General features: G+C 50.5%; 8 protein-coding genes and 2 long non-coding RNA genes across 26 annotated transcripts; 3 read left to right on the top strand and 7 right to left on the bottom strand.

The window, feature by feature from the left end:
- Positions 1–18,528: 18,528 nt before the first annotated feature.
- LOC133100841 (uncharacterized) lies at positions 18,529–27,334 on the bottom strand. Of its 5 annotated transcripts, none has more exons than XR_009702545.1 (5): positions 27,138–27,334; positions 24,459–24,553; positions 21,112–21,188; positions 19,586–19,951; positions 18,529–18,705 (listed from the first exon to the last, which is right to left on the bottom strand). It is a non-coding gene; the product is annotated as an uncharacterized LOC133100841 (long non-coding RNA). The 5 variants fall into 5 exon arrangements; XR_009702544.1 differs by having other exon boundaries at positions 19,705–19,951; positions 27,138–27,333; XR_009702546.1 differs by lacking the exon at positions 18,529–18,705 and having other exon boundaries at positions 18,822–19,951; positions 24,459–24,558.
- Positions 27,335–27,483: 149 nt separating this feature from the next.
- LOC133101194 (uncharacterized) lies at positions 27,484–33,236 on the top strand. The gene is made up of 2 exons (XR_009702599.1): positions 27,484–27,992; positions 32,257–33,236. It is a non-coding gene; the product is annotated as an uncharacterized LOC133101194 (long non-coding RNA).
- A 43,198-nt stretch (positions 33,237–76,434) lies between these two features.
- On the bottom strand, positions 76,435–82,632 carry SMUG1 (single-strand-selective monofunctional uracil-DNA glycosylase 1). 4 transcript variants are annotated; one of them, XM_061205276.1, is made up of 4 exons: positions 82,582–82,612; positions 80,967–81,238; positions 78,920–79,218; positions 76,435–77,887 (listed from the first exon to the last, which is right to left on the bottom strand). In XM_061205276.1, exons 3-4 carry the CDS (start codon positions 79,205–79,207, stop codon positions 77,360–77,362), a joined length of 816 nt encoding a protein of 271 aa, XP_061061259.1. In that variant the 5' UTR covers positions 79,208–79,218; positions 80,967–81,238; positions 82,582–82,612; the 3' UTR covers positions 76,435–77,359. The 4 variants fall into 4 exon arrangements, with proteins under 4 accessions (XP_061061259.1, XP_061061257.1, XP_061061260.1 ...); XM_061205274.1 differs by lacking the exon at positions 80,967–81,238 and adding an exon at positions 81,829–81,904 and having other exon boundaries at positions 82,582–82,605; XM_061205277.1 differs by lacking the exon at positions 82,582–82,612 and adding an exon at positions 81,829–81,876.
- Positions 82,633–117,449: 34,817 nt separating this feature from the next.
- On the bottom strand, positions 117,450–152,817 carry CBX5 (chromobox 5). Of its 5 annotated transcripts, none has more exons than XM_061206546.1 (6): positions 152,677–152,817; positions 137,744–137,844; positions 135,972–136,150; positions 130,776–130,962; positions 127,610–127,710; positions 117,450–125,957 (listed from the first exon to the last, which is right to left on the bottom strand). In XM_061206546.1, the coding sequence occupies exons 3-6, from the start codon at positions 136,106–136,108 to the stop codon at positions 125,807–125,809; spliced, it is 576 nt and encodes a 191-aa protein (XP_061062529.1). In that variant the 5' UTR covers positions 136,109–136,150; positions 137,744–137,844; positions 152,677–152,817; the 3' UTR covers positions 117,450–125,806. The 5 variants fall into 5 exon arrangements, with proteins under 5 accessions (XP_061062529.1, XP_061062530.1, XP_061062531.1 ...); XM_061206547.1 differs by lacking the exon at positions 152,677–152,817 and adding an exon at positions 137,985–138,071 and having other exon boundaries at positions 137,744–137,848; XM_061206548.1 differs by lacking the exon at positions 152,677–152,817 and adding an exon at positions 137,985–138,049.
- Positions 152,818–153,394: 577 nt separating this feature from the next.
- On the top strand, positions 153,395–159,886 carry HNRNPA1 (heterogeneous nuclear ribonucleoprotein A1). Of its 2 annotated transcripts, XR_009702565.1 has the most exons (12): positions 153,395–153,503; positions 154,062–154,178; positions 154,452–154,598; positions 154,746–154,956; positions 155,050–155,142; positions 155,229–155,321; positions 155,587–155,661; positions 155,869–156,018; positions 156,562–156,717; positions 156,977–157,042; positions 159,452–159,522; positions 159,744–159,886. XR_009702565.1 is itself a non-coding variant. In XM_061205528.1 (11 exons), the coding sequence occupies exons 1-10, from the start codon at positions 153,489–153,491 to the stop codon at positions 157,030–157,032; spliced, it is 1,113 nt and encodes a 370-aa protein (XP_061061511.1). In that variant the 5' UTR covers positions 153,395–153,488; the 3' UTR covers positions 157,033–157,042; positions 157,277–157,365. The 2 variants fall into 2 exon arrangements, 1 of the variants encoding a protein (XP_061061511.1); XM_061205528.1 differs by lacking the exons at positions 159,452–159,522; positions 159,744–159,886 and adding an exon at positions 157,277–157,365.
- A 2,412-nt stretch (positions 159,887–162,298) lies between these two features.
- NFE2 (nuclear factor, erythroid 2) lies at positions 162,299–169,508 on the bottom strand. The gene is made up of 3 exons (XM_061205736.1): positions 169,479–169,508; positions 164,646–164,814; positions 162,299–163,483 (listed from the first exon to the last, which is right to left on the bottom strand). Exons 2-3 carry the CDS (start codon positions 164,757–164,759, stop codon positions 162,482–162,484), a joined length of 1,116 nt encoding a protein of 371 aa, XP_061061719.1. The 5' UTR covers positions 164,760–164,814; positions 169,479–169,508; the 3' UTR covers positions 162,299–162,481.
- Positions 169,509–186,267: 16,759 nt separating this feature from the next.
- Positions 186,268–206,019, top strand: COPZ1 (COPI coat complex subunit zeta 1). Of its 3 annotated transcripts, XM_061205012.1 has the most exons (10): positions 186,288–186,322; positions 187,243–187,275; positions 197,538–197,606; positions 198,897–198,978; positions 199,607–199,698; positions 200,895–200,950; positions 202,252–202,329; positions 202,486–202,537; positions 203,758–203,796; positions 204,614–206,019. In XM_061205012.1, the coding sequence occupies exons 1-10, from the start codon at positions 186,305–186,307 to the stop codon at positions 204,659–204,661; spliced, it is 567 nt and encodes a 188-aa protein (XP_061060995.1). In that variant the 5' UTR covers positions 186,288–186,304; the 3' UTR covers positions 204,662–206,019. The 3 variants fall into 3 exon arrangements, with proteins under 3 accessions (XP_061060997.1, XP_061060995.1, XP_061060994.1); XM_061205014.1 differs by lacking the exon at positions 187,243–187,275 and having other exon boundaries at positions 186,268–186,322; XM_061205011.1 differs by lacking the exon at positions 187,243–187,275 and having other exon boundaries at positions 186,297–186,322; positions 197,454–197,606.
- A 10,517-nt stretch (positions 206,020–216,536) lies between these two features.
- GPR84 (G protein-coupled receptor 84) lies at positions 216,537–217,727 on the bottom strand. The gene has a single exon (XM_061205858.1). It carries the CDS (start codon positions 217,725–217,727, stop codon positions 216,537–216,539), a length of 1,191 nt encoding a protein of 396 aa, XP_061061841.1.
- Positions 217,728–221,551: 3,824 nt separating this feature from the next.
- On the bottom strand, positions 221,552–241,687 carry ZNF385A (zinc finger protein 385A). 3 transcript variants are annotated; one of them, XM_061204437.1, is made up of 8 exons: positions 241,629–241,687; positions 235,065–235,201; positions 227,548–227,658; positions 226,025–226,187; positions 223,877–224,125; positions 223,338–223,507; positions 223,034–223,129; positions 221,552–222,889 (listed from the first exon to the last, which is right to left on the bottom strand). In XM_061204437.1, exons 1-8 carry the CDS (start codon positions 241,636–241,638, stop codon positions 222,659–222,661), a joined length of 1,167 nt encoding a protein of 388 aa, XP_061060420.1. In that variant the 5' UTR covers positions 241,639–241,687; the 3' UTR covers positions 221,552–222,658. The 3 variants fall into 3 exon arrangements, with proteins under 3 accessions (XP_061060420.1, XP_061060421.1, XP_061060422.1); XM_061204438.1 differs by lacking the exons at positions 235,065–235,201; positions 241,629–241,687 and adding an exon at positions 230,738–230,864; XM_061204439.1 differs by lacking the exons at positions 235,065–235,201; positions 241,629–241,687 and adding an exon at positions 227,945–228,217.
- A 3,644-nt stretch (positions 241,688–245,331) lies between these two features.
- On the bottom strand, positions 245,332–266,251 carry ITGA5 (integrin subunit alpha 5). Its single transcript, XM_061206402.1, has 30 exons — positions 265,744–266,251; positions 259,401–259,531; positions 257,948–258,063; positions 257,692–257,812; positions 257,422–257,483; positions 257,287–257,332; positions 256,896–257,021; positions 256,611–256,655; positions 256,425–256,468; positions 254,609–254,665; positions 254,376–254,428; positions 253,889–254,097; positions 253,416–253,607; positions 253,149–253,194; positions 252,876–252,977; positions 252,625–252,680; positions 252,335–252,489; positions 251,905–252,042; positions 251,706–251,773; positions 251,194–251,344; positions 251,016–251,108; positions 250,791–250,870; positions 250,572–250,652; positions 250,354–250,459; positions 249,668–249,820; positions 248,682–248,768; positions 248,458–248,571; positions 247,756–247,857; positions 247,080–247,202; positions 245,332–246,421 (listed from the first exon to the last, which is right to left on the bottom strand). Exons 1-30 carry the CDS (start codon positions 266,109–266,111, stop codon positions 246,338–246,340), a joined length of 3,309 nt encoding a protein of 1,102 aa, XP_061062385.1. The 5' UTR covers positions 266,112–266,251; the 3' UTR covers positions 245,332–246,337.
- Positions 266,252–281,298: the final 15,047 nt, after the last annotated feature.

The following is a 281,298-nucleotide window of genomic DNA, read 5'->3' as shown; positions in this document are numbered from 1 at the left end:
CCCCCAGCATCCCTCCTCCCTGACCCATATTCTCAGGTTTCATGCCATAAGAACAACTTCCCCTCAGTGTAACAGCACACTTAGTGCCAGGATTATTTATAACAGTTGAGATGGCAACAGGCTACAGGGAACAGCCCCGCCCATGGACACTGTCTCTTGCAAAGCTCAGTAAATGGACCTGGATCGCTGTTTACCACCTGGCGTCTCGGCCTTCTCTGTGTTTCCTGCTGGCTTCAGGGGGACGTGGGGGGATGGGGGAACAGGGGCCCGGACCAGGTCAAGGCTGTCCTCAGAGTTTATTATAAGCCAGGCCCCAAATAAAGTGACCCCCTCACTCTCCCTCTGTCCCCTGCCTCTCTGTTCTGGCCTCGGGCCAGCTCTCCTCTTGAAAATGAGCTGCTCCTAAGGGCTTGTTCTCTAGCAGGGATCCCACCACCTCCCCAGGAGTCAAGCTGGGGAAGGCATCTAATCTGGATTGGAATGGGGGTGTGGGAGGTTCTGGGGTCTTCTTCCAAGGAAAGGTTTGAATTGGCTCAACTCGGGCTAAAGTGGAGGCAGGGGGATGGATGAATTCATTTCCTGAAGACGGGAAGCTTTCCGACCATCTTCCTCCTCCCCAGCCGTAACAATTCACTAGTTGTCCTAATTTGAAGGGTCTGCTCCTGTTTGGGGCTGGAGGATCCTGACCCATTGAATGGCTCCTCTCCCAATCTCATTTATTTGGCTGGAGTCACTTGAAGGAAAAGCATCATCAGATCTCCTAGTCCTTCCCGCAGGCCTGATCCAACCCCTCCCCAGACACTGGGGCACCTCCACCTCCTTCCCTCCACACCTGTGACCACTCACTGCACTGGGGAGGCTCCCAGCTGAGTTCCAGGGAGAGCCCAGGTGAGAAGCTTCTAGAAGGTAGGGAGGGATCAGGGTTAAACCCAAGGTGGGGCAGGCAAGGGAGCGGCCCCAGTCTTTGGGGGTCAAGTAGTATCCCTTTACAAGCCAAATGAAGAAAAAAAGTTCTAAGGGGAACACATGACTCCATAAAATAAAGGGACATAATTGGGAGTGATATCTAATTTATCTATTGAATGCCTCCTACATACTCTTTTATCACTTAGATGGACAGAATATAATTGGTGTGCTGAACGCCATCAATCTCAGGGCCTGGGCTTCCTGTGCTGGCTACACCTATTACTGTCAGATTATGACACTGTAATACCAAGATCAATGACATTTTAAATGTGCTCCAGTTATGGGCAATTGCTGACAATAAAAACAGTGACAAATTGATGAAACTTGGGCAGCGATGATCTGGTGTCAAAAATAAACCATAAATAATCTGCTTTCCAAACTGGAAGAGGTGCCTGGGACTCCAGCTTAGGGGGAAAAGGCCCAGGGAGAGCAGAACCTTCCCACTCACAGCATCTTGGCCACTCAGGAAACCCCACCTGCTTTGGCAAACTCCCTGCAGGCTGGACTGCGAGGCCCCGACCGGAGATGCAGAGGCAGTCTTGGGTCAAAGCCTGGAGTACCTTTAGAGAGAGTCCCCATCACCAAGACTTTGGGAAGTGCCTGTGTGTGGCTGCCAAGACAGGGGCCACACAAGTTCTCCAAGACGTCAGCGAGTGGTCTTGCGGGATCCTGCCCACACTGAGGGATTGGTGGCCGAGTCACAGAGTCGGACTTAGTTAACATTAAAGCTGGGAGAGACTTTGGACTTCCCTGGTGGCGCAGTGGTTAAGAATCCACCTGCCAATGCAGGGGACACGGGTTCGAGCCCTGGTCCAGGAAAATCCCACATGCGGAGCAACTAAACCCGAGCGCCACAACTACTGAGCCTCTGCTCTAGAGCCCGCGAGGCACAACTACTGAGCCCGCATGCTGCAACTACTGAAGCCCACGCGCCTAGAGCCTACGCTCCACAACAAGAGAAGCCACGACAATGAGAAGCCCGCGCACCGCAACGAAGAGTAGCCCCCACTCGCCACAACTAGAGAAAGCCTGCACTCAGCAACAAAGACCCAACCCAGCCAAAAAATAAAAAAATAAAAAAGCTGGGAGAGACTTTGAGTCTCTTCAGGTGGAGGGTCTGACTTTGTCCTCCAAACTGGCTGGCAGAGGGGCCTGCATCCTCCCTACTCCTCCTCGACCTGCCCCAGGCATTCTTCCCCCAGGCCGCCACCCACCCTGCTCATCTCTTTCCAGAGAGGTTTGGTGTCTTTCCTCAGGGAAGGCCTTCATGCAGATGTGTTCTGGGTGCCCAGCACCAGCGCAGCGGGAATGAGTTAGAGGCGTGTTCCTTTTGGGATCATGAAGAAGAGATGGAAAAAGAACATGGAAAAAAACAAAACCAAAAACACCCCCAAACCATAATGTGTGTCTCCTTCTCTGGTTTTGACTTACGTTAAAGGTTTCTTAATGAAAGGGAGCTCCAAGCCTGCAACCAGCAGAACTTTTGGGGGGGTGCATTAAGACAGACCCTTCTCCAGTTCCTTATTTTTAAGGGATTGCCTTACTCTGTAGTTTCGCTCTCACACATTTCCCTCATTTTAATAATCACAATTTCTCAGTATGGATACTACCGCCAATAGTATTACAAGGTTTACTACTGGAAAGCATTTATTGAGCAACTACTGCATGCCGAACTCTGTCCCAGGTGTTTTACACCTATGGTTTTTAATTCCCATAGCAGTCCTATGAGGTGGATGTCATTTTCCACATTTCGAGGCTTAGAGATTTGGTGACTTCCCTGAGATGACATAGTGGGTAAGCAGTAGAACAAGAAAGGAATCTAAGATGTAGACTCTAAGGCTCATCTTTTTTCCGATGTCCTCCTCACAAACTATTTTCATCCCATTTTACAGATGAGGCCCCAGAGGCTAAGGGGCTCCCTCAAGAACCTAGCTAGTCACAGACAGAGCTGGACCTAAACCTAGCTTTTCTGACTCCCTCTATACCATATCCACACTCTTCCTAGATGTTCCACAGCTGTCTCCTTCTTCAGGAGGCTACTACTCACTTGGCCAGGTGCTCCAGCCTTGGCCCCTGGAGGCGGCAGGCGGCCACAGTCTGCTTGACTCCAAGCAAGCGGAGTCTGAATCCTCACTCTGCCACTCGACAGCCGTGTGACCTTAGAGAAGCCGCTTCACCTCTCTGAGCTTCAGGTGGTTGTGAGAATTTAAGTGACATAATCCATAGAAAGCATGTGGCACCAGAGCCTAGCGCATAATAAGTGCTCACTAAATGTAGTCATTAGAGATATAACCTGGGACAATGGCAGGTAAGTTTGATAAATGAAAAAGGCAAATAGAGAAGGGACTTACTGGGGGAGAAGGGCACACACGGAAGCATTCCTCACCCGGGGTACAGAGGCCGCATAGTGGGAGTATCACAGGATGCATAAGAAGCCTCTCTGAGGACCACAGAGGTTCTTTGATGACAAACATCATTTTTATATGAAGACATAAAAAATATACTATGTAATAGAATGCAAAATTTGCATAATTTTAAAGCTAAAACTTAAGGCCTCAAAAGAATTTGGTCTTCAGTGAGGGCCCTTCAAGCTGAGCTCCCAGACCACTGGGGTCCAATTCACTCTACTCTCTCTAATATCAAAGGGACTTTGGCAGAAAAGTTTGAGAATCTTTATGTCAGGGACAGAGCCTGGACAAGAGCCAGGATTTCCGACTTGGTCACGCTTTAAAAGAGCAAAACAAACAACACCACCACTATTTCCACTGTTTAACCTTCAAGTTTATCATTAAGAACATGAAGTATCCAATTTAAATTTATGATAACTTATTTCTGATTCCTTCCTGTTTAATAATTATTAACTGAACCACTAACCATCAACCCAGTGAATAGTCACACTTTATAGAAGGTAGCAAAGCAGAATACTTAAAATTGGTTGGATTCTTAAGGAAAAACCCAGAGGCTGCCTGTCACTTAGATGGACAAAAGCCTTTAAGTTTTATGACCGTGGGAGGGATTTGCCCATCCAGGTCTCGTGGACTCTTTCCTCTCTTGACCCCCACTGTAGTCCTCTGCAGGTGCCCTCTGTTGGCCCAGCCTTGGGGCTGCCCAGGGTTCAAGGCTTTCATGTTCCCAAAGGGCCTTGGAGTGGCCCTTGACTCATTAGAACATCCACAGGACACACCTACCTAGGGCTCTGTAACCAACCCAGCAGTAGCCACCACCATGGCTAACTTCTGGTCTTTATAAAATTTTGTTTTCTTCTTAATTGTGTAAGTAATACATGTTGATTGTAGAGAAATGTAAGAGTCCAGATAGGTGAAAAAGAGGAAGAAAGAAAGTCCCCTGAGTTTCCCCACTAAGGAAGATCCTCAATTTGCCGGGCAAGTTACAGGACTTTGGGAGCCGTGCTGAGTCTCCCCCTGTTTAAGGTGGAAGTCTACATAATGTGACCCTCTGTTCAGGGTGGGGATTCAGGGAGGTGGTATTCTGCAGGGTGTATTGCTCGGATAAAAATCAGAAGCCTGCCCAAGTTCATGGTGGAAGGGGACTGGTCACAGCCCAGTTTGAGGATCGTTAGATTGGTCCTTGGGTGACTCTAGGGGTTGGATACAGGGGACGGGGGGCCTTTCCAATGGATCCCACCACCCCTTCAAATGGCAGGCTCATGGAGAATTGGACAGACCAGACCCTGGCCAGCCCTGCCAAGATTCTTCCCTACACTTATTCCACTACTTCATGGCATTAAAAATTCCTTGAATAAAGAACAAGTTTAAATTGCAAGTACTCTCAGGAAAGGAATTCGAGTGACTTAGATTCATGACAGCTCCATTTCTGAGAGAAGGAAATGCTTTACTCCACCAGATCAGACAAAACTAAAATGACTCTTTGGTCCCAACCCCCAAGAGAGGGGCAATGGAGTTGGTAAAATCATTCCTGCCCCCAAACCCAGGAATGATGGGGGGAAATGCCACATAGCCATACCCAGGTCCCAAAGAACTCTGAGGCCAGGTGAGGGGCTGAAAAGAGGAACAGAGACAGATAAGGATGGAGCCATGAGCTGCCAGACTCAGTTCAGGACATTGGTGCTAGGGGCAGGGAAAGGGCGGGGCAGGGAAGGCTTCCAGGGGAGGTGAGTGTGTCAGAGGAGGAGAAAAATGAGACTGAGCAGGGAACTGGGTAAAGGTGAATTGGCAGCAGAGGGTGGGTGATGGCTGGGACTGGGGCAGGAGTGCGGGGTGAGGAAGGGGAGGGGTGGCAGCGGCTTTGGGAGGGTAGCCTTCCGAGGTGATGGCCAGAACTCCGGGTCTTAAGAGCAGGAAAGCAGGTTATAGTTCACATCCTTCTCCAAATATCGAGATTAGATTTAGTCGAGAATAAGTCCCTAGGAAGCAATTGTGAGTGCCCCGCCCGCCCATCCTGTTGATGAGTATGGAGTGGGAGCAAAGTTAAGAGTGTGGGCATCTGACAGGTCTTTATGATTCTAGAAGCACTTATTACACCTTCTTCCTCCTCCTCTGCCTTGGCTAATGGGCTGTGGGTACCCACTGTGCATAGGGCAGTGAGACTCTTGTGGGTAATGCAGAAGCTGGGTCCTGCCCTCCTGGCCTTCTGAGGAAACTGCTTTTTTAAAATTTGGTTTGTTTTTTCAGCCCCAGCAGGACTGAACCCTTCCCCCCTCCAATCTCTGGGTCCCTCCAAATCCTTCATAGCCTTCAATCCTGAGAACCGGAAGTCTGGCCTGCTCCCTAACATCAGCTCTCCTGTGCACCGCAACCTCATTGCCTCTGGCCCAGAAAGATGACTTCTTGATACATCTTTCCCTGCAATCCAGCTTCTCCTCCTGGGACCCTCGTCTTGGAGGCTGGCACCATCATTGGGTCAGTCATGTTGGGCCAGGAATCTGGGAGTCGCCTTGGGTTCCTCTGCCCCTAAAACCTCTCTGATTCAATATTTATTGAGCATCTTCATTGAGGCAGGCCCTGTTCATGGTGCTGAAGACCAGTATGTACAAAACAAATCCCTGCCCTCGCTGGCTTGCAGATCAGTGACCTAATGTGTGGGTTCTACCTTCGGAACATCTGTTACCCTCTTTCCTACTGTTATCATCCTCGGTCCTCCGTGTCACTTGGAATCCTCTGCTTGGTCGCCAGAGTGATCTTACAAACCCAGATCTACCCTTGTAGTGCTTTGCCAAAAACCTCAAATGAAGACTTAATTTTTAAAAATTCAGAGTGAAAAAATCAAGTTGTAAATTATATCATAAGAGTTGGACAGTTTTTCAAAAAGCACTGAAGCAATATAATATGCTATTCTTGGATCTATGTATGTGGTAAAAAATACAAAAACAAATTCATGATGGTGGGGCCTTTGATAGGAAGGAGAATGGTACTGGGAGTGGGGGAAGGGAGCTTCAATTTTATCTGTCATGACCTGTTTATTTTATTTTTAAAAACTCCAGGGGCTTCCCTGGTGGCGCAGTGGTTGAGAATCTGCCTGCCAGTGCAGGGGACACGGGTTCGAGCCCTGGTCTGGGAAGATCCCACATGCCGCGGAGCAGCTAGGCCCGTGAGCCACAATTACTGAGCCTACGCGTCTGGAGCCTGTGCTCCGCAACAAGAGAGGCCGCGATAGTGACAGGCCCGCGCACCGCGATGAAGAGTGGCCCCCACTTGCCGCAACTAGAGAAAGCCCTCGCACAGAAACGAAGACCCAACACAGCCGTAAATAAATAAATAAATAAACAAAATACTTTAAATAAATAAATAAATAAAATAAAATAAAATCAGTGCTTTAAAAACAAACAAACAAAAAAACTCCAGAGCAAAGTTGAAGAAATGTTGATAGTAGCTTAATAAAACCTTAAGTCTGGATGGCGGGTACAAGAGTGTGGCATTATTCTATTTTTTTGTATTATAAAAAAAACCTGTCAAAATTTAAACCATAAAATCCTCAGGGGTCCCTCACTGTCCCCACCTGCTTAGCCTAACATCTTGGGCCTTCATGAGCTTGTGCCAACCTCCTCTCTACAGTGAAGGCAGTTCCCCAGAGATGCCACAGGTGCCCTGGCCCCTGGGCCTTCACCCAGGCCTCTCTCTTCTCCCAAATGGCCTTTCCTGATTTGCTGATTTGCTACTTCACTTCTGCCCCATAGCAAGCTGGTTAGGACTGGGGAGGTAGAAACATTATGAGGAGGATAATTCTTTCTTGTTCTGGTTTGTATTTAGCTGCAGCTAGAGAGACAGATCACCTGTTTCTTTTTATTTAAAATCTGGTTTATTTCAAAACTGTTATCAGTGAGGGGGAGGTGGAAAGAGTAAGACCCTCCACAGAGCCTTCCCGCCCTCCAGGCTTCCCAAATAACCCAGCCCGGAGGCAGAAGCTTCCCAGCAGAATAGAGAAAAACTGATAACCTCATTCCCTGGTCTGGCTCTGTTAGGATTATCATCTGGCGTTCCCTGCTGCTGTTGGAAGAGCTTCTTTAGAGCAAGCCAGTGCCATCCCCTGCCTAGAGGGAAGAAACTCAGCCTGAGCCTGATTTGACCACAGCTCCTGGTGGGATGCTGAACAGGCACACAGACTGGCCCAGAACACCCTCCCGTGCCGTCCTGCCCCTGATTGCCATGCATCCTTTGGGATAGATTTGGTGTTGCCTCTCCCACATCCTCCTTGCTTCTGCCTCTCACAGACCAGGGTAAGTGTCCCTCATATGCCTCCCTTGGATCCCTCCCATGGCAACTGTCCTATTCCCTTCATAGCACACATCGTCCTGAATTCTAACTGCCTGTTATGTACCTGCCTCCTGCATCAAGTCTTGCTCTCTGAGAAGGCAAGGATCAAATCTGTCTTGTTTGCAGTTGCATCTCTAGCACCTGCAACTCTGCCTGGCTCATAGTAGGTGCTCAAGAATTTTTTTGAATGAGTGAATGGTCTCCCTCACTAGACTGTGAGCATCTTGTTGGCAAGGACTATGCCCTGATCATCTCTGGAGCCTCAGCGCCTTATATAGTGCGTGGCACATAGTAGGTGCTCAATAAAGACTTCCCCATTTGAGTGACTGGACCTTGGTTTCTCCCCTTACAAGCTGGGTAGAGGGAGAGAATCTTTTCTTCTCTCTCTCTCCTCCCCCGACTGTGTCAGGGCTGATGGTTAAAGCTGTGGGGCCCTCCCTGCCTTCAATGACCATATATTCAAACATTCTAATGGTACAACAGAAAGTGGTGGCCAAGTCCCTGGATCCAGGCATCTCTCCCACAGCCCATCCCAAATAGGGGTGGACTCCTTCAGAGAAGGGGTGCTTCAGGGCCCCTCCCCACTCACTTCAATCTCCTGTATCATCGAAGAGCCCACTGTCTACCCAGAATTCTTCCTGCTACCACACACGTCTTGTTTCATCTATTCTTGGGGAAGATGTGCTGTAGCCAGGTGTATCTGCTCCTCAAGGAGAAATAAAATATATTGGGTTGGCCAAAAAGTTCCTTCAGTTTTTAAGTAAAAATAAAAGACACAATTTTTCATTTTCACCAAGAACTTTATTGAACAACATAGTCACCGTTTTGTGCCACTACCTTCTGCCATTTTTCAGGCAACTTCATAATTCCATCTTCCTAAAACTTTTTATCTTTTTGTGCAAAGAACTGTTCCAGGTGCCTTTTACAGTCTTCCAGGGAATTGAAATTTTTTCCATTAAGATAATTTTGTAAAGACCGAAATAAATGGAAATCCAAAGGTGCAATGTCTGGTGAATACAGTGGATGAATCAGAACTTCCCAGCCAAGCTGTAACAGTTTTTGCCTGGTCATCAAAGAAACATGCATTCTTGGCATTATCCTGATGGAAGATTACGCATTTTCTGTTGACTGATTCCGGATGCTTTTCGTCGAGTGCTGCTTTCAGTTGGTCTAATTGGGAGCAGTACTTGTTGGAATTAATCATTTGGTTTTCTGGAAGGAGCTCATAATAGAGGACTCCCTTCCAATCCCACCATATACACACCATCACCTTCATCACCAAAGGATGAAGACCAGCCTTTGGTGTGGTTGGTGGTGGTTCATTTCGCTCGCCACATGATCTCTTCCATTCCACAGTATTGTACAGTATCCACTTTTCATCACCTATCACAATTTGTTTTAAAAATGGAACATTTTCATTACATTTCAGTAGAAAATCGCATGCAGAAATACCGTCAAGAAGGTGTTTTTCGCTTAATTTATGTGGAACCCAAACATCAAAGCGATTAACATAACCAAGCTGGTGCAAATGATTTTCAACGGCTGATTTGGATATTTTGAGCATGTCAGCTATCTCCCGCATGGTATAACGTTGATTGTTCTCTAGTAATGTCTTGATTTAACGCTGTCAACTTCAACTGGTCTAGCTGACTGTGGAGCATCGTCCAGCGAGAAATCTCTAGCACGAAACTTCGCAAACCACTTTTGACACATTCGATCAGTCACAGCACCTTTTCCATACACTGCACAATCTTTTTTTGCTTTTCAGTTGTGTTTTTACCTTCCTTGAAATAATAAAGCATAATATGCTGAAAATGTTGCTTTTTTTCTTCCGTCTTCAATATTAAAATGGCTACACAAAAATTCACCAATTTTGATTTTTTTTTAATGCACGCTGAGATACGACAGTTGTCACAATACAATCTAACAAAATTGTTTCAGATGAAGCTAAAGACAACTAAGCACTATTAGAGCCATCTTATGAAAACAACCAAACAAACATTTTGGCTAACCCAATACAATCTGTCTTACCTTAGGACCAGTGTTCCCTCATCTGGAACTTTCTTTTCACATTTGCATCTCCATTCTACTTCCAAATCCAGTCTCTTCCAGGAAGTCTTCCCTGATTAAGCTAAACATGTTTTAATTTTCACCCCCTTCTTTCTATATCCCAATAGCACTTGCAGTTTGTACTTGTTCCCTATACTGTTTGTGTGAGTTTTCTCTCCCTAACCATGCTGTGTAATCACACACTATTTTAAGCAGGTTTAATAGATGATCATCGCAAATTGACAAGAAGAAAACAACACATACGAAAAAGAAAGCAGAAGAGGATTTTTTTTTTCTTTTTTTGTTTTAACCTAGAATTTGTCATCTGGTGCTTGCGAGCTCCTTAGTACAATGAGAACAGCACTTGATTTCTGCAAAACATTTGAGGATGCATAAAGTACCTGTAAATACACTGGAATAAAGACCATGTCTTTTATTTGTATTATTTTTCTAATTCCTCCACTCTGAAGGGTTTACCAAAGTCCTCGGTTTAAACCCTGAGTGTTAATTGGTTGATTTAGCTTTGGATTGTAGTCCACTGAGATCCCTGGATCCTTTTAAGCCAAAGAGTTATTATGCCCTGCGATGGAGATATAGGTAGGAGAAGGGCCTTTAAATGTGACCCGTGAGAGGAGGTGGTTCTCCTAGGCCTCAGGCTCCAGGCTCTGTGTGTAAGGTGGGAGGGGGGTGAGGAGAGACAAAACGTATATACTGAGCTGGCAGTTATGGGCAGGGTTGGGAGGAGTGGGGAAAGGGGAAGAGGGGAGTCTGGGCCAAGGCCAGAGGTGGCTCCCAGGGGAGTCCTCAGAGCAGGCAGCTGCACGTCGCTCCGTCCTAACCGCCTGACGGATGGGTCTGCTGCTGAGGCACAAGCTGTCAGGTCAGGCTGCTGCCAAGGCAGAACAGTGGCGCTTCTGTGCGCGCTACTCGGCGCCTGGAGAATGGGGCCCTCCCGGGAAACCGGGGAGTAATGGAGAAAGCAGACGTCCCGGGACAGGAGCCGTGAGGGGCGGGGGCCCGGAGCTGCTGGGTCACAGGAAGCGTATCTGCCTCCCTGAAACAAGGGCCACAGGATGCCAGCAGAGGTGGGGTGGTGGACAACCTTGTGGGGGAGGCGGGCGGGGTTGGGGTGGGATGGGGATACTGGAATCAGCGCTTGGGATTGCTGTAGTTGGGAGTTGCTGCTGGCCGGAAGAAGAGAGGCAGAAGGAAGGACGCTGAAGGATGGTTGGGGTGAAGAACTCAGTCGTTTGGCCAAAAGCGCCCTCCCCTTTAATAACAAGAGCCGTTTGCCTTCAGTTGCACTATGTTAGTTTCCTGGTCAGACGCTCAGAAACCTTCCCACCTCTTCCCCCACCCCTCCGCCTCCGCCGTCTCTGCTGGCATCTTCGGCAGCCTCGCCGGGCCCTCCACGCGCGCGGCATCCCTGTGGCTCACGCTCGGGACCTGGGGATCCACGAGGCTCCGTGATCCGTCCCTGGCCAGGCCCCGACCCCACCCGGCAGCCGCCTCCCCCTCAGCGTTAATTAAAACTTGCTAGATGGAGAGGCTGGCGCGGGCGGCTCCGTCCTATTTGCAGCATCTTTCATGCTGCTGACGATCGTAAAGGGCTTTAATATTGAAATATGGGCCATTTTCCCAGCTCCAGCCCTCGCCGCGCGCTCCCCACACCCCCACGCCCAGCCACCCTGCGCTTGATGAAAGAGCCCCTACAAATCCATTAAGACGAGATAATTGAAAATTCCGGGGTAATATTTAAGGCCGCGCGCCGACGCGGGGCGGAGGGCCCGGCTGCGCCCGCGGTGCCCGTCATTGCCGGTGCACGCCTGTCCCGCGCTCCAGGCCGCCAACGCCCCGCGGCCTTCGCCTCCGTGAGGCCTCCTCACTGTGCTCGCCTCCCTCCCAGCTCTCAAAGGGTCCTTGGCTCTGAGGAAAACTTGCCTTGAGAGACTCCTAGTTCCACCAAGAGTGACAAGTCACACTTGTGAAAGATGGCTCAGGGGCACGTGTGCCGCGACACAGCATCTTGCCCCACTGGTCCAGCCCCGATTTGATGCATTGGCCTGAGGCACTGCTTGGTGGCTCTGGGCATTGCATTCCCTTCTGTCTGTAATGTCCCTCCTGCATTTGCTGTTCCTCCATCAAAACCAGCCCAGCTCCATCCAAAGTAACGGTGCCCCACGGAGTGGAGTGGGCCGGAGAATAGTCACACCAAGACTGAACTGGAAGTGATCATCGCTGCAGCTGGTGATGAGGATACACGGGTTTAATATACTGTTCCATTTTTGTGTATGTTCTCAATCTTCCACAACAAAAATTTTTAGAAAGCAGCTCAAGTGTTTTCCTTTTACCCCTCCCTTTCCCTCAAGGATGGGCTGGCTACCTGTTGTCCTGTACTTTACTGTCCCTTAGCACATTGTGTTCTCATTACTGTTGAAAGTCTGTCCCCCTACTATGCTATGGCATCTTGAGCACAGGCATCAGGTCTAATTTCCTTCCTTAGTCCTTGCTCCTGGCTCAGGGCCAAATACCTAACATGTGCTCAGTAAATGGTATTGAATTGGCTGCTGTCTGGGTCCCTAGAAGTCTCCAGGGTTTCCAGATCAGGATGGGGGAGGAGTACAGAGCATGAAAGAGGGGCAGGATCTGTGACGCTGGGTTGGGGTTAACGTCTGTGTCCACAGTGACTGGCTCCAGGATGTACCCAGAGTGGGATGAAGGGATGGGAGAAGGGCTGAGGACCCTGCTGTGCACTGTGGCATAGGAATCCTTATGTTTCTACCCACGTCCTTTGGGCGGTGGGTGTTCTCTACACCATTTGGTCAGACTCTGTGCGAGTCTGGTTCTGCCGTGAGGTAGGCTCTGCTATGATTATGAGTGCCTGTGTGGGCCTGTACGCCTGCGCACTCGTGCGTGTCTTGGGTGGGAGGAGAAGAGAGGAGGGGAGGAGGTTATTTTGCGCAACAGGCACGAGTGGTTCAGGCATTTCCATCAGCCCCCACCTGGCTGCCTGCCCTCTGCAGGGCCCTTTAGGGCCTTTCACCCCTCTTGCCCCAGGGCTCCCAACCACGGGGTGGTCGGCCAGGGATTGTGCTCATGGGAAGGCACCACTGAGGCAGGGGCTGTTCCTGCTCAGCTCCCACCCCCACCTTGGTCCCTAGGTCTGCAGTGGCAGGGATACGCTCCGTATGGCTAGGATGAGGCGCCTCCTTTCCATCGCTCCATTTCCAGCTCAAGGACTCCTTGTTAGAACCACGAAACATCAAAGCTGGAAGGTGCGAAAAAACATTGGGTCTAGTCCTCTCTTAATACCTCTGGGGCAGCTGAGGCCCAGAAAGGTTATGCGTGGGAGGCCACTGGGGACAGAGCCAATGCTAGATGGAACCCCAGCAAGTTAGTGGCAGAGTTCGAATCCCAATCTCTTGACCTACTTAAATGCACACAATTAGTATTTGAAGTGCCTTTTGCAAATATTATCTCACTGAATTTTCACAAACCTATGGGACTGTATTATAATTCTCACCTACAAACGGGGAAAATGAGGCTCAGGGAGATTAGCGATTTGTCTTAAGTCACACACTGGTAAACAACAGAGCCAGGATTTGAACCCCAGCTTGACTGGCTCCAATTCTGGTGCTCACTTCTCCAATGACCACTCCACCACCCACCACACACACACACACACACACACACACACACACACACACAGGGCCACACCGTGCTGGTTTCCCAGACACTCACTCTTCGTCCCTGGGACACCTAGAGTCAGAGGTCATTTCTCTCTGCAGCCCACCTCCCCTGCCCAGGGCAGTGCTCTTTGCAGATGGCGGTGTCCCCACTATGGTCCTGGGCACAGGACTCCATGAACTGAATCCATGCAGAGCCTCATCTCCTGCACACAGCCCTGCTCCTGTCTGTGGCCACTGAGGCCTCCGCCATAAATCCCCAGGTCTCAGCTCATAACCATTAGCAAGCGATTGGGCTCATCAGGATGCGTTTACGAGACTCAGGTCAGATAAATGGATTGCCGGAGGTCAGGAACAAGGGATCTCCTCACGCTGCCTTGCTCCAGAGGTGTCCGCACCATCCAAAGGCTGGCAGATTCCACTTACAGCTGCAGGAAGAAGAGGGGGCATTGCCACAGTGGAGTAAAGACGTATCCCCAGGTAATCCACGTTCATGGGAGGAAAATGGCCTGGAGATGTAAAGCCTCAGATGGCTCACAGCCATTAAGCCTGGAGTTACACACACACACACACACACACACACACAGAGGCACATCCACAAACATGTACACTCTCACACTCCATCTCTGATTCAAATCCAAACTCTTCGGCAACCGCCCCCAACCCTGCCCACCCCAGTGCTGGCCTCACACTGTCCCACCTTTGAGGTGTTCTCTGGATCAGCGCTTCTCAAACACCCCTGTGCCTACAAATGACTAGGGGTCTTGTTGAAATGCAGATTCTGATTCCGTAGATCTAGACTGGAACCTGAGATTGTTTTTCTAACCAGCTGCCAAGTGAGGCCGCTTCTCCAAGGATTTTAAACAATGGTCCTCCCATATTGAAGGGGTAGGAGTGGAGGAGATGGGGGTGTATAGTTTGGAAAAGCTACCCACCCCCACCCCCTGGAGATTCTACTGTGCACACCCGGGCGCTGAGCCACTTCTGGAATGCTGTTCTCCTGCTCTTCACATGTCTCCTCCTTCCCCTTTAAATCTCAGCCCAAATTCTCTGCTTCCCCTGAGAAACCTTCTCTGACCCCCCCAATGGAATGGGGCCCCACTTACCTTAGCCCTCTTCATAGCAGTTACCTCAACTTGCATTTATGTATTTACTTACTTATTTTGGGGGGTTCAGTCTCACCCCCTGCAATGTAGGGTCCCAGAGTTCAGGGGTCATGCCTGCCCTGTTCATCCATGAATTCTCAGCACCCAGTGCCTAGCATGTAGTAGATACTCAGTATATCTTTTTTTCTTTTAATTTTATTTTTGGCTGTGTTGGGTCTTTGTTGCTGCGCGCGGGCTTTCTCTAGTTGCGGTGAGCGGGGGCTACACTTCATTGCGGTGCACGGGCTTCTCATTGCGGTGGCTTCTCTTTGTTGTGGAGCACGGGCTCTAGGCGCACGGGCTTCAGTAGTTGTGGCCCACGGGCTATAGAGCACAGGCTCAGTAGTTGTGGCTCACAGGCTTAGTTGCTCCGCGGTATGTGGGATCTTCCCAGACCAGGGCTCGAACCCGTGTCCCCTGCGTTGGCCGGCAGATTCTTAACCACTGTGCCACCTGGGAAGTCCCCTCAGTATATCTTAACAAATGAATGAATGAATGGATGGATGGATGGATGAAGCACTTCCATGATGACAATGGTGTGGGAAAGAATATCTGAGGGGCTAAGGTCATAGGCAATTAGAGAAAGCTTCTGGAAGGAAGGAACATGGGAGGAAAAGAGCATGGTGTGAAAGACTTGGTAGATATGACCCATGGAAATGGGGGAGGCAAGTGCATCCAGGTAACAGGTTGGCCCCACTGGTCCCAGCTGACAGAAGTGGGGGAGGGTCCTGGAGGGAGAAGTCCTGGGGGTGGAGGCAGGTGGTGCAGGGTCTTGAAAACCATGACAGGCAACAGGAAGGCTATGGTCCTCTCCAGCCCTCATGGGCAGGGACTTTCATTTATTTATTCTTTCCTGTGCTTGACAAATTCTCCCTGTGCCTCTGTCACATGCCAGGCACTGTGCTGGGTGCCACACATCCAGGGATGAACACAACGGCTCTGATTCCAGCCCTCATGGGGTTGACGGTCTATGAGGAAAGACTGAGGTTAAACAAACTAAACTGTTAGAGTTGGGCTAAGTCCACAGAGAAGTGCATGATGAGGGACGTGATGATTGGTGGAGAAGCTTCCCTAGGGAATGACAGTCACCCAGAGTCCTGAGGGGTGGGACTGGTCCTGGCCAGCCAGCCCCCTGTCTGCCTCAGCACTTGTCCCGGGCTTCCCTGCATTCCACTGCACTGCTCCTTTAAGAGGCACGCCTCTTTCCTGAGCAAAGGAGGTTCCGGGCACACAGCCGAGCCTGCCAAGGTTATGGGTTATAAATCAACACTGGCACTCCCTTGGCAGTGGGCTCTCCTCTGAGCTGCCCAGATGGCGGGCAGGCCTGGGGCTCCAGGGGCAGCCAGACACACGGGAGGGGGAAGGAAGGCAAGGTGGGGACGCAGCTGGGCCCCGGGCCCCAATGGCAGCTGCCCACCTCTGTCTAAGGGCCTTGGGCCAGAGAAAATGCCAAGGTCCTTCTCTGCCGATCAAAGGGACCTTCTGACTCCTGAGTCACAGGCTGGCACGGGCTTCGGGGTCATTGCCCTCACCCCTGCCAGTGACCCAGGCCTCACGGACACCCGCTGAGACCAAGAGCCATGGGTTTTCCCTTTTGGATGACCTCTTGGGGTCACAGTCTGCTCCAGTACCCAACCTGAAAGTTCTACTTGTGGTTTGACTCTCTTCCCTCTTGCTGTAGCCAAGATGTGCTCTTTTACATTCTCCAAAAGACAGCGGCTTCCCATTTGGCGGGGGTGGGGTGGCATTGGGGCTGTGATGATGTGCCTCCTCAGCCTTCACTTTAAACCTCCCCGAAAAGCAAGATAAGAAGATTTCTCAAGGTCAGCTGGAGAGGGTGCAACTCCGCCCTCTTGGGGGTTGCCATCCCTCAGCCACCCTCACAGGTGCTGTGACAGAGGGGACATATGTCGCTTCCACCCCAGAGGACAGTGACAACATCTCAGTGGCCACAGCCCCACAGAGCTGGGCTCAGCGGGCCTTGACAGAACTGGAAAGGCAGCCTCTCTCCTGGGCCCGGGCCTGGGCCTGGGTCTGGGTTGCATGCGGAGGGGTGGAAGCAGAGCCCGGAGACCCCTCCCACAGAGGGATAGACAGGCTTGACTGCTCTCCCCCTCCCCACCCCACCCCCAATATCCAACAGTGTTTCTAGAACAGTGGGAAATTCCTGGGTTATAGAACAATAGAGATTTCCTGGGGTGTTCTTGTCCTCCAATTCTCCTGTGAAAAATTGGAGCTCACAGGGGCTTAGAGACCCTCTTACACACTCTTTGTACAGATGAGAAAACTAGACCCAGAGAAATAAACACAGGCCTTTTAGCGTTTAGGTTATTTCCACTACCCCACATTTGCCTCCTGAATAGAAGCCCCCTGAACCACCACTAAGCAGGATACATTAGACTCCAACTGTAATAAAGCAGATGGAGGTTAGATAACAAGCAGAACTTTCTCAGAATAGTCGATTACAGAGAAGGATGAGAAACGAAATATAGGAATGGAGTTCTCCAAAACAGTAGGGTGGGAGCGGGGAGGGATGGAATCAGGAGTTGGGTTGGAATTTTGCAAAAAGGAGATATAGAGAATGGAGGAGAAGGCGGCTGGCATGGAGCCCAGAGCAGGGCAACTGGGGTGTGGGGCTTCCAGGGTTCCTCACTGAGGACCTCCAGCCTCCACCTGTGCCAGGCTTCTGGGTATCTACAGAGTTTAAATTCAGGCCTTACCTCAGCTGACTCTCTGGGCTTATTCCTTGCTCTCCCGGGATGGCTTATCTGGCTGCCAGAGTCATTTGCCTTCTCTAATTTGTGTTTAAATTAAAGTTCCCACAAAACAGGGGCTTAATGTGCTGTTACCAAGAGCTCCCGGGCCCCCTGCCGCTCCGGAAGCTGAGGGGGGCTGGAGGGAAGAGGCCATGGTGCACACATAGAAGCTGATCCCACTGGGTGCAGGGACCTGGCGTGGATGACCCAACTGAGTCTGGTCCTTGTTGCTCTCTCCAAAATGGTGACATCTGGGGGCAGGGCAGAGCAAATCATGCTCACAGAGGGCGTGGGAATCAACAGACCTGTCAAAGGGCTCCTGGTAGGTGTTCACCCTTTTTCAGGACCTTGGGAAGAAGGCAGGGAAGGCAGGCAATAAGAAGAGGGCAGGGCGTAGAACATAAGGAGAAAGCTTAAGGCTCCTATTTTTTTTTTTAGCTTATACATCTGGTTTATTTCATTTAGCATGTTTCTGAGGATCACTCATGTCATAGCAGTTATAGTATTTCAATCCTTTAAGGCTCCATTTTTTAATCACTTACACATAGTGTTGCACTGTGTGCCTGCACTTCCTAAGGACCTCATAACCATAAGATCACTTCACGGTCTCCACAACCCTCTCAGGGAGTGTTGTTTTTATCAGCCCCATTTTTATAGCTGGGGAAACCGAGACACAGGGAGGTCAAGTAACATGCCCAAGATCACACAGCTAGTAAGAGGTGGATCCGAGATTCAAATTCTTGCAGTCTGGCTCCAGATTCCAGTGCTACGCTGACACTTAAGCAGAGATTTGTCTGTTACCCTGCCAAGCCCTTGATCACAAAGTGAGGCTTCTCTTTGATTAACAGAGCAACCGAGGTGGAGTGAAGCTCCTTTCTGCTCCCTCTTTCCCTCTCTGAGCCACAAGCTTCTCACCTGTAAAATGAGGACAGGCACTTGGAGGGATTAAGGGGCTGGGAAGTGTTGTCAGAGGCCACCACAGGGTCGGTCCTCAGTTGTAATTTCCTTCCCTTTGGCCCAACCAAAAGCCCTCCTGCACCACTTCTTTTTTTTTTTTTTTAACATCTTTATTGGAGTATAATTGCTTTACAATGGTGTGTTAGTTTCTGCTCTATAACAAAGTGAATCAGCTATACATGTACATATATCCCCATATCGCCTCCCTCTTGCGTCTCCCTCCCTCCCACCCTCCCTATCCCACCCCTCTAGGTGGTCACAAAGCACCGAGCTGATCTCCCTGACCTGCACCACCTCTTGATTCTGCTTTCCAGGGAGCTACAGGCGGTGATTCCTCATCCCTCAGTGAAAACCGTCCGTAGAGAGTTGTCCCCCATTCCTTGGTCCAAAGCCTCTCTCTTCCAATGGGGAGCCCCTGGAGAAGAGGAGGAATAAAGCTCACCTGGGGCCCCAACCTGCCTGTTCCCCCTCCCCCACCTACACCCAGGTGAGCCAGTCAGGGTCCCAACAGCAAACACGTGACACATTCAAAAGGGCTCCACTGAAGAGAGTTTAATGACATGACAATTTTCAAGGCATAGTTGGAATTAAGGGAACCGTTAAGGGCTGATGAGGTACCAAAAGGGTTGAAATGGTGCCAACAAAACTGGGGTCGGGAAGAGCAACCACCCAGCAAAGCCAGGGCCACCGGGGAACCACAACCCCTGCCAGGACTTCAGGCAGGCCGGTGGCGGAGAGGCAGGCAGGGGACAGGGAGACAAGTACCTTGGCTCCTCTCTCCCCTCCCTGCCAGGACCCATGCTGGCCAAGCCAGACCACAGATGGGAAGTCAGGAGCCCAGGTGATGCCGTCTGCACAGGGCAGCCTCCAGGGCCAGGGTGGCCCAGAGAACAGAGGCGGCAAACAAAATCACCCAGCCCGCTCCACCTGGGATTCCCTTAGGACACTGAGGGCTTAACTCTGCTTCTTTATTGCCACCTTTGTCACTGCCTGCAGCCCAACAGCGACCCAGCTCAGAAGGAAGATGGGATCCAGGCAGAAAGAAGCTGGAGGGAAGGGGGCTACGCTGAGCATAGGGAGAGGCCAGGAGGAGGGCGGCTTTGGGGGGTAGTGATGTCAAGTGGTGACACGAGACTACTCAGTACTTGGTACAGATCACTGTAATCTTGCTCCGGCCTCCCCTCTCTAGACTGTAGCCCCTGTGGGGTGAGGATTTTGTCTTGTCCATCCTATACACCTAGCATGGTGCCTCTTAAGTACATAATCAGAACTTACTGAATAAATAAGGGGCTAACCGGTAAATGAACAAGCCTATTCACAGCTCAGGTGTACACCCTGGGCCCCCGTCACGGAGCACTGTTGAGTGAAGCACACATAACTCTCCTACAGGAGCTTTATTTCAACCATCCACCACCTCAGATTTTCCATGCCGCCGCCGTTCAGTCACTGGCCGCCCAAGCCCACGTCTGCCTCTGAACTGGTCAGAGGCCGTGCTTTGATGGCCCCCGTTCAAACGTGCAGTGACTTCATTTGGCGCCTCTTGATGAGGAAATCGGGGAAACAGCAAGGGACTTCATTTCTCACAGCAGCCTTCCTGTGAGCTTTCTCCAGAGGAGTCTTGATCCATGGCAAACCGTCTGTGGTATTCCCGGGTGGAGCCCCTGGCAAGAGATGGGAGGCGAGAATGACAGTGCCAAGGAGGCAGCTGAAGGATAGTCACCCTGGGAGCCACAGCTCTGCCTTGCTTTTTCCAATGGGCCATAAAGACTGAGGGGAAGGGGAGGGAGGCGGCCAGGAAAACACACTCGACTTCCCAAGTATAGTCACTGCGCCAAGCCCACCTGGCGGAGCGATGACGCACAGACTCCGGGGCTGGGCGGCTAGCTTCGTAATCCCTGCCCGGCCATTTGCTGTCTGTGTGACCTTGGGTAAGATGCTTCACGACTATGCCTCAGTTTCCTCATCTTAAAAAACGTACGTGGAGAAGATAAATACCTAGTTCGTATGGTGGTGGAAAAGAGATGAGTTAATAGTCATGAAATAGTGCACAGAGGACATGGTCCATAGTCAGCCCTACATAAATTTCATTACATGAAATTGAGCAGGACACTTGGGTTCTAGTCTCAGAAACTTTTTTTTCTGTAATAAGCCCAGCCTTGGATGCATCTTATGTTTGCTCTGAGAAGTGAACAAATGCATGTGAAAATTAGAACATGTTACAGTTTGTTATTTGTCGTCAAGCTCGTGTATGTGCCTGATTGAGCAGGGGTCGGTGGGGGTGTGGACGCTAAAGGGCTGTCAATCGTCAGTTTCTGATTATCTGCCTTGCTGAGGTCCCCTTCTTGTCAACATCATCGGCTCTTTGGCTGGTTCAAGCCTTTCCTTGACAACATCCAGGCCTCTTGTGGTCCCTCCCACACAGCATGGGCTGGAAGGATAAGGCTTTTGAAAGCAAAACTGGTCCTTCCCTTCCTACCCACGAGGCAGGTATAGCCAGTGGACACACGCTTCCAGAGAGGAGCTGGCAACTCCATCTTAGCCCACTTTGCCTTTGGGCAAAGGGAGGAGAGGGGCCGAGCCAGGGCAGGACAGGGGAGGGTGGCCAGCTCCTCTGTGCTGGGGCCTCAGAAAGAAATGTATCTGTCTTTGTCGTGGAGACCTGGGAATAAAAAACAAATCCATCCCGGAGTCCAGTACGAATGTGCTGCCACTTACTGCTACCAACATGATTTCAAATAGTTACTTAATCTCTTTGAGTCAGTTTTTCTCATCCTCAAAATGGGGATAATCATACCTAATTCAAAGAGGGAAAGGGAATTACCTGGCAGTCCAGTGCTTAGGACTCGGTGCTTTCACTGCCGTGGCCCGGGTTCAATCCCTGGTTGGGGAACTAAGATTCTGCGAGCCGAGCGACGAGGCAAAAACAAACAAACAAAAAAACGAGTGAAAATCAGTGAGATATATTACTCCCTTGGTACATGCCTAGTCCAATAGCTGGTAGATATTATTAGCTGATATTTTGCATTGTCTGCACACCATCCACTCTGAGGGATGGAGAAGTAGTGCTGTTTTCCAGACTGGAAAAGCTGGTGGCAGCAAAAGTGATTGACAACTCTGCTTTGTTTACATTTTCTTTATGGAGCACATAATAGGTACATCATTTGTTCATTCATTCATTCAGCAAATGTTTACAGAACTTGCCGTTATTTTGCTCACTTGTATTCATCTTACTCTCACCACTAAAACTGCAAGGTTCATGAGGGAAGGGGCAGTGTCTCTTGGGTTCACTGGATGCTTTGTGCATACTTGCTAGGTGAGCGGAGGGTGGAGCTCAAAGCCTGTCTGTGACACTGAGATGGACCAGGCAAGGAGGCAGGGGCAGGAGGCCTGCATTCTAGGCTCCATCACACCTCCCACAGACCTTGGAGCCTCCACAGACCTTTCTTCAACTGTGAGATACTGGAGGATCGCTGGAGACCAGACTCAGGGAACCGCTTCCGCAGTGGGAAGACGTCCATTCATCTACTCTGTGTCTCTGAAACCCCTGGAGAAGGCTCTGAGTCCCCAACTCTGAGGAGCACAGCAAATGACCCAAATAGCAACAAGAAAAGAATGAAGAGAGAATGGAAGGAGTAGCCGCCCCTCAGTAACTTACAGAGGGAGGAAAATTCCAGCTTATTATATGTAACTAACACAAAAGAAGACATGTTCCCAAGACCCTGCTTTCATGGATATTGGGTATTCCCACGTATAAGACACACCCATTCTTTTTTTTTTTTTGCAGAACCAAAGGTTTTATTTTTTTAGTAATAATTTCAATTTTTATTGTTATCAATAATTAACAATAAAACTAATATCCTTTTTTATGCCTCCACATGGTTTTTTTTAAAATTTTTATTGTATAGTTGATTTACAATGTTGTGTTAGTTGTGTTAGTTTCAGGTATACAGCAAAATGATTAGGTTATATATATACACATACAAATATATGTATATATACATATACCTACTTTTTCAGATTCTTTTACGTTATAGGTTACTACAAGATATTGAATATAGTTCCCTGTGCTATACAGTAGGACTTTGTTGTTTATTTATTTTATACATAGTAGTGTATATCTGCTAATCCCAAACCCCTAATTATCCCCTCCCCTTTTCCCTTTGGTAACCATAAATTTGTTTTCTGTCTGTGAGTCCGTTTGTTTTGTAAATAAGTTCATTTGTATTAGATTCCACATATAAGCGATATCATATGATATTTGTCTTTCTTTGACTTACTTCACTTAGTATGATAATCTCTAGGTCCATCCATGTTACTGTAAATGGCATTATTTCATTCTTTTCTGTGGCTGAGTAATATTCATATATACAGACACACACACCACATCTTCTTTATCCATTCATCTAAGACACATCCATCCTTGCCCACAGACCTCATTCTATATGATCCAGGCTGTCTAGAGACATAAGAGTTAAGGTAGAATCATAATATCCCAAAGGTAGAAACAACCCAAACATCCATCAGTGGAAGAGTGGGTAAACAAAAGTACAATGGAATATTATTCAACCATAAAAAAGAATGAAGCACTGATACATGCTACAACACGGATGAACCTTGGAAACATTATGCTAAGTGAAAGCCAGCCACAAAAGACCACATAGTATATGATTCCCTTGATATGAAAGTCCAGAATAGAGAAATCTATAGGAATAGAGCGCAGATCAGTGTTTGCTTAGGGCCAGCAAGGGTATGGAAGAGTAAAAGGGGGTAGTAACTAAAGGGTATGAGATTTCTTTCAGAGGTGATGAAAATGTTCCAAAATTGACTGTGGTGATAGTTGCACATATCTGTGACTATACTGAAACCACTGAATTATACACTTCAATGGTGAATTGTACAGTATGTGAATTATATCTCAAGAATCTTGTTTTTAAAAAAGAGAGAGAGAGAGAGAAACGGAGACGGAACGGTTGAGATGGAGCAGGAAGACCAAAACAAAGCCCAGGCACTGTCTGTCCTGGCTGCCCCCCAAGCCAAAGCCTGCAAGTCACACAGGCAGTGTTATGGTAGCCCCCAAGCCATGACTCAGGAAGATAAATTGGCCCCAGAGGTATGGGGCTGGGTCCCTTCTCCCCTGACAGCTCCCTCTCTGTGTTTTTTCTGGCATGAGAAACATTCTGTCTTCTTGTATAAATAGGGGAAATTTATGACAGTTTTCCCCCTTCTCCTCCCTGGTGGGCTACTAGGAAGGGGCTGGATGGGGGGAGGAGGGAGATATAAATGTGGAAAGACTAGAGGGAGGCAGGGAGCTCGGCTCTGGCCCCAGCTCTGCTTTGCATGTTTGACCATCTGGGTGAGGAGGCGGCTGGAGCAAAGGTGCAGCCCGGTAGTTTCCAGGCCCAGGGAGGCGGGTCTCCAAGGCAGACATCCAACTGGAGGGACCCAGGGGAAATCAGGCAAACATGGCCTGGCTATTCCAGAGCTTCATTGGAGGAGACACAGGCCCCCTGCCTGGTTTGGGTTCTTTCTGTCCTTGCGATTTGTTGAGGCAGCTGATATGATGGCTAGAGAACCCATCTGGGATTCAGAAAATGACAGAAAAACTAAGTGTGTGACCTTATGCAAGTCACTGCCTCTCTCTGGGCCTTGGCTGTAATTAAACAAAACAGGGAAGGGGATTGAACTTTCAGGGGTTTTCAAACTGGTTTTAACCATAGGGTCCTTTCTTCAAATAAAACCTTATGTAGCAACCCAACATCTAACATGAGTGTCCTGCCGAGCTTCTTAGGTTGAAGTGAGGGTGGGGATGGGAGATACCCAGGCCCCTGTGGTGACATGAAGGGACTTGGCCAAGCATAGGATGATCTCCAAGGTCCCCTCCATCTCTGTCCTCAGGTGGGAAGGTATATTAAGAAGGATGATGACAAAACTGCTATTAAAAAAAGGGCCCCAAACACAGCCACATATAGAAAACAAGTTTATTTGTCACACAACAGTCTGGAAGGGAGCAGTCCCAGACAGCAGGTGGCTCTGTTCCACCTGGTCCATCAGGAACTTGGGTTCCTGTTCTACTCTTGCTCTGCCCTCTCTTAGGGATTTCTCCTCAAGTGCATGGTCAAAGCTCAGTCTCAGGCACATCCGGTCCAGCTCATGAAAAGGAGAACTTACCCAACGTCTTAAGGCTCTGATGACATTACTTGGCTCACATCCCCCTCTGGCCAAACCTGGCAGCTGGGAGATGGATTGTCCAGCTCGGAGGTTCTCTACCCTCGCAGAACAAGGAGAGAAGGATTAAGTAGACAACTAGCAGTTTTAATCCAGGGCTCAAACCCCCTAGCTGAGCCGCCCTCTTCTTCTTCCGCTCCCAGAGGAGGAGAACTAGAGTCCACAGTTCAGAAAACAGTGTGATTCCCAATGAGGTCCCACCATCCACCCCGAGATCAGAGCCCCAGGAAAGTGATAGCAGGCTTCCTCCAGAGAGATACCCTTCTATCCACCTTCTTCACAAGGATGTGAGAAAAGTTCCTGTTGCCACTGCCCCCCTGCCACTCCCTCTCTCAGTCTCACCTCATTCTCTAACCCCTGTTCCCAGTCACTAGGCGTGACTACAAATAAGGGGGAGCAGGATGGCCAGAACTAGGAAGGGAAGGTGAGACCGGGCTGGAGAGCTGTGCTTTGCAGGCAGCCCAGGTATGGTTTTGGTGCCAGGCAGACCCAACTACCAGATGTGTGACCTGAAGTGGGGATTAAGCTCTCTGAGCCTCAACTGACTCTTCTGGATATAAGAATGAGAGGCTCACTTGCAAGAGTTGCAGCTCCCCTCTGCCCTCCCCCGACAGCTCCAGCGGGATCAGATGAATTTCACCTAAAAAGACCATCAGCCAGTCCCCAATCAGGCCCCCACTGCGCCTGGATCTCACGGCCCCGCCCACCCCGGGAGGCACGGCAGTGGCTGTGCTGGAATCAGAAATAAAACCCTCCTCTTCCTCCTCCCCCACCCCCACTTCCCATCACTCATCTGGGAATCCAGGGCGAAGAAGGGAGCTAAAGTGCAGAGCGTTCATTTAATATTAACAAATTGAAATGAATTCTTTGAATGCCAATTAACTTGGAGCAGCCCCTTATTAATAGTAATTTAGATTCATACTTGGGAGAAGCGGGTACGGGGGCTGGGCCGAATGTGCCCAGAATGTCAATGTGACGACGGAGCTGGGGACCGAGCGGGGAGGAGCCGTGGCAGTGTTACTTCTGCCGAGTTCGGCTGTTTCCCTCAGAGGAACGGACAAAGTCAGCAGAGGCGGATCTTTGGGAAACAGATTTCTCTCATCATTTGAGTTTTGTACCTGCAATGAATCTGAATAGGCTGAAACCATATCACACCATTTTGATGATTTACTTCACAGTGACGCTAGAATGTCCTCAGAGCTGGGGTTTACCGCAAACTCTCCTAAACCAGATCCCACTGACCCAAAGTGATCTAGTCCCTAGGCCAGCTCTCTCTCCTTCTTTGTGTCCGTTCAAAGCCAGAGCTGGAGATCAAAATGGGGTCCCCCAACCCCTGCCACCTCCACCTTAATCAGAAGTAAAAGAGGGGACTAAACATTGTGTCTCCCTTCTGGGAATCCTCTCCCAGGAGGCAAGAGTCCCAACAGGCTGACCCCGAGCTAACAGCTTACATTTAAGGGAGAAAAAAAATCTGCTGGTACTTTTCTTAGAATTCAGGGACAAGATGAGAACCAAAAATTCAACTTTGTGTACCAAAGACTTCCCCAGAATAGAGCCAAGGAGAAAGAGCTTGGTCCCAAACTAAAAAGTCAAACAGAAATACTGCTTTCCCTGAATTTGCTGGCTTGGGGAGTCGGACTAGAGGTGCCCAGAACCAGAACCTCGAGTGTAAGCTCTGACCCAAGTAGGACATTTTCTTCTTCCCCGGCGTCCCACCTTGCCTGGATGGGTGAATCGAATTTGAAGCTGGGAACTGTGGAAGCTGGGGGTGGGAGTCTGAGATGGAGGATGCAAGAGGGCAAAGGGGGCTGAACAAGGGTAAGGAAATGTACAAAATGGTGAAGTTTATAAAATTAAATCTTTAAAGATGGTTTAACATACACAAAAGATTAAATTTAAAGAACAGGTCAGGTTTTAAAAGGAGGAAAAATACATCAAAATTGAAAATTAACATCAACAAAAATTGAAGACAATGCATACAACACTTCAATTGTTCTTTAAAATAGGAGGGATCGAATGAGTCAAAAGAGACCTCATTCACACTCCCATAGAGTGTCCCAAACAATAAATTCATTTACAAAACAAAAAGAGAAATCAACACAAAACTAACCCTTGGTCCACACCAGGAGGAAAAAAAAAATTCAGTAACAGCTGAAAAACTAGTGACGATTCAGTAACAGCTGAAAAACTAGTGACGGAGGAGAAAAACAAACGAATAAACTTGAAATATGTTAACTGATTATTTGTAAATATTGAAATTGGAAGATGGGATGGAGAAAGGCACGAACTTAACATCATCAGAAAAGTGAAACTTGCAAAAACATAGGGTGTAACTCATCTGCAAAGTAAACTCTCCTTAAATAGAATGCTCCTCTCCAAAAGAAGAGAATATAAAATTGATCCAAAAAGTACCACTAACCCTCCAAGAAAAGTATATTAATCTGAACTTAATCTTTCCCCAAATCTGAAATTATACGAAAAAATACAAAAGGATTATATTTTTTCAACTAAGAGAAAAACAAAACCGGATTTAAATTGTCTAATGGGGCAAGAAGGGGGACTTTTTTGCAGGTGCCAGAAGGATGGGGCTGGGGGTGTTTGAGGGATGGAGGACCCGCTTACCTTGCTCTGGAGCAGCGGCTGCCGGACAGAAGTGGGTGCGGGACTCTGCGAGTGCCTGCGTGTTGGGGGAAAGGAGGATTCGGGGATCCCGCTGCCCTGAACGAATGAGGAGGGTGGAAGGACTGGGGGGCACCCATTTCCCCACCTCCGCTCGCCTCCCTCCCTTCGGTACCCAGGCCTAGAGAGCTACTGAAAGTTACAAATTGCTTCCATTATTAGCTCATCCCGGGCGGCCTGGTCATTGGCCAACCCCGGACCACGTGGTCCCTTGTACCAATCGATCGAATTTCTAGTGCAATTCTCTGTATGTCCCTTGGCTCTGGGCAGGGAAGCGGGGGCGGGGAGCAGTGGCGCGGGCGCTGGGGAGGGGCTAAGGAGAGGGGTCACTTCGTCCCCTCACCCTCCCTCTCTGCCTTGTCCGGGCCCTGAGTGTCGCCCCAGAACGGGTTGAGGGAATGTTGTGGGTTGGGACACACCCGGGAGGGCACAAACTGGAGGAAGCGAGAGACGTCGCCAGGCACCCAGGGCCCTCTCCTTCCAGTTCCCCGAGCCTGCCCGGTCCCGCTGGCTTCTCCCTCTATAGCGCCCAATCTGCCCCGGGCAGTCCCGGGCTGGCAGCCTGACCCAGTACCCCGGGCGCTTGAGTGTCATGTCCCCGGATCACTGCTTGGGCCCCCACTTTGGGGAAGATGCACGCGAGTACCGCTTCCCCGGGGCTCGCCCTGAATCAGGCGCCTGCGCTCTCAGGGGCGCCCACCCTACCCCGACGGCCGAGTTTGCGCACCTCCTGAGACAGTTTGAGAGAAGGACAAACTTTTGAGTGGATAAAAATCAAGAGGAACCCGTCTGGAGCAGGTGAGCTGGGTCCGGGAGGGGTGCGCTGTAGCCTGAAAACAATGTCTTTCCCCATCTCTGTCTCTCCTTACTCCATCCCGGCTCCTCTGCTGGCAGATACTAATCCCCACTAATCACAGGAGTGGGACCAGAGCAGCTTCCTCCCCCACCCCCTGAGTTTGGGGACTAAGGTGGCAGCTGGCAGAGGGACGAGGAGTGTTGCTTCTGAAACTAGAGAGGATGGGAGAAACTGGGGGCCTAGAGACCCATAGCGTCTGAGGGTGATCACTTCTTTCCCCAAACGCAACTTGCGGGAACTTCAGAAAAGTTTTTTGAAGAGAGACGGAGAAGGGAGCAGAGTTGGGGTTCTGAGGTTTAACGCGAGAGGGAGGGCCCCCTGCTTCTTATACTAAAGGAAGGATGAGTTTGTTTCCCAATCAGGGCTGATCACGGATGTAGAAAAACCCGGGCAGGTCCCGAACCTGCTCATCCAGCAAGCTCTTAGAGACGCTTGGAGATCCCCAAAGGGCTTTCCCAGGAGAGCGAGAGACGTACTAGCCGAAAATAGTAGTTTTCGACTCTGCCGCGGTGGGGGCGGGGTATCGCCCCAGAGCCTCAGCCCGGGACCTCCTGGGGCCCCTGCTGCCCCGGGACCTTTTGCTGATTTTAAGTTAGGAGTGACATGAATTTCTTCTTCTTCTTCTTCTCCTCTTTTTAATTCCAATTTGACTCAGAGACCCATTTCCCTAAGATGGAATCCAGGGAGGGCTCCTCCCCACCTTCCAACTTTCTGCAGCTCGCGCAGTAGGGCCAGGAAAAGAGCCCCCTACCCCCTTCCCGGGTCTGGGATTGCCCCCCCCTCCCCGTCCCACGAGAAGTCCCGGGAGGAAGGGATGGAGGAGGCTCTTCAAAAGGGAGTCAAAGAGGGTGGGTTCAGAGGGCGCGACTGAACTTGGGGACCCCGGGTGGAGAGTTGCGGCAGTGGGCAGTCCAAGGCGGGGACGGGGGCTGGCCTGCGGGGTCTGGGAGGCCGCGGCAGGTGCACTGGCAGGGCCGAGGGAACTCTGGAGCCCCGGAAAGGGAGGCCCAGCCTGGGCGGAGGGTCTCCGTGGAGCCTGAGGTTTGCAGGTCTGGCCTGAGGAGCCAGGCAGGAGGCGGCTGCAGCATTTGGACCGCTTCTTGGAAAGGGCCGGCAGGGACTGTGGATCCGGGAGAGAAAATTCCCATGTCGAGCAAGTAGTGTCTCTGGCCTCTACTTGGCCCACATCTTTTGGTCAAGAGCGGCCAATCCTCCCAGGCTTTTGTTTTCACTGTGCCCGAGGTTTTGCTGCGAGTAATTCAGGGGCTGCCCCGGCACTGCTCCCGAGGGAGCCCTGGAACTAGGCCCGCCTAGCTGAGAGGTCCAGGAGGGCCGCAGGGGGCACCGCCTAGGGACTCGGAGGGCTCCAGGGCGGGGGCCTTGGGAGGGATGTGTCCAGGGGCAGATGTAAAGGCAACTGATACTCAAATATAAGCACTTTTCTTTCCTCCCATCCCGAGGCCCTGCGCACCTCTCCAGCCCAGAAGAGTTGGATGGAAGGTCTCATCCTGCCCAATCCCAAAATGAACATGGGAGCCGACTGTGGTTTCTTTTGCAGGCTGCCCCCGGCTCTGGGTGCACTAAGAGAAGGTGCCTGCTTCTGGACTTTGCCCCTCCCTCTTTGATGAATCCAGTCCTTTTTGCCCCTTCCTCCCCAACACCACGCACACACGCACGCACGCACGCACAGTCTGTGGAGCTGTCTCTCTTTTACTCTTCTCTTCCTCTTTCTCTTTTACTAGGATTGATGGAGTGACAACAGTTTGGCAGGTGTCCCCTAAGCCTGTAGTGGGGAGCTGTGGACCTAGCCCTGACTTCTCAGCTAGCAGGGAACAGCCCCATTCCTGGGCCCTTGTAATTGAACCCCACATTGAGGGAAGTTGAGAAGGAATGGCATGAAGGGTGGCTAGGCTGGCACAGGACGGAAGCCCCACCCTGGGGAGGGGGCACTTTTATGCCTTATGCTTGTTGCAGAGAGAGGATTTAGAAACAATGCAAGATGGAAAGGAGGTCGAGGAAACAGCACAAAGGACTGGAAAAATTGAGAACAACAAAGAGAAAAGACTGGTGAGGGAAGAGAAAATTTGAGAAAGCCCCGATACTGGGGGCAGCGGAAGGAACTCGGGAGGGAGATGAAATGAAGGAATGTTGATAAAGGACAGAATGAAGAAGCAAGATTAGTTTGTTGTATGAGAGAAGAGAAGGAAAGAGAAAGAAAAGAAAGAAAGGAAAAATGAAAGAAAGGAAGGAAGGAAAAGAAAAGCAAATGAATGAAAGGAACTAGAAAGTAAAAGAAAAGGGAAGGAAAAGAAAGAGAAGTTTTTAAAAAAATAAAAGAGAAATGAATGGGAGAAAGAGAGACGGGTAGGAAAGGAGGAAAGCTAGGAAAAAAGGAAAGAAGGAAGAGAGGAGAAAAAAGTGGAGAGAGGGCAGGAAGAAAGCAAACGAAGGAAGGAAAAATGAGAAATATACAGAGAGAAAAAGAGGAAGGAAAGAAAAGAAGGGGGAACTGGGTTAACAGAAAGGGGGTCTAGACGGGAGGAGCAGCGGGAGGAAAGGCGTGGAGAGGAGGGTGAGCAGGGAGAGGCCCAGTGGGGCTGAGGCGGGGGCTCCCAGGTATCCTGGCTGCCGTGACCCTGACCTCCCAGGTTCCAGTGCCCACCCCAGGCGGCTGCAGGCCGGGGCCACAGGAGGGGTGGAGGCGGAGGCCAGCCTCTTGCGACTCACTTCTCTCCAAAGTAGCTGACAGAGCTGGAGGAGTCCATAGTGCAGCCGCACCTGCCTGGGGCTGGCCCTGAGGCTCTGCAGGTCAATATCTGGCTCCCAAAGCAGTGCTGGAAGCAGAAGAAGCGGTTTAGAGAGGGGTGAGTCGCGGACCCACCCTGGCTCTGTCTCCTGACCTGCCTCCTCTGTCTGCAGACTGGGCCGCTTTGTTCTGCCATGCTCTGGCTCTGTGACCTTGGGCCTCAGTTTGTTCTCTATGTCAAATGAACCCTTTGCACTGGAGGGTTCTTCTGTCACTTTGGTTAGCCTGCCCGTATGTGTGCAGGTGAGAGAGGGGTGACGATAAGGCCCGGTCCGTTCTGGGAAGGACATCTTCATTTTCTTCCTTGGTGAGAAGAAAAATCGTCCTCCTTTGCCATACTTATATCCATCCCCGCCCCAGAAAGCTACCTTCCAGGGCAAGGGATTTCTCCATGCCAGAAGGGGTTGGATTAATCTATAAAGAGCTTGGTGTGAGGTTTATAGATGCTGGAGGAGCCGAAGAAAGCATCTCACACTGGAAAGAGAATGAGGACATGCCTTCCTAGGGCAAGCGGACTTTCGGTCTGCAGTGTATTTCATGGAACTCACACACACAGAGAGATTAATTGGCAAAATGGCTTTAGATTCAGCCTGTAGAGGAGGTTGACTAGGGGCGGTTGTGTGTCTGCAGCCTCTTGGGCCTGTGCTCCCGCACCCTGTCCGTGTGCTCCAGCGGCAACCACCCAGTTAAAGCCAATTAGATAACTCCTTTGTTTCCCCAAAGTGGGATGGGGCAGGTCACTGAGGTCAGCACATCTTCCAAGGGCAGCATAAGCCTTGAGGATGCAACCCTCAAACCGCCAGCCAATTTTAGCATGGCTCTGTTAGCTTTCCTCCCCTTTCTCAAGCTCCTTTCCTTCTTTTATCTCCCTCCACACACCCCCACCCACTTGCTCCCTTCCTTCCTTCTTCCTGTTTTTCCTTTTCTTTCTCTCTCCCTTTTCATCTAGTCCAGGCTGGGGCTCTTGTACTGTCTTCGTACTCAGAGGCTTTGCTCTGAGACCTTCAGACAAGCTAACATGTGCCCTAACCTCAGGAGTTCATTACCTGGATGCAAATATTAGGAACGGAAGATGAGAGGCAAAATGGGGAGCAAGCTTTGCTAATCAAGTGCGGGATGAAGCAACACATTTTCTGTATCAATCATGATTATCGCCATCACGTCCCCGTGGCTTACCCCAGAAAATCCTTCCCCACCTCACCCATCTGCAGGCCACAGTCGGCCTGCCCCTGCCCATAGGGGTGGAGTTGCTGGTGCCCCCATGGCTGTTGCTCTCCCGGGGTGAGTGAGGGCCTGCAGGAGCTCACCTTGGTGCAGGTGGGATGAGGTCAGTGAAACCAGGTCAGAGCCTCAAACTATTAAATAAGCAAAGCCTGTTTCCCTATTCCCGATGCATTTAGGGGTCCTCTTTCCCTTGAATGGAGAAGCTGGTCGATTCTGCCTCTTGGCCGTCTCTTCAAGGAATGCCCCTGATTAGCCGGGCCTGCCGCCGCCATCCACATTTGCTCAGCAAAGAAGGGAGGCCTCTTATTGCAGGCCTTGGTGGAGGGGTTCCAGACTGTCTGCCTGGAGCAGCCTCCTTGCCCCAAGCCTGGCCCCGCTGGGAAAGAGGGAACCCAATTCACTTCGCAGGATCCGGAATCTTGAATCACCAGGGGCAGAGCCAACAGCTGCGACTGCATCCTCGAGTCTGAGCCTGACGCTGGAAGCAGCTTCTGTCTTTGGGTTCTCCTTGCTGCCTCGGTCTCTGCTCTGTTCGGCTTGCTATTGTGTTTTTCTCTCTCATTTAGGGGTTTTGGGGGACAGGGAAAGGAAATGTTTCTCCTCGGGCCCCTAATCCTTCCCCACGCCCCTGCCAAACCTTAAAGCTGCTGATGGTAATGAGCTGCAGCTTCTGGCCCTGCTCACAAGCTACTCAAAGCAAATTCAAATTCTCTTCTGGGCAGGAGGGAAGACAGATACTCCTTCCTCAGTCCTCCCTTGCTCATTGATCCATTTTAAGGGCATTTGGGGGTCAAAATTGAGACCGGATCGCTTCTGTTGGTGTAAACTTAGCATTTTTTATCACGCCAAAGGCCCAGATTTCTCAAATCAAGGAATAGGAGGGCTTCACCCAGACCCACACCTCTTCTCTGGCCTTCTCTGATGATAAAGGTTTGTTGAGGCGGAGGAAGAGAAGGGAAATGAGTAGTTTGTTCTATCAAGAAATCAATCAGTAGCTGCAGCTGTTCATGCCACTGATATTTATTTAGTATCTACTATGTGCAAAGCATTGTCCCTACCTCTGTTTGTCATGACGGTCAGTAATGAGATTCTTGCCACTGTGAGGCTTTAATGCATGTGGACAAATACATAAATAAATGAACTGATGGAAAAGAAAGTTTGGATTTTGATTGCCGCCTTCCATGTGCCCGGTCTCCGAGCCCGTGTTTTCCCAACTCCAGCTACCCAGACCCAGCCGGTTGGAAAATAGGACGGCCCCAGGGCGCATTTGTTTCCCCCAATGGAAAACTATTAGAAAGGGAGCAAGAGTTGTGCAGTGGGAACGGCAGAGACGAGAGCCCTGAAATAAAGCGGTTGGGATGGTGGGCAGAGGGGTCCCCCAGAGGCGTCTTCCCATCTTTGAGGTGTGCATTGTCGGTGAGGGGGGCTATGTTTCTCTGGGTGTCTGAGCAGGTCTGCAGGTTTGCCTTGGTGTCATCACATGCCTGAAGGTGACAGCAGGGTGTGCATGTGCAAGTGAGCTGAGGGGGGGCTGGACAAGTGTTTCAGCACCAGGCTTGTGTGCACTGGGCCCAGACGCCTGCACTGGAGCAGGTGCGTGGGCGGGGGAGGTGCATAGATCTGAACATATCTCCGCATACATGACCCTCTGTGTATTCGAGAGCGTGTGTACCCGCTGAATTATTATAAAATTACACTGACCCTTACAGCAAATCCATACCGGCCCGGCCTTTCTCCCCCGACCTCTCGACCTCTGGGGTGCCTGAGGAAAGAGCTGACCGGGTCACCGCCTCCCCCTAGTCAATGAGTCTCTCTCCATTAGCATGAAACATGAATCTACTGGCAGCTTGACAAATTATAACTAGCAGCCAGAGTTTTGCCAACTGGCTGGCTTGGGCGCTGTCTATTTATCACTGAAAATGGTAAATCATAAGAATCCAGATGACTTAATTATTCAAATCCACCCAGACCCAGAGAAGCTGCAGTCCCGTCAATCTCAGCCCTGGGCTCAGGGAGAGGGCAGGGGGAGAAGGCTGATTGCTTGGGAGCTGGGAGACTCGGGTTCCAGCTCCTCTGCCCTGCCCGGCAAGTGGGGGCTTTCTCTGCCATCCATTCCCCTCTCTGCCTTCCTGCCCACCTTCCCGGGCAGAAGCCTGGCCGATTGTTTTGGCTGCTGACCCTCCCGAGGCTCTCCCCTCCCCGCCTCCCGCTGCCTGGTCCCCAGGCTCCTGCAGTGTTTCTCTGCCTCTCTTTGTGTGGGTCTGTTAGCTTGCTCTCTCTTTTTCAGTGCCTTCATTTTTATTTCTTCTCTTTCTCCTATTCTCTTCACCATTTCTTTCCCTCCCCGCTCCCTACGGATGGACGCTGACCCACAGGCTCACACACACATGACCTCTCTGATGGAGGTTTGCCTGTACCCCCGGCTCCTTTGTTCTCCGTGGCCCGGAAGTGCCCAGCTCAGGATCTCCACGCACACATACTGCACCCTCCTTAACCCAGCGCCCTGAGTCGTGGAAGGTCTGAACCCTCTCGACCTGGGAGCCACATGGAAGCACAAATGTCAATGGATGATCTGGGCTCGTTCTGCCTTTCACCCACCACGGCATGTACACAACTTTCCTGTCCCTTTCTTCTGTGGAGTTCTGCACGGCTTGGGCAGTCAGAGATGTGCCCCAGCAGGAGGCAGGCCTGTGTCCCAACAAGGCCCACCTCGGGCTGTCCCCTTGCTCCCAGCGTGGAACCACCACAAGCCCTAAGGGAGGGATCCCTCAATGTGAGTTTTCCCCGAAGGAGAAGGAAATCTGTTTACAGAACAAATCCTAGACCCAGAGGTCTGCACGCGGAGCTTCTGGGGGCTCTTTGATCTCTGGGTCCTTTTATCTTTGTGTCCCTTACAACCCAGTATAAATATGCACCCCTATTTCTTCCAGTCCTGGGCCCCAAGGGAAGTCTATGTTCTCCTGGCCAGTGAGGGGTGGCGCTGGGTGGGTCCAACATGCCCTAACGCTGGGGTTCGCTCACGCAAGAGGAGGTGGTGGATGGCGGGGAGGGTCACCGGAGCTCCCCTCTTTGAATGGTGTCCTGGCTTGTTCTTCTGGGGGGCTTGTTCCACCCACGAGGACCCCAGAGCCCTGTCCCCAGAGGCTCCTCGGAGCACACTCCTGTGTCTGCAGACGCTTGTCAGTTTGGCTCTGAGTGGCTAGGTCAGTGCGTGTGACTGCACACTTTCGGGAGTCCTTGTGCCAGAACAACAAGTGACAATGTCCCCACCAACAGGGCACATGAGGAAACAGTCCTCTCACTCCCCGCAATTCCATTTCAAGGCCTCTGAGCAACGTTGCTGTCAATAGAAATTGGCCTTGCCCTATCACAGAGCTCTGAAGAAGGAGCTGCTTGTTTCTGCTACTGAAAATGAGTAAGTTCTTCCTTGAGTCTAGCCTTCTTTTCCTTCTGGGTTGGAGGATGGAGATGATCAGGAATCTTGGGAGGGGACTCCCCACCCTCCAAGAGAACATTTATGACCTACAGGGGACCCTTCTACACCCGGGCTCATCCCCACTGCTAAAACACCACATTCTCCTCCTTCCTTCCTCCCCACCTTTCAGATCCAGGTTGTTATTTGACCACAAGGGCAGTGTCCACAGGTGAGGCAGGAGGGGAGAGGATCAAGATTCAAAAGCAGGCCAGCAGCTGGGCGGCAGGGAAATCAATAAGGGCGATGATTAGAGACAGGTTTCTCTCACTTTTTTTTCAGGCTGGCTCAGTGTCCCTGCCCCAACTCCTAAAAGCAGGTGGAGGACAGAGCCAAGCCCTGGCCTCTCTCTGCCCTTCTAACTCAAACAGGTTTGTAATCCCTGGGTAGAGGGTAAACAGCCTCTGAGCACGGCCAGGATTAACCGCAGAAATGCCGCTAAGGTATTTTGGGCACAGTTCCCTACCCCCGCTCCTACCCCATGTTACTAATTAGCCCAACAGCTTGGGGGAGTAGCTAGGAATGCCTTTGTGCAGCCCCGCAAGCCCAGGGCTGAGCTCTGGACAGTATCTCTGGTGCTGGACCAGCTGAGGGGGGCAGAGGGATTCCCACCCCCTCCCCACTCACTGACTCCCAGATCAGCGCAGGGCAGACAGCGGATTTTTCCTCTGCACCCTCCCCGAATCCCCCGGCTTCCCCTTGGCTGTTCACAGCTGGGAGGCAGGTGGGGGACAAGAGGGAGAGTGGAATCGGCTCCGGAAATCAAACGACCCAATAAAAAATTAATTGTCTAATTAAAACCATGAGGAAGCCCCTTGCCAGAGTCTGCCTCTGAGTCGTCAGGGCTGTAAAGGGTGGGAAATGAGTCTCAGCTCCTAATAAATTCCTGATTTGCAGCTTGGTCTGTCAGCGAAGGAGTAGGAGAGCTGAGCTTTCTGCCGCGCTAGGGCCTCCTGGAGGTCATGCCATCCCTCCCTGCGCCCCCAGCCCCGGTGATCACACCCACACCACCACACACACCCAGCTCGAGCCCAGAGACAGGAGCCTCTCCCAAAGGACAGAGAGGCCACCGCCCAAGGCGGGCGAGTATTCCCGAGACTGACCCTCAGGCTCCCCAGTCCAGGGCTCACCCCCTTCTTCCAGGTCTTTCCTCAGGAAAGCAAACGTCCTGGAAACTTCTCCAACTGCAGAGTTCTTCATTTAGGTTAACCGATCGTTGTTAGAAACAGGTTGCTGTGTGGGTGCGTTTTGACCTCATCCCCTCCACTTCTGTGAAAAATACATTTTTACATAATTCACGAACCAACACTCTCTTAAACTTGTGCTGATTTTTGCACGAATGACAGGGAACCATGCTAAGAAATGAATTCCTCTCCCCTAAAAAAGGGCTCTGCCCAGTTGGCCAAGTCCCCTGGAAGAATGGACACAGAGCTAGTCCAGAAAGGAGTGCGGAGTTAGGCAACTCTCGAGGGTAGACGGCGATCCGAACCTTTGCCCTGGATAATTGTACCAGTTCTTCACTTGGGTCAGCCCCGCCTCTATTCCCTGCGTCCCTCAGCAAAAGCAAGGGCACTGTCGTCAGAGGCATTAAGTCATAATAGCAGAAGGAGGGGGAAGCAGTTAGCACACAGCCTTCAACATCCTAATACATTCTTTTATTATACAGAATACAGTATGGGATGTATATCTGTGATTAGCTTCTTTAAACAAACACGGAAGAACAAACAAGGGCTGTCCTTTGGAACAGTCACCTTAGGAGGAAATATGCTTATCCCATCTGTACCTCTCTTGATTAAACCATTTCTGCAAAGACTCCTTTAAAGTGGACTTTCTAGCCATTTTACAAAATACTCAAGACAACCAAGATTAGCTACGAATCGTTTTTTGACTGATTCCAGAGAAGCAAATGATAAAGATCTGTCACCAATAAGGACATTTAAAGACTGAGTCACATACCCTGAAGACAATTCCCAAAGAAGAGTTACAGAACTTGTGTCATTGTGGCCTTGTTGGAAGAAGGGGGTCGCCCCAACGTGACTACTTGGAGGCGGCGGTGTTTTCAGTTGCATTTCTCTCTGGCCACATCTGGAGTGTATTATTTATCATTCCTGATGATCATTCTTTTGTTCATCTGGTTGTCATTTTTCATCCTAAACAGTGAACTAAGAAGGAGAAAAAGGGAAGGAAACAAATTCCTGACCCCCATCTGGGTCAGGATCTCATTTCAGATTTCAGCAAATTCCCATGCACAAGTGTCACCAGGGTGGCTAGGCCTTTCTGCTTCCAAGAACCCCGAACCTAGAGACTGGAATGTCAGCACTGATTCTGGTTCACCTCATGGTAACTGCAGACCTACTAAGTGCCACTGGGTCTTTACATGTGGGTTATTCTTTTCAATCTGGGGATTAAAGACAGTTTTCCTTCCCCGAGGGATGGAATTTGTCATTTCTTTTCCCTGCTACTTACTCTCAGACTGCACCCTGCTTTGTGGACCCGTTGTCTGGGAGACACTCTGGTTTCCTGGTGCCCACGTCTGATGAGGACATGACTTTGGAGACTATTTTGTCCATCTCTCTGTCCCCGGGCAAAGCCTCATGAATATTCCTGGTACTCAGGTTAACCAGCTTAGACTGGTAAACAGAACCCTGACCCAAAAAGGGCATGATGGTGGCCCACCATCACCACACGACCTTGGGCGGGGGGGGGGGGTGGGGGTGGTGGAATGCAGCGACCATGCACATCAAATTCTATGTGAATGGCACCACCTAGAGTTGTGCTCCAGGAGTGCAGTGAGTGGTTGGTCCCTGGAGCTGAGCAGTGCTGCCACCCTGCAGCCCAGAGATGCTGGCAATTCAGTCAGCTTCGCGCTGCATTCACAGATGAGAAACCTAAGTTCTGACAACTAAAGTGTCAACACCTCAGCCCCCCGAAAAAGGGCTCAAAGTGGAGATCCCCTCCCCTCACTGATGTCTGGGAGATCTAGGCTCAGGCGACAGCTCACCAATCTTCTCTCCATCAACTTCAAAGGCAGCTCCAGCCCCAGGGAGGACTGTGAGGGTACGGAGCAAAGCTGATCCAACCCAAGCTCGGTGTCAGGTGATGTTGCTGGAGCACAGGTCAGCCTGGGCCTAGAAATGGCAGTGGGATGTAGGATCCCTCCTGGCCTAGAGTTTGGGGAGGGATGGGAGCGGGTTGTGGAGCGGTGGTCACAGTCCTCACGGTGTAGAGTGAATGTTTACAATTGCCAAAGCCCCTCCCTCCTGGGCCCTCACCTGCAGGCAGAGCTGCTCTAGCCTCCTCACCCACTGCCAAGTCTATCCCACGTGGATATCCTCGTGCATCCTCTGCCAGCCCTGCCCTTCTCTTCTTCCAACCTCTTTCATACATTCGTTGCCCAAAGAGTTTTTCTGAATAAAGCCCACTGCCCTTGGTCATTTTCACAACATCCTCGCTCAAGCATTCTCTCGACCTGCAGGGTCATTCAGACTCTGCATCCTCACCTCACTGGGACCGGGCTCCTTCGTGTGTGTGTGTGTGTGTGTGTGTGTGTGTGTGTGTCCAATTCACCCCATTACGCCAAGACATCCCGACTCAGCAGCTCCCGACGCTCAGCCATCAGAGCCCTGGACAAGCCACCACATCAAAAGCTTAGACACTAGGACTTGGAGGAGTCAGCTAGTCAACAGCCAGCCTGTCCTGAGGAGACTCCATGCTGGGCTCTGTGGGCCGCATGAAGAGTAGGACTAAAAGAGTCTGGTCCCAAAGAGCATCGGGTCTCACGCGACCAAAAAAGACACATCCATCCCGGATTAATAAATAACAATAATAACCCTCGCCATGAAGGTGTAGTGAGGCTTTTTTTTTGTTTGTTTGCTTTCGTTTGTTTGTTTGTTTGTTTTGGCCGCGGTGCATGGGGGATGTGAGTTCCCCGACCAGGGATCGAACCCGTTCCCCCTGAAGAGGAGGCACTGAAATTGCAAAGTCTTAACCACTGGACCAGCAGGGAAATCCCGGGTGAATCTTGTGGACAATACATTTCAGAGGTGGGAGAGAGTGCTGTCAACTAGGGTCCCCCCAGAAGACTCCCAGAGGATGTCAGATAGGAGCTGCCCTTGTAGCCCCTCAGAGGCCTCGAGGCTGCGGAGGAATCATCGCGTGGGTTGTTTTGTTTCCCAGAACGCTGGCGGCGGGAGAACGCGCTCCAGCTGGGAGCTGGAGCAGGGCTTCATCACCGAGCAGCTACTCTCTGCCAGGCACTGTGCGGGGCACTGGGAACCCAGTTAGAGTGAGGGAGTCCATGCCTTCAAAGCTGACAGTCTAGATGGGAAAAGAAACCGTAAGCAGATCTTTATAAGGCAGTGAAGGAAGGACCTACACCGGTGATACACCTCCCAGGTATCGTGGGGTACCACGCCCACACATAAACCTCTCAGGGGAAAGGGGAGAGGAAGGGGGCAGGGAAGGCATCCTGAAAGGGAGGCTAATGTAAACTCCAAGCGAGTGGTACCCTTCTTCTCCCCACACCCTTCCCAACTGAAGGTCACCTTTCACCTCAAGAAGAAACCATTGGCTTCTTCAACCAAGGTCACGGCGGGCTGTCAACATCCCAGCACGCTCTCACCCACCTGCCCTCTGGGCAGAGTATTCAAACATGAACTGGGATTCCAGCCATATCTGGGGCACCTCCCTATCCCATCTTCCCCACTGTCCATCCCACCCTGCCAGCATCATGGCCAGGTGCTCTCTGATTCCCAGGACCCGGGAAGGAAGAGCCTATCGTCTCCTAGAATTACATGCTCTGCAGCCTTCCTCCTTCACGCCTTTGGGGAAGATGCCCCTGCTTCCCCTTCATTCTCCGTCCGGATCCAGCTCCCACCTCCCACGGCTGCAGCTGCTCCCTCCTCTCCCCCCTGGAAGAATGCCCCCCTCCTCCACATCCCTCCACAGGGGGAGAGTGGGAGGGAGGCAGCATACGGCCCCATTCTCCTTGGCCTGGGCAGGCTATTTTGGAAATGAGAAAACCCCCTTGCCCTGTCCTCCCCTCTGGGGAACACCCTCCCTCCCCTCTCCACATTCCCCAGAAGTTCTCAGACTGAGATCCATCCTACTCCTACGTGCAGTTATGTGGTGAAATCACTGCTTTCCTGCCCTGAGGCGCCGAAGCTGGGAAGGGAGCCTACTCAGACCTTTGATGTAGGCACGTTTTAAAAGGCCCACCTGTCCCCTCTCTCTCCCCAGCCCCCAGCCTGAACTGCTGGAGCCCCTCATCACAGCTTTAAATCCCAGGCTACCCCCCAATGTGGCCAGGATCAGGTCACACACATCCTCTCCCGCTGGGGGTAATCAAACCCAACCGTACTCACTTGGGGACATCTGTCTCTGGTGAATAAGGAGAGATCCCAAACTTGAGTGGTTCTGTGACACTTAAAAGCTTCAAGCAGGAAGATCTGCAATTTCTCTTGGAGCGGGGCCTGTGGGGAGGGTCCCTCTGAAACCCTTGTTTGATGTTGTGCTTTCATGGTTGCGGTTTGATCCAGATGTTCCCCACTTGTGGGATTTTCTCTTTGGGAGGGAGGGGCCCTTGGCTGTGAAGATATTTCCATCGTGTGCACATTTAGATCGAGGTGGCTGGGTGCGGGTGCTCTTCTAGTTGATAACACACCCTGCTCTGGACAACCCTGCCCTTTCCCTCGGGGATCACATCCTTTCCCTTTGCATCCAAAGACAAGAAGAGGGCATTCACATAAGGAGACATTCCCAGCTCCCTGTAGGCTTGCTGTGTCACTGCCTAGACATGGCTCTACCTCTCTGTTCTTCTGGCTTCATAAAATGGAGATGGAGTGGGTTCCCAAAGATGGTTCCCAGATCATGGAAAGAACAGGAAAGGGAATTCAAGAACCAGATTTCTGGCCAAGGAACAAACAATTATCAAAGAAATTGTGAATGGGATTGCACTGAGAATGATGAGTCAGGGCTCCTAAAGAGGAAGTGGCCATCCCTCTTTTGGATCAATCCTACAAGGGTGGAAGTAAACCTCTCCAGATTCACAGACCCCTCTGCTCCCTCCGAGCTTGAAAAGGTTAAGACCATCCCTCCCCAGCGTCTTCACAGAAACCCTGGAAATCTTTCCTTCCACCTTAAGAGTCTTCAGAAGTTCTTGCTGTTCAGCCTCAGTCACTGCTTGTTGTAGCAGGAGGTGGCTTCCCTGGAGGAAGTGCCTTAGTCACACTCAGTGGTCCTCTAAGACCTCTCAGCATCCTTCTAGCTACTTCTGCCTCATGGAATCAAAAGAAAAGCTGTCAACTTTATCAAAAATCAGGTTGCTCCCGGAGCTGTGCTGGTGACCACATAAACACTTGGATCCTTGCCAGCCCTGTGGAGGTCACAGTCTAAACCAGACATGTGGATGTTGAGTGATAGAGGCCAGACGGACCAGAGAAACTCCAACCCTGGAGCTGGACCAAGGCACCAGCCCACAGTGGACCCTAAAGGACTTGCATCAGCCACAAGGTTAGGTAAGTGAACTTGATTTAGGGGGAGGGGCCTACGTGGGGACAGACAAAGCCTAGGAGGCTTGGTGCAGGAAGGGGAGATTCAGAGGAGACAAGAGAGGGTGGGAGCCACTGAGTGGATGAGGAGGGCTCAGTGCTGGGGAGAACCATGAGAGACAGGCCAGTGGGAGTAGAGAGAACTGGTTCCCCATTGGACTAGAGAGAGGGGAGGGATGGAGAGAGAGGCGGGCACAAGAAGGACGGAGGAAGATGGAGAAAGCTCCACCCACTGTCCCACCTGGAGAATTTGGGCGGCTGTTCCCAGCTCCCCGTGCTCTGTGTAACATCGGGGAAATGCCCGTTCGGAGGATCAGCTTTTCCCCTGCCGGAGGCCCTGAGGGTCAGTTCTCAGACCTCCCCCTCCCCTTGGACTTTGATCCAGTCAAGCACAGATGGGTCAGGTCATGATGGTGAGGGGGCAAGTGGCATTGGGTCTCCCTGGCTTGAATTTTTTCTTATCCCCCCATGTCCTCTCTCTCTTAAGCAATAACTTCTCGTTTTGCTTGGTCTTATATAGCCCATATGTCTCTAGCTCAGAGAACTAAGAAACACTCCATCATTCTTAAGCTGGGCCTTGCCACCTGCAGGCCCCTCCCCTCCCACACATATGTTCACACAACTGGGGCAAGTGGTTAGCTTCCACGCGCCCCTCTGGACCCTCTCCCCGTACCATCCTTCTCATCTTTCCGGCTAGAATTAGAACCTTCTCTCCTGCAGGGGCGTGGGAGGGGCATGGTAAGGGTTCTTCACAGCTGGATAGCAGCTGGGAGAGCCCCACCTGTTCTGTGCACTCACAGTGGCTCCCTGGAGGGGACCAATGACAAGGGGGAAAGGCGCTGCGAAATCGAGTGCAGGAGGGGGCACCCATGCGGTGGGATTCTCTACCTGGTCTGGTCTGGCCTGAGGGGGAGGTCAGATGCTCAGCAAGGTGTCCTGGGTCTCAGGGAGGTGCTGGAGCACCAGCCCCCTCAGGCCATCCGAAGACTCGGCCTCCCCACCTCCTTCTCCTCTGCCTCTCCCACTCACTGTTACTGTGGGATCCACAAATGCTGCCCTCATCCCTCCCTGTGGCTCCACTTCCACCACCCTAAACCCTTTCACCCATGCCCAAATCATCCCCCTGCAGGGCTGCTAGAGTCTGACCCAAACTCTACTCCAGAGACAGCCCTGTTCCCCCACTCCCACTGCTGCTGTGAATGGAGAAACTGAGATGGGACCAGAAGAAATGCTCCCGTCTCCTCTCATGAGAGGCTAGCAGAGCCCCAGCCCGTTCCCAGAATTACCCTCCCCAGGCTGACATGAAGAACCTGAGAGGGGAAGGGCCACCATGCCTAAGACCGGGGCCAGGGGCAGCAATTCCCCCCGCTCTCTCCTTATTAGTCCATGTAAACCTAAGGGCTTTCCCCAAATGTGAGGGTTCTGCTTCGGTGCCATGGAAGATACCCAGCACCTGCTCGCTCACCCTCCTCCTCTTCAGCCCATCATTGCCAAGACAGAGTTGTTTGGGCAAGCGCCACCCCCAGGACGGGGCTAAGGAGTTTGGGTGGGAGGGCAGAAGTGAGAGACACTTCCTTCGTGTTTCCTGCCAACCCTGCCAGGCTAGAGGTGCCACGATCTGGGCCCTGTATCAAACCCACTGGATCAGTTCACTGAAAACCTCCCTGGGGTATATGTGAGGCCCCTGGCCTCACTGGAGCTGACAGGTAAGATCATGGCCAGTAAGCAATTGACACGGAGCATCCACTATGTGCTTGGCATGGGCCTGACTCTTGCTGGTGGAGACCCAGAGAAGTACATATTACAAACCCTGGAGACCCTCATGTTTGTACAGAACCCCATAATCTTACCCTCACCCCCGCTCAGACATGTGCTCATATGTGGACCTCAGACACGCGAGCTAGGCAGAAGAAAGAACTTCCTTGAGCATGGGTTGTCAATGTCGTACAGTAAAATCATCAGAAGACCTTTCTTCTTGGTTCTCCTTTCCTCCAGGAGAGCCCCTGTCTTGCTGCGCCAAGGGTGAGGTAAGGCTCCTGTCTGCAGGTGGGGGCATGGCCGACATGACCCCTCAAGATCCTACCCAGGACAAGGCAGAGAGGTGGAGGTTCTAGTTGAGGGGCATGAGGAGGAGGGGACACACAGAGGGACAGACAGACAGAAGGAGGGACTGGAGGAGCGAAGCAGGGGTGGGGAGCAGGGTTGGAGAGATGAATGGTCTTGGCTGGACTGACGGACGATGCCAGGATGGATGGATGGTGGCTGAGCTTTGTTTACTGGCAGCCCCCAGCCCGCCATCGCCGGGGGAGAGGGATGGCGGCTGGCACATCAGAGGGCTCTTAGGGAAGCTCATGGAGATGATTTAGATGGGAATGAATCAGCTCCATATGGATTAAGTGTCCCTGCAAATCCCAGGATCTTACAGATGAGGGGACAGGGCAAGGGCACTCGGGGGAGGGGGAGGAGGGAGCAGCGTGGAGCTGGCGCTGGGAAACAGGCCCAGAGCCCGCTGGAGGTGCCCTCCCAGGGCACGGACGGGCCCACCTGGCACAGACGCCATCCTCCCCAGGTCTGTTCACACCACCGTCTCTCTGGCTTTGTACCCAGCTTTAGGAAAGGTCCCTGCCCGTTGGAGCATCCTCTCTGGGTGAGTTTCTGTCTGTCTCCCCTTGCCTCTGTCTCTCACTTTCTCTCTGAGTCTTCATGTGTCTTTCCATCTTCATTTTTCTGTGCCTATCCTTCCCTGGCCTTCTTCCTCTGCACTTCATGCCTCTCCTTCTACTCCCCACCCGCCTCTTTCACTAGAGGTGTGAATGGCGTGTAGCTGACACACAGTTCCCATTCCCTCCAGCCCTTAGCTCTACTCTCCCTCTGCTGCAGGCATGCTGCCTGCTCTCTCCTGGGACCCTCAGGTTTGGAGTCGGATGGGGGAACCAGGAAGGTGGTCTGAAAAGTGACTTTTTGGCTACAGAAAGTTCTTTCTCTTCCTCTCTTCCCACCCGGCCCTCAGCCCTTCCTTCTCCCAGTGCCAGAGGCAGCTCGGATGGGGGCCCACGCTCGGCACACTAGGGCAGGTTGAGCAGACAATGAGTCCGCGGGTCATCCGCTGGCTGTGGGGTAATCGGAGCCACCATCTCCCGCAGCCCCTCCCGTGCCCCGGTTGGAGGGCCCTGGAGCTGACTTTGGTTATGAAGCCGGCTGCCATGTGCATGACCTGGATCAGAGCACAGGGTAGTCATATATGACAATTGGTTGAAATATCACAGCCGCTCTCCCCCCACCCCCACTGGTGATCTATGGGCTGCGTGCCCTGTAAAAATTATTTATCGGGGCCTCAGAGTGTCCTGATTTAGTGCTGCTGCCTCTGGGGCCGAGGGGCCTGCCTGTCCGCCGGAGCCTAAGTGTTAAACAACGCTAAAAAGTTAAACGGCCAACGTTGGGGGCTCACTCGAGGAGGCGCCATAAAGCTGTCGGAGCTGCTTAAATCAGCAGCGAGGATTCCCGGGGACATCTTCTCACCATATGCCACAAGCCAAGAAGGCTCTCCTCGCCCCTCTGCGCTCACCCAAACCCAGCGGCCCACACAGGCCTGGGCCCAGCGCAGAGGAGGTCAAGGCCGGCCTCCTGCAGGCCTTCCTCCAGCATCACCTGCGCAGGGTCCAAGAGGGTAAGAGGCCATGCGTCCAGCCCTCTGCCTCTGGCCAGCGGTTTCCTCGTTCAGATCCAGATTTTAAGGACTTCCGGCAAAAGGCAACACGGCAGCCTCTTCCAGTGGCCCGTGTAGGGCAGTGCTTTCCTGGTGTCTCACTTCAATCTGTGTTTCTGTGGAGCGAATCCACAGGAACTCAGTGTCTTCTTGCTCGGGTTTGGAGAGGGTGTTCTGTCCAAGCCAGCCTGCGACCTCTGGTCTGCTTTGTGACCCCACCTCCTCCCACTCACACAGCTCTCTGAGGATCAGAGCCCCACTCTTTGATCACTCCCCTCAGGCTGGCACCCCTGGGTGCTCACAGACAGTTTTCCTGGCTGAACCCCAGTCCACGCTGCCACCGCCCGGCCACCGCCAAGCACGCGAGAGGGAGGTGGGTCTCCACAGGCTGCCTATCACGCCTTCTTTCAGCGGCAGTAAAACTCACCTCTTAAAACCTCTGCTTGGGTCCCTAATATTTGCCTGGCTATATATCTCCAGTGATATATGGACAGAAATTGCTCGTAAACGGCTATAAAACCTCTCAGTTGAGCCGGGGTGGAGGCGAGCGAGGGCGGGCACGGCCCAGACTGCAGGAGGCTCGCAAGCCAAGACACTCCACTGAGCATCCCGAACGACCCCAGATCCCAGGGCCGAGGGGCCGAGTGTGAGGCCCTCAGGGGAAGGAGGGAGGGAGGAGACCCAGAGGAAGATCTTCAAGGCCCTCAGGAGGTGTTATGGGGCCATCTCACCTGGCTGCTCCAGTGATGTGCTGTGTGGCCTTGGGCATGTCACTCAGCGGCTCTGTGCCATGGTTCCCATCTCTAGGAGGATAATGATACCCACCCAGGCTCGCTGAGGAAACTCACAGAGAATTAATCTGTCCTTTGTAAACGAAGGAGGTTGCATATATTGGGCATTACCCCCCAGGTGGCTCTGGTGTCTTTAGAAGGCCTACTACATGCTGGATCCTTTACCTAATCATCTCTAATCCTGACCACGGCCTGCCGCGTAGACGTTGCACGCTGTGGGTGCGCACCCTGAGATTCACAGATGTGCACACAGGGAGTCAGTTCCCAGGAACCGATTCCAGGGCTGGTGCCCATTCCACACAAGAGAATGAAATCCCAGCAACAGGAGGGATAACAGGTAAGACACTAGGGGGACTTCCAAACAAGGACGTTGGGGGTGTTAGGAGGCCTCTTCTCCTGGGTCCCTCCCCTTCCCCAGGGTGCAGGCCTTCCGCCCTCCAACATTTCTAGTCCAGTCTCCCCAGGGCCCAAGGATTCCTGCAGCGTATTTCCAAGCACTATACCCCATCTCCTGGAGAAATTGTTCCCAAAGTGGAAGGGGAAACCTGGGGCTTTGTGGGAGGCCAGCGCCCTCCACCCAGGAGACCAGGACACACGGGTCCTGGGTGGGCCAGGGGAGGAAGGGCCTTCTTGGGGCCAGGTCAGCAGGTATAGATGGAGACGGCCACAGTCCTGGAGTCCCTGGCCCAGCCCCCCACCAGCCCCAGCCCCTGGGCATCCCTTCTGATTACCCCCCCAGCCGCCCCCCCTCCCAGGCCCTGGATGCCTCTTTTCTCCATGACTCCCAGCCCTCCTCTTCCCTCCAACCTGTGTCCCCTCTGGTTACCCTACACTCTCCCTCTCCCACAGCATCCCCCTTAGAGCCATTGCTCCCCTTCTGGTTATTCCACCCCCTCTACCCCCCACCCCAGTGTCCCTCCAGCACCTGGCTGCCCCTTCCGTCCACCATGAGCCCTAGTTCTCTCCGTCCTCTTTCCCAAGTCCCTTTAACTCCTGGTTGCCCCCTGTGGTCACCCATCCTTTCCCTCCCTCCTGGTGTCTCCCTTGCTCCCCGGATGCCCCTTCCTCCCATGATCCCCAGCCCTTACCCTTCCGCTAGTGAACCTCTTGTCTCTTCTCACCTGCCCTCCAGGACCCTCAACCCCTGGCCTGCCCTTTGTCCCCTTCTTGTGATGAAGCAGGACAAACAGTAGGAAGGCCACCCTCTGCCCCACACCTCCCCTTCCCTGGTGGCTCCCACCCCCAACCCCACTTTTCCTTAAGTTTCCAGATCAACCTTCCTCCAATAATAATGATAAAGCAGGAAGCCGGGCCGGAGGACAGTGCAGATTTTTCTTCTTGACACGGAGTTTCCGATTAAAGGCAAAAGGACATAAATCCTCCTGCGTAATTGCTGTGCTCCAGCTCGGAGCCACTCGAAGGGGAGGCTCTCACCCCTCTGCCCCTGCCCCTGGGAGCCCCACGCCCATCCTGAGCCGGGCTCAGTCCCCAGAGCCTGGGGCTGGGCTGGGAAGGGGCAAGGCAGTGGCAAGGGAGGGGCATAAACCCAGCAGGGGCCTGCCTTTCCCCTCCAGGGGTCCCAGCCCAGATGATGGGAGCCAGCCCATGGCCCACCTCTAAGCGCCTTTCCCCCGGCCCCAGGCAGCCCCTCAACCCCTCACAATGAGAGCATGCTTTATATTTTGTCAAAGCTTCTCGGCATGCATGATCTCATTTGATTCTTGTAAGGGCCTTGAAAATTATTAAACAAGTATCAGACGGAGGAAGGGGCCCCGAGTGATCAGCCAGTGCAACTCCCCTCGTTTTAGGGAAACTCAGGCTGTTTAAGGGACTGGCCTGTGGCAGAGCTGTCCTAGCCCCTCAGAACTTGCCTTCTCACACACCAGGAGGGGCTGACACTGCTGAAATCTATTACATTGGGGCCCAAATATCCCCCTCCCAAGTGGTGTTCTCACCCACCATAGAAGCTTTTTAAAAATCAAGAATGCTTGCTTCATCCCCTATGATTAGGGAAAGAAGACACTATTAGTGTGTGTGAACTGCTCAAGGCTGAGGGTTAAGGGCAGAGCCTGGAGTTCCCAAACCTCCTGCCTCCACCTCCATGCTCATCCTCAGAATTTTACCCCCAGAGATTCTAACTTCTGCTGACTCTGCAGGTTGGACTCTCAGCCTGGCCAGGAAATCTGTCTCCCCCACAGTCAGAGCCGCAGAGCCCACCCAGAGCCCTCCTCAACTATGCCCCTCCCTTCTTTTCCATCCCACTGCCCACTCTCCTCCTCCATGAAGCCCTCCTGATTTGAAACCCCTGGTTCTCCTCTGTTCCTCCCTGCACTGAACAACCCCTTCCAGCTATTCCTAAATCAGGTCCTAGATGTGAGTCTCTTCTCTCATCAGACTAACGGACTGGGCCTGTATGTCCTCCCTCTGAACTGCCATTTTCCAACCCTCCCATCATCTTCCCCTCCCATACCCCCCTAATCCATGCCCAAAACATCTGTACGGTAGACATGTGTACAGATGTGTGTCCAGGGAACCCAGCAATCCTGTCTCCTTTTACATCAGTGGACATTTCCACAGAAGCCCCAGGATGCCCACATCAGGTGTAAACTATCATGGCTTCTGGGCTTCCCTGATCCTACAGGGCCATCCAGTCTGCTGTCCTCCCAGACCCCCTACTTCCCCTGAATCTCAAGGGAGGAGGGTCCTTGAGCTGAGACCAAGGAAAAGAGAAGCCACATCTGTCATATCCTCACTCTGCTTACCCATCTCTGAGTAAACCTGGGCCCAACCGATTCAGGCAGGGCCTCCCAAGGTCTAACCTCTAGGCCTCCTGCTTGAGCTGCTTGGACGTCCTGACAAGTTGGCAGATGACCAGGTCCCTCTCCCGGGCCCTGACATCTTGCATGCACCACCCAACCCACATCCGTGCCCTGTGCACCCACACTTCCCTCTGCCACAGCGAAATTGAGTGGGAGCAAGGTCAGTGAGGGCTTTGGAGTCTTCAGGAAGAATGTCCTGTCTAGGTCAGGAAAGAAAACATGTGCAGGGGAGCAAGAAGGCCAGCTTGGGAGGCTTAGGTGCCCCTGCAGGGAGCCTGGGTTGGGTTCCTGTGCCATGCTTGGTGTGGCACTGTAGCACTGCCTGGGCTGGGTAGTCCTGGGTGTTACCATAGGTTTTGGGATGTTAGTTTAGATTCTGGATGCTGATGTAAGGTTTAGGGTATTAATGGAGATTATGGTGGGTTTTCTGGGTTTTTGGGTAGGGTTTCTCTGGGATTTCTGTAGGGTTAATCTAAAAGGCCAAGAGCCCATGCTTCTTCCTGGGCCTGGACAGGGGAGAGAGCCAAGGCCGTAAAAGAAGCAGGGGGTGAGGTAGCCCAGGTTTCCAGAAGAGGGGGATAAACTGAGGTTGCAGGCATCGAGGCTCTGCTCCACCCCATCTTGGCGTTCAGCTCCCCCCAATCTTGGTGTTCAGCTCCCAATCCCTGGCCAACAGCCTCATTTATTGACAGAGAGGGGCTGGGAGTGATTGCTGGCCAGAGACTAGGCATGCTCCTGGCTTTCTGTAGGGAGGAAGGACCAGGGAGAGGGGCCTAGGCAGCAGGATGGTCTTCCTGGTTGTGTGTCCCTAACATCAACCAGGATCTGGGATCCCACCTCAGTCTGAGAGCCACGCTTGGGTGTTGCTGAGGCAGGGGGAAATCTGGAGGAAAAAGATATAGACCCTTCTCCCTGGAGACCCGAGTTTTCCAGGGCTGATAGACCTTCAGCTTGGACCCAGGCAAATAAATGGAGAATTGTCCTTGCAGCTTAACGACGGGAAACTTCCTGAGATGGGGGTGTGGGGCAAGGATTGGGCAGAGATGGGAAGGGAAGGGGTCCCAAGCAGGAACAGGCGGAGGGCAATTTCAGAGGAGAGCAAGGATGAGGGGGAGCTCTAGCCCCAGAGACTTAGGGAGGGGAGAGAAGAGCCATCACTCTGTATCCATCACTCACACAGCAAACATTCAGGCATGGCACCAGGACACACAGAAATGAATTAGGGAGACAGGGGCAGCAACTGGAGAGGTTCCAAGAAGCTTGGTTCCTCCCCTCAACCTTGCCGAGTTCTCCAGGTCCATGCTAGCTAAGCTTCTACCTCCATGCCTCTCTAACCCTAAAGATGTCCATTATCCATAATTCTAGCTTCCTTCTTCCCCAGGGTCCCACTCCTGCCCCAGCCCTTGCCATAGTCCCTGCCACTCAAATATGCCAGTCTGGGCAGACTTTGGAGCGTCTTCTGGGCCACAGTGACAGCAGGAGGGATTGGGGTTAGACATTCTAAGCACCTTCCCAAGCAGCAGGGAGGAGGAGATCTAAGGAGCTGAGGAGGAGGCCAAGGAACCGGGCCTGAGATCCTCAGGCCGACTCTGCTTTGCGCTGGGAGAGGCATCATTCATCCGCCCAGGGGCAGAGATGGGGCAGGAGGAGGGGAATGAAAAACACCCACAGCCCATTAACCTACTTTTGCAACTTCATTAAAACAGAGTCTCCAACACGTAGCCATAAACTGTCTTCCGAGGAAGAAGCCAGATCCAACATCCAGTTCTAGCGGTGAAGCCTCTGAGAAGAGGCTGGAATAATAACCAGGGTGGAAGGGACACTAGTTATGGGGAGGGGGCATGGGTCACTGAGTGGCTTTGCAGGCTGGGCCGGTTGGGCTCCCTACTGCAGGATCTCCTAGGTGGGCAGGCCACTGGGTGAGGGGCAAGGAGGGGGTTTTCTATAATATTATACAGCTGCTGCCCTGATCAAGAACCCTCATAGCAAAAAAAAGGATTTACTGTATAGCACAGGGAACTATATTCAGTATCTTATAATAAACTATAATGGAAAAGAATTTTTAAAAAGCATATAGATAGGTACACATATATATGTATAACTGAATCACATTGCTGTACACCTGAAACGAACACAATATTGTAAATCAACTATACTTCAATTAAAATAAAAAAGAACCCTCATAGCTTCCTGGAGTCCCTCGTAACAAATCTAAAAGGTCCTCTCAGCTTTTCAAAGCCTCATTCAAGAAGCCCTGTTCTGCCCCGAAGCCCCCTTCTCTGAGGCGTGCACTGAGCATTACACCGACAGCCTGAGTACAGCAGCCACCAGCAGCCTCCACACAGTGTGAGGCTCTCACCACCCTGGCTAGACAGGTGGCCAGGTCCAGCAGAATGAACACCCGCCCAGGGGTCAGTGAGGCTGGGCTCCCACTCCCCAGCTGACTGATCTGGATCTAGTCCTCATGGGAGCAGTGACTGAGTGCCCAGGCCCTGGAGACGGACTGCCAGCGGTCCAATCCGACTTTGCCATTGCAGGACCTCGGCCAAGTTATTTAACCTCAGTGTCCCTTAGTGATCTCACGGGAATGATGACATCTCATAAAATTATTGAGTCTTAAATGGGATGACCCATGGAAAACACACAGCACTTAGGACCTGGCACATCCTAGTACATTATTATGTATTTATTTATCTAGGGCTTCACAGGCCTGAAAAGGACCTTGGAGTTCATGGAATCTGATCATTGAGTTTTACAGATGAGGAAACCGAGGCCCAGAGAAGGGAAGTGACTTGGGTCAGAATCAGAACCCAGATTTCCTTTTCCCCAGTCCAAGGATCTTCTGCAAAATGTCCTCTCTGGGCCTCAGTGTCTTCGTTTATGTAATGAAGGTATTAGAGTAGACCAGCGGTTTCCTTCTTTTACAATTATTTATTATTATTATATTATCGCTATTATTATTATTGCCTTAGAACCACTTTCCAAACACTATGCCTCATATGCAAAGGTGGACTAGGTCTGGAGAAAATAGTGCAAGAGCAGGAGGTAGTCTGGAGCCTGAGCACTGGTCCCTCCTTCTGCCCTAGCAGCAGCCCCAGAGGCCCGCCAGAGAAACCAGGGGGTCACAGACCCCAAGTCAAGCCCCTGGCTGGATGACCTAAGGGCTTCTGCCACTGGCACTCTGGGAGGCTGGTGCCCCAGAAAGAGCAAGAACCCTCCCCACTGGGAGAAGAAGATGGGCCTGAAAAGAGACTGTGGTGATAAGGTTGTTTCTACATCATCTCTGCACAGAAAAAGCGTGGAGGGAGGGAGGGATGCAGGGAGTGGACCAGAGGCCCAGGTATACACCACCCCGAGTACCTCCACCCTCTCCATGCCTCCCAGCTCTGAGCCGCCCGCACTCCCACAATAGCTGCAGCCCAAGAAAACATGGTCATAAAACAGACATTTGCTTTAATTTTCACTTGAAGGGGCAATTTAGCACAGGCTGTTTGCAAGCTGTCGGAATTCTTTATGAGGCTCTATCATGTTTTCCCAAAACGGTCCCCCCAAGCGGCTTCCTGGGGTCAAAGTTCATAAATAACTATTTAGGGGGAAAAGGGGTTGGAGAGAGCATGGGAAATTGTGAAGAGTGGAGAATATATATTTTTAAAATCAGATCAAGCGTGGCTGGGAGGGACTTCCCTGGTGGCGCAGTGGTTAAGAATCCGCCTGTCAATGCACGGGTTCGATCCCTGGTCCGGGAAGATCTCACATGCTGCGGAGCAACCAAGCCCATGTGCCAAAACTACTGAGCCGGCGCGCCACAACTACTGAAGCCCACGTGCTCTAGGGCCCACGTGCCGCAACTACTGAGCCCGCGTGCTGCAACTACTGGAGCCCGTGCTCCGCAACAAGAGTAGCCCCCGCTCACTGCAACTAGAGAAAGCCCACGCACAGCAACAAAGACCCAAAGCAGCCAAAAATAAATAAAATTAAAAAAAAAAAAAAAAAAAAGAGTGGCTGGGAAACTAAGAGCAAGAGAAAGCCAGGCCAGGACAGCCGCTGATCGGAGGCGAGTGCTGTGTGACTTTGCCCAGCCTTCTGCCCTCTCTGGGCCTCCCACAAGCAGAGGCCAGTCCTGGTCATAAAAATGAAACACTGTGACTCAGCCCCTACCTCGAGGGCCCTCACACACTCATTCATAATGACCTGGATACTCGATTCACAACCAAACCAATCTCGCTGTGACCTGATCGGCATTTCTGCTTCGGGCTCTCTCCAGCTCTCACTCCCGGAAACTTCAGCCCCACAAACTGCTGACCTTACTCTGTCCTCAGTGTCCCCCTCTTGGTCCCATCCCCCACTGGTTTTCTAGGTCCTTTTTCCCGAGGAGAAAGTGCTAGATTTTACTAGAGCCTCCCAGCTGCCCCAAGGAGGGGAAAAGTCACTAACCCAACTCCTCCCAAAGCTGGACTTGGTTCCTCTTCCTCAATTTTCCCACAGTCCGTCCCCTCAAGAGCCCTGAGCTGAGGCGTCAGTAGGAATAAACCTCCCACATCATAAACAGAGCAGCTGCTCCCGGGTCTGGATGCACGGAGGCCCTTGGAGATCACAGAGTGGGGAGGGGCTGGGAAGCTGGACCCTGGGGTCCCCTGAACATACTCCAGGTCCCCTTCAGCTCCCTGTGAAGAAAGCTTCCTGCCTCTAAGGTCTTGTGGAGGCTGGGGCACAGGGGTTTGGGGGGCGAACTCTGGGGCCTTCATCCAACCCTCTCCCAGGGGTGACATGGGAAGCGAAGGGGAGACAGAGGCCATAATGTAGGGCGGGGGTCTCTCCTCACTCAAGACCCCTCCCCCTTCCTCACACTTCTGAGGAATTTTCCTGGCCACTGTAGACAACTCCAGCCTCAGTATTCCCAGGGAAGGGTGATGAGGCAACAGGGACGTGTCTCAGGCTGGGAGAGATCCCAGTGATCAGGTCAGATGCGGGGCAGGATGGCTGGAGACTATGGGAACCTGGGGTGTGGGAAATCCTGCCATCCCTGCATAGCGGCATTTGCATAGGAGACTCCCCCGAGGAGCTAACGGGAAGCTCACCCGGCATTCTGCAGCCCAGACCACCCAGCAGGGACCCCATTAAAGCCTGTTGCCAAGCAGCCCCAGCTGATTGCAGGAGAGGTGAGCATGGGTTCTCCCAGGCAATAATCAAGGAGAGAAGAAACAGAGCAGAACCCTCACGAGAGGACCTGAGAAGGGAAGAGGACCCAGACACACCACTCCCCAGATAACTGAGTCCCTAGATGTACTGTGGGCATGAATTAAGCTTCCACATACTTAATCTTCTCTAATGCCCAAAAAGAAGCCTGAAACATCAATCCTATTTTTCATATAAATAAATTGAGGGTGCAAGAGGTAGAGGATGTAGTCCAAAATCACACAGATCTGTCTAGACCTGACACCAACCTGCTTTCTCCCTGGGTCAGGAACTCTCTGGACCCTTGAGTTTAATTGCCATTGAGTTAGTTACCACCCTCAGCCTCCTTACCGTCTATACTGAAAAGGGCTATATGTGCGTCTACCTGAGGATGTTTGTCTCCATCCTCACCACAACAGAAATACAGAATCTTACAGTAGGGAGGTCTAACCTCCTCATGGTACAATTGGGAAACTGATGTCCAGAGAGGATAAGCTGCTTGCTCAGGGTCACAAAGTCAGGAAGAGCCAAAGCAGGAGCTTGATCCAATTTGGATGGATGCTCTTCCCCGGAGCCAGGTTCTCAGCTGTTTACACATACAGATTCCAGGTACCATGTTGGCACCAGGGAAATAAAGATGAATAAATACAGGCCCTGCCTGGAGAGGCTCAGAAGTGGGGAGAAAGGGCCCTCCCCCCAGCCTGTAGAAAGACTTATCCTCCAAATGTCAAGGACATGCTAAGGAAGAAGTTGCTGTAAGCTGAGGCCTGGAGTCAAGAAGGCCTCCCGGAGGAGGTGGATCTACCCCAGCAGAGATGTGCGTGGGAAGAGGGCACATCCCCCGGTGATCCTGGAGGAAATGTAAGTGCGTACGACCTTTCTTTCGGAAGATACTCCTGTTGGAGGATTATGGGAGACTGGGCTGGGAAGTCAGGTTGGGACCAGATTAGAGAAGACCTTGAATGCTAGGACAGAGAGTCTAAGCCTCACCCATGGCACCGGGGAGTCATGGAAGGTTTTCACCCGGGTTAGGAGTGGGGGACCCATGCAAAGGAGTTTCTTAGTGAATTTACCCTGGAAGCAGCTCACAGGGCAGACTACCGGAGAAAATGTGTCAGTGTATCTGTGTGTTGTCTCTTGGGGTGAGTGTGTGTGTGCATGTGTGCACATGTTAGTGTGATGCTAAGATGAGGAAAACCTAGTTTCAAAAACCGCCCTGGTCTGCTTTTGGGGAGATGATGGAACACCAGCTCCCCCCCCCTTCCGTCTCCCTCATAAGCCGCCCTGAAAGGGCAAAAGCCTTGCCACCTCCTCCAGACACTCCTCGAGCCTGCACCCAGCAGGCCCAGGAAGAAACCCTCTGAGAAGCAGAGACACACACTCGGGAACAGAGTAAGCATCTCCTCGCCAGAGACGTCCCCCAAATCTCACAACAGTAGTGAAGGACACCCAGGACACTAGGCAAGGGCAGGGGAGGGCGAGGGCTGACCATTCAGCAGCCCATGAGCTCAGAAGGGCAGCGAGAGTCAAGTGGTGGGGGACAGTTCAGCCAACAGGGACCCATGTAAACACAGAGAGGAGGGGAAATGCTCTGGAGAGAGAGAAGTAGAGACCCCTCAGAAGAGGGGTCACTGGAGGCATTGGGAGCCCACCTGCCCCTCGCCCTCCTGCTCACTCTCCCCCTCACTGCAGGCACTGACTGAAGTAAGAGGAAGAGATGTCTCACCAGGACAGCTGTTCTATTTTGTCCTCCTCTGGGACCCAGTGTGCCAGTGGCTCAGGCTACCTCTTCCCCCTGTTCCCTTAGCTGAGAGGCCCCCAATGGTGTGGGGACTGAGACTAATGAATCCCAGTGGGGCTGTGATTACTGAGACCTGCAGTTTCCATCAATAGTGATCAGTGATTATCACAGCTACACCAGCATAGCCACTGCCCCCAAGGGGAGGGGGCTGGTAGCCAGGATTCCTGGTGCTATTCACCAGCTCTGCTCACCCTTCCCAGGTTTCCCTTCTTGAATCCCATGGAGAATCCTAATCTGGGGATTCATAGGATCTCGGAGTCAGGACAAATCTTGGAGAGGTCCCATTCCCTCTGTAACCACCTGTTTGCCCACCTCTAGCCCAGGCGCTCGAGCCCACCAGGCATCCCCCGCACTGGTGATCTGTTAAAATGTGCATCTGCCCCCTAAGACCTTGGTGCCGCTGTGGAGAAGCCTGATGGAGCTCTGCCATCTTTACAATCCTGAGGTCTTCCCCATGCCTCCCCAAGCAGGCCCAGACACAGAGCCTCCCACATTGATCTATGATAAGCTCCTCAAATGACAAGTCCAGGGTCACCCAATCCCACCCCTCCGAGAAGCCCTTCCAAATTCTATCTCCAGCCCTGCTACTCTAACTCCAGCCTCCTTCCTCTGCAGCTGTTTGCTGTGAGCCTCCCACCGGGCAGAAAAAGGATGATCTCATTCGCCTTCTAAGAAGTCTTCCAAACCTCTGTCTCCACATTTCTGACTTTTGCGCAAGTGTTTCTTGTCCCTGACTGCCAGAAAGTTCTCCTCGATATTTAACTTGAACCTTGCCCTCAGTGAGACAGACTTGGAGAAAGGTCATTTATTCAAAGTATCCCAGCTTCCCAGGTCACTGATGTTATAGCTGTGATGTGCTTTCGTTCCCTCTATCAGCCTTCCAGAAGCTCCCCGCCACTCCACACCCCCACCCAGTGCTCCCCGCACGCCCATCGCCCCAGAGCAGCTCAGGGACTGCCTGCCTCCAGGCCTGGCTCTAGCTCAGGAGGTCAGCCCCAGCCCCAGTGGAGCGAGCGAGCGGGGAGCCGTGGGGAGCCCTCGTACAGCCCAGCCCCGCCCCCAGCCCAGGCTCAAGAAGGAGGTAATTAGGAGCTGTGCAGTCCCTGTCCCCCAACAGGTACAGCTGAGCAGCTGCATCCATCATCGGGGGCAGCTGCCAGAGAAGGAGAGGGTCACGTGGCTCAGCAGGACCAACAGGAGGGCAGGGGAGGCCGTGGGGGCCAGGGATTGGCTGGTCTGCAGCCGGGGAGTCAGGGCTGTCGGGGATAACCTGAGAATGACCTTGTGGGGACTTTAGCTCCCAGTCTCTTCTCCTCCCTAGACACCCCCCACCTTCCCCCAGTTCCTAACCTGCAGCCCTCCCAGCTGCCCTTGCCCTGGCATTTTCTCTCCTTCAGTACCACCTATCTAGGGTACAAGGGCCCCTCTTACTCTTTTTTTTTTTTTTTTTTTTTAAGGAAAATGGCCTCTTGTGTGCTTAATAGATCTGAGAAAGCATGTGGGAGTGGGAGGGGGGAGTTTTCTGGCCTGAACAGGGGCTGGTGACTCTATGAGAAACACTGTGGATAGGGTTCGAAGGGAGCAAGGAAAGGAGGGGGAAAGGAGAGAGGGGCCTCTGCTTGGATGGAGGAAGTGTTGGTACAGGTGCATTTTTCTCTAATTGCCTGTGTTGGTGCCGGGGCGTGAGTGGGCAGGCACATCGCGTGGGTGCAGCCTGGGACGTGTCTTGCATACTTGTGCTGAGCCGGCTACCTTACCATGTGCTGCAGTGCACTTGGGCAGAGATGGGCGGGTTGACCTTGACCTTCTCTCTGTGCACGTGCCCAGGCTCCTGTTCACACGTGTTCACAAGTAGCTGGGTCCCTTCGAGCACACTGCCACAATGGGCTTTCACCTTGCCTGTTTCTGACCCAGAGAGGGGAAACCCCTGCAGTTTGCCTGTGCCTGGGACCCCTCAGCACATCCCCCAGCCGAGTGGGCAGGGACCCTCACGCCCACCCCCAGAGCTACAGGTCAGGGTGGCAGCTGGTGGGAGAGAAGAAAGGGAAAGAGAGGAGGGGCAGCTTCCTCAACACCTGTGAAGGTTCTTAGTTATATATGCAAATGTCCTCATTAGAGATGCAGAGCGCTTCCCTGAGCTAATGGCTGCTGCAGCCATTTCTGTGTGGAAGTGCTGAGCAGGGGACTGCGGCTGTGGGAGAGGAGGGGGGGCAGGACCACTGCCCTCCGGCTGAGCAGGGCCAAGGCTCTCATCCCGCAAGCCTGGTCCTGGGCAGTCCTGGGGGCGCGGGGGAGCCCGTGGGGGGCAGGCAGAGCAGTATCAGAAAGCACAGCTCTGGCACTTGGCACTGCCTGGTCCCCTGCCCCCACCCTGAGCCAGGACTTGCCGGCAGGGTCCTTTGAGGAGGGCGGTAGCCCAAAGCCCCAAAGCCAGGGTCCCTGTAGGTCTGGCAGCAGGTGACCCTGGCTCCTGCTCCATAGGCCACCAGGCGCCTCCTCCCTCCTACCGGCCCAGGCTGACACACACACAGACTTATGCCCAGCCTGCTTCCTAGGCCTCACTTCCTGCCCCCTTCCTGTGCCATTGAACCCTGGAAAAAACAGTCTCATTGTCGTCTTTTTCTGTCACCCAACCGTAGAGAAAGGAGCCTGATTCTAGTCCAGAGCTGCTGCCTCTCAGCCCCATTGGACATCCATTTACAGACTAGCTACTCTTCGGGGCTGTCTTGTGCTTATTCACCTCACTGCCAGCAATGTGGCACGAGAGACAAACACAAACACACAGCTCACACATGCCCTCGGAAACACGCAGTCACCCTCATCCCAGGGGCACACGCTGTGTGACTTAGGTGAACTTGCCCTCAGACACACACCCACACTTAAGCCATCCCGCCAGCCTCCGCCGTCCTTGAGCACACGCGTCACCCCATCTTGGGGACAGAGTCCACAGAGACGTCCCATGCCCTACCCCCCACCTCTCCTCTCCTTGCTTCTCCCTCCCCCTCCTGCCCTCCTCCCTGGGCACCCGTTTGCCAGGGTTATTTATAGAAGCAAGCGATAAATTCAGTGTGTTTCTCGGCGCTCAAAGCTATAAATAATGGCACAGATCATTAAACCCCGAGAGCAGGCCCAGCCGCCCCGCAAACAAGATGAAGTGCAAACCACCACGTGAGAGGGAGAGAGGGAGGCACAAGGCAGAGCCCCAGACCCAGGGCCGTGGGCCCCAGGCTGCACCCCGCGGCCTGGTCCCCATGAACGTGGGCCTCCAAGGGGCCTGCCTGGGTGGGCACTAGGGGAGGGGAGAGCGGAGCTGGGGCCTGGGCTTGCAGGCTGGCGGGCAGGTTCACCCCTACCTAATTTCCACACCCTCCCTCTGTCCCTCTCTCCCTCTTTCCCATCGCCCTGCCCTCTGCTTCTCTCTCCACTTCCCTCACTGTTCTTTCATCTTTCCAGTGTTTTCTTCTTCTAGTCTCTCCTCTTTCCCACCTCTCCTCTATCCATCCTCCTTCCTCTCTCTTTACCTTGTGCCCTTCACCTCTCCCTCTCCATCCACTTGTTCTCTGCCCCGGCCCTTTCTTCCCCCCATCCGGAATCTCCAGGCCCCAGGAGGGGCCCTGATCCCACCACAGAGCCCTCAGAGGCAGAAAGTCCCCTGTCAGCAGAACGCTAGAGCTGGCTGCTGATTCAGTGTCTGTAATCTCCCAGGCGGAGGCGGAGGCGGCCATGGCAGGGGGGCAGGGAGGGGGGACGGGGAAGATGGATGAGGAGTAGAACAAAATGGCATGGACACCAGGGACGGGCTCCAGGCTGAGGGAGGTTCTGGGGAGCGGAACCAGAGCCCCGAGCTTCAGACCAACCCCACCACCGCCGGCTGGTCAGTGGGGCGAAAGAAGTGCTTTCTGGTACGAGAGACGGCACCATGGGAAAGATAAGGCAAACGGACAGGAGCAGAGGGGAGCAGGCAGGGGCAGCCGGGAGGTGTTGCAGAGAAAGAGGGGTCAGAGGAAACCAGAAGAACAAGGGGCATTGATAGAGGCACTGATAGAGGGTTGACCCCGTCCAGGCCCAGCCAGCCCCAGTTCCAGCGCGGATCCCGGGCAGCCATCCTGAGTCTGAGCCACCGTGTGGAAGGTTTCAGGGTCCTGACCATGGCTACCACAAGCCTCCCTCCTTCACTTTTAGGAAGTGCCTCTATCCTTTGGGGCTCACCCAACTTGACTCGGACTTACTTTGGGGAGGTCTCCCTCAGCCCCCGCTCTAGGTCACCTACCTCCTAGAGTCTTTCACCCCTTCCCACTGGAAAGTTCTTACCACTTCCTGCTTCAGTTTGAGCCTCCTTCTGGAGGGCAGAACATAAGTCCAATATGTGCCATATGGTGCCCCAGAAAACCAAGCAATGCCTGACTCTTTGAAGCCTAATCAAACCCAGGAATGGTAGTCAGCTCTCTCCTTCCCGAGCGAAATCAGGCAAATAGACTTCAGATGGAGCAAGAGGGCCAAGATTAGACATCACCCAGAACCTGCGGGTGCTGGGGGTTGGGAGATGCCTCTGAAAGTTAAGGGGGACCCATGGGCCTGAGGACGGCACAGCCTGGCCTTGTGGCCAGGGGTGGACGAGAAAGCCTCAGAGCATTCCCCGCCTGCCCCTGTCCTCCGCACCCCATGGCCAAAGCGGCCATCTGCTCCTGCTTGCTCCCCTGTTGGCCGCTTTGATGCAGAGCTCCGTTATTTGCCTGGGAATTTATAGTAGGAGCCAGGACAGCAGCTAAATCCCCCAGCCACAGAGGTAAATCAGCTGCTGCGATGGGCCGGAACGCGGGAGCTGTCGGGCTGGGAGGAGGCACAGCGGGGCTGGAGAGGAAAACACTTGTCCCTGCTCCCTGGGGGCGGCAGCCAATAAATCCCCTCAGGCACCGATTAGGGCTGGTGGCCTGACCAGATCTTGAGGGCTGTCAGTGCTGGTGGCAGAGATTACACCACTGCGGGCAGTGCCCACAGAAATAGGCTGCAGCCCAGGGCTGGGCCACAAGGACTTCTCAGAGCAGCTGGGTGAGTAACAGTGGTTGGGAAACCAAAACCGGGTTTCCCAGGAGCTGAGTGGAGCAGTGTCACCACCTAGGAGGGCAGGTTCTCTAAAGCCCAATTGCCTGGGCTCAAATCTGGCTCTGCCACTGATTACCTGTGTGACCTAGGAAAGTTACTCACTTCCTTGTGCCTCAGTTTTTCCATCTGTAAAATGGGGCTGATTAAATGAGGTGATAGGCATACAGTGCTTGGAGCAGTGCCTGACAGTGTAGCATTAGTTGTACTGTCACACAGAACAAGCTGTCCAGGGTGGGTTAGATCTGGTCTTGTGCAGAGAAAGGAGAAGGGACCAAATGACCTTTGGAAGAATCTGGGGGTGCCAAGATGATGTTTAAAGAGAGAGGGCTCTCTTAACCCCACCAGGGAGAAAGTGAGAATAGCTTCTCCCAGTGGATTCCTGTGGGTAGGGGCACAGCCTCCTGGGTCACACAGGCTGGCCTTCGAGTTCTGACACCTATTAACCATGAGAACTTCAGCAAGATATTTCACTTCTCTGTACCTGACTGTCCCCATCTGTAAAATGGGGTTGATAATACCACTCACCTCACAGGGTTATTGAGAGGATTACATGAGATCAGACATAATTGAAGTGTTTAGTGGTGCATTGTCCATAGTAAGTGCTCAGTAAATTTTTGTTTTGTTATTACTATTATTTCATCTAGGGAATGACGGCTACACAGTGGATCCTAAACACAAGCAGTGAAGCTGACAGGGAGAGAAAGGAGGAGAGGGGGTGAAGGCTGGGGGTGGGGGCAGAGGGGTCAGTAAGGAGAAAGGGGGCCAGACAATGGAAAGGGAAGATAAAAGCAGGCAGGTAAAGATGCGAGACTTGGAGGCGGAAAGAGAAAAGGGAATGGCACAGAGATGAAGGACAAGGAGAGATGGGGGGGAGTTGGAGGGAGACAGAGGAGAACCCTGGGGGTGGGGGGCACCAGATCAGGAGGACAAATGGACGGGGCCTCAGAGCAGGAGTCAGGGAAGTGGGAGGGGGAGAAGAGGCCTGTGGGGAGTATTGAGGGGCAAGGGAAGTGAGGAGAGAAGAAAGAAGAAAAGCAATGGGAGTACAGGCCGAGAGACAAAGGAGGAAGAGCAGTATCTGGAAAAACAGCAAGCCGATCTGGTGCAGCTCATTACGCAAACATGATTCCAGGCGCTGCTCAGCTGCCCCCTCCTCGGCTTTCATTTTCAGCTTGGCTTCCCCCTGGCCTTCCTCCTGCACCCTCCTGCCAGCCTCTACCTTCTCAGCACGTCACCGGGGGCAGATGCGGCAGCAGAGGGGTGAGGGGCTTGGGCTCTGCTCCCCAGGGGGTGAGAAGGAGAGGAAGGAAACAGTCCCCAAAGCAGAACAGAACCTGGGGGTCCTCCCCTCCTTCTGGCAGCTTCCCCCTTCATCAGCATAAATACAAGACAGCGGCGGAAAGAAATGCAAGAATGGAATAATAATAATAATAATAATAATAATAGCAGCTAAAGCATTAGCAGTCTGCAGTTTACAAAGTGTTTTACAAGCCCCAAGTCTCCCAACACCCCTTGTGATGTAGGCAATATTACCCCCATTTATTACTATCATTATCATCAAGGATCCTATAATGCTTACAACCTGCTAAGCACTTTATTCTCTTACTCCTGACAACAACTCTATTATCCCCATTTTACAGATGACAAGCTGGGGCCTAGATCCTATGCCCCTACCCCTTTGCCTCATCTCTGATCTCTCCTGTCTTTGCTCAACCCTTTTTTCTATTCTCTCATCTCCTCTTGTCCTCCCTTGATTCCCCTCTTCCAATCATGCTGCCTCATTAAACTTCAACTTGGTGTTTTGTTCACTCTCCAGGCACTTCCCCCCCCCGCACAGTGACCTGCAGGACCTGGTGTGATTACAGATGACTGGCAGCCCCTTCATTGGGAGGGGCCACCTGACAGGGAGGGACCAAAAAGAAATCACATGGCAGTGGAAGTGAACTATGACAATGTCTTCAGAGATGCTGTTTTTTCCCCACATTCTTCTCCAAAAGACCTGAGATGATCTAGCATGTAAGACACATAAAACCGAACCATTAAAACACACATGAAAGGGCTTCCCTGGTGGCGCAGTGGTTAAGAATCCGCCTGCCAGTGCAGGGGACATGGGTTCAAGCCCTGGTCCAGGAAGATCCCACATGCCACGGAGCAACTAAGCCCATGTGCCACAACTACTGAGCCTGCGCTCTAGAGCCCGTGAGCCACAACTACTGAAGCCCGCGAGGCACAACAACTGAGCCCATGTGCCACAACTACTGAAGCCTGCGTGCCTAGAGCCCGTGCTCCGCAAGAGAAGCCACTGCAAGGAAAAGCCCACGCACTGCAACGAAGAGTAGCCTCCACTCACCACAACTAGAGAAAGCCCACGTGCAGCAACGAAGACCCAACGCAGCCAAAAATAAAATAAATAAATTTTTTAAAACTGTTTAAAAAAAAACACACATGAAAGAGTAAGACAAGATCAACAAGTCGCGGTGAGAGAATGTCGCCCAAAAAGGAAACCTACGGTTGGAGAATTACCACAGAGGAAACCAAAACTTAGCCCTCAGCTCTCAAACACTGAAAATAAATGAAACCAGGGAGTAGCTAAAATCCTCCTCACCTCCACCAGAACCCCTTCACCTGTTCATTGGTCATGAACTCAGCACCCACTGTGTGCCACAGATCAAAGATGTGATCAACGCCAAGGACACGGACTTTTCACTCTACAAGTTCAAGGAGGTTTTACCTGAGATGCGCTGGGCACAGTTGCTGTAGAAGAACTGACAGGACTCTGGGCTGAATGAGGTGGAGAGCAGTGAGGACTGCAAAGGTCAGAGGCCGTGGGACGCAGGGAGAGGAAGGGCCCACACAACGTTGTCCCAGAACTGAGAAACCGAGGCTGGGGTGTGTCAGCGGCAGCCCTTGGTTTCCTGCCCCTGAGCCCTTTCCTGAGTGGCCTATTTGGGACGAGGTCCCTGCCGGCCCGTTAATCCATCCACCTTGCACACCATGCTGGTGACGGCTGCTCCTGGCTACTTCTGCTTGTTAGCACATCAGCATGGGGATCATCAGGAACGAAAATAAATCAGATGAAAATAACATCCCATGCTCTCCCACAGAAAGAAAATCTGCCCTCCGTGTTGGCACAATTTCCAGCCTGCGGGAAGGGTGAGCACAAGTGAGCGTGACAGAGGACAGGGGCATGCAGGGAGGAAAGACATGGACCCCTGTCAGGGAAAACCCCAGATCTGTGCGGGGGGGGGCACCCTTCCACAATCACAAAGATGCTACCCCTTCCCCAGCAGCCAGCAAAACAGGGCCTACACCCACACGTGTCTGTGGATGAAATACATACATGTTAAACTTAAAAGCTGGTTCTTAGGAAGGCTGACACCTGGCCTGGCCAGCGCTGGAGGTACCTAAGTATATGGCACTGGTGATACGCCCGGGGCACCCACTCCAATGTCTTAAAATGCTTCAAGGGGTTGTGAGTGGCTGGTGTGGCTTAAGAGTGAAGCACAGGGGCTTCCCTGGTGGCACAGTGGTTAAGAATCCGCCTGCCAATGCAGGGGACACGGGTTCAAGCCCTGGTCCAGGAAGATCCCACATGCCGCGGAGCAACTAAGCCCGTGCGCCACAACTACTGAGCCTGCGCTCTAGAGCCCAAGAGCCACAACTACTGAGCCCACACACCTAGAGCCCATGCTCTGCAACAAGAGAAGCCACCGCAATGAGAAGCCCGCGCACTGCAGCAAGAGTAGACCCCGCTCACCACAACTAGAGAAAGCCCGCGCACAGCAACGAAGACCCAACGCAACCAAAAATAAATAAATAAAATAAATAAATTTGTTTAAAAAAAAAAAGACTGAAGCACAGTCCTGGGCAGGTAGGTAGGTCCGAGCATTCACCAGCTCGGAGCACGCACGCTTCACCTGCTCAGCCACCATGGAAAACTAGCCTCCTTTTTCCCCTCCAGCTCCCTTTCCTGAAGCATAGTTTGTCCTCATCAGGGACTCCTGAGTAAAATAATCTGGAGTTAGGACAGAAGATCATTAAACTTCCCACAGAACAAAATTAGCTCTTTCCCACAGTGGGGGAGAAAAAACACCACCACCCCCAGCTCCTCCCAAACCAGGCACCACAGTCTCGCCTTCAGAGACTGACCAAGCCTCCAGTGAGTAACAGAGACGAACAAGACAACTCACAGAGCAGAGTCCCTCCCTGGTAGGCCAGGTAAACCAAGAGATGGCAAAGCCTTTCCTCCAAGCACCTCTTCCGATACACGGACCTCCCTTCCACGGCTCCCTAATGCATACAGAATAAACCTGTCTTCACGCCACAGCGCTGATTCCTCAGACCAACATTCAGAGCCCTCCTTAATACAGACCCATACTGAGCTGCTACAATTTCTCCCTCCTCCATCACCTCCCCTCCCCCAGCTGCTGATCCCCATACGCTTCAAGGAACATGCCCTGAACCATCCTGCTTCCAGCCCGTGTTGCCTGGAATGCCCTCTCCACCACTTCCTGGAGCTCCCATACGCTCATCAAAGCTCTCCCCATCCTCCTCCAGGGCAAATGCAAATCCCACCTTCTTTCACTCATGCAAGTTGTCTCCCTGCCCACTAGACGGGCCTCCTGGCTCTTGTTCACCCGTGTGCCTGGTACTGAGAGACAGTCTGGGGAATGTTCGTGGAATTGAGTGAAAACTCCAAACCTGTTCCCAGCCAAGCTTTCTTTCCTGGGACTCACAGTGGTCTCAGAAATAAGGAGGCCAATCAGGGACGCAGATGTCTCTAGATGTCTACCCATTACCCCGAGTCAGGGTAGGACCCTGGGGAGACGGAGGCTGCTGCGGGAGACGTTACAGGTGCTTCTAGGCTTCCTGAGACTGTTGGGACGGGCACTGCTGAGGGGCTCTAGAGGCTGTTAGACCAGCGGTGGAGGGTTTCCTTTCTTCCTCTGGCTCCTCTCTCTGTCACTCTCTCTCAGTCCCTCGCAATCGTCATCATTCTCTCTTTCAATTAGACAGGGGCTTCCTTCTGCCTGAGAGACACCTCCCCTTAGAGCTTTGCTACTCAGAATGTGATCTCAGAATCAGCAGCAACAGCATCGCTGAAAATGTGCTAGAAATGCCAACTCTCAGGCCCCAGCCCAGACTGGTCAATCCAATCCTTCAGTTTAGCAAGATCCCCAGGTGGTTTGTGTATACATTCAAGTTTGAAAGAACTCACTTAAAGAACCAGAAAAGCTAGGCCCAGGGCCCAACAGGGAAGCTGAATGCTTCAGCTGTTCATTCATTCATTCATTTATCCTTTCAATAAATATTTAATAAGCACCTACCGGGTGCAAAGTGCAGTGCTAGGCATTGGGGAGGAGATGGTGAATGATTCAGCCCCGGGTGCACAGGCCGGAGGGGGTGAGATCAGCGTTCCCCATCTGGTTGCCCCAGCTCCCCAGAGTTGGGGGGCTTAGATCAGGAACAGGGGTGCATTCGACTGGAGACTCTCTCAAGACCCTGAGGCTGGTGACGGATCCCTCTCACTCCCCAATACAAAGACAGAGAATCAGTCAGTGAGATGGAAGGGAAAGAGTGATGAGAATGAGGGAGAATGCTGAGCGGGAAGAAACGGAAGATGGAAATGAGGAAAAGTGAGTCTACAACAGACTCTCTGAACCACCCCTGCCAGCCACTCCAGAGACACACTCGGTTTTACTTCCCAAGCTCTCTGTTGAGTGCCCCCTCCGGGACATGCCCCATTCCAACTCCAGGCAGATGGCCTCCCACAACAGGGGTCCTCAGTGGTCCATGAACGAAGGACAGCCCCAGCCCTCCAGCACCCTCCACCCCAGGGGCTGAGAGGGGAGAAGGCAGGTCACACCCGGAGGAGAAGTATCCACGGCAGGGGGACTTGTTGGAAGGGCGTAGGGATAGTAAGAAGCACACAGACTCAGGAGACGGGGTGGGGCTCCAGGTGAAAGGGACTGCAGTGTGGAGAATGAACTATAGGGAGGCCCATCGGGGGCCCCTTGTGCTCAGCAGTGCAGGCAAGCCAGTGTCTTGGCTAGAATTGTACAAGTGGAGATTGTGAGATGTGGTCAGATCTGGGATCTCCTTGGATGATAAGGCTGATAGAACTTGCATATGGATTGAGTATGAGAAGCGAGGGAAAGAGAGTTAACGAAGATGACTGACCCCTGCGTCTTGGGCCTGAGCTACCTGTCAGATTAGGGTAATCCAAGGTGATCTGGGAAGGGTTCAAGAAGAAAGGGTTGGGGCAAGGTTTGGAGGGAAGGAAGGACCTAGGGCATAAAGTGGGGAAGAATAGAGTCCATGTTGGGAAGTCATAAGGAATGAGAGTGAAGAGATGGGAAAAGAAGGGAACAACTATTCAGGGGTCGTTAGTTCAAGCTTCTCGAGGGCAAGAATTGCATCATCTGTTTCCACTGGATCCCTTAGGGTGTTCCATTGATATTCTGCACATGGCGGGTTTAATCAGGTACTCAGTAAACATTTGTTGCTTGTTGAGAAGTGACCCAAAAGGCAGGGTAGGGTGATATAAAGAGAACTCAACTATGTTTTGGGAGCCCTGACCACCTACTGGCAGAGGGACCTTGGGCAAGTCACTGTCTCTCAGGGTCTCAGATCTTCAGTCCTTTCTCACCCCAATTCTCTTTCCTTGGCTCTAAGACCAGAATGCTGAGCCTCGGGAGCCACTGTAGGTCGTCGAGCAGAGGTGGCATGAGGTGGGCAGTCTGGAGGGGAATGAAGCTGAGACCCAGAGAGTGGGTCGGAACCATCTAGATATGGGTCAACGAGAGTTTGCCCACCAGGGTAGCTGGGAATGAAGAAAAATGATCAAGCCAAGAGCCGCACACATGCCATGCCCAGATTTTCCTTGCTGTGATGTCTCAGCATTTTGGGGGAGTTTTTGCAACTCCACAACTTCTAAATATTGAAATGCTTGGACTCAGTCATTGGATGCCCTTTATCTTCTATCTGTTCTCACTCCTTAGGGGATCTCATTCAATGACACTGATGACCCCAAATTTATATCTCCAGCCTGGACGTAACCACGAAACCCAGACCTGTACATCCCTCTGCCTACCAGACCCCTCCACCTGGTTGCTTAACAGGCATCTCAAACCTAACATGTCCAAACTGACTCCCCCCAAACCAGCTCCTCCTGCAGTATTCCCCAAATCTCCATGGTTCTGGTCACTCAGGCTAAATCCCTTGGTCTCATGCTGACTCCACTCTTTCTCTCACACCCTCCATCCAGCCCATCAGCAAATCCCTGGGCTCTCTGAAAAGTACATCCAGAATTTAACCACTCGTCACCGCCTTCACTGCCACCACCCTGGTCCAGGCCACCATCATCTCTTACCTGGTACTGCAATAGGCTCCTGCCTGGTCCCCCTCCCCCCCGCCCTTGTTTTCTCAATCGAGTCTCAACACAACAGTAAGAATTTTCTATACAAATACAAGGCAGATCATGTCAAACCTTCTGCCCTGCTCCAAACCTTCCAGTGACTCTCCATCTTACTCAGAGCTAAAGCTAAAGCCTCACAGTGGTTATCAGTCCCCACGTGATCTGGTTCCCATTACCTCTCAGACCCACCATTCACTCTCTCCCTTATTCTCTCTGCTCCAGCTGTATCAGCCTCATCACTGTTCTCCAACAGTAGACACGCTCGCATCAGGGCCTTTGCCCTTGCTGTTCTCTTTGTCAGGAATGCTCTTCCCCCAGAAATCTGCATGGGCCCACAGCATCTGGTAAATGGCAGGCTCCATATGTTGAGGGCCTGAGCAGGGATAAGAAAGGGAATGAGGAGGAAGAGGAGATGATAATGGAGTCTGGTCCCACACAAGAAACGAAATGGTTCATCTTGCTTTCTCTGTCTTCCTCCTTATAGGGAACTTGCTCCACCCTGGTTCCTCAGGAAGCACCCCACTCTCCATCCCACCCTCAGGAGAGCCTCAAGATCCAATGGCATCACATCCCTCCAGGACTCGTGGACCTCCTGAAAAGGAAACACCTCACTCCCCTGACGCTGAATGGGACAACCCTCTCTGCTCTGCTCCCAGAGGATGTGGGGAAGAATGGTCTCATCCAGTCATTCACGCAGACACACTTCACGCAGACACACTTATCTCCACCACCGTCCTGCTGGGCCTGAGCCCATCAAGTCCATCACCGCTCCCCCCTCTTCTTAACCTCTGCTTACTTTCCCTCCTCGGCCCTGCCTTGCTGCTCCCAATCATCAGACCCCCATTAGCACACACTGGAGGCAGGCTGAGGCTTGAAGGCTGGTGTGATGAGGCCAGAACAGCCCGGCCACGGGCCTCCGAGTCGTGGGGGAAGGCAAGTAGACTTGAGGGGAAGGCTTTGGGGGTGGGAGGCTGCAGAGGCCAGAGAGACAAGGAAACAAGCAAAGAGAATCAGAAGCTGTGATGAGATGGTGATCCAGAGGGACGCCGAGATGGCATCGGCCAGAAAATGGGGGTCACACTCAGAAGCAGAAATGGGGAGAGAAGCAAGAGTCGACAGACGTCAGGAGCTGGAGACAGGGGGTGTGACAGAGAGTCTGACCCCCAGAGACAGACAGACGGACAGACAGAGACAGACCAGAGGAAAGAGAGAGACGCAGGAGCAAGACCGCTAGGCGGGGAGGGACGGCGGCAGAGGCTACCCAAAGAGATGGAGAGATGCACGGACAGACCAGAAGGCTGCAAAGAAGGCGAGAGAGAAAAAAGAGCGGAGACGGGAGTGGCGGGAAGCGGCGGGCGCGGGGCGGGCGCAGCGGAGCGGGCGCGGGCGCCGGGAGCCGGCTCGTAAAAGCCGCGCCGAGCGGGGAAATTGCCGCCAGAATCGCTGAGCTCCACAAAACGCTGCCCGCGCGGCCCGCCGCCGCACCCGCTCCAATCTCCAGCCTCATCGCCGCGCGGGCTGGTTATGCATTTAAATGTTATTTAATTGGATTGCGGAGGAGCTGGGGGCCAGAGCGGCCCCCGCCCCCGCCACCCCCACCCCGCACACGCCGCGTGCCGGGGCTGCTGCCTCCACCACAAATCTGTTTTCCGAGTCACAGATTGCAGCGCACCCCCTCCCTACCTCCTCCCCCAGCCCGACGGCTCCCCTCCGCGTTTGGGCTCCTTCTTCTGTTCCCTCCTCCCAAACGGAGCCAGAGGACACTCAGAAAGACACAAGTCCCCGGAAGATGCGTGAAAAGGCAGAGGCTACACAAAAATACTCCAGACACACAGAGACCCAATGGCAGCAAAAATGGGTCACACTGAATTCCACGAGTGTCCATCTGGGAGATTTTTCAAAATGCAGAGACAAGATCCCCAGGGATCACAAAAGTACACAAATGCATGTAATACACTGGAGACCCACGCTCTGTAGGGAACACATCACCGTACCCCTTGGAATGGTTCTTACAAAGTGACACGACCACACAGGGGGGCAAGATCTTGCTAACTCAGTGACCTTCATAGACCTTCCTAAACCTAGGTAAGGAGTAAAACGCACATTCACTCTCACACTCAGAGCTACCATCACACCCCAATCGCTCAACTGCGGTGCCTTTCCACGGTTGGAAGGCAAACCCTTTCTTCAAAGACTTGTTCCTCTCCCAGTGCGCAGCAGAAAGCATCATCAGACGAGGTTCTGAGAGGCAACTGCATCAGTCATCAAGTTTCTTAAAACTGAACAAAGGAACAAAACTGAGCCAAAATCACAACAGGTAGGCTTGAGGGTAGACACCGGGAAGGCCTTCCTCAGAAGACAGAAAGTTTGAGATCCCAAGGGGTGAGACTGGGCTTCTCCCCTATCAACTGCAATAAGAGACCCATTTCTGCAGCCTAGACTAGGAGTCAGCACCATCAAGGTAGATGGAAGGACAAAATGACCTGCTGAGGCATGTCCCCCACACACTCCCAACCAGCCGACAGGAAATTGCTGGCCTGAAATGATCAGGGTCAAGATGCTTCAATTAATGAAAATGGAAATGGCAACCCGGCTTGGCGCAGGCCACCATGGAGGACTGTTCTGGGCTCTCGGCCACCCCCTCTGCCAGCTGGGCATAGAGACTGACATCAGGCTGAGATCCTTGAGGAGGAGTTAGGGGCAGAAGAACAGGCAAGAAGATGTGCAGGAAAATTCTATTGCAGTTGTTTTGTTTGTTTTGTTTTGACAGAATGAGGGCCAAAACAAGGAGAGAGAAAAGAAAAAGGGAGAGAAAGTTTCCCCAAATACATAATTCAACCTTGACTGGTAAGCTTGGGCTGGGGCCAGGCTGGCATAAAGACCTCTGAAGAAGAAAGCAATTTAGCCTCCCCCAAAGCAATTTATTTCTGTATCACCTGATGGTCATAGCTGGGACGTTTATCCATGTGTCTAACCTCAATGTCTTATGCTCCAACTGAAATTATTTCCTTCTTTGGGGCATTAGGAAAAAATAGAAAACAGCTGGCCTACATCCTACCAAACAGGAATATTTGGAGAATTGAGACCTAGTCTGGGTTGGGCCACAGTCTCTATTCCCTCCCCCCATTCCACACATCTTCTCTGCCCGGCAATGCCCAGGCTGAGTTTCTGGCCTTTTTTGCTTCAGCACCTGGACACCCCCTGACACACCTATTGCTGTTTTCCCTCCCAGAGGTTCACAGAACAAGAGATCAAAAAGGAAGCCCCATTTCCCATCTCCCATAGAGCCACACCCAACGCCTGGTTCCGGCCAATCCTGGCCCCTGAGCCCCTCCCCTCAACCTTGCAGTTGGGGCTGAGAAATTCTTGGGGCAATCTGACACCGTTGGGTGTTCTCCTTTTTCCGAACACCCACGCCATGGAGGTGGCAAGATTGAGCAAGTGATGAGAGAAGAACTTTCCAATCATTGCGCTCTCTCGGTGGCACACAGCTTCCTATCCACACTGAGGGCTAATCCCTTCCTCAGTCAGTGTGCCCAGAGCACTGTGTTTAGAACTTGCTCACAGCACGTTTTCCGTTTGATTTATACTATAATTATATGCTTGTATCTCCCAGCACCAGACAGTGAGCAACATGAGGGCAAAGAATCATCTAATTCACCTCTGTCACTCCCTACAGCGTCTAGCGTGGGGAATGGCACATAGCAGGCATCAATAAATGTTTGTCAAACTGGGAAAGGGAAGTCAAGGACCACACAGTGGTCAAACTCAAGACTCAGTCTTGGGACTTCCCTGGTGGCGCAGTGGTTGAGAATCCGCCTGCCAGTGCAGGGGACACGGGTTCGATCCCTGGTCCAGGAAGATCCCACATGCTGCCGAGCAACTAAGCCCATGCACCACAACTACTGAGCCTGCGCTGTAGAGCCCACGAGCCACAACTACTGAAGCCCACGCGCCTAGAGCCGGTGCTCCGCAACAAGAGAAGCCACCGCAATGAGAAGCCCGTGCACTACAACGAAGAGTAGCCCCCGTTCGCCGCAACTAGAGAAAGCCCGCGTGCAGCAATGAAGACCCAACACAGCCAAAAATAAATAAATAATTTTTTTAAAAAAGACTCAATCTTGCTTTAGGCCATCCTGTTTCAGTAAGAAAAAAAAACAGGAAGAGCCCCTTTCCTCCCCAACACACTCCATCCTGCAGAGTCTCAGAAGCACTCCCACCCCAAGCACAGCTTGGTTTCTATCAAGTTGAGTGTAATTGTGTGCATGTGTGTGCGCATGCATACATGTTGGAGTGGGACCTTGAAGACCCCATCACTCCTCTGAACCGGAATTCGCGTCACCATCACTGGGCAAACACAACAAACTCTGGAGATACTCATGTTACTGGATGGGCACCCTGGGGTAGATCTCCAAACCCAGATGTGAGCACCCAGATGTGCATTCGTCCTGGACACCTACTTTGTGCCAGGTGTGGGGTTACATACGGGGAAAGGAATATGAGGCCCTCTCCTTGCCTTCAGGGCAGCCAGTGCAATCCTGTCTTCACCTTGGCTGCATATCCACAGCACAAAGAGAAAAATAGATGCGAGGCTATACTTCAGACCTCCCTAATCAACATCTCTTAAAGTGGAGCTGGGACGCTTGCCTTTTTTAAAACCTCTACAGGTGAATTGATTCACAGTTCTATCCAATAGAACTTTCCACGATGATGGAATGTTCTGTATCTGCATCATCCAATCAGTAGCCACTAGCCATGTATGGCTAATTGAGCACTTGAAATATGGCAAGTGACTAAAGAGTTGAATTTTTTATTTTGCTTAATTTTAATTAAACAGCCACACATGGCTAGTGGCCAACATATTAGACTGCAAAACACTTGATCCCAAATCACTTCAATTTGGCTTTAAAATACTTTTCACAACATTGGGGGGGGTGTGGTTTGCAGGATCTTAGTTCCCTGATAAGGGATCAAACCCCAGCCCGGGCAGTGAAAGCACCTGAGTCCTAACCACTGGACTGCCAGGGAATTCCCTTACAATATTGTTTTGTAGCAGCTGACATCACCATTCCCTTTGGCCCAGGAGAAAACAATGAGCTTCCCCTCCCTAAGGACACTCTCATTTGTACTGAAAAAACGGTTCTAAAATGGACTGGGGGATAGGGGCCAGTCTGGTATATTAAGGCCTATTAGCCAGCTAAGCCACCACACCAGCCTCCATGCCCAGACCGGAGGAAAGGCACTGAGTACCCATTTGTTAGAGGTTGACATTGGTCAGGGAAGAAAAAGCGGTGACATGATTTTAGGTGCCTGTTACGGACTGAATTGTGACTCCCCCAAATTCCTATTGAAGCCAAGTTAAACGAGGTCATAAGGGTGGGTGGCACCTTAATCCAATACGACTGGTGTCCTTCTAAGAAGAGAGATACCAGGGAGGTGCACACAGAGAAAAGGCCATGGGAGGACACAGCGAGAAGGCAGGCAGCCATCTGCACACCCAGGAGAGAGGCCTCAGGGGAAACCAAACCTGCTGACATCTGCATCTTGGACTTCCAGCCTCCAGCACTGTGAGAAAATAAATTGTTCAAGCCCCCCAGTCTGTGGCATTTTGTTATGGAAGCCCTAGCAGACTAATATGGTGCCCTTGGGAAAAGGCAGGCCCAGGACCCTATTCAGCCTCTCCCTGAAAAGATGCACCCCAAGAATTGAGGGCAACAACCCTCTAGAAGCCAGATCCAGCAGTGACTCTGCCACATCTAAGTCTTCAAGTCATCATCTTGGTCACTACTATTCAAGAACCTCTACGCACTGCCCAACCCTACCTCCACGACCTCATGATTCTCACCCCAATGCTACGCTTTCACCCCAACCAACTCTATCCCCCTGAGACATCTTCCCTACACACTAATCCCCTCCCTTCCCATTCCTGACCCCACTGCACCTACTCTGCCTCCTATATGGCTTGCCCCTCCATCCCCCATCTGTTGGGTGTTTTAAGTGCGTGTTCTGTGCATCTGATTTCCTTCACTGGACTGCAAATTCTCAAAGATTAGTCTAGCATTTAAGACCTTTCACAAGCTGGCCAACTTAGCTCTCCACCTTGTTCTCCCAACTGGGCCAAGTCAACATTAATCTACTCGCCAGCCCTTGAACAGAACAATGCTCTTCTCTAAGCTCTCTGAAACTTTCCCAGTCTCTAAAGCCACCTGAAGTGCCACCTCCTCCAGAAAGCTCTCTCTGACTACCTTAGCTAAATACATAAGAGAACAATGGCTCCTATCTCTGTGCAATTATTCCAGTGCCCAGTTCTAGTGCTCTAACTGGGGCAATAACTACTTAGAAAGAGAGGAAAGGAGTCTAAGGAACATGGGGGTGCAAAACTGTAATGTAATTCTGATGCCAACCACCTGGAGTTAGCACAGACCCCTCAGGTTTAAGGGCAGAGCCCCCAACAAGACTGCCCTCACTGTAGATGCCAACTTCAAGTTTGGAGGTCCCCAGGCCACCTGCACTGCTGACTAACTGGCTACAAATTCAAGGGTTCCCACACCCTCCTCAGGCTCGATAACTTGCTAGAATGACACAGAACTCAGGAAAGCACTCCACTTATAATTACAGTTTTATTATAAAGGATACAAATCGGGACCAGCCAAATGAAGAGACACATAATGCAAGATCTGGGAGGCTCCCAAACAGTTTCCACGTCCTTTCTCCCACAGAGTCAGGACACATCACCCTCCTGACACATCCATGTGTTCACCAACCAGGAAGCTCACCCGAAGCTTCCACGTCCAGAGTCTTTATTAGGGTTTCATTATGCAGGCATAAGTGATTGAAATCATTGACCACATACGTGGCTGAGCTCAGCCTCCAGCCCCGCCTCCCCTCTCTGGAGGGCAGGCTGATATCACCTGGCTTGAAGCCCCAGCCCTCTAATCACACTGTTGGTCTTTCGGGCATGGTTGGCCCTCCTGAGTCAAATTTCAGCATAAACTCAAGTGTGATCTGAGGGTCCCACCATGGATGACAAACTCCCAGCACTTGGGAAATTCTGAGGATCTAGAGGCTCCCCCCCAAGAACCAAGAATGGAGGCCACTCAAATTACTTATTACACAATGGGGGGGACACATATTAAAAATCTTATTAATTTTGACAGCTGGAGATGACCTGTCCTAGAAGCTAGAGTCCAACCATGTGTTCCTTATTAAGCTGGTCTCTGCTCCCAACTGAATTCACTCTCCAAGCCCTTACTAAAGGGACAGCCATTCAGCAGACGTAAGAAATGAGTCAGCTGGAGATACCAGGCTCCCATCCACCCATCACAGTGCCCCAAGTAGCAGACAAACCACTGGACAGGCCCCTAACAGAGACCCTGCAGCTTTGGTAAGGCAATTAGAGACTGTTCATACCACCCCCAGCTACCCAAGAGAACCCTTTGCAAACAGGAAGAGGTAAGAGATGGGAAAATATAAACTACCACCTTCTACCTCTGACATGCAGGAGGGAAAAAGAGCCAACACAAAAGGGTTTAGGAGCTTTTAATGCTTAGACGGAAAAATCACAGGCTGGGTTCGTCATAAAGTCATTAGTCCATCTCTGGTGGGTCAAGAATCTCCCCGTCACTCAGGCTACAGGTGGAGGCCCAGACCCCTACCCACACCCGGGTCTTTGGGTCAGAGGGGCTTCCTGTGTAGTGCAGTGCAGTGCCTCCCCAACCTGGGGGCAAGAAAGCTAGAAAAGGTGTAATGAGCACCCACGTGCCAGGCACTACGCAAGGCACTTTTAAGGGTTATCTCAGTTAATCCCCACACCAGCCCCAAGAGGCAGGGACCCCATCTTATAGATGAGGATCCTGAGGCTTGGAGAGGTCAAGCAACTTGTCCGAAGTCGTAAAGTTCACAAGTCTCAAAGCTGGGAGATGGAAATCCAGGTCTTCTGGCCGTTCCCACGCTGCCACACTGAATCGTCTCTCTCTGACGCAGCCTCAGTCTCCCGTCAGAAGTTCACTCTCAGCAGCCATGACCCACGCTTTGTCCTGGTCCCTGTGAGGCAAGGGGTGAGCTGAAGGAAGCCGTTCTAGGACGACGGGTGGGGATCCTGGCAGGATCTTTTCTCTAAAACAGCAAATGTGACCTCGGAAGTCACTGTTCAGGTCACTCTCCGCCAAAGAGAGGCTCCAGGGAAAGACTGAGGTAGAGCAGTTTGCAGGTGCTGGCTCTCTGTGGAGCTGGGTACCACAGACCAAAGAAGCAATGCTCAAAGGAAGGTGAGGTGGGCAGGAATCGGGAGGGCAAGCAGGAGTAGTGTCCAAACTGCCGCGGCAGGTCCCAGCAACCAGGGAGCCGAGGGGGACCTTGTCGCTCCAGTCCAGGAGGCGCGTGGCCATCTGCTTGCCCCGAAGGACCCAGGGGACCTTGAACACGTCCTGTGCCGGCCGCAGGGGCGCTCACTTCGTTAACAGCGGCAGCAGCCCCAGCTCGTTCAGTCTCTCCTTGGCCACCACCTCCCAGCCCTTGTTGGCCTGCGGGTTGCGAGGGGAGGGGTGCAGGAGCCCCTCCACCTGGACCTCGGGCATCAGGCCGGCCAGAGCTCGCCGCGCCCGCTGCTCGGCCAGGCGGCCCACGCCCACCACCAGCCGCACCCCCAGCAGCTGCACCTGCCGGCACAGGGCCGCGGCACAGACCCCAAGGAGCTGCTCTCGCTGCTTGGCCGGCAGCTCGGCGGGGGTGAGGTTGCGCCCGCTGGGAGCCAGGAGGAGCAGAGGACACAGGTTGTGGACGAAACAGTGACGGAAGAAGACCTCGGGCTGTCCACAGAGGTTCCGGAAAAAGCCCCAGAACCGGGCACCACTCACCTCGGACTGAGGGCACTCCAGTCCCAGCACTGGTCGCTTGGGGTGCTCTTGGGGAGGGCTCTGCACAGGCCCCCCAATGCCCAACCAGTCCCGGACTACACTCACTTCCCCAAAGGGCACCTGTGGGGAAGGAGAGACATACCAGGGCTTCAGACTGGAGACCCGACGCCTGGGCTCTGAACCAACCAGCCCCTCTCCACCCTCCAAGAGGATCTAGCTGCGCCCCACTCACCCCCCACTCCAACCACCTTCACCCAGGGGCCTGGGACAAGGATTCCTGGCCCTTGGTTTGAGCCTGTCCCTCTTTCTCCAATTGTTCATGTGGCTTGCGGTCCAGGAAGATCTATTTGTTTGCCTCTACCCCACGAGCCTTTGGGACCAGGTACAGGAAGCGCATGGGGGATATGTGGTCCCACACAGGGCGTGACGGGTAGCAGGGGCGACAGACAGATGGCCCGAGACAGAAAGGCGGCCAGAGCTAGAGGAGGCACAAGGACAGGGCTGACCACTGCTCTCTGGGTGCCCTCTCAGCCCCAAGCCTCAAGCTGTCGTTTCCATCGATCATCATGGATCACCTTTCAGTCCCCAGTTGGGATCAATAAAAGCGATTGAGCCTCCTGCCCTGAAGCCTCTTCCCCTCCCCCACCCGCCGAGCACCACACTGAGGGGCAGTCACTCATCTGCAGGTCTGAAAGGGAAGCACGCAGGCCCTGGAGTCTGCTCTGTTCCGAAGCTCTCCTCAAGCTAAGAAGCAGAACCCGGGTTGCCGGAAAGTCCTGCATCTCTGCCCTACCCACCCCGGTCAACCAGTCTCCCCAAGGACCCTATAAATCCTGCTCCCTCTCCTGACCCCAAGCACGCTCTAGGGAGAGGGGAGATCCGGCAGGGTAAGGAAAGGATGGGGCTGGCGGAAGGAAGGGCTCTCAGAGGCAATTAGTGGACAGCTCACAGGGGAAATGGAACTACCATTAATGTGCTTGGTTAACTAGGGGCAGCGAGGCCGGGAGAGGTCTGAGACTAGAGGAGCCAGTGTATGGGGAGGGGGGGCCCACACACGTCCACAGCCGTGCACAGGCTCCCCACAGCACGCGCAGCCAAGCATCCACCCTGAAGCCTCCCCTTCCACCCAACAGGGGAAGCCGACCTCTTTACCCCAGTCTGGGCCATGCCAAAGGGTCCTGGGTTCATGCCCAAGAAGAGCACTTGCTTGGGGCCCTGGCAGTAGCGGGTCACGTAGCTGCGATGCGGCTCCCACGCATACTCCACCGGATTGTAGACGATGCCCACAGGCTCAGAAAACTGCAGCTGCTTCAGCTCAGCGTTAAGCCGGAGCTCCTCCTCCAAGAAGCCCTCGGCCGAGCTTCGAGGGGAGGGCTGGGGCTCCACCAGGGCACCCCCCTCATGGAGGGGCCCCGGCGGGAAAGCCTGGGGCACAGCCATGCCACTCTCACCTGGAAAAGAGACGGACGGAGGCCCCAACAGCCCCAGTCATAGCGTGGGAGGGATCCAGGCTGGCCAGGGCCCCTACTACCACTTCCTGGGCTCAGAAGAGACTGTCAGTCACCCCCAATGTCCAGGCAAGCCCTCACTCATCTCAGCTCCTGGTAATGAAGGGCCCTTCCTCTCCTGGATTCAAGTATCCTCCCTCTTCACATATTACCTGGTGAGCATAACCCATAACCACCAATCATCGCCCACTCCAAACCTCCTTTCCATCAGGCACAGGTTTTGAGTCACTAGTTCCTAGGCCATGCCTAGGTTTTCAATAAATATTTACATGGCAAACTTTCAGCACCTAAAACAAGCCCAGCCAGGAGGGGCTGTGTCCTGGAAACCAGTGTGCTGAAGGATGGGATGCAGGTGCACAGCCACAGCCCAGAGACTAATTACAGAGCTGATTACAATAGCTTCCAGGTGGTGAGCAACTGCTCTGTACCAGGTACCCCTCACTGCTGTGCACAACCACCCCATGAGGTGGGTATTACTGTTCCCAGGTTACAGGTGAGAGAACTGAGGGTTAGCAAGATCAAGCAACTTGCCCAGGGCCACGCACTTAGCAAATAATGAAGCTGGGATTTGAACCCAAACCATCTGACTCAAGGCTGTGCGCATCACCATCCACACCCATCTTGCCTTAGACGGTTCAATCGGCCACCCTGCTAATCCTACAACCCCCCAACCCCAGCCCAGCTTCTTGCCCACGTTCAAGAATCCTCAGTGGTGAGTGAGACGATTACCAGACTCACACTAGACTCCTACAAGCTACGTAACCATGGCCAGAGCCTCAGGTCTCCTCACCCAAATACTAAGAAAAACAATATCCACTTAAAAATATTGATATAAGAAATGGAATGAGATATTGTGTGTAAAGGGTGGCCCGGGGGAGGTAGAGGGGGAAAGGAAGAGGACGAGAAAGAGGGAGGGGGGGAAGGAGGAAGAGGGAGCACCCCAGCGAGCTCTGTAACCCACAGAGGCCATTCCTTCCAATCTTCCTTCTAATCACTCCCGTGCAAACCCAGTGGTCCAACCTGACCTTTCCATTCACACTTTCAAAACGCCCTTCCTACCTCAACTCCCAAAACCTTGCACATGCTATTTCTACAAACCCAATTTTTCACAGACCCCTTGAGTGAAGCAGGACTGTGAGTCCCCTAGCCCTCCACACATCCAAATCATACCTCCCCTTCCAGATGCAGCTCGAACTATCCCTTTGGTAAAGCCATCCCTCTTCGGGACGCTGCAGCATTTGCTGTACCTTCCCAGCCTCGCCCAACCCAAGTAGGGCTGGCGTGAGGCCTGGGAATCTGTATTTTAAACAGGCTTCCTCAAGTGATGCTGATTGTTGGTGACGGCTGAGAACCACTGCACGTCACCATGGTTAGTTGCTTCTTCATGAATTCACGCCTGGCCTCCCGGACTAGACTTGAGGCAGATCAGAGAGGAGACCCTGTTTAATTTTCCTCCATAGCTCCAAGGTCCTAGATTTTATTAGGCAGTCAACAAACACCTGCTCAGCTGTATCCATACCATCTTTTTTCAATACTGTTTACAACTACCTTCTGGGAGTTCCCTGGTGGCCTAGTGGTTAGGATTCCGGGCTTTCATTGCCATGGATCAGGTTCAATCCCTGACTGGGGAACTGAGATCCTGCAAGCTGTGCAACACGGCCAAAATAAATTAAAAAAAAAAAAAAAACTACCTTCTACCAAGGAGCCTTTCCTGATGGACTCCTCTCCACTTCTACATCCTGAGTTCACTCAAGGCTCAGCTGCCTGCTTTGCCCTCTGCTTGCTTCTGAGGGCTTGCCAGGCTCTGGCATGTTTCCATCACATCTGGGCCTCCCACAGGGCAGGGACCATGGTTCTTCTCCCTCTCAACCCCTTGCCCAGGTCAAGAGTAACCTCTTCCCCCAGATGGGACCTCAAGGTTGACACAACAGCTTGATCCATCAACCTGTTCTCTGACCCTAGCCTAGGGAAAGTGGGAGAGAGAGAAAAAAAAATCTTAAATCAACTATACCCCAATATAAAATAAAAATTAAAAAAAAAAAATCAGGGCCAAACTTAGGAAATCCTTCCCTAGACTGATCTCAGAAGTCTTTAACTGATCTGTCTGGGTGGCTACCCACGGCCAATTGAACTCAAACAAAAGCTGAGAAGGGAGCTGCGGAGAACTCAATTGTCTCAGGGGCCCTTGCTTTGCCATCTCCCCACACAGTGCCAACATTAGTAGATTGGCTGCTCCAAGTCTGGGATCTCTCTCAGGCCTTAAGTTGAGCCTACCTTTGATCTTTAGGGACCCATGCTGAAGACAGCAAGGCTGGGGGTACACAAAAGAGTGACAAGGTCTTATTTTCAGTGTTCCAGAATTTCAAAGCCTGACCGGATGGCAAGAGCTGCAGGCTATGTGTCAACTGACTCAAATTCTAGTCCTGGTTTTATCTCTAAGGTTCTCTTAAGTCATTTAACTCTCTTCTCTATGAAATAAAAATCACAAATTCCATCCAACCTACCACCAGCTGTTAACTCATTTATACTTTTCAATACTTATGAGTCTCTTACATGATAGGCACTGTGGTAGTCTCCTGGTGGGGAAGAAGTCCAAAATGAATAAAATGTAAGCCAGGCTCATAAATGACTGTGACAAGACAGATAAACAATTGTTATACACTGTGATACACTGTGATTCCAGCTTTAATGTCCTGAACAAAACACCATGAAAGCCCAAAGGAAAAACTTGGATGTCCTATCTGAAGTCACCCAGGGCCAGAGACTTAAGAAAGGCAGATACTTTCTAAATGACAGTGTCATATTACATTAAGTACGAAGAAAATGGAGGGTGACCCACCCATAAGTCTGGCCACCCAGGCTCTCTGACACTAAACCCAGCAAGTGCAGAAGGAATCCAAGACACTATCCACTCCCCTGTCCCTTGGGGGCACTCCAGGAATCCACAGGGACAATCAGCAAATCCTTAAACCAATAATTATAACAATAATAATAATGGAGCATGGACACAGAAACAACATTTCATCTCTCCTCCTAGTTCCGAGGGGGCTGACGGCTAAGCTCCACAAGAAATCTCGACCTCCGCCCGCGGGCTCCGCCCGACGGGAAAGCCTCGTCTCCGCAGGCCCCCTGGGCGGCTCCATGGGCTCGGCTCTCCCTGCGCCGGGCGAGCCGCTGACGGAGCGAGGGGCTCCGAAACATAGATATCCAGACTCCCCGCCTGCCACCCCCGGGGAGCCCGGGGAGCCCGGGGAGCTCCCAGCCCGCCCCCCAGCGCCCCAAGTTCCCAGACTCCCACTTCCTCACCTGGTCCGGCGCCCCATCCGGTTTCCGGTTCCTTTCCCCCGCCCCTGGGCGCGGAGGGCTGTGGGAGTTGTAGTCCACTTTGTTTAGGGAAGGAGATTGGCGTAGCTGCGGCCACTTCCGCCGGAAATACTCAAATTCCCGGAAGGTGTGCTAAATTAGCCCTAAGTGACGCTGGGGATTGTAGTTTATTCTTTACAGCGGGGCTAAATCCTGAAGACTTGAGAAGTGAGAAGCCAAGCTCTGTAAGGATCTTGGAGATCCTGGATTCTAGCTGTAAAGGGCATCACCTTTCCAAAAGTTCATCCACAACACTTTTCCCAAAGGGATTGTCAATCAAGGAGCTTCAACTATCTGCAATCTCTCAACTCACCTGAGTATTAACAATGGCTACAGACCATTTCTAGCCCTCCTTCTGCCCCAGGTATGAGACCTCTCCTTTGCAGCTCTCCAAGGACTGTATATAGAACATCCACGGAGGCACTTCTGGCATCTCTAACAACTCCTTAGTAATGACTTTGAGACTCTTGCATCCCCCATTACTGTCCAAGCCCCTGTCTCCATGGCTTTACCATTTCAGTTCTCTCCCGACTCTGCTCTGCTGTCTATCCAGCTCTATGACCTCCCATCCTTCCCAATCCTCCCCCTCGAATACTCTGTCCAGCACACCTTCCTAGACCAATTTCATGGCCTCATCTAACAGTTCATTCCCTCCCACCTCCCCAACCCAATACTAATATCCAAAGCTGTCCCACTCCTAGCTTTGTTCTTGTCCTGTCTCTGGATCTGTTTCTGTGTCTTGACTATAATATTTTCATTAGACTGTAAACACCATAAGTCCTGTTATCTTGTAGATTCCTCTCATCCCCCTGCCCTGAATACTCCAGCACAGCCATGACTGAGACCAGGGAAAAGCAGTCTCCCTGCAGGTGGAGACCAATGAATCCCAGAACAGGAAGAGGTGAGAGAACAAGGATGCTACCCCCTTCCCTAGCCTCCCCTGCTCTCCTACCAGCAGACAAAAACTTAAAGGATGGAGGAGGAGCTTCAGGGAACTGTGAGCAGTGACCCTCTGAACCACAGGTGAGAAACCACCCCTACCCTTGCAAGACTTTGGAAACTGAATTAATCATCCACCTCAACAAATTCCATTATTTCCTGAGCTTTCATTTGTGCCAGATTCTCTCCCTCTCTGTGTCTTTGACTCTCTCTGCCTATGTAAATGTATCTCTATCCCTAGTCTCTTGTATAGCTGTGTATCTGTGTGTCTCTCTCTCCCTCTGTGTACATCTACCTCCCTATCTCTGCTTTTTTCTCTGGAATGAGTGAAATAAGAATATCCTGGGGACTTCCCTGGTGGTGCAGTGGTTAAGAATCTGCCTGCCAATGCAGGGGACACAGGTTCGATCCGTGGTCCGGGAAGATCCCACATGCCACGGAGCAGCCAAGCCCATGCGCCACAACTACTGAAGCCTGCGCTCTAGAGCTCACGCGCCACAACTACTGAGCCCGTGTGCTGCAACTACTGAAGCCCATGCACCTGGAGCCCGTGCTCTGCAACAAGAGAAGCCACTGCAATGAGAAGCCCGCGCACCACAACAAAGAGTAGCCCCCACTCGCTCGCCGCAACTAGAGAAAGCCCGCGCGCAGCAATGAAGACCCAACGCAGAAAAAAAAAAAAAGAATATCCTGAACTTCTAGACAGGTCCCTGCTCAGGCTCCTCTGTCTCCACAGATCTATGCATTTGTGTGTTTCTAAACAAAAATTAGGAGGGAAGGGGAACCACACCGGTGGTGTTATCTCATTGCTTAGGAATTCTAGGAGGGAATTCCCTGGTAGTCCAGTGGTTAGGACCCGGCGCTTCCACTGCTGTGGTCCCAGGTTCAATCCCTGGTCAGGGAACTAAGATCCCTCAAGCTGCGTGGTGCAGCCAAAAAAAAAAAATTCTAGGAACCTCACCAACCCTTTGACAACCCTCCTGCCACCCCAGCCTTGGCCCCTTGCTGCCAAGCACTACCAGGTTATCATCATGGCAGCCCCTCCACACTCCAAGTCTGTTTACAGGACAGTAATGAGTGAAGTGAGTGACAGGCAAGCAGAGATCCCCAGGACCCCCACCGCCAATTCCAACTTCCTGGAAGTGTCGGATAACTGTTTCTGTCCCTGTAAGCCCACTCACCCCAGGGAACCCAGAGGTAGGGAGTCCAACATGGGAGAACCTGAATCTTGGGCAACCCCCAGTGAGTGCCTGTAGCTGATCCCACAGTGGCCTGGGGGCCTTCTCTGTCTCTAGTCTGTGCTACTCCTCCCCACTTGGTGAGTCCCTCTCAGGGAAGATGGAGGTGAGGAGCTCTCCCGAAGTGGAGGTCATTAGAAAGAGATCCATAGACTTTCAAGAGATGGAGCCTGAGAGATGAAACTTTGGCTGCGGTGGAGCCTCCCAGCCTGCCTTGTCCATGTCTTAGTCTCCTAGCCCTCTGGGAAGTCTCCAGGGGGCTGGCTGACTGGGATTTACAGATAAAGCTTGTGGGGAAACAGCAGAAGCAGACCCAGGCTGTGGCCTGGACAGAGCCTAGAGAGTTGGGTCACTCCCTAGGGGCCAGCCAGGCCTGGAGCAGCGCCCTCAGCTGCCCACCAGCCTGCTTCTGGGGCTGGAGCCCAGGCGGGAAGGGGTTAACCTGCTGGCTTGTTTTCCTTTGGTTTCCTTGGGCTGCCTGGGCTGTATTGGGCCACGAGCGCCATCTATCGGCCTCTGGAGGTCGTAGCTCAGACTCCCAGATCACTTGGGCTTCTAGGCTGATCTTTCAGCCCTTCCCCTGCCTCCAGGCTCCTAGGGGAGGGAAGGGGAGCTGTCTAGCACAGGGCTCCAGTGCAGAAAATAGATATGGGGATTGGAGAAGGTGAGGGCCATGTTTCCCCCTCCCCAAGTAACAGGTATCACCTTGTTGGCTCCTGCCACCTGCATCCTTGGGAACCCCAAAGGGCTTCAGGTGTTTGTCAGTGTAGCCGTGTCCCTCTACCCCACTACAGTGGGCGCTGTCTCACTTGTCCTCTCTCAGTCAGCCCAATAAACATTCAAAGAGCATTGGAGAGGAGAGGCGATGTAGCAGAGGCCTTTAGAGTGTGATCTCTGGACTCTGACTGCCTGCATTTGAATCCCAGCTCTGCCATTTACTAGTGGTGACCTGAGGCAAGTTATTTAACTTCTCTGTGCCTCAGTTAACTCAACTGTAAAATGGGATAATCATTGTAATCCAAGTCTTCTTTTGTGATAATTAAGTGACTTAATTACGTAAGGTGCTTAGTACAGTGGGTAGCACAGGATTGGTGCTCCATAAAGGTTAGTTGTGTCGCTGTTATGGCCACGTGCCAGGGTCTCAGGCAGATGCTAGTCTGAGGACCCCAGATCCAGGCCATAGAGCCACATCAGACACACAAGCATGAGGACAAGTCTGGGCAACTCGTCCCTGGAGATTTCCACAAAAACAGTGACCCATATGAGCTAGGTTTGGGGGCTGGAAGCTCAGGATTGCGAGGAAAGTGGTTTCAGGTCTCCAAGATCAGCAGGAGATGGGATGAGGGGAAGCTGTAGGAAGGAAGGGCATTAAGGAAGAGGCATTAACAAGCCCTTAAAAGGACCTTGAATTAGGGAAGTGGCGAGGAGTCCCTGATGCATGGGGCAAGCAAGAACCACTGCATCCCAAAGACATGTCCTCCTTGGTAAAGGCTCAGAAGTCTCAGGATTTGATCAGGCTCCCCACGCCTCCAAAGGTACATCATATCACAGCCGCAGCCCAGAGCTCCGTGGGGACTTAACCCTCGATATCTCTCCCCCAGGCTGGTGGGGAGGGGATTCATAAATGGAGAAAGCTATCTGTAGGTCCTGCAGGTCCCGCTCCCACCTCCTTCCTATACCTGGAGAACCAGGGGAGGTAGGCTGTGAATTCATCCATTTGTTCCTTTTTTTTTTTTTTAATAAATTTATTTATTTATTTATCTATTTTTGGCTGCATTGGGTCTTCGTTACTGCGTGCAGGCTTTTCTCTAGTTGTGGCGAGCGGGGGCTACTCTTTGTTGCGGTCCGCGGGCTTCCCACTGCGGTGGCTTCTCTAGGCATGCGGGCTTCAGTAGTTGCGGCTCGCAGGCTCTAGAGCGCAGGCTCAGTAGTTGTGGCGCACGGGCTTAGTTGCTCCGCAGCATGTGGGATCTTCCCGGACCAGGGCTCGAACCCGTGTCCCCTGCATTGGCAGGCGGATTCTCAACCACTGCGCCACCAGGGAAGCCCCATTCCATTTATTTCTTAACAGGTTCAGGCATCTCCCTGTCTCTGTCTTCTGTATCTCTGCCTTCATCTACCTTACCGGGAAATGGGTATGTAGGATTCTTCTCCAAGGGGCGAGAGTGAGGTGCAGAATGACGTCCTCTCAGTTAAGGCAGAAATGCAGAGCCAGCGGGGCCCCTGTCCCAGCCTTACCACCCCACTGCCCCCTCCCTCCTCAGCCCAGAGGCAGCACAGACCAGCTTTATGGATTGGTGGCCTTTACTTCGCTGGAGGCAGGCGACAGCTTCCAAAGTCTCTCCAACTCTGGTGTTCTCCCTCTCCTGGGGCCTGGACGCCTGGGTCCCCAGGAGAGGAGCAGGGACTGGCTGGAGGGGTGATTTGCATCGCTTACTTGGGAAGCAATTATCGGAGGAGCTGTCAGCTCAGCACAGCGCTCTCCTCGCTAATCGGATTTCACCAGAGCCTGGGGCTTGGGGGGGCTGAGTAATTTGGCTTGATGCAGTGGTGGGAGATGTCGGGGCCAGGAGGCCGGACAATCTGTCTGAGTGGTGTTAGAGTTGTCCAGAGCAATTATCCTGAAGGGACCACACAGATATCAGACAGACAGACAGCCAAGTGGACTCGTCTGATCGCTAGGTCCTGCAGCAGGAGGATGAAAGTTACACTTCGGGCAGAGTGGGAGGTGCATCTCCCATGGATTGAGCCAAATTAAGCAACTGAGAAGTCAAGATGAGTCTGGAAGAGGGTCCCAGTAGCCAAGTGGGAAGAGGACCCAAGAACCCCAGCTTCCAGCCTACCCACCACCCAGGCCCTCCCCTTCCCTGCCCTGCTCTGCCAGCAATCCAGCCACAGCAGGGACCTGACCAAGGCTGAGTCTTCCCAGCCCAGCTCCTCCCCCTACAGTGTTTCCAGACCACACTTTCCCTGCCCCTGCCTCTGGCTCTGTCACTTGTCTTCTCTGGTCCCTGCAGCCTTCTACCTGCCCCCTCCTTCCCACCCACACTGCCACACTCCATCTCTCCCCACGTTTTGCAATGGACTGCTGACCCCTCTCCCTGCCTCTGTCCTCCATCCCATACGTTTCAGAGTAGTGATGAGGATGATAACAAGAACCAGCCTTTACTGAGTGCTCCTTCTAGATGAGACAGCACCCTAAGAACTTTATGTGGATTCTCCCATCTAATCCTCACACTAACACCGTGAGGGACATGCTCTCGTATCTCTGTGTACTGATGAGGACGCTGCCGCTGACCCAACTTCCTAAAGGAGGGACCTCACCTGAGCTTGGCGTCCCAAGCTACCAGGGCAGCCCTGGCATGTGGTTCATGTACAATAAATCTCTATTTACTGAATTCATGACTGAGTGAATGATTTACCCTCTCCTCTACTTCCGGCTGACCTCCAGCCGGGTAACATCCACATTCCCGGCATGGCCTCCCAGCTGTCTTGTGTCCTGACCCCCCCTTCCCTCACCATCACAGCTTAACCTCCCTCACACCTCTCCACACATTCTGTGCTCCCACACGTCAGAGAGCTTGACGCCCTCATCCTCTTCTGCCTTTGCGCCATGGCCCGTCTTGCCCCCCTCACCTGGAACATTCTTCCCTCCCCATCTCTGTCACTGAATACATTCTACCCACTCCCCAAGGCTCACATCAAATGCCACCTCCCCCTACAAGCATTCCCTGATCCTCCCTTTGCTTGTACCTCCCTGGTGACCCTTGTCACCAACTGTTCAGTTTCACTTATTGCTAAAATGCTTATGAACCTTGTTAGACTGTATATTTTGAGAGATCAACCCTTAGTCTTCTCTCTCCTGAGCACGGGCCCACTGCCTTGTACCTACTAAGTACTCAATAAATACCTGCTGAAAAGATGACTATCTGTTCTCTATTTTTATCTCATTCAGAGATGCTCTTATGGTGGGTTGAAAGCATCACTAAACTTTCAAGGAATCTCGGAGTTGAGGGTCTGGCACTTACCAGCAGTGTGACCTTAGGAAGTTCATCACCTCTCTGAACCTTGGGCCGGCCATTTCGTTCTTCACCTAGAAGAGAGGATGACAATGCCTTACCTCGCAGGACATGTGAGGCGTCCTCATCTTATCTGCGTATCTGTCTCTGAGCTGTGGGGATCTGTCTCTTTCCATCTTTCTGCCTCACTGCTGAGCCTCTGCCTCTCAGACTCCCATCAATTCAGGTGCATAGCCCAGAAGTCCTACCACTCAGCTCCCTCACTGTCACTCAGGCGTGTCGATTTTCCTGATGCTACCATTCCCAACGGGGAGAGGGGGTGGTCTCGCCCTTTCCCAGGGAGCCCAGAGGGACCAGCCTCACCTTGGCTCCCTCTCCCGCTTAGCAAGTGAGACCGTGTGTTCTCCCTCTGAAAATATTAATAATAAAGAAACAAGGCACTGGGCATGGAACTGGATGCAAATTGGCCCCAATTCTCAGTCCAAGGAAGAGAATGCCTGAGCTATGGACTCAGAGAAATCCTGTGCTCATTTGCATGTCATTTGCATTGTATTTACATGTGATCAATTTCATGTTCAAATGTGCAATCCTCCCTCCCCAGTTTCCCCCCGCCAGGGTCCCCTCAACCGCTGCCCCCATCATTCCCCCCAGCCCCTGGCCCTCTTCCCCTGGCCCCTACCACAACCCTCTCCATCCTTTTCCTCCTTCCTACCAGGGTCCCCGGCTCCCCCACCTTTACCCTCAAGGACCCACTTGCCCAAAACCCAAGATAGATTCCTAGGGTCTCATCCCTCAGTTCAGGAGGGGCATCCCTGCCTATCCCCTCCCGCCCTGAGCCGGGCGGGCACAGCAGACAGCAAGCGCGCCTCTCAGCAAATCCCAGCCCCATTCAGCCTCGTGATTAATGGTGCTGCCCTCCCCATGAACCTGCCTTTAATACTGAGGAAGTTATGAAACCGCTATACATCAGCAGCTCCGGCCCCACTGCCCCCGCCCGCCTCCTCCTCTCCTCCACCCCCCACCCTCCAGCTCCCTCTTCAAAATCTCATTTGGGCTCCTGCCGCCTGGGCCCACCCCTCCTCCGGCCTTTGCTGGGAGGAGGGGGTGTCTGCCCCTGCCGCCATCCTGGTGAGGACCCACATCTCATTTTCCCTTCCTCTGTCGCCCCTGCTCCGCCCTCTCTCCCTCCCCATCCCCCACCCCCCCACCCCATGGCTGCATCTCCGGACCCATTTAGAATTGCTGACATTTTATCTGCATTACATACATCACTCCGTCCCCAGCAGCCATCTCTCATGGATTGTCGAGCGTTGGGGGGGAGGGCGGGGTGGTCCTGAGCTTGGGAAGATGGTGGGGAAACAGGGTAGAGGTGGGGAGATAGATAGATAGATAGCACTTCCTCTACGCCACTTTCCCCTCGGGCCCTCTCCCCCGGCCACCTGGGAAGTTGCGCAGGTGGGACCCTAGGGCAAGTTGGTACCCTAGCCTCATGTGAGTCCCTGCTACGTCACAACAGCAAAAGACCTTTCCTTAGACTGCACAGACTAGGGAAGGCCATGTTGCCCAACACCCCCCTCCCATGGGGCTCCTCCACAGGAGATTATGAAGGTGCTTGTTTAATCTCTTTTAGCTGACCTGTCATAATATTTCCCATACCTGTCTATTGGGAAGTCCCTCTGAATGTCTAACCACTGTGCCTCATGCTGCAATCATTATTTTCTTCTTGCTTTGTCCTTAGAAGTTTGAAAAGCAATATTACGTCTCAAGTGAATTAAACCTTTTGTTCCAATGCCTGAGCAATCATAAATACAGTCACTGGCCCACACCTCTGAGTCTTATAAGCACAATAAGAGGCAGAGGGTGAGGCCACCCTAGAAAGGAGGAACTTGAAACCCAAATTCAAGAAGAGGAAAGGCGAGAACCTGTCTGAGACCAGGAGGCAAGGACCCAGGGGTCCCACAGTGCCAGTAAGCAGTTTTCTCTCCATAGAGAGATGGACAAGGCAGAGGGCAGCAACAGATAGAGAGGTCTGGACCAACAGACAGACAGCAGAGGGGAAAAAAGTAGGAGCTGGGAGAGAGACAGGCAAACAAAGAGACAAACAAACAAAGAGCTAGACAGACAAAGGGACCATCAGCCTGGGACAGGCAGACAGGTGAGAGGAAGCCAACAGAGGCACTGGTGCAGCGTGTCCCAGGCTGGACACATGAGAAGGGCTGTCTCCGTCTGTCTCTGTCAGTCAGGGTCTCTGGGGCTTTTCGCCCACTGGGTCCGCATCTATCCATTTTCCTGGGAATGTGTGTTCTCCTCAGGCCTCTCCACGCCCTGTCCCTTACCCTTCAGTCTCCCCAGCCGTGCCCCATCCCTGTCGCTCCTTCTGTCCCAGGTCATCTTTCTGACCTGCCCTTCACTCGCCCTCTCAGAGAGATTCAGACACTTCCTGTGGGCTTTGGGAGGCTCCCACAGGAACCAGGCCAATCCTCCAGGGATGGACAGGATAGGCAAGGGCTCCAGCTTGGTGGGGGACAGCGCCCAGGCCTGCAGAAGGGAAAGCGCAGCATAGCATGTGTCCCCATGTCTGGCCAGGCTTAGCCAATGAGGCAGGAGGAGCCCTGGCAGGGAAGGTGAAAAGACCCTCTGCCCCTACCTCCTCCTGTGACTCAACTTCAGACCAAACAGACCTCAGGCAGTGGCTGATTTACATGCTGTTTGCATCGCATTTGCGTGTCCCTGATTCCCAGTCATCCCACAGACCCTGTCTCTCCAATTCAAGGCTGTCTTCAGCTCAGTCTGGTCCCTAGGAGGGTTGGGGGCAGAGAGAGTGTGGGCAGGAGTGAGGGTGGGGCTCACACGCTGGTGCCCGTGAGTCTTTCTCCCACACCCCCTGCCAGCACAAGTCACATTCCTGCCCTGCCAACAGGCAACTTCCCTCCTACCTTAGAGCTAGCCTCTCAACCCCATTCGCCAGCCACACATTTTCTTCCAGACATGACTTTCACTGTCCTGCCTCTGACCTTTGTCCCCACATTTCCCCCAGCCTTCCCACCCCTGTCTGTTTAGCTCAATATTAGCATCCTTTAAGGCCAGGCACTAAGCCCTCCTCTTCCATGAAGATCTCCCTGGTCACACAGCCCAGAGTGATCATAATACTACAGTTCTCAGTACTGGAAGGCACCTCAAGAAACCCCACTGTTTGTCTTGCCCGTCTTCAAGTAGATGATGCATCACTATCCCCATTTTATAGATGAGGCAACTGAGGCCCAGAATCAGTTAAGCAATTTCCCCAGGGTAGTATAGGCAGCAAGTAGGGAGGAAGTTCAAGCCCAGGGCACTCTTCTCAATGTCGCTTGTCCTACCCTCTCCTTGTCGTTCATTTATCGGGGAGCAACGCCCTGTTCTGGAACCCTCTTGTCTGGCCGGTGAGCAAACCATTAGATCTTGTTGCTTAACTTCTCCTGGATTGGGATTTTAGTCTCCCAAAAGCTCCCTGAGAACTACTACAGCAGTTCCCTGAATTCTCCTTTCCCTTTCCTAGCAACATGTCTTTGCCCATGGTGGATCCCTCTGAAAGGTCTGTCTTTCTTCCCACCCTCTTATGAAGCAGGAAGACTCCAGCTCATCCCTCAAAACCCAGCTCAACTATCACCTTCTCGGTGAAGCCTTCCCTGATTTTCCTCCATGGCTCCCCAGCACCACATTTAAGCCTTCGAGGAAGCACTTGTCACCTGCTGCTGATGCCCCAGCCTCACTCCTTAACTGAGAGTCCTTCAAGGGCAGGGATCACCACATCCTGTTCAGCTCTTTCCCCAGAGCACACATTGTTTAACTGAACCAGATTTCATTACCACCTTCCTTCCCCAGCCCAACCCATGAACAGAAGCATCAACCTCTTGGGGAGGTCAAGAAAAAAGCCCAAGAAGTAGGAACCATATGCAAGAGAAGTCCCAGGAGATGGTCCAGGGGCACAGGATGTGCACTTCTTGGTTTTCTAAATAATCTCTTCCACCTAATTTAATGCTGCATGGAGAGATGAAGTTGGAAGAACAGAGGAATAGAGCTGAGGGGGAAAGGGGGAACAGGAAGAAAAGAGGTGGGGCAAGGGACAGAGGGAAGAAGAGTCAGAGAAGGGCAGTGAGGAAGGTGGGGAGGAGAAGCGGGGAGACCAAGACTTTGAGCCTCAGGCACATCCAGCAGAGACCCCGAGCTTTGGGCCCTAGTATCATTTTGGGTCCCTTTCTCCTGTCCGGGCACTTCTCTCCTTCTCCAAGAACAAGTGAGCCTGGAGTGGGGGTGGGGTGGGGGATAGAAGCACCTGCTGTGCTGTGAGCCCTGACGCCCTTTCACACACAGTCTCACAAATCTCACTTGAGATGCAGGAGTGATTATTCCCACCCTACAGATGGAGGCACTGAGGCAGAGAGGTATGCCATTTGCCTCCATGTTGTGGGGTCAGACTCCAAAACTCTGCTTTCCCCACAACCCCAGGGCCCTCTTGGCATTGAAGACACACAAGAAAGAGGGGCAGGGTTTCTCTGGTGGCACAGTGGTTGAGAGTCCACCTGCCAATACAGGGGACACAGGTTCGATCCCTGGTCCGGGAAGATCCCACATGCTGCAGAGCAACTAAGCCTGTGCTCTAGAGTCCGTGAGCCACAACTACTGAGCCCACGTGCCACAACTGTTGAAGCCCGCGCACCTAGAGCCCGTGCTCTGCAACAAGAGAAGCCACGGCAATGAGAAGCCTGCGCACTGCAACGAAGAGTAGCCCCCTCTCGCCGCAACTAGAGAAAGCCCGCGCAGCAATGAAGACCCAACACAGCCAAAAATAAATAAATAAATAAATAAAATTTTTAAAAAATAAGAAAGAAAGAGGGGCAGACGACATTTCACACCCCATTTGGAAAGTCGAGGTGCTGAGGACAGAAGGGTACCAGTCACCTTCACACCCCACGGAGAAGTGTGAAGTGCGGGCTGTCTCCCACTCCAGGAAGGGCCCCCCCACCCTGCATCAATGGAGTCTTTGCCTAGTAGGTTGATGATGTTCAATCTGCTCTGGCATTTTATCCTTCCCTCTGCCAGTGATCACCAGCCAGTGGAAGGAGTGATTCAGGTGTTTTCCTTTGAATGACCCCTCACAGGTCTCTTCCCATCCCCAAAGCCCAAGGATCCGGCAACATCCATGGTTCTCTGAGGCTCGGAGATGCCCAGGGGCAAGCAATTGTACCCAGCGCTCCTCTCTAACCCACACTAGGGAAGTAGAGGTGGGAACGTTGGATCACAGAGGATTCTCCCCAGCCCCACAGAACCAGAGCCTCACCCCAGATGAATAGGTAACTCCCCTGTGTTTAGCCTCCCTCAGATACCAAGCCCAGTGGCTCATGCCCCTCTTGGTCGGGAAGTCCCTCCTGATGTCTAGCTTACGTCTTTCCTGCTGCTGCCTATCCTGTTCTTGGCTGTGACAGAGCAGAATCTGCACTCTAATGGTCAGGGGGTGTGGAAGAAAATAAGTTCTTTACTTTAAGTCTGGCAAAGGGAAGAGTGGTAATGCAAAAAAAAGGAGAAGGAGAAGGGGAAGGGTAGCTCACTCAGCCCCATCTCTTCCCCCTAGTAGCAATAGAAATGGAGGGTAGACAGCTGAAGACTTCCTGACAGAATAAGATTATGAAGGGCAAAGGCAGTGTCACCCTCCGGTGGCCTCCCAGCCTGGCAGAGACCCTTTAGTGGCAGCTGCAGGAGGATGGCCTGCACTCCCAGAAAAGCTCAGGGTGCCTGCCCTGCTGGGAATCGCTGCAGCTCCAGAGGAAAGGAGGACAACTTGGTCCCAGAGCCCCCTTGTGGCCACATGCAGGCAGGACAGGCAGCTCTGCCTCCCGCTGCCCCAAAGGAGGGCGGGGTTGGAGACCCCGGAGCCCTGATCCAGGGAAGCAGCCCCCAGTGCCCCACCTTTGGAGAGAGGCCCAATCTGCAGCCCTGAGCTCATCACACCCACCAGCTAACCCCAGGGACAAGGTGGGGACAGAGACCAAAGGGTCTCCACAGCTCTGGGGCAGGGGCTGATGCAAAACCACAGGGGGGGCTTCCCTGGTGGCGCAGTGGTTAAGAATCTGCCTGCCAATGCAGGGTACACGGGTTCGAGCCCTGGTCTGGGAAGATCCCACATGCCGCGGAGCAGCTGGGCCCGTGAGCCACAATTACTGAGCCTGCGCGTCTGGAGCCTGTGCTCTGCAACAAGAGAGGCCGCGACAGTGAGAGGCCCGCGCACCGCGATGAAGAGTGGCCCCCACTTGCCACAACTAGAGAAAGCCCTCGCACAGAAACGAAGACCCAACACAGCCATAAAATAAATTTAAAAAAAAAAAAAAAACCCACAGGGGGACCGCCAGGCATGCACACATATCCACGCACAGCCATACACACCCCTGGCTCCACAGATGTAACAACACACACACACAGACCTCCTGAGAGGCAGCTCCTGCAGGCTCTCCGTTGCTCCCATCCTGAGAAGGTGAGGGAGGTTGGAGTGGGTGGTGAGAGCACAGGTCCCAGAGCAGGGACAATGGCCAAGGCCAGGGTGGAAGTGTGCCCCAGCCCATCCTTCAGCATCAGTGGGGCCCTGAGGAGCCCATGACCACTTACCCCCCGACACACACCAGTGTCCATGAAGAGGTCAGAGGATGGGTACACAGTCACCCTAACAGGGGCTTGGGGAGTGTGAAGAAGAGGGAGTGGGGAGAGGGAGAGGGTCATAAGCCCAGATAGAGACCAGGCTTCCCCCATGGATCCACGGCCTCCTTTCAGGACTGTTCCCTTTGGCTAGTTGGAAGTTCTTCCAAGCATCTAACCTCGATCCTTCCTTCTGGGATCAGAGAGGATTTCTTCCTGAGGATTACTCTGGCTTTTTGCCTCTGTTATGAACCAAACAAACACTTCTGAAACCTGAAAAGGAAGCGGGGTGGGGGGTGGGGGGTGGGGGGTGGGGGACTGGCAATGGATGAGAGGGAGGGAGCAGGAGGCAAGGGGGAGTCAGGTGGGGCAGGTGGCGGTCAGAAAGGTGATGTTTATGACTCTCTCTCCTCCCCATCCGTGAGGAAGGAATGGGGATTATGAACTCCCCTTGGAGGAGGGACTCGGGTCAGATGACAGGGAGGACTTCCCAGAAAAGGATTGATGAGTCTGAAGTTATTTTAGATTATTACAAACTGGAGATGACAGGGAGAGAGAGGAAAGATAGAGGAAGGGAAGAGGTCAGGAGATGGAAAAGGGAAGCGTCTCTTCCGTTAAAAAGAAGAGAAACCAACACGGAGTAGAGACAAATGCCCCAGACCTGCAGTGATGAGGACCTACGAAAGGATTGTTGCCCTTAACCACTCTGGGCTTCCATCTACTCCCCTCTCACCAAGATGGGAGTAACAGTACCTGCCTGTGCTCTAAATGAACGCAGCCCAGTGCCTGGCACGGTGGCTTCCTCCCAAGTGCAGGCCAGCGACTGGATCAGAGCAGGAGACAGGAGGGGCCCTGGGAGGCCCCGCTGCCTTCCAGCTCCACCCCCATCACCTGGCCATCAAACTATGGCGAGCTCAGGGGAACAACGTAGGTCCTGACCCAGAGCTCCTGGGTCAGAGGGACTCAGGAATGTGAATCCTAACCAGCCCAACTCTAACCAGTGATTCTGAGTTGGCACCTGGGAACCACTGACTTAGCCTCACGCCGTCATTTTTCAGGGGACGGAAATGAGGCCCAGAGAGGCCGAGCAACCTGTCCAGGTCGCCATCTGCACACCGGTCTCCACACGTGCAGGCAGGGAGAGCTTCTCTCTTCTGTTCAGGCTGCAGACTCCAGGAAATGTCCTCCTGGCCTTGCCTCTCAGTCCTGATGCATGGGGGCCTCCATACCTCTCTCTGGTCCGTGTCCAGGGCCTCTTGCTTCACCAGGACCTGAGCTGGGCCCGAGTCTCTGATGTCCATCCCAGCACCTAACACATGGGAAGTGTTCAGTAGGCATCTGTAGAATGAATGACTCCATCAGTTAATCCCTCCCGGCCTCCACCTGGGGGTCAGGAACTTCCTTGAAGTCCCTGGGAAAAGGCCAGGAAGAAAGCTGCTGGCATCTCTTGCCTCCAGTCTAAGTCCTGGAGGGAGCTGGGACCAGCTCCCTTGACCCCCAGTCCTTTCTCAGCCAGCCCCACCTGGGGCAGGAAGAGCAGCCAGACCCAGCTCTGCTTTCGGGCTTGCTTGGTGAGCAGCTGGTATACTCATCCTCTAGCTAAACACGTGAGGTCAGGAGACTCCTCGGGAGACCAGGCAGGGCTGGTGGCATGAAAAGACCAAGGGTATGGGTGCTCCACCACCCCCGAGCCAAAGGCCAAGAGAGAGACCAACCTGAATGCCACCGCTGGGTGCAGGGGTGAGGTTCCGGGGGCCCTGTCCAGCCAGCTTCTGCAGGAGGTCCACCCGCAGCCAGGAGGGGACCACCTTCTTGTTCTAGCCCCCCCTCAGATAGGCAGGTCCCGCACTGTCAACCTCAGGGGGTCTGTCCACCCCAAAAGTCTCCTGCTGCAGAAGGCCAGGTGGGCACAGACCGTGGGAAGATCCGACTGAGCAGGAGAAACAGAGAGTGGGGCAGTCCAGGCGAACTGGTCAGAGCCATTCACAATCACCCCTGTAACCGCGTGCTGGCAGGCTGGGAACAGGCAGGAGAGAGTCAACTAGAGATAGGGTGAGCTTAGGGACACCCAGGGCTTAGCAACAGCAAAAACAGCAAGGGACAGAGAAGGGGAGAGAGAAGGAGAGAAAAAGCAAAACAGGCATGACGGCACCAACGCAAGGAGGGCAACCTGCTTCCAGCTGCCTCAGTTTCCCCTTTGACGCCATTACCCATAACAAGGACTCATCACGCAGCCTTGCAAGGGACCCCCCAGCCCTGCCAGTGTCCAGTGGCTGGGCCTCCCTGTGGATTCCTAGAGCACCCAAGACCCTTTCCAGGAAGAGTACAGGCCACCTGACAGAGGCAGGAATATGCGTTCTAGTTCAGGATCTGCCATGAATGTGCTTTGTGACTTTGAGAAAGAACCCACCCCCACAAGGGCCTTAGTTTTCCCAGCTGTTAAAAAACAGGGAGGGACTTCCCTGGTGGCACAGTGGTTAAGAATCTGCTTGCCAATGCTGGGGACATGGGTTCGATCCCTGATCCCTAGTCCGGGAAGACCCCACATGCTGTGGAGCAACTAAGCCCGTGGGCCACAACCACCGAGCCTGCGCTCTAGAGCCCGCGAGCCACAGCTACTGAGCCCAGGCGCCACAACTACGGAAGCCCGCGTGACTAGAGCCCGTGCTCCGCAACAAGAGAAGCCACTGCAATGAGAAGCCCGCGCACAGCAATGAAGAGCAGCCTCCACTCGCCGCAACTAGAGAAAACCCGTGCGCATCAACAAAGACCCAACAGAGCCAAAAATAACTAAATTAATTAATTAAATAAATTTAAAAAAAAAAAGACTGATTTTAAAAAAAAATAGTGGGCACACCAGGAGGTCTTTAAGGTCACCTCCACTGCCACTTCGAGAGACGGTGATGCCAAGTGCTTAGAGATGGTATAAGGCAGTGGTGAGGGAGAGAAAGAGCCTGAACTGAGAATCCAGATTCATACAAGCCTCTTCTTCTTCTCAGATGGGGACACTGAGGCCCAGAGAAAGTCCATCATGCCAGGACCGGGCCTAGCCATAGACCCTTAGTGATCGACGTATGATCTGTGCACCACTGTAAGGCGCTTATAGAAATGCAGCTTCTCAGGCCTGGCCCCAGACCGACTGGACCAGAGTCTGCATTTTTTTTTTTTTTTTTTTTTTGGCCGTGCCGAGTGGCTTGTGGGATCTTTAGTTCCCCTACCAGGGATTGAACCTGGGCCCTCGGCAGTGAAAGCGTGGAGTCCTAACCACTGGACCGCCAGGGAATTCCCAAGAATCTGCATTTTAACAAGATCCCCAGGTGATATAAAGTTTGAGAGCACCGCACCAGCGGATGGCCAAGTGCATGGGTTTCACATGGAGCCACACAGGCCTGGCTCCTCTGCTTACTGACTGAGCTTCCATTCCTTCCTCTGCAAAGTGATGATAAAACCTACTTCGCAGGGTCATCATGAGGATTGGAGCCCACTTGGAATGAGAAGTGTTTGGCACTGTTCTTGGCCCATGGTGAGCCCTCAGTAAGCAGTCAGGTTACTGGAACTTGGGCTCGCACCATCACATGATACATTATCCTTAGCACTTGGAGCTTCCTTGGGACAGCCTGGTTACCTGCTGGCTGTGTCATCTCAGGCAAGGCACTCAACCTTTCTGTGCCTCCGTTGCCTCACGTGTAGATTGAAAGCAGTCAGAGTGCTTCCCTTGTAAAGTTATTGAAGGATTAAGTAATTGAATGATCTGATGCATGTGGCAATAACTACTCGACAATTTTTTTTCATTTTTTTATTCAACAATTTTTTTTTTGGCCACCGTACGGCATGCAGGATCTTAGTTCCCCAACCAGGAATCGAACCCGTGGCCCCTGCATTGAGAGCGCAATGTCTTAACCACTGGACCGCTAGGAAAGTCCCTTGACAAATACTTTTACTGTTATTATTGCGAGAGCTCTGATGTCCAGAAACCTAGCTTTCTTCACCCAGCTGGGTCATGAGGAAGAAGCCGGGGCAGAACCTCTTGGAAGGGGAGCCAGGAAGGGGAGGACAGGACCACTTCCAGCAAGCAGCCACCGTGCCTGGGGACCGAGCAGGCACTTGTTCTGAAGCCCCATTTCTGAATGAGACTGTATGTGCACCTAGATCACGCTGGTACACCCACTAGTAATAGCAATGGGGTAAGAGTCTGAAAGCTCTGCCGCAAACTTGCTGCGCAAGCCTTAACAAACAGCTTGCTCTCTCTGTGCCTTAAGCCTCCTCATCTGAAGAAGAGGATTGGACCATTACACAATCTCTGAGTCCCTTTTGATTGTAACATTCTGATTCGGTGGTTCTGGTACATTGAAAAACATACACCTGCCCCCGTGCAATGTCACAACATGTGTAACCACAGAGCAGGACACTGCCCTCCCCACCTCACTCTCACACACACACACACACAGAGGACCAGGGGCACGAAGGAGGCACTCTGGAATCAGCCTGGCGGTGCCACAGACACACAACCCCTGGGCTATCTTCATGGCCCTCCTTGGCCCCTGCCCTCAGCAGGGCCAGGTGAGCTGGGCACACCCCTTCCCAGGCAGCACAGTCAAGCCTCTGCTGCCCCCTGCTGGCTAGAGAAGGGATGGCTGCCTGGCCCGCAGAGCCACCCTGGGGGCCTGCAGGAAGGGGAGATAGAATGTCCAGCAGGCACCCTTTCTTTAGAGTCAACTCCCCCTCAGTTGCTTCCATTCCAGGATCCAGGTGAAGGCGGTGAGAAAAGATGAGGACAAGAAAACCCACTGGCTAATTTGGATCCCTCGGCAGGAAACAGAAATAAATACCAGACATACTAATATTTATTATATTAACAGACAATTAGATAACACTTCATATGAGCCAGGCACTGTCCTAAGTGCTTTACAAATATTATCTCATCTAGTTTCTGAGATAGGCACGCGTGATTCCCCATTTTACAGATGGGGGAACAAGTCAAAGAAGTCACATGGTTACACAGCCAACAGGCTCACATAGAGGTTGAACCACCCCTCAGAGGAAGGAGCTGAGAAGGACCAAGTAGAGGTAAAGACACATGGACACAGCTACAGAAACGAGGGAGAGGAGGGGGCGGGGAGGGGAAAGGAAAGAGCAGCAGGATGGCCGGGAGAGGGAGGGGAGGGAGGCGGGCTCCCCTTTGACCCCAGGGCCCCAAAGATGCTATCAGGTCAGACCAGGCCGGAAAATCCTTCCTGGATCCCTCCACATTCCAGCCTCTGCCGGGCTGGTTTTACAGCCTTGAGATGCTGCCGGACACTGTTTATGGCAGCCCCATTCTCCAGCCCTTGTCTCCAGGCCCCAAAGGCATCTGGCCAGGCTGAGAGAGGCTTGTGGGGGCAGGGGTCCCCCCCACCCGCCCAGCCTCCCAACCCCTCCTTTGAACCCTGCTGGGCGCCGGAAGGAGGGGGCTGGGTGGGCGCCACAAGGGCCCCTTCCAGGCCCCTTCCAAGCTCCTTACTGAGTGTCTGGGGGGAGGATGCAGACTCCCAGGCATGGGCCACCCCACAGGGACCGAATCCCAGGACCGAATCCCAGCTCTGCCACTTCCTCCCTGTGTGACCTTGGGCACGTGGTGATTTAACATGATTTAACCTTCCCCAGCCTCAGTTTACCATTATGTAAAATGAAAATAATAGTACCTCATGGTTATTTTGAGAATTTGACACATTATATATAAAGTGTCTGCCCCAAATTGTAGCTGATATTATTAGCTATTACAGAATTTGTAAATAAGGCAAAGAACTAGAGATTCCCACCCCATTTAGTGGTCCTAGAAATTTTCTGCTAATTCTACCCTCAAGCCCCAGTCCCTATGCTACAAGCTGCCTCTGTCCCACCCCTCACCGCGGTGGGCCCCACCCCAGACCCTTCAGCCTCCACGCCCTCTGCCTGGGCTTGGGTGTGTTGCCCTTGCCCTCTGCTGGCAATGGGCAGAACGGCAGCTCCTCTCCCCTCTGGGGCCTAGAAACCTGAGGCTTAGGAACGAAAGAAGAGCCAGGGAGGTGGAGAGGTCCTCCCCGGTGCTCCAAGTATCAGGGAAAACCTCTGTGGAACCCAGAAAAGGACCAAGAGCAATAGGGCTCACAGAGGTTTCGCAGTAGGAGTCAAGGACTAGAACGTCTGTGTTCTAGGGAAAAGTTTGGGCAGATGAAACTGAATGGAAGAGGAGGGATGAAGGAAAGCCTTCTAGAAGGGCTTCCCAGTGATGCAGGGAGAGAGAGTTTAGGGGAAGGGAATGAGAGAAAATGTAAGACAGCTCCTTTCCAGCGACATGCCCACCTGACAAAGACAGGGCCGGGGTGGGGGGGGACATGGATTGGGAGGGATGTATGATGCCCCCAGAGACGCTCGGAAAGGGGGGCACTAGGGTTGGGAGGAGGATGCCCTCGTTCACTCTCCAAGGATGGGAAGAGGTTAATTGAGTCTGTCTGCAGACAAGATAAAGACACCGGCAGAGCTGGAGCTGGTTCCCTGGAGTGTCTTCCAGATAACGCTCAGAATCTGGCTGAAGATGAACAACTCCCAGGGAGGGTTGGGAGGGAAGAGCCAGGAACTTGGCCTCCTCCACTCTCCCTCCCCCCTTGCCACGCCCCCAGTCCCTTACCGAGGGAAGCGTGGAAGTCGGACAAGAGGAAAAACTTGTAACCTCGGCTGAGATTGCGCTGCATTTTCCTTCCTGGCCCCCTGGCACTTCGAATCCACGGATCTCCCCATCCTCTGCTCACCCACCTGTGCCCACCACTGGGCAATTTCATAAGAAGGGAGGTCAACCTTCGGGGACTCTAGATGCTAGACCTTTCCTCAAAGTCATCAGCAACGAATCCTTGAGCAATGTCAAGGGCTGCAGGGCCGCAGTCCCTTTTGTCTGCATCCCCAGACCCTCCAGGAGGTCTGCTCTCCCCTCTCCAATTCCTTTCCCGACAACTAGCCCCTCCCCACCCCACCACCATCCCAGCTGTCAAGAATTCCAAACAAGAGGCTGGGTTCCAGGCCCTGTGTTTGTGTTTATCTCAGGACAGGCTCTGTCTTGTCAGAAGCTGCCCCTGCGCCTGACCTCCTGCCCTGCCCCCACGGCTCTGCTAAAAGGATACACTGAGCAGGGATGCCCCGCAGGCAGGCCCTCCCCGGGGGGCCGGGGCCTCAAGAGTGTGGGGTTCATATCCTCACAGCAGCCTGAGCCCCAAACAGGTGGAGCTGGGCCTGCGAGACCCCCCGCCCCGCCCCTTTCAGAGGAGGGTCTTGAGGAAGGGCCTACAAAGAGGGCGCCAAGAGCAGGAATAAGCACAGTGCATGGGAGAGAAACTGGAGAAACAGAACCAAAACTGACCCTAAGCAGGTCCTAAACAAAGCAGGACTACCGCAAATAAAGAGTGAAATTCACCATAAACAGAAGGTGAAATGGACTCTGGCAGAGGGGCCTGAGGTAGTTCAAAACATGGTCACTGACCCCTTCCCAAGTGAGCCATGAAGGGAAGGGGACCCAGGAGCACCTGGCCCAGGGAGAAGGAGGCCCAGAGAAGGGACAGCATGAGGGACAAGAGCTTACTGCCACCTGACGGGGCACCACACAAGGATGCGAGTTGATGGAGCAAGAGGGATGGAGGTGAGACTTACAGAATGATTTCCTGGTGTCAAGGGCAAGAGTCATCTGCCACCACTTCACCTTTTCTGTTTGTCCTCCCATCTCCCCTCCCTCCAACCCCACAGGGCAGTGGGCAGAGTCCCAGGAAATAGCCAAGGGGAAAGATTCAGAAGCTGAGGCCTACTCCAAACCTCAGGAGAGAGAAGGTCCTGAGTAGGGTGGGTGGTATGGAAAAGAAGGTACAAAAGGAATCATCAGACACCCCAGCAAGAACAAAATATGGACTACTGGAGCCAGCAGAGTTCCAAAGCCAGAGGTAAAGAACCAGCCATTCATCCTCCCTTCCTCCCTCCTCCCTTCTCCTGACTGTCTCACCTTCCCTTCCTCCCTCCTCTGGTCTCTACCTCCTCTACTTCTCCTCCTCTCCGGTGGTATCCACCCCGTTCCAAAGCATCAGGTTCAAAGGCAAAACTCTGAGTCCATCCCAGCATCATTCTTCTATATCAACTGACCCATCAGACTGAGATTGTGGGGACATCTGGCACATTTAGGACTTGCCTCTGTCTCTCTGTCTCTCCACACCAGGTCCCTCTCTCTTTTCACCCTGTCCCCCCTACACACACACACACACACACTCACACACACTCATAAGTGCAAGTTGTCTCCATTTTCCTTTCACCTCTGTGTGCATATCCCCAGCCGCCAAGTCCTGCCTCCATCTGAACTCTGGAAATCAGGAAGAGAAGGATGAAGTTGGTACCTGCCCTTGGAAAGGGATCCAGGTAGACCCCATTCGGTTCCTAATCTCTAAGCATGAGTCTGAGGGTGGGGGGAATGATGGGGCCTTATAAACCTTCCCAAATCTTCCTAGGACCAGTAGAAGGTCCAGACACCGCCAGACCTTAGAGCCATAACCTGCTCCGCTGCTGCTCCCACCACCACCGCGCAATTACTATTCATAGTGCACAGCTGGGTGATTAATGGCCTGATTAATAATTACTCAGGCTAATAAAATAATTAATTAATTTGGCAAGCCATTATTTATCTGTTCATCCTCAACCTGAAACTCTGCAACTAGGAGTTTGGGAATCTCCCCTCCAGGCTCTTTCAGAAATGTGATCATTAATGTGAGTAAGGAAGGATGGGGGATGGGACGTCTCCATCCTGAGACCCTCCCAAGGTAGAAGAGAAGAGAGCCTGAGGGTTTTCTGAGAATGCAGATGGGAAGGGCTGAAACAAACTGACCAGGCAACTTCAAGCCCTGGAAGGAGCTGATGGTGGCGGGGTGGGTGGGTGGGGGAGTACATTTTTTGCGGGGAGGAGAGGAAACCATAACCGGGAATTGGGGGTGGGTAGCTGAACACCCAGGTTTGGGGAAATCTTGGATGTGTCTCTCCACCACATGACTGATGACACCATTTTCAACAAATGATCTTTATCTCGCCTCTTGTCTCCCAAATTTATGACTTTGCCCCCAAGCCCCAGGCTAAACAAGCAAGGACCAGGTGAGTCCTGGGGTGGGGAGGGGGCTGACTTGGGGTGGGGTCCAAGAATCAGTGGGGTGTCTTCAGGACTCTGCAGAGGGGAGAAGCCTCCCCCTATCATCTGTTTCTGGGCTCTTGAGAAATAAATCTCTGCACAGGACTTAGAATTGAGTTTCTAGAACCTACAGGGTCTGGACCACCCCCCTCCCAATAGGGAGGGGAGCAAATAACAGAGAGAAAAGGGGGACAGCTGATCTCCTAGGGGCTGGGAAGGGAGGCAGAATCCAGCCCCAGGGCTGAGGGAGGGAGATGATTGGCATATCCAGCCAGTCTTTAAACAGGCGGGGTATCTCTGCTACATTCAGGCAGAGCGGCAGACACAAGACACGGATTCTCCATGTCTGGGGCTGAGCTATGGGTCAGCCGTTCACTGTAAGTTCAGACCTATATTAGACTGCCAGTATGTGCAAGGACAAATAACCAAACCTTGCCCTAGAGGAGCTCAAGTTCCTGTTGGGAGGAAAACAGGCTTTTAAGTAGATAATTCCCCCCGATAAGTGCCATAAAAAAGAGGTGTATATAAAATCCACAGGAGCACAGAAACTTCCTGCCTGGGGGTATCAGAGAAAAACAATCCAAAGAGGGGACATTTGAAGTGGACCTTGAGGAATGAGTAGGAGTTTGCCAAGTGTAGATGGAAAGTATGTGCAAAGACATGGAAGACCAATATGTGCTTGGAGAGTTATGAGTAGGTAGGCAACGAGGCAACCTGATGAGACTGGAGGCCAGATCTTCAAGGATGGAGGTGGCTTGAGCAGGAGTCTGGACCTTTTCTGGCAGGCAGTGGGGAGCTACTAGAGTTTAGGAGAGTGACCTGCCCTGATTTCTATTTTGGAAAGAGAAGATGGAAGGTGCAGAGGAGAGACGGTAGGCAGGCGGGTCCAGTTAGAAGGCTGAAGCATGTCCCGGCTGAGAGATCCCGAAGGTCTGGCCGGTTAGGACCAGGCAGTGGCCTGGGAGCTGGGAGCAGGCAGGTTAGATTTCAAGCCTCCATGAGTCTGGATATAGATACTCTTAAGCCTCGAGCTGCGGCGATTTTCCTCACCACCCACAGCCATCGGACCAACGTGGGAGCGGAGATGGGCAGGAAACCTGGGCTGAGGGGTGGGGATTAGCCGGACCCTCCTCCACAGAGCTAAGGAACAGGGGGATTTAGAGTCAGGCCTGGCTGGAGGGTCGGACTTCTGAGTTCAGTCCGGCTTCAGCAGGGGGCATGGCTATGAGAACAGAGATAAGCAGAAACCCGGCCAATGGGTGGGCACAGGGGAGGGGCCGCGCAGCTGTGCCCCCTGTCGCCAGCAGAGGGCGCGCGGGAGGCAGGCCGGATCTGGAGAGGACAGTATCGAGGTGGCCACCCGGGCCGGGGCGCCCTCTGCTGGGGGCCGGTCCCGGAGGCCCAGACTCGCGGCTCCTACAGTGGGGTCTCCCATCTCTGGTTTCTGGGGCCGCGCCCGCTGGGTTACACCCAGAATCCCTCAGGGAACTGGGGTCCTGCCCTAGAATATTGGATCCTAGTTCTGAGACAGCCAGTTCTGGCTTGAACTCCCATAGCTCACAATTTACGTAAAATAATACTTTCTCATCCATTCTTCTTTCCAACCGCCTGGAAAGTGAACAAAAGAGGGAAATAGAGATGGGGAAACACAGATGGGGAAATAGAGGCTTCAAACCGAGGTCACACTGTTAGTAAGTACAAGATTTTCAAACCAGGCCTCCACCCCAAGGCTATATTTGATGTCCCTACTATGTGCTAATCAAGGTGTGGTCACTGTTCGCAGATGAAGGGTCACCAGGGAAACAAACTAGAGTGCCAAGCGGAATACCGGCCCGGCTGGCGCTAGCAGGGCAAGCTTCCCGAAGGAGCCCTTTCCCAAGGGTACAGAGAGGAAATTTAAGGAAGTGCTCTGAACGCGCCAAAGGAGGGGGCGCGGGGGGCCGAGGTGCAGCGGGAGCCAGTGTGCAGACCTTCGTGGAGATCTGTGCGGCCAGCGTGCGGTCCGAGACTCGAAACCTGAGCTCATCCAGACACAGCTCGCCGCATCTGGCTGGGGATGGGCCCCCAGCAAGCCCCAGGTGGGGGGCGGGTCGCAGGACCACCCTGAGTCTGTCCCAGTGGGCGGTCAGAGTGAGAGCACCTGGTCGGACGCCGCCTACCCTTTGGGTCCTGCAGCCTCTTCCGTCGGGGAAGGTTGGCCCCCTCCACCTAGGCTTCTGCCAACTGTGTCTCTTAAACTATATTACCTCTCCCATGCCAACCACTCCTGACGGGCTTCCATGATTTCGGGTAACTCGCCTCCAGCCCCTGGGTATGGGGTATCATCATCCCCTTACACCGTACAGCGCAGGTCTGACTCCAACGGGGAAGTCCTTCCTGGTGTCTGACCACCATTCCTCCTGCTGCAGCTAAACCTAACAAGTTAAAGTGGGTGCTTTAACTTTCCTTCTTTTAGCTAAACAATCCAAGCCTCCAGCCCCTTTTCCACATCCTATTTCCCCATCCTGACAAGGCCTCCCTTTAGCGGTCATCGGGATCTTCGTTTCTCCTGCCTTTCGTGGTCAAAGTAATCCAAGGTGTTTTCTGATTGGCTGCCCCCTCCCTTCCAATATCCCCTCTCAGTACAGGACCTCCCCAGCTGTACTGATATCCAAGTCCCACTCGCCAGGGTCCATAGATGGTCTCAGTTTCCCCGGTAGGGAGTTGCGCTGCCTCTGTGGCGCCCTCCTGTTCTGTGAGGGTCCCTCCCCCAGCTTCTGAACAGGACACCGCCACGTTCTTTCATTCATCTCGAAAACATTTATTGAGCGCCTACTCTGTGTCCGGCCCGAGTTCCTCGCCTCGACTCACTTGCAGCCCTCCGCTGCTCCCTAGGCTTAGAGGAAGGAGCGGGAGATCCAAGAGCGCCGATCTCCAGTCTGGAGTTCGAGGTGAGAGAGCTGAAGGTTATCTGCAGCCGAGTGAAGCCACCGGGGTAGGGCGGGGCTGGTCGGACGCCTGCGGGTCTGAGTGCTCCGGGACCGCAGAGAAGACACTGCGCCAGGCGCCCCAGCCTCCCAGCGCTCTGGTCTTGCGCTGGATTTCCCATTCTTAGCGCAAGGAAGACCCCATGTGGCTGCTGTGGGAAGAGCAGCTGTTCCCAGCAATCCTTCATCCCACTTCCACACCCCAAAAACTCAACAACTGGGACTTCGGGAATAGTCTTCTTACCAAATCACAGGAAAAATAAGACAGAAACAGTAGCACTTGTGACCGTGGTTAGACTTCTGGAACGACTTCTCTAGAAGCGGTTGGAAGGACATCGCAATGAAAGGATGAAAGGAAACATGCCTTCCGACCCTCCCCTTCCCAGGCGGTGAGGACAGAGACATTTAGGAGGCTGGGGCGGGTGTGGGATTATCAGCCCCTGCCCCGCGGCTGCTTCCGCACTAAGGAAGCTCTCTCCAGCAGGGATGCTCTGGTAGCGTCGCCGCCGGGGACGGTCCCTCTGCCCACACCCTAGAGGTGGGGGGTGCACAAGGTCGTCGGGGACAGGGAGGGGACTCCACGTTCGTCACAATAGATTGTCACGGTCCTGAGGGGGGAAGATGCACCCCGCACACACCCTCTCTGAATTCCTTTGGAGAGCAGAAGAGCACTCACAAGGCTGCGCCCCTCCCCCCCCCATGGACGCTGCTGGTGACCAAACCCGGGTCCGGGCAGTGTGAATTTGCATACATTTGCATACCCAGCTGCGCACAGCTGCATCCGGTTTTGGGCCATAAATTCGTGGCGGGTGGCTCCGGGCGAGCGGGACCCACGCTGGGCGGGCGCTCTCTCCGTGCATCTCGGCTGCGCCTGTTCACGCCTCGGGCGCTAGCGGGTTCTCACGCCTCCCTGAGCCACCTCCCCCAGTTCGCGCCACCTTCCGGGCATCTGTCTGCCTCCGCCAGCCGCAGGCCAGGCCTAAAACCCCAGATCCCCGTTCTCCGTCTCTCTGGGACGCGACCCGGTCAAGCAACGAATTCACGTTGCTCTGATACCTCGGGCCAGGGGCTTCTGGGCGGATATTCCTGCCAGGACTAGTGCGTAGCCTCCTAGGTGGTAGTCCGGCCTCCTGAGGCACCTTGCCAAAAAACAGGTCTAATCATGGTCAGCAGCTTAAAACTCTGTGGACTCCCTAGGCTTGCAGAATAAAGCTTATATTGTTTACTCTCACCAAGGAAAGCCCCTCACATCCTACCGGCATCTCTCTTCTTTACCTTTAGCCTTGTCTCCTGCATCGTAGCCAGACCCAGGCACACAACAGCGTGTGCTTCAGTTACACAAAACTGCAGGGGAGTCATTAAACTCCTCAGGAGCTCTCCTCCTCTGCCTGGCCTTTACCTGCTCCTTGTTTCCACCTAGACTGCCCCTCCCTCTTGTCTGCTTGACTAACACATCCTTAAATCGGTGCTAAAACGTTCCCTCCTCTGGGAGAAATTAGTTCCCTCCCTAATTTCTCTCACCTTTGGCAATTTGTAATGACATCTGTTAATGCAGTATAAACGTTTGGTCAGTTGCACCCACCAGATTGCTAAGACAGGGGACTATGCTCGTTGCTGTGTCCCAGTTCCCAAGTTCCTGGCCCTCCTGCCCAGGAGATGTTCAGAAATAATGAATGAATGAATGAAGCTGCAATTCCCCCAGGCACTCGGAGTAGGACACAGCTGAGACACTGTGCTGGTCCCAAGCATCCTTTACATGACATCTGTGAGCCCACAGGAGAGTTCCTGCTCCCACCCCATTCCCTTTTGGTCCAAGCACCTCTCCAAGCAACAGAAAGATTGTGAGGAGTGAGAAACCAGGATTATGAGAGGAGAGCCAATGCAGTGAAAGAGCAGTGGACTCAGTCATGGGGCTTAGGGTCAAACTCTAGGGCTGCAGGACCTCAGCAAAGTAACTTCCTCCCACTGCGGCTGTTTCCTTAACTGGGAATAATAGGAATAATATTGACCACTTAATAGAGACTTCATAATGATGGAATGAAATAGTTCATGAAATGCTTACTCTGTGTTAAAAAGTGTTGGATTCCTTGATATTCCAGGCAGATGACTCGAGGATCCATCTTGCCCCCTTCCCTGGGGAAGAGAGCACCTCCACTAACAATCCAAGCCAAGAAGCTTAAGGGATTGAGGTTTCCAGAGCCTCTGATTTCACCAGTGTGCATTCTGCAGGAACGTTTGGGACAGCAAGACATTCAGCGAAGTAGGGTAGAGGTCATACCAGCCTGTCCGATGAGGGCCGTCCTCACTGCTGTTCCCCTAATGGCTACCAGGGGGCAGCACAAACCCCCAAATCACCTCAGGCTGCCTGACCGCTAGAGGCAAGTACCCTCCTGGGCCATCCTCAGAACTGAGTCCTGGTCCCTGACTCTCTTGTCTGTTCTTACCATCCCCTCCCAGGCAAGTCTTGGTGTCCTGTCCGTCCTGTCTCCCCCACCCCTCTCCCGGTGCCTCCTGTCTTTTCTGGTGGTTTCATGCTCTCTTGGTCAACTTACAGCAGACTCCCAGGCCCCCTAATTGCCCAGCCTCCCCTTGATCATGGCCAGTCTTGCCCTAAGTAGGCATCCCAGGATTGGAGAGGGCACAACTAAAAGCTCTGGGAACAAAACACAGCATGAAGTTCTGGGGAAGACAGACCTGGGTTCCAGGCCTGACTCTATCACTAATCAACTGCGACACCTCAGGCAATTCACAAAGGGCTTGGTCTCCTCTCAGAGTTGTGAGGTGTCAATGCGTTCATTGCATGGAAAGCTCTACTTTGCTCTGTGGGTATCTCGTTCAACATTGATCCTTCTGACTCTTCCCAGGGTTCACCCTACCCCTGCTCAGGCCAGAGCCTCCCTCATACCAGCCCTATTTCCTGTCTGGTCTCAACTTCCTTGAACTGGTGACAAGACCCATCATCTTTCTGACACCTTCTTGGATACACATACCCCTCCCCTGCCCCATTCCACAGACACGACACTTGGTGAAGTTGTCCCCATCAAGACTCTCATCAACTTTCTTTTATGGCGATGGTGTCCAGGAGGTGCTGGACACAACTCATGTGCCCCTCCCTCATGTGGTGCCTTTTCCTTCACTCTCCACCATACCTCATCCTTCTCACCGTTCTTTTTACTCTTTTCTTTTCCTCTCCTTTTATACACCCACCTTTCTATTTCCTCTCTCCTCTTTCTTCTGGGACTTAGTTTCCTTCCATCCTCTCATCCTCTAGAAAGCCTATCCTCTCTCCATCCCAGTGTTTCCCCTGCTCTCCTAGGGGAGCTCTCCATCGTCTCCCTCCAGTACCCACCTCTGTCCTCTGTGCTTCCCTCCCAGGCCTGAGACACCACCAGGGCACTAAGGATTTATGAGCCATTTTTGGAGATCCCAAACTCAGACACCAACATCTTCTGGTGCTTCAAGGGACATAATATGCAACCTCACTGCTGGGACAGCCTCACTGATAAGGGTATTGAGACCGAGACAGTCCCATGCAGAAAGCAGCAGGGCAAGAAGGAGGACTGGGGCTGGGGCCAGACAGTCCAGGCAGTGAAGGTCTTGCAAACCACGCTGGTGTTCTTGGTGAGTTTCACACTTGCTGGTGACGATGGAGACAAATCCAACCCACCTCGATGTCATATCATGTCATTCGTTAAATTATGTTCACATCCTGTTCACTGTCTATCTTTCAGCAAGTCAGCGTGTGATGACCATCCTCCAGCACCAGCTGTGTCCTGGACTGTGAAGTCAGGAGGCAGGGACGACATGTACTCCATCCGTAAAGCTCTTTGCTTTGAGAAGCCTCCAGGATACTCAGGAGGAGGCAGCAGAAGGCACGTGGACACAGAGGGGACAGAGAAACAGTTGAGGCCCAGACTTATAGGTCTGGGGTTCACGAGCCTTATCATAAGTAATGGTTGAAATTATGAGAGTGCTTGAGCTATTTCAGGAGGAGGAAACAGATGAGAACAAGCGTTGAGGGTGGAACACTGGAACCACCACTAGTTCGAAGGTACGAAGCTGAGTTGAAGCAGCCAGAGAGGTAAAAGGGGGCCTTCCAGACCCCGGGTCCTGATAGAATTCATATGTAGTACATTCATAATCATTTCATTTTTATTTATTTATTTTTAATTGATTAATTAATTTATTTATTTTTGGCTGAGTTGGGTCTTCGTTGCTTCATGTGGGCTTTCCCTAGTTGCGGCGAGCGGGGGCTACTCTTTGTTGTGGTGCGCGGGCTTCTCATTGCGTTGGTTTCTCTTGTTGCAGAGCACGGGCTCTAGGCGCGCAGGCTTCAGTAGTTGTGGCACGTGGGCTTCAGTAGTTGTGGCTCGCAGGCTCAGTAGTTGTGGCGCATGGGCTTAGTTTCTCTCATAATAATTTTAAACGATAATTGTTAAGAATACATAGTGCTATTTGTATCCCACCAGGGCTACCAAAAACAAAAAAGAAAGAATACATAGTGCTATGGAACTATTTTATGATAAGTGAAAACATACAAAATGGTACACAATGTAAAAATAGGAATTTGTCTCCTATGGACAAAAATCTGATCAAGTGCACAAACATAAAAGTATGTATTGTATTAACGTGATAGGATTATGCTTTTTCCACTTTTTTCTTTTATCAACTTTCTGTTATGATTATAAGAAAAGACAAACTATTTTGTGAAAAATGAAATAATTATTCAACATTTCAGCTGACTCTTCTCAGGAAACTGACACCCAGAAGGGAAAATTAACTTAACCAATATCACACAGCCTGTGAAAGACAAAGCCTGATAGAACTCTCACCTAATGATTTTTTCTCCAGTGCCCGGGCTGTTCTAGGCTGGTGCTTTGGCTCCAGAGCAAGGTAAGTTGTGAGCTTCTATTGCTTCCTAACCTCTCTCAATCCACACTTTATCCTGCCACTCTCTGTGCCCTTGACCTTCCCACATGCTTACTAGCCTTGCACTAGCACGCTGCCCCTGAGGCCCTTTCTGGCCTCCCTGCCTTTCCACCTGAACAGACTCAGTGCCTGCCATTTTCTGCCTCTGATCTGTATGGCTGTCCTGGTGCAGAGCTAAGAGCAGCTTTCCTTTGCCGCGATTAATGACTTCCTCCTCTTGGCCCACAAGGCACCTTCCAAAGCCCGTCCCTAGCACAGTCCAAAGCACATTTCAATCATATTCATAAATGGTTTGGGGGTTATCTGCTGCCTGGAATTACCTAGGCCATTGCTTCCCCACCGTTAGAGCGACTGAAGTTGGACGCCATGGAATTTAACACCTTCAGATGAGCAAAAACATATATTCAGAGAGTTATACTCAAATTAACACATCCCTCCAACTCTCATACACACACAAACCTGCCATTTCCTTGGGGGCAAAATTGGAGCTGTGTGCCCCATCCCTTCTTTGGAGATAGCAATAGCTATTCAGTTCTGAATCTCTAATGAACATTAGTGCACCCCTATCTGCAGCCAATGGGGCCCCTGTATGGCCAACATCCCCCCACACACACACCAGCGCACTCTCCTCTCAGACCCTTCCTGGGACCGCCTGAAGCAGGATCGGGGATTGAAGGGAGAAATATCAGGATTGCAGGCCCTCCACCTCCCATGCCAGTGTGGAAACAGAAGTCATTCAGGGTGCAGAAGGGCCTTCCGAAGTAACTGAAAACATTTCTTAGATTTTCAGGGTGGTCATCCAGTCTAGAGCAAAGACTATTCTAACTCAGAACACATGAGGGTAAACACTACATTGATTCATTGCCCAGAGCTCTTCAGAAGTGAAGTTCCAGCCAGCTGTGTCAGAGTGAAGAAGACATTATGCCTGGACACAGGAGATGCAGCTTCGGAGGGCCTTGCAGGCCCCTCTGTGAGCATCCACATTCCTCGCATCTGTTTTGGCACGTGCGCCCATGCACATGCGCCCCCTGCACATCATGTTTTTCCAAGCCTCTCGTCTCCCATCCTTCCTCATTTCATTCCAGTCTCCCAGTTTTTCACGAGGACAGCCTTGTACCCGTTTCTCTCCCTCCCTCCCTCCCTCCCTCTCTCTCCCACCTCCTCCATCCAAGCTTGCAACTGCACCCCCAATCATGCCTCCTAACCCAGCTCCTTAATCCAAACCAGAAACCCTCTTCTCTGATCCAAACCCTCAAACTCTCAATGACTGAAAGAAGCGTGGGGTGAAGTAAAGGGAGGGGATGAGAGATCAGATCACTGTTCCTCACCTCCCTCTACAGGCAGACTGGGCTGGCCTTTTAGGGTGAGGAAGGGAATCAGGGAACCAATCTGGGTTTGACCTGCCCCATGATCCCCTAGGCTGAGGAATGGGGCAACGGGAGTCCCCCAAGAAGAAAGTTTTTACTCCCATGCTGAAAGGCTGCAACAAATTCACACAGAAATAAGGATCCAATTGGCTTAGCTGGACACTAAAAATCAGTGATTTCCTGCCTTGTTACAACACCCCAGACTCCAATCATCTCAAGGAGGGTTATGAAATTCTCAAAAGTGATCATCTTAAACATTCTAACGGAAAAATATCACACAGTGAACCAACTTTGTAGGGATGGCAAGGTTTTCTCTCATCTACAAAATCATAAAGAAACCAATAAAAATAGAAACTGTTTTTCAAGGTTAGGAATCCCTGTTTTAGACATCATTGCTGAGAAAATCAGAAGGGCTGAGGGTGGAGAGATGCTTCAATCCCCAGAAAGAGAAAAATGGGCGATATTCCTCATCCCCACACCTCCAAAGGGGAAGTGGAAAAAAAAACCTGTGTACTTTTCTTTCCCTCTCAATCCCTTTCCTCAAGCCCCCTTACTTACTTCTACTCTTAGTAACATGGAAGTAAAAAACAGGGAGAGAAAAAAGGGAAAAGGAACTGAAATGATGATAAAAAAGGGAAAAACAGGAACAGAGAAAGGATGAACAGGAGAAAAAGTCAGAGAGAGGCAGGTAGTTGGGGAGAGGAGAGAAGGGTAGAGAACACGTGGAAAGACAGAGCATCCTGTATCCTGGTCTAGGAGCCGATGTGCCTGCACCCTCCCCATACCCTCTGAGGAACAGGTAGCCCCAGCCCTGTTCTCTCCCAGGGATCAAAGAAGCAGCTCCATCCCCTCTACCACCCAGCTTCTCCTGCAGACAGGTCTGGAGTGGTAAGGCAGGAACTAGAGAAAGGGGGTGTGTGACAGAGGACAAAGGAGCAGTCAGGCTCAGGTCTCTGAGAGCTGGCTCTCCAGGCTTTTGCCCGGAAGAGTTGAAACAGAAAGGAGCAGAGGGTTACAGCAGGGGTGAGAAGTTACGGCGGAAACAGGCTGCATAGAGAGGTGCTGCATGTTATTGGAAGTAGCAGGAAGGAATGGTCCATGCCGTTCCCACACAGCACAGGCAAGGGGTTTAGCGCCCCTGCCCTCCTCCCCTTCCCTGCAGAGCTCACCTGCCCCCCCTCCCACCCTTGCTGCAGATGTAGAAGCAGAATTTCATAAGCTGCAGCAGCTGTGGCCAATACCGCGGCTCCCCACCAGCTTCCTTCCCCAGAAGACAGCAGCAGCAGGAAGGGGGAGGGAGAGGAAAGGGTGCAATAATAACCCCAAACCTTTTCATCTCAGCAGCCCCCATATTTACCAGCAAGCTCAATTCTCGGCAGCTCTTTCTCTCTCCTTGGCTCATAACCAAATGATCGCACAAGGCTCTGCTGAGAAGGGGCATGAGGCCACTGAGCCGACCTCACCTCCCCCAGTCTGGGAGGCGGCATCACGTTATACAGAGAAAAAGATGCACCTGTTTCCAGAGGCGGTGTGGGGTAGAAAGAGCTCGTAAAGAGTCCCAGGTTGTTGCAAGAAAGATAATAATTTGATGGGGTTGAAATTAAATGTCCAAATTGAGGCTGCTTATGGACTTTGAAGGGGGGTGGAGAGAACATGGGGTGCGGAGACCAGAAATGAGAAGAAATAAAAGACAAAGAGAAAAACACACACGATGGAGTAGACAAAGGGGAGGAACCGTAAAAAAATACAGACGCACAAATAAAGACAGAAGCTGAGAGAGGAGGGAGCTGGCACCTGGAAAGCAAGATGTTACAGCTGCAGAGGGGGTGGGGGAAGCAGGAGAGCAAGGGGAGGATAAAACAAAGGCTGAGGAGCCACGGAGCTGAGAACCAGACCCTTCCATTCACGTGCCTTCACCGTGTGCACGACTTTAAGCAGGGGAGTCCATGAGGGCTCTCACTCATCCTTTACCCCCCACTCTGCGGGAGTAACAGAGGGCACCGTACCCGTGTGGCACGCTCGCACACCCGTTGGCCCAGCTTTGCTTTGTTTGTCCCCCATCCACCCCACAGGTCACACCACGGGCTCGGGGATCAGGGGATCAGCTCAGCGTATCCACAGGCTATAATGGGCTCCCCTCTGTGTAGCCGCTCTCCTTCCAAAGGGCGGAGGCTGCCTGGGGGGCTGCTTCCTCCTAACAGGGCGATTTCAAGCCGTGCGCTCAGCCATCCAACTAAGCGCAGACTCCCACACTGCAGCCCTCCATTTTCCCCAGGCTGTCGGGCCTGCCTGGACTTCCGTGAGCTCTGCGGCCCTTTGGCAGAGACAAAAGGGAAGGCACCACCGGCCGGCGGGGGTCTGGCCCAGCACACAGAGGCAGGGCTCCCGGGAGAAGAGTGCGGAGCGGTGAGGAGCTCATCTGAGTGACGGCCAGGCAGGCATATCCCCTGACACGTCAGAGGGAAACAGAAATCAAGACACAGTTGTTTAGGAGTGGGAGTGGGTGTCAAAACCCCCCGAGTCGTGCTTTCCGATGAGCCCAAGGCAGAGACAGAGTGGCACAATGGTGAGAGAACTAGAAAAAGATGGAAAGGGAAAGGGGTGAGCAGTCCCAGGCTTCAGAGGTAGGAAATAAATAACGTCCAGAAAGGTCTGGCTCTGAAGTGGACCAAATGGCTCTCCTGTCCCATGTTTATGGGGTCATGGACCATTAAACTAGCCAACCTACAGATGTCTTCATAAGACTTTACGAGATTAGACTGGGGAGACCCTATAACTCAGCAGCAAGAAGGGAAAACAAGAGGGAGAATTGCAGATAAGAGATGGTGGAAAACGAGAGGCGGCGCCTCTCTGGGAGGCTGTCTGGGTTCTGGGATCCCTCCGTCTTCACTTCTCACTCCCCTGTGAGTTTTTGCCCACGTATCCATTAGATTCAGAACGGCATCAGGCTTGTATCATCCAATAAATGCTTGATTATCCACACACTCTTTTTCCTTCCTAATCCAACCTCCAACTGCCCCCACCATGACCCATAATCATTAGATCCTCAGTTGCTTTGGTATTTGTGAAATCAAAATCAAAATCAAATCAAAAGCATAACAGCTCATAAATATAATTCACATGTATTGGGATTTTCAAACCTGATTCAGATTGTTTGTCAATGTGGTTTTCCACAAATTCTAATAACCAGGGGCTGACTTTTCTAGGGGTCCCCTGGGTTCCTAACGGTTAATGTTTATTCTCGGAGCCATTTCGAGGAGACACCAGCTCCAAGACCAGGAAGGCATACAGTCTGAAGGGGTTAAGGGAAGGAGCGGGGACCAGGATACACGTTCTCTTATTCCCTCAGGCTTGCGCCACCCTGTGGCTATCTGCACAAAGTCAGAGACCAACAATACTTAGAAAAAAGCCCTTGTTCTCCAAGTCTCTCAGCTCTTTCACAAACACATGTGCAGCCACTGGATGACATTCGGGGCCCAAATTAAAGGAGTGTAAGACCCAGATTTTTGAAACCACCACTCAGGATCCGTATTTGAAAAGCAACCATTTATTAGAACCAATACAAGAGTATGAAAAGAGGGAAAAGAGGAGAGTGGAAGAGGGGGAGAGAATGAGGTCTGCATCAGATGTCAGTTGTGGAAACACATAAATTGCCTACTTTTAAACATTTACATTTAAAAGGCGAACATATATATATATATCACTTATCCTAGAAAAAAAAAAAAATCAAAAGCAGACATGTTTGGCTGAAATAAAACCAAGAAACACAACCAAAACTCCCCCACAAACCAAAAAGGTCCATAGAGAATTCAATTTCCTATTTTTCCATTCAGAAATCTGGCTACAAAGTGTGATTTGTTTTGCTACTCAGGATGGTACCGAGTGCTGAAGGAAACCCAGCCTCTGGAGTCTCTCAGATCCCATCCTGTGGGAAGGGGTGAGAAGGCCTGTGGCCGTGGGCAAATCAACTCCTGGCTACTTGGCAGGATGGCCGACGTGCTCTCTCCATCCTCCAGGACTCCACAGACCCGCCTGGTGCCGCCAGTGCAGTGAACAGAGGGGCAGAGTCCGCTAAACACTGAGAACCAGAATGTGACCGCAGCAAGGGGCCAGGACCTTGTGCTTTTTCAGGGGTTACACATCTAGGGCCAAGGAGAGGGAAAGGAGAAAGAGCCCTAATGGGAGGAGGAGCCAGCCGAGCCCCTAAACTGAGATGGAGAGCAAGGCTCTTGGGCCCACACCTGGGCAAATACAAAGTGTCCAAAGCTTTCCCAAACGAGAGGGAAAAAAGGTCAAAGTCAGGTTCAGGCAGTGGACACTGAGAAAGAGATGACAGATGCTGAATACAGTGAACTGGATGAAGCTTTCAGGAGCATCAATGCCCAATTCTGAGTGTTAAACTTATCTCTAGAAAAAAAAATTTTCCAATGTGGCTCTTTTTTGGTGGGGGATGGAGGAAGTGGTTATGTTTATTGAACCAGCTGGTTCCTATGGGGAGGCAAAGGCTCGGGTACAGATACCACGAAGGGGTGAAGTGACCCAGCCGTCCTGGGATCAGTTCAGGGAGCAGCAAGCCAAGATATAAATCAAACCCACTGTGTGTGCTTTGCTCCTGAGACAACCCAAGTCTGTTCCAAGCCCATGGGGTATGGGACCTTAATTCCCAACCAGCAGAGAAAGAAGCAGCAGCATCCCTGATTCCCTAATGCAATGCTCTTGGGTCTCAAACAGCCTCTCTTTGTGGATGCAAGACATAAAATATACGGTGCCTTCCCCCGTAACATCCTAAGTTAAGTCTGGACTATTAAGACTTCAACATTCATGGAGACACTGTCAACATCTGAACTAGCAGCTTTGATGAGGGGTGGGGGGCAGAGAATTTGCCAAGGTCACTAAGTAGTTCCAACCTTGGGACAGCTCAGTGAGGACAAAAGCCTATGGCAGGCCTAGACACCGGCTCAGGGCATCCTCCGTCGAGGACCCTCAAGTATTCTATCAACTTTGATTTACAATGCCTCACAACACCCCTGTGAGGTAGGTCAGTATTATTACCCCCATTTGACAGATGGGGAACTGAGGCATTGAAAGGAGTGACTTGCCCAAGGTCAGCCATTATGAATCAGTTGAGGAGGTTGGCACCATAGTCAGCATCCACTCAATTCTTGTCCACTCCCCGGAGCATTTTACATCTTAGAGCGCACTTGGGAGCAAAAGGAAGCCGGTAGCACACCTCACCCTGCAAACCAGATAAACTCAATCAACCCACAAGGATTAACTGATGGCCCATTATTTATCTAGCACAACGCAAGGAACCTTGGAGAAGAAACAAGCTGCTTCTGAAAGTCATGTGTTAATGGGTGTCTTGAAAATAAAATTACATTTTAAACATTAAGGGCATGAATTCTTTTGTAAAGAAATACTCACTTTACCCTAAGAGGTGAAGGACTAAGTCACACCAATTTCTCAAAGTTCTATACTGAGTAACCCAAATTCCTAAAATTCAGAGTGAAGCAAGACCACACTCAAGCAGAAAGCTAAGAACAACTCCCTCAGTGGTGGTCTGGGTAGTGCTCTGAGCTCCAAGGTTGGTGGGGAAAGGCCAGCAACTGCGGTGGCAGCAGCAACATTCTCTACAGGCTAAGCTAGGAACCCTAGCACCACCAAACACCCCCTGCTGCCACTCATCCCTCCCCACAATACCCAAGGCCAGCATCTTTCCACCCTTTCTGCCTCAGCTCAACCTCAGGAGTTGCAGTATCTTCAAAAACAGTTAAGGATATAGACGGTGACACTTACTTTTCCATTCAGGGAGAGGGTATAAAGTGATCTCTATAACTAGTCAGAAGACACTTGTAATATTCTTACCTCCTGCCAGAGGCATAAATCTTTAACAAAAGAAAGGCAAAAGAAAAAACATTTTCCCCCCTCCTTTGGATTTACACTGGATTCTGGTAGAAATCACTATGACCCTTACCCTAAAACTAAGGGGAAAAAAACTAAACCCACAGCCAGTCCTGGTTTAGAATCAAATACTAAAGCTCCTGGAAACTGCAAAACAGTGACTTGAGCCTTAAAAGGGCCGTGACATGATGAAACTCTATCTTCTAAGGTCTTCTGGAAGGATCTCCAGGTAGGAAGCCCCTCCTTTCCTCCATATCTACTTGCAGTAGCCAGAGCAACAGGACCCTACGTACCTCAGAAGCTCGAAGAATGATTTATCAGCACACACAGTATAATGTTCACCAGGGATGCTCTAGTTCCAGGAAGGACCAACCATTCCAAGACCTAAATATAAACCATTTTTCATTGATGGCTGATCACACTGGGTAAGACCAGGTGATGAGAAAGTTCAAGACTGATTAAAGCAGCAGTGACAGTTCAGGTTCAGTCTGTGTTGGAATTTCTCAAGAAGCATGACAAACTGGCCACTGGGGCCTGAGTCAACTGAGGGTCACACCTGCCAATGCCAGGGGACATCGCCAAATTAAAAAAAAAGAAAAAAGAAAAAAAGGAGAGGAGAGAGAATGGCAAGAAGTTCATTGCATTCAATTTGGCCTAATTTCTTGATAATAGTTTCCTATTAGATTTTCTGATTAATATTGATGGCTCTTACCTAGGCAGTGATAATTAGGTTTTGATCTATTGTGACATTAATGATCACAATCAGTTGACTTTGAAATTGTTTTAATTAATGGCTCTTCCCCTGTCGGCTGCCTCCAGTGCAGGTTCTGTCCCTTCCCCCACCACCTTGTTTTAACTCCTTCTCTCACTGACCTCAGAGACAAATATAGCATTGGAGGGTCACTTTCTTCCCATGAACCAAGATTTTAAACTATCTTAAAATATTTCTCTGACAGAGGAGCAAAATGAGATGATGTTAGGTGAAATGAGGATCAGGATAAAAGGCAAGAAAACAGGCTCTCAACGAATAGGAAACATTCCATCTTAGAAAACCACCACAGTCAAGCATGATGTTAAAGTGGCAACGACAAGCTGAAGTAACTCGAAAAAGACGAGATGAGGTAGCTTAAAATCCAAGAAATCCAGCGCAAGCAAAAAGAAACTAGAATTTTTATGAAGCTATGCAAAGAACCTTCACACTTTAGTAAGCTTTCAATTATCCAACTCTCAATTATGCAGGCAGAGAAAAGTAGCATTTTTCCTGTGGTCACATGGTCAGAACTAGGACATTTCTTAAGGTCAGACTGTTTCTTAACAGGGCTAGGCCTCACCCTGGACCTCCCTAGACTGATTAAATCCGAAACTCTAGGTCATGTGTTTTTCTGGGAGAGGTTTCCACATAATTGACACAAGTCTCTGCTTAGAAATCACCATCTTGAGGTGTTAAATAAAACTACACTGCCCAGAATAGATGCCCAGGTGTTACCAGATGTGTCCCAAGCCTTTTTTTTTTTTTCCTTAGCAAATCTTCTGTCATTGGAAAGTATGTCCTTGTTTTAGGCTTCAAGCCAGCCTCATGTTAATTCCTTCAAAAGGGATGAGAAACTGAAAAAGGTGTGAGCAACACTGATAAAATATCCACAAGGAATACATTTTACAGAACCCACAATAAAGTAACAACACATAACTGGATCTGCAACATAGTTAATACTTTCCACAAGCAAGGATTAACTACTGTTAAATACTGTGGCAAAGAGCCTCAAATAGGGACTGAAGCCAGGGGTTCTCAACCTCCACTCACCTTTCTCTCGTAGTAGCATCTCTAACCAAACCTGTTATCTTTATTTTCTGGAATAAAACCACCCCTTGTTGTGGTCCATCTGTGGCCAGTTAGTTCAATTCATCCAAGGTCATGTCTTTTCTACACACGAACCAGTTGTCACCCTCCTACTTTAGGGCCACAAACTATACCAACCAGTTAGTTGTCTCTGAGCTCAAATATAAAATGTGTGCCTATTTGTAGCATTTATTACAATGAACTATTAATAGTTCATCCCACACCTGTATGAAAATTCTTTGAGGTCAGGGACTGCATCTTTTTGAACTTGGTATCCCCAGGGCCAAAAAATGTCCATTGAATGAAATGCATGTTGATTTACACTAAGGTGGCTGGAATGTGGATGGCTCAATACAAATCCACCATGATTAGTTGGGGGTGGGGGGGTGGCAATTCTGAGCATGTGCTCTTGGGGGCAAGGCTGGTAACATCTCTATTTTTGAAAACCTAACTTTTATGATTAGTGGTAAAGCCAAAATGAAACTGAAATACACTGGGTCCAGACCTTTCCTCTCTCTGCCCTGACACAGGTATGCTTGCTTGGTGGTCTAATTACAAAGGTACAGATCTCAACACTCTAAAAACCTAAACCAAAAGGATGGAGTCATGGGTGCAAAATGAGCTTTTCCTTTGACCTAATTTGTGAGAAACCATTTCCACATTTCAAATCTAATGATAGAACCCTTCCTGAAGTTCTCAGGTCACTGCAAACTTATTTTAGGCCCTCAAATTTGAACCCTAAGGGCAAAAACAATCGCTCCCCAGCCCAAACATGGATCCCTCTGATCCCTCACTGTACCTTAGGTAAATTGGGCTACACACAGATCAGACAAAACCACAAGATGAAAATCATAGGCACCTTCCCTGAGGCCAAAGGATTTGGCCTAAAGATAAGGAAATTGGATTGCAGGGAGGCTACAGCATAAGTACAGCATAAGAGTTAAGTTAAGAAGAATCTAAAACTGCAGGAACTACAGGAACAAGACCAACTTTTCTTCAACACAAAAAAGTAGTACAGATATATGGCTGGGGGCCAGCCAAGGACCATAGACTTTCGAGCATTAAGGACCACCACAGGTCCAAATGCTCCCTTGAGCAGATGAAAACTGGACTGCAGGAGGAAAAATGATATAGCTCTCTCCAGGTTAAAAACGGGTGCTTCCATCAGGGTTGACGTTCTCTAACAGCTGATCTTAACGTGAGGGGATTCGCCCAGCCCAGGGCTCAGAAAAGCAGCTATGCTGACCTTGGTAGACTCTGCTGGTCAAAGCTCTGCTACATTCTCAGGAAAGAGAAATCCTTGAATGCTGATTACAAGAAAACATTCAGCATTAGAAAGATGTTTTGAAAGAGGACTTAACATAGGAAAAATATACTTTGAGCACCTGAGACCTAGATGTTTAAGAGTGCTTAGCCCAGGGCCACTAACTCTTCTGAGAGGAGAAAGCCCCATGAATGCAGGTTTCTCTTTCAGGCTGCAATCCTCCAAGGGCCTGGACAGCTACTCAGCACTAACAAATGCCAGAGGAACAGGCAGGCATCCGTCTCCTTTCTGCTGAGGGCTGAGATCAGTATTGGCCTCTGGCTCCCTCCGTTCCTACAGAAGTAGCAGTGGGTAGGCAGGGAGAGAACAAGTTGTTTGGGCAGCACTCAGTACAAGACCATGATTCAGTAAACTGTGGACAGAAAAAGATGAATGGAGCGAAGACTGAAGTATTAAAGGGGTGATGAGTAGTAGATGATACTGGGGTTTTTTTGTTAAAAGAAATCAGATTTTGATGAATGCCTTACGTATTACCTATAACCCTGGCAACCATGTGTCCCACGTTTCTCAAGACCAATCTTAGTACCAAATAATTCGGTCGTGTTCTTTGTCCACAGGCTAGATTTGGGCTCTAAAAATATGGTCACTGTACTTTGCTTACATACCCACTGCTCCTGGAAGACACACACTGGCTACATGGATAAGCTGTCATTTTCTCCACCTGCAAACTTAGAGACCCGGATCACCTCCTCAGTGGCTCTGGCCTACTTCTGTCCTATTCTAGTATACCCTAATGGATATCCTTAGTTACTTGTATGAAAAATCTCTTTTCTGACTATCCTTTCTTTCAGATGCCCATCAGATTAAGTACTAACAACTGTCAACTATCCAGCACTTGATCAAGGCCTTTAATTCCTTCAGAGAGTTAAGGAAGATGGAGATAAAACCCCTACCCACTTGAGTATGGGTTATGAGTTCTCACCCAATCACATTACCATGCAGAAGGATTTTCCTGGATGGCTGAAACCAAAAGCTTCATTGTTCCAGTCTGTCATGTCACCGCAGCAACAGCTGTCTTCTCAACCGTGCAGTACAATTTTTGACATAATTTATACAACCACACAGAATTCAATCAGCAGCTGAGCAGGGAAGCAATGTTAACAAATGCTATGAATGGGTATATGATTTGCATATTACTCGGCTCATCTGTGGACTGGAGCAATCTCTCCATTCCCCTCGTTACTCTGAATAATCTAGAAATGGTTGAATGCTCCTGGCCAGACAGCTATATGTTTAAAAAATCAAAAGCAACCACAAAAACCTCAATGGCTGGTGAACTCTAGAGTTAAGGCTATTTCAAGCATTTATTCTTATCTCCTCAGCTTTGGGCTGGGACAAGGATGCTCAAAACCCTGCTATTTCCTTACTTTTAGTCTTGATTCTCTAGCCCCCTTCAACTACAAGAAAAAAAGGGTAACGAGAAGTAGGGCGTTTCTTGGGGAACAAAGGCAGAGGATATAATCAGAAAAATAATCTCTCAATATAATGGTAAAGCAGGAAGAAGCCAAAAGGGAAGTATTTTGCTGAGTAGGGAGAGGTCGTGTCAACATGCTACTGCCGGGGCCTGTCACTCTCTGAGGTTGATAGTCTTCCATGGAAATGCATTAAAAAAAAAATAACATACAAGAGTTTGAGGGTGGAGAAAGGGAAGAGCATTAATACTTTGGGGACTCTTGGTGGCAAATCCAGGAGTCATCAAAGCAGGAAATTTATGATTATAAACACTATGAATATTTAAAATTGATACTGTGGCCAATGGCTCCCCTCTAAGAATTCCCCACCGAAAATAATGGCATGGAGGGAAACTTGGGTCCACTGAGAAGTGAGGGTCAGGTTTGAAGCCTCTTTGGTAACAGGAATGCTTTGGGAGGCCACAAAAGTTGGCAGGGCTGGAGGGTGCCTAGCACCTTGGCACAAGCAAGCACCAGGCAGTCACTCACACCTACATAAATAGATAATCCAAAAGGGAGGGATGGAAGGAAATAATACATATATACCATATGTGATAATAAAGACAATTGTACCCTACCCCGTCATCCTCATGTACTAATAGCTACAAATCTCCACAGTCAATAATCTTGTCATTTTATGACAGACTACACCAACTTGCAGGAGCAGAACCAGGGATTGCTAAGAAACAAGGCCAAAAGTCCTGGGGCTAAAAGGAGTGCCTTGACAAATCTGAATGTAAAATTTCAAGCCCTCCAAAGGATGGAGCTATTCTGGGAGGATCGGTGAGGATGAACAACAGAGGGTGGCCCAGAAGACCACACGAGGAACCCTGTATTCTCCTGGGTAGAGCTGAATGAGGTTGGGAAAGCCCCAACAGGTAGGCAGTTGCTATTGGCTTTTTAAAAAGATGGGCAACATCTTTTCCAACCCAACATCTCAAAACAAAGCCTAGCTGGTCATCAACATGTTCTAAGAGCCAAAGAAAGAAACCAAAATTCATCATCATTATAACAAAATCCCCCACTAAAAAGCGACCAACCCTGAAAAGATCAAGACTCTAAGGTGATTAAAAAGTTAAAACTCATCTTGAGGTCACAGGGGAGCAGAAGGAAGAGAGCAGGGCAAAGGAAAAAATGGTGAGAATTACACACAGTATGTAAATGCCTGGTCTTCACAGAGAGACACTTATCATGAATCAGACCATCAGTTATGTTACAAGAGAACCAATACCAACATTTCTCCTGTGGAGCACAGTGATAAGCACATTTTTTATGGATGTGTTTAGGATAGAAGGGGGTGGGTAGAGGGAGAGGAGGCAGGGAGGTGAATGTATTATGTACAAAGAGAAATGGCAGAGACCACCCCCTCCTTTAGCTCTTTGCTGTTTCTTTCTCTTTGTTTTCCGCATCCTCAGGATATGCATGCCACGTCAGTCTCTCTTCATAAAATGCTATCACAATTTGTGGACATTTAACATTAGCTTCTTTTGCAAGAACCAGGTCTGCTTCATCTGTGTCTTTCCTGGAGAGAAAGAATATGAGACTTAGAACGAGAGGAAGAGCGAGAGTCTATCCAAACATAGATTTGTTATTAAATTATGATTTAGCTGACTTGATTTCCTCTCCATCTTGATTTCAAAGGGAAAAGGATCCTAACAGTTCCACACTTTCAAGGAGAAATTTAAGTAAATGAATCAAATTGTTAGTAAATATCATTTAACCACTACATCAGAAAGAAACAGAAGTCTGCAGCTAGAATAGATCGAAAACAGCAGGCTTAATCAAAAGGCTGAAAATTAAACTACTATATAAATTCTGCTCCCATAATTTTTATTTGTGTGTATGAGCATATGAGTGCACACACAATCAAACCTACATTCAGCCCTATTGATTATGCATAAATTGCTCAATCCAGTTTCTGGATCATCTGGATCATGAAAAGGTCCTAACCCTCCTCATCTTGTGGCCTTTTTAAACACTCATCCTTTTGGTCAGAACTGTGGATTGGAATAATAAGAAAACAGAAATTTAAGTCATCAAAGAATGTAAAATCTAGTCACTAAAATGAAATGTAGGAATTAGCTGCAAATTTCAAGTACCCAAGTTACACACGCTCTACTATCCAGTATAACAAAAAAATCTAGCAAGTTCCTTAACTAACCAGGATTCCAAATCAAGAAAAAAAAAATTTTAAATTAAAATTCCACTGAGATGTGAGCAAAGACAACTAACTCCTTCTCTAGAAAACGGAGATGTTGAATTCATAGAGGTGAGCATTATCGATGAGAAGAGGAGGGGGAAAACACACAGCTTAGAGCAGCTACCCAAATTTGGACTGTGGTCGAAAAAGCTAGTTAATATGTGAATGTAAATCATAAGTCCCATATATGGCTGAGTGAGAAAAGCAGTCAATACAGCTCCTTACTTCAGAGTATAGTGATTCTTCAAATATAGACTTCTGGGTAATTTACCAGCAAAATTTCAATCAGATAAAATATTAAACCTCTTGACTATACAACTTTTAATGTAATTAGCTTACTTTGTGGCACTGTAGCATGAACCCTCTATTTAGAGACCAAACTTAAATCACAAGCCCAGAACACGTGGAAACAGAGAGGTAGTGAGGGCCACACCATAAATCACTTCGTCTTTAAGACACCAAATTGAAGGGAAGTAACCACACTTTCCTTTAAGAGCCATTCCCTCTACCGGATGAAATAACTTGTGCTTTGGCTAGTGTTATTCTTAATGCTTTTTGTTAACATTATTCTTCTCTTTTAGACATTATTCAGTGGTCTTGGTCTTCAGCGATGGCAGAAAGCCTCACTCAACTCCTATCCCATGGCCACAGGCTCATGGTGTGACGGTAAATGATTCAGAACTGTGTAAATAAACGGTTAGGTCACGTTTATATGCTTCCTACCTCAATTCTACCATCCTCTGGTATGTGGGCTAATATAATCTGGCTTAATACCAAAGCTTTACAATGTCTTAAATCCATTCTGAACCATAATTCCCATTTAATACTGACAGTTGGTATCAGTTAACAATTTAGATCACTGACGATCAAAATTCTTAGTTGGGGAATACTCAGTCTTCCCTCTCTATCTTCCATACGAATGCAAGCCACTGGCAAAGAAACACAATCACAGAGTGAGGCCCAATCTCTCTCACCATTTCATTAGGAACATTAAATCGCCACAGGAATCTGTCGCCCCAATGATCTTTTCTGGTTCCAATCCTCTCTCAAAGCCCCGAGCGATATCATTGCTCTGCTATAAATAGAAGATGAAGAAAGGTTACAGCTTGGAGATAAGAGTAAAAAACCTCCCCATTTCTCAGCTCAACAAAGCACAACCTAAGTTAATATCACCGGATACCATTTTTGTCACCCAATTCATAAAGTTCTTAGAACTTAAATACAATACTGGGTCAGCCAGTGACAATAATGCTAAGAGATATTTTTGCAGGAAGATGCAGTTGTCCTTCAAGTATTCCTTCAAAGGATTAGGAGTGGTCCCTAAAACTTCATAATATCCCTTAAAATATTCTGGAGTCATCATCTAGGAACTTCTCTAATCCCCTAATCTAATCTCCTTGATATGATAAATGGAGTAATGTAATTAACAGTTTACCCCTAAACTGTTGCTTCTGAGATGATAAACAAGCCCACCTGAACTAAATCCTTTTTCATTTTATAAACTTCAAATATACCACCTCTCAATCTTTATTTTCTAGACTTTTAGTTCACCTAACACTGACCAATATTTTTAACACTTCTTTTCACATAGTCATCTATATTTATGAAAGAACAGAGATAAGAATGATTCAAGGCACTACCATAAAATAGCAAATTTCTTTCAGCGCTCACATACTGTAATACCCACACACTTGGGGAAGAGGCCCTGATCTGTGCCTATCCCCTCCTGATGGAGATAGGTCGTTAGCTTTAGAGAGCAGAACTGGACAGTGATTTAAAACAAACTGATAATTCCGTAGGAGATTATTCAAACTTGGTCAAACTGCAATCTAGATAAGGAGCATAGGGTCTGATTCAGCTGCGATGGCACTGGTGAGAGCAAAATGGTGAAATTTTATACAAACCAGGTAATTTTAAAAACCTCATTATGGAGGCTAATGCCACTTATCTAGTGGCAACACAAAAAAAGATTCAGAAGGACTGCCCAAGTGAACTAAATCTGTCTGATTTTCATGATAAAATCTCTTTGATCTGACATTCACCTTGCTTTCTTCTGAGAGATACATTCAGCGTCCAGGTGGTCCCCAAAGATACCAGAACCCACACTGGGAAGGAAATTCCATGCATGAATCAGGGGACATACAGACTCAAAAGCGTAGCCTCTTTTGGGGGGTGCTTAAAGGGAGGAGGTTCCCAGATGTGCACACAGCTGCTCACAGCTGGAATGCTGGTGCACAAACTAAGTCGTAAATCATAGCTGGCGGCTGAAAACAGTTTGCCACATAGGGAGGAAAGGGAAGAAAACTGTTCAAGCTGCTGAAAAGGAGCCGAGGTGAGGAAAATGCTAAAATCATTACACAGGCAGTAATCTTAAATCAGGCATAATGCCGACGAACAAGTTTCTTCTGCAGTGGTCTAAAGAAAGAAACGAAATCCCCTCCTGCACCTTTAAGATATACAATCACCTATCTTCCCAGCTGCCTACCTGACAGCCGCCAGCACTGCTGAGAATGCTGTCGGGGCCCCAGATGAACATTACAATGTAAGGGACACGTGGGGTGGTGCTCAAGGTCAGCAGCATCAGAACCTGGCCTAGGAACAAAACTCTCTGCACTGGCCAGCGTCTCAAAGCCAGGTCGCTCCTTTTGAAAAGGACAGAAGCCTTAGGTTGAGGCAATACACACTATATGTCACAAATAGCTACAGAAGTCTTATGCTGTGTTGTTTTTTGGTCTTTTTACTTAGCTAGAAAATGAATCAAATGACAAGAGCCAGAATACAAAGGGCTAAAAAAAAAAAAGAAAAAAGAAAGAAACAAGTCTTAGCTCCTTAGAGAAGGGAAGGCATTCTCAAATTATTTACCAGTACACTGTATCACAATGATATACACACCTCACCAGAATAGGGTAGTTTTAAAAATAAGATTGTAAAACGTAAAATTAACTAGGGAAACAAATAAGGAGACAAACAAAAACCTAGAGTCCACTTTCACTGGCAGCCTCCAATCTTTCACTCTTACTTCAATTCTTTTTGGAAAGCTGGTCTCCCATTTTCTTTCCTCAGGAGACCAGGAATCACTTGTGTTAAGTCTCTAGAAAATACTGATGCCTAGGTCCGACCCACAGAAATCTGAATTTAATTGGTCTGGGGTGCATCTTGGGCACTGGAGGTTTTTGAAGCAACCCCCAAGTCCCCTGCCATGATCCTAATGTGCAGCAAGGGCTGAGAACTGATGCTCTAGAAAGATGGGTATCCAAGGAGAATGAAGATAAATAAGGATGCTTATGGCAGTGATGCTAGAAGATTCAGAAGCAGACTTACGCTTTTATTTTATTAAACTTTAAGGATACAGTACATCCTTCACCACAAAAGGCTTCACAACCTTGAAATAAATGAAAGGAGTGGAAGCTGAGGGGTGGGGTATGTGTATATGTGTATATGTGTGCTCAGATGCAAAAGATATATATGAAAAAAGGAGAGAGGCAATAACTGCTTATGGCTAGTTACTTGAGAGCTAAAATTCAGAAGAATTAAGGCAACTGAATCAAACCAAAATTTCATAAACACATTTTTCCAAACTGAACAATAAAAAGATTCAAAAGGAAGATGAAAATTAATTTATTTGGAGTATGTAAAAATATAATAGGATCAAAAGAGAATATACATGCCACTGAACTGTTCACTTTAAAATGGTTAATTGTATTTTATGTGTATTTCACCTTAATTAAAAAAAGAAAGACTATAAAGGGTTGAAAGTGCGTGCTACCTTTGGAACAAAAGAAAAGTGAAGCTTTTAAAAAGCTCCTTTATATCCTTAAAAAATTCACCAAAGACTCTCCCTCTCTAAGATAATTAGCCACTTATTCATGGATAAGGCACAGAGTAGCTGAATGTTTTACGGGATTTATTTTTGCCACCCTAACGCAATTCAGCGAACACATATTACGTTTCTCACGCATCCAGGAGGGGGCGCTGTGGTCGATCAACATGTCTCCCTGGAAGCTCTTTTGTTCAACAATTTACTTTGCAGGCCATCCTTGGAACAGAAATAACCAAAATAACGCCCTTGTTTTGGGAGGAGGGGTACTGGGGGAGGCAGAATAATAGTTTGCGGGGGGAAAAAGGAGAAATAAAGCTTACCTCTCTCTTTTTTTTGGATTTGATATCATCAGCACTGTTTGAGAAATTGGATTTCCTCTTGTTACCTTCTGACTTCTCCCTGGGTTTGTTATTTTCACCCTCCTTCATCTTCTTATACTTTTTCATAAACTCAGAAATTAGCTCAGGGCAATCCAAGTTTTTCTCAGGTTCCCAAGTATTGTGCTCCCTGGGCAAGAAGAATGGAGAAAAAAGGAAAGAAATGAGGGGGGCGGGGAGGAGCGGGAATCCAATGCCTTTATTTTAAAGAAGACAAGTAGGCAAAAAGGAAAGAAACCCTATGCTTAAAGGAGATAACAAATTTGATCCTAGGAATCTAACCAAGAGAAAAAATATATCCACAAAAAAAACTTGCACACAATTACTTATAACAGCATTTTAACAGCCAAAGACAGAAAACAATTCAAATGTCTATCAATTGGTGAACAGATAAACAAAATGTGGTATATCCATACAATGGAATACTATTTAGCAACACAAAGGAACACAATATTAATATATGCTACAACATGGAAGAACCTCAAGAACATGCTAAGTGGGCTTCCCTGGTGTCGCAGTGGTTAGGAATACGCCTGCCAATGCAGGGGACACAGGTTCGAGCCCTGGGCTGGGAAGATCCCACATACCGTGGAGCAACTAAGCCCGTGTGCCACAACTACTGAGCCCGCGTGCCACAACTACTGAAGCCCACACGCCTAGAGCCCGTGCTCCACAACAAGAGAAGCCACCGCAATGAGAGGCCTGCGCACTGCAAGGAAGAGTAGCCCCCCCCTCACCGCAACTAGAGAAAGCCCGCGCGTAGCAACGAAGATCCAACGCAGCCAAAAATAAATAAATTTATATATATATGTATAAAAAAAGAACATGCTAAGTGAAAGAAAACAGATGCAAAAGACTATACATTGTCTGATTCCATTTACATGAAACCTCTAGGAAAAAGATAAATTTAAAAACAGAAAGCAGATCAGGGGTTCCCTGTGGCTAGGGCTTGGGATTAAATACAAATATTTAGGTTCAAGGGAATTCTGGGAGGTTACAGAAATGTTCTAAAACTGGAGCATGCTGATGGTTGCATACTCTGTAAATTTACTAAAAATCACTGAATTTTATACTTTCAATAAATAAATCCTATGGTATGTAACTTATACCTCAATAAAGCTGTTAAAACACTCAAATATAAGTTCTGCTTTGTAAGTGGCAAAATAATGTGATTTCATACATATAATCATCTATGCAAATGCTGAAGAGAAGACAATCTAATTCTAAATGCACTCCAGTTTATACTAACTTAAATATGTTACTTATATTTTGAAGAAATGCCAACAAGTTATTGGAAGATTAAAATAATTAGAAAAGAGGCAGTAAGGGCTTAAATCATTAGAATACAGACGAACCATAAAAAGGAAAAGACTCAAAACTGGAATTTGGAGTGCATTAATTCAACGCTCTGGATTCAACTTATGGATACTAGGTAGTCAAAATACATTTGTATATTAATAAGCAAAAACAATCCAAATTAAAAAATTGTGTCTAATTAAACTTGGATCAAGGGAGTCCTACTATGAGAAAAACAAATAGTTGGTATTCACAAAGTTGTTCTCTGTATCCCCAGCATGGGTTTTAGAAAAGCAAACCCCCAACTACCATCCGCAGTTTATGGAATCAAAGCAAGAAATGTCTCTACACGGGAAAAACTAGACCAGGCATCCTCTTCACTCCTAGCCAGTGGCAGAGGTTCTTTTGGTTATATAGTAAGAATTAGCTACATTAAGATATACCTGTAAATATATCATAGCAGTTTCTATAATCCCTTCATCGACTGAGGAAAAATTTTTTTACATTTATGCACCATTCATTTTAGATCCTTTATTGTTTTTGTTTTTTGAATAAGGTATCTTTATTTTTTATTTATTTTTTTTTGAGCTTTTTTTTTTTTTAATTGAACCATCTTTATCCCTTTATTTATTTATTTATTTATTTATTATTTATGGCTGTGTTGGGTCTTCGTTTCTGTGCGAGGGCTTTCTTTAGTTGCGGCAAGTGGGGGCCACTCTTCATCGCGGTGCGCGGGCCTCTCACTATCGCGGCCTCTCTTGTTGCGGAGCACAGGCTCCAGACGCGCAGGCTCAGTAGTTGTGGCTCACGGGCCTAGTTGCTCCGTGGCATGTGGGATCTTCCCAGACCAAGGCTCGAACCCGTGTCCCCTGCATTAGCAGGCAGATTCTCAACCGCTGCACCACCAGGGAAGCCCTAAGGTATCTTTAAATTGGAATGGTTTGAACACATGCCATAATGACTCAACTAAGTAGCACAATGATGGGAAAATCTGAGATATTTACTCTAGACTTCAACTTTCTGCAAAAAGAGCTTAAGAATGAAACAAAATTTATTTCTAAATCATTTGAGCCAAAAGCGGAAAAGCCTCTCCCTCATAGCTCTTCTTTCAGCAAAAAAAAAAAAAAAAAAAAAAAACCAAAAAAATTTCCTCATACAATAACTTTCTCCTAAATCCACAAAATATATATGTAAGTTTACTATCCCAGGAGAAATTAAGGCACGAAAATCAAGAGACGTGCCAACAGTGTAGCATAATAAGCAAGCAGATGCAGAGGTAGGAGAGAATCTCTGTTGCTAGCAAGGAAAGCCAGTCTTCTAATGAGATTATTTATCCCTTTTCCTACCATATTGGTATTGTTATTTCTACATCAATCAATTTTCACCCAAAAGATAGCACGGTATAATTTATAAAGAATCTGGGTTTTAGCGCCAAAGAAATCTGATGCTGGGTCCTTGTTTCAGCACATACCAGTGCTGTTATCTTTGGCAAAAAACTAATTTCCTCATATGTAAACTGAAAATACCTCTAAAGGCTGTTATGAGAATTAAAGAGAGAGAACACATGAGGTAGAATATGACCACTGCCTAGTAAACAGTAGGTACTTAGTTGTAGACAATGCTGAAGGGGCACAATCTGTTCCGGTCTTTAATGATAAACTCTGGATATTTCTGACAAAGTAAGGACAAATGTTTAATCCGGGACTTCCTTGGTGGTCCAGTGGTAAAGAATCCGCCTTCCAATGTAGGGACGCGTGTTCAATCCGTGGTCGGGGAACTAAGATCCCACATGCTGCGGGGCAACTAAGCCCGTGCGCCACAACTACTGAGCTCGCACGCCTCAACGAGAGAGCCCGCGTGCCACAAACTACAGAGCCCACATGCTCTGGAGCCCGCGCACCACAGTTAGAGAGAAGCCCACACACCCCAATGAAAGACCCGCGTGCCACAACTAAGACCCGACGCAGCCAAAAAAATAAAATAAAATAAGTAAATACTAAAAAAAAAGGTTTAATCCATCTACCCTAAACCTTTTCTTTCCCTCTTCTATGTATGTAAGGTACCAGTAGCTCAATTATATAGTCTTGCAATTCTTCAAAATGCCCAACAATTTCCAGTGGTGATTCAATGGGCCAAATAAATACCCTCAAAGTCTTTAGGTGTATTTTAATTCCTTTCTCATGGTGCTCTAGGCCTCTCAAATTCATAGCTCACACCTCTAGAAGATGTTGTGATACCACTACTCTTCAGAAATATGGAGGGCACATTCCGATTGCTGTGCTACCCACATTTAGTGCTGTGTGTGTGCGTGCTGCAGATGCTAAGCATCGTGCAGTGCATAAACTGCCCCACCCAAAACACCAACAGTGCTCCACACGAGAAACTTGATTCACATAGTAAAATAACCTTAAATATATTCTGAAGGCTCCTGATCATAACTTTGTCCAAAGGTACTGGCAAAACATTCAATCTTTTATTATATTTAAGTCTCACACTTCAAAGTTGTGATGTTCAGTATGGTTAACTACTAGCCACATGTGGCTAACGAGCATTTGAAATGTGGGTACTATGAACTGAGACGTGCTACAAAATGTAAAATATACATCAGATTTTGAATTCTTAAGCATGAAAAAATAATGTAAAATTTTATCAGTAATTTTTGTATTAATTAATTTTGAAATAGCATTTTGATGTAGTGTGCTTAATAAAATACATTATTAAAATTAATTCCACTTTTCCTTAATGTAGCCACCATAAAATTTGAAATTACATATGTGGCTTGCATTACATTTTTATTGGACAGCACCACTCTAAGGAGCCTAAACCAGTTCCTAAAAGCTCACTGGAGTTCAGAGAAACCCATTCTTTGTTATCAGGCATCCTGGGAAGAGAATTAATGAGAAATTGAGGCAAAATGCCTAATGATTACACAGCTTCATGTATTTCACTTTTCAAGCTACCTCTGCTATGCTTGTGTGTCTAGTTCTACTTATTCCAAAGGAAAGAATAACCTACTTTAGCACTTCAACATAAAGTCAGTTACTGCCTAATTCTGAATAGTCAACACTTCAGTACCATTCTTAAAGCTCATTGACCTAAAAAGAGGGGTTTTATAATAATAAAAGATAAATTGAGAGATAAAGGGATAGATTATATTAAAATGTTAACTGTAGAAACTAGGTGGTGTGTATCTGAGTGTTCACTCAATTTCTTTTGCCTCAGCTGTATGTATATTTGAAATTTTTAAAAATAAATATTGGGGGGAAAATGTGGTCTCAGATTTAAGTCTCTCATTAAGATGAGTGTTTCATCCTAGGACAATCTTGAGGTCCAAGGATCATTATCGAAAGCTATGGGCTATGGGATCAACTACGACTTCTTCTGCTTAAATGTATGTGTTTTAGCTTAGTTACATCCAAAAGAATAGTAACAGTAGCAGTTTATACTTACACTGAGCTTATGTGTCAGGCTCTACACATCTCCCCAATGTCTCTATGATATATACTATTTCTTATCCCTATTTTATTGAGGAAGAAAAAAGATTAAGGAACTTCACCAAGGTCACCCAGCTCATATCATAAGTGGTAGAGCAAGAATCTGGACCCAGGCAATCTGGCCCCCAGTCTATGCTCCTAACCAGTTCATTATACTGCCTCTCAAAAGCATTCTCATTAGAACATCAGCTCCAAGAAGGGAGAGATTTTGCTTAGTTTATTGCTGTGTCTTCTGACTCTTAGAAAGGAGTGCAGGTGGTGAAAGAAAAAGATGGTGATGGTTCACAGGGAAATGTCTGTGTCTGTGTCTACCTGCGCAGAGTCCCAAAGCCTGAGAGAAGGCACTTACTCGGAAAAGCCTTTCCACTTCAGTAGATATTCCACTTGCCCCTTAACCACACGCCTGTCTAGCACCTTCTCCACGACGTACTCCTCCTCATCCTCTGAAGAAGAACTGTCAGCTGTCCGCTTGGTTTTCTTTCCCATGTCTCACGCTGTTCCACCTGAAAGACTAAGGCCACCGGGTTCCTGCAAATGGGAAGGACAAAAATGGTCAGAATCCACGTGAGCAGTTAAAACCCTGTCTCTTCTTGATGGGATGCAGGGGGTATAACACAAAGTTGCCATGTACCTTTTTCTTGTGTCTTAAAGCATCCTACAGATGAGTCCTAAGAGTTTAATCAAAAATGGGCAGATCCCCACTTTCCCAATTACAACTTTCTCTTCAGCTAACAAGATCAAAATTATTAGGTGGCACAATTATCTAACTCCTCTAATTTCAGATTCCATAAGACAAGTAATGTATGGGATTTTACTCCTAGCTAATTCTGTAACTGTTTACAAGTCATAAACTCAAAGACAAGTATGGAAAATCTTCACTTAAAAGAACCGTGATAGAATTAACACATTTCCCTCCAAAGTTAATAAGGTTTTTTATAAAAATGGAAAAAAAAAAAAAAAGAAAATAAGAAAGGCCACCAAAATCTAACTTTCCTCTGCTCTGAGCATCCTGAACAGTCTCTTAGCAGCACAAAAAAAGTCCTGCTCAGGCACCTTTTACCACATTTTCAGTGACTCAGTACATTTCCCTTAAACAAACTGAGCTTGTCCCTTCTGAGCATCCATCAGCTCACAAAAGCAAGGCTGACATCTCAAACACATTAAGCCTCCCCTTTCATTTGGGGATGGGAGGGAGGCAGCAAGGAGAAAAAGATTTTTTAGTCCTAAAAATCAAAATTAGTCATTGAGTTGTTCAATAATTCTTAAGGCTCAACTAATCCAATTATTAAGGAGGTACCTCTCCTCTTAACTGGAGTTGACTTTGGGCCAAAGGAAGAGGAGGAGGAAAAAGAAGTCTGGTCCCAGACTCACATCAACATGAAGCCTCAAAACACAGAGGAACCATTCATAGGCCCAAGGAAAGCTGAAGCAAGGCAACACAAATGGAAATTGAGTTAAGCTCAGAAATATGCACAACCAGGGGTACTCAACAGAGAATCTAGTTTTTTAAATTCCCACGTTGTTGTTACCATAATCATTTTTAAGAATTCTTCCTTAACCATGTTAAATGGTGCCTAGAGTCTGGATTACAGAGTAGCAGGAATTGTTTTCTTAGCTGAACTCTTATTTTTATTTTGCTGTAACCTTTAAAGCTTTTTTTCAGCACTAAAAATATTTCCATCCTGATCAGAAGACCACCCCAGGAATGGGGAAGGTCACTACTGATCTCCGAATTTTGTTCGAGTAGCATAAAAAGTTGCATTTATCAATTTACTTCAAATTAGCAAATTTTAGGGAATTACTCCCAGAATATACAGTTGGAAACCATACCTCCAGAACTTACTAGCAATAGGTCTGCCCACCCAAAAAACCGTACCCACTACTGCCTCGTAATAAAACTATGTCTTCATTAACATACTTTATTTGGAAGTCGGGGTGGGAGGATGGGGTAATGCAGGTGAGGGGTTTCAAAATAATTTTTCCATGAATTCAGGGGAAAGTCCTAAGCTTCAAGAAAAAAAATCTTATTTGATTTATTTAAAATAAAAGCAGCCTCCAACCTCACCAGAGACAGGAAATGTCATATTCCAGGGAGAGTAACCCACCCCCGCCCCCACTCACCTTGGAATTTCCGGGAGCTGAGCAGCTTAGGTCAGAGCGCCAGAGTTAAAACCAGCCCCGGGTTAGATGCATGCAGTGAAGCATTGTGGCTATGGCCTCCCCTGCCTCACAAGGAAAAACAAGGATTTACATATGTGCTTTTCAGTTTGAGGGAGGAAAGAGGAAAATCTACCTTTACACCTTCATGCAGAAGAGGAGCCCCAGAGGCAGCAGATGAATGGGGGTTCCCTCCTTTACCTACCGGATCGCCCCAGTTCTTTCTTTCCCTCTGGGCTAACAGAAGGGGCCTCCCCTCCCAGGTCTGGGGCTTGGCGGGCTGGCAGCTCCCCCGCCCCCACCCAGCTGCCTAGGCGCCACTGCGCAGCTGTCCCAGTCCGTTGCCATGGCAACTGGCAGCCGTACTAGACTAAGGGAGCGGGGGGAGAGGCAAACGGAAAAGTTAAAAGGCTTAACTTTTCTTTTCAGTGAAGACTGGGTGGAGAAGTTGGAAGGTACCTCCCTTGGCCTCAAGGCTAAGGCATTCAGAGCTCTAGGGAATTGGCGCTTGGATTTTAAACCCAAAACTTGTGCTTATTCCTCTAAGAGCACTGGGAATTAATCAATAGCATTTTAAGATCTAACAGGATTATAGCTCAACTGGCGGGGGGGGGGGGGCGGGGGGCGGGGAAAGGCTAGCTCCTTCTACAACAAGATCAGTACAAACTACCCACCCCCTAATCCAGCCCACCAGAAGCACTTTAGACAAGGCCTTTTCTACCATCTGTCACTGAACAGTTAATTAAGATTGCTGGGGTGGGGGTGGGGTGCAGGGACTAACCGGAGAGGGGGAAGGGAAGGATTTCAAAGATGCTATACAACTTTCCCTTTGGGGGGAATCACTGGATACAGAAACAGAATGTAGCGACTTGAAGCACTACCAAAGAACCTTTCAGCTGAAATTATAGATAGAAAAAAATTTAATTCTTAAGTAGTTTTAAAAAAGAGAAGGGAGGGAGCAGTCCAGTCACAACCATTACTATTAAAACCACTTCTCATTAGTTGTTCTTGTAATGTTATAAAACAAATTTTTAAATAATTACCCACCTGGAACATTAATTATACGGTATAGTAATTTAAAACTTTGTATATTAAGAATCCCTAATACTTGAGAAAAGGAAGACTGAAATAAAGGAAAGAGAATTAAGACTTGCAGTCCCATGAATTCCTTTCTCCTGGCCCTAAGAACATTTTAGAGAGCTCCAAAACTCTGCTCTCTGCTTTACAGATACGGGTCTTTTAGAGATAGAGGCTGCTGCCATAGGAGATTAAGAAAAAGGGACAATCAAAAGCAAAGAACCCGACTGAAGAAAAAAAAGAATGGTGATTCTTCTACAGTTTAAGGGCTAGAGCCTGGACCAGATAAAGCATCAAGACTGGTTATTATTTTGGTTATCAAACAGAAGAAACTGTAGGGTATGAGGGCAAAGTGGACAGTTTTCAACTACGAGGATTTCTTCAACCTTGAATAGACCCATCAGGAAATCTGAGTAAAAACTGCCTTTCTCGATTCTTCCTAACTTTTTAAAACTTTTTGTAGTTAAGGAATATGAAAACAATGCCAAAGGAATTAGATCAGGGTTGTGATTCTGTGATTAACTTGCCATGTGTGATCTTGAGTAAATAAATTTTAGCTCTAACCCCAGAATCACTAAAGTGGGCCAAATAAATCCCCACTGCCTACCACCTAGGGAAAGACTGAGTTTATGTTGAAACCAAAGGGCTATTAAGTCCCCCAAAGAGAAGCTTTTGTAAAAATATTACAGGGCCTAATACAACAGCAGCAGGAAATATGTGACCTTCCAAATTCCTAAGCCATTAAACCATATCACATGCAGTAACTCCTGCAGTTCAACATGTTAGAGAGCAAGAAAGGAGGAACTGTGTCTCTGTTAACCAGGTGCTGGTAAACTAATAAACCTTCAGAGAAAAGGCAGGTAACCCTTTCTCTCCAGGGCAAAATTCTTACTCCTTAAAATTCAGGAAAGCATTGGAGATGGCAGAATGAAAAGACTAAGCAATTCTGTAAAGGGATAAAGGACAGGAAAGAAGGACAGCAATGCTAACATTTTAGTGAAACCTTTCAGGGGAAACAAGGGAATTCAACGAGGAAAGGGACCAAAAACATTCAGGTGTCCATCCTTCTCCTTAAAACATCAGGAAATAAAGAGCCAGATCAATTCCCTCCTTCCCACTCTTAAGAATTGCCTAAAATCCCTTTCTCTTTGGGAAATGGGTTTTGTAACAGCTGACAGATCAAATTGGGCCTTATGCCAGGAGTCAGAGTCCAACCATAATATTCTGTAAAGAATGGCATGCAATTGTCTTGTAAATCTCCTGGACAGTCACAGATCAGAAGCTGGCAAGGATGACGACATAGTTCTGATGGAATGTGTCTTATCTTAACCTTGAAGTTACAGATGTGCTCAGGAGCAGCAGTAAATGAGAAATGCACTCAGACATTGGAGGGGACGTAATTCTCTTTTAGACAGTGCGACCCAGTGTATTAGGGTCAAATGAAACACAGAGTCAGACGGACAATTTAAGGGCTAGAGCCTGGACCAGATAAAGCATCAAGACTGGTGGTTCACGCTGAGCTTGAAAGGAGGGAGCATTCCAGTGTGAGAAATGAGACATGGCTGGCAGGATGATGGCTTGATTAAGGTAGAATCCCGATACCATGACAGAGAAAGAGAGGCTGAGCCTCTCAGCACAACCTTATTATCCTTATGGAAATCTCCATGGGAAGGGGTGAGCTTCTCAAGTTTCTAGAGTCCTTCATACATAACAGCTCTCAGCCTTTTCTTGAACATACACAGGAACTCTCTGGTAAAGGCATCAACAACCACAGAGTCCAGCAATTTAATGGCCCATCAGATCACGAAAAAGAGCAGGCCCACGAACCCTTCATATCAACGATACACGGCAAATTCACCTTACAGGCCTCTGAGTGCTGGGGGAAAAACACCTAAACCAGGGATCTGGTGAAAATTCAGCCTTGGACAAACATCAAAGAGCTCTGCGGTCAGGCACAGTCAGAACCCACATTCCAAGTCGATGACAGGAAACTTCTTTAACAAATGAATCTTCCAGAAAAAAAAAAGGGGAGGAAGAGGTGAGGAGGTGAAGCAGAAAGAGAGGGACAAAAAAACCCCCACACATTATACGGGTAAAAGAAAAAAAAAAATGGTAAAAACTGCCAGTGCCCAGAAATTACAGAGAGGGCATTACCGAAAGCTGGAGCAATCCAGAAGAACAACAGATGTAATGATTAGCTGTGTGCATCAACCAATCAATCCTGGAAACAGAACCACCCACATGAGATCTCTGGTATCTGTCTGCTCTGTCTAGTTCAGGCTCTGCTCTACTCCCTCCAGTTGACTTTTCAATGTCAACTGTCCTGGTGGCTTTTCTTAGATCTTGGTGTAGCACACTGTATTTTCATCACGACTTACGAGCAAAAGCATATATATGTATTATATATATTCTAAGTTTTTCTCTAAGTTTTCTTTGTATTGTTTAAAAGTAATGAAACCAACTGCTAAGCTGCCTCACTGAGCTACCTACTAAACTGACTTTAGTCAAACCAAATGTCAAAATGCATAATCAATGAGCTCTTTGAGTTTCAATATAAATTTTATAAGCCCACTAAAAAGGCAAAATCTTCTATAAAGAAAGTCATTCTAAAGAGTAGGAAAGGGCGAGGGCATATGCAAAGGTCCCTATCACATGTATTAATATGCCACTGATGGGTGACTTCAGTTGGTCTAGGCTTGAGAAACTCCCATTTCTCCCCTAAAGCCCTTGGGGAAAGCTGGTGGCTTACGCGAAGATTAAACTGTCAGCTACAGCATTGTCTTCAAGGCGTCCTCTTTATAGCCGTATTGCAGCAAATAAAACAGATGAAAAGCAACCAAATTTATAGAACCATTTTAATCTGGTTTGTGTTCTTTGCTCTTTATAGATCTAGAAGTACCAATGGTTTTAGGTTTGTAACACATACAGCATAAAACTAAAATACCCTTGATAAAGATGTTTTCTTCCACTAGATTTATGATTTCCAAAGTATTAGCCATGTGACATTTTAACGAAAACACAGCCTAGGGATGCACATTACAGCTGTCCTAGCTGTCTCAGGTTTTGTTAAATGGGCTGATAACTATCACTCCACCTCCACCAAAAGCCTATGAGCACCCAACTCAAGAGGAGTTAAAAGCTTTTCAAATGTCTATTTAAGAGACTGGATTAGGAAAGAGTTGAGGAGGAAGATTAACTGTGGTCGTTAACACCCCTGTCATTAACAAGCCACATACAGAGAACACAAACTTTATTAATAGAGAGGGGTGTGGAAAGAGGAAATGCTCTCTCCCTTGGCTAGCACAAGCTCCAGTTCATGATCCTTCAAAAATCAGGCCAAGGCACTGCTTCAACCAGTCACAGAATTATTCTGGGGGCAAAGTATCCTATTTGTTGATTATCTAAGCCTCCTGCTCCAGAGAGCAAGGGAGTAAAGAGCCTTTTGTTCTTTTAGATTAAAACATCTACATTATAAATGGAGATAAAGGGTGCCTTATAAATTTCATTCGACTGTACTGTCCTCCAAGCTCTGAATGCCATTAAAAAATATAAATGAATGTGTACTATAGCAATTCTCAGAACTGCTCAAAGCGTTAAGTCTGGTTCATTGGTATATTTAGCACTAACACACAAATTCTTGATAACTCATTACCAGATCACAATTCCACAAAATAGTAATTTTACATGAGATTTGTCTCTTTCCTTTATTCAAATCTACCGAGTGTCCATCTTCTCTAAATTTAGTTAGGGCACACCTAAACCCATTGCTGGGCAAGAGGTTAGATAGTCAATTGTTCCAAGATTCATGAGAAAGTAGAATTTGTATCACTGTGGGCAAATGTCTTCCAGATGGTGCTTCCAACAACTCTATCCTTGGAATGTGCTGAATTCATCTCAAAGCACCAAAGTCTCTAGTGAGTGTTAATCTCACACCCACTCCTCTCTATTAATTAAATGTGATGAAGCATGAACTAGTAGATCTTGTCACCTTTCATGAAGAACCTAGCAATTTCATCATAAATCTTAAGAAAAATGAGTAAGAGCAACATTTGAGTAGATTACCATGAATCTTAGATTTTTACGTACCACTTTGGCAATTCATGTTCACAAAATATGGAAGGGTTAAAAGAGAACTGAAGTATCCACCACCAAATAAAATTATGGTCATAAAGCAGTCTCTAAACAGCCATAAAATTAAGACTCACGCTTATCTAGCTTGTACAGATTTTGGCCATCAGCAGCTTAAGGGTTACAAGGGCCCCTTCAGGTCATTTCAACAAATCCTCTATTTGAAGGAAGAGGTTCTACTATGCCAAACAATTTACATTCTAACATAGTCTTAGTTTTGCAAAGACATTCAAGAGTCATAAAAAGTAATTTGCATATCCAAACTAAAATCTCTGTTGAGATGGTATTAGACTTTAAGTCAATATGCTAAAACCTGATTAATACATCCTGACAAAAAAGGAGTTTTTATATAATTGGAATAAGAAAGATATCTCAGACTGTAAAACTTCAGGAGTAAAAGAGAGCATTCCTTCAAAATATGGCATAGTTTTGTGCTCTGCCATTACCTTGGTGTATTAGCAACATGAATTATATTGAAGTCATAGCCTACAATTTAGATAAATAAAATCAAGCCAGTATTGAACTTTTTCCCATCCCATACAACGGTATCCTTGGCAGCTCCTTGGCCATCTATTATGATCCTGACCAATTTCTCTCTGTGGCAATTTAAAAGCTGTAAAAAAATACATAATGGGTGATGACAGGAGAAACAAACCTACACCAGAAATTATTGAACCTTGTACATCTCTGCAAGCGTCTCTATTGACATTTAAGTGTGAGTTACTATGCCACAATATCATAAAAGTGTGCTCTACACTTCAGATATCTTGATAGTTAAATGCAAAGAAAGGCCATCAGATAAACAGCTAAAGGGATGGCCAATCTCAGACCACCCAGCTCTTCCACTGAGCACTCTGACACATTGCTTATGCCAAATAAGATGTTTCTGACTCTCTTTTTGTCCAGCTTCCAACCATCATCCCAATTCAGATCCTATGCCAAAAGGATGATACAGTAATACTGATCCTTGCTCTAAAATTGGTTATGGGACATTTATTGAGGGCCAAGTAGGTGTCAAGCATTGCATAAGCAGTGAGTCTAGCCCAGTCTTCAACTTAAGGACTAAGGATTTTAAGATTCTCCTTAGTTAAGTCAGCACTGGTTAGCACCATCCCCAAAGGTTATTACAGAAAAGCTACTAAAGGGGTAACTAGTTAACAGTGGCAATATCAGGACTAGGAGTAAGGAGATGTGGGTCCTATCCCAACTAGATCACTGAAAGGTTGAACTGGACAGTTCACTTAACCTTAAGGGTGTTAGCTATTTGCCCCACTTATCTCATAGGTCTGCTGTGGGGGTAAAAAAACTAAACACTTTTAAAAATATAAAGCAGGGGCTTCCCTGGTGGCGCAGTGGTTAAGAATCCGCTTGCCAATGCAGGGGACACAGGTTCGAGCCCTGCTCCGGGAAGATCCCACATGCCACGGAGCAACTAAGCCCATGCACCGCCAACTACTGAGCCTGCGCTCTAGAGCCCGCGAGCCACAACTACTGAAGCCCGTGCACCCTAGAACCCGTGCACCGCAACGAAGAGTAGCTCCCGCTCGCCGCAACTAGAGAGAAAGCCCGCGCGCAGCAACGAAGACCCAACACAGCCATAAATAAATAAATAAATTTATTAAAAAAAAAAAAAATATATATATATATATAAAGCAGGGAAGTTAATAGTAGATGAAGTTAAAAATAATGAACACGTAGGTGTTTCCTCCTCTTCTATTTTCTGGAACAGTTTGTGTAGAATCTGATATTATTTCTTCCGTAGAAGTTGGGAAAATTCACCTGTGAAGCCATCTAGACCTGGAGTTTTCTTTGTGGGGAGGCTGTTAACTACAAATTCCATTACCCTTGATACATATAGGGCTAGTGAGGTTCTGAATTTCTTCTGAAGTGAGCTTTGGTAGTTTGTCTTTCAAGGAAGCCATTCATTTTACCTTAGACATTGAATGTATTGGCATAGTTGTTCATAATACTCCCTTATTACCCTTTCACTGTCTGTAGGATCAGTAGTGATAGCCCTTCTCTTATTCCTGATATTAGTAATTTGTGACGTTTTCCCCCTGATCAGACTTGCTCGTTAATTTTATTTATCATCTCAAAAAACCAACTTTCAGTTTCATTGATTTTTCTCTACTGGTTTTGTCTTATACTTCATCAACTACTTACTGCTTTTACCTTCACTATTTCCTTTCTTCTGCTTACTTTGGGTTTGATTTGCTTTTTCTTTTTTTAATTGAATAAATTTGACACGTAACACTGTAAGTTTAAGGTGTACAGTGTGTTACTTTGATACATTTGTGTATTGTAATATGGTGGACAATGTAGTGATATTTATGTTACATAACTGCAGTACAATATTATTGTCCATATTCACTATACCATGCATTAGGTCTTTAGGGTTATTTACTACTTGTTACAAGTTTGTACCCTTAAACACCATCACTCTTATCCCTTCTTTTTCTAGGTTCTTAAGATAGAAACAGACTCTAGATCTTTCTGCCTTTTTAATTAAAGCATTTAATATTATAAATTTTCCTCTAAGCACTGCCTTGGCTATATCCCATAAATTTTGACGTCATCATTTTTATTCAGTTCAAAATATTTTCTAATTTTCTGTGTGTGATCTCTTCTTTGATCCATTGGTTACTTAGAAGTGTGTTTAGTTTCAAATATTTGGGGATCTTCCAGATGTCTTTCAGTTACTGATTTCTAATTTAATTCCATTATGGCCAGAAAACATACTTTGTATGATCAAATCCTTTTAATTTTGAGATTTGTTTTACGACAGAAGATGGTCTGTCTTGGTAAATGTTCCCGTGCACTTGAAAAAAATGTGTATTCTGCTACTGTTGGATGGAATATCCTATGAATGTCAATTACATCAGGCTGGTTGATAGTGTTGTTCAAGTCTATTCCGTACTGACTTTCTGTCTACTTGTTCTATTAATTATGGAAAAAGGGTGTTGAAATCTTCAATATAATTGCAGATATCTACTGTTTCAGTTCTATTGTTTTTTTTAATTAAAAGAGGGTGTTGAAGTCTCCAGCATAATTGCAGATGTCTATTATTTAGTTCTATTGTTTTTTTATTTCTTGTACTTTGACACTTACTATTAGTTGTGTAAAATTTAGAATTATTGTGTCCTCTTGATGAATTGATCCTTTTATCATCTAACCTAGTGTTAGCTATTTGCCCTACCTACCTCATGTCTGTTACGGAAAAAGAACAAGAAAACACTTTGGAAAATATACAGGAAACAGAAGGTAAAATGTTGGATGTTAAAAATAACTTTAATGAATTTGTTGAACTATCTCTAAGTTTCATCTATGCTTGTCTCCAACTACACATATAAATGAGGTTTGCCTATGTTTCATCAGATTCCTAGATATAATTTATTGTTGTGAAATACTGAACAAATTAGCAGTATATTACCCTCCACAACTCCCTGTGAGGTAGTAAGTGAGTCTTACTGATTTAGGGATGAGAAACAAGGCACAAGGAGTTCAAGGATTTGCCTCAGAAACCAAACTTAAGATAGATTTCCCAGCCTATTGGCTGACCTCTTTAGCAGAGGGCATTTTATTCCAACATAATTATGCCTGCTGGCTCAGATATGAACTTGCTTTATTCTAAGAATTGTAGATTACAATCAGAGAAATACTTGAATTCAATTTGGTTCCTCCTCTCCATGGAAGAAATAAATAATGAGTGTGTTATGAAACTTGATCTTAAAGTAGTCCTTTCAATGACAGCATCTCAATCCTATGCTTTCTGGTGTCCTTCCTAGCAATGAAACACAATGCAACAGGCACTTAGTAAGTCTGAAGAATAAGACTGCATGTTGGGACTTCCCCGGTGGTCCAGTGGTTAAGAATCCGCACTTCCACTGCAGGGGGCATGGGTTCAATCCCTGGTCAGGAAACTAAGATCCGGCATGCCAATTGGTTAAAAAAAAAGACTGCATGTGAAAAATTTTAAAACTAGGTCCATGACCTATTTTCAGTTAGAAAAATCTGTCAGTGCTATTTTTTTTTTTATACTCTGCTTACTCCCCTCTCTTTAAAAATAATTTTAAATTGAGGTGTAATTGATTGTAAGTGTTTAAATTTGATGAACTATTCTTACTGGATAGGAAATCCAGACTACACAGTCCACAGCCTCATTAGAATGAGTGAAAAGTGGTCCAGCTAGTCCATTACATTCTTTTTAGAAAATCACACACAATTAACAAGTACAGTTTGTTATCCTGTGTTAACACCCTGAGAAGTTGACAAGCAGCCAACAAAGTCTTCTGTCCCTCAAGTCCTAGGCAAAACCACCAGTGGACTACACTGGCCCAAAATATAAGAATGAGTTCTTGATTTGCATTTAAAATTAACTTCAAAAATAAACTCCAAGACAATTTAGGAGTCACTTCATAAAAGTCTTAGGTCTAGAGGGCTATTAGTTCTCACCTATCCAATTTCTTCCATATAAGAAACTAAGGACTGGGACTTCCCTGGTGGCACAGTAGTTAAGAATCCACCTGCCAATGCAGGGGACACGGGTTTGATCCCTGGTCCAGGAAGATCTCACATGTCACAGAGCGTCTAAGCCCATGCGCCACAACTACTGAGCCTGCACTCTAGAGCCTGCGAGCCACAACTACTGAAGCCCACGCACCGGAACGAGAAGCCACCGCAATGAGAAGCCCACACACCGCACCAAAGAGTAGCCCCCACTTGCCACAACTAGAGAAAGCCCGTGTGCAGCAACAAAGACCCAACACAGCCAAAAAGAAAAAAGAAACTTCCTCTGCCCCCAGCTGCCCCTCATTTTTAAAAATAACCTTTCCTTTTTTGAATTAGGTAAAATTTATTTGCATAAGGGTTAGAGAACCAGGGTATAACAGTCTGAATGATGGCCCTCCAAAAGTTATCCATGACCTAATCCCTCAAACCTGTGAATATTACTTTACATGGCAAAAGATGTGATTTAAAGATGTGAAAGGAGAAATTTATCCTGGATTATCAGTGGGCCTTAAGTGCAATCACATGTATCTTTTTAAGAGAGGCAGGAGTTCTGAGACAGACACACAGAGAAGGCAACATGAAGACAGAGCAGGGAGAGATGAGGCCATAAGCCAAGGAAAACTGACAACCACCAGAAGCTGGAAAGGCAAGAAAGGGACTCTCCCCTAGGGCCTCCAGAATGGGCTCAACACCTTGATTGCAGACTTCTGGCCTCCAGAATTGTGAGAGAATAAATTCCTGTTGTTTGAAGCCACCAGGTTTGTGGTAATTGCAGCCACAAGAAACCAAGACACAGGGGAAATAAAATTTTAAAAATCATAAACCGGATATATATAAAACCAATTACTGATGCAAAAAGAATTGTGCTTTAAATGACCCAAAGAATGCCTAAACCCTTTAATCTTTCATTTCAAAGAGTAAGTTGAGGTGATCACAGGATGCAATTTATCTAAAATTATGGCAGATCTGAGAAGATAAATTCAGAAAGATCTAATATTTACACAGCTTCTAACAAGAACAGTGTAGGTCTTCCCCCAAACATGCTAGCTGGTAGAGCTCCCGAACAGACTAAACATGGGCAACAGTTGTCACTGTGGGTGTTCTGCCAACACAAGTGTAAAGTTGTCATCAGAAATGAACACGTGGCTTCGAGTGGCTTACAGAAATCCAACAAATCTGCGTCCTGGACTCTGCACAAGCCAACTCTTCTCAGGATGACCTGGACTCCTTCCCATTAGTACGATGATCAGCTAAAGCCATCCTCTACAAGGAGGGAAGGAAAATCAAAGTTTATGTCAGGGAAAAAAGACAACTGCCCAGAGTCCAAATTCATAGATAACAATGTGTAAATATCAGCCATACTAAGTCAGTTGTGATATCTCACACTGTAATTTATTGCTTTTTAAATCAACATCCAGAGCATTTAGGCCCAATTTCACATAAGGTAAACAGTAATAAAAATAGACCAAGTAAAGGGATAAGAAAAAATGCTTTACCAGGGGATGTTAAATGGGCTATTTCAATAAGATATATAAATCATGCTATGTGGTTAAATAAAATACCTTGATAAAAGCAAAAAATAGTAGTCTTCCTCAGAAACCTTTGTACCCTGGACACCTTTCTCTCTTTTCCAGAGGTACTGTCAAGGGCACTGAAAATCACCAGAACTTCCCTAGATAATATAAAAATCCAGTCACTTCAGAGGTATGTTCTTTCTTTCTCTTTCCCCAGTTATCATCTTGCTCACCTCCTGCCCAGACAGAAGCTTTCTACTTACTCTATTTCAGACAGACCAGTGAAAATGTGTTATTTTCCCTTTTAGTGAATAATCATTTCATGTTTGGATGCAATAATATGCTTCTAAATTCTAAGTGCAAGTGCCTGAAATTTAATTTTTATAACAAAGGCTCAGCATTTTATATTGTTAACAGAGAGGAACAAATTAACAACCAAACCAGGTTCTCCAAAGGCAAGAAATAAAAGTCTAAACTTAGGATTTTCAATGTGATAGTCTCAGAATTTCAGTGAAAAATTACCCACCAAAATTTCCCCACCAGGAAGAAATGTTTATCAGACCTATTAACTATGACATTGTAAGAGAATTTACAATAAAACAAACAACTTTTATTTGCACACCACAGTAAACCAAAAAGTCTAGCTTCAAGTCCTGATATTTTTCAAATTAAAATATACCATTAAAAACATCAAATAAGGGGTCACTGATTACAGCCAAGTAGGTGGGGCTGGAGATGAGATGAATCTACTCAGAGTAATCCAGGGTGGCATGATTTGATTACCTATTTTTCAGTCAGTATTTCTTTTCTCCCAGTGTACGGGTCTCTACACAACTGAAAAATCAGATGAGCAGAAATCGACCTGTGCTTTTAATAAAATGAAATAGAGTACTACAGATAAGAAAATGTCAGAGAGGGGCTTCCCTGGTGGCGCAGTGGTTGAGAATCCGCCTGCCAATGCAGGGGACACGGGTTCGATCCCTGGTCCGGGAAGATCCCACATGCCCGGAGCAACTAAGCCCGTGCGCCACAACTACTGAGCCTGTGCTCTAGAGCCCATGAGCCACAACTACTGAGCCTGCGTGCCGCAACTACTGAAGCCCGCGTGCCTAGAGCCCGTGCTCCGCAACAAGAGAAACCACCGCAATGAGAAGCCCACGCACCGCAACGAAGAGTAGCCTCCGCTAGCCGCAACTAGAGAAAGCCCGCGTGCAGCAACAAAGACCCAACACAGCCAAAAATAAATAAATAAATTTATTAAAAAAAAAGAAAATGTCAGAGTGCTTTGCACATTTATTTGCATAATGAAACTTTAAAGGAAACAGGATTAAGTCAAATGAGAATATAATAAGCATCTGAAGCAAAGTCTACCTTCTTCAAAAACATATTTGCCATTATTTTAGGAAGCCAAACACACACAAGATGCAATCAACGTTCAAATTGCAAGAAATGGTAAACACCTTAATGAAATTTTCCTTTTATCCAATCAAACAATGATCACGCTATATCTGAAGAGATAATCATGAGCATTTAGTGATCCATTTACCAAAGGACACTTCCTAAACACTTCACCCATCTTCTCCCTCTAAATTCCAATTGGCAAAATAAAAGATTTTGACAAGATAATCAACTCTACCATCTGTCATTTCAGATCAATGGTTTTCAAGTGGAGATTTTGCACCCCTCCCTCCCAGGACATTTGGTGACATTTTGATTGTCACAAGTGGGGGTGTGGGGGGAAGGCTCAAAATATCAATAGTGCTGAGCTTGAGAAACCCTATAGTAGATCAAGATTGTATTCCTTTCAAACCTAAATAAATTAGGGACAGATACCCTTAATCTATTTCACTTTAGTTCTTATAAACTAAGTAGCTGCATTATTAGCATACCTACGAATAGTTTAGAAGCAAATACAAAATAGGTTTTCCTTTTGCAAGTGCCAGAGAACACGAAAATCTCTCCTCTGGTTCACGATAAGCTCATCTAAAATCATCTTCCTTTTGTACAATGTCAGAAAGGTCTCTACTCATAAGAGAACTTCATATGTATTTGAACTTATTACAGTATTTAAACATTTTTCTCTTGACACTAAATAAATCAGTAAATAATAAAGCAGTATAGAGTCTGATACAGCCAATATGAAATGAAAATTTCTGTTTTACTAAAATACACTGGACTGATAAGAATTGGCATTACTAACAGGATATGAACTGCATATAAAATACTTTGAAGGAAATATAATCAAAAGGCAAAAAAATAACCCAGGTGATGGATGAGTCCTCCTTTCTCCAACACCCTAAGTATCATCCTCCTTAAGCAACCTCCTTTTTATCCAAATCCAGATATCCTCAATAGAACAGCAGAAAGGGCTTAGGAGATCTGTAATGGTGCAAAGAAAGATATATACGGAGAGAAAAGTTCCACAGAGAAGAGCCTAAGATAAAGGCACTGGGGACATGGACAATGCTTGCAAAGCATTTAGCATAATGCCTAGCAGGTATCAATACTAAGTACTCAAAAAAAGCTACCTTTTTAAAATTTGTATTTTTAAACAGAGGATCACCTTAGTTCTTAATGGAAAAATAGAACTTTTTTGAGGTGTAAGGGTAAGGAGGTGTTGAGAAGTACTTGCTTATAACTGAAAACACAAAAACAATTGGCTTTTAAATTTAACTTGAATCACAAATTATTATCCCTGCAAAGATTTAAACATTGGAGATCGGACCTGTCTCCATCCCACTGTATCCCTAGAGGTAACACGCTTTGGTATGTAGCTTTCCAAAACTTTTTCTGTGGATTTACAAATCTCTTTGTCCGTGAAAATATGCATTATTACTATTATGTTGATTTTTCTTGCGTACCTTTCCACAACAATACAAAGATTTATCCTATTCGCTCTAACATTTCAAGTCAGTCTTTCTAAAGCAGCGAGTTCTCAAAGTGAAAAGACCTCCCTTGTCCCCCCCCCCCAAAACCTAAACATTGCTGGATGGTGGGATGTACCTAAATGGGGAAATAAAGCCAAACTCGAGAAATATAGGAGCAAACTTACAGGTTCCCTACCAGAGAAGTGTGTGGCCTAGAGACCCAACGGCTTCGTTCAAGTCATTGTGAATAAAATACCCACCCCCTCGCGCCATCGCAGGCAGTGACTCCCCATCCTTGCATCCCCAAATCTAAGACCTCCCTCTTTTGGAGCGCTGATTGGACGGTCAGCCCGAGCGCTCTCCGTAAGCTGTCCGCCTACTGGCTCCAGATTTGGTCCATCCATTTAACCGCCCGACTGCCGCATCCCCCATTGGAGTCAAACCGCTGCCTCTTGGAGGAGCCCAACCTACCGCGCGCTTCGTGCTGATTGGCTCAGTGAGCCGCTGCTCAGGAAGAGAAAGCCCGCCTCCCACATACCGATGGCCCAAGGACCGGTCAGTCGGCAGCTAAAGGCGGACCCAATTGGCCTATTCACTCGCCAGTCAAACTCTTCGGCTACAAAGCTCCACAGAAACTACGGGGATTAAAACATCCCGCCCCTGTTCTTCCATTGGTTGGGTGGACCCACCGCTCCCCCTTCACTAGCCCCCACCCCGCGGTCCATTCATTTCACACAATAACGGGGCCAACTGGAATCGGTTCAAGACCTCGTATGCGTAGGCAAGACTGTCCGCCACTTACCCGGGATCGAGACCGATCACACACGCTAAGGTCTCCCCTGTTCCTCGGTGGTGAGGCCGGACCACAGGCCGCCGCTGCCGCCGCGTTCTGCGCAACGCCAACCGCCCGCCAAAACGGATCCTTCCCTGCGCCTGCGCGACCAATCCTGGGACTGGACCCTTTCCCCGCCCATTACGCCTACGCAAAAAGGGGCCTAACTCCCGCCACTACGCAGGCGCCTTAGGTTCGCCGCTGTCTCCTGCCCGCCATTTCACGTGTTCCAAGCGCCAGGCGGAACTTCTTAACGCGCCTGCGTAAACTCGCCATTTTACTACACATGCGCTCAGCAGGCAGTCGCTGCAAAAAACAAGAATTGTTACAGGCTAACTACTTTTCTGATACATAGTATTAATCATGGTTTGCCAGATGAGCTGAACATAAAATTAGTAGCGTAGAGAATTAAAAAGTTATCTAGTTACCCTAAGTGCATTCAAACATGAATGATTGGTTGACTAGCCAATCAGACTAGTTAAGAATAATATTACTCGGGAACCCATAGACCCCCCCCCCGAGGGGTGGAGACTGCGTAGAACGCCCAAACGGATGACGTTACACAGCACTGCAGTACCAGAGACCAATAGTAGGGGGAAGCAATTTCAAATATCCAATCAGAGCCACTCAGGGGCGGAGTCTACCAATGCTGAAAGCGAGGAGGCGGGATAAAAGAGCGAGGCCGAAGGTAGGCTGGCAGATACATTCGGTAGATTACTTCTTTCTGCCCGTGGACGCCGCCGAGTAAGCATCGTTGACGTCTCCCCCCCTCCACTGCCGTCATGTCTAAGTCAGAGGTGAGTAAGACGCTCTCTCTAGCTAAATTTTCTTTCTCGCGCCTTCCTGAGTTCAGTAGGGTTCGGCCTAGTTTGGCTGCTTGTCTCAGCCGGTTCAGCAGTTCTTCGGTCGCTGCCAGGGCCTACCCCTCCCTAAGTTGAGGTCGCCATTTTGTCCTCTTCGCCATGAGGCTGCCGTCCTGCAAGCCTTAGCTATCACGCAGGCTCGGTCCACCTTGCAAAACTCTTAAGCACATTCAATCTGTTTTTTACCTTGTCTCAGTGGGCGACTTTCTTAAAGAGCATTTGTAGTCGATATTGGCGATGTACTCCTCCCTCCTAGTCCTTTTGTTGCGCGTGCGTCGAATGGAGTGAGGGACGCATGCGCTCGGCGCTTCCCGGCCCACCCAGCACCCAACATACCGCCTCCCCCAGTGCGGAGAAGCACGTGGCTTGCTGCGACCAGAAGGAACAATAAGTGTTTCGTACGTTGCTATCTAGTTTTAGTTTTGGTTTTTGTAACTGGAAGGTGTTTTGCGTTATAGCCCCACTTACCGCTTTTTTTCCCCCAACTCATAGTCACCCAAAGAGCCCGAACAGCTGCGGAAGCTCTTCATCGGAGGTTTGAGCTTTGAAACAACCGATGAGAGTCTGAGGAGCCATTTTGAGCAGTGGGGAACGCTCACAGATTGTGTGGTAAGACTTGAAAGAGACAAAGGACCGTAGAACTCCTTGATTTCTCTGGCTTAGCTTGCTGTAGTTACCGTCTGAATGCTAATGGGATTATGGTTTTAGGTAAGGTGTGGCTTTAGCTGATTAAAAAATCTCCCAATTGGTAGATTAACTTTAGATGGTTAGTGGGAAATCGAAGGGCTTCAGACAAAGGGTTGGTATAAAGTCTCCTATTGCCTTACTTAAGGTAGAAAAGGCAGTAGTTTCTGGGGGCTTACCACGTATTAAACATTAAAGGTAATGAGGGATCCAAACACCAAACGCTCCAGAGGCTTCGGGTTTGTCACATATGCCACTGTGGAGGAGGTGGATGCGGCCATGAATGCAAGGCCACACAAGGTGGATGGAAGAGTGGTGGAACCAAAGAGGGCCGTCTCAAGAGAAGTAAGTGATCTTTTTTTCCTCCTTCCCTTAGTCATTTGGAAGTGTGCCACTAGGGGGACTTAACATTTGGGGGTGTAACAAATTTAAAATTCTTAATTTGGGGATAGGTTTTGTTAATATAAGTTAACTTAATTTTTTTCGTGTTAGGATTCTCAAAGACCTGGTGCCCACTTAACTGTGAAGAAGATTTTTGTTGGTGGCATTAAAGAAGACACTGAGGAACATCATCTAAGAGATTATTTTGAACAGTATGGGAAAATTGAAGTGATTGAAATCATGACTGATCGAGGCAGTGGCAAAAAGAGAGGCTTTGCTTTTGTAACCTTTGATGACCATGACTCTGTAGACAAGATTGTCAGTAAGTATCAGGTGGCTGGCATTTGCTAAGGGTTCTGAAATCCATGCTGTATTCTAAATGCTGAGTTGGTGTTTTATCTTCAAATTTTTTCAGTTCAGAAATACCACACTGTGAATGGCCACAACTGTGAAGTAAGGAAAGCCCTATCTAAGCAAGAGATGGCTAGTGCCTCATCCAGCCAAAGAGGTGAGTTTGTTACTTAATTAAACCTTAAACATAATATTGAGTAATTCGAATTTGTACAGCCTAACACTTAAAATTTGTCTCTTCAGGTCGAAGTGGTTCTGGAAACTTTGGTGGTGGTCGTGGAGGTGGTTTTGGTGGGAATGACAACTTTGGTCGTGGAGGAAACTTCAGTGGTCGAGGTATGTGTGGTTATAGTTTACTAATAAGAGTTAATGGTAAAATTATAATTACCCCCAGATGACTTATCCAAAGTTACATTTTAATCCAGATGTAGTTCTGGCTTCTCACTAACCGGTAGTTAGTCTTGCATACGGAAATAATTTACTGATTTAATGCTTCCTAAAATTTAGACTTAAAAGGGGGTGACTTGTATGTGATCCACATACTTCAAACCTGTTTTTTTGTTGTTGTGTTTGTTTTTTTTTTAATTCTGCTTTTCTCCAGGTGGCTTTGGTGGCAGCCGTGGTGGTGGTGGATATGGTGGCAGTGGGGATGGCTATAATGGATTTGGTAATGATGGTAAGTTTTGTTTGTTTTATTTAAGGAACCACAGATAAAAAATTTTGGCAATCTTTAGAATAGGCTAATAGAGACTAAAACTCTAGTGCATGATAAGCTTAATTTTGACCTAATAGTATGTTGTGAGCAGGCCTTTAGCTGTCATGCTAGCACAGAATTTGACTGTTGAATACTTTTGTCTTATTGAGAAGAATTGTATTCTTGTAGGTGGTTATGGAGGAGGCGGCCCTGGTTACTCTGGAGGAAGCAGAGGCTATGGAAGTGGTGGACAGGGTTATGGAAACCAGGGCAGTGGCTATGGCGGGAGTGACAGCTATAACAACGGAGGAGGCGGAGGCGGCTTTGGCGGTGGTAGTGGTAGGTATCCAGTGATCCAAGTACTGGTGCAATAGCTAGATTAGCCTTTTAGAGTTTAACCATATGGGGACTTGATGCTTGTGTGTTACGCTGCATGGTACTTTTTTAACGGGCTTGCAATGCTACCTCCTCCTAGCTTTAAGCTGGGGCCGCCTCACTCCCAAATAGATAGATGGATAAGTGGATAGTGGTGTCTTCAATTGGAATTAGATTAGATTCTAGCAGGATTTAGTGTCTTAACTCTTGGGGTCTTAGGCACTTAGTTGATGTATCCAGCATGTGTTTGCCGTGCCCCTGGATGGGTAAAGGTCTTCAAGGCAAGAGAATATATCATTTTGCTATACTGTGGTGAGTTGGGTAAAATTTTTTTTAATTATTGGATTATTCAACTGAATGCCTTGCCCAGAAAGGATAAAATACAAAGATAAACATTGGAGCCACCAGTTTTGGGAGCAAGGCAGATCAAGGAACTTTTTTACTTAGAACACCAGAATTTATCATTTTCCCCGAGTAACAGATAAAGGCCCTCTTTTCCATTCTTAGGAAGCAATTTTGGAGGTGGTGGAAGCTACAATGATTTTGGCAGTTACAACAATCAATCTTCAAATTTTGGACCCATGAAAGGAGGAAACTTTGGAGGCAGAAGTTCTGGCCCCTATGGTGGTGGAGGCCAATACTTTGCCAAACCCCGAAACCAAGGTATGGTGTATATGTGGTATTGGAGGGCTAAACTAGTACCGTTGAGGAAAATATTAGACCTTTAGGCAGTGCAGGTGCAGGAAAACTGACAATTTAAAATCTTGAGGAAATTTTAAGTGGTAACTTGTAGTTCAGTTAGGAAAATCATGTGAGCCCAAACTTGTGAATTTGAACTTATATAATACGAAAGCCCCAAATATAAAAGCATTCCCGTTATTATTCATACTTCTAAAGCCTAAGGGAACAAATTTGTTCTTAGGTGGCTATGGTGGTTCCAGCAGCAGCAGTAGCTATGGCAGTGGCAGAAGGTTTTGATTACTGCCAGGTAAGTGAACACCTTTTTTTGTTTCCACTTAATTTTCTTGTAATTGATAATGAACACAGTAACCCTAATGTAGCTGAGCAGTGAAACATAGTTAACATTATAATTACAATAAAATTGTGGATATTAAGTTAATATTCAGATCAGCAAAATTTGTGGGAAACAACTTGCTATTGGATTGTAGCCTTGAGTCTTAATATGTTTAGATTAACAACTTTATTCCATATTGTTCAACAGGAAACAAAGCTTAGCAGGAGAGGAGAGCCAGAGAAGTGACAGGGAAGCTACAGGTTACAACAGATTTGTGAACTCAGCCAAGCACAGTGGTGGCAGGGCCTAGCTGCTACAAAGAAGACATGTTTTAGACAATACTCATGTGTATGGGCAAAAAAACTCGAGGACTGTATTTGTGACTAATTGTATAACAGGTTATTTTAGTTTCTGTTCTGTGGAAAGTGTAAAGCATTCCAACAAAGGGTTTTAATGTAGATTTTTTTTTTTTTTTTTTTTTTTTGCACCCATGCTGTTGATTGCTAAATGTAATAGTCTGATCATGACGCTGAATAAATGTGTCTTTTTTTTAAATGTGCTGTGTAAAGTTAGTCTACTCTGAAGCCATTTTGGTAAACTACCCCAACAGTGTGAAGTTAGAGTTCCTTCAGGGTGATGCCAGGTTCCATTCAAAATTTATTTACAACCTGCTTTGGTGGAGAAGCTATTGTCTTCCGAAACCTTGGTGTAGTTGAACTGACAGTTACTGCGTTGTGACCTGGAGTTCACCGTGAAAAGGGTCACCCAAGCAAAGTCATGGAGTTTTTTGATTATTAATATGATTGTTGGTACATCCTATGCAATATATCTAAATTGGATTATGGTACCAGATATAGATGGGAATGAAGCTTGTGTATCATCCATTATCATGTGTAATAAATAAACAATTTAATACCCTCTTGAATGGAATGACAACTGTATGGATTTGGGACTGGCAGAGCTTTGGACCTTCCCTACCCGCTACCCCTGATAATGTTTGAATGCTTCTACCACAATTCAAGTTCAAAACTCTGCCAGAGAATAGAAACCAGATGCTGGCTAATGCCACCCCATAAATCCACAAATTAGAAGTTTTGGGGAGACCTTTTTAAACTGACCAGTACCAGTAAGGAATTTACTCTTAACACAAAAACAGGTTTACATTAAAGGAAAACTGCGGTTTTTGTTCTGGTTGGGTGGGTCTTTATATAGGTTTATGGATTGACACACTAGTAATTATCTGTATGGAGATAAAAATTTGTTGATATGGTGAGCCATATTATCTACTTTAATCCATGCTAACTGCAGTTTTCCTTTAAATACGGCACAAGATGACACAAACATTCTAAAATGTTGATTGTATAGAAAATGATTTCTAAACCTTTATAACAGTTTACTTAATATCCAATCATTGTTATTTGTACATAGCTTCCTTTGAGCCCTCCCTTTGGTACCCTCAATTTCAGTGCCATTGTACCTAGTAGAATAGAAATTTGTTTATCACTAGGACTGTGTATTCCATCCCATGGGTGTGTTACTTGGAAGTTTGGGGAGGGGGTTGGGTGGGGTTGGGTGGGAGGTGTGGAGGTGGGTGGGAAAGCGTGGATAATAGTTCCATGGGCTTGATACTGGCTGAGTTTGCAATGGCAGGTGGAACCTTAACTATTGAGGGAGTTTGCAGATACCTCAGGATTCGTGACAATGCCTTTAAAGATCCAGGAGAGATGTTCAGCTACTAGGAACTGCTAGCAAGTATAGCGCGAATGGCTCCGAGGTCAGACACTCTACAGCTGAGAGTAGACACTTGTGGTATGTGGAGTACAGATAAGCCAGGGGCAGGCCACGGCACGCTCCATGAAAGCTAGGAGGGAGTGAAGTTTCAGTGACCATCGCAAGGAAGGAGGCAGACAAGAGTAAGGCACACCTGACTCTTAGACCTAGCAGTCAGAACCAGGAGAAAAGGTTTTATTGCTTTGCTGGTAGGTAAGAACAGATTTTACTTACATCCGTATAGCTCTCTAAAATCCAGCTTTCTCTTATATTTTCTTTAATATATTGAGCCAAAACTAGTCCAGTTAAGCTGAACTTGGTTTTTCTGGAAATGAATTGCTTTAAGTTGACACCCTACTCTTGGTGGCTCCCAACTGAAGGAAGTGAGCACTTTAATTACTTTTACAGTGATACATTTTTACCCTTTAATTTCTATATTTCCTATCTTGTGACCTATTAACTTAAAACAATGGCTCAAAGTAATGTATTAGAATCTTCCCCAGAATGCTGGTGGGAGGGTGGGTGGACCGTTAGTGGGAGGTGGGAGGGTTTAGCCTGAGATGAAACTTGGCTCTGAGAAAAGCTAGTTCTAAAGGCTGTTTACTTTTCTAGGGAGGAGTGTGCTACCACAGGCTTAGCAACTCTTAACAAACAAAATTCCAGTTCAAGCTCATGGCCAAAAGGTAGGTGTTTATATAGTAACAGTGCTTAGTATTCCTACAGTAAAACGGCAAGCTGTGCCTCAGAACTAAAAAAGTAAGATCTCATAATTTGTTCTATTATCTGGTCTGACAGACTGTAGCCAGCAAAAAGCTATTAAAGCAATTGGATTCTCAGTAAAGAGAATGGATATAATTGTAGCATCTTTCAGCTGCTTATGTATATACTTTTTTCTTTTTTGCAGGACCATCCTTATGAGGACCTTTATCTGAGCCACTGTGCACTTCATTTTCACTGCCATGCAGTAGTCATTAGCTGCTGTGCAGCTTGAATTAATCATTCAATTTTGTGAATGGATTTTTTAAAAATAAAATGCATTTAACTTGGTTTTGGTTCTTGTTTTCTATGTCATCTTCATGATGTTTATGGTAAATAATTTGAGATAGTGCATGTTCTTTACTAGATCAAGTTTGAGAACGGGAAATGCAGGAGTTAATGGTAAACCAGAAGAATTTTACCCTCATTCCTTACCAGTGTTTTTCCCTGTAGTCACTGTAAGCTGTTGAAAGAAAACTGCGTTATAAATGCTTTAAGCACAGCCGTGTGTTAATTCAGATGGAGGAAGTACTGGGTTTGTTGGAAGTGATTCTAATACTATGTATTACTATTTTTTAAAGTTTGTCCCATCAGCATCCATGGTTTAGTGAAATCAGAGAAACTGGTTTTCTTTGGCTGCAGGAGTAAATCTCGACCCAGTTAGAAGTGAGCTGTTCGCTACTGCTCCTCTTGAACAGGTCCTTTTTGTAGCTCTCCTGGCAAGGGAAAATCAAGTTGTAGTAAAGGCTGGCAGATGCTGTTGCATTTGAGTCTCTTCTGGGAACTGCGCTTATCTCTTCAGTTCCTGAGGGGCATAGTGGGTCTCATCTTGGGTGAATAAACATTTAATTGGTCAGCTATTTCAGGCTTCAAAAATACTGAGCCAAGGGTAAGAAGGTAAAGGAAGTTCTTTACCTTCTCAAAGGTAATGAACCTAAAAATATTTTAAAGCAATAGTTGAACTCTAGGAAATGTTTATATTTTTTCTACCATCCTCAGGAAAGGTCATTATCTAGCCTCAATTTCCATCCTTGATGAAAGGGAATGAAGTGTGTGAATCCATAGGTCAGTTATCTTACTACCAGAATTACAAGTAAGAATCTCCATTTACTGAATGAAGCTTCTCTGGTTCATACAACAATGGTTTGGAGGGATAGAACAACTGAGGCTACCAGTTTGCTGAAAAGTATATTCCCTAGTTTTTAAATGAGATAACCTGTAGGAAGAGAATTACCTTGTTCAAATTCTTGTGACCACCCTTCCCGTCTTTGGCCTTAGTTACTGTTAAATATGTGTATCTGAGGGTCTTCCCCGCTACGGTGTACTCCATGAGAAGTGTCTCCTGTTCACTATCTCCAATGCCTAGAACGATACCTAAGCTTATTGGGTGCCTAGTAAATATTGGTTGAATGAATGAATGTTTAAATTTGCCTGTGAATTAACCATCTTTATGAGTTTGGTTAGAATGAAAAACTTCATTCTGATAGCCCTTAAGCAAACTAATCAAATTGAACAACTAATCTCACTACTTGACAACTAATCTCATTACTACTTGATCCCACATGTTCAGGTTTTTCAGAAAGTTGACAGGTTGGACTGTCTTCAGATCTGTTAGGAATAGGAAGCTTTCATTCTCTAGAGACCACTTTTTTTCTGAATCTGTAGGCATGAAGATTCCACTTTGATCACTTCTGTCTGCTTTTTTGTCTCACGACTGTAATGAATATCAAAACCTGGAAGTAAGGTTTCTGTATTGAAATGGAACTAGTAAAGTTGAATAGAAGTGTAAAGAGAAACAAAATACACCAGAGGTAATTTATATAATTTACTGATTGGGAAGATTGGGAACCACCCCAATTCCAAGCAAGGAGATGAAGGTGTGTGGAGGTTTGACTGGACTTTTATCCGTGTGGCTAAGATTCTGAAACTTAGTCGTGTTCTAAGAAAAAATAAGGCCCTAGATCTTCAAGGATCTAGAAAGGGGGGCGGAGGCACCAAAACAAGAATTGGGTAACATCTGTCCAATGTAACCAGGGAGATGGAAGATTTCACTGAAATGCATACTGTGCTCTGCTGTGGAGCAGACTTTACCCAGACCTGGGTGTGAAATCCCCTGAAACTTGGGTGTCCAATCGAATTCTCTCATTCCAATCAAGAGCAGCTCACTCAGTCTTCTGAGAGAGCTCTGGCATATCAGGACCCAGGCTGAGGGAGTCCTGTAGAAGTAGGCACGAGGAGGGGAAAACGGCCTGTGGGCATTCTAGGATTTCCAGTGCCCAGAGTTTGAGAAAGGAGTGGCCTAACACTCAGGGACCTCTCACAGAGGGTCTAGCCAGCTCTGGCAGCAATCCCAGCTCTATAAATAGGGGGCCACCCTAGAAGGTGCGGTTCCTCAAATCGTCTACGGCCCCTGGCTCTGAGAAGGGGAGTGAAGGTGGTAGATATCACACTGCTCAGGCCCAAGCGTCGTCATGTGTCCTGTCCTCATACAGAGCCGTAGGGGAAAGAAGCAAGCTCAGCAGAACTACCTCCTTGTCACCAACAGGCAGTGAGCTCTGAGGAGCACCCCTTTCATCACCCTCCCTCGAGAAGGAAGACACAGCAGAAAGCTATTTCTGTAGAGTGCTTTATATACCAAAGCTCAAACAAGAGATTGGAGACCTGGGAAACTGAATCACGGAAGAGAGATTCCAGCCCTGCCCTCACATCCTCACCTCCAGGCAAGCCTCACCAAACACACCTTGGACCTTCCAAATGCCAGCTTTCCCACTGTGGTCCCTCCTGGTCTACAGAATTCAGCTCCTTCTGGGCCTCGCGGTTGGGGAGTACCTTTATCAGAAGAGAATGAAGGAAACCTCCATCACCAGTCCCACCCCTCCGGCCAGCTCAGTCTGTGGCCTCCATCTTAGTCCCCCGGGGCACCAGGAAGATGGCCCCATCAGCAGCCTGGTGCAGCGCATACTCTTCAGGGGAGTAGCTGTTGCCTGCCTCATCCCGCAGGTGCTGGAAAATGTCACGATACAGCTCCGTCAGCTGTTGGCGCATGACCTCCAGGGTCCGGTCGGCCTCGCCTCGGGCCCGGAGGAGCCGCTCCCGCTCACTGCCCAGCCGCTCCAGTTCCCGCTCCAGCTGCACGATGGTCTCCAGCTTTCTCTTGCGACAGTTCTGGGCGGCCACCTTGTTCTTGCCCCGCCTTCGGATGTCCCGGACTAGTGCCAGCTGGCTCTCCGTCAGCGGGTACCGCGCCAACAGCTCGTTGAAGTCATCTACTGGCAAGTTGACAATCTTGTCCGTAGGGAAGGGGATCTTCATGGCCAGGGCCCGACGCTCATCCCGACTCCCCGCCTCCCCCCGTGCAGTGGGCTTGGCCCGCACGGGGCCCGAGGAGGGCTCTAAGACTAAGGGGGTCTCGGCAGGTGGCAAGGCATAGTTGGGGTGGGTCAAGGAGCTGGGCATTAGTGAGTAGGGGTACTCCACTGGGTACATCTCTACGTACTCGCTGCGACGCCGACCAGCCTCCGTCCCCTCCAGCTCAAGAGATTCAGCGTCACTATAGTTGAGGGATAATCCTGAGTCGGATTCTGGGTCTTCTTGGGGCTTGGATGGCCCCGCTGACAACCCAATGTCCAGGAGGGCCAAGGGGTCTGGGAGGGGGTCACTGAGCAGGCCCGAGAGGGTCAGTGGCTTGGAGGCTGGTACGGTCATGTTGCCATAGGGGTATGGGGGGTCTGGGACATGAGATGTGGGTGCTGGGAGCTCATAAGGTGGTGAAGAAAGGGGAAAGCCAGCCTCCGGGTGGATTGAGCAGGGGCAGTAACTTGGAGGCGGTGGGGGCCCAGGGTATGGGGCTGGGGGCTCGAAGGATGGCTCACTTGGAGCGTTTAGGCCCTGCAAGAAAAGACATCAAAAGGTTTGGAGACAGGCTGAGGAATAGAAGAAACCAGCTCTCTCTCAGAACCAAGCTGGGTCCCGCTGAAAGACCCAGTGAGATAATCACAAAGGAAGAGAACGGTGCTGAGTATCATTGAAAGCTTCTGGCAAAGTTGTGATACAGTTCGTTCACGAGGAAAGCGGCTTAAACAAGAAGTCACGCAACAATTATGGAATCCCCTCCTCTTCAGGAGAAGTTCTTACTGTATTGAAATGGCTCATGTCCCTTTATTTCCTTCAGGAAGACAAGGAGTGTCTCCAGGATGACCCTCGGAACCCTTTTCCTGCTGCCGCTATCTAGGGTCAAAGGGTCAAGTTCAGACCCTGGCCATGCCCTGGGCGTCCAGCAGAGGGAGCTGCTGTGTGGGAAGAGGGCTTAGGGCAGATCCTGAGGGCCCAGGCATGGTGGCAGGGAAGAGAAGGGGGTGGGCACAGAGCCAGGTCTGGGGCTGAGAGTTACCTTGGGGAGCCGGCACAAGCTCTGCCCTCTCCCCTTCAGTCCCTCTGTCCCTGCCCAGGTGCAGAGAGGAGGAGAGAACGTGCTGGAAAAGGGCCCCCAACCCACATCGGGGAGCCACCCTGCTCCAGCCCAGCTGGGGACAAAGGCATCATTGTTAGGCCAACAGACACCCCTTTGTCCAACTAGCAGGAGGAGAGGACCCCGGCATAGTCTGACCCCCCTTCCCAAGGTCAGAACTACAGCTCTGCTACCTGAGGGAAAGGGGCCCCCCGTTGCTGAGGGCAGGGGGAGGAAATGAGGGAAGAAGATGGGCAGGATTGGAGGAGGTCAGAACAGAAGAAGGTGAGGAAGGGAAGGCGGGACAGGAGGTGGGGCAGAGATACGTAAGCAGAGTGACTGCCAAGAGAGCTTACACCCCCAATCAGATCCTTCCTTCCCCACCACTCCTATCTCCTGCTCATCCACACTCCCTCCCCCTCAATGCTCTGGTCTTCCATCCAAATCACCCTCTGACTCCAGCCCTTCCTTTTACAGTGCCTGGAACATTTCCATTTTGAGACCCTGGGCTCTGCTTGCTCCAGCCCCCGGCCTCAGTCCCAGCCAGACTCCCTGTTTCTCTGCTTTTCCCTCCCCCAACCCCTGCCCCCTAACCCCACTCACCTGCAGCTCAGTGATGGACATGATCTCTTGCCAAGTCAATTCCATCTCACCCAGCTCCAGAGTGGGCAACTGTGTCACCCTGTTCCTGCTCTGCTGGGGAGGACACGGGGGCATCCTACTGGGCCAGGGCCTGGTCCAAGGTCCCGAAAGCCCAAATGGTCCCAGCAATCTGTGTGAAAGGAGAAACAGGAGTTAGGGCCTCTCCTGCCACAGGTCAGCAATTTTGTCCTCCTCCAAGGAGAGGCTCCCTCCAGCTTCACTTGAGGGAAGGAGATGCCTCATTCCCCGCTCCACCCCACCCCCATTCATGCCTTACGCATCGGACAAACTCCTTAAGCTAGAAAGCCTTTTTCTGCCGTGTTGTCTCTATCTCACCTGCTATGGCTGTAGGCAGTTCCTTTGGGAGCACAGTAGGCTTTTATCTTCGTTTCAGACAAGATGCCTTCTCTTTCCCCTACTTCTTACTCCTCAAAACTGTATCACTGGCCAGGACAAAAGTCACATCATCCAGTGTTTTTTATTTTTCCTGTTTCCTGCAGCAACATCAAGGATCACTCCTGCTCTCCTCCTCTGCCCTCACTTTTAGGATCTCAGTCTTTTCTTTCCAAGATGAGAGTGAGTGCTTGGGGATCCCCAAGGAGTGTGTTGTGGGAAGAGCCAAGCAGACAGCCCCTCCCCTTCTCTAAGATATGGCCCAGGCCTGGTGACTGATAGCAGCCCTGCCCTCTCCTCCTATCCTGGCCCTGGGCTCCCCTGCCTGGGCCAGATAAGAGGTTTATCAGCAGCAGGCAGCAGAGGAGGAATGGTCTCTGGAGACACTGGACCTCTGCCCTGTGTCCCACAGGGTCATCTTGGCTATACCCCACTCCACACAACCAGGGGTCTTTTCTCTCCTAAGGTCATATAATAACCACAGCAAAGACTTATTTGGCATTTGTCGAGAACCGAGCTGGTGGTTTATAAGCACTCGTTTATGAGATTGATTTCCACAGAGATCCTGTAAGTTTCATTCAGAAGTTGAGACTCAAGCTGTTAAATAGCAGAGTCAGGTCTGGTAACTAGAGTTGCCGACTCTACTAGCCTATCCCACCTTCCAGGCGCCTTCCCAGTCCTGCTCCCATGTTTCCATACGCCGAGACTCTATTGGCGGCTGACATCAATCAACTCTTTCTGTGGAATCTCAGACTCTTTTTTTTTTTTTTAATTTATTTTTGGCTGCATTGGGTCTTCGTTGCTGCACACGGGCTTTCTTTAGTTGCGGCGAAGGGGGGCTACTCTTCGTTGCAGTGCGCGGGCTTCTCACTGCAGTGGCTTCTCTTGTTGCGGAGCACGGGCTCTAGGCGCACGGGCTTCAGTAGTTGTGGCTCACGGGCTTAGTTGCTCTGCAGCATGTGGGATCTTCCCTGACCAGGGTTCGAACCCACGTCCCCTGCATTGGAAGGTGGATTCTTAACCACTGCGCCACCAGGGAAGTCCTGAATCTCAGTCTCTTTTCTCTTCTAAGGAATATTACTTTAGAGGCTTGAATACACACTTCCCTCCAGCCCCTTTTCTTTGGATCTGGGCTCTAGCTGCAGCTCTGCCACAGAGCAGCAGCATGATGTTGGGCAAGCCATCACATTTCTCTGAGCCTCTGTTTCCTCATTTGTAAAACCAGGGAGTGAGACAAGTTGAACTTGGAGGTCCCTCTCTGCTTGGATAGCTCAACATTCTCAGCAACCCCTCACCCCACCTTCATCTTCTCCTCTCTGTCAACCTCTCTCCTCATCCCACCTCCCTATTCCCTGACACCCATCTCACCCTCATCTGTTCTCCCTGCCTTCGGCAAGAGACTTCAAGTAGATGTGGCAGGGGCCTCCTGATCTCTTAGGGCCAGACACCACACCCTACCTTTGCCATGTAAGTGAAGGCAGGCAGGCTGGGTGGGTGAGGGAGACTTATAGAAGGACAGAGCATAGGACTGGATGACCTTAGATCACCACAAGGTTGGCCTATCACAGCTATTTAATATGGGATCCACTCTTTGACTCACCACAAAACTGGTGAGAACTTTAAATTGTCCTTTCGAAGGAGGATCTCCCCTAGCCCCTGCCCCCTAACCCTAACCCTTGTTATATTGCCATCCCCAGAGCTGGGAGTTGGTATAGGCACAGGCCCTTGGCAAGTGGGCAGAGGGTGGGGTGTTTATGTCTGTCCAGGATGCCATTTCAACACCGGAACCCCACCTTCCCCCACCCAGGTTCTGGCGGAAATTGCCCAAAGGCAAAGTGAATGGAGAAGGGGTTTAGGGGGCAGGGACAATGACTCTTGCCTCACAGTCCTTCACACATACACACACACACACACGCACACACACACACACGCACACACACACGCGCGCACACACACGCACACACATACACACACATGCACACACACACACACATCCCGTTTTGTCTCTCATAGTTTCCCGGATCTGACTCTTAGGTGCAGTACAAAGATCCTGCCCTAGGAGGCAGGAGACCAGGTTCTCTGGCCTTCCAGATGCATGATCTGGGGCAAATCGCTTCTTATTCAGACTCTCCTATTAAATGGGGGCAGACTTGGAGAACCTCCTTGCAGTAGATTGCATCTGGCTCAGGCAGTCACAAACTTTATTGTGGCCTGCATTCACCTGGGGTGCTTGTGAAAATACAGAATTCTGAAAGCCACCCTGGACCTATCGAATTGAATTCATAGGCGCAGGTACCCAGCAATCAGCATTTTAACAAGTGGCCTGGTGTTTTTGATGCCAGAGGCCCACCCTACTTTGAAAACTACTAAACTCGTCCAACCATATGGACTTAAAAGAATGCAAAGCCAGAAGAGCACCTGGCAAGTAATCTCCAGACTTCTCCTAGCTTCACACCCTTGATCCAGGCAAGGCTGGGTTCTAGGCTGCCCTAGTCTCTGAGACTAGATATCAGCCCCTCCTCATAAAGACCAGGAATTTAATCTTCCCCTCACCCTGGGACAGGGAAATGAGAATCCAGAAGGGCTGCTGGGGGAGGCGGGAGGTTAGGAAAGAGGCGGTTAAGGAGAACCTCAGGATCAAATCCAACCAGCTCTCTGGTGCAGTGGCAAGTTTGCACCAGGCCAAAAAGGTGTAGTCTGTTTTTTCCCTAGACACTCAGAGATGGGTGGTGGGAACAAGCAAGGTCTATACAACAAGCAAGGTCTATACAACAAGCAAGGTCAAGAAGTCTACCTTCAACAGGTCTTAGGAGTCTACCTTCCTGAAGACGGGCCAGGGGGCTGGCAGCCAGAGGTATAGCTCAGGAAGGAGGGTATAGTCAGAATTGGATCAAATAGAACATCACAGAGGGTACAGAAGCTGGAGAGATACTGGGAAAGTGGAACATACCTCCCTGTGTCCCTTTTCTTTTACAACAGACGGTTCCCACTTTCCAGTTTAGCCCACACTTTGAGGTCACACAGGCATCTTGCTCCCCAACATTGCACATCAGGTAGGACGGACACCATCTCCAGGGACTAAGACCCACCCTCTTTACTCTCATCCTGATGGGATTACCCAGAAAGACCTTATCACAATCCCTGAGCACACACAGAATGACATGGAGCTTTATGTTTCAGGATACAGAATGAGGACCATCTGGGGAGGGATGCTGGGGAAAGGAAGATATTTGGCCTCATCTGCAGCCCAGGGCTCTAACACCTTGACAAGGGGGAGAGACAGAGAAAGGGCTCGCCTCTGGGACGCTGTTGTTGTTGTTTTTCTGGGACCGTGTTCTGAGGCTTATTAGACAACCCCTCCTCTCCAGGTGTCAATAGAGGCAGGGAAAGGATGGGGAGGGATCAATAAAACTTGGGGTGTGGTGTGGCAGATGAGCAGCCTATTTAGAAAGATTAGGAAGAATGCCCAAGGAGGGAGAGGCACACAGAAGTGAGAGAAAGAAATAGAATGGAGGGAAAAGGGGCTGGGGGGAGAGGTGGGGAGGGAGAGTGAGCGGGGTAAGGGGGGAAGATTTGATCATAGTAAGATTCAGTCTCCTGGGGGCACACATGACTCAAACAGGTGCATGGGAACAAGGGAGAGAGGGACAAGTTTCTGCCATCCTGTCACTTGGTCACTAGACCCCCCAACTCCAGTCCTTCGGGGGTCAGTGACTAGAGAATCTCAGCCCCAGCAGATGTGATACCTGACCTCTTCTCTTCCACTGTTTCCCAGCCCTCTACCTCCCAAGCTGCCAAGATTTCCAGTCAGAAGAAACTATGCTGGGGTGGGATGCCTTCCTCTCCCTTCCAGTTCCAGCTGATCCCTACTGCCCTAGGCCCAGAGAAGAGAACGGGCAAAGGGAGGCAAGAACTCAGCACCCCCTACACCTAGCAGCCCATCCTGCTGCAACGACACTTCCCAGCAATCCAGGCATCCACTGTCTCGGATTCCTCAGCTTTCCCCAAACCTCCCAGATGGCTGGACAGGGCAGCGGGATAGAATGGAGTAGGGGAAAGGATGGTACCATATACCTGAGAGTCTATTGGCTGGCCCAGAGCAGCCAGCTTGCTGAAGGGTTACTCAGTGTCACTCCCCAGCCCCTCAGGCGTGCCTCAGGGGACCACTGTCTGGTCCCCATCCATAGCCTTTCACCCCAAGAATCCCAGAGGGCTCAAGAAGCCATCTAGGTCTTCTCCCAGAGAAATTCCCAAAGATGTCAAATTCCCAAACCAGGGGCAGCCTGGAAAGGTCTGAGATCTCCTAGGAATGCACGGCAAGTTGCTTATTTTCTCCCGCTGCCTCCCCAGCTTGCCCCTGGATCCCCCTGGAATCCTCCTCCCACCCTGCCCCTCAGGCACCTGTGGCAGGGTCCAAGCAGGGTGAGGAGAGAGATGTGGCTCCGGGTGCTGTCTCTGGGGAGGCTGGGCCTGGGCTGACACCTTCTGGGTGAGGATCCCTGCTACCTCTGAGAACCGGGGAGGGCCGTGCCCTGCCCCCAGGCCATCGCTGAGCGCCCAGAGTGTAGCCTCGGGCCGAGTGAGGGGACCTCAGGGGCCGGCACACCAGCCTCCTCTCTGAAGCCCTCAGCCTGAGTTCTCCGTCCTGCCTCCAACCCTCCCCTTTCCCCGTGGCCCTCCTCTCCTCCTGCCCCTTCTGGCCAAGAGAGGAAACTTGAGCCCGGTGTGGTTTCTGCCCACACCCCGCCCCCACCTTGCTCCCAGCCAGCGGGGGCACACATGGCTCCAAGCCTCTCCCAGCTCTCCTTTTGAGCCCAGGAGTCCAGCCAGCTCTGCGTTTCTCCCATGCATCTGATGGATTCCAACCTGATGATCCGTGGCAGAGTGACCTCTAGACTTTATACAAGTTGTAACCTCCTTCCCTTTGCCCCCTTGACTCTCTTAGGGACAGGGAAACTGAGTCCTCGCAAGGTGGAGGGCAGCTGAAGAAAAGGACCAGATGTCTAGCATCCCAGCTGTTAGGCAGGTGGGCATTCAGGGCAGTGCTTTTATTTCAGGAAAGCCTGGGTTCTGGGCAAGGGGTAGGGGAGCTTTTGGGGGGAGGAGGAGCCGGCTGCTTTGATGTGTCCTTTCACCTGTAGCCTTCTCCCCTCCCCCTGCAGCCTCAGATGTCCTAGGACAAAGGCCTCTTTCTTGGACAGGTTTGTTGTCAGTGTGTGAGGGGAGTTGGGGGTGGGGGAGGCTCCCGGCAGGGACATTATTCACCTCCCTTAAAGGGGACCCTAGATGCCCTCTGTCCTTTCTTCCAGGCAAGGCACCCCAGCCACATGGCAGCCACATACACTGGACAGACCAGGACACGTGTGTAGGATATCAGGTCCATCCCCCAGCACCCACGGCAGCTCCGGGGCAGGCCAGTAAGTACACCCCAGAAGTCACTCATTCATCCATTTGCCTCAAACTCACAACCCAAGTCCCAGGCCAAACAGATCTCTCTCCAGAGACTAGGAGAAAAGTCTTGCTTCCTCCTAGCTTTTAGTGGTTTTCAGCTCTAAGGAAAGTCCTTCCTACGTCTAGCTTCACTCCTTATAGCTGCAGCTTACACCTTTTTTCTATTTTTTCTTCTTAGGATGTTCAAGTTAAATTGGAAACAGTTAAAGACTGGGGAGGCAGGCAGGTGCCACCCTAAGGCAGAGCTGGCATTCAGCCAGCATTCTCTTATAGGGTTCCATTCACTATTAAAATAATGAAAATATTCTGTCCCCATTGGTGAAGAATAGCTTCTGGGAGTCTTCCAAGTGTTCCCCACCATTCCACCACTATGTCAGCCACCCAGGTTCTCTCTCAGGACCACCCCACAACCCAATAACCCAACCAAGCAACTCAAGAGGCAATGGGATACCCGCCTCTTTGCAGCCTCCTTGCAGCCTGTGTGTGTGGGTTTGATCAACACCCATGCCAAACCCATGGTTCAATGTTTTGAATTCCATCCCCATCCCAGGAGATCATAATTCTACAGGCATGATCTGTGTAGGGCAGGAGGTGACCCCTGGCTTCATTGCATGTTACAAGCGGGTTCAGAATCTCTTGATGACCTGGGTATGAACTGGGTCACATACATGAGCATTCAGATAGCTTTCTCATTTACATACTTATTTGGGCCCCTCAGAGGGGATGAGGCATGGAGATAGTCACACTTGTGACTGATTCAGTAATGATATCAGGCGACAGCTAGTCAACAAACATTTACTGAATGAAAGCTACCAGTTCAGGACGCTATTTGTGGCATTGCAGATACAACTATGGATAACACAAGTTGTCCAATGAATGAATGGATATTTACTGAGTGTCTACTCATTCATTCATTCATTCATTCAACAAATATTTATTGTGTATCTACCATGTTTCCCACTCCAGGAACACAAGATGAATAAGACAGAGTCTGTGTCCTCATTAACAGCCTAGGCAGGGAATTACAGTAATAAAGGTCTATATAATGTGCTATGGAGCTGAACTGCTGCTGGTGAAATTCAGAGCCGGCTTCACAGAGGAGATGACAATTGAGCTGGACTGTGGAGAATGACTCAGGGTTCACCAGGAAAAGAAGCGGAGAAGGGTATTCCAAGCAAATGTGTGAAGACATAGAGGCATCAAACACAGAGGAGTACTTTGGGTTTCCTAGGATGGGGTGTGGGGTAGGAAGTAGTAAAAGATAAGCCTGGGAAATTTGACTGGGGCTAGATAGTTAAAGTCTTGAAAGTTAAACTAGGGAGGTTGTATTTCATCCCGTGCGCGGGTCATAGATGTGTTTGAAGCAGTTTACTTGTTTGCGGGGACAGACATGGTCGTGCAGGCTGAGCTAAGTGAACAGACAGCCTTCATTTAGGCGACGGGCCAGGGTGTCTCTCCCACCTCACCCCACTCCCCTCCCATAGGAAGAGTCTGTTACTGCGGTTCCCAGGCTCTGTCCTGCCTCCAGAACACTCTTTATAGCCCTCAGGGGTGCGGATGATTCCTTTAGCTCCCTCCTCTCAGATTCCTGAGGTCCAGAGTCAACCTCCTTCTATCTTAAATCTCTTTTGCTTGATGTAAGATTAGCAGGGGATTAGGAGTCTGAATGGGTTGGATAGTGTCTGTGGCTGGGCAAGCCAGGATACCTAAGATTTTCCTATCCCTAAGATAGGATACCTAAGATTCTCCTGCTTCAGCAAAGGCAGCAGAGACAGAATATGGAGAAAAACATGACCACACATCTTTACTGTTATACCATTCTCCATCTATGCTGCTCACGCACCCCCAAAAGGCTGGCTTGTTTTCACCCCCCCGTCAATCCACCCCACCCTCACTCCAGCGCGTGTGCACACACCACCACCAGCATCAGGGCAAGCCACAAGCAATGTTGCCAAACACCCCGCTGGGTTATGCAACCAGCTTCCCGAGTAGGGCGGGGTGGGTAGAGGTGGAACCTGGGGAGGGCCACAGGTCCCGGAGGAGCTGGCTGCCTAGCCTGCTTGCCTGCTGGGCTGACCGCAGTGGCCCCAGGGGGCGGGGGCAGGGCTGGCCCTTTTATCAGTGCCCTGCAGGGTTGCACCCGCCACCCCCTGGCTTCCTCTCTCAACAGACGGAAAGGGAGGCAGCCACAGGGTGCAAGGGAGGGCTGGGCGTTATCCTAGGCTGCAGAGCCCGGCGGTTACCCCGGATGGCTGGGGGAGGTGTTGGAGGGGGTCTGGGACCAGGGAATAGTGAGGCCCCTCTTACTAAAGTAAGAAAAGGGAGATATAAACTGAGGTCCAGATGGTGGAGACAGATCTCCTAAGCCATCCACTGGTTTTTCCTTGTGTTCTGGTTTGGGTGAGGATAGGATAAAAAAGTCTTTGAAGAGGTTCCTTTCCACAGATAAGAATTCTTAGAGGATTGACTCAGGAGTTGAGGACACTGAGCCCCACTCTCAGGCCAAAAGGGTCCAGAGAGTTGGGTAGGACTGAGGTTCCCAGACCTGGGCGACTATGAGTTATGCCCTGCTAACAGAGCCCCGCACTGAATCCAAAACAGATGAAGGCTGATAAATGAGTCCAGAATAGTCCAGAAGAAATAACCCCTGGAGCTTAATTCTAAATCTAGAGAGAGCAGTAGGTTGCATGGTGTAGAGTAGAATGAGGGAGGATCAGATCTTGAACCTTAAACCCTGGACTTGAGTCCCTGCATTCTCGGGTTACGTGGCTTTGGGCAACTCAACCTTTCTGAGCTTTGCTTCCTCACTGGGGAAAATGGAGATAATGGAGTTTTGGAGAAGATAAAAGGAGTTTTGGGGAAGCTAAAAAGAGATCAATAAGAAAGTGAGTCTGTTATTATTAGGAGATAGAAGCTTAGAAAGCTGGAGGCCAGAGTGCCTCAGGGGCTTGGGAATTGAGAACAGTCTATCTGGAAGCCAGACTCTGGTGGAGAGATACCTGGGACAGAACTGAAGCCAGTAGGCAGCCTGGTTCTGGGAGAGAACCAGGACCAGGATGCAGCGGTGTTTGGGGGGGAGGGGTGGTAGACTTCCAGGAACTAGCTCTGGGGCCATGGCTCTCCCACCCCAGCACTATTGGGCGGGGCCAGTTGTAGCCACACAATGGGCATAGTGCCAGCCTTATGGGCTTCAGTCACCTTCCAGGAACCCCAAAACCCCCAGCCCCACCCCACCCTGTTGCAATCCTCTGCAGTGGGCGGAGCTGCCTGGGAAGTCCCACCCTCTGCTCCTTAGAGGATGGAAGGCTTGATGCCTGACTATTTCCTCCTTTAAACAGGCATCCTGCTCATTCCAGCCTCCTATCTTTGCTCCTCCTGCTCCCTTGCACCAGAATGCTCTCCTTGGCCCTTTTTACCAACCAGGGGCAGTACAGAGTGGAAAAGAGACCTGGGTTTGAGTCTCAGCTCACACTTAGCAGCGTGGACTTGGGCAAATTATATAGCTTCCTTGAGCCTCGGTTTCCCCGTGGTAACTGGGGAGAACAGAGCTTCTTGTTAGGTATCAGATGAGACAATGTACATATAATGCTTATACACAAAGGACATTAATGTTGGATCCCTTCCTCTGATCTACTCTCCAAGACCCAGCTCAGTTCAAGTTCTGTCTCCACAACATTTTCTCTGGCTACCTCAACACTTACACATATTTCTCTTGTCTAACTCCTTTTGCAATTATTATATGTACCAGAGAATTAATAACCTCGTTTAAATATTTTCTTTTATGGGACTTCCCTGGTGGCACAGTGGTTAAGAATCTGCCTGCCAGGGCTTCCCTGGTGGCGCAGTGGTTGAGAATCTGCCTGCCAGTGCAGGGAACACGGGTTCGAGCCCTGGTCTGGGAAGATCCCACGTGCCGCGGAGCAGCTGGGCCCGTGAGCCACAATTACTGAGCCTGCGCGTCTGGAGCCTGTGCTCCGCAACAACAGAGGCCGCGATAGTGAGAGGCCCGCGCACCGCGATGAAGAGTGGCCCCCGCTTGCCACAACTAGAGAAAGCCCTCGCACAGAAGCGAAGACCCAACACAGCCATAAATAAATAAATAAACAAATACTTTAAAAAATAATGACTCCCTTCTTTATAAAACAAAAACAAAAACGAAAAAACCCTAAAGCCACTATTGGAAAAAAAAAAAAAAAAAGAATCCGCCTGCCAACGCAGGGGAGATGGGTTTGAGCCCTGGTCCGGGAAGATCCCACGTGCCCCAGAGCAACTAAGTCCGTGCACCACAACTACTGAGCCTGCGCTCTAGAGCCCGCGAGCCACAACTACTGAGCCCACATGCCACAACTACTGAAGTCCATGCGCCTAGAGCCTGTGCTCCGCAACAAGAGAAGCCACCGCAATGAGAAGCCTGCACAACACAACGAAGAGTGGCCCCCGCTCGCCACAACTAGAGACAGCCTGCACGCAGTAATGAAGACCCAATGCAGCCAAATAAATAAAATAAAATATATAAATAAATTTATAAAAAATTTTTTTCTTTTCCAGTTGAACCATATGATTTTGTGTTTTGTTATATTATCTTGTAATAGTGATGACAGAAACAGTATTATACAAAACTTTTCACGAGCATCGTAGTTTAATGGTGAAGAGCACAAATTTTAGAATCAGAAATGCCTGCATTCAAATCTTGGCTCTGACAGTCACTTTGAGATCTCAAGCAAATTCTTTAATCTCTCTGAGACTAATTTTACCCATCTGTAATTTAGGGATAATAACAATACTTACCTTACATGTTATTGTGAGACGTTAACAACTGAGTATGTATGTTTAATTTAGTGATTCAGTGTCTGGGATATAGTAAGCACTATTAAATGGCACATATATGGTACATCTATTATTATCAAATAAATATTAAATATATTAAATTAACTTATTGTTAACTAATAGGTAAATTTCTTGTGAGGGGTTGCATTTTATGTTTTGTCTTTTTTATATATACCTCAAGGTGTCTAGTTCTGAGTACAATATACTGTCACTCACTCAACAAATATTTATAGAGTATTTAACAGATTGCTAAATTTGGAGGATACCAAGATGACTAAAGAGTGAGCTTTGGGACTCCCTGGTGGTCCAGTGGTTAAGAATCCGCCTTCCAATGCAAGGGACACGGGTTCGATCCCTGGTTGGGGAACTAAGATCCCACATGCCGGGGCGGGAGCAGCTAAGCCCGCGTGCCACAACTACCGAGCTTGCGCGCCTCAACGAGAGGGCCCACGCGGTTCAAAATACAGAGCCCGCGCACTCTGGAGCCCGCGCCACACCTAGGGAGAAACCCGGGCGGACCACTTGCTGTAAGGAAAAGATCCTGCATGCCTCAACAAAGATCCCCTATGCCGCAACTAAGACCCGACGCAGCCAAATAATAATAATAATGGGGAAAATAAATAAGTAAAATAAATGCCACACCAACTAAAATGAATAAAGTGCTAAATTGGTTCAAATAAATAATACTGAAAAAAAAAAGAGTGAGCCTTGCCTTTGGGCAGAGACACATGTATAAACATGTGATGTGATATGAGAATGGATAAGTTACATTCGGGGAAACAGAGGAAAAGGAGCAACTAACTTTCTCAATGAAGGCCTCAGGGAGGAGGTAACCTTTCAACTAGTCTTGAAAAAAGAAGAATCTGAATTTTCTAGGGAGAAAAATGGGGGACAGAATTCTGGGAAGAAGAAACAATATGTGTAAATACATAGCTGTGGGGGGAAAGTCTATAAAGGTTTGATCAGTTACAGAGTCTGGAAGTCCAGGGGTATAAAAGGAGGTTTGGGTGGAGGGGAAGTTTCCCACACTTTCCTGGGACAGTAGGGTAGGTCATGGTGACCAGGTTCAGGGCCCACTCCCTGCCAGGAGTCTAGTTGCCTATCAAAGTTCTCAGATAGTCCTCTCCTTCCAAGGACCCTGGGGCAGGTTGGTCTGGCCTCCTCTGGGAGGACTCAGAGGGCTTTCCTGAGGTGCTTCCAGTCTCTTGGAGTGACCATCTGGGCCAAACCAGCAAGAAGGGAGCATCCTGGGATTGTCTTCACTGTGTGAGCCCGGGTCCCTTGGATTCCCCAAGTCTCATGTATGGTGATGGAGAGCCAGGATGAGGGTTGTCTAATTTGCTCAGTGTGTCTGGGCCACTTCCCAGATTCTCTGGTGTTGCAAGTTCTTCCCATGAAGGCTGTCTCCACACCAGGGCCTCCCACTCTCCCTGGTTCTTGTCTGTGCTCTTTCTGGTTGCAGCTGAAACCACATTCCTAGCCTGGCTGCTGCTGTCTCTGGCCTTGTTTTCCCCAAAGAGATCACTTGCCAGAGAATGAGACACTCACGGGGAGGAAGGTCAAGGGCTCCTGGGCCACATCATCCCCCAAATATCAGCTTCCCTTTTCCAGAATGGAGAGAGAGAAAAAGAGAGATCCATCTGAGGATTGATGGAGAGCCAGCCTCTCAGTCATCCAGACAGGAAATGAAAAGCAGACTTCATTGCTTCTCTCTCTCTGGTGGGAGGAGAGATGGAAAGAAGGAAGAAGGGAAAACCAAGTGTTGGAAAAGAAGAGTGAGCTGGAGCAATTCAATCCAGATAAAATCCTCTGAAACTGAAAGTACCTATTCCCTTGTGGTCCAGTGTTTAGGACTCGGCACTTTCACTGCCGGGGTCTGGGTTTGAACTAAGATCCTGCAAGCTGTGAGGCATGGCCAAAAAAACCCATCCTCTGTTTACTATCTGCCTTTCCTTCTCATACCCTAACACCCCTCCTCCCATCCTAATACCCTCCTGCCTCAAGGACCTCTAAACCATTTGTACTATTTTTAATTTTATTTTTAAAATAATCCATCCACTCCCCTTCATATCCAGAACTATAAACTTGTAGACACTGTAAACTTCCTTGCCCCTCTCCGTCTCCACTGAACTTTCCTGGAAAGCAAAACAAAACATAACAAAACAAAACATTTCTGGTTAAGTCCAACAATTCAGCTTCTCCACATCTATACCTGGGCAGCTAAATATTGATGGAGGAAATCTCAGAATCTTGCTGACTAGTATACTTCAAATTTATGCCCCCCAAACTGAACATTGCCAAATAATTCTATAGTTCCCTAGTAAATTCTTTTTTCTACTCTGCTCAATAACTATTTCACACTTTCTCTCTTCTAAAATCTCCAACACCCCCTCCACTTCCCTCTCAGCAGATGACCTTGCCCATATTTCATTGATAAAATAGATGCAATTAGATGAGACTGCCCTATCTTTCCAATACCAAATCTACCAGCTTACTTGCATCTACATGCTTGACCTTCTACCTTATTAAGATGAAAGAAGTATCCCTGTTCCTAAGCCATCCCCTCTCAGCTCTCTGAAGAGCTGAGGAAATTAGATTCCTCTGAGTTCATAGCTAACATTCAATTCTGCACCACAGCAAAGTGCTGCCGACTGCACGGATTCGGTCATGAGGAAGAATGATAAAGTAATTCAGAGGTACGGCTGAATCACAGGGTGGCAGTCTTAAGAGTTCATCCAGGTAGAACTCCCCACCCATTCCCTTGGATGAAAACAGCAGCTATATAAACCCAGGAAGCTTCCTCTTTGCGTCTTAAGTTTCATCATAGCTGTATGTTGGGGAGACACTTCCTACACCTCTGAGACAAAGCCAGACTGTTATTAGGTCAGAAAGATGCTACCTTCTTCTGTTGTCTCCTTAAGACCAGCTTCACTGTCAGGGAGTGCCCCACTGAGCACCCAAGACTTGAGGGAGGTGTCCTCACCAGTCATCCTGTAGAGGGCATGTGCCCACATCTCCAGGCCATAAGCTGTAGCTGCCAACACTGCTGTCTGTGATTACCGCTGTTTGTGCTCTTTCCCATTCTGCAGTGGCTGGAGTAGAAGCAATCTATGATTGCTTTAGCAAGAGGCAGAGCAAGCCCTGGGCTAGGAGATAGAGAGCTCAGCTAATAGAACTGCATTCATCTCCTTTGTTTTTTTGTTTTTTTTGTTTTTGGCTGCATGAGGCTTGAGAGATCTTAGTTCCCCAACCAGGGATTGAACCCGGGCCATGGCAGTGAAAGCGCCGAGTCCTAACCACTGGACCACCAGGGAATTCCCTTATTTATTTATTTAAAAAAATTTAAAATTTATTTTTATTGAGTACAGTTCCCTGTGCTATACAGGAGGTCTTTGTTGGTTATCTATTTTATATAGAGTAGTGTGTATATGCTAATCCCAAACTCCTAATTTATCCCTTCCCCCACTCCTTTCCGCTTTGGTAACCATAAGTTTGTTTTCTATGTCTCTGGGTCTATTTCTGTTTTGTACATAAGTTCATTTGTATCATTTTTTTTTTAGATTCCACCTATAAGCAATATCATATATTTGTCTTTCTTGGTCTGATTTACTTCACTTAGTATGATAATCTCTAGGTCCATCCATGTCACTGCAATGGCATTATTTCATCCTTTTTTATGGCTGAGTAATATTGCATTGTATTTATATACCACATCTTTATTATTATTATTATTATTATTATTATTATTATTATTTTGGCTGTGTTGCTGCACGTGGGCTTTCTCTAGTTGCAGTGAGCGGGGGCTACTCTGTTGCGGTGCACGGACTTCTCATTGCAGTGGCTTCTCTTGTTGCGGAGCACAGGCTCTAGGCATGCAGGCTTCAGTAGTTGTGGCGCATCTTCCCGGACCAGAGTTTGAACCATGTCCCCTGCATTGGCAGGCGGATTCTTATCCACTGTGCCACCAGAGATCTGTCGATGCACATTTAGCTTGCTCCCATGTCTTGGCTTTTATAAATAGTGCTTCAATGAACATTGGGGTGCATGTATCTTTTATTATTATCTTTTATTATTATTATTATTATATATTTATTTATTTTTGGCTGCGTTGGGTCTTAGTTGCAGCACTCGGGCTCTTCGTCGTGGTGCGTGGACTGCTCTCTAGTTGTGGCTCGCGGGCTCTAGAGCGCAGGCCCAGTAGTTGTGGCGCACGGGCTTAGTTGCTCCGCGGCATGTGGGATCTTCCCAGACCAGGGATCGAACCCGTGTCCCCTGCACTGGCAGGCGGATTCTTAACCACTGCGCCACCAGGGAAGTCGAGGAGGGGAATTCTATGCAGACTATTTCCTTCTATGAAGACAAAGTACAATTCAAATGATTAGGTTTCAGCTTCAGTCAATCTTGTGAACTGTGTATGGCCCTAGGCAATTTGAATCACTTTTCTGAGTCTCTGGTTCCATTCTAGAATGGAAAAACAGAACAACAAAAACTCCTCTCACTATCTCTCTCTGAGGACATGAAATATGGTTCCTTCCACACTTAGGTTTATGTTAGAGTGACAAGAGATAGAAACATTGTTTTTTTTTTTTTTTTTCTTTAAGAGGATCCGAACCTCAGCGTGAATTCCCAGAAGCTGATTTTGGTCAATTAATTCACCTTGGGAGAGCCCACTTATGATGACTAAACTTAAAAGAGCATGATATATAAGCCATACAGTTCATTTACATAGTTCGACATAAAACTTACAGTAGACTAGGCAATTCTATTGACTGATCGAAATAGTTGACAATTTTGGAAGTCAAATATTATAATGAGAAGGTCATTTAGTGAACAAGTGATTCAAATTAGCTGGATAATTTTAATGGCTAATAGAACTGCATCCCTCACCTTTGTAAATATATAAGATATTCACTTGGCCAAACGGAATGCTCTTCCCTAAACATCGCAGGAGAAATAGTGACAAAAAAAATTTTTTTTTTTTGGTTGGAGAGGGAGAATTCTATGCAGATTATCTCTCCCTTCTATGAAGACAAGGTTCAATTCAGTTGATTGGGTTTCAGCTCCAGCCAAGTTAATATAACTGATTCTGTTTATGTTCACTTCAGCCATTTTATTATAATTGATCGGGTTAGAGTCTGATTGTGTTAGGGCTTCAGCCATTTTACTTTAAGTGATTAGGCTGCTAGAGCTTTAGATATATTGATAGACTTATGCTTTCCTGAAACTACACCAGGTTATTTGCTCCTTAATAGGGCATTTTCCTACTGTTACTATTTTGCGTTCACTACGAACTGAAGAAATGCAATGGCTTCCTAGTCGGTCTTACTGCCTTTCATTTCTCCTCCAATCTTTCCTGCACACAGAGTTGTCAAATTAATCATCTTAAAATCTGTTCCATACAACCTACAAAATAGGAGAAAATACTTGCAACTCATATATCTGATAAGGGTCTAATATCCAGAATATATAAAGAACTCTTAGAGCTCACCAACAAAAAGACAAACAATCCAATTAAAAAATGGGTAAATGTCTTGAATAGATATTTCTCTAAAGGTTATCCAAATGGCCAACAGGCACATGAAAATATGCTCAAATCATTAGTCGTTAGGAAAACGCAAATCAAAACCACAATGAAACACCACTTCATGGACTTCCCTGGCAGTCCAGAGGTTAAGATTTCCAGCTTCCATTTCAGGGAGTGTGGGTTAGATCCCTGGTGGGGGGGAACTAAGATCCTGCAAGCCTCGCGGTGCTGGCTCCCCCCGCCCCCCAAAAAGTGGCCATAAAAAAAAGTGAGAGCACTTCTCCACAATGTGAGTGGTAGCACTCCAAATTGTGCAACATAGTGGAATTGCCCCCAGCCTCCTTTTCAGTTTTCATTTTCTCCATGACACTTATCACTACCTAACCTCCTATAGAGTTTACTTATTTCTTTGGTTATTGTCTGCTCCTGCTCCCCAACTAGAATGAAGTTTCACGATACTTGTTTGTTTTGTATCCCAGAATGACAGGCTGGCCCACTGATGGCATTCAATAAATATTTGTTGGGGCTTCCCTGGTGGCGCAGTGGTTGGGAGTCTGCCTGCCAATGCAGGGGACACGGGTTCGGGCCCTGGTCTGGGAAGATCCCACATGCCGCGGAGTGACTAGGCCCGTGAGCCACAATTGCTGAGCCTGCGCGTCTGGAGCCTGTGCTCCGCAACAAGAGAGGCCGCGATAGTGAGAGGCCCGCGCACCGCGATGAAGAGTGGCCCCCACTTGCCGCAACTAGAGAAAGCCCTCGCACAGAAACGAAGACCCAACACAGCCATAAATAAATAAAAAAAAAAAAAAAAAAAAAAAATTTGTTGAATGAGTGAATGAATAGAAAGAAACATTTACTCATGATTAGAGTCTTACTTTTTTAATGAATAAAATGGAATCATACCACATAAATTCCTCTGCAACTTTTTTTTTTCTTTTTTTTTTGGACTCACTGCTCGGCATGTGGGATCCCCCAAACAGGGATCGAATCCGCGCCCCCTGTAGTGGAAGGGCAGGGTCTTAACCACTGGACCACCAGGGAAGTCCCCCTCTGCAACTTATTTTTGTCATTTAACATGCCATTGTCATTTCTCCAGGTAAATGCAACAGCTCTAACATACTTTTTTATAAACTGCATATTATTTACAGTCCGGGTGTACAATAATTTATTCAGCTATTCCCCTATTGATAGACAATAATTTTTTTTTTTACCATTATAAACAATGTTGCAATAAGTGTTCTTATGTATGTATCATTATGTGCTGGCTGTGTTTTTAATTCTCTAGGAGAGGATGTGTCCAAGTTTAATTTTACGGGCTATTGCCATAATACTTCCCAAGAGAGCATAACAGTCCCAACTCCCACAATCATGTGGTCCCACTATAGCAGCTACCTAAGTTTGCACTCAAGGTGTTTCACAATCTGGCTACCTTTCCAGTTTCCTCTCCAGCCTCTGTCCTATATCTTTATTTGAATCCTCTGTCCCATGAAATCAATCCCTCAAAGATTTACACAACCGTGAAGACATTATATTAAGTGAAATAAGCCAGACACACAAGGACAAATATTATATGATTTCACTTACGTAAGGTACTAGAATAGTCAAATTCATAGAGACAGAAAGTAGAATAGTGGTTACCAAAGGCTGGGGAGGGGGAGGGAGAATGAAGAGTCATTGCTTATGGGTTCAGAGCTTCAGTTTGTGATAATAAAAAGTTCTGGAGATGGAGAGATGGTTGTGTAACAATATGAATATACTTAATGTCACTGAACTTTACACTTAAAAATGGTTAAAATGGCAAATTTTATGTTATTAATAAAAATAAATGAAAATATTTTAATTTATTTTACAATTTAAAAAGTGAAAAAAAATTTCTTACACATCCCAGCCTCTATCCCTTTGTTCATACCAAACCCTACCTATCATTCCATCAATGCATGAATGAATCAAGTCCTAACTCAACACCTCCTTTTCTCCTGAACTTTGACATCGCTACCCCCAAATCCCCAGGGACCACTTCCTTCTCAATATCTGTGCCCCTTATTTGGCATTTAATCCTAAACTCCCCTTTGATATTGCTCATTCTTCTTTATATTTTGCATTTTCACAAAAATTCATTCCACTCAGTAAACACTGTTTGAGTATTTACGATTTGAGGGCTAGGTGCTAAGGAAATAAAATGAATGGGACAAAGCACTGCCCCAGATGGCAAGTCTGATGACTTAGATTGATGTATTACAACATGACTATGACCAGAGCCATGGATGGCAGCAAGGAGGAAGTGTCCAACTCCACCTGGGGATATCATGGAAGGCATCATGGGAGAGGATATTGATTGATTTTATCCTTTAAAAAAATAGCTTATTTTTCTCCTTTTAAAATAACACCCACACATTTTAAAAATTTTATTTATTTATGTATTTATTTTTGGCTGCATTGGATCTTCATGTCTGCGTGCGGGCTTTCTCTAGTTGCGGCGAGTGGTGGCTACTCTTCATTGTGGTGCGAGGGCTTCCAGGGAATTCCCCAGCACCCACACATTTTAGGACACCTGGAAAACATGGAACCATTAGGCCTTCATGGTGGCGCAGTGGTTAAGAGTCTGCCTGCCAGTGTACGAGCCCTGGTCCGGGAAGATCCCACATGCCGCGGAACAGCTAAGCCCGTGCACCACAACTACGGAGGCTGTGCTCTAGAGTCTGTGAGCCACAACTACTGAGCCCACGCACCACAACTATTGAAGCCCGTGAGCCTAGACCCAGTGCTCCGCAACAAGAGAAGCCACCGCAATGAGAAGCCCTCGCACCGCAACGAAGAGTAGCCCCCGCTTGTCCCAACTAGAGAAAGCCGCGCGTGGCAATGAAGACCCAACGCAGCCAAAAATAAATAAATTTTAAAAAAAGAAAATATGGAAACATTGAAAAAAGTCCTAGCATTTCAAAACAGCCACTGGTTACATTTTGGTGTATTTACTTCCAGTCTTCTCCTCCACAATTTTTTTTTTTAAATTTTTATTAATTAATTATTTTTGTCTGTGTTGGGTCTTCGTTTCTGTGCGAGGGCTTTCTCCAGTTGCGGCAAGCGGGGGCCACTCTTCATCGCGGTGCACGGGCCTCTCACTATCGCGGCCTCTCTTGTTGCGGAGCACAGGTTTCAGATGCACAGGCTCAGTAGTTGTGGCTCACAGGTCTAGCTGCTCCGCGGCATGTGGGATCCTCCCAGACCAGGGCTCGAACCCGTGTCCCCTGCATTGGCAGGCAGATTCTCAACCACTGCGCCACCAGGGAAGCCCCCTCCACATATTTTTAATAAACTGTTTGTAACCATATATACATGATTTTATACTATGTGTGTATATAGAGAGAGTAGGGGGAGGGCAACATGCATTTTCCATTTGATTGGTTCTTAAAGGTTTTCCAGGTGAAGAGGAGAGGGAAGCAGGAACAGCAATGACCATAGAGTTTTAACGCTAGGTAGGACCCGAAAAAACTCTGGTCTGAGCCTCCCCATTTTCCAAAAGTGGCAGCTGTAGTCCAGAGAGGGTACAAGGACTTTATTAAGGCATAGTCACGACAAGAACTAATGTCTCCTATCCAGCCAGTTGTCTTCCCTCCACAGCACAGTTACTCAAGAGGCTGGAGAGCTAAGAATCAGCCATCTTCTGGAACAATGTCTGACTGTTAAAACTTGTCAGTTACTCCACAAAGAAAGAGGAGCCAACCTCCTCCCCCAAACCAACCACATCACATATTTTTCCTCCTCGTGGTCCCTACAGAACATCTGGCACTGGTATAGGGTACTTCAGGTAGGACTGGGATACAGGGAGGCTGTAACACAGGTCAGAGGAGTGGATTGTTGGTAAGAACATGGTTTTAGAACCAGACCTCCTATGCCCAAATGTATAGCTGTCAATTAATAGTTGTATGGCCTAAGTAAATTATTTAACTGCTCTGAGCTCCACTTTTCTCATCTGTAAAATGGGAGTAATAACCATCTACTTCATAAGTTTTTAAAAAAATATATTAAATAATGTATTCAAAGATTTAGCATGTGCCTGGTACATAGTAAGTGGTCAATAAATGTTAGTATTATCATTAAACTGCCAAGCCAAGGACTATCTTGTGATTCCAGGCACAATGCTAAATGTTTGAATGACTCCTCATGGGAATAGATAAAGGATATACCCTTGCTTCTTCCAGATTTGGGGCTTGTCACCTGGGACTTTACCAGAAAATCATATATCTTCCTTCATAGCATATGTTAGCTCTGTAGTTTGTTTTGTATTGTTCTGTGCTTTTCTCTTAGGCACTCTGACTCTGCTCTGAAATTATTAGAAAAACTTCTGGGTTTGGATGCTCTTCTTGGAGAGTTCCTAAAGACATAATTTTTAGAGATGGAAGAAAAAAAAACCCCACAAAAACCTTTGGAGGACAATATAACGCAATAGAAGGTGTCCCTGACCTAAGTGGGGGTCAGGGACCAAGGAACTGAGGGGTGGGGGAAAGCTAAACTTCATCAAAATTCTTCCCTATTGTGAAATCTCTGCATTCAGTAAACTTCTCTTTTCTCATTTTGCAACGGTTTGTCCCTACTGGAAAACCGCAGACCTTGTTCCCTATACCCTTCCTTATCCTGGACTCTTTATCCCTTTGTCCTTCCTACTCTCCCCTCTCTAGTCTCCAAAGCTCTAACATCCCGTTTCACGTCCGGCCAAAGAAAATCTGCTTTTAGAAACTCCCTGGGTCAAGCAAAGTCTAGGACTCCACCTCGGGAAGATTGTTACTGTTAGCAATCAACCTCTAGAGGCCTTGGTTTATCTAAATAACACGCTGGGCATCTTGTGCCTTTACTCTATGGCTGTGAAGACTTTCTGCGAGTATGCTGGAGGGATCTGAGCGAGTCTGAAGGAAGAGCTAGCAGTGTTTCCCAAAGCAACCGTGGACATCAGGGACCTAATGGAGGCTCTGGATGGGGATTAGGGTAGGATTCCGTCGAGAGCTGCCTGTGTTAAGGGCTAAAGAGACAGCGCTCCCTAAAGGGAGTGCGAATTAAAGTTGCTAAATCCGGCCGACGATATCATGTGCCCTCAGCCCGGCCAATTGAAAATTAATAATCGCTTCCTCTGTTCCCCATGGAAACAACCCCGCCCCACTGACCCTCCCGCCCCACTGACCCTCCCGCCCCATTCATTAGTGAGGTTTTGTTGTTTTATTGAGTGTTTAAAGTGACAATCAAATATCTGCGCCTTCTGGCTGGACACCTTGCTTCCGCTAAGTAAGCTAGTACACTGATTGGTCAATGAAGTAATAGCTGACACCTGGGAGTCCAATAACCCTCATCCTGGGCGGGATCTAATGAGGACTTAGGGCCAATCAGCGCCGGCGTTGTCTCTGCGGCTCCACGTCGGCACCAGCTGCGGGGCAAGATGGAGGCGCTGATTTTGGTAGGAGCTGGAGGGGCGGCCAAGATGCTGCGATGTCCAGAGGGGCCGGGAGTCGGGGTTCAGCCTGAGTGGGAGGGGGTAGAAAGGGGAGTTCCGGGTAATCCTCGGGGTCCGAACGTTCTGCCGGTCCCTGGAATAGGCCTGTGGCCTAGTGCAGGAGCTAAAGCCTCGGTTTAGAGTAGGAAGCTCTGCCGGGGAGAGGGCAGAGTCAGTGGAAAGTTGAAGGGAGCACATGGAGTCCTTAGGACACATAGGATCGTGAGCGTACTGGATTGGGGTCCTTCAGATTCCCTCTGATTATGATCATTGTGGATGATATCCTGATTTGAGTTTCCCCAAAACTCCAAACTCGCCTCAAATTGTCAGAATAGAGTGCAGGTGTTTGTCATCGTAGGCTCCTCCTGATAGTTGTCACAGTGTGACTCTCCGTTGATAATTCCCCGTCATATTCCTTCAAAAAAACTATTTTCTTCTTCGGCTTCCTGCTATGTAGATTTGTCGTCATGAGGAATCAGTATTCCATCAGAGTTCTGGAATACCTGATAGAGTCAGCATGGATTGTGGAATATTTTTCCTTATTCTGGACTCGTTATTCTGTTCTCCTTTTCTCTCTTCATTTAAACTTTGGGAATTCTTATTGTAGGATCTGGGATGCCAACTATTCCTCTGGTTATGTAAAAATTTTGGTGGCTAAAGGGCACCTTTTCGCTCCCCTGTCCATATGATCCTTTTCGCTTGTTCAAAAAAATAAAATACTATTACTCCTTCTTTAGAACTGAACCAGAGCGTTTCTCTCAAAAAAGCCCCCCCCCTTTTCAATTTGGGGATTTTAATGTATATATATGTGGGTGTAGGGATTTAGCTCCCAGCTCCTTCCTTAATTGAGTTGAACTCTAGGCCTTTTTTTTTTTTTCCTTCAGCTCTTCACATGTACACATCCAGATCCTCATCAGGTAAAAGAGAATAACGGGTTTCAATTCCCCTCTTTCAAAATGGCAAAGATAGGGATAATTCCTTCCCATCATATGGGTTGTTTAAGTCTAGGTAGAAAGCTTTAAAATCTTATTAAAGACATTTTCTGTACCAAGCAGTTAACCAGTATTCTTTTTTTTTTTTTGGCACATGAATATTTATAGCAGCTTTATCACAATAGCTAAACAGTGGAAACAACTCAAATGTCCATCTCCTTCCGAATGGATAAACAAAATGTGACATATCCATACAATGGAATACAATTTGGCAATAAAAAGAAATAAAGCACTGATACATGCTACAACATGGATAACCTTGAAAACATATGCTAAGTGAAAGGAGCCAGTTACAAAAGACCACATAGTATATGATTTCATTTATATCCAATGTCTAGAATAGGCAAATGTGTAGAGACGGAAAACAGATTAGTAATTGCCTAGTGCTAGTGGGAGGAGAAGAGTGATGGGGAGTGATTGCTAGTGGGTGTGGGGTTTCCTTGGGGTGATAAAAATGTTCTAAACTTAGATTATAGTGAGAGTTTCATAACTTTATGAATATACTAAATACAGTTGAATTGTACACTTTAAATGAGTAAATGGTATGTGAATTATATCTTTTTTAATTTTTGAATTTGATTTATTTTTTTATACAGCAGGTTCTTATTAGTTATTTATTTCATACATATTAGTGTATATATGTCAATCCCAGTCTCCCAATTCATCCCCCCACCCCCACCCCCCCCCCTCCCCCGCCATTAACCAGTATTCTTAACCAGTTAACAGACTGGGATAAATTCTAGGGAATTAGTTTCTTTGGAAGTTTAAGAAATTTTTAGACTGCCCCCTAGATCTGTTTAGAAGGGAGCCTGCCTAGAGGTAAAGGAGTGAGGGTGATATTACTTGAGGAGCCCTTTTAACAAGGGATTTGTGTGTAGTGCTGAACTGAGGGACTTACATGTGAAAGTCTCTCTCACATTTTCTCTTACCTCAATTCTTGTCTCTGCTTCCTCAGCAAAGTCTGTTTCAACCTGCTTCTTCCTTATATCCATTTTAATCTATACCTAAGATGCTGCATTCACAGATCCTTGCTGACCTGGTCAGGTACCTCTGAAGTTTGCTCTAGAAACCTTACTGATTCTTTGTCATGAAGAACCTGTTTGATGGGGTAAGGGGAAACGAAGGTTTAGGGCAAAGGGCTTCCTCAAGGAAGCACGATCAAGACTAGGATTAGTTTTTGACTCCTAATCCTCCCAGACCAAGTGTCTCTCTGATGTTATCTCATCATGGGCTTTCCACATCTTCAATATGCCAAATTGTACTTTCAACTATCAGTTATATAAAGCTTTTGTTGGGGACAAAGTACCAATAGGTATCAGTTCTTGTGCTGGTTACCAGAGTTCTTAGGATATTAAATTAGTATTTTCCTTCCTCTGTGTCAGCCCTTCCCAACATTTGTGTGTGTGTGTGTGTGTGTGTGTGTGTGTGCTGTTTACTATTTTCAATATATTTTGGGCCCCCAATTAAGAATTTATGTACCTTTCTCACCATTCCAGCCCTTCTCAACTGGAGTTCCAGGGGAGACTTAAGCCCTAATGCCCTAAGGTGTCATTGTATGTAATGGATCAGCTTCTCTGTTTACACAGTGACACTAGTTTTGTACTATCCTTGGGAGAAGTGACAAAGTAGTATTTAAATAATTTTCAGTATTCAGTGGTTCAGATGAGGAACCGTGGTTGAGAATCAGGTGGTATTTCCTAAATTTTTATTTCTCTTCTCACTACCCTCACATACTGGCCCACGAAATTTAGCTCCATCTGGTTCAGAATCACCCTTCCGTACTGTTCCTTTTTATCTCATCCGCTCTGTGTACTCAGCGGCATCCCCTAATTCTTAGGTCACCATCTTTGTTATGAAAAGTGTAAGGAATTCCTTGGATTTTACCTTAGCTCTCTGCTGAGCTAAAGAGTTTACTGTGCCTGGATAGTATTTAACAAACCACTCCTTAGAGAGGGCAGGTACCTTCTAAAGTTCCTTTAGGCTTCCTCCTCTCACATTTCTGTTTCCTGGTTTGGCTGGCCCTCTGGGGAAACCTGATCAAAGCATATTCTTGTCTCCTCACCTCTACAAGACACATAGCCATAGGATATTTAGAAGAAGGGAAGAGTAAGCTAGAGGGGGGCAAGAAGAACCATCATTTGAAATTTGATCTGTTTATGGGAATTTCTAAATACCAATAGGTTCCCTTCATTTAGGTACTTTACAGTGGGTGAGTTTCTTTCTTGAATTAAGTAATCCAGCCCTACCTTTCAAGCAGATTTGTCTGATCTTTCTCGGGTCTCTTTTCATCTCCTTCCATTCCCAGTGCTTGATAATAAAGCCCCCAGCCCGCATCTTTGGACTCAGCTTCCTCTTTCCTGCTGTCTTCTGCTGGTTCTCTCTTAGTTGTGAATAGAGAGGGATCTCTGCAGGTCACCATTCTCCATTAACCACCTATGGAATCTTAAAGATAATGACTTATCCCCTTCCTCCTTCCCCTCTTTACCCTTTTTTCCTCAAAACTGAATTACTCTAGCAGTCTAGATCCTTAAATCTTTCCTCATAGGTTTCATTTTTCCTAATCCTCTCTGGATTCACTTTCTGAGTGCTTTTCCAGTGCTTTTCGGACTAGACTTCTTAATTTTATTCTTACTCTCCCCTTAATAAATTTCTATCCTAAAACAATGACCAGATCCTGAATTCTAAGCCTCATTCAAAAATCAGGGCATCCAGAGTGCACAAGAGTATGTGTATATATGGAGGAAGAAACTATGCAGAATACATCAGTGACTCTTAAAGGTTGATATTGCTCTGTGGCCTTTGCTTCCTGAATCATCTTAATGGGGCTTTTGTTAAATTCTTTTGGCACTAACAGTAGAGGTACTTGGCCTAAATGCCCCCTCCCCCTGCTCTGGGCAAAGGTATCAATTACATTAAGCCCCCAAAGCACTCCCATCTCGTTCCTGGCAGTCCCCTGTGCCCCTCTCCCAGCTGCGTCCTTGCCGGTGCCTGGCCCGTCCATTTCGTTAGGAGAAGCAATCTCCTCGTTCCTGCACTGTGGAGATATATTTCTCAGCTAGGGCGCGAGCAGTGCCAGCACTGCCCCCGGTGAGGTCCCTGGCAACCATAAAAATTTTTATTGTGATTATGTTGGTGTCGGGGTGTCCATCTGGGTTATTGCACACCTAGTTTAATTGATTGAAGTTTAATTTATTGACACTTCAAATTAAATGATCAGAATAAACTGTGCTGTTACTCTGGCCGGCTTGTTTTAATGGTTGATTGCTGGAAGCAGACCTCGGCTTGAACTAAAACCCCTAAAGAGCAATTGACGCTGCTTCTAACTCTCCCCATGTCTTGCCCTCCAAGAAGACCTCGTTATAGATTTCCGACGTATTTATATATATATTTTCCCTCTCCTTCACAGTGGTGGGAAAGAGTTGGTCCCCGGCAAGGTATAAATTATATCAGAGGTCTGGGGGAGCTGTCACATGGTCAAAAGAGGAGGAGGGGGCCTCCATGTGAAGAAAGCCAGACCCTTGAGAAGCCAGGTCTTCCCTGGGAGGCAGAGGATGAATGCAATTATCCAGATATTTGAGGGAGCCTAGTGGCAGATTTAGGGTCTTTTTCAGCTAGATACTTGCTACTGTTTTTTACTTTACTCCATCAACGTGACTTGGTTAGAGTCAGGATACTGACATGAAAACTAGTTATGGAAAGGGGAGCTAGAGAAGCAAATAAAGGATGGAACAGGGGTAAAGAATTAGTGCCTACCTACCCACTTATGCTAGAGTAAGTAGGAAGATGGAAGGCAGAGTGCCCATGGGCAGCTGATGAAGCTGGATTAGGAGGTTGGGTCCGTGCACATTATGAGAGGTCTGTCCTGGCAAGGGCCTTCTCACATTCTGCCTCTGCTGATTCTGCACAGAATAGGCTTTCCCTCAGATCAGATGATTAGAGGAGTTCTCCTATCCTTAGATTCCCTAGCCTGTGTCACCTCTTCTGGTGTTTGACTACCCTCACCTCTTCAGGAAGTCTTTCCTGTTGTGTAACCTAAGTCTTACATGCTGCAGATGAAGCCTACATCTCCTTTTTTGGATTTTTAATATTCCCACTATTAAGGCAGATATCCCCATCCACAGCCAGTTGGCCTGGACAGCTCTGTCTACCAATTTTCTCCAACTCCTTTTCTACTATTTGTGTAGTTTTTAGAGGGAGGCTGAAACTAGGGGAGAGGATAGCAGTTCTGTCTCGGGGGTTGATTTGGGGGAGCAAGTAGACTGAAAGATGAACACAGAGGCTGTCAATTCAGTCTTTCAGAGACTACCTTTTCGTTTTCAGAAGCAGATGGAGGGTGGGGTGGGGAGTAAATTATGATACAAATCATGACCAAGGACTCATCAGAAATAGATCTAGCCCCATTTGATTTTTCCCTTTGCTGCATGATATTTCAGTGAGAGCTCTTGGGTTATCAGACTGGGCAGGCAGGAAGTTCTCATGTTGCTCTCAGGCCTCAGGTGTGGAGTACTGTGATTTCTGCTTGTTCAGTTCATCTCTTCCCAGCAGTGCTCCTCGCTTTGTCCCTCATTTCTGTAATTCTTTCATTTCCAGAATAGTTGAAGAATTAGGGACTGTGTGACCCCCCCTGGGCAAAAAATTCTCTAGCAGACAAGCTTCTGGAATTTTAAGAAAGGACCTGAGACTTTGCATTCCTGAAGAGCTTGGGGCCTGGTTATCTTTGTCCTGCCTGTCTCACGGCCGTGAAATTTAATACTGAAAGCTGGAGGGGTGTGGTGCTGAGCTTAGCTCCCCCTGCTGGCTGTGTTAGTTTTCTCAATCATTTATTAATTTATGAAGGCCATACACATATTTATTGAAGTCATTATTCGGTGCCTGGCAGAGGAGAGGGGGTGATTTACAAAAGTATCACTCATTTCCCCCTTTTTTCCTCCCCTCCCTGCACCGTCTTTTTGTCTTCAGAGAGAATCTCATTTAATTCTAAACCTAGGTCTATGAACTCCTTGAAATCATAAAAATTTGTGAATGTGTATTTTTCTGGTAACAAGGTCCATAGATTTCGTCAGCTTATCAAAGGGGGTCTGCTGTAACTCAGAAAAGTTATTAACCTTAACTGATCTAGCTCAGGCCTCTCATTTCACTGATGAGAAAGCTGAGTCCCAGAGAAAGGTAGAACTTGAGTTAATGGCTGATGCAGACTATAATAAAGGATTTTAGGAGTTTAGAGACATTTTTTCCTGTAGTGGCAGACTTCTGGTGACCGTGCTTTCATGGTTTGTATCTGTCAGATAGGAAGATTCTTTCTAGGTGGCTCTTTCTGCCAACAGTTCTTCCTTCCTAAGACTTGTGTTCAGTTTCCTCTTAATAACCAATATTTGGTCTCAGGTCAGATGGGTAATGTTCTCTGGTACCTTGGCTCCTATTCTTTCCTGAGCTGTGCTGCCTGAATCTAAGCAACCCCCTGGGTAGTATGTGAAAACTGCCCTTCTCTGGCAAAACCTTTGGCTAATTCTTCTTTTCTTTTCATCTGAAGTCCCCAGGCTTGTGGCTGGCAAATTGGAGCCCTCAATCCCAGAGGAGCTTTTCATTTTAAAGAAATTGGTACAGAATCAGGGAGCAAAATACCTGCTTAGCCATGTGGAGCTGGGAGTGGTATCTAGAAATTTCTCCTAGTTTTTACTGTCTTGGTTTTACTTTATAAATAGGGTTGAGGGAAGAGCATCTTGTTTCTAGTTGATGGAGACCCATTGCCAAGCCAGGGTACTACTTTTTGGCATGGCCATAAAGATTTCTTTACAAGTGGGGAATGAAGAACTTTCTAGGAATCTCAACCAGATTCTTACTTGTGTCCTTTCAGCTTTGTGGATAGCATCCTCTAACTCCACAAAGACTTCTTGGCTCCCTCCCTCCTCCTCCATCCCCCACAAAGGATCAAATAAAATAATTAGTCATAGGCCTCAAATATCCTGTCTACCTGCTCCAAACACTACCCTAGTCCTCTTCTGGTGGCGTATCATGATCTTACCCCAGAGTGTCCTCTTACTATATACATTGTGGATAGACTTAATTCAGTGCTTTTTCAGGGCCCATCTCTCCTAGTTTGACTTACAAGATGCACAAATAGAGAGCTTTTCTCCAGAGCTGCCTTTTTAATATTTTTGCTAATGACTATAGTCCTGAGGAAGCTGCAGGTCATCCGAAGGCCCACAGGGGGCAGCACGAGGAACGACTCTTCCCTTCTAGTCCTCTGTGTGCTGGGGTAGGGGATATTGGGAGATGGTGATGTTTTTCACCAGGCTTCAGAAGCCCCTGATTGAGATAAAAGACTTGTTTGCAGCAGGCTCGTTGCTTGTTCGGTGTGGTTTCAGCTCTCCTGAGGAGTCCAGTCTAGTTTTCTTGATAATAAAAATGGACATGAAAATCTATCTGAGCCACCCACCGTCCCCAAAACCAATCTGCCTGCACATCATTTCCAGGCACCATTAGCATTTGAGGTGAAGTTCTGTTATACACTCAGGCTGTGGCTCTCTGAAAGTCAGTGCATCACAGAACTTTGTCTCGAAAGCTTTCTAGCAGCTACCCATTTGGGAATGGGAGGGAAGAATAGACCTTTTAAATCCTTTGAACATGGCCCTAAGCTTGTAGTGTCTTTCTCAATAATCAGCATTTAATGTGTTACAAGGTCAAGCCTAGTCCATTGTCCAGGAAGTCCATTTCTCAAGAGCTGGGAGTTATTTATAAACTTGCCCTTTGCAAAAAACTTAAAATGAAATTACATTATCAGTAATGGCTTCTGGGCCCTTTAAACTGGCTGGTTTTATGATATGAGAGGAGCTCCAGGCCCTCCCCACTCCTGAGAGGTAAAGGCCCCAGGCTGAAGTGGAACCAGCTGCAGTCAGGAGGTGGCAGGAGAAGTAAAGGAGAAGCTGCCAGTTCTGGCTGTAGCAGAGTGGAGAATTAAAGCAGCATTTAGGCTCTTGCCTAAGTTCTCAGCTTTATTTAGTGTGGTCATTTCTTTGGAAGTTTGAAATGACCAGCCTTTTCTCTAGTGCCGTCTTACCCTTTTCATACTTAGGGTCCCTTCTGGTCTTCTCCTTGCCTGCCTTTGCCTGTATTTTATCCTTCCCAGGAAGATCCATGTTTCTATTTTGGGGGTTTCCTTGATTGCGTCTTCTAGGAAGCCAGTGAAAAGAGCCAGGAGCAGGACCCAGGAATCTGTCTCTCTCTTTGCCGGCTGTTTTAGGCACTCTCTCACCCTGTTGGCCACAGAGGACTGTCTGACTGTCCTAGTTGGCTGGTGGCCATAAGGGTTTTTTTTTGTTGTTTTTTGTTTTTTTAATTTTTTGGCTGTGTTGGGTCTTAGTTGCTGCGCACTGGCTTTCTCTAGCTGTGGTGAGCAGGGGCTACTCTTCATTGCGGTGCGTGGGCTTCTCATTGCGGTGGCTTCTCTTGTTGCGGAGCACGGGCTCTAGGCACACGGGCTTCCGCAGCTGTGGCACACGGGCTCAGTAGTTCTGGCTCGCGGGCTCTGGAGCACAGGCTCAGTAGTTGTGGCGCACAGGCTTAGTTGCTCCGCGGCATGTGGGATCTTCCTGGACCAGGGATCGAACCCATGTCCCCTGCATTGGCAGGCGGATTCTTAACCACTGCACCACCAGGGAAGTCCTGCCATAAGGGTTTTTCTTTGCTTTGGGATCCCATTCTTTCTAGAGATGCCAGACTTTGTGGCTGCAGGCACGAGTTACCTGCGCCATATCAATGCCCGGTTTCAACCATTGGGAAGCTCTCTAAGGTTGCTGTGAATGCGGATAGCGAAACAGAGCCAAAGATTTCCAGGGAAAATGTTGTGGGAAAAATGATTTCTTCTAAATTTCCTTCCTTATGGACTTCTTTTCCTCTATTAAGAAAACTCATTCCCATGACTGTCTTCCTGTTGGTGAATCGAGGATCCAAGTTGCTATAGAACTGAGCCTGCTTTATGGGAAGATCTTTCTGTGGGGAATTAGGAGTTAGGAAAGCTGCTTTATTTGTGACTTTTTAGATGAGACTCTAGAGGACGTCCTTCTGCTAGACAGAGTCCCTTAGTTTGAGAGAGTGTTCCGGAGAGCAATGTGTATAGCATGGGCATCTTTAAGGAATGTCTGTCAGAGGAGGATGACTTGGTAGTAATATCACCCAAAATGGCCACACCAAAAAATCTACCTGTACGTGGATGTCTAATTATAAGAGAATTCCCTAGATGCTTACTGCATCAATAAATTTCTACTTTACTCTCAAACTTCATTTATTCTCATAATCATTCAATAAATATTGGGAGTTTAGTATATGTCAGGCATTGTTCTGGACACTTGTAATAAATCAGTGAAAGAAACAAAAATTTCTGTCCTCAAGAATCCAAGTGGGGAAAGCTTACATTCTTTTTTTTTTTTTTAATTTTTACTTATTTATTTATTTATTTTTGGCTGTGTTGGGTCTTCATTTCTGTGCGAGGGCTTTCTCTAGTTGTGGCAAGCGGGGGCCACTCTTCATCGCGGTGCGCGGGCCTCTCACTATCGCGGCCTCTCGTTGCGGAGCACAGGCTCTAGGCGCGCAGGCTCAGTAGTTGTGGCTCACGGGCCTAGTTGCTCCGCGGCATGTGGGATCCTCCCAGACCAGGGCTCGAACCCGTGTCCCCTGCATTGGCAGGCAGACTCTCAACCACTGCGCCACCAGGGAAGCCCAAAGCTTACATTCTTTATCACCCTGTTCTCAAAAGACTGGGTTCCCTTTACTCTCATTCTTAACTCCTTGAGCTAAGGTTGGTTCTTTGCATGGAACCATAAACCTCCTGGAGCCTTATGGGATAGTTTACCTTTGTAGAGGCTGCAGATCCTTGGCAGTGAATCTTTCCTCATCACCTTTGGGTCTTTGTTAAACATACGCTCGGAGAATATGTTTGGCCCTGTGAAGGCTGTGGGTTTCCTAAGTAGGGCCAGGAAACGGAGGTAGCAAAGCAACAGCCTTGTCTCAAAGCACGGGAGAAGGATATCCACGGTAAGTAACGCTGATTAGAAAGTCAAGGAATGTGAGCCTGCAGACACCTTCCATACGTCCCACCGCCTCCCTTCCCTTCCTCTTCTTCCTTTCCTGTTAGCTGGTTCCCTGGAAGTTGCAGGAGTGGAGGGGCTTTTGCAAAGTGATATGCTTTGAGTTTTAGTGTAACTGTTAAGGCTGAGACTCTGATTTCTTTTTCTTTTGTTTTTCTTTTTCTTTTTCTTTTGTTTTTTTTTTGTGGCTATGCCATGCAGCATGCAGAGTCTTAGTTCCCCGACCAGGGATCAAACCCATGCCCCCTGCAGTGGAAGCACAGAGTCTTAATCACTGGACCGCCAGGGAAGCCCCTGATTTCTTTGGGAGCCAGTTTCCTCAAAGGTTGCTTTTTGGTAGTGAAAGAACACTCCACTCCTGCTCCTTGTCTCCAGGCTCCAGAGTGTTTCTTAGACGGAGCCTCTTCTTACCGCTTCTTAACTACCACAAATTCAGATTGCTTTTTGTCTTGGCAAGTTAAGTGGTGGTCGTCAGGGTATAGTAGAGGAGTTGAGATCCTAGGGGAAGTCTTGGAAGATGGATGTCTCACTGGGCTGCATTCAGAACTGGTGTGTCTGTGTGTGAGTGTGTGCGTGCATGCGTGCTTGTTTCCACCTGCTCAGTATGTGGGTGGTTTAGGGAAGGCTTTCTTTATGCCTCTGCATTGCTACTGCATCGGGACTGCAGGAACTTCCAAGTACACTAGGGCAGTCAACGCTATTTTCAGAGAGCCTCGTGCAGTGCCTGTTAATTAATCTGGTTACATTCCACATTCCATACCCACCTGTGCATGGGAGACCAGGGAGGGAGAGTAATTTGGAAACTAACTGTAGCATAATATTTGGAAATAACAAATATTAAGCCCTCTGTGAGTCTGGCTCATAGAAATTGTTTCTCTGGTGCTGCTTTGGGTCCTTTGTTGAAATGTCCCCTCCCTCAATTCAGTTCATTTACCACTTGGTCATTCTCAGTGGGAAATGTCAAAATCTAACCAGGTTGGGATAGGGGACCTACAGAGGCACCTCTGTATCCCCTTGCAGCCCCAGTGGGACCAGGGGAAGGTATCTGGTTTGCTAATGGTGGCAAGAGCCTTCAGGACTGAAGGTATGTTCATATCTCTTCAGGAACCCTCCCTGTATACTGTCAAAGCCATCCTGATTCTGGACAATGATGGAGATCGACTTTTTGCCAAGGTGAGATTCCCTTTCAGGTTAGTTTAGGAGCAAAGACAGACTTTTTCTGAGCTTTGGATCTTGGGACTGGCCCTATTAACTCATATTCATCCACACATAATTTTGAGAATTCTTCCATCTACCTCTGACTACTCCAGATAAAACCTAAACTGCTCCTGTTTCTTAGTTGCCCTGCTTCCCTACTTGCCATCCTTAGACTTTGTCATCAACATCAGAACAGGAAAAAGCTTTGGAACCTTGGTTTCTGAACAAAGCAATGTCTAGATGTGAGAAGCAGCCTGCCCATGCCCATCACTCCTGTCCCTTTCTCTTCTACCTCATAATCCTGCCTGGGTTTTTCCAGGGAATTCTCTTGCAGCTCCAGGGTTCCAGTCCTAGGTCTCCAGTCACCACCAAGCTTGTTACCTCCTGAGTTCCCCAGTGGGATGTTTCTAACTTTGGATCTATTGAAAGAGAGGAGAAAGGACACCCCTCTCCTCTCCCTCCATATTCTCCCCCTCCTGGAGAAATTTTTTCCGTCCCTGGTGGATTAACTCTGGGCGAGCATAGTATAAATCAATCAGCAGGTAGAGATTAGTTTAGAATTCACCAGCTGTTCCTCCCTGTAATTGGATGTAACTATGCAGGACACCTTTTGAAACAGTTATCCAGTTACTAAATGCCAGCCCTGTTATAGGTCTTCAGCTGACTGCAACGGATTAGCCCCTAAAGAGCAGAGCGATTTAGCAGCCTGCATCTCCACCCCCTTGCCAGGGAGAGCTTGGGAGTGGGCTCCACAGTGTGCTAGCTTGCCTCCCACTTCTTCCAGTTTGCTGGAAAGGAAGCTAAGATACAGGAGATCAGAGAGCACAGGCAGGGCTTGCCCTTCTGTAGAGGAGGTGTTTGCAGCCCTTCCCCATTCCTCAGCCCTGCATAGTGAGGGCCTGGTGCCTTTCGTGTTCTCTAGCAGTGCGCCCTGACCTGGGGTGGCACCTGGGAATGGCCTCAGGGTTGCTGCCCTAGAATGCAGACGGGGCAGAGCCTCATCACAGGGCTTCTAGGCCTCTTGCCCTTCCAGTCTGAGAACTGTGAGGCGGGGTGGCTTGTAGCAGGGTCCTGAAAAACCTCGTTTTGTATCCGATTACTCACTGCCCATTCCCTCCCTCTGTAGTTCTCCCTTCTTCGTGTGAGTATTTCTCCCTCACCCCACGCCTTGAAGGAGAGAAATCCAAGATCCAGGGCAAAACAGTCACTAGTCATTCTGGGCTCCCAGCTCTAATGACCCAACTCATCTCCTTTCCCTCTGACCAGTACTATGACGACACCTACCCCAGTGTCAAGGAGCAAAAGGCCTTTGAGAAGAACATTTTCAACAAGACCCACCGGACTGACAGTAGGTCGTCTTCCTTTCACTACTCCCTGCAGTGGGAGAGCCACAGTGGGAAGGGGGCGGCAGCGGGGCGGTGGAGAAAGGGCAAAATGACTCTGCCTCCTTCTTCTCTTTCTTCCTCCTCCCCTCATATAATAAACTCTTCAGAAATGTAATGGAGAGGTGAGTGTACCTCACGCGGGAATACCGTGCTAGAAGGTTGGCTGTTAGCTACCTGTCTAGTCCCCGGATTTATGAGCCTCACTTGACAAATTTAACTGCAGCTCTGCTTATTGTACCGCATCCATTAGGGCAGGTAAATGGAAGTCTGTAAAGGTGACTGCTCTGCATTTTCACCTCCGAAGGATTGACTAGTATCCTGTCTCGTATACAAGGAGGGAAATAAGGCTACTGGTGGCTGGGGGGTAGGAGCAGTTAGAGGAGAAGATACTTAGACTCCCCCAAGTTTACACTTGCTGCCCTCTGCTACCACCCGAAAAGAAAAAGCAGGTCCACTTCAGTCTTTGGGGGTCATTAAGACCTGCCTCACCTCAGCCCCACACAGCTGGATACCAGGAGTTCATGGTAACTCCCTCTTTCCTACTTCTTTGTCTCAGGCCACCCACCGTTTCCACCTTTGTTCCCCCCACAGGTGAAATTGCCCTCTTGGAAGGCCTGACAGTGGTATACAAAAGCAGCATCGATCTCTATTTCTATGTGATCGGCAGCTCCTATGAAAATGAGGTGAGGATCCCCACCCCTCTTTGCTGTCTCTGCTCTCCCCTCCTGAACCACCGGCAGGCCCTCGTGACTGGTTCTGGGCCCTAGGACTGCCACGTCCCTGTGTCCCTCTGGTGTCTGACTGGCTAACGAAGTTGTCGGAGATCCCCGTCAGCCTCACAGACACGGCCGAGCAACTGAATCAACCTAGAATTGAAGTTTTCCCAGATTTCTGTGTCCATGTAGGACACACCATCTATGTTTTGATACATACTAACGTGTAATACCAATGGCCTTCCCTGGATAGTGTTTTTAAGATGGATTTCTGAGGTGTGGTCAGGGTTCAGGGGCTGCTTGCTCCTGCTGTGCAGGGTCCACACCTGACTGAGTTCGGGTCACTTAGGCAACATTGTGGGTCACGTCGAAGCCATACGTTCTGAGTGGCTCTCTGAAGACTGTGGGTGTAGTCCTAACCTGCTTCCTAAGCTCAGGAAAAGCTATTTACCTCAGGTCACAACCTCTAGGAGAGTAGATAGGTAAAAATAAGCCCCTACATAATTTGAGGCAAAAGTCAAAGTTTGAGAGAACCAACTCTTCCTGAGTTCTTATTGCTGCAAGTGCTTTGTAGAATACATTGTTATTTAAACCTTACAGCACTTCTATGAGTTTTGGGCATTAGTGCCCTTGTTTTATAGGTGAGGAAACTAAACCTTGAGGAACCATATGAAATTACTTATATTTGACCACTGTCGGACTACAAAAGTGGCAGTTTCATGTGGTTCAAACTGATAACTTTCCCAGGGTCACACATCTAGAAATGGCTCGGCTGGGATTTAAGCCCAGATCTGTCTGACTCCAAAGTCCATTCTCTCTTGACAACAGTCTGACCTCAGCTATTGCTTGGTTAATGATTTTTCTACCGAAGACATAGGGTAACACATATACAGTTGGTAAAGACGTGAAGAAGACTGTGACAGGAAAGTTCTGTTTGAACAGTCTGGTCAAAGAGAGACCTAAAATCATGGGGTCATGAAGCAGAATTTATTTCTGTGGGAAGCCACAGGTCCTCTTCCTGTTTTACTCTCACTTCCACCTTATGCTGTTGGTCCTTTGTGAAAGCCTGAGTCTTTTGATGCTTAATGAGTTAGAGGGCTTTGTCTTCAGGTAGCAGCTTTCAGGGCCTTGAACCTTATCCTTCTGCTGCTTCTGTCTCCAAACAGCTGATGCTCATGGCTGTTCTGAATTGCCTCTTCGACTCATTGAGCCAGATGCTGAGGTGAGCAGGCCATTCTTGACATCTGTTTGCGAGGGACAGTCACTGTTCTTCAGGTCCAGGGATTTGTGGGGGATGAGCAGAGGCTCTGGGGAGTTGATTTACCTGGAGAAGTCGGGCTTATTATTTCAGAGTAATTCGCACTGATGGGGCGGACTGGATGGGCGAGTGTGTTACTCCTGTGGAATAATTCTCCTGAGAAAAGGGACCGGGAAGGAGCAGAATCTTTGCCTCTGTGTCTGCTCTCGCATCCCCCAGTGGCTCTGTCAGAGTTCCAAGCACCCTCAAGGTGCTTTCCCGGGCTTCATTCTTTACATTCGCGGTAGAGAAAGGGCAAGCATTGGGAAATGTCCCAGATGCAACAGCAGCACCCTGGGAATGGAGGCAGCACTCACAATTTTTCACGTCCGGCCCTTAGTTTTTCCTTCTAGAGCGCAGGAAGAATGTGCCTTTTACCCTCTCCTCCCCGTCCACCTCCCCACCAGCCCTCTGTTCCCCATGCAGATGAGCAATAGAAGAGGTACAAGATACTTTTCCTGAAAACATCCAGGGCTCCCAAGTGAAGCCAGTACAGACAGCCATGCGCACAGAGCAGAATCAGCAGGCGCTCTCAGCCCCACAGAATCAGCAGGGTGAACGGCTCAGATTTCCTCAGGAAGGGGATGATTTATTTCTTAGCCAGGTGATTGAATAGACTTCATTTCGGTGATCTAGTGAAAGAGTCCAACTGACGGATGTGACTGGCCGTAGGCACCAACCACCAGACCTGAGGCTGGTGGATGCCGGGCCCTGGCAGTTCCCAGCCCCCTAGCTGGGCTTCTTTTCAAGGCCTAAGCAGAGCTGGGGGAGCTGGTGGTGGGAGCAGAGAGAAGCTTGGAAGGCTTATCAGAGCTTGAGTGCAAACAGAGTTTGCACTCAGCCCCTCCTCACCTCCCGCCACCTCCAGATTGAGTTTTAGCTCTGTGTGTTCCCTCTTTTCCACCCACTGATGTCAGTGTTCATGAGCAATGTTGTGAGCAGCATCATGGCAGGTAGGAAAGAAACAATAGCTCTGGAAATCAGCCCTTGAATAGTCAGAAGTTGACTGTGTGTATATTTTGAATCTCTTTCCTGGCATCCCTGATCATTACTCAGCAAATAAGAGTAGGAAGGGGGTTAGAATGGGTTAGCCAGAAAGTGCTTATTTACTTCTTTGTGTGGTTCGTGGAGACATATATTGGTCTAGTTTAGGCTCCCCAGCTCAGACAATGTCCTAGGATCCCTTTCACACTCAGGCTGGGTTTTCTCTTCTCTCGGGGACTCAGGAAAAATGTAGAAAAGCGAGCTCTGCTGGAGAACATGGAGGGGCTCTTCTTGGCTGTGGATGAAATCGTAGACGGAGGGTGAGTGCTCGGACCTCCCTGGACCTCCCTGGATCTGGGGTGAGGGGTGGGGCCACTGCCCCTGTCCGAAGGCAAGGGGGCCGAGTGACCAGTTTCCCCACAGTAAGTTGGTTCTTCAGGACAGAGTGAACAATGGTCTCTTCTTTGTCTTTTCAGGGTGATCCTGGAGAGCGATCCCCAGCAAGTGGTACACCGGGTGGCGTTAAGAGTAAGCAGAACTATCTCCCCTCTACATCCCCCATCTACTCACCCTCCAGGGCCAGACCTGCTAAATGATCTAAGGGTTGGGGCTTGTAGAATACATACTTGTAGAATACTGTCTCCTTCCCTTTCAAATTCTCATTGTCTCAAAGAAGGGAAGCAGGAGGAATATATTTCTGCCCCTCACCTGGTACCTAGCATCTCATGCAGTCTGCACAGAGTGGACATTTAATACATACTTATTAAATCAAAGATGAAATAAAGGGAACTTTAATATTGATGGTTCCGAAACGATAAAGGAATTTGAGGTTGGCTTCTTCTTCCTGTGGGGATGAATCCCAATTATCTGAGGCAGAGGAATGTCTTCCTTGTCTTTTAAAGTCTTTTAGGACTGAGAACAGTACCTCTCCGTCAGGAAGTACTTATGTGCCAGAACCTCTGTTCTCTTTGGTGCTAGTGATAGCAGAAAGAGGCCTCTGAGTTAACCAGAGAAAGCTCCAAGTCTGCTGGGTGCAGAGAGAGCCTGCCAGCAAATTGTAGAGGTGCAGAGATGCCTGAGCAGAGCCAGTCTCTCCATTCACAGAATGTCCCGGCTCTGACCTCCACAGAGTGAAGGCTGACAGTGCCGGGTAATGGGAAATCTTCTCCCTTAACTGCCGTGGGCTCCATTTGCATAGTTTAATCTTCTCCTCTAACATATGTCTCTATGTGGCAAGAGAGAAGGTCCCCCCCCACCCCACGCCTTCACCAGCTCCCTCCTTCCCCTTCTCAGGCTGCTGTTGCAGCAGTTTATTTCTTCAAATTAACATGCTGTCGTTACCCATCAGGCCTTGCGGGATCCATTAAACTACCCTGGGCTCCCCCTTATCCTCTCCCTAGCGATATTGATATTCAGGGAAGGTCTTCTCTGACTAGGGAATCTGGTCTCCCATCCTCAAGTTGAGGATCAGATAACCTGCTGATTACCTGGAATGGAATAAATCTTTTAAGAAGTCCTCCTGCCTTAAAACAGAAGATGGATGAAATGACCCTTTTTTGCTCAACAGTCCCTCTGGCCAAGTAAAACTGTGGCTGTACTAACTAGTCCCTAGGAGGGACTGAGAAGGTTAGGGCATGTGCCCTTTGCTTCAGTTTAAAGGACCACCTCTTCCTTCTCCATTGTCCCACCTCAGTCAGGTCTTACTCCAGCTTTCTTCCACGCTGAATGCTTGTCTCTCTGTGCCGTAGGGAGAAGATGTCCCCCTTACGGAGCAGACCGTGTCTCAGGTATGACTGTCTTCCTTCGTCCTCTCCAGATGGACTGGGTCACTAAAGAGGCTAGCATAGTATTCCACCCCAACCCACCAAGCCTGAATTCAGGAGACTAGAGACTGAAGACACATCTTCTTGGGCTCCCTCCTAGTCCAGAAAACTGGGGCTCATATAGCCTGCCGCTCCCTACCCCACTCCAACTCCTATCCCAGTTTCCTATGAGCAGTAGGCTGTCAGCCTTGCTCTGTACCCTTCAAACCCTCCCTGCCTGATGCCTCATTCAGTGATTTATTCCCCAGCAGAAGCTTGCCTTAAGCAGATGATCTGTGTGCGTGCACACACACACACTCTCTGTCTTTCTCTTATTATTCAAATGAGGGCTAAGCTGGAAATGCATATTCTAGAATTTGCAGGTTTTGCAGATCGATCTTGCTACTTTGCAGAGAGATTGTCTACCTGATGCGGAGGGGGGCCAGGGAGGGATTCTGTTTTCTACCCACTTGGAATTCTTACCAAGAAGTCCATCTGGATGTGGTAAAACTCTCCCCCCGCCACCCCGCTTTAACATATGTCTGGTAACCCCCAGTTTTTTTCTTTCCTCCCAGGTATACCTCTTCTCTCTTCATCCCCCCAGTGGACTTGAATTTTTTTGGAATTTCCCAAACTGATAGTCCTCTAGGGCCTTAGAGAGCTTCTTCCCATCCCTCTACCCTTGGGGATTTTCTATTTGCCAATCTTCTAAGGACAGGGAAGGCAAGTGAGGGGAAGGAGAGACCCATCCCCCCACCCCCACCCCCCAGCAAGCCCCTCAATGCCACCCTTGTCCCTGCAGGTGCTGCAGTCAGCCAAAGAACAGATCAAGTGGTCACTCCTTCGGTGAAGACCCCACTGTTCCTGGCTCCTCACCCCCTCAAAAAATCCACATGTCTGCTGTGACTTCTCATCCAGCCCCCCAACTGATGCTCTCAGGGTCATCTCGGGGATAACAGGGATCCTTAAGTCTCCATCCTGTCTGTGGTTGCCCCCTCGCAAACCCGTATACGCCTCCCGTTCCTTCTCGCTCTTTTTTGCAGTCCTGGGAGTAAAGCTGTCAGCAGATTTGGACACAGGGCAGGGGAAGCACCCTCTTCCTTGCTCGACTGGATTATGCTCCCATGCTCTCCTATCCCCCATATTTTCTCCTCCACTTCTGTGCCCTTTGCTGCAGCTACACTTCAGATCAAAGCAGGAGAAAGAATGTGCTGAGTGTTTTCCTCCCTTTGCCTTTACCCTGCCTTCATCCCAACAGCCCATATGTCCAGCAAGGGGAGAGAGAGAATTCTTTTCTGTAGAAGGAGTGCGGGTGGGGAGAGGCATATGAAGTCTCAGCCACAGCCCCACTTTCTGGCCTCGGTATTTTCTCCCATTCCTTCTTACTGCCCAGGCCTCCAGCCTTGGAAAAAAGATTGGGAACAGCTCATAGGCAGGGGACAGAGTGGAAGGAGCAGTGATTTAAATTTTATTGGAGAGGGCTTATAAAATTCTGTATTTCAGACACAGCTGCATTTTTTACCCTGATCCTGGCTTATAGCTTCAAAACTTCTGTGGTCTGTGAGTGTTCGTTGTGGGAGTGTCTGTCTCTCGGTCTGATACCTTAACTTTCCACCTTCACTACCCGTGCGAGCTCTGCCTGGCTTGCCCTGTCTGTGCTCTGGAGCCAAGCCAGTCCCTGATCTAAAACTCCATTCTAGTCTTGGGAAGAAGAGTTTCTGCTCAGAACTGGGGACGGGGTGGAATTTATGACTTGGGCCTCTGGGCTCTCTCAGTCCCCTTCTCTCTCCCGCATGCACCTCACTCCTCTGCCTTGGGTCTGTGATCTCTGCTGCCTAACCCTGTCCTCTCTCTGCCTCAGCCTTACATCCGGGCGGTAGGTCTGGGCGCCTTCCTTCCCTAGGTCGCTGAGAGAGGTGCCTTTCTTCAGAAGACCTTTGGGATTTGGATTTCCCCAGGAAGACGGAGGATGGGACACCCACTGTTGGGTCATCTCTCCCCTTGACCCAAAACTTCCCACAAAAATGTCTCAAGAAACCTTCCTGAGACTTAGCGTTCTGCCCCCACCCACTAACTGCCAGTTCTCCAAGTGGGGCGGATAACTGGGCATCCTGGAGGGGGCATTTTTGTGTAAGAGATGTACGGAGTCAGGATGATAGCCACCTTCATATACTGCTCTGCGCAAAGAGGAATAAAACATTTCTTTTTCCAAACTGCCTTTGTGTGATGTTTCCATTCCTCTTCCTCTCTTCTTGGCAGCTGCTCCTATTCCTCTAAACACCCCCCCCCACGCCCGCTCCCCCTCTTATAATATTTCTTCCCTCCCACCTCAGAGAATCCCCAGCATTCTGCCCCCCACCCCCCATCCCTAATTTACGGGGCTCTTTGCCTCCTTGGCATCTCCCCGGCCACTCGCCTGGAAATTGGCGCCAGGGGTGGGGTAGGGATGGTATTTTCTCAGTGGGAGTCCCAGGGAACTGAGTGCTACCCCACCACCCCCGAAGCCAGCTGCCTGCTCCCGCCTCAGCCATTAGTAACCTGGAGACGCGCACCTGCGTGGGGGCCGCCTGCAGCCCCGGCTCCCTCCCTGCACCTCCCTCTCCCGCTCCGAAATGGCGCTGAGCGGGTTATTTATCGGAGCCAGTGCTGCTCCAGAAGGTCAGGACAGTGGTGTAAATAACCTCTCCTCGCCATTTCCCCGTCCCTCCAGAGCCTGCTCCCCTCCCCCTCCTCCACCTTTCTTCGCACAAATGAATGTGGCTGGGCTGGCGCAGAGCCTGGCCCTGCATCTTAATGGGGCGGTGAGCTCACAAGATGGATTTAGCTGGGGGTTTTATGGTTGCCGCGGCGACAGGAGAATGCTTTGGTTTTCTTTACCCCTTCCTCTGCAGGATTTGAAGGAGAGGGGGAGTGTGGGGAGCCCTTGTCTGCACTGCAATCTGAAGGGTCTCTGTCACCTCTACTGCTCGTGAGATAGGCCTGTAATTCTGGGGTTAGGCAAGAGAGACTGCATTGGGACCTTAGATAGGAAAGGATGAGGGAAGAAAGGTAACCAGAGGGGGAAGCCTCTCCAGCATCAAGGCATGAAACCTACAGTTGTCCAGTCTTGCCTGCTCTTTGAGAACCTAGCAATTCAGTTCAGCAACTGTGGGGCAACTGGGCCCAGGGTCACCCTCAGCAGATAGAAAAAGAAAAATGCTTGGGTACAGCACCCTGCAGTCCTGCATTGAGAGTTAGGGTACAGGGGGCTGGATGAGGGCTAGGGATTTTTGTCTTTGCCCCCCTGAGGTGGGGGAAAAGCAGTGTTCAGTAATTAAGATCGCTGTCCTAAGCTTCCTACTCATCATCCAGCATTGACCCTGCTGGGGGGTGGGCCGTGTCAGTCTGAGAGGTGAGGGCTGCTGATCAGTGACGGGTGTGGAGAATGGTGTTCTATCCAGTTCTCAGGCTTGGAATTCTCTGAGCTTGTTTCCCTAGCCTGGCCTGGTTTGAACTTTTCCTGCCTTCTCTGTTTCCCACTACGAATGGAACTCTAGTTCCCCGGCCTACCCAGCCCTCTGGCCAACAATTTCCTTTCAGGACTCTGAGCAAACCCATTCCCAGCCCGGACTGAAGCAGAGACTGGGGAGTAGGGTCTGACTGTCTCCCTCCCTTGGTCTCTTTCTGTCTGATTCTGGGCCTCTGTCTCTGTTTGTGAGCCTTTCCCTCTTCCCCAGGGGATCCTGGGAACCCCTCCTCCCCCATGCCCCTTCCTCCCCTTTGGCTGGGAAAGTGACTACAGCCTGAATAGTGCCAGACACCTGCCTGCCAGATGTGGCGATTTCCCATTCTTCTCTCCCTCCTCCCCAAATGTCTATCCTCTCCCCACCCCACTGAGTAGAGGGAGCCCCCTCAACAGAGTGATTTAGTGCTGCAGCCCCTCTTCCTCAGTACCCCTCTCCAGTTCCTCTCCCTCCCCCTGGTGCCCATGCCCCCCCTTTTTTCCTGGTACAGCCTCCTCCCACTCCCACCCCGGGGTGCTGGCTTGTGTAAGGCCCAGCTCCTGGACTGGAGAATGAATGGGTGGGGCAGAGGTGATTGGCCTCTGTTTCACCCATGGGAGAGTACATCAGCAGGGCTGAGGACAGTGGCAGCCAGAGCTGATGTCATTCTCACTGGTGGGGCAGGAGTGGGTAGGGGAGGAGGAGGTGAGTGGAGAGGGAACTGGCTCTCCAGGACTATCTGCAGAGGAGAAAGAGGTCTGTGAGACCGTCCCAGGTAGGCGAGAGAGCTCGAATTGTTTGGCTGTCTGGTGGACATCGCACCTGTGTTTCTCTGGCTGGGTTTCCAGATCTTGTCTCTGGATCTGTGTCTCAGTTTGACTCAGTAGATGCCCCTCAGCTCCTCCCCTGCAGACTGACCCAAAACACACACTTAAAGGGAACCCTTAGTCCTTACCCGTCTCTCTTTAGTGTTTGCCCTTCTGTGTCTTCTCTCTATCAATCTCTCTTCCCTCCCATTTCACCCTCCTCAATTTGTCGAACTTGTCTCGCAGTCACCTGGCCTCCCCCACCTCCATCCATCCCATGTCATAACACAATATGATCCCAGACCTTCCATCAAAGCAGAGACTCATTCAGAGTCACTCATTTCTCCTTGCCGTCCCTCTTTGCAATCTGACTGTCCCCCCGGGCCAGACAGAGGGCTCTGGGGTGGCAGTGGGCTAGAGGATGGCTGGGCTGAAGAGCAGCAGAGGCCGGACAGGCCGATGGAGAGTCCAAGGAAGTAGGAGAGGTGGGGGGAGTGGGACAGGAAGATGGAAAGAGAAAAAGTGACTGACAGACACGAGGGCAGGGGCTGAGGGTTAGCAGAAAGCCAGCATAGCAAACTGGAAGAGTGAGAGAAACCCACACAAAGAGAGCAAGGCTGAGAGCAGAGAGAAAGAATGGAGAGGTGGAGACAGGAAAGTCAAAGCAAGAGAAGGCAGTTGGAGAGGGGCCAGGCAAGGGGCAGGCTGGCCCTCCTGGGCCCCCTCACACTGCTGGGCCAGAAATCTTGCGTGTACGCGCATGTGTGTGTGTGTCAGTCGGTCCATCTATGCACGTGCATGCAGGGCACAGGCGTGGAGGGGTGTCTGGTGGGGATAGAGATGATCCCCACAATATTCTCATTCTCCCATTTCTTTCAGCAGCCTCCTTCCTTGAGGCACCCCATACCAACCCCCCCACCCCAGTATTCCTGATGCTCCAGGGGCCATCCCCAAGGTATTTCCAGGATTCCAAGGAATCCTGGCTTTTTCACTTGGAATGCAGGCCTGCTGGAATGTGCAGTCAGGATCTGCAGCATCAAGAGGCCCCATCCCCTCACTGCCCACCCCCATGCCTGCTCACCAGCTGCTCCTGTCCGTCTTCTCCTCCCACTCTCCTTGTATCTCTCCCTCCTTCACACTGACCCCTCCCCCAGCCTCTGACCCCCAGCCGCCTGGGGCCTGGGTTGGAGGGAAGACAAAGACAGGATTTATCACCAGGATAGAGAAGCATCCCCGAGACCAGGGCTGAGGGCAATGGCTGACCTCCCTGGATGGGAGGGAGTGCTTGGCCAGATGCTGGGAGGCAGGAAGCCTGGGTTCCAATGGCTCCTGCTCACAACCCTCACCCCCCGCCCCTTCCCACTATAACCTTGCTCTCTCCTTTGTCCCTGAAGACTGAGGAAACAGAGACGATGGCCTCGAGGTGGCTTTAGGCCTCTGAAGGAAAACCTGGGCGGAGGGAAGAGATGAGATTGGTGTCTTAGGGTCGTTCTCTTAAGGATACTGGGGAAGATTTGGAAACCAGGTAGAATCAGTTATTTCCAGGACTAGAAAAGAGTTCAGGTTTAGCCCTGCAACAGGCGAAACGAGATGAACTTCCCCTAATCTAGAAGGACTTCTCCAGAACAGGCCCTGATTGCCAATAAAGAGGGAGATAAAGGTGATTATGGGTCCTGAAAGATGGAAGATACCGTCTCACCTGGAAGCAGAGAAAGAAATGGAATTCCCCAAGGGTTGCTAGCTCCAGCCACTGTGAGAAGGCCTTCCTCGGGCTTCCCTGGTGGCGCAGTGGTTAAGAATCCGCCCGCCAACGCAGGAGACCCGGGTTCGAGTCCTGGTCCGGGAAGATCCCACATGCCGTGGAGCAACTAAGCCCGTGCGCCACAACTACTGAGCCTGCGCTCCTAGAGCCCACGAGCCACAACTACGGAGCCCAAGTGCCACAAACAGTGAAGCCTGCGCGCCTATAGCCCGTGCTCCACAACAAGAGAAGCCATGACAATGAGAAGCCTGCGCACAGCGACGAAAAGTAGCCCCCGCTCATCACAACTAGAGAAAGCCTGCGCACAGCAACGAAGACCTAACAGAGCCATAAATAAATAAATACATTTATTTATTTATTAAAAAAAACAACACTTCAGATTGGATTAAAAACAAAAAAAGTAGGTCTTCCTCCCTGAGACCTCCAACTGCCTCCTGAGAAGATGAGGAGCAGCTGGACCCTGCCTTTACAGTAAATAGATTATTGGCCTGAAATTGTCTCCACTCAGCAGGCAGGGTGTGTGCTCAAGGAGAGGGAACGGTATGATCCAGGAGTTTCCGAGAAACCAGACCATATATCTTTCAGTGGACAGCTCCTGCAGCTTCCCGAGCCACCCCTGGAGGCCCACTAGCCCCTCCAGAATCTCAGTGTGTCAGGGGCCTCCGCAAACCCAACTCTGAAGCTGCACCCCTTCCAGCTCCTGGCACCCAACATCCCGCTTGCCGCCTTCACCCTACTGTCCCAGGAGAAGGCTGCTCAAGTTACCTCCAAGTGAAAAGAGGATGGAGGGAAGAGAAACCGAGGCAACTGGGAGCTTCCCGTCTATCAGCCTCTCACCACAATCCCACCAACCCATTCCCACCCAGGGGCTGATGAGGGAGACCTTCTCGAGGTTTCTTTTTAAACTCTTCTGCAAGCTGAAACCATTCCCTCAATTCTTGATGGAAAGCCCAAAATTGGAAATTTCAGTGGGAAGCATTCATGGGTTGGGAGGAGAGACTGGGAGAGGACAAAAGAACTAGGGGGTGGGGTGGGGATTTGCACAGGGTAAGGAAAAAAACAGGAAAAGGGAGAAGTGAGCATCTCGTTTTTCCTCGCTCCCTCTTCCCCCAATTGAGAAGGCAGATTTACAGCCCTGGTTTGGGGAGCGGGGTGAGCATGAGGAAGACAGATCTGCAGTTCTGCCCTCTGCGTGTCTGGGTACTTAGCTTTAACTCCCCCATTAGCATCAATCCCCATCTTGCTGCCCATCCGTCTTCTGACATCAGCTCCTTCCCCTCTCTGTAGCCCAGGCTCTCTGACCCTAAGTGGCTCTTAAAGGGCCAGTCTAGACCTTTCTCTCCCTCCCTTCTCCCACTCCAGGCAGCACAGTCCGGCGTGTGCGCTGTGGCCGTCCTTGCTAAGGCCACAGTGGATGGGAGGCACAGTGTGCGTGTGGACGGAGGGGGCAGCTCTTCCCCACCTCTCTTTGTTCTCTTTAGGTCCCCCTATATCGTGGACCCCCTCTTTGTTCACTACCTCCCCAAGCCAGAGCAAGCCCTCTGGTTGGGCTGGGAGTCACAGACACGGCTCCTGGAGCTGAGGGCTGGAGAAGTCATGTGGATCCAGAGGACAGATCCTCTCTCCCTCCCTCATTTCCTGGAGGCCCAGGGGTATCGTGAACTACTGGCTGTTTTTAATTCCCAGCCAGCAGTGGGGGTGGACAGGTTGGGGGCTTAGACTCCTAGGAGATGCCCTGAGCCCTGCATTCCCAGCCTCCTTTCCCAGGGACCCAGGCTGTGGTCTGTGGGGCGGTGGAGGATTTCAAATCTTCCTCTCCCAGTGAGCGAGGGGACAAGCCAGAGAAACCTGCCTCTGAATTTCCTGGCTCCTCTCCCTTATTCCCCAGCAACTGAGTTTAGGGGGGCAGAGGGGAAACTGGCTTCTCCCCATTTCTCTCCGTCTTCTGCAGAAATGCTGTAACTGCACTCGAGGAGGGGTGATAAGAATGCCAGGATGATTGGAAAGTTCCTCCCCCATCTGCCTTCAATCCTTCCTGCTGCAAAGCTCTGCAGTCCTCTGAGGGGCTCTCCAGGATAGTCAAAGGCCCTTTCTGGTATCTGAAAGCCATTCCCCACCTCACTCAGTGCTCCTTTCTCTGGCTCAGGATGAGAGGGAACTGGTGGGTGGGGGCCTTGGGAAAGCATCCGTGCTAAAAATAGGAGCCCAGCGCTGCAGCCCCTCCATGGCCCCTTATTTATATCACCTTCCAAACCTCACTCTCAAGGAAGCATAAATATTCCTAATTCCTGAAGGCCAGCCCTGAACTCATAAATTTAACTGGGGAGGTGGGCAAGCGGGAGGAGTGAGGTGTAGGGAAGGGGAGCCTACTGAACCCTTGAGGAAGTAGAACATCTCCTGGGGGCGGTGTCTGACTTGCCCCCGGGCAGACGCCTATGGGTCTTCACTGAGAGGAGGAGGAGGCGGAGTTGTGGCTCTCCATCGTTCCTCTAGGGCTTAGCCTTTTCTCACGCCCCCAAATAAAAACCAAACTTAGTTCTGTCTTCTCCATTAGTTTCCCATCCTTCTCCCTCTCTCTTTTCTTGCTATTACCTTCTAGTTCTTTCCTGCGCCCCTCTCCCCTCTCTGCGGCGCTTTTCTCTACGTGTTTGCTCCTCCAAGTCTCCCCCTTTTCAGAACCGTTGTCTGAAGAGGAAATTTCCGTCTCTTATTCGGTCTGGATAGTGAGGTTTGAAAAGAAAAGTCTCTCTCCGTGCCCGGAGCTCCCCGCTTCTGCCCATTTGCCCCCCTCATACACGCCCTTTCTTTTCAGTCTCTCTCGTCTTCTCCTCAGAGCCCCCCCCCTTCTCTCCCTCAGTCTTCCTTTTCTCCTCAGCCTTCCTATTCCTCGGTCACCCCCTTCGCCCCCTCAGTTTCCCCTTCGCTCTTCAGCTCTGGATTCTCTCTCCCTCTCCAATCTCCTCTCCTCTCCCTACTCTACCCCATCCTACCCCTCAGATTCCTCAGCTCCTGTTTACCCCTTCAGACCTCCTCGTCTGCTTCAGTTCCTACCACCACCACGCCCCATTTTCCCCTCCCAATGTATGAAAGAGGAGGAGAGGGCTTGAGGAACAGGTAGAGAGAGTGCGGTTTCTTGAGGGGAGGGAGAGCAAGGGGAGAAAAAGCAGGGGATAGGAAGACGGAAGCGGTGCAGAGGGGAGGGGCAACGTCATTCCCCAGCGGCGCCCCCCTCTCTCCTCCGCCACCGAGCCATAAATCAGGGCCAAGGCATTTTGGCCAATGGCAGAGTGACTCGTAAATCGGCCTGTCAAGCTCAGCCAATGAGAGGCGGCGTTAAATCAAGTCCTGTCAGCGCTTGGCCAATGAAAGGCCCTGGGCTGACCATAAATCTGCCTGTAAGAGACAGGGAAAGAGAGAGAGTGTGCGGACGAGCGACAGTGGCCGGGGTGGGGGACTGGGGAGGGGGCGCGGGGAGAGCTGGCGGGGGGCAGGCGGGAGAGAACAAGCTCGGGAGAAAAAAGGCGATAACGGAGGTACAAACGATGAAGACAGCCTACAGGAGAGACGGACAGATGGAGAGAGACAAAGAGAAGCCTTGAGAGATAGCGTCAGAAAGTCCGCGATAGAGCCCGAGACTGACAGAGATAAAGAGAAAAGAGAGACACACACTGACACCCTCAGGAGGGCCCCCGTGACCCACTTCCCCAAGACAAATGCATACACTTCCCCGAGACACGCGTGAGCTCCGCACCACGAGGGACACACGCGCGCCGTGCACACCCGCAAGAGAGAAAAAGCATGAGAGATAATCTTCCTCTTTTCCCACACTCAGCGCCTATCGAGATTAGGGGTGGGGTATGGGTGTGTGGGCTGTGGAGGGTGAGAGAGGAGGGCGTTTCTTTCTCGCTATGATCTGTCCTCTCTGGTTTCAGACTCCAGGGTTTCCTTCCGTGTTCCCTGAGTCATTTTTTCCTAGCGACTGATGATTGGGAAGTCCCTCCTGAGGTCTAACCTCAATCCCTATTGCTGCTCCTTTCTACTTGCCAAAGCTTTTGAATCGCCTTCAAGGAATATGAAAAGTGAAGCCTTTTACAACCCTTCAGAGAACTCTCAACTTTCAGAATCTTAGAACGTCTGAGCAGGAAGGATTTTTAGGGATCATCTGGTCACTTGATTCTAGTTATAAAAAGGCTGCTGTCCTATAGTGGTTAGACATGTGGGCTGGTACTAAAGTCAGACTTTCGGCCCTCGAATCATGATCATATCACTTACTAGCCCTTGGACTTCAGACAAATTGCTTACCCTATTTGTGCTTCATTTTTTTTCATTTGTAAGCAAGAGATTATAATAGATACCTTTTGGTAAATTTTGTAAGGATTACACAAAATAATATATTTACAGGGGCTTCCCTGGTGGCGCAGTGGTTGGGAATCTGCCTGCCAATGCAGGGGACATGGGTTCGAGCCCTGGTCTGGGAGGATCCCACATGCCGCGGAGCAACTAGACCCGTGAGCCACAACTACTGAGCCTGCGCGACTGGAGCCTGTGCTCCGCAACAAGAGAGGCCGCGATGGTGAGAGGCCCGCGCACCGCGATGAAGAGTGGCCCCCGCTTGCCACAGCTGGAGAAAGCCCTCGCACAGAAGCGAAGACCCAACACAGCCAAAAATAAATAAATAAATAAAGTAATTAAAAAAAAAATTTACAGGATTTAGGACAGCACAAGGCACATAAGAGTGCACCCCACCCCCATCTTTGTACAGATGATAAAACCTGAGGTCCAGAATGATCCAGGGTCCTCCTCCAGTTCACTGAACTGATTATCAGAGAGCCTTGATTGGAGCCCTGGTCCCTATACTCCCAGGCTGATGTTCTTTATTGGTTCTGCTGTTCACCCCACCTGTCTGGACCCCTGCCTTAGTCACCTGAATTTGACTCAGTATAGGCTGCTGTGATTTTTGCGGGAGGAGGACACTCCGAAGCACATGTTCCTCATTAGGAGGCAGGATTCCTGGGCCCTGGAAGTGTGTTGAATGTGAGGGTATCAATCTGTCCACCCTGACTCCGGTTCTTTCTGCCCTTGTCTTAATCTCTCTGGACTTTGTTCTCTCAAACCATGGACTTGGGGGCAGGGAAGGGACGGCACGCAGCCAGAGCAGTGTCACCATCAGCGTGACTCTCACATTCTATCCCCAGTGCCCACCCTGCTCCCCCCAGCCCAACCAGGCAGACAATAAATATCTCATGAAAAATAAGTGTCTAATTCTTCACTTTTCTTCCTAAGCTTTGGGGAAAAGGGAGGGGTGCGGATTCCTGGGTCTCCACCCCTGCTGGCCAGGAGGGTGGTGATATCTCTGGACTCCCAGTCTTGCTGACACCTTCTGTCCTCAACAGGGAAGCCAGAAAGGAAACACAGAGAACCAGCGTCGCCTGGTGGCCACAGGTGCTTTAAATTCGTGCATGTGCATTCGCGAGCACATGGGTGACAGGATGTCAGTTACACTGGAGGAAGGGAATGATATGCTCTCCCCTCAGCTTGGCTCCTGAGCCTTCTTTTTTTTTTTAAATTTATTTATTTATTATTTATTTTTGGCTGCATTGGGTCTTTGTTGCTGCGCACAGCTTTCTCTAGTTGCGGTGAGCGAGGGCTACTCTTCGTTGTGGTGCGCGGGCTTCTTATTGTGGTGGCTTCTCTTGTTGTGGAGCACAGGCTCTAGGCGCGCGAGCTTCAGTAGTTGTGGCACACGGGCTCAGTAGTTGTGGCTCGCGGGCTCTAGAGCGCAGGCTCCGTAGTTGTGGCGCACAGGCTTAGTTGCTCCGCAGCATGTGGGATCTTCCCGGACCAGGGCTTGAACCCGTGTCCCCTGCACTGGAAGGTGGATTCTTAACCACTGCACCACCACGGAAGCCCCCTGAGCCTTCTTAACTAGAGTCTCTGTTCGGCTTTCGTAATCCAGGATGACAAGAGCAAGTCTGGGGGAAGGGAGGGGCCGGGACCCAGGTGAATTAGCTCCAACAAGCATGACCTCGCTAGGGCAGCTAGAACACCCTTCTGCCATTGCCTCAGCTAAGCTCAGCTCCATTTCCACAGAGCGAGGAGTTCTTCCCTGTGACCATTCTCTTTGGATAGGGCAAGGGCCAGGAGGCTGGACTCACTGGAGGGGCTATCAAAGCTGGATTTCAAAACTTTTTTGAGCTGAAAAAACCTGTTTGCAGTGATGGGGGATCCTGGCAGCAGGTGGGGGCCGTTTCTGGGAAGTTAAACAAAAGGCAGGCTAATCCTCTTAAACCAACTCACATGTTTTATACCTGGAAACCCCTCAGCTGAAGGCTGTGTCCCAGGCCTTCTGCTTCCTGCCCCTCCCTGCTCTGACCTAGGTCCCCCCAAATGCTCAACTATTAAGTTCCAGCTGCAAACCAACCCTGGCCTATTTCCTTCTTCCCCAAAGATCACACCTGAATGTGAAAAGGATGGATTTTGTTTATTAATAATTAATAATGCACCTTGAGCAGCCTAGGGCTGAAATGTTGAGCAAGGGATGGAGAGGCCTGGTTTGGGGGTTGGGGAGAGGTTGTTTGTGGAAATTCCCAAAGGTCTTTCATCTACTCTCATATCAGCTGGCCACCTTAGTTCTGGAGGAGACATTTCCAGATTCTGGTGACTGGGGACATAGTTCTAATGGAACCTACAAAACCTCTGGGGCCCTCGTTTTAGGAGGGAGCCATAGGCTTGGCGGAATTGGCGGTTCATGGCTGCATAGAGCACAGGGTTGATGCAACCATTGAGCCAGGTGAGGTTGGCAGCAAGCATGTGGACAACCCGGGGAGCCCGGACCTTGGCGTCCAGGATGTTGAGCAGCAGGAAAGGGATGTAGCTCAGGGAGAAGCAGAGGAACACAGCAAAACACATCCGAGTCACCTTCCCAAAGTCTGACGGAGAGCCCTGAGCTCTCTGGTCTCTTTTAGTTGCCCTGGCTTTGGCAGGCTCTCCTGGAGGGCTTTTCTCTGCCATTTGCTTAGCTGCCTTGCTGTTGCTCTGGTCCCCCACTGCTGATGAGTCCCCTTCCAGGGTCTGGGTGGTGGCGGCACTGACTGGCTCAGATGAAATCCCTTCGCTGTGCCCTCCTGATGCCAGCCCACTGTCCAGCTCCTGGAAACGACCCGGCATGGCCTCATCTGTCCCAGCCACGTGGTTGGAGTGGATGCTCGCCTGGCGCAGCTTGTACTGATCCAGCGCCTGTGCTGCTCCCTTCACCTGGCGGTGGATGAGGTAATAGAAGACGCCGACACTGCTGAGCCCAACCACAAAGTAGATGCCCATGAGGATGGTGGTATAGGGCCGGCCTCGAATGCGATCAAAGCTGCAGGTGCAGACTACGGGCACCAAGACATAGATTGGCCAGAGGGGAGCAAAGCTGGCCACACCCACCGCCCAGGTGCTCACCAGTGCAAGCACGATGCCCTTGGCACTGAAAATATGGGGAAAGAGCTTCGGGTGGGCAATGAGGAGGTAGCGTCCCAGGGCGATGAGGCAGAGGGTGAGGATGGAGACAGAGTTGGATGCAAAAAGGAGGAGCCCAAAGACCCTGCAGAAGGTGGCACCAGTGCGCCAGTGCAGGTGGAGGTAGGTGTCCACAGAGAAGGGCTGGAGAAGGGTGCAGTAGAGCAGATCGGCCACTGTGAGGTTGGCGATGAGCAGGTTGAAGCGGGTACGGAGCTTGGGCTGGATGGCCAAGGCCAGCAGGGTCAGCACGTTGCCCACAGTGCCTGTCACGGCCACCACCACGCCCCAGCTAACTGCCACGTAACGATAGCCCAGCACAGACTCATGGTAGCAGGAGAAATTGGCATCAGAGGTGTTCCACATGATGGAGGCTGAAAGGGGTGGGGTGGGGGGAAGAGGAAGAGGGAGTCAGAACCTGACCTTGAACTTAGATCTTTCTCTTTTTAAAAAAAAAAAAAATTATTTATTTATTTATTTGGCTGCTCTGGGTCTTAGTTGAGGCACGCAGGAAACTTTGTTGTGGCGTGCGGGATCTTTAGTTGCGGTATGCAAAATCTTACTCGCAGCATGTGGGATCTAGTTCCCTGACCAGGGATCAAACCCGGGCCCGCTGCATTGGGAGCATGGAGTCTTAGCCACTGGACCACCAGGGAAGTCCCTAGATCTCTTGGATAACTCTGGGCTCCTGAACACCTGAACCACTCCAGGATCTCACCAGCCTCCTGAGCCATTCCCAGGCCTCTTCATCCCAAGATCCCCAACACCTTCCTTTCCCATTTTCAAAGATTTTCCCAAATTTTTATCTAACTTTAATTTCTGTCCACTCCAAACTCCCGGCCTTTTCAATATCCATCCAGATACTCTCAGTAACCCCAGCACCCTCCGACCTTTCTAACTCTTTCCCTGTCCCTTAAGACCACCCAGGAGTCCCCTCTCCTCTGTATTCAGGAGAATAGTCCCCTCTGTCTGTAGTCCCAGGCCTCAGTTTTTTCTGTTTTTACCACCTGGGAGATGAGGAGACAGGGAACGTAAAAGTACTCCCACCACCAAAGTACTCACCTGAGTCTCCCAGCCTTCAAATCTCTTTCTGGTGGAAGACGTCCAACTCACTCAAAGAGCAGTCCTTTCTGGTGGGCAGTCAGGCTTCAGACAGGAGGTGCTCTGCTCTCCTGTCTCCTATTATACTAGACTGGAACAACAAGAAGCTCCCCAGTTACACAACCTCAGCCACTTCCTCCCTTGCTTCCTCCCTTGCCTCTGGTCCTACTCACTTTGCTTTAGCTAGTGAAATCTGGGCTTCTCTGTTGAAATTTCCCTACTACTTACTCCAAAGTCTTATCACTCCTTCAGTTCTCCTTCCTGAAACCCAAGCTCTGTTTCCTCCCTCTCTTTGCATGGCAGGACACCTATAAGATCATTGCCGAGAATTGTTGGGACAGGGAGGCAGAGCATCAGAGTATCTGGGCCACTTCTCAAGGGGCCAAAGGACTAGGCCAAGTTCTAGGAGCAACTCTAGGCACCCCAGAAGCCTTGGGTTTGTTTTGGGAGAACACTGCCTTCCCTCTCTCCAGAACTTGGAGATGGTTCACATCTGAAAAAGGATTCAGACGAAGAAAGGTGGGAAATGAAGCATCTAGGATTCTGGCTTCCCGCCTCACAGGGGCTCAGGCTCCCAATCATTGGTTCATTCATCCATTCACTCACCAAAAACGTACTGAGTGTCTACTATGCATTGGACTCTGAGCTGGACCCTGGGGATGCTGCATGGCCTTGTGAGTAGTCTAGGGGAGGAGACAGATATGTAAATATATAAATGCCTAATTGGTCCTCTGAAGCAGGGGTCAGCAAAGTTTGGCCTTTGGGCCAAATCTGGCCCACTATCTATTTTCATATGGGCCATGGGCCAAGAATGTTTTCTTTCATTTTAAAATGGTTACCTATGTAGGTACCTACATAATACCCTCAATTTTACCTCTTGGCCAATACAACCTGAAATATTTGCTATCTGGCCCTTTAAGAAAAAGTTTGCCGACCCTTCTGTGAAGTACATCAGAGACTTAGAGAAAAGGAGCGAACTGCCAAGGAGGGGATCAGGAAAGGGTTCACAGAGAGACACCTGAACTGGATTGTGAGTGATGAACAGGAGTTTTTTGGGCGGATAAGTAGAAGGACATTCTAGATAAAGGGAACAGGATGCACAGTCACAGAGGTTTAGGTAGAGGTGAACAAAGCATGTGAAGGAGAGGGCAAGAGGGACAATCCTGGAGAGGTGAGTGGGGTCAGAATCAAGGAAAGCCTCGTGTGCCATGCTGAGGAGTTGGGGTTATATCCTGGAGGAGATTTACACTTGGAGAGCTGTGAGTAAGGAGTGAAAGCCTGCAGGCCAGAGGGAGAGAGACCAGTAAAGAGGCACCAGTTCAGACAAGGGGGGTGGGGCAGGGCCTGAGTTAGGGCCAGGGCTGGTTTGGTGGGCATGCCACCTGCGCGTGTAATCGCACAGGGCCTTGTGCTGAGAAGGGTCCAGTGCTTGATTTAATGCTCTGCAGTCAGCCTTGAGATCCTTTTTGAACACTTTGCTTTTTCATTTTGCACTGGGCCCCACAAATGATGTAGCCGGTCCTGGTTAGAGCAGCGGTTGTGGGAATAGAGAACAATGATCGGGGATCCATAGGTCCTTAAGAGGTCAAATAGGATTTATTTAATGACTCATTAGATAAAGGGTTAGGAAGAGGGAAGACTAGGAGGACTCCCAGTTTTCCAGGTGGATGGTGATTCTCTTAATCAATGAGATAGGGAATGTGGGAAGCACAGCAGGCTTAGGGAAGGGGGTAAATAATGAATTCAGTTTTATACCAGATTTGAAGTACCTGTGGGACATGCTAATATCTCAGCCCCTCTAACCCCGATTTCTTCCAGCCCCCCTCTCTCTCCCCACATGTGATCCAGCCCCGGCTTTTCTCATTCCACTCTCCTATTCAGCCACTCCTGCCCCTCAGACTTCTAGATCTCCAGTCTCTGTCTTTTTTTGAGCTAGATCGACCTGAAACAAAACGAAACAAAACACACACACAAAAAAACCCCCAAAACTCCTTGTTGGGTTCCGTTTCTGAGCCTACAGCAAACTCCCACCCCCAACTTCACAATTGACTAACTCAGGAGGCCCCTCTTCCCCCTCTCCTTCCTCTTTAACAGTCGTCATCCCACCTTCCCTCCCCCTTTCTTCTGCAAGACTGGGAAGTGGGTAGAGAGGTGGAAGTGAGCAAAGAAAATGCAACTCAGGAGGGGCCCGTGTAGAGACTGGGTTCTGGTCTGGCCTTTCTTGTTGACCTTCTGCTCCCAGCTGGACTAGAGCGAGGCGGGGGGGGGGGGGTGTCACAGAATCACTGGCTGCTCTTGTGAGTGTGTGGTTGAGTCGAATTCTGAAGACAGAGAAGAGACCCCTTCCCCCAGCATCATGTGGGAGGCAGTGAGCGATGTGTGCCCTCTTGTCCCATAGACCATTTAGGGAACCAGATGAGAAGGCATTCTAGCATATCTGTAAATGGCACGGTCCCAGCGCTTTAGTCGTGGATCCATGAAGTCTCAATGAACTTTTAAGAGACTCAAACCTGCTCATTTTGCAGATGGGGAAGTTGAGGTCTCGAGAGGGTAAGGACTAACCCCAAGGTCACTGCTTACATGGGGCCGAGTAGAGCCTACAGCTCAGTTTCCCAAGTCCCTGCCCCCACTTATTCCCATGCCTTGAGTGTTGCTGGCGTGCGTTTCCCACCAGAGGTACAAAAACCTGGATTCTTCCTTTGTCTGAGACCGGGTCTAGACCTGTCTGCCTAGACTCTATAGAGACATGCACTGGAGCCTAGCGGTCTCCTTTTCCATGTCGTTGGCGCCGCCTGGTGGAGTTGCGGCGAATTCTCAACAGCCGTGGCTGCAATCCGAGACCTGGACTCGAAATGATTCCCCAGGGCCAAGTTGACACTTGAGCTGGGCCGGAGTAGGCGTGAGTGGGATGGGGAGCTCTGCTCACTTTGAGCAAGCCTCGGATCTTGCCTCCTCCCAGCCCCGTTTCCCCGTCCCCCTCCTTCTTTTGGCCCTCTTTCCTGTGTGCCGGCCCCCCCTCACCATACACATACACTCCCTGATGCAATTGCTCCCAAATCAGCGGGCAAAGATAGAGTCTGAGTCTCAGGGACGGAGGGCAACGAATCCAGATTTTATTGTCAGGGAGGGGGAAAAGGGAAAGACGTGGGTTGGGGGCCGGGGTTGCTACATCGTCAAGCAGAAAGAGTTGATGGGGAGGGGAAGGCCAGTGGGGGCCTGTCCCCCTCCCGGGTCTGTGCTGGAAGGACTGACGATACGGAAACCACAAGGGGGGGAGGGAGGTCACGACCCCGCCCGAGTTGTGCAGTGGAGGTGTCTGGTGGGAGGGGACAGCCATGAGGTCTAGGAGCTGGGATGGGGTAGGCTACAGACTCTGCAAATCCTGCGGAAAGGGGCGGGGCGGGGGCGAGGCTTCTATTGCTTTTTGCTCACAGTTTTGCGGAAGGCGAGGCGGGGGTGGGCTTGGACTGGACACCCCTTGCCCCCCTTGGTACCCCTTGGGCGATGGGTGCTGGTGAAAAGAATGGAATCTGGACTGGGAAGGAAGAAGGTGAGGGAAGGGTCTATAGGGGCATCTACTTGGTCCCACCCAAGTGCCAGAGATGCCACCAAGTGCTGCCCATGGGCCCGGCTAGACCTGGGCTGGGGCCTGATGCGGGGCGGGCACAGTGAGGTTGCAGGCGGTAAAACCAAAGTGCTTATGAGGGACCCAGGATCCCGCCTGCTCCCCTCCCCCTGTGGAGGACGGGGGTGTTCACGGAAGCGCTTCAGTTTGGGGGTAGGGGGCCGGAGTCCCAGAGTCCGCTTATTGCCAAGAAAATCCATTTCTGCCCCCTGGACCCCGATCATGGCTTGTGAACCCCGTTTTGTGCTAGGTTTGGGGGGAAGGGCTGGATGCACATGGCTTTTGGGAGGGGGGTGTCTCCAAGGGGGCTCGGGGGTGAGACAGCCCCCCCTTTTCTAGGGGAGAGGGAAGGGCAGGGGGCGGGGTTCCCTGAGATCTGGGGTGTTCCCCCCCTTCTGAAGCCCCCCTACCCCGCTACCCCTCCCCTTTCCTGGAACCCCGTACCTCGGGGTGGGGGGGAAGGAGAGAGATCATTCAGGGAGTGCCGGGAGGAGGGACGGACTGGGAGCCCGGAGGCCTGGGTCCCGGCTGGAGGTGGGGGGGTTGAATGGGAGGTGGTTCAGGGTTCAGGTCAGTAGGGGGAGAAGAGGATGGGTCCGTGCGCAGTTCGGATGGGCCCGGGGGCCGGGTGGAGCAGGGGGTGGGTGATCGGCGGTCCCTGGAGAAGAGGTGCGGCGGGAGCCGGGCGCAGAGACAGCGGGGAGCCTGCTGCCGCTGCCATCACCGCAGCCACCGCGAGGGGGCTGGGGAGCAGGCCTCCGGCCAAGGACTTGGGCAGCTCCTTGGAGAAAGTCAGAGTGCCCTGCAGGGGGGAGAGGGGCGGGGAGAGGGAAAAGTCATTCTGTGGCCCCGCAAACTCCACCTCTCCCAGGGCCGGCCGGCATCCCCTCTCCTCCCCGCTCCGGTCCCCGCCCCTTGGACGAATTCTCCATCGCCCAGGCCTCACCGCCAGCTCTCCGGCGCCCCTGGGCTTCTTGTGACGGCTCAGTAGGGGGTTGGGCTTCCCGGCCACGCCATCTCGGTGCCGCCGGCTGGAAATGTGCTGCAGGGACCAGTGGGTGGGGGGCTGTGAACCACGGGGAAAGGAGCAACCGCCAGGGAGCAGGGTGATCGCACCTCAGCACCGGGCCCCGCCCCTTCTGTGGCACCAAAGGATGACCCTGAAGAAGAGTCTCACCCAAGCTCCCTGTCCTCCCTCCTCTCTCAGCAGGTACACTCTCCAGAATTCTCGGAAAGGGCCTTGGACCCACCTGTTTCAGTTGGACCTCCGAGTTGACCTTGACATTGCAGATCTCACAGTGGAAGGTTCGGTCCTGGGCAGGGGCCTCTGGTTCCCCGGGAGTGGGAGGCCCCAGCCGAGGGTAAGCTTTGATGGGGCCCAGTCCACTTCGGGCCTCCAGAATTGTCTTGTGCTTAGTACCTGGAGCCCGCAGAGGGCAGGAGGTAAGAGGTGGAAAAAAATTCTCCAGGCCTACTACGCCTCAAATACCCACATTTCCAATTACTATATTGGGGGGGGGGGTGCATCAAGCGTGCGGGCTTTCCAAGGCCCTTGGGACCCTTCCAGACACAAGGTGGGTCAGGGGAGAGTCACAGTTACCAGAAATAGGGCGGGGGCAGGGAGGGAACTGAGGAGGTAAGGGGCTAAGGAATGAGGGAGATGATTAGGGAGGGAGATAGGCTGGTGAGTCTTAGAGGGTCCAGGGATGCTGGAAGCAGGAGAGTTAGGATATAGGAAGCAGGAGGGGATGAGGACAGGGGAGTGGGCGTGGGGGAGGGGAGCCCATACCTTTGTTATGTGCCTCAAGCTGGGACAGGGAGTTCACTGCCACCTTGCACAGAGCACAGTAGAGCAGCCGCTTGGCCTTCTCCTCCTCTTCCTTGCTACCCCCAGGCAGGGAAGCTGGGGCTGGAGTCCCCCCTTCACCCTTGGTCACACCCTGACCAGTCTCCGGAACACTGGGAGGGGATGGGGAGCCAGGCTGTTTCTCTGGGGATCCTGGGGCTGGACCCAGTCCATTTTCCATGGAAACTGTCACTGGGGGAGAAACATAGGGATCATCCCAGATGGCTTTCGGAGAAGATTCTTTATGTGGAGGAGACCTAGCCCCGTTTCCTGGAGGGCAAGGGCCCAGGAGTCCCCACCCTGTGACAACATGCATGCTCTCATGCCCTGGACCAGAGCCAGATGTGGTCCAGCTGCCGCAGGCTGGGTGTGAGACTCCAGTGCCTGGCTCATTCTCCATAAGTTGGAAATGGCTGAGGGGTCCAGCCCCACCAGCCTCTCCTTCAGCCAGGGTGAAGCTGGCAGCCAGCCTGGTGAGGGGGAGAGGGGCATGGAACAAGGAACCTCCCCTCCAAGGCCTGCCAGCCAGCCTGGGCTTCCCGCCTGGCCAGCCCCTTCTCAGAGGCCTGCCCAGTCCCCAGGGAGGCATGCCAAAGAGCCCTAGGAAGGGGCAGAAGCGAGGTGAGGAGAGGTTGGGAGAGACAGACACAGACATGGCAAAAGGGAAACAGAAACAGCAGAACCAGAGAGGGAAGAAACAGGGATGTGGGCTGCTCTATAATTCATGGCTTGATTAAAGATGCACAGGCCCCAGGCCTCAGCGCTGGGTTCTGGCCTCTGCACAGGGGAAACTCTAGCGCTCCCATTCTTGCTCCAGCAGCTGATCCAGTTTCCGGGTCAGGGGGAGGCCGGGGGTGGGGCTGGGGAGCTGGTGGGAGGGGACCTCCTGAGCCCTGCAGGTGTCCATTTGCTGGTCCATCCTGTGATCTTTCCTTTTTTTTTCTCTTTCTCATTTCCGACATCATTTATCTCCATCCCAATCCGGACAGCACACTCACATCTCTATCTGGACAGAACCTCCTGGCTTTCAAAAGCAGGGCAGGTATCCTTACCTCCTTAGGGAGATTGCCCTAGGAACTAAGTGAGGTAATATGTATCAAGAACCTAGAACAGTGCTAGACAGGAAACGTTAGCTACACCGCCACCATCATCATCCCCCTTTGACAGAGACATTACCAAGTTAACCCAAGATGTTCAGGCTAAGAAGCAGCCAGAACACAATTAGAACTCAGCTCACCCATTCACCCTATTTGTGCATCCCTGATGTGTGTGTTTGTGTGTGTATGTGTGGTGAGAGTGGGGCCTGCTTCCCAAGCTGGTGGTGCAGCTCCTTGGTTTTCATTCTCCTTAGGGTAGGACAGGAAGGACAGGCAAGGACAAGGAGGACATGGGGATGTCAGGTCTCTCTGGAGTTGCCATGACTGACATCTGATGTGGTAATCCCAGGATGGGGGTGGCTCGGATCGTCCTGTCTTGATATTCCTTCTTTCCAGTTTCTTGGCTGGGAGTAAGGTTGAGGATGGCCACCAGCCACGAGGGAGAAAGAATCTCAGAGTTGCTTTTTGTAAACCCGGAAAAGACCTCACAGATCTTCAAGTCTCACTCCCTCATTTCCGAGGGACAAAAAACTCTGGCCCAGAGAGGTCGAAAGATCTACCCAAGATCACCCAGGGAGTTGCCTGGGTTTCCTGGGCTCAGTCCTCCCTGGGGGGAGCTCCCGTGGGCAGGCCTTCAGATATCCTGATTCTCTGCCCTGCCCCTCTCCCCAAGATGAAATGGTCTCTCCCTGGATTTGGTGGTTCCGTTTTTCTTGGGGAAGTTTGCCAGGTAGTCTCACCCTAGCCCCTGTCTGAGTCACTGGGCAGTGGGGAGGACAGACAGTGGGGACTCTGCTGAGAGGAGCTGGGGCGGCAGTGGGGGTGACAGGATGGAAATTTTGCGTCACTGGGTTTGGCTGCAGGACTCTTCTTGGGTGGGGCTGGGGTGGGAGCTGAGGAAGAGAGAGATAAAAGCAGAGGAGAGTTCTGGGAAGTGGGGACAGAATGGAGGAGACAAGATCAGTTGAAGGATGCTGGGGGGAGTCAGACATACCTGGACGGGGGGCTACACCCTCTCCATTTGGGGGTGTGCCGCCTGGGGGAGCTGGATCTCCTGTTTCCCGGACGCTGGGCTCCCTGCCTCGAGTCTTGGCAGCCTCGATGCCTTTGACTCTTCGGGCATGGCGATTACCCTTGTAGTGTGCCTCAGCCTGGCTCTTTAGGGATGGAGGAAGAAAAGGGAATCTGAGATCGTCTTTCATCTGAACATTCTCCCCATGGAGCTCCTTCAGGTCCTGGGGTGGCCTCAGCAGGCTGCACTTAATCTCTCCCTACACCAGGACGAGGTAAAGCCCCGTGTCGAGGAGCCCTGGTTACTCAGTCGCTGGGAACCTGGGTCCCCACCTAGCCCAGGCTCTACCCCACCACCACACCCAGGGCCTGCCTGCTGACTCAGGCTTCCCACCTTGTCCAGGGGTGAGGGAAGGGGACCTCACACCTATAGGAGAACCCTAAATGGGAGGGGCCGAGCAATCTAGCCAGTCCGCATCCTCTTCGACCCCGGGCCTTCTGTGCCTGTGTCCCCTGGCCCCAGGATCCAGCCTTTGCTGCTCCTGGGACTCCCACCCTCAAGCTGGGAGCCCCAGGAGCTCTGAAGCCTGGGCTGTACCTTGACTACTCCCCTCTGGGTCTCATTTTCCCTGAAGCCTCTGTGGACACCCTAGAGGACCCTGGCCCCAGGCCCCAAGCCCAGCTCTGGAGACAGAGAGAGCAGCAGAGACAGCTGTCAAAACAGAGGCGCTTGGTGGGGGAGGGGAGGGGAGGGCAAAAAGAGGGTGGGGCAGGGGTGTGCAGAGCCTGGCGGCATGGTGTGGCTGTGTGTGTGTGTGTGTGTGTGTGTGTGTGTGTGTACTGGGTAGAGAAACAGAACATGCTTTCTTTTCCCTACTCAGCAGAACGAGGCTCTGCTGTTTTTCTCCAAAAGTTCTCAGAACCTGCACGCCACAAAGCCCCCTCTAGACCCACACAGAAGTCCCAAGGGAGCCTCCGAGGGAGAAACTCTGGGAGGCCAGACACCAAGGTTCTGAGTTTGGGGTGGCTTCTCCCATGGGAGAGACTTTCCCTTGGGAGAGCAGTGGGGGCCAGGCCTTGTGTGTAATGTGGAGGGAGGACGGTGGAGAGAGGAGGAAGCCAGGAGGTTAGCGGGAAATGGGTGAGCCGGGGAGGAGTTTAGCAGAGGCCAAGGAGGGCACAGGCTCTGCAGGGGGCCAATGACGTAACTCAGCCCTGTACCCAAGACCAGAGGGCCAGAGGCCACACTCCCACCCAGACACAGATGGCCACCTGTGTTCCAAGAAGTTCTGAGCCAGGGATGCCTCAGTCCCCAAGGGAGGGATACATACAGCCATCTCTTGTCCCTCCCGAGTGCTTTCCATCAGCCCTGCCTCTCCTGCAGTATCCCCTCATATCCCCTTAATCCCTGACCCTCACCCAGAGCTCCCAGACCCTGCCTTCCCCTAAGATCCCCTGGTCATCCCTGCCCCAGCCAGTGGATGGGTGAGCAGCTGGGTTTCTTACCTGAGAATTGAAGCGGATCTGACAGACATTACAGGAAATGATGGGCCGCTTGGTCTTGAGTAAGGGTCCCCCAAAAGTGTGGGAGAGTACAGCCTTCTGCACAGGGTCCATCTGTGGAGGCAGGCTGGGGTGAGCCAGGAACCCCAGCACAAGCTCATGTCCATCACAACCCCACTGGCAGCAGCTGGGTTGAACCAAAGTCCCCGGAGCCTCCTCCCAATCCCCCAGCATGCCAGAGGGCTCTGAGCCTCAGTTCCCTGATTCCCTCCTAGCCCAATCTTCATAGCACTGGAAGGGACCTGAGAGATCCCCTGGCCCAGTGCTCCCATTTGACAGAAAGTAGAAGTGGTTTGCCCAAGGTCAGAGCATGACTTAATAGCAGAGCTGGGACTTGAACCTGAACTCGTCTCCATCCGTTATACCATGAAGATCAAGCTCTGTCACCTTGACCTTTCTCCTGGGCTGATCCACCAGAGGCCCACTCAGGAAGTCCCAAAGCATCCCAGATCCTAGGGCCCTCAGCTGAAGCCTTTTTTGGCCTCCGCTCTGGGGCAAGACCATCAACCAAGCCAAGCTTCCGGTCCCAGGAGACAGATGTTCCCAGCTTCCCATCTCTGGGCCCCAGGTTGCCCTAACACACTCATTCCCTGGACCTCTTAAAGCAGTAGCTTCTAGAGGGAGTAAAAGAACTCAGGAGAGAGTAGGTGGCTCCAGCAGGAATAAGTAGGAGAACGTAAGAAGCTGGGCTGGCCTGAGGCAGCCCGGGGATCTTCTGAACTCCCTCCCCTTGGTCACAGGGTTTCTGGGGCAGGGCTATGGGGCTGGGAGGGATTAGGAACGGCCTCTGCCCCCACCCTGGGTCAGCAGATGTCTTTGCAGTCTCCTGCCAAGAGTTCACATGAGGCGGGAAGAGGATGGGAGTTTCTCTCTGAGGCTTTCTGCTATAGGGATAAAGCCAGGGGCCTAGAGGCATGAAAGCTGCCTCCCTGCCCTGTCCTCCTCCCTTCTGGCCCCCAGGCGGCCAGGGAGAGGCGAGCCTGGAATGCAGCTGAGGCTGAGCAGAACTGGGTGATGGCTGGGATCTCTCATAAGCATGGAACCAGATTAGAGCTGAAACCTTATCTTCTAGGTGGAAGGATCAAGCGAAAAAAAAGTTGCTGGAGACTTGGGGGTCCTTAGCTCCTCAGCTGAGGCCCTCCCTGTGCCCAGGTCTTCATGATTCCCCATGAGACACTGGTGAGAGACAGGAACATGGAGCAGGGGGAAGAAGGTGGTCTGCAAAGCCCACACATCCTGTCTCCCCTCTGCTCCCCAAAGTTGTCTCACTGGCTGCTTGGGGTTAATGTCAGGAAAGGGGCTTTAGCATCCCTGTGAAATGCGCCATCCCATTTGGCAGTGGCAGAGGCAGGAGCCAGGTTCAGATAACCAGTCTGACAGACCAGTGTCAATTTCCTGGCCTGCCGTTGGCTGGAAGCAGCCCCTCTCAGTGGCTTACTCTTCTCCTCCTGGAAGCCCAGGTCCTTTTCAGGGAAAAGCCAAACAGGGGAAGACTGGGTGTGTCTGTGTGTGTCTAGGCAGTCTATGATCAATCTGTGCAGGGGTGGAGTGTGAAGGCGTGTCACGTGCTGTGTGTACATCATTTCTGTATCAACAGTTCTGTGTCGGGGGCTCTGCCGAAGCCATGAATGGTCAGATTGTGCAATCTTCAGCTGTGTGTTTATCGGTGTGAATGTATGATGTGTCTGGCAGGAAGACAGACCAAGTTGGAGACAGGCTTTAATCAGAAAGGGGAGACAGATGTTGCACTCAGCTCCCAGCCTCCGGGCGACAGTCCTCCCTAACCAGGGACCCCCAACTCTGCCCCAGGGTTCTCCATAGCCCCTGGACGTCCTCACATGCTGGGTAGGGAATGGAATTCAGCCCAAACAGAAACCCAATCTGGGCCAGGAAACCTAAGTCGATGAAAATGGTAGGGAGAGAGGAGTGGGATGGAGAGGGGAAAGCAGAGGTCCCTGGCTCTGTCTGTGCCCCACCCCAGGACCCCAGCCTGTTCCCCAGAGTGGCTGAGGACCCAGTGCCCTGAGGATGACCTGTGAGTTGACTGTCCCAGCATCCATCCCCTGCAAATGGTCCCTGTCCTGCTTGGGTCCTTCCTCCAGGGTGAGAGCCTTTTCCTTTGCACAGCCCTCTCCTCAGGTTTAAGTCCATAAACACCAACTAGGGGTGGGAGGTGGGCAGAGAGGAGGGCAGCAACCCAGTCAGGTGGGTCCTTCCCACCCTCTCCTCCAGGAACGGAGGAGACACCAGGCTGAAGGTGAGGGTTCCTGGGCCCAATCCCTGCGCAGGTGGAATATGAGCCACTGAAGTGCTGCTCCAGGCCAAGGTCAAGAGGCCCTGGTGACCTAGATGAGGGCTCTCTGGGGAGGGGTGAAGGCCAGCATCTCCCAGAGCCCCTTCCCTAGGATTTTGGCCTAGACACTGTCTGGAAAGGTCCACAAAACAGCCGCCTCCCACCTGCCCTCCAATAGCAGACATGAAAGGGAATCGCTCCCCTAAGCTGGGGCAAAATGAATCAGGAAGGGCAAGGGGGAGGGAAGGGGGAAACCAGATCAGGAACACCAGGAGGGGCTATGATTATATTTCCTTCCATTGCCCTTTATCTGATGGCACCGCTGCCCCTGTTTGACCACCCCCCCACCCCAAATAAAGGCAAAAAGGGAAGGGGGATGGAATCTCAGGGATGGGAAGACCTGAGGGACAGGAAGGATTGAAACAGGAAAGAGAGGGAGCTAGAGGGTGTCTAAAGAGCAGGTGGAAGCTGGTGGGGGAGGGATGCTAGGAAGGGGACTAAGGCTGAGATGGGGTCAGGGCTGCATACGGGATCTGACCGGCGGCGTGGCAATTTGAGGGTAGGTGTAGGACCTGATGGGAAGTCTGAAAATTTGGGGGACTTCAAGGATCTGAGAAACAGAGGCCGGGGTATCCAGTATGGTGGCAGCAGTCTGGGGGGCGCCAGATGGTATCCGGAGATTGGTTGGGGCCGCGCCGGTCGTGGGGGATGGGCTGGATAACCCGAGGACCAGGCGAAGGGAGAGGTAGGGAGCCGGGCAGGGGCGGGCGGGGATGGGGTGGGGGGGGGCGCTGCGGCAGCGGCGGGAGCCAGGGAGAGAGGAGGGGCCGGGTGGCTTACCCTGCAGGACCCCGGGGGACGCGGCTCCATGGCCCGGGGTGGCGGACCCGGGCGGGGAGGCCGAGCCTGGCCGGGCCGGGCAGGCCGGGGACGCGGCGCTCGTTGCCCGGGTGGCTCGGGGCTGTGCGGCCGGGCCGGCCCGGAGAAGGGGAGGCGGCGCCGGCCCGGCCCGGAGCCCGCCCCAGAGGCGGGGCCGAGGACGGGGGCGGAGATAGGGAGCTCGGGAGGCATGAAGGGTCGCTAGGGCGAAAAGAAGAGAGGACGGGGTGTCCGTGTTCAGACACTCGTTCCAGAAAGACCTGGTCCTGGCGAAGGGCCGCTCGGCCTGGCGACGGGGCACTGACCAGATGCTCCACTGGGCTTCCTCCACTGGGGACCCTTGCTGGGTCCAGTATCCCTACCAGTGGCCGACCCTGTTTCTCCAGCTTGGACCTTTCTCCTTTCTTTCACCCTTTCCACCCTCGCTCTTCTGCTGACAGCTTCTCTTTCGAGTCCGCAGACGACCCCTTCCCCTGCTCCCTCTGCACACGACCCCTGTGCCCCTCATACATGTCACTTCCCCTACTAGGGATGCAAGACCGAGCCGAGGTACCCAGGTGTCAGGCACTGCTCTCTTGGTGACTCCTCTGAACGGTGGAGCTGGGGTCGCCCAGGGCAGAAGCGACCTCAAACTGGGGACATCATCCCTAGCCTCTTCCCACCTCCTCCTCTCGCCCGCCACCTGCTGGAGAACCAGGTTCCCGAAGGGCTTATGCTTCGTGCACTTGCTGCCCTCTGGCGGTAGAGTGGGGGCAGCACTGGGGGACGAGGGACAGGAGGGCAGAACAGCCCACTGCCCCAAACACTTCCTTATCCTCTCTGGATAGGTCCTAGGATTCCGGCTCTCTCATCTCTGGATCTCATCCCCTCCGTTCCACCTAGGGCCGAGAGATGAGCGAAGCAGGGGCCTGGATGTAGAGAGAGGCTGTCTTTGGGAGACAGTGAGGGATGTCCAAGGGCAGAGGGACGCATAATGCAGGGAGGGGTCTAAGGGGTAGGAACTACCCGAGTAGGAGAGATCTGGAAGTATTAGTGCAGGGATGGAGAGACTCTTCCGTGAATAATAATACCATCACCACCACCTAATGTTGATTGAGCCCTTGGAATGTGCCAGCGTCTGGACTGAGCTCTTTGCATGGATTATCTAATTTAATCTTTACAACCACTATTATAATAGTAACTACTATTATTATCTTCATTTTATAGATGAGGGAACTGAGGTTTAGAGAGGCTAAATAATTTGCCCAAGGTCATAAGCTAGTAAGTGGCTGAACTGGGATTTGAATTTAAACCCGGGCATCCTGACTCCAAAGCCCTGTACTTAACTGCTGCACAGTACTGCCAAGGCATGTCTGCAGCTTTTCTGCAGTCCTCATTCCCCTGCAGAATTTGGCACTATTGATGCAGCCTGCCACACTCTCTCCCTTGGCTTCTCCAACTCTTTAGGAACCTGGTTCTGTCCCCACCCCCTCCTGTGGCTCCTTCATTTCCTTTGCAGGGGCCTCCTCCTGTTCCCACTGCCTAATTCTGCTTATTCCCCAAGGCTTGGGCCTTGGTAACTACCTTTCTCTCTCTGATCCTCTATTAAATAAAAACAATGAAATAACGTAATAATCATAGCAGCTTACACTGATTGAAAACTTACTTTGTGCTAGGTGCTAGGCATTATGATTATGTAATACGATTCTCACAACAACCTTGCGAGTTGGTACTATTACTGTCTTCTTTTACAGCTGATAAAATTGAGGTTCAGAGTGGTTAAGTAATTTGCCTAAAGTCACACAGCCAGTACTTTTGGAACATCAATTCAAATCCTGCCAGTCTGATGCCAAAGCTGGTATCACTCAACACCTGGCCACACTCTCTCCAAGCTTATCCACTCTCATGGCTTTAAATAGCTTGTTCCCACTAGAGGCCGTGGAGCCATGAACCTGGGGAGTCAGAAACTTGGGATTATCCACGTGAATCAACTAAGTAGCTTTGTGATCTTGGGAAAGTCACTTAACCTCTCTGGGTCAGTGTTTCCTCATCTATAAAATGGGGACAAAGATAGGAGACCCAAGGTTAAGTGTAAATCAGGTATGTAGACTGGGGGGAAACTATTCCCAGCACCTTCTGCTCCAGTCACACCCAGTCAATTGCAGTTTCTCAAGTGCTCTTTTTTAGCCCTTGTTTCAGTCTGGAGTGTTCTCTGAAATCCCTTTTAAAATCCTACTAATAGTTCTTCAAAGCCCAACTCATAACGTCACCTGCTCCAGCTTCAATCCCTTTTTCCTCTGCTGTTTCTTTTTTTTTTTCCTGCTCAGCTCTGGTTGGTCCCTCACCACATCCAACAAGTCTTTCCTGACACCCCCTTGGGCTCCCCTACAAGCTACATGCCTCCAGCACAGCTCTTCTCACACTATAGGGTATATGCTAACTTGCTGTCTTTCCTACTACACCGTGAGCTCTCCAAGCACAGACTGAGTCCTGTGTCCCTGATACCAGTGCCTAGCACATAGTAGGTGCTCAAAAATTTTTTTGTTCAATTGAATTTTTGTTAGTGTCTCTGTCACAATATTTATAACCCGTCCTCTGTTTTGCATTGTAGATCACTGCATACACATCTATACTTCTTTCCTGAATATAGCGCCTTTAGCATGGGTGCATGTCATATTTACCCTCATGTCTCCATTTTATCTAGGACAGCGCCTTCCTGATAGTCATTACTCAATTTTCTCGTCTGTAAAACGAGGATAAAACGACAGCTACCCCATAGAGTTGCTATAAAAACTGAGATATGAAAAATGCTTTGTAAACCTCAAAGCGCAATGCAAATGCTGGTTTGGATTCTCTGGGAGGAGTTTGGAGGAAGCAGCAGGTATAAAGAGAACTGTATTTGGAGTCAGATGCTCTGGGTTCAAATCATACCTTAGGCACGTACTGCATCAACTTAGATAAATTCCTAAACCCTTCTGGGCCTTAGTTTTTGTCTTCCAGTATGTCAAACTGGAATAATAATGTCTACTTTGTTGGGTTGTGGTGAGGATTAAATGAGATCAAGTATAGAAACATCTATTGCAGGGAATTCCCTGGCAGTCCAGTGATCAGGACTCCACATTTTCACTGCTGAGGGCCTAGGTTCAATTTCCTGGTTGGGGAACTAAGATCCCACAAGTCACACGGTGCAGGCAAACAAACAAACAAACAAAACACACACACACACACACACACACACACACACACACACAGAAACACATCTACTGCAGTGCCTGGTGCATAGTTGATGCTCAATACGTGTTTGTAACTGAATATGGTTTGATGGTGGGTTACTTGAATTGAATAAAGCGGACTTCCCCCAAACCTTTAGCTCCAGCCCACTCTCCAGGACCCAAATTCCAACTGTCTGTTGGACATTTTTGGCTCAACGTCCCACTGGTCCACCAACTCGCCATGTCCTAAAGTGAGTTCAGCAGCCTCACCCCAGGCCAGCCTCCTCCTCTAACCCCCTGCCCCTGGCAAGGTGATTTCTTTCTCCCAGTCGCAGAGGCCTGAACCCTGGAGTCATCCCTGACTCATCTTCTCTCCCCCACCCCCAAACCCTGGTTGGTCACCGTGGCCTGTCAATATTTCCTTGGAAACACCTCACCCACCCCCCTTCCTTCACTCACTCTGCCGATGCGATGGGCCCGGTCTGGCTCTCCAGGTTCCCCTGCAGGCCCTTATTGCTGGGACAGCCTCCTAACTGGCCACCATCCTCCAGTCTCTGCTCCCTTCCATCCAGCTGCCCCACTCACCTGCCTCAAACACTGCTCCTTCCAACTCACTCTCCTGCTCAAGAATGGATAATGGCTCCCTATTTCATAGTGATTAAATCTAGACAACTTTGCCAGCCCTCCAAGCCCTACCGCACTGATCCTACCCTACCCACCCAACGGTGGGCTCCAGAGAGCTGGAGCTTACAAACAGGCTGCTTATGCCCTTGAAGAGTCTCTCTTTCCACCTCCCTGTACTCACTACCACCAGTCTAGGTCTTGTGACTTCTCTCGATGGTGGACTGAATGAGATGATTCATATAAAACACCTAGCACAGTGTCTGGCCCATAGCCGGATTTCAGTGAATATTAGTTATTATTGTTATTGTTGTCAATAGTATACCAGAGAGCCAACGACACTTGTAACTGACTAGAAGTAAAGGAGATGGGGCCCTAAGAAGACATAAGGAATTAGATACAAGAGGAGAAGAGGGCAGGGAGAGAAGGAGCCGGGGTGGCAGAAGGGCGGGGAAGGCAGGCAGGCTGCTACTCACAGTGCTGTAGTTGCTGAAGAGGCCCAGGGTGGGTGCCGGCTCCAGTGGGAAGGGCAGGATCTGCTTGAGGTCCAGTGGGGGCTGCATGATGGGGGGCTGCCGTAGCAGAGGGAGGGGCCCTGCCCGGCTCAAGCTGCCTAAAGACCAGAGAAAACATTATGTGGGGCAGGAAGACTGAAGCTCGGAAGCCCAACCCAAGCCTGGCAGTCCCACTCCCCAGCTGGGGGCCCACACTCAGAAGTGTGACCCCCATCACACACACTTCCCCTGCTGGCTGGCTCCGGAGCAATGGAGCACGGTGCCCTGTGGGCCTGGGGGAGGGCGCAGACCTGTTGTTCTTCCCTTCTGGGTGATTTTCACTTCCCCCTTCTCCAGCCTCCCTCCCCCAAGACCTTTAGGCATTTTACAGACCCAGGAAGATCACAGGCCTTCTCTGCAGGCCGCCTGCTGGACACAAAGACTCGGAGTCCCACGCCCCTGGCTACTCCCTTCTTCTGGTTTTGCTTTCCCCCAGGGAATCCCAAAGGCTAAGTCTTACCCCAGGGAGAACGGTCAGGTGAGTGACTCATCCCACTGCTTAGAGAGGAATATTGAGGCCTGTATTTGGAGGAGGGCTGCTGGATCTTTCAGGCTCCCCAAAGAGTTATGATTTTGTCCCAATCGTAATTCTTAATTAACTGTCGATGTCTTGGGGTAGGAAAGTGGCATTCGATCTGGGAGGTGGACTGCCTGTGGCCATTCTCAGAGCCCCTTCTCCCAACCTTCCCGTCCTCCCCAGGTCCCTCTGTCAGCCGCGGGAATGTTCAGCTCAGGCTCTGCGGGAGGAACTGCGACCAGCCGCTGGGAGGGGAACGCCTGGGTCTGACCCCAGGGGGAAATGAAACTCCAGGCTAGCCACTCCACTACCGTCCCTGAAACCTTCTCCTCCTACCCCAGAGCCATGGGAGGAACCCTGCCAGGCTCCACAGGGCTGGCCCAGAGGCCCTCAGGACCCCTCTGGGCTTCTGCTGGCCCAGCTCCCTTCTGCGACTTCTCTGTCAACCAGTCAGGGAACTCTGGCTGCCCTTCATGGCTCTAGCAACTCCCTGACAGCAACAGGGGTTCCCAGGAACAAAGGCAAACCCAGGAGGCTGCAAGCTTAGCCCCGTCCTCCCATGACTTTACTGGGGCAGAGGGTCCCCCTGGGATCCTTTCCTACTCCCTCCAGAGACGGCCCCTTTTCATACCTTCAGTGTCTGGTGCCTGCTGCCCCCAGGCAGTGGCCTGGCCCTGGCCCTGGCCCCCCAGGGGCCTGGGCCTGACAGCGTCCCCTTCCCTTGGTTCTGCCCCCTGCCCCCTCCCTTGCCAGCCTCCCCCCCAGTCCAGTCAGTAGAATCAGCCAATCAGAGTCCTGGAAAAGTGGGGCAGAGGGGAGGGCGGGGGAGCAGGGATTAGGGGAATCGGATGCGAGAGGGTGGGGGCAGGGAGGGCTCAGGCACAGCTGGGGGCAGGGAGCTGGTCCAGGAAGGTCTGGAGGGGTCTGTCTTTTCCACCCACTGCTACGACTGGGCGGCCAGGGTGCCTGAGGCAGAGAGGGGTCAAGGCTGCTGGGAGCTTGGGCTGCAGACATCTAAGGGTTGAAGGAGAAGGGCAGGATGCTTGGCTTTGGCCCTTGGACAGCTAGGGGTCCGTATGTCATGTCCGTTCCCTCCTCTGCCACCTCGGGGTTGAGATGGGGTAGTGGGGAGAGGAGAGAGACAGACAGACAGACAAAAGTGAGTGAGATAGAATGGGAAAGACTGACAGAAGCAGGAATAGGTGACTGAGAAAAGGGACATAGACACTGAGAGAGAAGAGGACAGGGGACAATGGAGAGATGAAGAGAGTGAAATGAGAGAGAAACAGAGACACTGCTGAGAAGCTGGACACAGAGCTAGAGACAAGGGCAGAAAGAACCAGAGGACAGAGAACAGAGAGAACGAGAGAGAGGGACCGACAGACTGATGGGGCAGGGCGACCATCCCCCCTTCCCCTCTGTCCCCCCATGGCTTCTCCCCTCTGTGCCCACCTCCTCCTGCCTGGCACACAAGGCCAGGGCAGCCTTAACGAGCCCCAGGCGGAATCAGGAATGGTGAGAGAAACCTGAGTGCTCCCAGAGTCCCCGGCAACCAGCACCCACCCCAGGCAGCTGGTCCGGGGCTGGCACTTGCTCCGGCCCCAGAGAGGGAGGCAGCTCAGCTCCTTGACCCTTTCCTGGCTCTGAACTCTCCAGGCCCCCACCCCTCAAACAACCACCTCAGAGGAGAGAGATGAGTTCCACAAAAGGCAACAGAAAAAAAGAATGTTTTCAGGTAAAGCACTCTGAGTAGTAGCACATTTAATCTCTGAGGTAACTATTCTATGGGGTAGCTGATACTAGTTTTTAACCGTCTGACACTTGAAGAAACTGAGGCTCAGAGAACTTAAAAAGACTTGGCTGATGTTACACAGCCTGTAAATATCAGAGCGGGGATTTCCATCAAGATCTGTCACCCTCTTTCTCTGCTACACAACCCCAAAGGGCTCCAATTTAACTCTGAATTCAGCAGAGATCTGAGAAAGGCTTCCATCTTGTCCAAGGAGAGGAAGGGAAGAACAAGTTCATGTCCTTCCTGAAGTTGGAGGAAAACAGGTAGCAGCCAGCCAGTTCCCTCTAGCCAGCAACTCATCTTTTCCACTGACAGGAGCCCTGGGGTCGGGGGAGGGAAGGGGAAGTGGGAGGAAGGAAGGAATGATGGAGTGAGGCAAGGAACCAAAGTGGGCAACTGGAGATTCATGTGTCTCTTTCCCAGATTCCTGGGTCCACTCCACTGAGATCTGAGGTGGGAGGGGGCAGATGGCAACTTACGGACCAAGTGGGGAGAAGCTGGGCCCTTGGTGTCAGGCAGCCCACGCCTCAGTCCCCTCTCCGCCATCCTGAGAATAATAAGGGCCCACTGTATGCCAGGCACTTTACATATATGCCCCCCTGCAGATGGCTCTACTGCTCACTAGCTGGGTGACTAGCTCGTTTCCGAACCCTCTCTGTCTCATTTCTCCTTTGTCAAATGAGAGCAACGGTACCTGCGTTGTGGAGTTGTTGAAAGGATTGAACAAATCCATGTAAAGTGCTGGCCTGCCACAAAGAAAGCTCAATAAATGTTTGGTAAATAAACGAATCCTCATCTTATAGATGACCATCAGCTCAGAGAGGGGGAGTTAATTGACCAAAGTCACACAGCTAGTGAGGGATCTGAACCTGTCTGGCTGGCTCCAGACAGGGCTTTCAGGCACCACACTTTCCTAGGGATGGAGGGGGGGAAAGGCAGGAATATAATAAGGGCTGTGAAGGAGGAAATGAAGTAGGAAATCCAGGGCTTCTTATGGCTGGTTAGGTGAGGGCTTCAGGTGGGTTTGGAGGAGGAGGTGGAGAGCAAACTGGAGTGTGTGTGTGTGTGTGTGTGTGTGTGTGTGTGCGCGCGCGCGCATGCGTGTGGGTCTGCACACCGTGTCAGGCATGGCAGGGAGGAGCTGAGGCCTGGCTGGGACAGGCCACTCCAGAGGGAAGCTCATTAGCTCCAGCAGATAGAGCCCCACCCAGCTCCGTGGGGAGCTGCCAAATGCTTTATTAAAGACAGTTCCCAACCACTTTAGGGGGGGTGAAGTCTCAGTCCCTTGGATGGATGGCCATCTGTCCATTTCTGCACCCTACCTGGACCTAGGCCCTTTGATCCTGCTCAGGTATCCCCCCAGCACCAGGCCACAACCAAGCCAGGTCTGACTCCTTACTCCTTCCATCCCACTCAGAGCTGGTCTTTTCCTTCCTCTCTTCCCCAGAAATTCTGGCCAGGTGGGAGTCCCAGTGCCTCGGCTATCTCAGGTCGGGCCTAGGGCCTGAAGCCCCTGTGGCAAAGAATGGGAGTGTCTGCCGTGAGCTGGCTCTGGGAGTGGCAGCGTCTGGGTAGGAACAGGAGCCAGGAAGGATGTTAGGGTAAGGCTGCAGGTTAGTGTTGGTCTGGAGATTGTGCCGCGATGAGATTCAGATCACAGGGAGGTATTGGGGATAGGGTTGCAAGTAGCGTTAGGGCCCAAGGTGGTGAAAAACATAGGGTCAGCACTGGGTTAAAATGGGAATTAGGCTCTGGGGCCCAAGGAGAAATGAGATTGGCGTCTGGACTGGAATCTCATCTCTAATCCATCCCCTTTTCACTTCAGGCCTTTTGGCCTCTTCTAACCCCAGAAATGCCTAAAACTGGGGGATTAAGGGGAGAGCCTGGAACCCCTAGATCTTGCCTTCTTGACCAAGTCTCAGGTATTTGAGGTATTTGTCCCCTTCTGCTTCAATTTCCCCCTTCTTGGCAGGAGGCAGGCTGAGTGCTGGAAAGGCTTTGAAGTCAAAGATGAAAGCAACAAGGGGATGATTATGAACAACTACTCAAAACATGATGCCTAATAACCCCGGGAGAGATGTGGGCGGGGGCAGGGCCTAAAGCGGGGAGGTGGCCAGGAAAGGCAGAAGGAAGACCCCTGGGGAATTTTCCCCAGCCTGATGGGGAAAGCCTCCCTCAATGCCCCCGCCCCGCACACCACACCAAGGGCCCAGTTGGAGAGGAGGGTAAGCAAAGCTCAGCCCAGAACCACCACCTTAAACCTGGGCCCACAGTCTAGCTGTTGAGCAGGCAGGCTGGGCCTCACCTGCCGGGCAGAGCACCTGCACACAGATTCAGTGGACCTCAGCGTTCAGAACCTGAAAACCTTAGAATGGGCCTCAGGCCTGGCTGGCAGCTGCCTCCCTCTTGCCTTCCTTAGTCAAAGAGGGTTAAGGTATGTGGCCCGCCAGGCTTCCCACCCCTCTGTGGGCTGGGCACAAGGAGGGAGTTAATTGCAGTGTCCTCAGGGAGGTGTGGTGGGCGTCCAGTTGGTGGCCCCTGGCATTCCTCCTGTGGTGGGATCTTGGGCTGGTTCGAGCAGGTTCCCGAGGTCCTCTCCAAGGCCTACTGACCAGGAGAAGCACGGCTCAAACTGGCCTGTCCTGGACAAGCGTGATGTTGCCTCTGGGGCCCGTGCCCAGGCTGGGGCCAGGGTGCAGGGATTGCACAGGTTGGAGGAATGTGGAGCCTGTGCTCTGAGGACCTGAGTCCAAGTGTGCTGGTGGGGGTCACGCTAGGGTCGGGACAGTCTTCATAGATGGGCCTGGAGTCTCTTTCCTGCTAGAGACACTCCTGGGAAGGAGGCAGGCAACCAGTCATTCGTGCCTCTGTTGGCTCATTCATTTAATGGATTTGATGGGGTGCCAGGTGGAGGGGGGCAGATGTAGAGTGGTGAGAGTGAGGAGCTACGGGGCAGGAGGTGGGGGGGAGAAAGAGATGGAGGAAGGAGGGCAGAAGGGGAGAGAGCCACCTAGTGGGAGTCAATAGGGGTCAAACGAAAGAAGAAAAGCAAAAGAGCCAAGGGGGCCCCAGCAGAGGGCTGAGGTGGGAGCCAGGCGAGCCCTGGGGTGCCAGCATGCAGCCAGGTGTCCCCGGTGGGGGGCAGGGAGACCACAGGTGTCTGGGTCTGGTGGGGGGTCTCCCACCACAAACAGGGCCCAGGAACCGGCCTAGCCAGGACAGAGGTCAGAGGTCAGAGGTCAGAGGACAGAGCAGGCCTGTGGACTATCGTGGAAGCAGGGGCCTGGAGCCCGACTGATGAGGAGTCCTTTCCTCCCCCTCCCGGGGCTCCCTTCCCATGTAGGTCATGAGACTGGGGTGGCTGTGGCTGAAGGGATGTCAGAGCCCCGCGGGAGTCTCCCTCCGCCATCCTTGTGCTCCCCGGGGCCCCTTCCTCTGCTGGTGCCCCCGGCCCAAGGCAGGGGTGGGGGTGGGGTGGGGGAGGAAGGAAGAAGAAGGCAGCCGGGAAGGAAGGGCCCAGGCAGCCAGGGCAGGGAGAGAGAGGGGCAGGTCCCGGCGTGTTGGGGCAGGATGGCTGCGGAGACAGGATCTGTGCCGCAGGGGCCCTGGGATGGACAGTTTCCCACCCCTTTTTCTCCCCAGACCCCTTATCTTCAGCCCTCAGGTTCCCACCTCCCACCACACACCTCGAAGCTACACCCACCATCTTCTCCCCCCGCCCGCCCCTCACTTCCTCCTTTCCCTCTTATCCTGGGCCCAGAAGGATGTCGGAGTGTTTGAGCTAAGGGTGGGGGAAGGCCCCGGGGAGGGGTGCGGAGGGGGGGACGGGTCAGAACCTTTCGCTCAACTCTACCAGGCCAGGACCAGCCCCTCCCCCAGCCTCTCGTAGACTGTCATATAATATTCATGAGCCTCATGAATACGCAATATTCTCATTATGGGGCGGGGGTCTCACTCGGCTCTGTCTCCCCCTTTAGCACTCCCTGGATTACCGGGAGAAGAAGCGGCAGTTTGGGGAAGAGGGAAAGAGGGGGCCCCAGATGTGGAGCCAGATGAAGGGGGAGGGGGAACCGGTGGCTGACGGGCGGCCGCAGTCACCGCGGTGCGGGAGGTGGGGGGGTGACCTACTGAGAGGGACCCAGGAGCCTGGAGCCGCGGAGCCGCAGAGCCCACTCACCGAGGATCATGCTGGGGACCCAGGCGCCCGCGGTTCCGCGTCGCTCTGTCCCGGGGGCCGTTCTGGCCGGGCTGGGGGTACGGGGGGTGGAGTCGGGGGAGGAGCAGAGGCCGGCCGAGGCGGAGCGGGGGCGGAGCCCGCAGCAGGTGAAGACGGGAGGAGGGGGGACCCGGGCACACAGGGCTCCAGGAGAGGGCGTCCTGGCGGCTCCTTGTTCCCTCCCGCTTTCTCTTCTACTTGCTGCCTGGGTCTCCTGGATTTACGGTGTCACTGCAGCCAGGGCTGGGGGAACAAGACATCTAGAGGACGGTGTGTGTTGACACAGGAAGCTGGAAACTAAGATGCCTGGGATCCCGGGAAGGGCTGAGTCTGAGGGCGGGAAGTCTGGTCACAGGCTGATATGGGGTGGGGAATGCCTAAGTACTCTGGGGAGGGATGGGGCCTGGCTGGATGGGACACCTGAGTCCTCTCCAGAGTGATGGGCTGGGCCGGAGCGGAGGGTGGGGCAGAGAATGTTTGGGTACCAGTTTGTTTCCCTGGCTCTGGAGCAGGATGCCTGGGGGCTGGGTCTCAGAGGTGAAATGTGGGGTTGAAGATGGACCCCAGGTTGATCTCTGGCTGGGGTCCGAATGCCTAGGTCCTTAGGGAAGGTCTGAGGGAAGTGATTGCAATCAGTGGACCCAAAGAGGTGGAAATAGAAGCTTGCAACTGAGATCATTAGGGCAACCAGAGATGACAGAAGATCAAGAACTGAGGCTCAACCTTGTAGAGATGACCTGGATTGGTGTGGGGATGGGAACATCTATCCAGGGCATTCCCCATTAAGGTGAACTTGGACTGAAGAGGCCTGGTAGGGTGTCTTTGATGAGGTGGAGGGGAGGATGGAGGATAGGACAGAATGTATGGGCTGGGGAGAACGTCAGGGGAGAGGCGGAGTACAGGACACCGGATGTATTCTAAGGACCAACAGGATGTATTCTAAGGCAGGCAGCTGGGACCGCAGCACGAGGCTGGAGTCTGGGAGTCTACAAGGTGTCTGGGGAAGATGCAGCTGCTGCAGCCTGGACCTGTCTGTACCTGCCCCAAGAGGGAGGGCAGCAGGAGGATTTCCCAGAATGCCAAGCAGCCAGCTTCAGGCCAACCCCAGCCAGAGGGAAAGGAGGTGTGAGTAGGAACTAGAACACTTGGGATTTAGGGACGGTGGAGGCAGGGAGGAAGAGGTCGGTAGAAGGGTGGGGGGACTGGAGTCTTGGAACAGTCTAGGAAAGAGGAAGGGGACTGAAGACTGGCATTCCTGGGTTCTGCAGGGAATTTAGGACCATATGGCTAATTAAAGTACAGGAAGTTCAAGTTCCTGTTTCTGGGTCTCAGCAGTCTCTTGTCCTCACCCCACTGATCTGGTTTGAAAAAAAGATCTGTTTCTGCACCTGCCAAGATGCTCCAGCTCAAGGGCAAGTGAATTCTGGGGGTGCTAATGCCTTGGTCTTGTTCTGATCCAGAGACCCAGAGATCTCAGGGGACTGTGGCCTTGCTGCCTGAATCTGGCCTTGGGGGAGAAGGTAGGGTCTCCGAGCCCATCAGAGGAGGTCCTCTTGCTCCAGATCCGACCTACCACCATGCTGTTCGAGCCTCATATCACAAAGCCTGCTTCTCCCAGACCTTGTTATCTACCCCCCTTGCCTCTTCCCATTCTTTCTCCTGGGTGGACTCAGAGAACAAACCAGAGTCAGCGTCAGGCGTGGCTGATCAGTGATAGAGACCCCTTTGCCCTCAGCCTTGTCCATCCTCCCACTCTACCCCCAGGGACCCTGAGTTAGGGAGGTCTTAGAAGAGGGGTTCCTTAGCTCACCAAGGGGAGGCAGCTGGTTGGAGGGCGGGGTGACCTTGCAGGCAGCTGGAGGGGGACAATGTGTGGGATGAATTCATTATTGATGAGCCCTGCACCCTGGGCTACTAATGAGCCCAGGCCAGCTGCTCTAATTGATGTCAAGAAACTTGAGACCCCCAGATCAGCTTCCCGCCTGCCAGCTGCCTCTCTTGAGCCCCCTCCCCCTTCTGTGCCCCCAGCTGCTCTGTTCCCTTCCCAGGGCCTCCCTTCCATCTCCACTGACACAGACGAGGCTAGGACTCAGGCCTTCCCCTTCCACTCTTGTCCCTTTGCATCACTCAAGTCTCAAGATGGGAGGCAGACATGCTCTGGAGGGGCTGGGAGATTGGGAAGGGGAAACAGACCAGAGCCTGAGAATTACAGTTCAGGGACAGAGAGGCTGGTGCTGGGTTACATCTGCAGCATTGCTGAGCCCAAGGAATTCTTATCTGTTTTGTGCATCCTCGGGAGAGACCTTGTCACTCTCTGAGACTCAAAGGTGCAGGCACTGTACAGACACGCCCATGATACTAGCCCAGTACTCACAGCCCACTTCCCCTCCTCATTTCCTCCTCATAATAGTATAAGAAATCTCAGATTTGGCTCCTGGCGTTTGTTTGATGCCATTCCCACCCATCCCCCGAGAGGGCAAGTATGGGATTTCCTTCCTGGAGAATTCCCAGTGCCTTGTTATGCCACAGCTGTCATCCTTGGAAATACTGCGTGGCTCTTTGCCTCATCAGGTCTCACCCTGCCTGTCAGTCCCTCTTCATTTATGGGTTCTGGGAAGAAGTTCCCAAGTTACGGAATTATCAAGAAGTCACAGATTGGAGCAGGCTTGGCCTCCTAGGAGAGATATTTTTGAGATCACACGGGTACTGATAGGCAGGAGCCTCAGTTAATAAGAATAGCCCTGTTGATGGGGGAAGAAAGGTGAGGAGGACCTCATTTCCTCCCCTCCCCAAATTCCCATGAATTTGTGGCTATGCTGCCCTCTGGTGGCTGAACTCTGGTTTAGCAGGACATGAACATCTTTGCCTCTAACAATCCTGCTAGCATTTCAGCACCCCTCTCCGTCCTCTTCCTGGATATTAGGACAGTCCTAGAGGAGACAGAGGATCCTGAGGGGTTCCCTCACTCTGATTTCTCTTCAAAGACCTCAAGGCCATGTTGGTTAAGAATGAGGGCTTTCACAGTCAGGCAAGGCTGAATTTGAGTCTGTGACCTTGGGCAAGTTACATAACTTCTCGGGACCTCAATTTCCCCTTGTGTAAATGGGGTTAATTGTACCTACTTCACACATTTAATTTCTATCAAATTAAATGAGATACTGTATGTAAACTATTTAACACTCCCTCTACGTACCAGAATACAATGGGCAATGAAAACAAAACGAAAACCCACCTGGCTTTCTTCTGATTTAGTTCTGTGGCCTTTTCTCGCAACCCATTTCATTATTCTGATTTAGGAAAGCCCAGGTGAGTCTTCTGGACCATCTTCCCCCACCTTCAACTTGGACCTCCCCCTTTGTATTCTTCCCTAACCCTCAAACCCAAAGAGAAGGGATTCCGCTCCCTTCTCTCCTGGAGGTGTTGGGACCAGATCTGGTGGGGCTGGGTGATAAGCACAGGAGTCAAGCCCTTCTTTCACCCCTTCCATCATCTCTTTCACTTAAGAAAAGGGAACCCCAAAACTAGTTCCACAGTTGCTGGGGGTCATACTCTTGGCTCCCAGTGGAAAGAAGTTGCAAGAAACACGAACATTTCCTACCCACCAAGCGGTCTGGTTCCAGGAAAGTTCTGGAAAGAGTGGGGATAGGACAGATTCCAGCTCTGGTCAGTGGGGGCACCGGGCCGGGTTTATTGCACTTGCAACAGAGTTTAAATAAGCCCCGGGTGTCCGGAGCCAAGGTGAGGGGAGGGTTGGGCAGGGAGAGGAGGGGCAGCATCAGTGCAGCTGGCGGGCCGAACCCAGATCCTGCAGGCCGGGGACAGCGGGCTCCCCCTTTCTCCAGGGGACTGGTAGGGCCTGTGTCCGGCCAGTGTTAAGGTTCCAGATCTGTTGCCATCGTGGCCCCTTCAGGGTCCTGGGCAATTCCTGACTTCTCCTGAGTCAGAGGTGGATTGGGCCTCCAGGCCCAGGTCTGGAGCAGGCTCAGATGTAGTCCTGGATCTGCCTAGTTAGGTTACCAATGTCTGAGTCTGGGTCCCAGATCAACCCCAGGCCCCAGGTTCGATCTGGCCCTGTTCGAGTTCTGATTCCCCTTGTAGCTGGTTCTGGGCCAGCGTGGACCCTGGTGTGGGATCTGTCCTGAGCGGGGCCTGGGGCACCATCCACGGTTATTGTTCCTTGTTGGCCCACCGGGGTGGGGGCTGTCCAGAGCTGCCATGTCTCGCTCCCCAGGTTCCAGGTTCTTAACTGGGGGCTTCTGGCAGGGCTGAGGACAGATCTTTGCAGGCTGGAGCTGGACAGGAAGTCCTGGTGGCACGTCTGAGCCGGAGAACTGGGATTGGATCCCCCAGTTCTGGTTCCCAGTTGTTTTCAGGAAACTCTCCAAAATGCAAAGGCTGCAGGGAGGCTGGGGCCTCTGTCCCTGGATCTGAGTTCCCCCATCCATGAGGAGGGCATGTGTAAACGAGGGTCCTTCACAGTGCATGGGGGGAGGGGATCCCCAGCTCCGCACCTCCCGGCTCTGGCCCTTCAAGTATGTCTCTGGGCTGGGGAGAGGAGCTTCCCCCTGGCCCTCAGCACCTTCAGGAAGCGCCCAGCCCCCTCCCTGTCAGTAGACTGAGGGTGGGGGGACTGGACCTTCAGGATTGGGAGTCTGGGAGATCGGGAGGAGTCAGGCATCAGAGGTGGCTGGAGGCTTGAGCTGAGCTTTTTCCATGGCGGTGCCGTATGGGAGGGAGCGTTTGAAGAATCCGAGCTAATGAGGGGAAAAGGAGGGAGAGTTGAGTTACTCTGGTTCCCATTTCTCTGCAGATCTTATCCCAAGGGGGGATGAAGATGACTCTAGTGCTTCCAATCTCCCCATCTTGCAAAAGTGGCCCAAATTCAGGCTGTTAAGATTACCTCTCCAAGAGGTCCAGTGGGTTAAGAGGGCTAAGGTTGGGGGTGCTTTGGGGCCGTAAAAATGCCCCCAGTTCACCCAGAGATGGCAAATAGGTTTGAAGTCAAGTTCTAAGTCTCATTGCGTAGTAGTGGCTGCCTCTTGAGAAGGATTCTGAGGCTACTTCTAGGGTAGCCTTAGTCACCATTAGTGACCATCACCATTAGTGATGGCTGCCATGGGTTTCTGGAGGAAGTGACAGCACAAATGCCACATACTGGCCACTTGTGAGTAACAGTGATTTTGAAAGTATAAATAAACTTATCAGCTTGAGTCAAGAGAACTTTTTCTAAGCTAGGGGCTGTAGAATGAAGGAAAGGATCCTATAGGCTGTGTCCAGATGGGATGCATGTGGCCAGGGAGAGGTGGGGACATGTGGCTGGAGAACTGGTCTGGAGGCAGATGCTTGGGACTGTGCTGCATCAAGGGCAGAACCTGGTGAGAGAGAGGCCAAGTCAGGTAGGATGTGGCTGACCTTGTAGAGGATATAGATGAGCAGACCTAGGAGCAGGAGGCCAATGAGGATGGCTAGGATAATGATCCACAGCGGGACGCTGTGGCTGCCCTCTGCCTTGATCCACTGCACGGCTGTGGCCACCTGGGGAGCAAGTCAGGAGAGGTCACTGAAAAGCCGTTAGTTCTTCCCACCCTACACTTGGTTCCCACTTGCCACTGGACCTAGGCCCACCTTTCCCCTTCCATCTTGGGCGAACAGAATTCTGATCTTCAAAATTCAAATTCCTAAAATGTGCATTATTGCCTCTTACTTTTGGGCTTTCACACCTGCTAATTCCCTCTCCCCAGAGAATATTTCTTTCCTGACTGGTTAGCCTGGTAGATCCTATTTATCCTTCAGGTTTTGCTTAAACATCACTTCTTCCAGGAAGCCTTTCCCGACTCTGCAAGCCTGTGTTCAAGTGTCCTTATGATGTGTTCCCATAAACATGCTGGCACTTGTCACACTGTCTTCTCACTGCCCTGTCCATCTTGCTTATCATTGTATTCCCGGGACCTAGCACAGTGCCTGGCACACAGTAGATGCTCAATCAATATTTGTTACCATAATCAGGCCAGCCCCCGTCCCATCCCAGTGCTAGCGCCAGGCCCAGCACTCTATCTTCCTTGGCCCAGACCTCTGGCCCGGGACTCACCTGCAGTTCCTTTCGGGGAAGCTGCCGAGGCAGGATTCGGTAGGGCATCTTCAGGGCTTCATACACAGCTTCACACTGCAGACTAAATGGCTGGTGTTCCCGCTGTGGGTGGTGGAAAGGTGTTCAGGGTGGCCTCTTATGGTATCTAGGAGGTCATTGGGCTCCCCATGGTCTGGCTCTGGTTAGGATCTTTCCCTATTTTGGACTCATTCTCTTCTGAATCTCTCTCTGTGTTCCTTATATGAGGTAATAAATGTGTAACTGAATAGTTATAATAATTAGATGACAGCATGTTCAATAGAAAAAGCATTGTCTTGGAATCATGAATATGGGTGAAGCACCCAGGATGATGCCTGGCCTATAGGATGCACTCAGTAAATGACTGCTCTTCACTGTTCCTACATCTGCTTGCCTCTCCGTGATGGATATGTCTTCCGTCTCTGTTTTCTATCATTCTCTGCCACTGGTCTCCCTCCAGCCCTCCCTCCTCTGAATGGGCCAGGAAAGGGAAGCTGTCGGTCCCAGTGTGGCCACTAGGTGGCGCCAAGGACACACAGCCCTGTCCAAACAAGGGTGAGGGAGGGGAGCGCGGCTGCCTGGGTCCCAGTCACCAAAGCGGGTGGCTAGGGCAGTGCGGAAAGCGAGCGTCAGTCCAGGCAGGCCCGAAGGTCGGGGGTCAGGACTGAGGTGAGGCTCCCTCACCTGGAGGAAGGTCTTGGCCCAGACGCGGAAATGCAGTAGCAGACTTCGGCTCTCTTGCCGGTGCAGTGGCCCCAGCTCGCAGCGCAGCCGGAAACACTCGGCCTCCGGGCATTTCTGGGAAGAAAGCGGAGGCTTGAATGCGGCGTTCCGCCCTGCTGGTGGCTCTGAGGATGCAAATAGATACTCAACGCTTCGGCCCAGACCTCATTCCCAGGAGGACTTACCAGGATCTGAGGCCCTGAGGAGGCAGGGCTCCGGCCTGGAGCATCCCGTCTTTGCAGCCGGTGGTGCTGGGAACCCTCGGGATCCAACTGGAAGAGGAAAGGGACCATTAGCTGCCTCTCTCACCTCATTACAGCCTCTAAGTCAGCCTGCATCTGGGGTCCAGAGCAGCTTCGACCTGGTCTTCCATCCATACAACTGACCACCTCCTGTGGCAAGGTACCCACCTCAGCACTGAAATACCGAAACGGGTGAGACTTGATCCTTGGAGTTTACAGGGAGGAGAGGTCAATAAATAATTAGGGCCCCGTGCCTGCCTTGAGGCCTTTGCACTGGCTGTCCCCTCTGCTTGGAATGCTCTTTCTCGAGTCTTCACACACAGGTTCACCCTTGTCTTTCATGCCTCAATTCACCTGTTCCCTCCTCAAGAGGTTTTCCCTGATGACTCAAACAGGCTCCCAGCCCTGCCCTGCCCTAGCATTTTAGCACTGCACTCTCAACACTTCTCAATACCTGTTTCTCTCTCTCTCTCTTTTTAATTTTTATTTATTACCCTCCACTAAAACATAAACTCCATGAGAGTGGGGACCTTGTGAGTTTTGTTTGGTGCGATCTTTCCTGAGCCTGTAACATGGTTCAGTGCATTGTTGTTTATGTGTAAACGAACTTTAAAACAGACACTGGGGCCCAGGGGAGCAGCTCTGAGGAAGGCTTTCCGGAGGTGGTGGTGCCGAGCTGGGCCCTAGGAGTACGCCAGGGCAAGAAGTCAGGGAAGGATACTTCAGGCAGAAAGACAGAAGTGTAGTACATAAAACAGTCTTTTTCCCTCCCGGGGTCTCAAGGTGTCTGTGGGCCTCCGGACCCCCTTCCAGTGGCCTAAGTCCTAGCTCCGGCACATCCTACTTGGCTCTTCCAGTTTCCCGGCGACCTTCCCCAACCACCCTCGACTTGGTCCCCTCACCCCCAGGCCAGTCTCCGGGCCCCTCACCTCCAGGCCCTGTGGGTTGGGGGGGTGACTGGTGGTGCAGTTGCTGAGTCCTGTGACCCTGGTCACGTAGAGGAGCTGCTGACCTTCCAGAGCCTGGGGACAGCTGAGCTCCAGCACGCCCCGGCTAATGGAGCTGGGGCCCAGGTTGATGAGCTGGGGAGAGGAGGGCACCGTGATCGTGGGAAGGGAGGGAGTGATTCTGCCCTGTTGAAACCCAGGTCCTGGTGGCCCGCTCTTCCCTGCTGCGAGTCTCCCATCTCAGGAGTGAGGGAGGAAGTCAATGGGCAGAGGCGAAATCCTCTCCAGCCAACCCTCCTGGAGGAGGTGGCTCCATCCTTCCCCCCCCTTTTTTTTTTTTTCTTTTTTTGCGGGAACTTAGTTCCCCAACTAGGGATTGAACCCGTGCCCCCTGCAGTGGAAGCGCGGAGTCCTAACCACTGGACCACCAGGGAAGTCCCCATCCTTCCCTTCTAAGTTGCTCAACTGGCCAGTCTCTCACACTGATCCTGCCCAGGCCTTTACCTCTCACTCCTCACTCCCCCTCTCTTCCTCTCAATCCCTCAGGCTGGTCCCAGCCATCTGCCGCTCATACAGTTCCTCCTTCCCTGTCATTCATTCTAGTCCGGCCCGCCACTCCCAGTAGCCCACCTGGGGACCAGGGCCTCCCTGCCTCTGTCCCTCCTCACCTCATAGACGTGATGGACAGCAGGGCCCACGTCCCCCTCTTCCTGCGGCTGGTCTCGGGGATGCCAGTCGCTCACCGGGAATAGCACTGCCTCGGGCTTGGAGACACTAAAGAGGAGGGTGGTTTAGAGGACAGCGGAAGGTACCCCATCCCATATGCATCCTTTCCTAGAAGTCCATCTTGCCTCCCAGAGAGGCTCCATTTTGCCCGGGCACTGACCCGTTAAGGGAGACCTGGGCCTGAGCTTCCACGGAGAGCCGGAAGGAAACCACTTCGCTTTGCGAGTTGTTGAGATTCTTGCTGTGGGATGGAGGAGAGACTCAGGTGGTGCTGGAGCCCAGCCAGGAAGAATTTCACCTGCACCAGTCTCCGCCCCTGCCCCATCCTGCTCGGCCCCGCCCCCAACTCAACCTCAGCCTGGCCCCAACCACTCCCTACCTGAGGATCTGGAAGTCAAACTGGATGGTTTTCTTCGTGTCCCTGAGGTGCGGGACTGTGAACCGAAGGCCACCCCAGAGCTGTAGGACAGGGAGGGAGGACAAGGGGGCTGTTAGATTGCACGTCTGCCAAATCCCAATTGCAGCCCTCCTTCCCTATCCCACAGCTCTGCTCAGGATGGGCCGGTCGCTTTCCCTTGGGTCCTCTCTCCTGTCCCAGACTTACACTGGCTCCCGCCTTCATGGGGTTGCCCAGGTCACACACCAGCAGGCGGCTCTGGTTCACAGCAAAGTAGTCACAGCTCAGGCTGGAGAAGTTCTGGAGGTGGGGTGGGTGCAGGTAAGGCTCTGGTGTCCCTCTGGCAGGATCTCCTCCCAAGCCCTGCCTAAGAGTCCCCTCTCACCCCTGGGTGTCTGACGAGTCCTGAGTACTCAGCCTCCGGAGGGGCCGTGACGCGAAGCTCTGCCTCGTAGGCGCCGCCCTCACCCACATTCTGGGCATGGAAAGTGAGGTTCAGAGAGTTCTTGTCGCCCAGGTACACGTGGTTCTGCTCCCTGGAGGGGACACACAGGGTCAGGGACACTGGGGAATTAATCCGCAAACCAAGACAATGGGCCATAACAATAACGATATAATAATAATAGACACCGTTTACTGAGTTCCAACTCTATGGCAGGCACTAGGCTAGATGCTTTATGTAGATTATTTCATTTAATCCTTCCCCAAAGCCAGAGAAATAGATGCTCTTATTCCCACTATACAGATGAGGAAGTTACATAATTTCCCAGGGTCACACAGCCAGCTAATATGTTCCTATTCTACTTTTTCACATGCCAGGTGCTTCCAAGCTCCACATGTTCTCCTAGGAGACCTTGGCATCTGGAACCCCCCAGCCTGACGTCAGCCTTCACTTACCCAAACACTTCCAGCTGTAGGTCTGGCACACAGATATTGTCTTCTCCACAGTCCAGCAAGATCTGAGCCTGGGGAGCAGGGCAACCTTGAGAGGGGGAGTTGCGACCCCCTCCTAAGCTGTCGGCTCCCCCCTCCAGGGCCCCACCCCTAGCGGCCCAGGCCCCTCTACTCCCGGCCCGTCTCCCCACCCTGCCCTCACCTTGTCCTCTATGCGGCTCTTGCTCTGGTAGTGTAGGACGGGCCGAAGGCCGTGGCTGTCCACAGGGGCTTGGGGGTCCAGGGAGAAGTTGAGGGCGATGTGAATTGGGGAGAGTTTGTCTCGAAACTCTGACTCGTTCTGGGGCCAGGGGAGAGGGTTCACAGATTCAGGGGACACAGGGGACTTGGTGGCCCTGCTCCTCATCCTCTCACATCTCCCTTTGTCCACTCAGGACCCTCAAGAATTCAGGTGTCCAAACTTGACCATGCTCATTGCTTCAGAGGCAGCCTGGTCCCCAGCTCCTCCAACAGAAGGGCCCCCTTCCCCAGCCTCCCAAAGTCCCAGGCCCTTCACTGGAATCTCCCTGTCTCTTTCCCTTCAGGAGGGGCCCCCAGTTCTACGTGGCCACTCTTCCCAGGCCAGTCCATACCCTGAGGTAGATCTTCATCTCTCTGCAATCCTCCCGAGCCCCGTTCTGGATGAGCAGGGTCTGGGTCAGGGTGGCCTGTCGGGAGGCCAGGAACAGGGCCCGCCGCGCTCCGCCCTTCTGCTTCTGCCAGTCCAACTGGAGCTCCACCGTGAAGCCTGCAGCCGGGCACGTATGTTAAGGAGCATCTGCGCCTCCCTCCTAATCTATCCAGAGAGATAAGAGGTCCCCGAGTCCCCAGCCCCTCCATCCCCATCCCAGTGCCTGGAAGGTTCAGGCAGTCTCTCCCTCACCGATGGAGTCAGGAACGTGTTTTCCAGAAGCATTGAGGCAGAAGCTGAGATTGATGCTGGAGGAAGACCAAGGGAAAGCTGGTGTATCCAACTGGAACAGGCATCCTATTCCCTACCTGCCTCCCAGACAGACCCAGACTGGGACAGTCCCATTTGTCCACTTCCAAAGACCTGGTCTCCCTCCCCACTTCCAGGCACAGATGAAGCACCCCCAGACTCCATCCCCGCAGTCTCCTGGGCACCCCACTCACCAAGACGCAGGGTTCCCCCCCAAGCTGCAGCTATGCTCCTCTGGGTTGAACATGGCGGGAAAGATGGTGAGGGAGGCACTGGCAGACACGATGGGGCGACCCCTGCCAAGAGTGGATGTGGGGTCAAAGAACTAAGACTCCTCAGGAAACTGGGCACAGGAAGCTGATGCCCAAGCCCCAGGATCCCAGTTTGTACACTTCCCCAAACTCAGCCCTGTTGAGAAATCCCCCAGTTCCCACGTCTCCCAGGCTGCCCCCTGCCCAAGTTCATACCTGTACACCACAGCCTTGTCTACACCAAAGGACCCCACAATCAGATCTGCAAGAAGTCAAGAAACTACCCCTTACAGCAAGCCCCAAATCAGAATCCTTCCCAACCCCTTCCAGTTGCATTGTTCAAGGAGGCCGAAGTGAGGGGACACCGCCATCTGGTGGCATCATCCTAGAACTGCACCCAGGAGCTTAGGAAAGTGCATTAGAGGGGCTAGGGTTCTGTGACCAGGGAATTCTAAGGTGAAAGGGGCCGCTGGCACAACTCACCAGGGTATCCGTTGCCATCCAGGTCTCGGCCTCCTCGAAGGGCGGAGCCAAAGAAGTCCGGCGTGTGGCCAGCTGCCCACAGGGGCAGCAGAACCTGGGAAGGCTTAGAGGCCAGGCCCCCTGGGCCCCCAGGGAATACAAACACCACTCCCTGCTGGTTCTCCCCACCAAAGGCAGCCCCAATGGCTACATCTGCAAGACACACAACACACAGCAGTCAGCAGGCCAGGAATCCAGGAGTTCAAATCTCTACCATCAGACCCCAGGACCCGGGATCCTATTTTCCCCATCTGTCATTCCCAGTATTCTAATCTCTTCAAGCCCCGAGATCCAGACATTGGGATTAAAATCTACACACCTCCTGGAGAAGTCACTGGGGGTCTTGGGTATCTTATCTGACAGCCATCTCTCCCCAGATCCCCTCTGACTCAGGCCCCCAGTCCTCCTCAGCAACTTGAGCCCATGGTGCTTACCATTGTAGCCATCCTGGTCCAGGTCCCCCAGGGGGGTCAGGGAACTGCCGAATCGACCAAACTCATCATGGCCAGTGAGGGTAAGGGTGGGCATGGGCTCCATGCCGGCCGGGCGCTGCAGGTAGATGTAGACCCTGCCCACCTCCTGCGGCCGCCCGTCGGCTGTCCGCTCCATGAGCAGGGGTGCCCCTACCAGCAAGTCGTCCAGCCTGAGGGTAGGGGAAACCCAGCCATCCTGAGACCCTGCCTTGCCACGTCCCCTCCTCAATCCCAGTGCCAGGAAATCCCAGGCATCTTGGATCCCGGGCTCCTTCCCACCCAAGTGAGAGACCTGAGGTCTTCTGGTCTTTGGCTCTCAACTCTCTCTTTGCCCCCGAGCCTGGGGAATGCAGGCAGGAGGAGGAGAATCCAGAGAAAAACTCTCCTTGCATTTTTCTGTCCCGCCCCTACTCCTCGTCCTGTGCTGTGCCCCTTTTCCACTACTCACCCGTCCCCATTGATGTCTGTGGCAGCCACTGAATAGCCAAAGTAGGAGGCCATCTGGGAGGGACAGAAGGGCAGCAGTGGGTCAGAACTAGGGGGTCAATCAACAAGGGCTATAGGGGGAAATCAGGGACTCCAGGGAGCCTGAGAAGTTGGGCTGAGCTTATTGGCTCAGGGCGGGGGCTTGGTTGGCAGAGGGCCAAGCTGGGTTGTGTGTTTGTGGGGGGGTGTCCTCACCTGTTCCCCTGAGAAGTTGTAGAGGGACCGGATGTCTGAGCCATTAAGGATGGTGACCTGGGGACGAGGAGATATACCCATTGGTCCCAGACTCCCAGACCATCCCATGGATGGAGGACAAATGGGTACAGGATACCCAGGGGCAGGCATTCCCTGGAGACATAGACCACTTGTCTCCTAATTCCCTCCTTTGCTTTGTCTCACATTCCCATCGCTATATTGGGTAGCTCCATCCCAGGGCGACTTCATTATTTTCCTCCATGTCACTTATCAACTACTACTGACAGATTTCGTACTTATCTGTCTGTTGTGCCTGTCTACCTACTAGAATGTCAGATAAGTGAGGGCAGGAGCTTTGTTTTGTTTTTTGCTTTCTCTCCAGAGCCTAAAGTAGTCCTTGGTGAGCAGTTGACGCTCAATAATTATTAGCTGAATGACTGAGGCCTCATCCACCAGCCCTCCCAAATCACAAACACTCATGTCTCCCCCCACATGCCCCCTTAGTGATGGGCCCTTCCTGTCCCCTGAGTCTCTCGACTCCCTGTTCTCTTTCCCAGTCTTGCTGCTGTTCCTCTGGTGTGAGCCCTCCCCCAGGACTGCTGGAGAGCCCCCTGGCCTCCCCCTGCCTCGGGCTCTCCCTTCCCCTCAGCACCCTTCCTCCACGGCAGCGGGACCGATCACCCTAGAGCTGGTCTAGGAGGGACACGGCTGGCTTGGAAATCCGTGGTGGTTCCCTGAAGCCATGGCCCAGTCTCAGCTTCTTGGCTGGTCCTCTGAGGCCCTGGAGAATCTGGTCCCAACCTATCTGTTTTTGCCCAACCTCTCTTTAGTCTCCTCATCCCCAATCAGCCCATGCTGAACTGGCCTGAATTTTTTTCCTTTCCTTCCATGCCTTTTCTCATGCTCCTGCCTAGGATGCTCTCTTTCCTCATCTCCACTGATCTTTCATAGGACCTTTTCTGATCCATCCCTGCCCTAGAAAAGAGGTTATTCTTCCCTCTAAACTGCTATATCATCTTAACCACTTTTCTGAAATTTATCTTAGTGCAGAGAGAATGCTGACTTTGGAACAAGACAGGTCTGGTTTTAAATCTCTATCCAGCCACTTACTAACTGGGTGATCTTAAACAACTTACTTAGTCTCTTTGAGCCTCAGCTTTCTCATGTGTAAAATGTGAATGGTTAATATCTCCCCCGATAAGCTTGTTGCGAAGAATAGAAATCATGAGTGGACAGTGCCGGATGCACTGAGGGGCTTGTGAATAGGAGCTGCACCTTAGATTACAATCACATGTGTGTCTTATCTTACATACTTGATTAGAAGCACCTTACAAGATGGGGTATGATGTCTTATTCATCTTCTTATCTCTTACCTTGCCCTAATAAATGTTGGTAATTGAATGGACTCCTATAGCCTTCTTATCTATATCCTTTTTAAAGCACTCGCCATGGTCTAATAATAACAGCTACAGTTGTACACTGCCTCACAGTTCACTAAGTACTTTCACGTGCATTATCTCACTTCATCCTTACAAGAGCCTTGTGAGGTCAGAACTATTATTATCCCATTATAAAGAGAAGAACGAGGCTCAGAGAGGTTAAGGAGACTCAAGGTTTTTATGGAATGAAATGGGGTAGGAATAAATCACAGATTGATTCATCCAGAGTGAGTGCCAGAACTCAAACACTGGTCTGACCCAAGAGCCCGTGTTCTGATCCACTCTTTTCACCCTCCCAAACTGCCATGCATGGTTCTTTGTGATTAGCCAGGGGACGGGAGAGCAGAGGAGGGAGGGAGAGTCAGGCTGGGCCTTACGTAACCATAGGTGAGGTTCCCTTTGGGCACACCAGCAACGAAGTCTGTAGAGGGAAGAGAAAGTTGTAGGCTAAGGGCAGGGAAAGGGGAGTCAGACAAAAATGGTAAGTGTCTCAGTCCCTGTGGCTCCGGGTCCTGGGTCTCCATCTGCCCCCTCCCTTGGCCCCAGCCTGGGGACACACTCACCTTCTGTGTCATCACCACTGAATTCACCTACAGCCACAGAGTATCCTAGGAGACAGGGTGGGCGGATATTAGGATTCCTGCTTTGGGGACCCCTCTGCCCTGGCCCATCCTCAATCCCTTCCCCACCCCTACTGGGCCTTCATAGTCAGCCTGCACATGATACATAGGGCAGGAGGCTGGGGATGCCTGGGTGGGAGAAGGGAGGCAGGGTGGGGGTGTGTGTGAGCGAGGACAGGGGCCCCTGATGTTCTCCCCCTGCAGCTCCCACCCCGTTTGCTTGCTCACCCAGGTAGCTGTCATCATAAATGGAACTGGCCTGGCGAGTCTGCAGCTGCCCCCGAACTGGGTTGATCAGGTACCCGGGGTAATAGGATTCTGCAATCTGCTCCTGGGTGGCGGACAGGATCTGGCCTGCGGAAGGGGATGAGGAGGGGATGGCTGGAGGAGGAGGTGGCAGGGATGGGGGCGCTGGGGGCTGACTGGGTAGGATTTCAGAAGTCTGGTTCAAGGAGGGGAAGCTTGTGGAGGGTGGTGGGAGAGGATGGGTAAGCTTCAGGAAAGGGAGAGGAGAATTGGGACGGGGGCAGAGGAGGGACGGATGGTGATCTCGGGCTGGGAGAGGGATGAGAGGCCAGGTGCGGGAGACGGACGCAGGGATAGAGGAGGAAGGGCTTACCTTGCCAGAAATAGCTCCCTGGTCCGCCCAGGACCACACGCCCAGTCTGTGGGGGGAAGGAGGTGAGTCCACATCTGGTCCTGATTCCCCTGCATCCAGCACCCACAGCCACTCTCCTCCCAGATCCCCCCTCACCTTGGTGAACTCGGCACTGAAGCCCCCTTGGCAGTAACCCTGCCCTGCTGCCCGGCTGAAATCTGCAAGGGGAGAAGGTGGTGAGAAGGAGCTCCACACAAATGGGTCAGGCAGGAAAGAGCAGAGAGCTTGGGGAAGGAGAGGGGAGAGGGGGCCAGAGAAAGGACCTCTCTGGACCAGACAGTGAGCATCAAGGCTGATGGGGGGTGGGGGACCGTGGGGATTCACAGAGAAGGCAGACTCAGGGCTCGCGCCCCCCTCTTGCCCTACCTGAGCGGCAGGGCGCATACTCCAGAATCCGGGTGAAGTTGTCTGTGGAGAGGTAGCAGGTGCCCACAGGATCGCTCAGCGGCTCCTTCTCGGTGCGCCAGCTGTAGAGGGGAGCACAGGCCTGGGAGGGCCCAGGAGGAGGGGGTTCCAGGTTTAGTCCAACAGGACCCCTCTTCCCCGCCTCCCCCACTGTGCTCCGCTAACCACAACCATTGCCCCTCCTGCCCACCACGCCACTCAGCCTGCTGGCCCTCACCAAGATGGAGGAGCCATGGGCTCGCACCGTCGCTCCGAACCACTGCAGGGACTTGTACTCCACAGGCTCCTCTCCCTCGAGGCTGGACGGCGGCGAGGACTCCAGGATCCGAGAGCCTTGGGGAAGTGAGAAAGGGGAGTCATGCCAGCTGCGGGCAGCTGAGCCCTAGAGCAGCCCGTGCCCTCAGCCTGGGGGCACCCAAGCACTTGCAAGCCCTGAGCCCATGACTCATGGAAGGGGGAGTGGGGAAGGTCCTTACAGTCTGCTTGTTGTAGCCTGACTCACCTTCCCCTGCAAGCGTGCACACAAGCCCATGTGCACACATGTGCACACGCACACACACACACAGAACCTGGGCTTTCTAGAGTTGCACTCCCCTGGTCCGCCTGCCTCCTCACCCAGCTGGGACAAGGATGCTTGTGGTGAGGTGGGGAAGAACGGCTATTTCCTGAGAGGGCTACCCTCTGGCTGCACTTCTCTGTCTGTACCTGGGCCTGTGTCTCTAGCAGCAGGTGTTCTATGTCCTTGACCTTTCTCACGTCACTGAATCTCTGCCCCTTGTGTCTGCGTGTGTGCGTGCTGTCTCTCTCCTTCCAAACCCTCTCTGCCTCTATGGGACAGCTTTTTTTATTCCTCTGCTTCTCACCTGTCTTCCAGGTTTAAAAAAAAAATCGGTCAGTTTTGTGCTCTTACACCACCCCTCCCCCACTGTCTCCATCTTTTGATGCTCTCCTCTTTTGTCCCCTCACCCCAGTTTATCTCGAGCCACACTGCTCAAGTTCATGTCCTCGCTCCACCTTTTACTAGCCGTGTGACCTTAGTCAAGTTACTTAACCCGTTTCCTCACCTATAAAATGGGGATAATAACACCTCGCGCCATCGTTGAAAGGATTAAGTGCGTTAATATATGTAAAGTGCTTACAACAGTGCCCAGTATATAGCAAGTGCTCTTGAAGCGTTAGCTGTTATTATTGTTTCTCAGCCTGTCTCCTTCCACCCCCCTCTGCATCTACTCCGGACCTTAAGCTCCTTGAGGGCGGGGGCTTAATCATGTTTCAATCCCCTGCAGTACCAGCACAGAGCCTGGCACGCATTATCACTTAGTCAGTGCTTACTTAAATCAATCGAATAGGCTCTGTGACTCTCCCTGTCTTTGTCTGTGTTTCTGCCCTGGCCTCCCTGAGTTGTGGGTGATTCAAGGAAAATGAGAGCCACATGTTTCTGAATCATGCCCGCCCTCCTTGGGCTGGGCTGGATTGGGAACGTGGTGTGAGTGCCACGGGGAGCCGCTGCACCGCTGCACGGAGCTGGAGCCCCAGAGCCTCAGAGCACGTGGCCCTGGAACTGGTCAGGCTCCGCCCCTCGCTCCAGACCCCGCCCGGGCCCCGCCCCCTAGCCTCAGCCCCACCCCTTAGTCCCTCCCTGAACCTCCCCGACCTACGAAGGGGGTTACCTTTGCTGTCAAATTCAATGGGGGTGCACTGTGCCGGGCTGGTGCCCCAGGGACAGAGGTAGACGGCACCGCCCTGCAGCACTCCCGGCTGGCTGGTGTTAGCCTTGGGCGCTCCCACCAGCACGCTGACCCTGCGGAGGGGAAAGGAGAGGCAGCTCAGGGGGGCTCCTAACTCTTCTCCAGTCTCCCCAGGCGGGAAGGACCCAGGCCTCTGGGCCAGGGTCTGGGTGGGCGTGGCACAAATGCCCCCCGGGTTGTATTTATATCTCAGAAGATGCCACGGATGCCAGAGGCACAGGCCGGAGTCAGGCGGTCCCCATGTGCCGCTGTCACTAACACAGCCTCTCCCGCCTCCCCCCACTCTCTCCCCTCCTACCTTCCTCTGTCATTAGAAGGAGGAACCAGAGTCAGTTCTGGGAAGAGGCCGGGGCCAGAGCTTCTCTATCTCCCCTATGGACCTGCCAAGACTGGAGGTGCAGCCCCTAGAACCCCAGGGTCCTCTTACCTAGCCTATACCCTCTCCTCCCAAGCCAAAGCCCTTCTCTGGGCAAAACCCAGGCGTCCAGCTGCCCAGCTGCCCAGCCCTGGGGCGTGTAGGAGGAAAATGTGAGTCTTGGAAACCAGGCAGTAGAAGTGGAGAGAGGAGCTGGAGAATGGTGAAAGCAGATTGTTCCCCGGGGCCTGGGCCTGGACCTGCCCTCACCGCTGGGTCTCTGTCTCAGCCTCTGAACCCCTTTCCCATACACCATTGCTTGGAGTCTGAATTCAGATTCTGCTCTACTGGGTCTTAGTTTTGGACACAGTGCCTCGTTCCCCCTGAGACGACGAGGAGAAGGTTGCCTTTGCTGGGGGTCCTATGTAATGGGGTGGTGACAGCTAAGGTCCTGGACAATTTTCCTGCCTCTGGCTCTGCCTCTATCATTCCTGGGTCCCTTGCCTCCAAGACCTCTGTGCAGCTGTCAGCCTTCTGGGCTTTCTCCTCCAGAGTCTCCCATGAGGACTGCATCTGGCAGCCGGGGCTGCCAGCCGCCAGCCTTGGCCTCTGCTCACCTCCCATATCTGACTCTGGCACTGCTTCTCCATCTGTCCCTCTGCCCCTATGACTGCTTGCTCTCTTGGTTTTGGTTTTAGGGACCTCTCTCTCTCTCTGATCTCAGATCTTGGGCTTCTCTATCTCTATTGGTTTCTGGCCCCTTTCAGCTTTCAGCACTCCCAACACCCACCCTTTTCCCGATATTTGGATCCCTTCATTAGCCTTTCTTACCAGGAGTCCCCAAGTCGGGGATTATGGTAGAGGTCACAAAAGCGGGGGTGTGTGTGCCGGGATGGGAGACAGGGCGGGTGACAAGAGATACATCGAGTAGGGGAGGGGTGGGGGGGGGTGGTCCAAGAGGAATAGGAATGGGAACACCAGAGGGAGCAGCTCCAAGGGACTGAAGCAGAGAGTGAGGGTGGTCTAGCAGGGCCAGAGGATGAGGATAGGAGAAGAAACGGTCCAGACGGATAGGAGGGGAGGCCTGGAGTGAGAGTTCCTGGAGTGATGGGGGGTGGGGTGCCAGCCTCGGTTACCCTGGGGACAGGAAATGTTTACTGCCTGTGGCTTCCTGTCTGTTTCCAACCTCTCACTTCACCGTTTGTCTCCCACCCGCCCGCCTGCTGGGCCCCACCCCTCTCACTCAGGCAGTACATTCAGTAGGGGGGTGGGAGCTGGCTACTCGGAGGCACAGTGACCTGGTTGGCTGCCAGGCCTAGTAGGTGAGGTTGGTGGTGGGGAGAGATTGCATTGCCCCAGGGCTGGGGGAGGAGAGAGGGGTGCAACCCTCTGTAGCAGAGGCAGCCGCAGAAAACAGCAGTGGTACAGGGGTTCTGGGTCAGGCACTAGCTCAGTGTGGACTTGGGAATACCCTCTCCCTTTTCCTCTGGGTGAAGAGGTTGAACAGGTTATCTCAAAGTCTTCCGGAGCTCCGATACTCTTCCAGGAGAGAGCATAGGGGCTTGGCCAAGGGACCCTGCTCCCACCCCCAATTTTCCCATCACTCCGTGGGGGGAAGCTGAGCCTGAGTGCTCCTGGAATGGCCTGAGGAAGAAGCTTGGAGTCTGGCAGGGCGGGAAGGTGAGAGAGAGGCCTTACAAGGCTTAGAAAGTCCACAAACTTGTGGGCCAGGGGCATATGCTGTGGCTGCGTGAAGGTTCAGGAGATCTGGGGTACAGGCAAGGGACACAGATCCCGACCCAGACTTGCCCTGTGCCGCCCATGGCTTATACCTGAGGATGCAGTGGCCCTTCCTTCCCAGCTCCTCCAAGTCAGTCCAGTAAATAGTGCCCTCCCCCATGTGCCAAGAGAGGCGCCCAGTGTCAGGGGTGGCACGTCACATAGCTTATCCTTATTCTCCCACTCCTAGTTCCTGCTTCCTAAATCCTGCAGCAGTTGGGTCCTACTAGGGGTCCAAGAAGGTAACAATGGAGGGTCCTTGGGCTCTTTTCAATATTTCGGAGAGCCTAACGGAAATCATGCGTTTACCTGATAAGGCAGCCCAGGCTAATTAAAACCTCAAGTGTATTTGCTTTGGGCCGGAATTATACCAACTCCTGTGGGGAACCTAGTTATCTCATATTGGTCAGAAGCTCTGATTGGCAGCTACAAATGTCTTCTTGTTCTAATTTTTGGTTGATTAAAAAAAAAACAGGAAAAAGGAATTAATTATTCCTTCCTAAATGCAGCTTGGCAGATAAACTCTTCCAAAATATAGAGACCAAGGGAAGAAATAATTGCCATAATTTATTTTGAAGCCTCAGAACTCTGATGTTCTAGAGCTGCTTCTTGGAGACACAGGCTGCCTCAGCACCATGGTTTGAAGACTTTCTTGTAGATGCCTCAGGGCTGCCACACGGAGTAAGCAGAGGCCAGTTTGGTCCTGACACTCCTCTCCATCTTCTTTCAGAGCAACCTCTTTTCTCTGTTTTATATAGAATGCCCTGGTAAGATATCATTTGAATTGAATGAAAGAAAGAAAGAAAGGAAGGAAGGAAGGAAGAAGGAAAGGAAGGAAGAAAGAAAGGAAGAAGGGAAGGAAGAAAAGAAAAAACGGTAACAAAAAAATACTGCTGACCTAGTCCCATGTCCTCATTGTACAGATGGGGAAACTAAGTCCCAAAGAAATTAAGTCACATGTCCTGGGTCACTCAGAATCCTTCTCAACCTAAGAACCAGAAGCCAGGAATCCCGATACCTAGGCCACTGTTCTGGTCTACCCCGTTGCCAATTTGTTACCTCCTCTCCTCGCCACTATCTCCCCGGCCAGGCTTCTGATTAACCAAGTTCCTGTTCAATACATGGTTACTGTTTGACTCTGTTGGCCTGACAAGGTCGGGGGTGGAGAGTAGCAAGTGGACCGGACCCAGCTCCTGCAGGTTCTACGGCAGCCCTGGCCAGGCCAGAGGAGACACCTGGTTCTGGGTCCCCCAGTGTAGTCTCGAGGGAAATGCCTGGCTGGCTGGGAAGGAAGAGTTGCCTCCACTTGTGGCAGCTCCACAAGGGGAAGGAGCTGGGCTAAGGCTGGTGCGCCTTTCAAGCGCATGTCTTGGGTCAAGTTACTTCCCCTCTCCAAGACTTGAATTCTCTACACATAAAATGATGGGTTGCCCTTGAATGGTCCCTAAACAAACTTCTAGTTCTAAACTTCTATGATTCCTGAAGCTTCAGTTCATATACACGCATAAAATGGGAGCAATAATGCTTCGTCTGTCTAAGGCAAGGATTTTTGTAATGATCCAACAGAAGAATTGATATGAAAGTGCTAAGGAATGTGAGGCACTATTATTACTATCACTGCCATAAGCAAATATTAAAAGCAAGTAAGAAATAGTGAAAATCTTAGACAAAGAACTAGGTGGTGTCCAGGGAAGAGAGAACCAGAAACAGAAAATAGCTACGTCATAAAGGTCATGCCTCCATGTATTCATCACCCTCCAAGGACCAGGTGCTTTTTATATATATTGTCTCGTTTAGTCCTCAGAACAACCTCATAAGTTAGGTGTCTGATTCTCATGAGAAGACCAGGCTCCAGGATTTAAGTCTTAAGTAACTCAGCCCAGGTCACACAAAGAACAAGCAAGTGGTGGGGCCAGGACGCACACCCAGCTTGGCCTGACTTAAAGCCTGCCCCTTTCCTACCGTGTAACCTCTCTAGTGCTTACCCTGCCCTCTGATGCTGTTTCAGTTTCCACAGTGAGAGGTGATGAAGGGGGCCAAGAACACTGAGGCCCTCCCTCTCCAGCAAAGGCCCCAGGTGAGGGGCTATGTTTGTCCCCCCGCAGGTAGGAGGGGTTGAAGTCCCAGCTCTGGTGGGGAGGGAGGTCACTGGGGAGGTGGAATGTTCCTAGTCCTATTCTAAGAGTGCTTTGTAGAGAGAAAATGAGAGGGGGAGGTGCGCAAGCTGGACACCTGGGTTCTCTTGGGAGAAGAGATGAGCAGAAGGGGAGGGGGAGGGGATGAGACTGCTAGGTCCTGCTTTAGAAAAGGGCTTTTGGGACTTTAGGATCAGGCCAGGGGCCAGACAGATACCTAGGGAACCAACTGGGAGTGTGTGAAAGTCCAGATGTTTCGGAGGAGTGTTTTAAAAGGGAGATGACACTCTTGTTGGGGGGGAGTGGGGGTGGGATAAGAGGAAGGTTAAGAGCCAGATAACTGGATACCCTATTGTGGGGGAAGGATCCCCTCCCCTCCCTCCCTCCCCCTTCTCTACCCCGTTAGGTTTGTGGTAAGCAGTCGCAAGGGGCCTGGGGGAGGCCGGGCCTGGCAGAAGCTCCAGGCCAGGGTGATGCAATGGGGTTTGGGCAGGAGGCCAGGGGGGTGGGGTGGGGGCTGGGTGGGGACCTTGAATAGCCCAGAACCAACAGCTGGGGCCTAACCATCCTCCAGACAAAGGAGAAATTTGCCCCATACCCCAAGTGAATTACCTAGATTAACCCCTTTTCTCCAGAAATTAAAGGAAATGAGTAGAGATCAGTTAACTGTGTCGTGTGTAGGGACAGCCCACCTCTGACAGAGGTCCGATCAAAGCTGGATACTAGGGGTTGTTGTGCTGGTGGCGATGGTGGGGAGCAGTGGCAGTCTCAGAGCCCAGAGATGTAGAAAGAGGATTCTTCCAGACATCGTGGAGTCAGGCAACTGGCACCTGGGAGTCCCCGTCCCACCCCAGGAGCAGCTTCCTTCCCCTCTTACTCCCCCCCCCCACATTTAAACAAACACCCTTGTTCTAATGTTGCCTAGCTCGTTTCCCCAAGCCCGTGGGCTCCCCATTTTCCTGGCACACAGGGTCTGCTCTGCTTGTCACCCTGCTGAGCTGGGAATGGGGATTCTCCTTTGAGACTTCCCCGGTCTCTGAGGTCTGTGTTCCGACGCTCTTGGGCCCTGCGAGCCCGCGTCTCCCCAGCTTCCGACCCCGACCCCAGAAGTCCCGGTCTCAGTTCAGCTCTAGCCGACAAGCTACAGGAAATCAGTTTTTCTCTTCCTCCCAAGAGCTAGAGGAAGAGGGAAAGCGCCCACCCCCCTTCACGGGAGCACACACACCCCTCCCGACACATCCGAGCCCCCGCCCTTGGCTGAGCCAGCCCCCAGCCCCGGCGCCCCCCAGGACCAGGGTCCCGGGACTCTCCCCAACTTCCCGGATCCCCTCTTCTGAACCGAGATTGGGGGTGGCGGGCGGAGTAGGAGACCGAGGAGAAAGGGGAGGGAGCCGCCGTCCCCCTCCCGAGTCTTTCCCAGTCTGAGTTGAGGGGGAGGGGAGGATGAGGCTGGCCCCCATTTAACCTCCGGACCCCTTCAGCCTCCGACTCCCTTCTTACTACACACAGCTCATTCTGCTTCGACCCGTTCTCTCTCCGCACAATGGCCCTCAGGGGTCCCGGGGTTCCCCAGTGCTCCAAAAAGCCCACCCTGGCCTCCGCGCCCCCTCTCCGTCCCCATCCGCCTCCGGTCCCGGCAGCTCTCGGATCTCAACCAGAGACCCTCTGCTCTCCATTCCCGCGCCCTCCTCTCTCTTGGCCCCAAGACCCCGGCCCAGACTTCTCCAGCTTGCAGCTTCGTGTCCTCTCCCCACCCCACACGTCTCCCTGCTGATCGCTCTCAAACTCCTCGCCACCCTCCACGCCGGCCACTGTCCCCTCCCTACTCCAGCGCGGGCCCCCAGCTCCGGCGAGGGCCCCCAACTCCAACCCTAGTCCTTCCAAACTCCGCCTCCCAAACTCAAGCCTTGGTCCCCTCCAGACTCCAGCCGCGCCCCCTGTCTCCAGGCGCGCACCCCCGACCCCGCCAGCCCGCCGCCAACCCTCCTCAACTCACCCGTCTGTCCCCGGCCGGTAAAACTCCACCGAGAAGCCGAAGAAGGAGCCCGGGGGCCCAGAGAGCACTGCTGGGGCCTCCGCGTCTAAGTTGAAGCCCCCGACCCTGGGCGGCGGCGGCAGCAGCAGCAGCAGCAGCAGCGGCAGCAGCCGGGATCGGCGCCGGGGGCCCCAGCGCAGCTGCACGGCGAGGAGAGGGGACCCTGGCGTCCGGCTCCCCATAGCACCCGCTCTTCCCTGTCCTGGGGCCACCGACCCGGAGCCGCTTCCTAAACCTCCCAGAGGCGAATGACTCAACGCGGGGAGGAGTTTGCCAAACTCCCGGCTGAGCCCTCCCCCCGCCTGCCGGGGGGGCGGGCGGGGGGGCATTCCTGGGTCCCTGGAACGCTGAGCCCGCGCCCCCCACCCCGAAGGGGCGTGGGGGGGGACGCACCTCTCCACTTCCCTCGCCCCAGCCCCAGCTGGAGGCCGGTTGTCTGGACTGGGTCAGACTGGGCTGGTTTGGGCTCTTCCCCCTCCTTCTCTCTGCTTCCCCCTACTTCCTCCCGCCTCCTTTCCAGATGTACAACGTAAACGCTCGGAAAAGGAGTCGGAAAAAGGGAGCGGAGAATTTCCTAATGAGGAAAGGAATCACCTCCGGAGGGCGGAGGGAGTCTGAATATGTGTGTGGGGTCTCCCTCACCAATTCAGGGAGGAGGGTTTGGGGTCTAAAGGCAGAGGAGACACCTCTGGCATCTGGCCAACTGGGATTCCCCCTCGCCTTCCGGGGCCATGGGGTGCCTGGGTTCCAGCCAGCTGGATTTGGGACTCAGGAGTTGAGGTACAGAGTGCTCCCAGTCAGCCTAATCCGATGGAGGATCTGCACCGGCTCTCCGCTCCCTGCCCCCTCCCCCCACCAAGTTGCTAGAATTGAAAACCCAGGAGTCCAGAAATTTGGGGTTACTTCACCAGGAGGATTCCGGTCCAGGGCTCCCCCTTTCTTGGTTGTAGGATATGGAAACCTCTGCTGAGTCCCTTCCTAGAATCTGGCAGTTGACCAAGAGCCTGGTAGTGGGGGGGAAAGGATTGCTTTGGCCCCTCAGTGTCTTCTTGATCAAACTGGCCTGATTCCTACAAACCTGGAGAATTGTAGGATGGGGTGGGGTGGTGTCTTGCAAAGGGGCCCAACCTTTAGCTTCTATTGTCTTTAGGCTCTGGGAGCTGGAACCCAGGACCCCATTCTCCCAAGATGCCCTGTGGATGTAGGGGAAGGGACTGTAGCAGGAGAAGGCAGTGACCCCCTGCCCATCCCTTCCCCCAGCCCTGGCTCTGTGTGATGAGATCACCTTTCAGGATTCTAGTCTTTATCTTAGTCTGGGGGAGGGGGACCAAGGGGCCTAGATCCTCTCCTAACCTCCTCTCCTTTCCAGCCCTCTTCCTGTCTTTTTCCTCCAGAACTCCTCCCCTTCCAGAATAATAATCCCCCGAATCAGAACCCTGCCCCTTCTCTCTTCCAGTCCCCTGCCCCACTCTGGCTTGGGGGACTCAGAATCAATAAATACTTTTTCCTTCGCCACGAGTCTCCTCCTCATTCTACTACTCTACTTCCTGTCCCAAATCACCCAGCTGTTTTTTTAAAAGCCCCTCTCCAGAGCCAGCTGCAGCCCAAGGGAGAAGGCAGCTGGTCAGACTGTGGAGTGATGCTGGCTCCCATCCCACTCTCACATCTGCAGGTCCTGACCCCCTCTTAGGCGAGGAACCCAAAGAATCTCTGGGTCAGGATCTTAAGCACAGCACTGCCGTGAAGGTAACCTCTAGGTGAAAACTACTCAAGCCAAGGGCTGAGACCCTCTCTGGGAGGAAAGAGGTTGAGGGCTGACTGCTGTATAACCCAGCAGAGCATGTGTGTGTGAACCCAAATCTCTCCTTTTTCAGCCCAGGCACAAGCTCTTTAGATTTTCCCAGGATTTGGGAGCTTGGGGTGGGGGTGGGGAGGGATACAGGGAGGGAGGTGTGTGATTCAGCTCCTCCCAGGAGCCTTGGTGAGGGACAGGGGACATAGCGTCCTGCCCCAGTTCTCCTCCCCACTCCACCCCCCCATGCTTGGCCAAGTCAAACAGGCCCCCTCCCTGTCCATTCCCTGCTCCTGTTTACACCGGGAGCCCCTTAGTCATTCTCTGGCTGGCTTTTCTACTCCCCCCAATATCCCTCCTCTCTTGGCTCTCTCTGCCCTTATAAGTCCTCTCCCAGTGGCCCCAACACCTCCTGCCTTCCGTCTCACCATGCCTGCCTCTGCCTGGCCCTCCCTTCCTCTGCTCCAGGCCAGGCCTGCACTTGGGGTTCCCTCCTAGTTGGAGCTGCTTCAGGCAGCCCTCCAGGTCTGGAAGCTGGCCTAGAAAGGTCAGCCAGGAGGGGGTTCCTAGGGATCATCAGCCCAACCCTCTCCTTCAGAAGAGGAAATGGGTGTAGAGAGGTGAATTGACTTGTCCAAGGTCACATGGCTGCCAGTTAGTGGTGAGTCTGGAACCTAAGTGTTTTGACTCTAAACCCAATACTCTCTCCTCTCAGCCCACTGCCCACTAAATGCTCTGTCTCCTGTCAGCTTTTTCTCTGTGTATCTCTCAGCTTGTCTCTGGCCAGTCTGTGTGTCTCCAAGTGTCTCTGTTTTCTCTCTCGGCTCTGACCTCTCTGCTACCCTCTGTCCCTTCATTGCTCAGTAAGAATGATTTGCTGTGATGACTGATTATTATTAATCACGGTCTGCTTGACAGAGGGGCAGAAGGGGTGAAGGGCAAGGGCAGGACACTCACCAGACTCCTGCTATCACCAGCCTGCCTGCCCTGAAGGCTGGAGCTTAGAACTAGGAGACTGAATTTCCTCAGAGGAGTTCAGGGTAGAGGTGCAAGTTTTAAAGCCAGGAGCCACGCTGAGTGTCAGTGGCGTGGGAGAGGGGTGAGGAATATTAATAGTAGTTTATTGAGCATATGCTATATGCCTGGCCTTGGGCTTGACCATTAACCTGCCTTTATCCCATTTCATCTTCCGAATATCTCCAGCACTGCAGGTATTATGATTCTCATTTTACTGTCAGGAAACTGAGGCCCAGAGAGTGAAGTGACTAAGACAAGATCAGCAGAAAGAAAGGGGCAGAGGTAGAATCCAAATTTCATCCCAACTGATCCCAAAGTCCTTGCTTTTCCCACTGCACTGTTAGTTTAGTCCTCTAAACTGGGCTGGGTTTCTACAGGGGGAAGATTCTGGAGCAGAGATATTTAACATAGGACCATTGTTCCTAGGGTGGGGGTGGGGAAGATTGGGTGCACAATTCATTAATCCTCGGAAACAGGATGGAAGTGTGTGTGTATGTGTGTGTGTGTGTGTAATTTCTCTGGGGTTGCTTCTTCCAGATTCTCAAATGCCTGGAAATTCTGAGAGCACTGAGGCTGGATATCCTGATTTCGGGGAATAGACTTGAGCCTTGTGGGGCCTGTAAGAAGCCTGGTCGGGTGGCATAGACTGGGTGAGGTCTTCCTGAAATAAAACTTCCCAACTGGTGTGTGTTAACACACACAGATGGGCTGTAGGTATGCTGAGGCAGGTATCAATCCCCTCAACCCTCGCAGCCTGGTAAGACCTGGGAGCACCAGAGACCCCAGGCTAGTGGCTTCTGGCCAGAGCGACTTCTCTCACTACCTCTGGGGATGGTCCAAATCTAACGTTCTCAATGTGATATGATGCAAAAAAGAGTGGGAAGACTTCGCTGGACAAAGGGATCAGAGGAGCTTATTGGTTTGAGGCTCCTGGGCCCCCCTCCTCCTGCCCTGTGTTGGGGTGATGAGTGGGAGTTGGGTGTCCCAGAGGGAAGGAAGGAGGGATAGGTATACAGATTATGAAGCTGCAAGGGTTGGGGGGGAGGAGGATTCTGGAAGTAGAGTAGGATCCTGGTTATCCCAGGAGTCTGGGTCTGGAGCCTGCTAAAGTTGGAGCGTTGAAATGTATGTGTGTCCAAGAGAGAGAAATCGGAAAGTACAGGAGTGGGCCATATGAACCCTAAAGCTCTGTCGCCACCCTGACTCAGGTCTCTGCTTAGGGGAACTGATGGCTCCATCATCTGTGAGTCACCCACCACCATCCCCACTCCCTGTCTGACCCGGGGGAAAACCCCCTCCCCCATGTCCTGACCTAAAATAAATGCAGACTCCCCTCCCCTTTCTACCCCCACTTTGCTCAGAGCACAGGAGGGGTGGATGAAGGATGTTTGCTAGACATCATGGGGACAAGACCAGTCCTGGGAGATGAGATGCTTTGGTTCTCTTGCTCTAGGGCTCTGAACCTAAGGCTTGAGACTGTGCTCAGGTATCTCTGCAGGGACAAAACTGGGAGTTTTTCCAGGCTGGACTAGGTTTGGGAGGGGCAGAGGGACAGGGATTAGGGGAAGGGCACTGGTGGGAGGGGGGCAGGGCTAAGGGAACACTGGGGGAAAAAAATACAAGGCCCAGGGCTCCAGAACAATTCGATTAATGGGAAGGAATTTCCACCATCCAAGCCAGTGTCTTCTTTTCCAAACCCTCTTCAGTTTTTCTATTCTACCTTTTGGCATTTTTTTGAGAAAACAGAATTCTGCAGGAAAATGTAACAACTTCACATAGGAAGTTAAAAGGGAAATAAGATTCTCTGGGGTGTCTTAAACATTGACCTCATTTTATTTGCTCACCCACCCCAACCCCATTACTTTCCATCCTTTTTCTCTCCTTTGTTGCCATGTACTTACCTCTGGAGAAGAAAAGAGTGCCTGAAGCTTCTGGGCTCAAGGGCCTGGAAGTTGAAGGAGAGATCCATCCGGGGTGGGAGCTGTGGGCGGGAACGTCGTTTCCTGGGATGGCCTTCCCAGATGTAAGCACATCTGGAGCCCATCAGGGAGGGACCTGGAGCACCAGGATTGCCACTGCACACCCAACTGGGGCTGTGAGGAGCTGAGGATGAGCCAGGCGTTCCCTCCCACCCCCACGATGCTTGCCATTTCTAGCCTGCTCTTGGGAAGGATTACCAATCCCAGACAGAAAGTTAGGGCATTAGAAGGGGCCGGGAGGAGGGCAAGAGGGCCAGAGATTGCACCCAAAACACAGACATACTATTTCACTAGCTTCAGCTTTTTCTGCCTCTATAAAGATCACAGCGGGAATTCCCTGGTGGTCCAGTGGTTAGGACTCCTCGCTTTCACTGCTGAGGGCCCAGGTTGGGGAGCTAAGATCCCACAGGCCATGTGGTGCAGCCAAAAAAAAAAAAAAAGACAGCATCTCTGATCAGTTTGGAATCAGGATGTGCGTGTGCGTGCGTGCGTGCGTGCATGCATGTGTGTGTACAGCATAGGTATACCATTTGTCCTTAAACACACAATAAATTGGCTTTGGCATCAGGTTGGGGATGGGGGCTAGCATGTTCCCCTTCTTGCTTTTCGTGAAAAGGTATAAGTCTTCCCATGAGTTCTCTGGACTTCTGGCACTTCTCACCCCTCCACCCCCAAACAAACACACACTCCTTCCTTGGCTGCCAATTCCTTCCTGTCCATCGTCACCTCGTAATGAGCACATTTGTTTGCCAGGCATCATGTACAGGGCTAAGAATAGGTCCCTCCCCTTGCCCTTCCCTTCAGGGAGATATAACATGTTGGGGTAATGAATTAGGGAGTAAATGGGGTATACAGTGATCCCTGCGAGGGATCCAGGTGTTCCCAGCAGCCAACCCCAAGGGTAAAATGAGAAGTCTCTGGGGCTGAGATTCAGGAGCGCAGTGATAGGGAGAGCTCTTCTCCACAGCCCTCTCTTCCATAGCTATAGCTGGAGGGGGAACCAAGCCCTAAAAGATTTTTAAACAACCTCTGGACTTCAAGCTTGTGGCTTTACTGAGTTGAGATATTAATATAATAGAAGGTAGTGGTGGATACAATTTACAAGTCTGATGTATAAAAATATATTGGGCTTCCTGTCTTACCTGCAGCAAAGGTCGAATGGACTATGCCCTTTCAGCCTCCATCTCTTCTCACCTCTGGCCTCAACCCTAGATTGGACTTCAAAGCCCCAGGGGAGAAGCCAAGGAGAGGAGCTCCCTGACCTTTTGGCTTAGATCTCTTTCAATAGCTGTCCAGCAGTTCAGAGGCTGGGCACTGGGATACCTCTCTGATCTAGGTTTGACTAAAGGGTCCCAGATGATGGAATTGTGGGGTTAGGGGTAGGGCTAGGGCCTTCAGGTCTCAAAGATAGAGGAGGGGTGTGTGGTAGAGATTGATAGGGGAAGAAGGAAAGTTTGGGGTTTGGGTACAGAGCCGAGTGGCTGGGGGAGGGGAAGGTGGGATGGAGCTCTAAGCTTTCACCTCCTAGAGATCAGCCCTTCCTTTAGGCCACACCCTCCACAGCTGGCTGGGAAGAGCTCTCAACCCTACCCCCCCTCCACAAGCCGATTGCTTACAGATGTTCTAGGAAAGGGGGGGGTTGAGAGAAGGGAGGGTGGAAAGGGGGTGCAGAGAAGGAAAACTGAAGGAAGGAGAGGGAGATCCATGGAAGGGAGAGAGGAGAAGCTGTGGTCAGGTGGGGAAGCCTGTGAAGATGAGGAGGAGCCAGAGGGAAACAGCTGGAGAGAGAGAGAAAGGACATAAAAAAGGGTCTCATCTCCCTGCAACTCGCTCTACTCACTGCAGGCAGACAAATTAATCTTCTTCACCAAGGCTCTAAGGATGTTCCTTGTCAGCTCAAAACCTTCCCTGGCTTCAACTTTTTAATCAGTAAAGATCTGTCTACTCTAAAGTGTCTAGAACTGGGACTTCCCTGGTGGCGCAGTGGTTAAGAATCCACCGGCCAATGCAGGGGACACGGGTTCGAGCCCTGGTCCGTGAAAACCCCACATGCCGCGGAGCAACTAAGCTAGTGCGCCACAACTACTGAGCCTGTGCTCTAGAGCCCACGGGCCACAACTACTGAGCCCGCACGCCTAGAGCTCGTGCTCCACAACAAGAGAAGCCACTGCAATGAGAAGCCCTCCCACTGCAACGAAGAGTAGCCCCCGCTTGCTGCAACTAGAGAAAGCCAGCGTGCAGCAACAAAGACCCAATGCAGCCAAAAATAAATAAATAAAATAAATAAATGTATAAAAAAGAAAATAAAGTGTCTAGAACTGTGACATAGTAAGTGTAGTGATCCAATTCAATATACATCTTTGGGTGCTAATTATGTACAAAGCTCAGTGGGCCATGTTGGGAGGCATAAAGAGGGAGAAGAAGAAGGGGAATTGGGCTGAGGTGGAGACACAAATAAGAGCAAAGAGGTAGAGAGAGGCTTCCAAAGAGACAAAAGGCAGAGTGACCACGGAGGGCGAGCCAGGAGTGATGAGTGGGGAGTGAAATGAAGGTGGTGGAGGAAGTAGGAAGGAGGGCCCCCGAAAGATGGTAGGAGGGAGGGAAGGGGAAAGGAAAGGAGAAGGAAAGAAGAGGGAGGGGAATGGAGGGAGAGGACCGGCAGAGAGAGAGAGGCCGGGTGCGGAGCCATGGGGAGTGAGAGATGGGTAGAAAAGGGGGACACTCCCCTCTGGCCTCTTGTTGGCAGTTTGGATGCTCAGACAACCTGCAGACCACCTGTCTGTTCCCCACCCCCTTCCCATTTAGGACTTTCTATGTACTTTGTCATTTTGGGGTCCTTGAATTGACTCTTCCTCCTCTGGTTCCCTTCCCTCCCCGCCCTCATCTCTTGGGCACAGATTTCTGAAGTCAACGTCCTTCCCACACATCACATTGCGGGGCAGTCTCCTGTGGCCCTCTTTTCTGGGTTTCTGTCTTTGAAGTGGCTGGGCAGGGATGAAACAGACCAGAGGTGCATCCAGGTCTGGTCTAGTCTGCACTCAGTGGTCCCCCTCCTTCTTCAAACCAGTGCAGGGCTGAGAATGTGTATCAGAAGTCCCTCTGGCCCCCTTCCTGCTCCTGAGTCCCTGGGGTGGTATTTGCAGGTGGTGGGAGGGGAAACGTCTGAGGTGGAAAGTCTGACGCTGAGTCCAGGCCCCCAGCCCCACTCAGACTGGCTGAGCTCATCTCTCCAAGCAACCACAGCTGGACATTTTCCATGTGATCACCTCAGGGAGGGGGGCTGGGTTCCAGAAACCCAGCCAGTGCTGACCGAGTCTCACAAGTGGGCCTGGGGATGGGGCACCCTCAGGTGCCCCCAGCCCACCTCTGCTGTGCTCAGCGGGGAAAGCCCTGGGGGAGGAGCAAGGGTGCAGGAGAAACTGGCCTTGAGAAGAGCCAAAGCTAGGATAGATTTTGGGCCCAAGTTGGCCCAGGTTTCTTTATCCCTACACGTGAATGTTCACCATTTGCGCTGGCAGGACTGGGAAGATGCTGTGTGATGTGAATGTTTATGTGAGGTGAAAACCTGTGTGTGTGTGTGTGTGTGTGTGCACGTGTGTGTGCGTGTGTGAGACCACCCTGCTCCCTTCCCAGTGCAGTGGGAGGTGAGACAGCTGCCTGCCCTCCCCGTCGTCCCATCCCTTCCCTAACCCAGGGCCTTCTCTTTCAACCACAGACAAGGGGAAGGCTAGAGAAAGTAAGCCAGAGGACAGAGAGAGGAATGGGTCACTCTCGTCCCCAGTGGAAGAAACTGGGGCAAAGGGTTTCCGAGCTGGCTGAGGTGGGGATGATCACCCAGCAGCGGATGCAGGGGCTACTGTGAGAGTAGCCCCTGGCACCCTGCCGTGAAGGCTATTGAGCTGGAAGCATCACTGGGTGTCCGGTGTGGGTCTCTGCACCCCTTTTCTCCCTCTCCCCAGCCCCAAGATGCTGGGATAGGCTGAAGGAGGTTGGTGGGGCGTGTGAGGGGGAGGCAGGGATGAGGGTGGGCAGGAAGCCTTTGGCTGTTTGTTCCCTCTCTTTCCTGACTCCTCTGTGGCGGCAGACTGGCTTCCTTCCTCCCCACGGCACCTTGGCTCCCAGCTCATTTCCGCTCTTATGCCCTTAGCGCAGCCCTCGACCTGGCACCGTAGAGCTTTTCCAAGCTGGGTTTCTGGGCATGGGGACCCCTAGATGAGTGGGAATGGGGGCTGAGGAATGCGAATGAGATGCCAGTGAGCCCCTCCCTCAACCCATTCAAGGTCTGTAAGCTGACTTGAGCGATCGCTGGAGGGGCTCATTGGCCAGCAAATGGGAAGCTCTCTGAGCAAAGAAGGGGCCCAGGTGTTTGGTTACCTGGGGCCTGCCTCTCCTTCAGCCTGGGGTGTGGAGAGATCAGGGCTGGAGAGACACCCCACCCCCACCCCAGCCTGGCTTCCATCTCTGTGTCCCTACTTGGCTGTCCTTGCCTCAGTCTGCCCCTGCCCCACCTCCCACCTCCATCCACTGCCCTACAAGTCAAGGAATGTAAGTTTCCTCCCTCACTCTCCCATTGATTAGTCATGGGCGCCCCGATCCCCACGGGAACTGTTACTCACCATTGGGCCCCCCCTCACCGGCAGTCGTCTCCCCAGAACTGGCTGAATTCCTGTAGGAGGAGCTCCCGGTGTTGGACGTGGAGGGGAGGTAGCAGTAGCGGGGGTTGTGTCTGGTGGGCAGTGTCCCAGAGAGAGCCAAAGCAGGAGCCCCCTGCTCCCAACACACACACACACACACACACACACACACACACACAGGGAGGTGGTACTCCTGAGTCCAGCCATCCTAAGGGCCACGGAGGTTTAGGCAGAAGGGGTGGGGTTGGCGTAGGGGACTGTGCAGTGACTGTGCGGAGAAGGGCCCAAAGCAACCGAGCATCTAGTCTCTTCACCGGTGCTGCCTTCGGGGCCAGGATGAGGGCCTGGGGCCCGCTCTTTGCACTTGGCTGAGTGCCCAGGCCTGGCCTCTGTCTCACAGAATCAGACAGGGGCCTTTCCCAATAAGGAGCCTCGAACTCCGGGTCCGCTCCCCTGCTACTCCCACTCCCTCTCCCCTCGAACGGCTTCTCTGCCCTAAAATGGCCACGTTTTCCCTCCTTTCCTCCTTCCCTCCCCAACACCCCGGTTTGGGCCCCAGGGGAGAGAAGGGGGCTGGGTAAGGGTAAGACTGCACAGGGGCCAGATGGGCAGGTTTGGAGAAGGGTAATGGGATCCCGGGAAGAAAGGGGAACTGGGCCGCATGACCCAGGTATGTATGGGGGCGGGGGTGAGGGCACAGCTTCCCAGAGTTATTGTCTTTCCTACAATAATAATAATAGCATAAGCTATCATTATACATACTATATAATATATACTATTGTAAATATTATCATACATATAACACATGCTATGTATTCTAAGAGCTTTACATGTATTAACTCATTTCATTGGCACTGCCGCTCTATGAGGGAGGTACTGTTGACCTATCTGGTAAGATGAGGGCACCGAGGAACAGAGAGGTTAAGTAACTTGCCCGGAGTAAGTGGAAGAGCTGGGATTCAAACCCAAGCAATCAGGCTTCTCTTTAGGAGAAACGAACCCACTTGCTTTGCCTATGGAATACTTGAGACTCACTGGCGGAGGCATAAAGAATGTCCAAGTGGCTTGTGGGGTGGTGATGCTTCGCAGAAGCTGCCGGTCACATGGGCCCTACTATGGCCCCTTGGGTGTTTGCATGGATTCAGATTATATACTCCCAGAGAGCCATTGATGCATTAAAAAAAAAAAAAAAAAACTAAAACCAAAATCTATTGTTAAGTGACAGGCAAAGGATATGCAGGTTAGCACAGAAGCTAAATAAGTGTGACTGGGGTGCAGGGAGGAGATGGGGGAGTGGGGGAATGCAAGAAGGGGTGAGAAATGAGAGTTAGGGCCGAGCTGAGAGAATGAAGGAGAAGCCACAGGGAGTGTGTGGAGGGACTTCCTTGAGCCCTTCCCCAGCCTTTGCTTACGTTCTAGGCAGTTAAAAATAGTGATTTATTCTCCCCAATGAGGGGGAGAAAGGAAGAAAGGGATGAGAATTCTTCTAGTCCTGACAGCAGCCAGGAACCCCCTGGGATGGATCCAGGTATTTGACTTGGAAGTACCAGTTTAAGCAAGACTCTCCCCTTTTCTGGCTCTCCATTTTGTCTTTCATAAGCCAAAGGAATTGAACTAGATGATCCCTGAGGTTCCATCCCCAACACATTCAGATTCCTCTATGGGAACTCAGCGGGGAAAACCAGCGTGGAGGCTGGAGTCCTTGTGTGGGGCTAGGACTAAACAAACATTTGGTAACTAGGATGAGCTCAGGGCTCTGGGGGAAAGGCTCTGCAGTGGGTGATGGGAAGGAAGCCAGGCCAGGCAAGGCCAGACCCCAGAACAGTGAATGGAGGATGGACTCATTCATTCACTCAACTGTGTCCCTTCAGAAATTAAAACCTAGAGAGCTGAGCTTCCCATCTGAGGAGGCTATATGAGAGTATGAGCTCTAGATGTCTAGGAAGGGCAAACTCTCAGGTCCCTCCTCAATTTTTGAGGTATTACGGGAAAAATTAGCTAATAGTTACCAAGCACCAGGTACACATCTAAGCATTTTACATGTATTACCTCATTTAACCTCAAAAAAAAAAATCCTGTGAGGCAGCATTTTATATCTTTCAAATCGATGTCCCTATTTCATCTTCCTAACAACCCTCTAAAGTTAACAAGGCCATTTGGTTGATGAGGGATCTGAAAAAGCCGGAAAAAGGGAAATTAGATTTCTAGTAGGATTTTCTAACTGGTAAAGGTGGGAGACCCTGGAGTTAGGGGACTCTCACTTCTCAGGAAGATCTTTGCTGGCTCTGGATTTCTAGATTGGTTTAGCTGGAGGGAGGGTAGGGTGTGTGCTTTCCAGCCCTTGACAAATAGGGAGATGAAGATATGCACCAAGGTCACATGACATGTTACTGATTAGGAGGGGGAAAATGACACTCTGATATCTTGGAGAATGCTCCTTAGAAGTCTTTAGCGATAGAAACACCCATAGGGTTGGGGATTAGCTTAAATCTGCAAAAGGAGCTTGAGAAGCTAGAGGGAGAATTCTGAGTGAGCTAGCTGCTCTTTGTTTTCACTAACTACGGGCCCAACAGCAGGAGAGAAGGCAATTAGATATATAGAGGGACTTCCCTATTGTTTGGGGCTGATAGGGGAATCTCGCCTCCTACGGTGATTGTAAAGTCAATGCATTCCTCCATTACCAGTCTGTGGGAGGTGGAGGGGTAGTGGTAGTGGTGGTAGAGAAGGGGGATGATAGAGAGGGGGATGGTAGTGGACACTGGGTGGTTGGCCCGCATGACCTCTGACCAGCTAGAAGAGCCTGAGATTTCTAGGAGGAGGAGGAGGAAATTTGCCAAAAGGGCACTTGAGGGGAGGGTCCATATGTTTGGGCTCCAGCCTGGGGTGAAGTCAGAGACATAAATGACACCTCCCAACTGCCCATTTCCGCTTTGAGCTCAGTTCTCAGCCAAGAGCCAGCTCTCCTGCCAGAGCAGTGAGTGTGGCGATGGGGGAGGGACCAAGGAGCTGGAAGCCAGTGGTTGGGAATGGGAATCAGCTGAGACCAGGAATCTGGTCTCATCAGGGTCATGAAATGGGCTCAGGGTCAGGGCTGGTAGGACAGGGAGGCTGGAGATCCTAACTGAGTAATGATGAGAAATGGCTTCGAGGGTTGTCACCCTCATCCCATTCAGGACACACCCACTGCCACACCCAGTCTGCCGTATTCTCTCCCACAGATAAAACCACTGTGACATGCCTAGAGGCACAGATACCTACATAGACACAACCCCCATCCACCTCTTCCCCAAACCAGCTGTTGCTCACTTTTGCCAGAAAACCCCAGATCTTCCTGTGAGCTGCACGAGAAGAAAGGAGTGGGGTTGAAAGAGATAAGAGTATCCTGGATCTCCTTTAAGATCTGGAAACAGCCTCCTCTCGTGATCTCAAAGGCCTGCACTATGTCATGTCTTTTGCCCCTCCCCACTGGGGACAGGTCTGGATGATGTTCCCTCTCGCTGTAGGAGAACCTTGGTGGTCTGTTGTCCTCTTGGTCTGCGGTACCCGGGAACCACAGTGATGGAGCTGGAGGCCTGAGATGGAGTATGCACGTTGGGAGGGGGGCAGGAAGTTGAGAAAGCAACTCAGACAATGGTGGTTTCCGCTGGCTTGGGTCCAGGTTGCTGGGTCTTGTCTGATCCTCACAGCACCTCCTACCTCTTCCTTTGGTCAGCTTCCTACTCAATGCTCATTTTGGGGGGAGAGAGAGGAGAGGCAGGGTTCCTTTGGAGGAAGGGTACCCCTTCTGTCAGCCCCTTTCCAGGTGACTGTTCTGGATTAATCTCAGGGATTTGGGGGCATAAGTAACCTCATCCAGCCTGGAACCATCCCACCCCTGCCTAGTATTCTCTTCCATGTAAAGAAATTTTTCATGGCCCCTCTGTGGTGTAGCTATAAGCACTTTGACATTTAAGGGGAATCATGATGCTCTTATTTTGGACAAAGTTTACCCCATTCTTTTCTCTGAATTGTCTGTTTGTAGCCCCATTAGTCTGGAAACTTTAATGGAACAAAGATTGTTTGTCTGTCAGTTGGCACAGGCCCCAGACCAGCATTAGGAAAATAATATACTATACTTCTTGATACGCAAAGTGACAATATGATAATAGTGGAGCAGGGGAGATCTTGGGAATGCTGGAATATAGTTTTTCCTAGAAAAGGGGAGGGGTTAGGGCCACAGCTACCAGGACCACTTAAATGAGGGTAAACTGACGTCGAGGCCTCACTCTTCCCCCACCTGTGAGAACCATAAAAAGCCTCTTTCCAATACAACCTCTATTCCAGTCACTTGAGTCTCTGTGCTTCCATATTGTCTCACTATTGTGCCCAGTTTATCTTTAGTTTTGCTCCTGTGATTCCCACGTCTGGAATGCACTGACCTCTGTATCATTCATCAAGGCCCACCCAAGCCCTGCATAAGTTTCTCCAGCTCATTATAATTCTCCGTAATGTCCCACTCTTCTGAATTCCTGCACTCATAGTCTGGACTACAGAGTCCAGCACTTAATTATGCAGGGTATTTACAAAATGCTGTGCAATTTAGAAATGGGATACATTTGGATGTACATATGATAGAAGCAACTATAAATATTTTATGAAAGCATATGCCATAGAATTTTTAATGCTAACGTTTGCTTTTTATTGATGTACTTTTAATTTGCAAAGGAAAGGTGTATACTATACTAGAAAGAAGACCTGGGTTTGAATGCTTCCTCCCACACTTAATAGGTATGTGACCTTGGGAAGCTACTTAACTTTCCTGGGTCTCAGTGTCTTCCTCTGTAAAATGGAGATAACAACTTCCTCATAGATTTATTGGGAGAATTGAACTAATATACTATATGTAAAATTACCTACCACAGTGCTTGACTGCACAGATTAAAGCCTCATTCAGTTTGTCTGAGGAATCTGAAAACTATTCAAAGTCTGATGTGCTCTCTGAATAGACTGGAATGTATTTTATAGGTCAGTTCTCAGCACAGATATTATTTCCCCCAAGAAGCCTTCGTTAATCCCCTACCCAGTACCCCAGATTTCACTAGTCATAGCCCTTACCCCACTGTATTGTATCTCATTGTTTAATTGCGTCCCCCACTAGACTCAATTCTGTGAGGATATTGTTTACTTCTGTTTTCCCATCATTGCCTAACACTGCCTAGATCAGTAAACATTATGTGAATAAACTGAGTCTTTTTTAAAAAAGTAACGGTAAACATAAGTGATATTATAAAACTAATTTCTGAACTCTATGACAAATAAGTTAAGTTATTTATTTATTTATTTTAACAAGATAGTCTTCTAGGGACTTCCCTGGTTAAGGCTCTGTGCTTCCACTGCAGGGGGTGTGGGTTCCATCCTTGGTCAGGGAACTAAGATCCCACATGCTGTGCGGTGTGGCCAAAAAAACACAAAAACCAAAAAACCAAGAAAGTCTTCCAGCAAGATAGCACTTCTTCTTCTTCTTTTTTTTTTAAAATAAATTTATTCATTTATTTATTTTTGGCTGCGTTGGGTCTTCGTTGCTGCACGGGGGCTTTCTCTAGTTGCGGCGAGCGGGGGCTGCTCTTCGTTGCGGTTGGCAGGCTTCTCATTGCAGTGGCTTCTCTTGTTGCGGAGCACGGGCTCTAGGTGCTGGGGCTTCAGTAGTTGTGGCTCGCGGGCTCTAGAGCGCAGGCTCAGTAGTTGTGGCACACAGGCTTAGCTGCCCCACGACATGTGGGATCTTAGTTCCCTGACCAGGGATGGAACCCATGTCCCCTGAATTGGCAGACAGATTCTTAACCAGTGTGCCACCAGGGAAGTCCCAAGATAGCACTTCTTGCTATCGTGTTTTAATGTACATCCAATTCTTGAAATGTATCTGGAGGGACTTCCCTGCTGGTCCAGTGGCTAAGACTCCCCGCTCCCAATGCAGGGGGCCCGGGGTTCGATCCCTTGTCAGGGAACAAGAGCCCGCATGCCGCAACTAAAGATCCCGCGTGCCACAACTAAGATCCGGTGCAGCCAAATTAATTAATTAATATTAATATTAAAAAATATTTTTAATTAATATGAA

Source organism: Eubalaena glacialis, chromosome 11, assembly GCF_028564815.1.
Source record: "Eubalaena glacialis isolate mEubGla1 chromosome 11, mEubGla1.1.hap2.+ XY, whole genome shotgun sequence".
In the NCBI taxonomy this organism is placed as follows: domain Eukaryota; kingdom Metazoa; phylum Chordata; class Mammalia; order Artiodactyla; family Balaenidae; genus Eubalaena; species Eubalaena glacialis.
Note: the sequence above shows the minus strand (reverse complement) of the source record. Positions and strands in the feature narration are given on the sequence as shown.

Excerpts from the sequence above, each read along its gene's own strand:
- CBX5 (XM_061206546.1), bottom strand. The coding sequence starts at position 136,108 with ATGGGAAAGAAAACCAAGCGGACAGCTGACAGTTCTTCTTCAGAGGAT. Across the intron at positions 130,963-135,971 it reads AAGTGGAAAGGCTTTTCCGA|GGAGCACAATACTTGGGAAC; the intron begins GTAAGTGCCTTC and ends CTTCTTGCCCAG. Across the intron at positions 127,711-130,775 it reads AATCCAAAAAAAAGAGAGAG|CAGAGCAATGATATCGCTCG; the intron begins GTAAGCTTTATT and ends TTCTATTTATAG.
- COPZ1 (XM_061205011.1), top strand. Across the intron at positions 199,699-200,894 it reads GCAGCTCCTATGAAAATGAG|CTGATGCTCATGGCTGTTCT; the intron begins GTGAGGATCCCC and ends GTCTCCAAACAG. Across the intron at positions 203,797-204,613 it reads CGGAGCAGACCGTGTCTCAG|GTGCTGCAGTCAGCCAAAGA; the intron begins GTATGACTGTCT and ends TTGTCCCTGCAG.
- ZNF385A (XM_061204437.1), bottom strand. Across the intron at positions 227,659-235,064 it reads TCTTCAGCAACTACAGCACT|ATGGACCCTGTGCAGAAGGC; the intron begins GTGAGTAGCAGC and ends CTGCCTCCACAG. Across the intron at positions 223,130-223,337 it reads CGGAGGTCCAACTGAAACAG|CACATTTCCAGCCGGCGGCA; the intron begins GTGGGTCCAAGG and ends TGGTCCCTGCAG.
- ITGA5 (XM_061206402.1), bottom strand. The coding sequence starts at position 266,111 with ATGCCCCCCCGCCCGCCCCCCCGGCAGGCGGGGGGAGGGCTCAGCCGG. Across the intron at positions 257,484-257,691 it reads GTATGCGCCCTGCCGCTCAG|ATTTCAGCCGGGCAGCAGGG; the intron begins GTAGGGCAAGAG and ends CTCCCCTTGCAG. Across the intron at positions 251,109-251,193 it reads GACTCGTCAGACACCCAGGG|AACTTCTCCAGCCTGAGCTG; the intron begins GTGAGAGGGGAC and ends CCCCACCTCCAG.
- NFE2 (XM_061205736.1), bottom strand. The coding sequence starts at position 164,759 with ATGCCCCCGTGTCCTCCCCAGCAGAGCAGGAACAGGGTGACACAGTTG. Across the intron at positions 163,484-164,645 it reads TGTCCATCACTGAGCTGCAG|GGCCTAAACGCTCCAAGTGA; the intron begins GTGAGTGGGGTT and ends CTTTTCTTGCAG.
- GPR84 (XM_061205858.1), bottom strand. The coding sequence starts at position 217,727 with ATGTGGAACACCTCTGATGCCAATTTCTCCTGCTACCATGAGTCTGTG.
- HNRNPA1 (XM_061205528.1), top strand. Across the intron at positions 154,599-154,745 it reads AGAGGGCCGTCTCAAGAGAA|GATTCTCAAAGACCTGGTGC; the intron begins GTAAGTGATCTT and ends TTTTCGTGTTAG. Across the intron at positions 155,143-155,228 it reads TGCCTCATCCAGCCAAAGAG|GTCGAAGTGGTTCTGGAAAC; the intron begins GTGAGTTTGTTA and ends TTGTCTCTTCAG.
- SMUG1 (XM_061205274.1), bottom strand. The coding sequence starts at position 81,898 with ATGAGCCTGGCTTACATTTTATTCATTTTGGACTTCTTCCCCACCAGG. Across the intron at positions 79,219-81,828 it reads ACTACCACAGTGCCTATCAT|GTGAGAGTGGCATGGCTGTG; the intron begins GTAAGAGACTCA and ends TCTCTTTTCCAG. Across the intron at positions 77,888-78,919 it reads TTGGCATGGCCCAGACTGGG|GTGCCCTTTGGGGAAGTGAG; the intron begins GTAAAGAGGTCG and ends CCTTCCCCACAG.